The sequence below is a fragment of the Oncorhynchus keta genome, chromosome 15 (assembly GCF_023373465.1).
Source record: "Oncorhynchus keta strain PuntledgeMale-10-30-2019 chromosome 15, Oket_V2, whole genome shotgun sequence".
NCBI classification, from domain to species: Eukaryota; Metazoa; Chordata; class Actinopteri; order Salmoniformes; family Salmonidae; genus Oncorhynchus; species Oncorhynchus keta.
Genome location: NC_068435.1, coordinates 7,749,755 through 8,038,112, shown reverse-complemented (window position 1 = coordinate 8,038,112; position 288,358 = coordinate 7,749,755). Strand labels below are relative to the sequence as shown.

The 288,358-nt window shown below is 42.8% G+C and overlaps 5 protein-coding genes and 3 long non-coding RNA genes across 15 annotated transcripts; 2 read left to right on the top strand and 6 right to left on the bottom strand.

Annotated features, from left to right (window-relative positions):
• Positions 1–45,156: 45,156 nt before the first annotated feature.
• Positions 45,157–55,277, bottom strand: LOC118394366 (uncharacterized). Its single transcript, XM_052464314.1, has 9 exons — positions 55,173–55,277; positions 54,718–54,851; positions 54,510–54,531; positions 53,644–54,295; positions 51,349–51,446; positions 50,832–50,940; positions 49,826–49,934; positions 47,569–47,720; positions 45,157–45,573 (listed from the first exon to the last, which is right to left on the bottom strand). Exons 1-9 carry the CDS (start codon positions 55,233–55,235, stop codon positions 45,443–45,445), a joined length of 1,470 nt encoding a protein of 489 aa, XP_052320274.1. The 5' UTR covers positions 55,236–55,277; the 3' UTR covers positions 45,157–45,442.
• On the bottom strand, positions 53,651–54,292 carry LOC127907551 (uncharacterized). Its single transcript, XR_008064832.1, has 3 exons — positions 54,092–54,292; positions 54,005–54,031; positions 53,651–53,800 (listed from the first exon to the last, which is right to left on the bottom strand). It is a non-coding gene; the product is annotated as an uncharacterized LOC127907551 (long non-coding RNA).
• A 15,350-nt stretch (positions 55,278–70,627) lies between the features above and the next one.
• On the bottom strand, positions 70,628–162,092 carry fbxl7 (F-box and leucine-rich repeat protein 7). Its single transcript, XM_052463148.1, has 4 exons — positions 161,587–162,092; positions 138,370–138,459; positions 74,591–75,226; positions 70,628–71,371 (listed from the first exon to the last, which is right to left on the bottom strand). The coding sequence occupies exons 1-4, from the start codon at positions 161,621–161,623 to the stop codon at positions 70,635–70,637; spliced, it is 1,500 nt and encodes a 499-aa protein (XP_052319108.1). The 5' UTR covers positions 161,624–162,092; the 3' UTR covers positions 70,628–70,634.
• On the bottom strand, positions 71,394–74,583 carry LOC127907549 (uncharacterized). 2 transcript variants are annotated; one of them, XR_008064829.1, is made up of 3 exons: positions 74,193–74,583; positions 73,626–73,852; positions 71,394–73,389 (listed from the first exon to the last, which is right to left on the bottom strand). It is a non-coding gene; the product is annotated as an uncharacterized LOC127907549 (long non-coding RNA). The 2 variants fall into 2 exon arrangements; XR_008064830.1 differs by having other exon boundaries at positions 73,379–73,525.
• LOC127907550 (uncharacterized) lies at positions 124,572–125,148 on the bottom strand. The gene is made up of 3 exons (XR_008064831.1): positions 125,100–125,148; positions 124,883–124,913; positions 124,572–124,851 (listed from the first exon to the last, which is right to left on the bottom strand). It is a non-coding gene; the product is annotated as an uncharacterized LOC127907550 (long non-coding RNA).
• Positions 162,093–168,977: 6,885 nt separating the features above from the next.
• c15h7orf25 (chromosome 15 C7orf25 homolog) lies at positions 168,978–173,726 on the top strand. Of its 2 annotated transcripts, none has more exons than XM_035787525.2 (3): positions 168,978–169,138; positions 171,883–172,120; positions 172,382–173,726. In XM_035787525.2, the coding sequence occupies exons 2-3, from the start codon at positions 171,899–171,901 to the stop codon at positions 173,489–173,491; spliced, it is 1,332 nt and encodes a 443-aa protein (XP_035643418.1). In that variant the 5' UTR covers positions 168,978–169,138; positions 171,883–171,898; the 3' UTR covers positions 173,492–173,726. The 2 variants fall into 2 exon arrangements, with proteins under 2 accessions (XP_035643418.1, XP_035643417.1); XM_035787524.2 differs by having other exon boundaries at positions 169,042–169,184.
• A 3,106-nt stretch (positions 173,727–176,832) lies between these two features.
• LOC118394363 (ras-related protein Ral-A-like) lies at positions 176,833–200,642 on the top strand. 6 transcript variants are annotated; one of them, XM_052463143.1, is made up of 5 exons: positions 176,833–177,013; positions 189,912–190,191; positions 190,650–190,858; positions 194,342–194,516; positions 198,673–200,642. In XM_052463143.1, exons 2-5 carry the CDS (start codon positions 190,078–190,080, stop codon positions 198,793–198,795), a joined length of 621 nt encoding a protein of 206 aa, XP_052319103.1. In that variant the 5' UTR covers positions 176,833–177,013; positions 189,912–190,077; the 3' UTR covers positions 198,796–200,642. The 6 variants fall into 6 exon arrangements, with proteins under 6 accessions (XP_052319103.1, XP_052319105.1, XP_052319101.1 ...); XM_052463145.1 differs by lacking the exon at positions 176,833–177,013 and adding an exon at positions 177,125–177,252; XM_052463141.1 differs by lacking the exon at positions 176,833–177,013 and adding an exon at positions 177,354–177,508.
• A 45-nt stretch (positions 200,643–200,687) lies between these two features.
• Positions 200,688–203,410, bottom strand: mplkip (M-phase specific PLK1 interacting protein). The gene is made up of 2 exons (XM_035787517.2): positions 202,890–203,410; positions 200,688–202,437 (listed from the first exon to the last, which is right to left on the bottom strand). The coding sequence occupies exons 1-2, from the start codon at positions 203,265–203,267 to the stop codon at positions 202,240–202,242; spliced, it is 576 nt and encodes a 191-aa protein (XP_035643410.1). The 5' UTR covers positions 203,268–203,410; the 3' UTR covers positions 200,688–202,239.
• Positions 203,411–288,358: the final 84,948 nt, after the last annotated feature.

The window sequence follows — 288,358 nt, the reverse complement described above, 5'->3', positions numbered from 1 at the left end:
ACGCACCCCTGAGGGGCCCCCAGCATGGCGGATGTGTTGTTACCTACCCTTACCACCCGGGGCGGCCCGCCAGGAAGTCCAGGATCCAGTTGCAGAGGGAAGTGTTTTGTCCCAGGGTCCTTAGCTTATGGATGAGCTTTGAGGGCACTATGGTGTTGAACGCTGAGCTGTAGTCAATAAATAACATTCTCTCATAGGTGTTCCTTTAGTCCAGGTGAGAAAGGGCAGTGTAGAGTGCAATAGAGATTGTATCATCTGTGGATCTGTTAGGGCGGTATGCAAATTGGAGTGGGTCTAGGGTTTCTGGAATAATGGTGTTGATGTAAGCCATGACCAGCCTTTCAGAGCACTTTATGGCTACTGACATGAGTGCTACGGGCCAGTGGTCATTTAGGCAGGTTACCACCATAGTCCCTTGGGCCCAGGACTATGGTGGTCTGCTTGAAACACGTTAGTATTACAGACTCGGACAGGGAGAGGTTAAAAATGTCAGTGAAGACACTTGCCAGTTGGTCAGCGCATGCTCTGAGTACACGTCCTGGTAACTCGCCTGGCCCTGCGGCTTTATGAATGTTGACCTGTCTAAAGGTCTGACTCACATTGGCTATGGAGAGCAGGATCACACAGTCTTCCGGAACAGCTGGTGCTCTCATTCATGTTTCAGAGTTACTTGCCTCGCAGTGAGCATAGAAGTAATTTAGCTCGTCTATTAGGCTCGTGTCACTGGTCAGCTCTCGGCTGTGCTTCCCTTTGTAGTCTGTAATAGTTTGCAAGCCCTGCCACATCCGACGAGCGTCAGAGCCGGTGCAGTACGAATCGATCTTAGTCCTGTATTGACGCTTTGACGGTTTGATGGTTCGTCAGAGGGCATAGCAGGATTTCTTATAAGCTTCCGAGTCCCACTCCTTGAAAGCAGCAGCTCTAGTCTTTAGCTCAGTGCGGATGCTGCCTGTAATCCATGGCTTCTGGTTGGGGTATGTACGTACGGTCACTATCGGGATGACGTCATCGATGTACTTATTGCCAATGACAGATGTGGTGTTCTCCTCAATGCCAATGGAGGAATCCCAGAACATATTCCAGTCTGCGCTAGCAAAACAGTCCTGTAGCTTAGAATCTGCTTCATCTGACCACTTTTTACTGATCTAGGATCTAGTTGTCAGCAGGAATCAGGAGGATGGAATTATGGTCAGATTTGCCAAATGGAGGGTGAGGGAGAGCTGTGTATGTGTCTCTGTGTGTGAAGTATAGGTGGTTCAGAGTGATTTTCCCTCTCGTTGCACATTTAACATACTGATTTAAGTTTCTCTGCGTTAAAGTCTCGGGCTACTAGGAGCATTGCCACTCGTGAGCGTTTTCTTGTTTGCTTATGGCGTTTTAATTTAATGCTATCTTAGTGCCAACCTCTGAGGTGGTATTTAAACAGCTACGAAGAATACAGATGAGAACTCTCTCGGTAGGTAGTGTGGTCTACAGCTTGTATACTCAACAAAGACAAGCTCGAGACTACCTGAGATTTAGTGCACCGGCTTTGACTTTGATTTACAAAAATACATAGTCTGCCGCCACTGTTCTATCCTGCTGGTACATCTGTCCTGCCAGCTGTAAGTTGATATTATCGTCTTTACGCTACGACTCCGTGAAGCATAAGATGTTACAGTTTTTAATGTCCCGTTGGTAGTTTAATCTTCCCTGTAATTTGTCAATTTTATTGTCCAAAGATTGCATGTTTACTAGCAGAATTGAGGGAAGTTCTCAGAAGGCAGCCCGATCTCCGGACTCTCTTTCTCCACCTCCCCTTCACACAGATCACGGGGTCGGGGCCTGTTCCAGAGGGAGCCGTATTTCCTCTGCCTCAGGCTCGTCACAGTCTTGAAAGAAGAAAATAATTATCCTGCTAGTCCGTGGTGAGTAATCGCAGTCCTGAGATTATTTTTGGTCATAAGAAATGGTAGTGGCAACCTTATGTACAAAATGAGTAAAAAAGAAGAAGTTCTAAACAATGCAGATAAAATAACAAAAAAACACAATAGTTTTGGGGGCACGTAAAACGTCTGCCTTCTGCTCTGGCGCCATCTTACTATGGTTGGGTCCCTCCCGGTTCCTTTTAACCATGTCGTCAGCCAGTGGATATTCATCTGTCAATTCCTTCAGCTCAATCAGGACAACCTCTTAACTTCGGATCAAGGTGTGGATCAAATCAAATGTTATTCGTCCCAAGGCTTGCAACACAACGGGTGTAGGCTAACAGTGAAACTTACGGGCCCTTCCCAACAATGCAGAGAGAAAGAAAATAGTTAAACTATAGAAAAGTAAAACACTTCCTTTCGATTAATGTCGTTCATTTCAGTCAGTAATGCCCAACCGGACTCCAACTACCTGCGAATGTTGAACTCGAAAGTCATGTTTCTACAAACCTCTTGTTCACATGTTCACCATAAGGGGCTCATTGGACCTATCATTTGTGACTGAGACTTGTAAATGTATGGGTTTAAAACAAAATTAACATTTGTTGATTGCTCGGCATACACATAAGATAATTTTCTTGAAATTGTTATTATTATTTTTAAATTAGGTATAAGTTGCGGCCGGACCAAATTGTGAACGACTCTTGCCCAGAATGCATTGCTTGACTGCCGTGAGGATGGTAAGTACAATAACATTCCATTCCATTCACGAAAAGAAACTCGACTATGCAAATAATTGGCTGCTTTTAAATGAAAATACTCTGAAGTTTCTAAAACTGCAAAGATATTATCTGTGAGTGCCACAGATCTCATGCTACAGGCGAAACCAAGATGAAACCTCAAACAGGAAATGAGCAGAATTTTTGAGGCTCTGTTTTCCATTGTCTCCTTATATGGCTGTGAATGTGCCATGAACGAGCCTAAGCTCTCTGCCGTTTCTCAAGGTGTCTGCAGCATTGTGAGGTATTTGTAGGCATATCATTGGAAGATTGGCCATAAGAGACTACATTTGCCAGGGGTCCGCCCGGTGTCCTTTGTCAAAATTGGTGAGTAATCTTCAACTGGAGGCATTTTCCATTGAGATTCAGAGGAGAACGCACACTTCCACAAACAATATATCATCGAAGAGATATGTGAAAAACACTTTGAGGGTTGATTCTAAACAACGTTTTCCATGTTTCAGTCGATATTATGGAGTTAATTTGGAAAAAAGTTTGGCGTTTTTATAACTGAATTTTCAGGTTTTTTGGTCGCCAAACGGAGCGATTTCTCCTAAACAAATAATCTTTCAGGAAAAACTGAACATTTACCATCTAACTGAGAGTCTCCTCATTGAAAACATCCGAAGTTCTTCAAAGGTAAATGATTTATTTTAATGTTTTTCTGTTTTTTGTGAAAATGTTGCCTGCTGATGCTAACGCTAAATGCTACGCTAGCTACGCTAGCTATCAATACTGTTACACAAATGCTTGAAAAATATCTGAGATGACAGTGTTGTTAACAAAAATCTAAGCTTGAGAGCTAGCATATTAATTTCATTTCATTTGCGATTTTCATGAATAGTTAACGTTGCATTATGGTAATGAGCTTGAGGCTGTATTCACGATCCCGGATCTGGGATGGCTAGTATCAAGAGGTTTTAAGAACAAATTCTTATTTTCAATGATGGCCAAGGAAAAGTGGATTAACTTCCTTGTTCAGGGGCAGAACAACAGATTTTCACCTTGTCAGCTTGGGGATTCAATCTTGCAACCTTTCGGTTACTAATCCAATACTCTAACAACTAGGCTACCTGCCGCCCCAGTCTCCTCCTTCTCCACTAACCAAAGTTAATTGTATGGATTTATTTTCTATTAATAATGTTAAATTATGTTGAGATATACCAACCTTTTTTAAATGTACTCAGGATGACTGTTATTAGCTTGTTTTATCTACTACTATAAAAATGGTGAACTATCAGATCCTCAACAAGGTCAGATTTCATTATTACTGAAACAGGACCTAAGTTGTAAATATAAAAATCAATTTAAAACATTTTTAGTACCTTTACACTTAAGTGCTGTGATGCAAAAATTATAGCAAAATGCATTGTGATTTTATTCATCCTCTGTTTTTTTGGAATTTGTTTGTAAATGCATGACATTAAAATTTTGGAGAATCTCGCTGTCATTGTAAATTGTAAACTGACTTGCCAAGTTGAAATTAAAGTTTTGCTTTGACCAAAATGGCAAACCTTTTCATCATTAATATGGTCTAGTTTTTACGATGTACGTTGACTTGTGTCATTGCTATTAGCATTTAACTGTTAAAAAAGCTCATCCATTGTTTAAAAATTGGCGTTTTGCCTTTGTGCAGACTGCTATGTCTCATTTTCGATTAAAGTTATGTATAGTAACCCTAGGTGTAAATAGTAAATTATGGATACTTCTCAGTAAAACAAGGTTGTCCACTATCAGCATATATATATTTATTGAGGCCATTGAAATGTTAGTTATTCAAATCAGATCCAATAATTAAAACCTATTCAGTCTGTCTACAAACAGGCTCTCAAAGTGCTTGATAGGAAGCCCAATAGCCATCATCATTGTCACATCCTTAGAAAGCATGAGCTCTTGAGTTGGGAAAATCTTGTGCAATACACTGACGCATGTCTTGTATTCAAGATCCTTAATGGCCTGGCCCCCTTCCACTCAATATTTTTGTTAAACAGAAAACCCAGACATATGGCAGCAGATCCACAAGGTCTGCCATGAGAGGTGACTGTATAGTTCCCTAAGGAAAAGCACCTTTAGTAAATCTGCATTCTCTGTGAGCTTCCCATGTCACACTTTCACAAAATGCTTGAAGACATGGCTAAAGGTCAATCAGATTTGTGAACATGGTCCCTAGCTGTGTGTTGTCGCTTTCCATGTTGTCTGTTGTCTGTAGCTTGTGAGGTGTGGAAACACTTTGTTGCTTTTATGAATTTTGTCTTGCTGCTTTTTGTTCTATGTTGCTCTGTCTGTATGCTACGTCTTGCTTGTCCTATGTTGCTCTGTCTGTATGCTATGTCTTGCTTGTCCTATGTTGCTATGTCTTGCTTGTTCTATGTTGCTATTGTCTATATTGTAATTGTTTTAATAACCTGCCCAGGGACTGCGGTTGAAAATTAGCCGGCTGGCTAAAACCGGCACTTTTACTGAAACGTTGAATACAGGGACAGTTCCCTGTAAAAATAAAAAATAAACTCAAACTCAAACTCAATAATATCAAGGGGCTGGAAATCCAGGGCTTAAAAATAAATGTGTCATTAGATGCTTATGATTCATGTTTTATTTTAAATCCACAATTTGGATTCACAGCCTCATAGAGGATCTACGTACTTGTTCTAACCTTTCTGGATTAAAACCAAATTATGACGAATGTATTATATTACCTATTGGATCACTAAAAAAAAATCCCCTGATAAACTCTAGTCATATCCCAGTTTACCTATTTGCCACCAGAGGTCTCTTCACAGTCCTCAAGTCCAGAGCAGACTATGGGAGGTGCACAGTACTACATAAAGCCATGACCACATGGAACTCTATTCCACATCAGGTAACTGATGCAAGCAGTAAAATTAGATTAAAAAACAGATAAAAATAGACCTTATTTATTAATTTGTAAAGAATTTTAAAGACATTATTCCACTCTGATATTATGGGATATTGTGTGTAGGCCAGTGACAAATCTCAATTTAATCAATTCTAAATTCAGTCTGTAACACAACAAAATGTGGAAAAAGTAAAGGGGAGTGAATACTTTCTGAAGGCACTCTACCTTAAATAATCCCACAGCACCCCACCCCCCTTCAGATCCTTACACCCCCCCCAACCCCAACCCTAACCCTGCCACAATGTATTCACAATGTATTCACCAGGGCCAGCTTTCCCGAAAGTAGGGGATTAAATCTCAGAGATGCGGGAGCATCATTACATCTCAGAGCTGTTTCCCCAAACCATCGCTACTAAAGATGCACTTGAAAACAACCGTTATTTACAGACTGCGTCAGACCACTTGTAAGATCATATAAGTGTGTCGTTTTCTACCTTGCGCTTCACTTTATACACAGATCTAAACTAAACTTAGAATCAAGATGTTTATCTGTCTCTTTGCAACCACCAATATATTCACAACAAAGTTGACTACAAATACAAAGTTGTCAGTCCTTGGAAGTCTTTGGAATTGTTACAAAAAAAAATTGAGGGCAAAAATATGATTCAAATGACAACCGAGATGACTGCATTAAAAGATCAATAGACTTCATGGGCATTGATATATTTCAATCAATATTTCAATGGAAATCAAGTTCATGTTCAATCAGTGATTGTGATTTGGCCAGACTTGGATTGGATCATCTTGTACCCTTAATGTCAATACATTTGTCCCGTGTCTTTTCTGATTCATAATCCCCCCCTAGTCTTCTAGTCCTGGAGGTAGGCAGGTAGGTTTTGATTCTGGCATGGTCGGGTACGCTGCTCTGCCATTGCATTATCAAATCACAGGTTTTGGCACCATATAAAATAACTCCTGGCTTCTGGTTGTGGTACAGTCACTGTGGGGACGACGATCATCGATGCATTTATTGATGAAACCAGTGACTTATGAGGCGTACTTCTCAATGCCAGAACATGATCCAGTCTGTGATAGCAAAACAGTCCTGTACTTTAGCATCTGCTTCATCTGACCACTTTTTTTATAGACCGAGTCACTGGTGCTTCCTGCTTAAATTTTTGTGCTTGTAAGCAGGGATCAGGAGGATAGAATTATGGTCAAATTTGCCAAATGGAGGGCGAGGGAAAGCTATGAACACATCTCTGTGTGTGGAGTAAAGGTGGTCTAGAGGGTTTTTTTTCCCCTTCCGGTTGCACATTTAACATGCTGGTGGAAATTTGGTCAAACGGATTTAAGTTTCCCTGCATTAAAGTTCCCGGACACTAGGAGCGTAGTACTGGGCAACAGCAACTGTCTCACTTCCTTGTAGAAACTCTTTCCTGCGAATTCGACCAATTATCCCAGTGCTAAAAATAGCCTAAAATAAGATGTAATATTTGTATTTATATGCTGCATTTAGAGCTCCTGTTAAGTACAATCTTTCATACAGTCATACAGAACGGGTCTATGGGTTTTCTATCGTCTATTAGAAATTATTTGATTCCATTTGAATGGTGACAGCTGTTGTGATGACCCTAGCTGGCATTCAGTTATAATTGTACCACATGTCAATTATTCAGCATACACAGTTGGGCCTCCTGGACCAAGACTGTGTGTGTGTGTCTGTATGAGTGTGTGTGTGTGTGTGTGTGTGTGTGTGTGTGTGTGTGTGTGTGTGTGTGTGTGTGTGTGTGTGTGTGTGTGTGTGTGTGTGTGTGTGTGTGTGTGTGTGTGTGTGTGTGTGTGTGTGTGTGTGTGTGTGTGTGTGTGTGTGTGTGTGTGTGTGTGTGTTTGTGTGTGTGTGTGTGTGTACGAGTGTGTGTGTGTGGTCTACATGAGTCTGTGTGTGTACACATGCGTCTTTGAATGTAAATGTACATTTGCATGCTCACACACTCAATAAGCTTCCAGTCCCAGCCCTTCATCAGTTCAGCTGGGCTTCCAGTCCACACCCCATTAGCCACAGTCTCTACACCCAGTATCACACTATAATTACCTCACTTTGGGTTGGCCCAGGGAACATCTCCAGTAACATAACAAGCCCCATGCATCTAAGCTCTTAGTCTAATTTAAAAGGACCCCTTGAAGATGTGAGAGTTTTCAGAGCTCTCTCTCTCTCTCTCTCTCTCTCTCTCTCCCTCTCACTGCCCCTCTCTCTCTCTCTCTCTCTCTCTCTCTCTCTCTCTCTCTCTCTCTCTCTCTCTCTCTCCCTCCCCCCCTCCCTCCCCCTCTCAGTCTCAGTCCATTGGGGTGGAGTGCTCTAGCATGGTGAGGTCTCTCTCTCTCTGCCTCTCTCTCTCTCTCTCTCTCTCTCTCTCTGGCTCTCTCTCTCTCTCTCTGCCTCTCTCTCTCCCTCCCTCCCTTCCTCCCCCTCCCCCTCTCAGTCTCAGTCCATTGGGGTGGAGTGCTCTAGCATGGTGAGGTCTCTCATGTGGGGGGAACCAATAAGTGTAACAAAGGGACCTCATCACTTCTGATTTCGGGCTCCGCCGCCGCCACGCTTTTCAAAGGGGACCACAGGCTGTTTAATCCTGCCATTGAGTTGTGGCCCAGTTCGCTGCATGCCGAAACTGAGACCAGTCAATGTGTGTGTGTTTTTTCCGTGTGGTCACATAGAGATGAGTGATTTGTGTGCCTCTATCTCTCTCTCTCTCTCTGTATGCATGTGTGTGTCGCTCCTAAGTGTTTTCAAGTGTGTACTGTATGTGTGTGGGTGAACGAGTGGAGTGCGGCGGATAATGCACAGCTGGGTAAATTTACTCCAGGGAAAATCTGTGTTTTAACGGGGGGAAGGCACTGTGATGGAGGTAGAGGGCACTGTAGTGGAGGGAGAGGGTACTGTAGTGGAGGGAGTGGGCACTGTGGTGGAGGGAGAGGGTACTGTAGTGGAGGGAGTGGGCACTGTGGTGGAGGAGAGGGTACTGTAGTGGAGGGAGAGGGGCACTGTGGTGGAGGGGGAGGGTACTGTAGTGGAGGGAGAGGGTACTGTGGTGGAGGGAGTGGGCACTGTGGTGGAGGGAGAGGGTACTGTAGTGGAGGGAGAGGGCACTGTGGTGGAGGGAGAGGGCACTGTGGTGGAGGGAGAGGGTACTGTGGTGGAGGGGGGGGCACTGTGGTGGAGGGAGAGGGCACTGTGGTGGAGGGAGAGGGCACTGTGGTGGAGGAGGGGTACTGTGGTGGAGGTGGGGGGCACTGTGGTGGAGGGAGAGGGTACTGTGGTGGAGGGAGAGGGCACTGTGGTGGAGGAGAGGGTACTGTGGTGGAGGTGGGGGGCACTGTGGTGGAGGGGGGCACTGTGGTGAAGGGGGGTACTGTGGTGGAGGGGGGGCACTGTGGTGAAGGAGGGGTGTGGTGGAGGTGGGGGCACTGTGGTGGGGGGGGGCACTGTGGTGAAGGGGGTACTGTGGTGGAGGGAGAGGGCACTGTGGTGGAGGAGGGGTACTGTGGTGGAGGTGGGGGGCACTGTGGTGGAGGGGGGGCACTGTGGTGAAGGGGGGTACTGTGGTGGAGGGAGAGGGCACTGTGGTGGAGGAGGGGTACTGTGGTGGAGGGGGGGCACTGTGGTGAAGGGGGCACTGTGGTGAAGGGGGTACTGTAGTGGAGGGAGTGGGCACTGTGGTGGAGGAGGGGTACTGTGGTGGAGGTGGGGGGCACTGTGGTGGAGGGGGCACTGTGGTGAAGGGGGGTACTGTGGTGGAGGGAGAGGGCACTGTGGTGGAGGAGGGGTACTGTGGTGGAGGGAGAGGGCACTGTGGTGAAGGGGGGCACTGTGGTGGAGGGGGGTACTGTAGTGGAGGGAGTGGGCACTGTGGTGGAGGGGGCACTGTGGTGGAGGGGGGGTACTGTGGTGGAGGGAGAGGGCACTGTGGTGGAGGGAGTGGGCACTGTGGTGGAGGGGGGGCACTGTAGTGGAGGGAGTGGGCACTGTGGTGGAGGGGGGCACTGTGGTGGAGGGGGGTACTGTAGTGGAGGGACACTGTGGTGGAGGGAGGGGCACTGTGGTGGAGGGAGAGGGCACTGTGGTGAAGGGGGCACTGTGGTGAAGGGGGCACTGTGGTGAAGGGGGGGACTGTGGTGGAGGGAGAGGGCACTGTGGTGGGGTCCCTGTTTCCCTCTCAGAAGCGTTAGTGTAGAGGAGGGTGTTCTTCATTGTCTGGAACTAGGTCAGTGGTACAATGAGGTATGAGTCCTAAATGTCCTATATACTTTGGATCAAACGTACAGTGCACTGTATAGGGAATAGAGTGTGGACTGGGACCCTGGACCCGGGAGATGGATAGAGTGGAGCCCCGTCATGCTGCTGCCATGTTGTGTTGCTACCATGTTGTTGTCATGTTGTGTTGCTACCATTTTGTTGTCATGTTGTGCTGCCACCATGTTGTTGTCAGGTTGTGTTGCTACCATGTTGGTGTCATGTTGCTACCATGTTGTTGTCATGTTGCGTTGCTACCATGCTGTCGTCATGATGTGATGCTACCACGATGTTGTCATTTTGTGTTGCTACCATGTTGTTGTCATGTTGTGGTGCTACCATGTTGTTGTCATGTTGTGGTGCTACCATGTTGTTGTCATGTTGTGGTGCTACCATGTTGTGTTTTCATGTGTTGTTGCCTTGCTATGTTGTTGTCATGTTGTGTTGCTACCATGTTGTTGTCATGTTGTGGTGCTACCATGCTGTGTTTTCATGTGTTGCTGCCTTGCTATGTTGTTGTCATGTTGTGGTGCTACCATGCTGTGTTTTCATGTGTTGCTGCCTTGCTATGTTGTTGTCATGTTGTGGTGCTACCATGTTGTTGTCATGTTGTGGTGCTACCATGCTGTGTTTTCATGTGTTGCTGCCTTGCTATGTTGTTGTCATGTTGTGTTGCTGCCATGTTGTTGTCATGTTGTGGTGCTACCATGCTGTGTTTTCATGTGTTGCTGCCATGTTGTTGTCATGTTGTGGTGCTACCATGTTGTTGTCATGTTGTGGTGCTACCATGCTGTGTTTTCATGTGTTGCTGCTATGTTGTTGTCATGTTGTGTTGCTACCATGTTGTTGTCATGTTGTGGTGCTACCATGCTGTGTTTTCATGTGTTGCTGCCATGTTGTTGTCATGTTGTGGTGCTACCATGTTGTTGTCATGTTGTGGTGCTACCATGCTGTGTTTTCATGTGTTGCTGCCTTGCTATGTTGTTGTCATGTTGTGGTGCTACCATGCTGTGTTTTCATGTGTTGCTGCCTTGCTATGTTGTTGTCATGTTGTGGTGCTACCATGTTGTTGTCATGTTGTGGTGCTACCATGCTGTGTTTTCATGTGTTGCTGCCTTGCTATGTTGTTGTCATGTTGTTGTCATGTTGTTGTCATGGTGCTACCATGCTGTGTTGTCATGTGTTGCTGCCATGTTGTTGTCATGTTGTGGTGCTACCATGCTGTGTTTTCATGTGTTGCTGCCTTGCTATGTTGTTGTCATGTTGTGGTGCTACCATGCTGTGTTGTCATGTGTTGCTGCCATGTTGTTGTCATGTTGTGGTGCTACCATGCTGTGTTTTCATGTGTTGCTGCCATGTTGTTGTCATGTTGTGGTGCTACCATGCTGTGTTTTCATGTGTTGCTACCATGTTGTTGTCTTTGGTCTCTCTTTATGTAATGTTGTATTTCTTGTTGTGATGTGTGTTTTGTCCTATATTTATTTATTTATTATTTTTAATCCCAGACCCCCGTCCCCGCAGGAGGCCTTTTACCTTTTTGTAGGCCGTCATTGTAAATAAGAATTTCTTCTGACTTGCCTAGTTAAATAAAAGTTCAAATAAATAAATACATTTTAAAAAGTCATGACAGGCTGATGATTCATTTCCAGAAGCAGTGAGGGATACGGAGCTCACTCGGCACGCAGGGAGGTCTGACGAGCGACCATACAACACTACTGGAACCTTTGATGCCAAAGGCCATTTGGGTCGGCTAATTGTGATCCTAATAAACCAAATAAAAAAAGATGTGAATAAGAGGTACAGTACTGTTTACTTACATAAGCCAATACAGTCGTGTTTGGAATTAGTAAGAGGTCAGTGTCTGAGAGAGGTCAATCCCATTACAATTCAGAATTCCTATCCCGAATTCCTATTCGTAAAAATCCTAATTGAAAACCACTGGTAACTTCGAATTTTCGAATTGCGATTTCAATTAATCTCTCGAATTTAATGTATTATAATCTAATTTGATCCTGTCTCCATGCACACTAGTCTGCAGTGCTTCTCAGATGTGAATTCTGCAGCCACCTTTTGGCGTAATGGTTGAGATATCGGACTGACAGTTCGACAGTGAGGTCCTGTCCCAAGGCATTTGCTATGCACATTACAAACCACAGCAAAGTGGGTTAACCCTATTTGTACTAGTTGCTAGTGCACCAAGCGGAGTGTCTACCACATTACCCCCATTTCACTCCAATACACACCAACTGTTCTGTATTGTCTTCAGTACCATTGTGGTAAATAAAGCCTCCATTATAGCAGATCAACACAATATTTGTTGCTTGTGGAAAGTGGTGAATAATTCATCAACTGATGAATAATGAGTGTAATACTGATCCTACGTCTACATCTGAGAGAAGAAAACATTAGGAACACCTTCCTAATATTGAGGTGCAACCCTTTTCCCTCAGAACAGCCTCAATTCGTTGGGGCACAGACTCTACAAAATGTCGAAAGCTTTCCACGGGGATGCTGGCTCACGTTGACTCTAATGCTTCCCATAGTTGTGTCAAGTTGTCCTTCAGGTGCTGGACCATTCTTGATACATACTGGATGGAAACTGTTGAGCTTGAAAACCCCAGCAGCGTTGCAGTTCTTGACACACTCAAACCGGTGCGTCTGGCACCTACTACCATACCCCGTTCCAAAGGCACTTAAATCTTTTGTCTTGCCCATTCACCCTCTGAATGGCACAGATACACAATCCATGTCCCAATTGTCTCAAGGCTTAAAAATCCTTCTCTAAGCTGTCTGCTCCCCTTCATCTACACTGATTGAAGTGGATTTAACAAGAGACATCAATAAGGGATCAAAAGCTTTCACGTGGATTCACCTAGTCGGACTATGTAATGGAAAGAGCAATTGTTCCTAATGTTTGGTACCCTCAGTATATACAGTGGGGAGAACAAGTATTTGATACACTGCTGATTTTGCAGGTTGTCCTACTTACAAAGCATGTAGAGGTCTGTAATTGTTATCATAGGTACACTTCAACTGTGAGAGACGGAATCTAAAACAAAAATCCAGATAATCACATTGTATGATTTTTAAGTAATTAATTTGCATTTTATTGCATGACATAAGTACTTGATCACCTACCAACCAATAAGAATTCTGGCTCTCACAGACCTGTTAGTTTTTCTTTAAGAAGCCTTCCTGTTCTCCACTCATTACCTGTATTAACTGCACCTGTTTGAACTCATTACCTGTATAAAAGAAACCTGTCCACACACTCAATCAAACAGACTCCAACCTCTCCACAATGGCCAAGACCAGAAAGCTGTGTAAGGACATCAGGGATAAAATTGTAGACCTGCACCAGGCTGGGATAGGCTACAGGACAATAGGCAAGCAGCTTGGTGAGAAGGCAACAACCGTTGGAGCAATTATTAGAAAATGGAAGAAGTTCAAGATGACGGTCAATCCCCCTCGGTCTGGGGCTCCATGTAAGATCTCACCTTGTGGGGCATCAATGATCATGAGGAAGGTGAGGGATCAGCCCAGAACTACACGGCAGGACCTGGTCAATGACCTGAAGAGAGCTGGGACCACAGTCTCAAAGAAAACCATTAGTAACACACCATGTCATGGATTAAAATCCTGCAGTGCACGCAAGGTCCCCCTGCTCAAGCCAGCGCATGTCCAGGACCGTCTGAAGTTTGCCAATGACCATCTGGATGATCCAGAGGAGGAATGGGTGAAGGTCATGTGGTCTGATGAGACAAAAATACAGCTTTTTGGTCTAAACTCCACTCGCCGTGTTTGGAGGAAGAAGAAGGAGGAGTACAACCCCAAACACACCATCCCAACCGTGAAGCATGGAGGTGGAAACATCATTCTTTGGGGATGCTTTTCTGCAAAGGGGACAGGACGACTGCACTGTATTGAGGGTAGGATGGATGGGGCCATGTATCGTGAGATCATTACGTGAGATCATTACTTAAAAATCATACAATGTGATTTTCTGGATTTTAAAAAAACTTCAGTCTCTCACAGTTGAAGTGTACCTATGATAAAAATTACAGACCTCTACATGCTTTGTAAGTAGGAAAATCTGCAAAATCGGCAGTGTATCAAATACTTGTTCTCCCCACTGTATGATTAAGGAACAAATAAATTGAAAATCTATGTGACAGGAAAAGATCGCTGGACTTTTTTTCTGTAAGGTTTTCAGAGGATGAATCCAGGTTAAAGGGACACACCCCTCACTGGTCAGAACCGTTCTAAAAAAAATACAATTGTATTAGTTATTTTATTACACCAATTGTCCATGATTTGATCAATAAAATGACTTCTCTCAAAGCTGTGGCTTTACTGGGGATTGCTCGCTGTATCCTCATGTCTGAAATCTCATCCAGAACTCACCCGCTATATCTGGGATGTGTCCCAAATAGCACCATATTCCCTACATAGTGCACTACTTTTGACCAGAGCACTATGGCACCCTATTCCCTACATAGTGCACTACTTTTGACCAGAGTCATACGTGGTTAAGAAGGTGCCATTTGTGACGTAATCCTGGGCTTGGGGAGTCACCTTCACACTAAAAATCCTAATCCCACTCAATTGAGCAGATAGTATCATCAGCAGTAGACACAGGCTTTTCTCGATCCACCAAGGCTGGGCTCTAACAAGTGTGTGAACAATGCATTTGTTTTACTATCGACTCTGTCCCCGTCTCTATATCTCTCTCTTATTCTTCATTCAATCATTCTCCTCATGGTCCGTCTCTATATCTCTCTCTTATTCTTCCAATCATTCTCCTCATGGTCTCATGGTCCGTCTCTATATCTCTCTCTTATTCTTCCAATCATTCTCCTCATGGTCCGTCTCTATATCTCTCTCTTATTCTTCCAATCATTCTCCTCATGGTCCGTCTCTATATCTCTCTCTTATTCTTCCAATCATTCTCCTCATGGTCCGTCTCTATATCTCTCTTTATTCTTCCAATCATTCTCCTCATGGTCCGTCTCTATATCTCTCTCTTATTCTTCCAATCATTCTCCTCATGGTCCGTCTCTATATCTCTCTCTTATTCTTCCAATCATTCTCCTCATGGTCCGTCTCTATATCTCTCTCTTATTCTTCCAATCATTCTCCTCATGGTCCGTCTCTATATCTCTCTCTTATTCTTCCAATCATTCTCCTCATGGTCCGTCTCTATATCTCTCTCTTATTCTTCCAATCATTCTCCTCATGGTCCGTCTCTATATCTCTCTCTTATTCTTCCAATCATTCTCCCGTCATGGTCCGTCTCTTATTCTTCCAATCATTCTCCTCATCCGTCTCTATATCTCTCTTATTCTTCCAATCATTCTCCTCATGGTCCGTCTCTATATCTCTCTCTTATTCTTCCAATCATTCTCCTCATGGTCCGTCTCTATATCTCTCTCTTATTCTTCCAATCATTCTCCTCATGGTCCGTCTCTATATCTCTCTCTTATTCTTCCAATCATTCTCCTCATGGTCCGTCTCTATATCTCTCTCTTATTCTTCCAATCATTCTCCTCATGGTCCGTCTCTATATCTCTCTCTTATTCTTCCAATCATTCTCCTCATGGTCCGTCTCTATATCTCTCTCTTATTCTTCCAATCATTCTCCTCATGGTCCGTCTCTATATCTCTCTCTTATTCTTCCAATCATTCTCCTCATGGTCCGTCTCTATATCTCTCTCTTATTCTTCCAATCATTCTCCTCATGGTCCGTCTCTATATCTCTCTTTATTCTTCCAATCATTCTCCTCATGGTCCGTCTCTATATCTCTCTCTTATTCTTCCAATCATTCTCCTCATGGTCCGTCTCTATATCTCTCTCTTATTCTTCCAATCATTCTCCTCATGGTCCGTCTCTATATCTCTCTCTTATTCTTCCAATCATTCTCCTCATGGTCCGTCTCTATATCTCTCTCTTATTCTTCCAATCATTCTCCTCATGGTCCGTCTCTATATCTCTCTCTTATTCTTCCAATCATTCTCCTCATGGTCCGTCTCTATATCTCTCTCTTATTCTTCCAATCATTCTCCTCATGGTCCGTCTCTATATCTCTCTCTTATTCTTCCAATCATTCTCCTCATGGTCCGTCTCTATATCTCTCTCTTATTCTTCCAATCATTCTCCTCATGGTCCGTCTCTATATCTCTCTCTTATTCTTCCAATCATTCTCCTCATGGTCCGTCTCTATATCTCTCTTTATTCTTCCAATCATTCTCCTCATGGTCCGTCTCTATATCTCTCTCTTATTCTTCCAATCATTCTCCTCATGGTCCGTCTCTATATCTCTCTCTTATTCTTCCAATCATTCTCCTCATGGTCCGTCTCTATATCTCTCTCTTATTCTTCCAATCATTCTCCTCATGGTCCGTCTCTATATCTCTCTCTTATTCTTCCAATCATTCTCCTCATGGTCCGTCTCTATATCTCTCTCTTATTCTTCCAATCATTCTCCTCATGGTCCGTCTCTATATCTCTCTCTTATTCTTCCAATCATTCTCCTCATGGTCCGTCTCTATATCTCTCTCTTATTCTTCCAATCATTCTCCTCATGGTCCGTCTCTATATCTCTCTCTTATTCTTCCAATCATTCTCCTCATGGTCCGTCTCTATATCTCTCTCTTATTCTTCCAATCATTCTCCTCATGGTCCGTCTCTATATCTCTCTCTTATTCTTCCAATCATTCTCCTCATGGTCCGTCTCTCTCTCTCTCTCTCTCTTATTCTTCCAATCATTCTCCTCATGGTCCGTCTCTATATCTCTCTCTTATTCTTCCAATCATTCTCCTCATGGTCCGTCTCTCTATCTCTCTCTTATTCTTCCAATCATTCTCCTCATGGTCCGTCTCTATATCTCTCTCTTATTCTTCCAATCATTCTCCTCATGGTCCGTCTCTATATCTCTCTCTTATTCTTCCAATCATTCTCCTCATGGTCCGTCTCTATATCTCTCTCTTATTCTTCCAATCATTCTCCTCATGGTCCGTCTCTATATCTCTCTCTTATTCTTCCAATCATTCTCCTCATGGTCCGTCTCTCTATCTCTCTCTTATTCTTCCAATCATTCTCCTCATGGTCCGTCTCTATTCTTCTTCAATCATTCTCCTCATGGTCCGTCTCTATATCTCTCTCTTATTCTTCCAATCATTCTCCTCATGGTCCGTCTCTCTATCTCTCTCTTATTCTTCCAATCATTCTCCTCATGGTCCGTCTCTCTCTCTCTCTCTCTCTTATTCTTCCAATCATTCTCCTCATGGTCCGTCTCTCTCTCTCTCTCTCTTATTCTTCCAATCATTCTCCTCATGGTCCGTCTCTCTCTCTCTCTCTTATTCTTCCAATCATTCTCCTCATTGTCCGTCCCTATATCTCTCTCTTATTCTTCCAATCATTCTCCTCATGGTCCGTCTCTATATCTCTCTCTTTCTCTTTCTTTTCTTTCTCGACACTCTCTCTATGGGATATTCCTCGATCAGATGAGATGTGTCATACACTATTTATACAAAAGTATGTGGACACCCCTTCAAATGAGTTGATTTGGATATTTAAGCCACACCCGTTGCTGACAGGTGTATAAAATCGAGCACACAGCCATGCAATCTCCACAGACAAACATTGGCAGTAGAATGGCCTTACTGAAAAGCTCAATGACTTTCAACGTGGCACCTTCATAGGATGCCACCTTTCCAACAATTCAGTTCGTAAAATTTCTGCCCTGCTAGAGCTGCCACAGTCAACTGTACGTGCTGTTATTGTGAAGTGGAAACGTCTAGGAGCGACAATGGCTCAGCTGCAAAGTGGCAGGCCACACAAGCTCAAAGAACGGGACCACCGAGTGATGAAGCTCGGAAAAATTGTCTGTCCTCGGATGCAACACTCAAACTGTTTTTGGAACCAACGTCAGCACAAGAACTGTTCCTTCAGGAGCTTCATGAAATGGGTTTCCATGGCCGAGCAGCTGCACACAAGTCTAATTTCAAATAAAATTCAATAACATTTATTTATATAGCCCTTCGTACATCAGTGGATATCTCAAAGTGCTAAAGTATCAAAAAGGAATTTCGGATTGTTCTTATTTTCCTCAATTAAGTTGGAAAAATAGGATGATCGAGCAGCAATGAGGGCTCTTCGATACTGCACGGTACTGTCTTTCCAAACTCGTCGGAAGACTTCCAGATTGGTGTGGCGCCATTTCCGTTCCAATTTTCTGGAAGCTGGCTTCAGAGCTCGGGTATTTTCTGTAAACCAGTGAGCTAGTTTCTTATGACAAATGTTTTTAGTTTTTAGGGGTGCAACTGGATCTAGGGTATTGCGCAACTGAGTTCCTCAGTTAGGGGGTTAACTGATTTTTGTCCTCTGGCGTCCTTGGGTAGACAGAGGGAGTCTGGAAGGACATCAACGAATCTTTGTGTTGTCTGTGAATTTATAGCATGACTTTTGATGTTCCTTGTTTGGGGTCTGAGCAGATTATTTGTTGCAATTGCAAACGTAATAAAACGGTGGTCCGATAGTCCAGGATTATGAGGAAAAACATTAAGATCCTCAACATTTATTCCATGGGACAAAACTAGGTCCAGAGTATGACTATGACAGTGAGTAGGTCCAGAGACATGTTGGACAAAACCCACTGAGTTGATGATGGCTCCGAAAGCCTTTTGGAGTGGGTCTGTGGACTTTTCCATGTGAATATTAAAGTCACCAAAAATGTGAATATTATCTGCTATGACTACAAGGTCCGATAGGAATTCAGGGAACTCAATGAGGAACGCTGTATATGGCCCAGGAGGCCTGTAAACAGTAGCTATAAAAAGTGATTAAGTAGGCTGCATAGATTTCATGATTAGAAGCTCAAAAGACGAAAATATCTTTCACCATGTGCAATGCCAAGGGTCGACTGGAATGGTGTAAAGCTCGCCAACATTGGACTCTGGAGCAGTGGAAACATGTTCTCTGGAGTGATGAATCACGCTTCACCATCTGGTAGTCCGGTGGATGAATCTGAGCTTGGCAGATGCCAGGAGAACGCTACCTGCCCGAATGCATAGTTAACTGTAAAGTTTGGTGGAGTAGGAATAATTGTCTCGGACTATTTTCATGATTCGGGCTAGGCCCCTTCGTTCCAGACAAGGGAAATCTTAACACTACAGCATACAATTACATTATAGACGATTCTGTGCTTCCAACTTTCCTGTTTCAGCATGACAATGCCCCCATGCATAAAGCGAGGTCCATTCAAAAATTATTTGTTGAGATCGGTGTGGATGAACCTGACTTGCCTGCACAGAGCCCTGACCTCAACCCCATTGAACACCTTTGGGATGAATTGGAACACCGACTGCGAGCCAGGCCTAATCGCCCAACTTCAGTGCCTGACAAATGCTCGTGGCTCAATGGAAGTCCCCGCAGCAATATTCCAATATCTAGTGGAAAGCCTTCCCAGAAGAGTGGAGGCTGTTATAGCAGCATGGGGGGGACCAACTCCATATTAATGCCCATTCATTTTGAATTCCTCACAGTTGCCTCACAGTCAAGATCTTGTAGCAAAGATTGACCTTCTCCATTTGACTGAAAATTGCTGTTTTTGAACAGTTTTTAAATATTACAACACAACTCTTACAAGTATGCTGTCATGTATGCTGTCTATGCCCATCCTCAGGTCTCTACCACACACACACACACACACACACACACACACACACACACACACACACACACACACACACACACACACACACACACACACACACACACTCATTCATGCATTCACATTCATGCATACACACGCTCACCACACTCAATGCTGACACCTCACAGACACTCACACTCACTCATTACCGTGCGCGCTCCACATATGCTGTTGCCATAATTGATTGATTGATTATAGTGATTAACATTCGTTGCTGCTATATTATTAGTGTTTATCCTGCAACCAGACACTTTTACCTCTGTTTATATGTACATTCCTTCCTCAATCACTCCAGTACCCTGCACATTGGAAAAAGGGTTCTGGCACTGCACTGACCTGTATATCAACACTGGGGCCCCACAAGGGTGCATGCTCAGCCCCCTCCTGTACTCCCTGTTCACCCACGACTGCGTGGCCATGCACGCCTCCAACTCAATCATCAAGTTTGCAGATGACACAACATTAGTGGGCTTTATTACCAACAACGACGAGACGGTCTACAGGGAGGAGGTGAGGGCTCTTGGAGTGTGGTGTCAGGAAAATAACCTCTCAATCTAAATCAACAAAGGAGATGATCGTGGACTTCAGGAAACAGCAGAGGGAGCAAACCCCTATCCACATCGAAGGGACAGCTATGGAGAAGGTGGAAAGTTTTAAGGTCCTCGGCGTACATATCACTGACAAACTGAAATGGTCCACCCACACAGACAGTAAGGTGAAAAAGGCGCAACAGCGCCTCTTCAACCTCAGGAGGCTGAAGAAATGTGGCTTGTCACCCAAAACCCTCACTAACATCTACAGATGCACAATTGAGAGGATCCTGTCGGGCTGTATCACCACCTGGTACGGCAACTGTACCACCCACAACCGCAGGGTTCTCCAGAGGGTAGTGCGGTCTGCACAACGCATCACTGGGGACAAACTACCTGCCCTCCAGGACACCTACAGCACCCGTTGTCACAGGAAGGCCATAAAGATCATCAAGGACAACAACCACCCGAGCCACTGCCTGTTCACCCCGCTATCATCCAGAAGGCGAGGTCAGTACAGGTGCATCAAAGCTGGGACCGAGAGACTGAAAAACAGCTTCTATCTCAAGGACTGTTAAATTGCCATCACTAACACAGAGAGGCTGCTGTCTACATACAGACTTGAAATCATTGGCCACTTAAATAAATGGATCACTGGTCACTTTAATAATGTCACTTAAAAAACATTTACGTATCTTGCATTACTCATCTCATATGTAAATACTATATTCTATACTATCTATTGCATCTTAGCCTATGCCACTCTGACATTGCTCATCCATATATTTATATATTCTTATTCCATTCCTTTACTTAGATTTGTGTGTATTAGGTATTTGTTGTGGAATTGTTAGATATTATTTGTTAGATATCGCGGCACTGTCGGGAAACTAGAAGCGCAAGCATTTCGCTACGCAATAACATCTGCTAACCATGTGGCCAATAACATCTGCTAACCATGTGTATGTGGCCAATAACATCTGCTAACGTGTGTACGTGGCCAATAACATCTGCTAACCATGTGTATGTGGCCAATAACATCTGCTAACCGTGTGTACGTGGCCAATAACATCTGCTAACCATGTGTATGTAACCAATAACATATGCTAACCCTGTGTATGTAACCAATAACATCTGCTAACCATGTGTATGTAACCAATAACATCTGCTAACCGTGTGTATGTAACCAATAACATCTGCTAACCATGTGTATGTAACCAATAACATCTGCTAACCGTGTGTACGTGGCCAATAACATCTGCTAACCATGTGTATGTAACCAATAACATATGCTAACCCTGTGTATGTAACCAATAACATCTGCTAACCATGTGTATGTAACCAATAACATCTGCTAACCGTGTGTACATGGCCAATAACATCTGCTAACCATGCGTATGTAACCAATAACATATGCTAACCCTGTGTATGTAACCAATAACATCTGCTAACCATGTGTATGTAACCAATAACATCTGCTAACCATGTGTATGTAACCAATAACATATGCTAACCCTGTGTATGTAACCAATAACATCTGCTAACCATGTGTATGTGACCGATAACATCTGCTAACCATGTGTATGTAACCAATAACATCTGCTAACCATGTGTATGTAACCAATAACATCTGCTAACCATGTGTATGTAACCAATAACATATGCTAACCCTGTGTATGTAACCAATAACATCTGCTAACCATGTGTATGTAACCAATAACATCTGCTAACCATGCGTACGTAACCAATAACATCTGCTAACCATGTGGCCAATAACATCTGCTAACCATGTGTATGTGACCAATAACATCTGCTAACCATGTGGCCAATAACATATGCTAACCCTGTGTATGTAACCAATAACATCTGCTAACCATGTGTATGTAACCAATAACATCTGCTAACCATGTGGCCAATAACATCTGCTAACCATGTGGCCAATAACATCTGTATGTGGCCAATAACATCTGTTAACCATGTGTACGTAACCAATAACATCTGCTAACCATGTGTATGTAACCAATAACATCTGTTAACCATGTGGCCAATAACATCTGCTAACCATGTGACCAATAACATCTGTTAACCATGTGGCCAATAACATCTGCTAACCATGTGTATGTAACCAATAACATCTGCTAACCATGTGGCCAATAACATCTGCTAACCATGTGGATGTAACCAATAACATCTGCTAACCATGTGTCCAATAACATCTGCTAACCATGCGTACGTAACCAATAACATCTGCTAACCATGTGGCCAATAACATCTGCTAACCATGTGTATGTAACCAATAACATCTGCTAACCATGCGTACGTAACCAATAACATCTGCTAACCATGTGGCCAATAACATCTGCTAACCATGTGTATGTAACCAATAACATCTGCTAACCATGTGTATGTAACCAATAACATCTGCTAACCATGTGTACGTGGCCAATAACATTTCGTTTTATTTGTATATCAGACCTCTATATACTGACCTGTATATAACTGCATTCTCGTGTTTCTCTTGCATATAACATTTTTTTCTTCTCTTATCTATACTACCACTTCTATTGTGCATTATTGGAAAAGAGTTGGCAAGTTAAGCATTTCACTGTACTGTTTTACTCCTGATGTAAACAAGTGACAATAAAATATGAAACTATTTTCATACGATCTATGTTGGCCTTCAGAAAATATGTAATGCTTGTGCATTCTGCCGGCTAAATAAACTATTCGGTACAGTGAGTGTAACAGGAAGATAGATTTAAGATTGATAGCCAAAAATGGAGATAGATTTTGAGATGCCATACTGACATCTAGTGTCGAAAAATAAGAATGGGAATGTGTCGGATGAATTATGACGGGACAATGGAGGTTGCAAGGCGTATAGAGGATGATTGGAAATTGTTGGAGACCCCATGACCAACGTTATCTGTTAGATGAGGGAAATGTGGGATGCGTTGGAGGATAAGGTGGCGTCGCTCAGAGTCACAAGAAGAGGTCTTATTCAGATGTTTTTGTGTATCTGTGGAGCAGAAGAATCTTTTGGCCTCAAGAAGATATCAGAGTAGAATTTTTGTGTGTGTGTGTGGATCTTGGAAGCAGAGCACCTATCAAGGGGGTTATCTCTGAGGTAAGCGCCTGAAGTGTGTGCAGATGCGATACCTAAGGAAGTAGGTGGAGTGTTCGGTGCACGTCGACTGACCCGAATGGTGGAAGGAGTGGTCGGTTCACTTCTATTGATCCGTATGGTGGAAGGAGTGGTCGGTTCACTTCTATTGATCCGTATGGTGGAAGGAGTGGTCGGTTCACTTCTATTGATCCGTATGGTGGAAGGAGTGGTCGGTTCACTTCTATTGACCCGTATGGTGGAAGGAGTGGTCGGTTCACTTCTATTGACCCGTATGGTGGAAGGAGTGGTTGGTTCACTTCTATTGACCCGAATGGTGGATGGAGTGGTTGGTTCACTTCTATTGACCCGTATGGTGGATAGAGTGAACATTTTTTATTTTCTTTATCATTTTACAAAGAGTCTCTCACGTATCATGTAAAGTTAAGCTGTTAGGGTGAAGGAGACAGAGGTGGCAATACTGGCCAGCGTGAGGGCTGGCCAGCGTGTCTCCTATCTGGAGGCGGTGAGAAGATTGGAAGGAGTGAGTAGTGTGGAAGATGCAATGGTAGTAGAGCAGTAGAGAGTAGTAGAGTAGTAGAGAGTAGACCAGTGAATATTTTCGCGGCTACCGAGGGAATCCCGATAGCTGATTATAATGCACGTTAAAAAATATGGACTTTATATCGTTTATTGCAAATGTAAATTAACTGCACAGTGCAAACAGAGAAGAAATCTGAGAAAATCGTCATCATTGTGAGTGCGGCTTTTTGGGGGAGGCGAGGCCTTGCAAGGAATCCTGTCAAAGAATGTTCTGCTCTCACAGGCCCCTGAGCCTGTAGGTGATTTGAACTGAACTGAAGGAATTGGATGTTATTTTTTGACATGTTAGTCATTTAGCAGATGCTCTTATCCATAGCGACTTACAGTTAGTGCATTCATTTTAAGATAGCTAAGTGGGACAACCACATATCAAAGGGATATAAAGTCAATTTTTCCTCAGTAGTCAGTAGTCAGAGCAAGAGGGGGGTCGAGGAGAGGAGAGGATAGTTTAACATACTGTTTGTAGAGGTAGGGTTACAGATGTTTTCGGAAGATGTGCAGTGACTCTGCCTTCAGGGGGAAGCTGGTTCCACCATTGGGGTGCCAGGACAGAGAAGAGGTTGAACTGGGCTGAGCGTGTGCGGAGGAGCGGAGTGACATGGGAGAACTTGGGATGGTTGAACACCAGGTGGACTGCAGCGTTCTGAATGAGTTGCAGGGTTTTGATGACGCGGGAGGACCCCGGGCCAACAGCGAGTTACAGTTTAAAAAATATATATATTTTACCTTTATTTAACCAGGCAAGTCAGTTAAGAACATATTCTTATTTTCAATGACGGCCTGGGAACAGTGGGTTAACTGCCTGTTCAGGGGCAGAACGACAGATTTGTACCTTGTCAGCTCGGGGGTTTGAACTTGCAACCTTCCGGTTACTAGTCCAACGCTCTAACCACTAGGCTACGCTGCCGCCCCACTAGGCTACGCTGCCGCCCCAGTAATCCAGACATGAGAGGACAAGTGCCTGGATTAGGACCTGCTCCGCTTCAATGTGTGAGGCAGGGTCGTACTCTACGAATGTTGTAGAGCATGAACCTACAAGAGCGAGTCACTGCTTTGATGTTTAAAGAGAACGTCAGGGTGTTGTCCAGGGTCACACCAAGGTTCTTTGCACTCTGGGAGGGCGACACCGTGGAGTTATCAACCTTGATGGAGATATCTTTGAGCGGGAAGTCCTTCCCAGGGAGGAAGAGCAGCTCTGTATTGTTGAGGTTGAGATAGCTGAGATGTCTGTCAGGCACGCAGAGATGCATGTCGCCACCTGGGTGTCAGAAGGCGGGAAGGAGAAAAGTAGCTGAGTGTCATCCGCATAGCAATGATAGGAGAGACCATGTGAGGATATGACAGAGCCGAGTGGCTTGGTGTATAGAGAGAAGAGGAGAGGGCCTAGAACCGAGCCCTGGGGGACACCAGTAGTGAGAGTACGTGGTGCAGACACAGATCCTCTCCACGTCACCTGGTAGGAGCGGCCTGCCAGGTAGGATGCAATCCAACAGTGTGTAGAGCGTGAGACGCCCAGCCCTGAGAGGGTGAAGAGGAGGATCTGATAGAGCCTGAGACGCCCAGCCCCGAGAGGGTGGAGAGGAGGATCTGATAGAGCCTGAGACGCCCAGCCCTGAGAGGGTGGAGAGGAGGATCTGATAGAGCCTGAGACGCCCAGCCCTGAGAGGGTGGAGAGGAGGATCTGATAGAGCCTGAGACGCCCAGCCCTGAGAGGGTGGAGAGGAGGATCTGATAGAGCCTGAGACGCCCAGCCCTGAGAGGGTGAAGAGGAGGATCTGATGGTTCACGTCGGAAGGCAGTGGATAGATCTATGAGGACGAGAACAGAGGAGAGAGAGTTGTTGAGGATCTTGAATTTAATGGTAGTGGAATTAAGGAAAATTTGACTACTGTCCAAAATAATGGAAAACAGAGGCAAGTAGCGTGCAGTGCTGAGGCCCTTCGTATCATGTAGCGGTACAGTTTGTTGATGATGAGCCACTGATCGGATTACCAACGCTGAAGAATCCATTTGAGATATCCAAACTGGTGGAGAAAGCTGGGTAAAGTTAAGGCTGTGAGAGAGGTTTTCTCTTTCTTCTTTTTTCTAAGGATCAGAAGGAACGTGTTGCTTCCTGTGTGTCTCTTTGGAACAGGGCGTCCCTCAAGGGGGTGATATCTGGCGTCTCATGGGAAGTCGATGTTGCAGAGATGAAAAATATTCCTGGAGTGATTGATGCACGTTGGAAGAATCGTGTGGTGAATGAAGAAAAGAGAAGACTTCAGTTCTTTAGTTTTTTTTTATATGGAGTCTTTCCCTACTCAAGTGCAGTTGAGGTATATAAACTACAGAGACAGAGCATTCCAGCCATGTGTCAAGTGTCTGCAGAAGGGAGAAGCCAAGATGTCCAAGATGTTGAAAGGATCATGTGTTTTAAAAGTGATGAGTCCTGAGCAGGGTATTGGAGTTTTCAAATGACTGAAGGAGTGGGAATTTATATTATTTATTTAATTTTGTTGATTATTTTTGTAGTTTGTGGGGCCTAAGATAATTTTCCCTTCCCCGTAATGGAAATTACTGTTTGTGAGTTTTCCACCCCTGTTCAATTGGTGGCAGCAATACACCTTTTTGAGTGCAGTTCGCCATAAAACCCCACCGAAGAGGAAACTAGCTACTCTTCCTGTCTATTTAAATTGTATTATTATTATTCTAATTACAAATATCGGGCACAAATATTCAAATATTCGTTATAAATGATCATCAATCAACAACTTGCATCACTACATCAAACACGTCTATATCACAAAACAAACATCACCACATCAAGTACGTCTTACCGCAAAACAAACATCACCACTTCAAACACATCTACAGCAAAATAAAACACACAGAGACGTTAAATATGTTTTATTTAACTATGCAAGGCAGTTAATTAAGAACAAATTCTTATTTTCAATGACAGCCTACTTGGGGAACAGTGGGTTATATGCCTTGTCAGCTCAGGGATTTCATCTAGCAACCTTCTGGTTACGGGACCAACGCTTTAACTGTACCAGTATAGCTTCCATCCCTCTCCTCACCCCTACCTGGGCTTGAACCAGGGACCCTCTGCACACATCAACAACAGCCACCTTCGAAGCATCATAAGCCATTGCGCCAGAAAAGCCATGTGAAATGGCAAGCTAGTGAGCGGTGGTGCGCGCTAATAGTGTTTAAATTTGTGACATCACTCGCTCTGAGACCTTGGAGTAGTTGTTCCCCTTGCTCTGCAAGGTCCAAGGGAAACAACTACTTCAAGATCTCAGAGTGAGTGACGTCACCGATTGAAAGACTATTAGCGCGCACCACCGCTAAGTAGCTAGCCATTTCACATCGGTTACATGACCACTAGGCTACCTGCGAACAAATAAAACATAAGAAACATCTCATTATAATTATTATTTTTGTTATGAACTAGGTATAATGTCTTAACAAGATGATTCAATTCGATCAGAAATATTTGTAATTTTGGTTTGTGTATAAAGTATTTTGCAACAAGATTTTTTTTTTTAAATCACAATAAGTTCTATGGTCTTGTCATCATTGCAATAGTAAAATACAATATCCTTAATGTCAAAACATGGGTAGTGTTCCAAAAGATTGTTTTGGAAAAAATCTATCACAGATTTACATTTATAGAACACGTGTTTTTTTTTACAGAAAACATCCCAAAATGTGGACAACATGGAATTACATGGATATACAGTATCTTATGTAGAATCTTAAAGTGCTCTTCCTTAAAATTGTATACAATATTTGTAAGGCATCAACCAAGTTTTTTCCAGACAATAACCAGGTTTCCATCCTACCTGTGTATGAGAGTAAAGTAAGTCGGATAAAACATTTCAAGACAGGCCTGATGGAAACAGCAAATTCGGAGGTGAACTTTGAAAATATCGACAAAACATCCTAGACAAGGTGGGATCTTTTTGTAATAAATTATACGAGAAATCGAGGTGGAAATGCTTTTTTTTGTGCAAAATATTGATATAATAACCATCATATGGAAGAAAACTTGGTGTCACGGTCGTCATAAAGAGGGGACCAAGGCACAGCGTGGTAAGCGGACATAACTCTTCAATAAAAGAGAGAACACTGAACAGAACTAAACTAAATAAAAACTAACCGTGAAGCAATATGACTAGTGTAGAACAGGCAACTAAACATAGTATAACAACCCACAAAATAACCAAAGGAATATGGCTGCCTAAATATGGTCCCCAATCAGAGACCACGATAAACAGCTGCCTCTGATTGGGAACTAATCTAGGCAAACATAGACATATAAACCCCTAGACATACAAAAACCTCTAGATATACAAAAACCCCTAGACAATACAAAAAACCCTTAGACAATACAAAAACTAAACAAACCACCCTCGTCACACCCTGACCTAACCAAAATAATAAAGAAAACAAAGATGACTAAGGTCAGGGCGTGACACTTGGAGTCACACTTTGATATAGTATGATGTATGGTCCTCCCACTACGACTGGGAAAGCATGCAGTTTATTACAATAGTATGCATCTGCAGCCTGCAATTCAGGATGTACAGTCTGCATTTTCCAGCCAAGCTACATGTCCATCACAAATGCACGACAGGAGTCTTCACGAAGCCTGAGGAGGCTGCAAAGCTAAGTGTCAAAATGACCCCCTGAAAGGGTGAAAACACTCGTCACAAATGTTTTGGGATATTGCCTGAGCAAACAGTGGATTTTTACGTTTATTCATAAACGGTAACGTATTCATTTGTTTACCAAAAACCGCGGAGAGGGCTGTTAAGTTTGAATGTTGTTATACCTTGCTAGCTTAGCATTATAGGTCTGTTTAACATTTCATTGTCATTCGTTTGAGATGTTTTATTTGAAATTACCTTGGAAAGTATTCAGACCCTTTGACTTTTTCAACATTTTGTTACGTTACAGAATTATTCTAAAATGGATTAAATTGTTGTTTTTTTTTAAATCCTCATCAATCTACACACAAAACCACGTAATAACATTTAATAACCACATAATAATGTTGTTTAATTATTGAGAACAACAACAACATAAATGCCTTATTTATATAATAATATAATAATTATTTACATAAGTATTCAGACCCTTTGCTATGAGACTCGAAATTCAGCTCAGGTGCATCCTGTTTCCATTGATCATCCTTGAGATGTTTCTACAACTTGATTGGAGTCCACCGGTGGTTAATTCAATTGATTGGACATGATTTGGAAAGGCACACACCTGTCTATATAATGTCCCACAGATGACAGTGCATGTCAGAGCAAAACAAGCCATGAGCTCGAAGGAATTGTACGTAGAGCTTCCGAGACAGGATCTGGAGGAAGGGTACCAAAACATTTTTGCAGCATTAAACACAGTGGTCCCCATCATTCTTAAATGGAAGAAGTTTGGAACCACCAAGATTCTTCCTAGAGTTGGCCGCCAGGCCAAACTGAGCCATTGGGGGAGGAGGGCCTTGGTCAGGGAAGTGATGGTCACTCTGATAGAGTTATAGAGTTCCTTTGTGGAGATGGGAGAACCTTCCAGAAGGACAACCATCTCTGCAGCACTCCACCAATCAGGCCTTTATGGTAGAGTGGCCAGACGGAAGCCACTCTTCAGTCAAAGGCACATGACAGCCCGCTTGGAGTTTGCCAAAAGGCACCTAAAGACTCTCAGACCATGAGAAACAAGATTCTCTGTTCTGATGAAACCAAGATTGAACACTTTGGCCTGAATGTCAAGCGTCACATCTGGAGTCAACCTGGTACCATCCCTACGGTGAAGCATGGTGGTGGCAGCATCATGCTGTTGAGATGTTTTTCAGCGGCAGGGACTGGGAGACTTGTCAGGATCGAGGGAAAGATGAACGGAGAAGAGAAATCCTTGATGAAAACCTGCTCCAGAGCGCTCAGGACCTCAGACTGGGGCGAAGGTTCACCTTCCAACAGGACAACGACCCTAAGCACACAGTCAAGACAATGCAAGTGGGACTTCGGGACGAGTCTCTGAATGTCCTTGAGTGGCCCAGCCAGAGCCCAGACTTGAACCCGATTTAACATCTCTGGAGAGACCTGAAAATAGCTGTGCAGCGACGCTCCCCATCCAACCTGACAGAGCTTGAGAGCATCTGCAGAGAAGAATGGGAGAAACTCCCCAAATACAGGTGTACCAAGCTTGTAGCGTCATACCCAAGAAGACTCGAAGCTTCAATTGCTGCCAAAGGTGCTTCACGAAAGTACTGAGTAAAGGGTCTGAATACTTATGTAAATGTGATATTTACGTTGTGTTTATTTTAATCAAACAACCTGTTTTTGCTTTGTCATTTTGGTGTATTGTGTGTAGATTGATGAGTAAAAAAAAACCCCAGATGTAATACATTTTAGAAATAAGGCTGTAAAATAACATGTCAAAAAAGTCAAGGGTTCTGGATACCTACCGAATGCACTGTAAATGCCAGGAAACTATAATGGAAATCACTCAGATGTTAAAGGTGTCATGGTAGTCTCATGGAATCCCTTGGTGCTGACATCATTTTCCAAACAAGAAACATGCATAAAAGACGCAGAGCAGAGAGGCGTCTGAGATGCAATTGGATTTCTCAAGTTTATCAATTACCCTTTTCTTCCAAAGCTTTTCTCTATCGTAAAAATATCCCTTTTCAACTCTCGTCCATGTCTACAGACCTGCATGGTAGGTATATCGTAGTATCAGTGAATATTATCGCTTTCCCTGTCACAGTATTGAACGTCTATGGCGTTGTTGAACGTCTTTCCCTGTCACCTTATTGAACGTCTATGGCGTTGTTGAACGTCTTTCCCTGTCACCTTATTGAACGTCTATGGCGTTGTTGAACGTCTTTCCCTGTCACCTTATTGAACATCTATGGCGTTGTTGAACGTCTTTCCCTGTCACCTTATTGAACATCTATGGCGTTGTTGAACGTCTTTCCCTGTCACCTTATTGAACGTCTATGGCGTTGTTGAACGTCTTTCCCTGTCACCTTATTGAACGTCTATGGCGTTGTTGAACATCCCTGTCACCTTATTGAACGGGCGTTGTTGAACGTCTTTCCCTGTCACCTTATTGAACATCTATGGCGTTGTTGAACGTCTTTCCCTGTCACCTTATTGAACGTCTATGGCGTTGTTGAACGTCTTTCCCTGTCACCTTATTGAACGTCTATGGCGTTGTTGAACGTCTTTCCCTGTCACCTTATTGAACGTCTATGGCGTTGTTGAACGTCTTTCCCTGTCACCTTATTGAACGTCTATGGCGTTGTTGAACGTCTTTCCCTGTCACCTTATTGAACGTCTATGGCGTTGCTGAACGTCTTTCCCTGTCACCTTATTGAACGTCTATGGCGTTGTTGAACGTCTTTCCCTGTCACCTTATTGAACGTCTATGGCGTTGTTGAACGTCTTTCCCTGTCACCTTATTGAACGTCTATGGCGTTGTTGAACTTCTTTCCCTGTCACCTTATTGAACGTCTATGGCGTTGTTGAACATATTTCTTCCTGTTTTTGAATTGATTTACCAGTAATCTAATAATTGGAGGCGATTTTAATTGATCCGTATCTCGACAGAGTGTCCACACACACTCCACCAGAATATCACGTCTGTCCAGGTTCTGAATAATCCAATCGTATTCAGTAATCTAGCGGACATCTAGAGACTGCAACATCCCACAGACAAAGATTCACTCATTCTACTTTCATGTTCACAAGTCTTATTCTAGAATCGACTACTACTTCCTAATAGATTCCAAACTGATACCCAATGTGATCAATTCGAAATACCATAGCATCTTAATAAGTGATCACAGTCCAATTATATTGTCCCGCAATCTTTCTTTATAAAAAAAATAACAGAATTACTGTTGATGGCAGAGCAAGCATTCGTTGACTGCATGACAGCCAAGTTGAAGGAGTTCCTCGAGACTAATGACACAGGAGTGGTTTCTGATTCTATACTATATGGGAAACTTTTAAAGTGGTTATGAGAGGTCATATTATTTTATATGAGTCTGCCATTAAAAAAAAGGGAATCGCATGTGGCTGGATGAAAAAACAGCTTTTTTAGAAGCATTCAGAACTTCACTCTCTCGGGTCGACTACAACACATTTTTTTTTTTAAGTAAAATATGAATACAACTATTTTCTTGGTTTTCGGGTCAGTAACCTCCTGTTAAAGCTGAGACACAAAAAAAAAACAATTTGAACTAAGGGACAAAACCGGAAAGGTTTGTTGGCTAGACAACTAAAGGGTGCACAAGCTAATAGACCAATCCATAAAATCCGGTCTGGGTTGGACATGTTGCTGACAGATCCTAAAGAGATAAACAACTGCCTCAAAGAGTTTTACTCCGAGCTATACTGTTCCAGATCCAATGCTTCTAGTTCTGATTTATCAGTCTTCTTTTGATTCCATCAGCCGGCCAAAACTTGATGATATAGCGCCAAAAGAAAAAAAGGAATTGGACTCAAATTTCACAACAGAGGGGGGAAAAAATGGAGGCAATAAAAACTCTCCCACCTGGAAAGGCTGCAGGCCTCTAATGGTCCCCCTCTTTACTCAGGAGGATCACTGTCTCAACAGGAAATAACAGCCTTCTGTTTAAAAAGACAGAGAGGGAAAAGATCCTGCAAATTATAGACCAATAGCACTGCTCAATTTCGTTTGAAAAAAAAAGTGAATCACCAAAGTGCTTGCTAACAGGTTGAACAAACATGTAACAGCCATTATTCATCCGGATCAGACAGGGTTTTATCCCAGACAGGTTCTCTTCTAATGTACGCAGGCTGTTTAACAATAACATCCTGTATGCAAAATCATGGTGAAGTCTCCAAGGTTACTATTATGTCGCTAGATGCTCAAAAAAACCTTTGACCGAATAGAAGGGTCATACATGTTCAAAGCCAGGTTTGGATTCAGACGACTCATTTGCAACCTTGGTCAAAATATGCTCTATGCCCAACATCCTCTATTCTGACCGATAGCGACAAATCCAGTCCCATTGAACTACATAGATTTGTCCTGCAGGGTTGCCCACTCAGTCCTGAGTTCTTCACTGTCGCCCTTTGAACCCCAAGAGATAAAAATAAGGTTTATCCTAGCTTCTGTCCGTAGTCTATTACAGCTAATCAATTCATTTGTCAATCTATCTGGCTATAGAATTAAATTGGGGCAAAAGTGATCTCATATGTCTCTCAGGCAATATTACAGCAAGTGAGCTAGAGAGGATACGATTTAAAGTGGTGCATGACCATTTAACTTACCTGGGATACAAAAAAATCATAGAAACAGTGTGCTGGTGCTCATCCTCAAGGTTAACTACAGTGTGCTGGTGCTCATCCTCAAGGTTAACTACAGGGTGCTGGTGCTCATCCTCAAGGTTAACTACAGGGTGCTGGTACTCATCCTCAAGGTTAACTACAGTGTGCTGGTGCTCATCCTCAAGGTTAACTACAGTGTGCTGGTGCTCATCCTCAAGGTTAACTACAGTGTGCTGGTGCTCATCCTCAAGGTTAACTACAGTGTGCTGGTACTCATCCTCAAGGTTAACTACAGTGTGCTGGTACTCATCCTCAAGGTTAACTACAGGGTGCTGGTACTCATCCTCAAGGTTAACTACAGGGTGCTGGTGCTCATCCTCATGGTTAACTACAGGGTGCTGCTCATCCTCAAGGTTAACTACAGGGTGCTGGTACTCATCCTCAAGGTTAACTACAGGGTGCTGGTACTCATCCTCAAGGTTAACTGGCTGGTACTCATCCTCAAGGTTAACTACAGGGTGCTGGTACTCATCCTCGAGGTTAACTACAGTGTGCTGGTGCTCATCCTCAAGGTTAACTACAGGGTGCTGGTGATCATCCTCAAGCTCAACTACAGTGTGCTGGTGCTCATCCTCAAGGTTAACTACAGGGTGCTGGTACTCATCCTCAAGGTTAACTACAGGTGGTACTCATCCTCAAGGTTAACTACAGGGTGCTGGTACTCATCCTCAAACTAGGTTAACTACAGGGTGCTGGTACTCATCCTCAAGGTTAACTACAGTGTGCTGGTACTCATCCTCAAGGTTAACTACAGTGTGCTGGTACTCATCCTCAAGGTTAACTACAGTGTGCTGGTACTCATCCTCAAGGTTAACTACAGGGTGCTGGTACTCATCCTCAAGGTTAACTACAGGGTGCTGGTACTCATCCTCAAGGTTAACTACAGGGTGCTGGTACTCATCCTCAAGGTTAACTACAGTGTGCTGGTGCTCATCCTCAAGGTTAACTACAGGGTGCTGGTGCTCATCCTCAAGGTTAACTACAGGGTGCTGGTACTCATCCTCAAGGTTAACTACAGGATGCTGGTACTCATCCTCAAGGTTAACTACAGTGTGCTGGTGCTCATCCTCAAGGTTAACTACAGGGTGCTGGTGCTCATCCTCAAGGTTAACTACAGGGTGCTGGTACTTATCCTCACGGATAACTACAGGGTGCTGGTGCTCATCCTCAAGGTTAACTACAGGATGCTGGTTGCAAAGCTAAAACAAAACATAGAGAACTGGGGAATATTGCCTCTTTCTATGATGGGGAACATTAATGCCATAAAAATGGTTTCTCTTCCCGGGTTACTCAATCTTTGCCAGAATCTCCCAATTTGTCTTACCTCTTCATTTAAAAAAAAAAACACATTGTACTCGACAATCATTCCATTTGTCTGAGGTTACAAAGCCCATTGTATTTGTGAAGGCCACTTGCAAAATCCCAAGGGAAATGGTGGAGTAGACTTAACCCATCTTTAAACATTATTACTGTGCTGCAAATGCCAGGGCATTAATGAAACAAGCAACTTGGTTTAACAGATAAATTGGACAAGGGCGCCCCCCTGTGGAAACATATGGAAGTCAATACTGGAACACATTGTTCTCCTCCAGCGATGCTTTCCTCTAAAGCAGAGTGTCCAAACAGTCTGACAGGCAACAATATTATAAACCAGACTAAGCATGTTTATAAGGTGCCTGATATCTCTGTATATATATATATATATACCCCGATATGCTTTAATCATTATTTTTTTGTTCCATCTCGGTCTTATACGTTTTTTGTTGAGTGGAGGGAGAAGGGACTGGCCACAATTGAAGATCTCCAATTTAAAGAACACATTTCAAAGGGAAAATTCAAAATGTTGAAATCCTCCCAGTACAACATTCATTTTATGATCTGCTACGGCAGCCGTCCTAACACAAAACACCTAGTCTCACAGTGTTATGATCTGCTACGGCAGCCCTCCTAACTCAAAACACCTAGTCTCACAGTGTTATGATCTGCTACGGCAGCCCTCCTAACTCAAAACACCTAGTCTCACAGTGTTATGATCTGCTACGGCAGCCCTCCTAACTCAAAACACCTAGTCTCACAGTGTTATGATCTGCTACGGCAGCCCTCCTAACTCAAAACACCTAGTCTCACAGTGTTATGATCTGCTACGGCAGCCCTCCTAACTCAAAACACCTAGTCTCACAGTGTTATGATCTGCTACAGCAGCCCTCCTAACTCAAAACACCTAGTCTCACAGTGTTATGATCTGCTACGGCAGCCCTCCTAACTCAAAACACCTAGTCTCACAGTGTTATGATCTGCTACGGCAGCCCTCCTAACTCAAAACGCCTAGCCTCACAGTGTTATGATCTGCCACGGCAGCCCTAGGACCGTGCCCCAGGACTACCTGAAATGAAGGCACCTTGCTGTCCCCAGTCCACCTGACTGTGCTGCTGCTCCAGTTTCAACTGTTCTGCCTTATTATTATTCGACCATGCTGGTCATTTATGAACATTTGAACATCTTGGTCATGTTCTGTTATAATCTCTAACAGCCAGAAGAGGACACCACCCCACATAGCCTTCCTCTCAGTGTTTCCTAGATCTGCCTTTCTAGGGCAGCCCTTTTCCTAACCGTGCAAACACCTGCAGTTTCACAGTGTTTTAGGCTGGGTTTCTGTACAGCACTTTGAGATATCAGCTGATGTACGAAGGGCTCTATAAATAAATTTGATTTGATTTGATTTGATTTGATTTAGTCTCACAGTGTTATGATCTGCTACAGCAGCCCTCCTAACTCAAAACACCTAGTCTCACAGTGTTATGATCTGCTACGGCAGCCCTCCTAACTCAAAACACCTAGTCTCACAGTGTTATGATCTGCTACGGCAGCCCTCCTAACTCAAAACACCTAGTCTCACAGTGTTATGATCTGCTACGGCAGCCCTCCTAACTCAAAACACCTAGTCTCACAGTGTTATGATCTGCTACGGCAGCCCTCCTAACTCAAAACACCTAGTCTCACAGTGTTATGATCTGCTACGGCAGCCCTCCTAACTCAAAACACCTAGTCTCACAGTGTTATGATCTGCTACGGCAGCCCTCCTAACTCAAAACACCTAGTCTCACAGTGTTATGATCTGCTACGGCAGCCCTCCTAACTCAAAACACCTAGTCTCACAGTGTTATGATCTGCTACGGCAGCCCTCCTAACTCAAAACACCTAGTCTCACAGTGTTATGATCTGCTACGGCAGCCCTCCTAACTCAAAACGCCTAGCCTCACAGTGTTATGATCTGCCACGGCAGCCCTAGGACCGTGCCCCAGGACTACCTGACATGAAGGCTCCTTGCTGTCCCCAGTCCACCTGACTGTGCTGCTGCTCCAGTTTCAACTGTTCTGCCTTATTATCACCATGCTGGTCATTTATGAACATTTGAACATCTTGGTCATGTTCTGTTATAATCTCTACCCGGCACAGCCAGAAGAGGACTGGCCACCCCACATAGCCCGGTTCCTCTCTAGGTTTCTTCCTAGGTTTTGGCCTTTCTAGGGAGTTTTTCCTAGCCACCGTGCTTTTACACCTGCATTGTTTGCTGTTTGGGGTTTTAGGCTGGGTTTCTGTACAGCACTTTGAGATATCAGCTGATGTACTATATAAATAAATTTGATTTGATTTGATTTGATTTGATTTAGTCTCACAGTGTTATGATCTGCTACAGCAGCCCTCCTAACTCAAAACACCTAGTCTCACAGTGTTATGATCTGCTACGGCAGCCCTCCTAACTCAAAACACCTAGTCTCACAGTGTTATGATCTGCTACGGCAGCCCTCCTAACACAAAACACCTAGTCTCACAGTGTTATGATCTGCTACGGCAGCCCTCCTAACTCAAAACACCTAGTCTCACAGTGTTATGATCTGCTACGGCAGCCCTCCTAACTCAAAACACCTAGTCTCACAGTGTTATGATCTGCTACGGCAGCCCTCCTAACTCAAAACACCTAGTCTCACAGTGTTATGATCTGCTACGGCAGCCCTCTAACTCAAAACACCTAGTCTCACAGTGTTATGATCTGCTACGGCAGCCCTCCTAACTCAAAACACCTAGTCTCACAGTGTTATGATCTGCTACGGCAGCCCTCCTAACTCAAAACACCTAGTCTCACAGTGTTATGATCTGCTACGGCAGCCCTCCTAACTCAAAACACCTAGTCTCACAGTGTTATGATCTGCTACGGCAGCCCTCCTAACTCAAAACACCTAGTCTCACAGTGTTATGATCTGCTACGGCAGCCCTCCTAACTCAAAACACCTAGTCTCACAGTGTTATGATCTGCTACGGCAGCCCTCCTAACTCAAAACACCTAGTCTCACAGTGTTATGATCTGCTACGGCAGCCCTCCTAACACAAAACACCTAGTCTCACAGTGTTATGATCTGCTACGGCAGCCCTCCTAACTCAAAACACCTAGTCTCACAGTGTTATGATCTGCTACGGCAGCCCTCCTAACTCAAAACACCTAGTCTCACAGTGTTATGATCTGCTACGGCAGCCCTCCTAACTCAAAACACCTAGTCTCACAGTGTTATGATCTGCTACGGCAGCCCTCCTAACTCAAAACACCTAGTCTCACAGTGTTATGATCTGCTACGGCAGCCCTCCTAACTCAAAACACCTAGTCTCACAGTGTTATGATCTGCTACGGCAGCCCTCCTAACTCAAAACACCTAGTCTCACAGTGTTATGATCTGCTACGGCAGCCCTCCTAACTCAAAACGCCTAGCCTCACAGTGTTATGATCTGCTACGGCAGCCCTCCTAACTCAAAACACCTAGTCTCACAGTGTTATGATCTGCTACGGCAGCCCTCCTAACTCAAAACACCTAGTCTCACAGTGTTATGATCTGCTACGGCAGCCCTCCTAACTCAAAACGCCTAGCCTCACAGTGTTATGATCTGCCACGGCAGCCCTCCTAACTCAAAACACCTAGTCTCACAGTGTTATGATCTGCTACGGCAGCCGTCCTAACTCAAAACACCTAGTCTCACAGTGTTATGATCTGCTACGGCAGCCCTCCTAACTCAAAACACCTAGTCTCACAGTGTTATGATCTGCTAAGCCCTCCTAACTCAAAACACCTAGTCTCACAGTGTTATGATCTGCTACGGCAGCCGTCCTAACTCAAAACACCTAGTCTCACAGTGTTATGATCTGCTACGGCAGCCATCCTAACTCAAAACACCTAGTCTCACAGTGTTATGCTACAGCAGCCCTCCTAACTCAAAACACCTAGTCTCACAGTGTTATGATCTGCTACGGCAGCCGTCCTAACTCAAAACACCTAGTCTCACAGTGTTATGATCTGCTACGGCAGCCCTCCTAACTCAAAACACCTAGTCTCACAGTGTTATGATCTGCTACGGCAGCCCTCCTAACTCAAAACACCTAGTCTCACAGTGTTATGATCTGCTACGGCAGCCCTCCTAACTCAAAACGCCTAGCCTCACAGTGTTATGATCTGCTACGGCAGCCCTCCTAACTCAAAACACCTAGTCTCACAGTGTTATGATCTGCTACGGCAGCCCTCCTAACTCAAAACACCTAGTCTCACAGTGTTATGATCTGCTACGGCAGCCCTCCTAACTCAAAACGCCTAGCCTCACAGTGTTATGATCTGCCACGGCAGCCCTCCTAACTCAAAACACCTAGTCTCACAGTGTTATGATCTGCTACGGCAGCCCTCCTAACTCAAAACACCTAGTCTCACAGTGTTATGATCTGCTACGGCAGCCCTCCTAACTCAAAACACCTAGTCTCACAGTGTTATGATCTGCTACGGCAGCCCTCCTAACTCAAAACACCTAGTCTCACAGTGTTATGATCTGCTACGGCAGCCCTCCTAACTCAAAACACCTAGTCTCACAGTGTTATGATCTGCTACGGCAGCCCTCCTAACTCAAAACACCTAGTCTCACAGTGTTATGATCTGCTACGGCAGCCGTCCTAACTCAAAACACCTAGTCTCACAGTGTTATGATCTGCTACGGCAGCCCTCCTAACTCAAAACACCTAGTCTCACAGTGTTATGCTACAGCAGCCCTCCTAACTCAAAACACCTAGTCTCACAGTGTTATGATCTGCTACGGCAGCCATCCTAACTCAAAACACCTAGTCTCACAGTGTTATGCTACAGCAGCCCTCCTAACTCAAAACACCTAGTCTCACAGTGTTATGATCTGCTGCTAACTCAAAACACCTAGTCTCACAGTGTTATGCTACAGCAGCCCTCCTAACTCAAAACACCTAGTCTCACAGTGTTATGATCTGCTACAGCAGCCGTCCTAACTCAAAACACCTAGTCTCACAGTGTTATGATCTGCTACGGCAGCCCTCCTAACTCAAAACACCTAGTCTCACAGTGTTATGATCTGCTACGGCAGCCCTCCTAACTCAAAACACCTAGTCTCACAGTGTTATGATCTGCTACGGCAGCCCTCCAAACGCAAAATTATTTTACCTTTATTTAACGAGGCAAGTCAGTTAAGAACAAATTCTTATTTTCAATGACGGCCTAGGAACAGTGGGTTAACTGCCTGTTCAGGAGATGAACGACAGATTTGTACCTTGTCAGCTCTGGGGTTTGAACTTGCAACATTCCGGTTACTAGTCCAACGCTCTAACCACTAGGCTTCCCTTGCCGCCTCTGCTAAATCAAATCCCTGAGCTGACAAGGTAAAAATCTGTCATTATGCCCCTGAACAAGGCCTGCTCTATGGGGAGAAACCCTGTCTACAATTCACTCCTATTACATCAATGCCAGACATCAATGGATACGATACAAAATCATGCATAGACTTCATTACTCCAAAACCAAATGACATAGAGTTCACCGACCAGGTCTCCACACTGTGTGACACATGTAAAGCCTCGGAGGGTTCATTAACTCATCATTTTTTGGCTCTGCCCCCTACTTCACAATTTTCGGGGTGAACGTCTTTGATTGGTATTCAAAGGTATATGAACCAAGGCCATTGAACCTGACCCAGAACTTTCTCTCTTTGGCTATTCGGACTGTTCTCCTACGAGGAACAACAGACTGATGTTTGGAATAGTGGCTGCACCCCCAAAAAAAAAAAAGTATCCTCACAGAGTGGAAGTCACCCACCCCCTCTGGCTTCCATAGATGGCTTGCAGAAACGATTAACACCATGGATATAAACTGTCAACGGCCTTTATTTTCAGCAAACGTTTTAAGAACAGACATGTGACTAACAGAAATTGAATAATGTGTCCCTGAACGAAGGGGGGAGGTCAAAATCAAAAGTAACAGTCAATATCTGGTGTGGCCACCAGCTGCATTAAGTCCTGCAGTGCATCTCCTCCTCATTGACTGCACCAGATTTGCCAGTTCTTGCTGTGAGATGCTACCCCACTCTTCCACCAAGGCACCTGCAAGTTCCCGGACGTTTCTGGGGGGAATGGCCCTAGCCCTCACCCTCCGATCCAACAGGTCCAAGACATGCTCAATGTGATTGAGATCCGGGATCTTCGCTGGCCATGGCAGAACACTGACATACCTGTCTTGCAGGAAATCATGCACAGAATGAGCAGTATGGCTGGTAGCATTGTCATGCTGGAGGGTCATGTCAGGATGAGCCTGCAGGAAGGGTACCACATGAGGGAGGAGGATGTCTTCCCTGTAATGCACAGTGTTGAGATTGCCTGCAATGACAACAAGCTCAGTCCGATGATGCTGTGACACACCGCCCCAGACAATGACGGATCCTCCACTGCCAAATCGATCCTGCTCCAGAGTACAGGCCTCAGTGTAACGCTCATTCCTTCGACGACAAATGCAAATCCGACCATCACCCCATGTGAGACAAAAACACGACTCGTCAGTGATGAGCACTTTTTGCCTGTCCTGTCTGGTCCAGCGACGGTGGGTTTGTGCCCATAGGCGATGTTGTTGATGGTGATGTCTGGTGAGAACCTGCCTTACAACAAACCTACAAGCCCTCAGTCCAGCCTCTCTCAGCCTATTGTGGACAGTCTGAGCACTGATGGAGGGATTGTGCGTTCCTGGTGTAACTTGGGCAGTTGTTGTTGCCATCCTGTACCTGTCCCACAGGTGTGATGTTCGGATGTACCGATCCTGTGCAGGTGTTGTTACACATGGTCTACCACTGCGAGGACGATCAGCTGTCCACCCTGTCTCCCTGTAGCGCTGTCTTAGGCGTCTCACAGTAAGGACATTGCAATTTAATATCCTGGCCACATCTGCAGTCCTCATGCATCCTTGCAGCATGCCTAAGGCATGTTCACACAGATGAGCAGGGACCCTGGGCATCTTTCTTTTGGTGCTTTTCAGAGTCAGTAGAAAGGCCTCTTTAGTGTCCTAAGTTTTTATAACTGTGACCTTAATTGCGTACCGTCTGTAAACTGTTATTGTCTTAACGACCGTTCCACATGTGCATATTTATTAATTGTTTACGGATCATTGAACAAGCATGGGAAGCAGGGTTTAAACACTTTACAATTAAGGTCTGTGAAGTTTTGGGGATTTTTTCAAATTATCTTTGAAAGACAGGGTCCTGAAAAAGGGACATTTCTTTGGAAAATATTTGTTTTCCCAGGACTAATTCCATGTGTGTTATTTCATAGTTTTGATGTCTTCACTATTATTTTACAATGTGGAAAATAGTAGCAGTTAAAGAAAAACCCTGGAATGAGTACGTGTATCCAAACTTTTGACTGGTGCTGTTTACATAAAACATATGTTTTGTTGTCGTGGCACTACTGTAAGGTCATTATTTTTGTAGTGGTCATAACTCCTACAGTAAGGTCACCAGTAAAGTGGATTAAAATGGTTTGCTGAAAGAGGTTCTCATGCTCAGAAAATACCCGTGGGCAGATTGCTGTTGTACTAGGGTTTGTTTCTGAATCAGATCTTTTTTTTTCACAGCTTGAGTGTCCTGTGTCTGCCTTAGGCATTCAAATGATTCAGAATCTTATATTTCTGTCTCAACCACAGGTTTCCCCAACAAGGAAAATAAGGAGTAGGTTTATTTGGCTGGTACCGTTTCAGTTCCACATGACAGTAACCACCCTGGCATCATAATGGGCTAACTAGTTTGTTTAGTAACTTGCCACTTTGACAACATCTTGATCACTCCCCCTAATTCAGCCCTTTCATTATCCATGAAAATCATGTGTTGTCAAAGTGGGTAACACATACAATATCCCCAGAGCCATGAGGAAGCAAGTTAATACCACCCAAGGTTGTCTAGTGAATACCACCCATGGTTGTCTAGTGAATACCACCCAGGGTTGTTTAGTGAATGCCACCCAGGGTTGCCTAGGGAATACCACCCAGGGTTGTCTAGTGAACACCACCCAGGGTTATCGAGTGAATACCACCCATTGTGGTCTGGTGTCAAGTGAATACCACCCACGGTTGTCTGGTGTCTAGTGAATACCACCCACGGTTGTCTAGTGAATACCACCCAGGGTTATCTAGTGGATACCACCCATTGTGGTCTGGTGTCTAGTGAATACCACCAGGGTTGTCTGTTATCTAGTGAATACCACCCAGGGTTGTATGTTATCTAGTGAATAACACCCAGGGTTGTATGGTGTCCAGTGAATAACACCTAGGGTTGTCTAGTGAATACCACCCAGGGTTGTCTGGTGTCCAGTGAATACCACCAAGGTTGTATGGTGTCTAGTTAATACCACCCAGGGTTGTCTAGTTGTCTAGTGAATACCACCCAGGGTTGTATGGTGCCTAGTGAATACCACCCAAGGTTGTCTAGTGAATACCACACAGGGTTGGCTAGTGAATACCACCTAGGGTTGTCTAGTGAATACCACCCAGGGTTGGCTGGTGTCTAGTGAATACCACCCAGGGTTGTCTAGTGCTTTGTGAATACCACCCAGGGTTGTCTGTTATCTAGTGAATACCACCCAGGGTTGTCTGTTATCTAGTGAATACCACCCAGGGTTGTCTGTTATCTAGTGAATACCACCCAGGGTTGTCTGGTATCTAGTGAATACCACCCAGGGTTGTCTGGTGTCTAGTGAATACCACCCAGGGTTGTCTGGTGTCTAGTGAATACCACCCAGGGTTGTCTGGTGTCTAGTGAATACCACCCAGGGTTGCCTGGTGTCTAGTGACACCACCCAGGGTTGTCTGGAAAATAGTGAATACCACCCAGGGTGGGATTCAGTAGGGAGAAAACGTTTTGAAATTAAGTGAAACTGGGGGCGGGACTACCTGGTCTTGTCCAATGAGAAACACAATTTGTAGTTTTCCAAAAGAACAACTGTATTAATAAAGACATAAGGCCATAAACAGTCTACAGCCGACTGGGACCATAAGAACATGTTGGCCTTTGAGGGGCTGAGTTGCTAGCTGCTGTTCTTTATATATATATATATATATATATATATATATATATATAATGTAACCTTAATTTAACTTGGCAAGTCAGTTAAGAACAAATTATTATTTACAATGACAGTCTACCAGGGAACAGTGGGTTAACTGCCTTGTTCAGGGGGCAGAACAACAGATTTTTACCTTGTCAACTCTGTGATTTGATCCAGCAATCTTTCGGTTACTGGGCCAACGATCTAACCACTAGGCTACTTGACACCCCCAGGTAACTGAGCAAGCTGTTTACACCTGGCGCTAACATGCGTCCTTGTTCCTGAACTTGTCCATATTATGATTGTGCTAACACATGGTATTAAAGCGTGTCTCTCATCCGTCCACTGTGTCTGCAGATTTCCATGGTCCCTCCTTGTATTCAAATTATTTGACAGATATTCCTTCAAAAAATAAATTAAGTTAATTTTATTTTAAGACACATATTAATGTCAATATGTCAATGGTGCCACTTATTATTTAAAAAAAAAAGGTGGGAATTAACGACGATTTAAATGGTTTCTCTGTCCAGATCCGTCTACACTTGTAAGATATCTGGACACAACGCGTGTCCGACCGGAGGATCTGATCACAACCTGTCTTTTAATCATCTACATCCGTCTACATGTGGACACAGTCAGGATGTGGACACAGTCAGGATGTGGGCACAGTCAGGATGTGGACACAGTCAGGATGTGGGCACAGTCAGGATGTGGGCACAGTCAGGATGTGGGCACAGTCAGGATGTGGGCACAGTCAGGATGTGGGCACAGTCAGGATGTGGGCACAGTCAGGATGTGGACACAGTCAGGATGTGGACACAGTCAGGATGTGGACACAGTCAGGATGTGGGCACAGTCAGGATGTGGGCACAGTCAGGATGTGGGCACAGTCAGGATGTGGGCACAGTCAGGATGTGGGCACAGTCAGGATGTGGGCACAGTCAGGATGTGGACACAGTCAGGATGTGGGCACAGTCAGGATGTGGGCACAGTCAGGATGTGGACACAGTCAGGATGTGGACACAGTCAGGATGTGGACACAGTCAGGATGTGGACACAGTCAGGATGTGGACACAGTCAGGATGTGGACACAGTCAGGACACATGTCAGTACCAGGTATAAAACGTGGCTATAAAGGGAGACTTAACAGAAAGACATCATGAAAGCTCGCTCATGATTTTAAAAAGTTTTTTTATTATTTTTTATTATAAAACTGTAGGCTTTAAGTAAGTGCAGAACTAAATTAATATAATTGATATATAATATATATAACTGGATTGCATTTCAAATGATAATGCAACATTAAGTGGACATAGTTCTATCCGGACCTTTCACACTCCTGGACACGCCCCTTTTTCAGCTGCATTAAACCTTGAATTGACTGAGTTTTAACATTTCAGTCATTTAGCAGATGCGCGTATCCAGAGCGACTTACAAGGAAGTAGTGAGTGCAGACATTTTCATACTAATCGAATCCACAGCCCTGGCGTTGTAGGCGCCGTGCTCTACCAACTGAGCAACGTGGGACCATTTCTTTACTCATACGTTCACTATGCTATACTTATGTTGTACACTTCAAAAACCAAGGAAAAATATAAACTCAATCAAATAAAATAAATATATATTTATTTTATTTTTTTACATACATGACTGGTGATACATATACAGTACTGTCTTAAAACATAAATGATCTTCCTGACGTAAAACAATTATAATATTTCAAAATGAACTAATTAAAAACGTATAAAACACAAAATGCTAGGAGAAAAAGTTTGGTTTTAAATGACCAGAATTGTTCAAGAACAGTGATATCTTTTGGAAAAAAAATAAAACAAGCTTACAAAACACTTTTTTTTTTCTAAGAATATGACTTAAAACATAGCAATTTGTCTTGTTCAGTCTTCTGTCTCTGTAGATGCATCATCTCGCAGAGGGGTAAACGCGTCAATCTCTTTGACAATCCTTTCAGCGATGATCTTGTTATTTGCAGCAACAACTCTTCTGGACATGAGGTCCAATGGTCCACCTAGAAAAATGAACGATTCATGTTGTAATATTTTTTTTTTTTTTGAGCTGTAAAGAAACTTAATATCTTATTAACTATTGATAACGAAAGTAAAACTAGTTAAAGTATTCCCTGCAGGAATTGTTAATTAATTAATTTTTAATGAAAATACAACTGCTAAATTACAACAACAACAACTAAAATACTGTCATTTTTACAAACGGATCAAATCTCAGCATCTGGGTAATCGATTGTTGTTGAGGATTAATTGAAGTCTATGCTGATCTGTGATTGGATCTTGAGTGCTATTGTGCATAACAGTACTATATACTGTGATTAGTACCACTTAGCAGACACTTCCATACATAATAGTACTTACTATATACTGTGATTAGTCCCACTTAGCAGACACTTCCATACATAATAGTACTATATACTGTGATTAGTACCACTTAGCAGACACTTCCATACATAATAGTACTATATACTGTGATTAGTACCACTTAGCAGACACTTCCATACATAATAGTACTATATACTGTGACTAGTACCACTTAGCAGACACTTCCATACATAATAGTACTATATACTGTGATTAGTACCACTTAGCAGACACTTCCATACATAATAGTACTATATACAGTGATTAGTCCCACTTAGCAGACACTTCCATACATAATAGTACTATATACTGTGATTAGTACCACTTAGCAGACACTTCCATACATAATAGTACTTACTATATACAGTGATTAGTCCCACTTAGCAGACACTTCCATACATAATAGTACTATATACTGTGATTAGTACCACTTAGCAGACACTTCCATACATAATAGTACTTACTATATACTGTGATTAGTACCACTTAGCAGACACTTCCATACATAATAGTACTATATACTGTGATTAGTACCACTTAGCAGACACTTCCATACATAATAGTACTTACTATATACTGTGATTAGTCCCACTTAGCAGACACTTCCATACATAATAGTACTATATACTGTGATTAGTACCACTTAGCAGACACTTCCATACATAATAGTACTATATACTGTGATTAGTCCCACTTAGCAGACACTTCCATACATAATAGTACTATATACTGTGATTAGTACCACTTAGCAGACACTTCCATACAAAGCGACACACAGTACAGTAAGTGTATACGCGTTTCATCCCTGCAGGAATTGAACCCACAACCTTGGACGTTGTTAGCGCCACACACGGTACCACCCATTTTTTACGAGTGAACGCGCAAACCATTTGGCCGACGCATCAGAACGGGCTGGGAATATGCAGTAGGGAGAGGCGTTTAAACACTGTGAAGAGGACGCTGCCGTGACATCATAATAGAACGTTGTTGCCTGGCAACGTAGATCTGTACAACATAGAAAGTAGCCGTTCGTTCTGATGTCACCACTGCATCTTCCCAAGGTATCAAATCAGAATTGTATTTGCCACAGGCACCTTACAGTGAAATGCTTTACTTACAAAGCCCTTAACCAACAATGTAGTTTTAAGAAAAATTATTGTTAAGTAAAAAATAGAGAAGTAAAAAGAATATATAAAAATATAAAAGTAGCAAATAATGTGTTCATGTTATCTATGTTTAAAATAATGCAACCTTTATTTAATTAGGCAAGTCAGTTAAAAACACATTCTTATTTACAATGGTGGCCACACCGGCCAAACCCTAACCCGGACGATGCTGGGCCAATTGCGCACCGACCTATGGGACTTCCAATCACGGCCGGATGTGATACAGCCTGGAATCGAACCAGGGTCTATAGTGACACCTCTAGCACTGAGATGCAGTGCCCTTAGACCGCTGAACCAGGGTCTGTAGTGACGCCTCTAGCACTGAGATGCAGTGTCTTAGACCGCTGAACCAGCGTCAGTAGTGACACCACTAGCACTGAGATGCAGTGTCTTAGATTGCCTGCGCCACTCAGAAGCCCAACTGTGGGGCGGAGGTCTATGTGCTATCTGGGATATACAGTGACGTACCCTCTACATCCATGAGGACGCCCCCTGCCTCGGTGACTATGATGGCCCCGGCAGCAATGTCCCAGCAGTGAATCCCTATCTCGTAGTAGGCCTCCACGCAGCCCGACGCCACCAGACACATGTTTGTGGCCGCTGTGCCCACACCTCGAATCCTAGGAAGATGGACAGAGAGAGGTTGTGTTCATTACCGTAACAAAATGTTTTACAACAGACAACTAAAACTGGCATTTCTTATTGGACAAGACTATTGCTTGCACAAAGCTTTTCCAGCGTCAGAGTTAGGGTTAGTGTCATCAAGATACCCACACAGATCAGAGTCTCAGAGTCTTATCTGATGGTACCAAGGTTTTCCCGCTAGCAACAGGATACATTCTGGGATACCAAATTAATAGTATGCAGTGTGATCCCAAACTCATGTCTCAGCTAATGTAGTATGCCATCCTAGTCTTTCAAGAAAACATTGAAATACTTGGCCTCCACGCAATGTCTAATAAGTAGCATGGAAGTATGCTATTTGGGAACATGGCCAGGACATTCTTACCCGTGGATGACATTCTAAACGTGGCCAGGGCATTCTTACCCATGGATGACATTCTAAACGTGGCCAGGGCATTCTTACCCATGGATGACATTCTAAACGTGGCCAGGGCATTCTTACCCGTGGATGACATTCTAAACGTGGCCAGGGCATTCTTACCCGTGGATGACATTCTAAACGTGGCCAGGGCATTCTTACCCGTGGATGACATTCTAAACGTGGCCAGGGCATTCTTACCCGTGGATGACATTCTAAACGTGGCCAGGGCATTCTTACCCGTGGATGACATTCTAAACGTGGCCAGGGCATTCTTACCCGTGGATGACATTCTAAACGTGGCCAGGGCATTCTTACCCGTGGATGACATTCTAAACGTGGCCAGGGCATTCTTACCCGTGGATGACATTCTAAACGTGGCCAGGGCATTCTTACCCGTGGATGACATTCTAAACGTGGCCAGGGCATTCTTACCCGTGGATGACATTCTAAACGTGGCCAGGGCATTCTTACCCGTGGATGACATTCTAAACGTGGCCAGGGCATTCTTACCCGTGTTTGTAATTCTAAACGTGGCCAGGGCATTCTTACCCATGGATGACATTCTAAACGTGGCCAGGGCATTCTTACCCGTGGATGACATTCTAAACGTGGCCAGGGCATTCTTACCCGTGGATGACATTCTAAACGTGGCCAGGGCATTCTTACCCGTGGATGACATTCTAAACGTGACCAGGGCATTCTTACCCGTGGATGACATTCTAAACGTGGCCAGGACATTCTTACCCGTGGATGACATTCTAAACGTGGCCAGGGCATTCTTACCCGTGGATGACATTCTAAACGTGGCCAGGGCATTCTTACCCGTGGATGACATTCTAAACGTGACCAGGGCATTCTTACCCGTGGATGACATTCTAAACGTGGCCAGGGCATTCTTACCCGTGGATGACATTCTAAACGTGGCCAGGGCATTCTTAACCGTGGATGACATTCTAAACGTGGCCAGGGCATTCTTACCCGTGGATGACATTCTAAACGTGGCCAGGGCATTCTTACCCGTGGATGACATTCTAAACGTGGCCAGGGAATTCTTACACGTGGATGACATTCTAAACGTGGCCAGGGCATTCTTACCCGTGGATGACATTCTAAACGTGGCCAGGGCATTCTTAACCGTGGATGACATTCTAAACGTGGCCAGGGCATTCTTACCCGTGGATGACATTCTAAACGTGGCCAGGGCATTCTTACCCGTGGATGACATTCTAAACGTGGCCAGGGAATTCTTACACGTGGATGACATTCTAAACGTGGCCAGGGCATTCTTACCCGTGGATGACATTCTAAACGTGGCCAGGGCATTCTTACCCGTGGATGACATTCTAAACGTGGCCAGGGCATTCTTACCCGTGGATGACATTCTAAACGTGGCCAGGGCATTCTTACCCGTGGATGACATTCTAAACGTGGCCAGGGCATTCTTACCAGTGGATGACATTATAAACGTGGCCAGGGCAGTCTTACCCATGGATGACATTCTAAACGTGGCCAGGGCATTCTTACCCGTGGATGACATTCTAAACGTGGCCAGGGCATTCTTACCCGTGGATGACATTCTAAACGTGGCCAGGGCATTCTTACCCGTGGATGTAATTCTAAACGTGGCCAGGGCATTCTTACCCGTGTTTGTAATTCTAAACGTGGCCAGGGCATTCTTACCCGTGGATGGGTAAACACAGGATCTTCCTCATGCTGGAGAAGATTTTGTCAACCACCTCTGTGTCTCTGTTGGAACCAAACTCAGTAGCAATGATAGACTGGCTGATTTCTGTAATGAGAATGTTCAGCACTTCAGTGACATTCCTATTTCAGGTTTATTGGATAGACAGGGTAAGAGAGACAGGGAGGGAAGGTTAGCAGGGGAGTGTAAGGAGGGAAGGTTAGCAGGGGAGTGTGAGGAGGGAAGGTTAGCAGGGGAGTGTGAGGAGGGAAGGTTAGCAGGGGAGTGTGAGGAGGGAAGGTTAGCAGGGGAGTGTGAGGAGGGAAGGTTAGCAGGGGAGTGTAAGGAGGGAAGTAGAGGTCAGAATTGAATGATGATGTGTATAAAGGATTACACATTTGTGTTAAGTACTAAAGATGTTGCAAATGCTCATGAATTGTATTGCTCGTGAATTGTAATGCTCGTGAATTGTAATGCTCGTGAATTGTAATGCTCGTGAATTGTAATGCTCGTGAATTGTAATGCTCGTGAATTGTAATGCTCGTGAATTGTAATACTCGTGAATTGTAATGCTCGTGAATTGTAATGCTCGTGAATTGTAATGCTCGTGAATTGTAATGCTCGTGAATTGTAATGCTCGTGAATTGTAATGCTCGTGAATTGTAATGCTCATGAATTGTAATGCTCATGAATTGTAATACTCGTGAATTGTAATACTCGTGAATTGTAATACTCGTGAATTGTAATACTCATGAATTGTAATACTCATGAATTGTAATACTTATTTTAACAAAAATGAAATACTAGTTTAAATGCAGCGCTACAATGTAAATCTGGACTCAAACGGAGTAGGGAAATGTAAATATGTGGCTTCTCACCTAATAAAAGATTGGGAAACACTGGTCTATAGTAAAGTAAAATATGAATAGTAGTGAATTCAGAGAGACATAGTAATACTAGTATTATACAGCACTATAGATGCACTGGTTGAACTAACTACTGAACCTTTCTGGTCTGACACATTAAGGATCTGTCCATTGCAGAAGGCCCCCTTCCCTTTCCTGGCTGTGTACATCTTGTCTTCTATGCAGCTGTACACCACTCCAAACTCCAGCTGAGGGAAACAAGAATGTCTGTTGCGGTGGCAATCTGAACAGGGAACAGGGATTCACTACCCCCGTATACACCGTGAAAGAGGTTAGGGTACACAATCGACCACAATTAAAAAAAAAAAAAAAGGAGAAATCTAAATTCAATAACATTTTAGACTTTTACAGCCCCTTTAATGACTGGTGATGAATATAGATTATACTGACCATTTAAAAAAAAAATCTAATTTATGAAACACAGAATGCTAGGACAAAAAAAGAAGTTTGGTTTTAAATTACCGTAATTGTTCAAGAGTACTATTGTCAACTGCAACAATTACAGAAAACTTTGCCATTTTAAATGAACAATGAAACGTCTCATGAGTTCTCCAGGCTCAGAAAAAAAACTCTGAATGATTAATAGGAAAACTTGCCTTTCTGTTGACTGCAAAGCCAATAGACACGGCAACAAATGGATATCTGTTGAAAGCCATGGATTTCAGAAAGATGGTGTTAATTAAGATAACCAATGCTACAGAAAGATGGTGTTAATTAAGATAACCAATGCTACAGTAAGATGGTGTTAATTAAGATAACCAATGCTACAGTAAGATGGTGTTAATTAAGATAACCAATGCTACAGTAAGATGGTGTTAATTAAGATAACCAATGCTACAGTAAGATGGTGTTAATTAAGATAACCAATGCTACAGTAAGATGGTGTTAATTAAGATAACCAATGCTACAGTAAGATGGTGTTAATTAAGATAACCAATGCTACAGTAAGATGAGTTAATTAAGATAACCAATGCTACAGTAAGATGGTGTTAAATAAGAAACCAATGTTTGATAAGATGTTTTAAAAGATACAAATGCTACAGAAACATTTTTTTTTTTGAGAAAATAACAATAATTGAATAAATAACCAATGCTACAAAGTTAGATGGTGTTAATTAAGATAACAATGCTACAGGTAAGATGGTTGTCAATTAAGATAACCAATGCTACCGTAAGATGGTGTTAATTAAGATAACTGCAATGCACAGGGAAACATGGTGTTAATTAATAAAGCTGCTTAAGAAAGATGGTGTTACACCAGATGAAAAGATAACCAATGCTCAGACCTCCATTTGTTTCTAATTAAAGCCAATGCTACAGAAAGATGGTGTTTTCAGATAACCAATGCTACAGTGCAAGATCATTTAATTAAGATAACCAATGCTACAGTAAGATGGGACAAGATAAAATGCTCATTTTCATTTTCCATAGCAAAATGTTTTCTTACTGGTGTTAATTAAGATAACCAATGCTCCAGTAAAATGGTGTTAATTAAGATAACCAATGCTAAAGTCCAGATGGTCTTAATTAAGATAACCAAACTACAGTAAGATGGTGTCAATTAAGATAACCAATGTCTACAGTAAGATGGTGTTAATTAAATGTCTGTAATGCTACAGAAAGATGGTGTTAATTAAGATAACTGCAATGCTACAGAAAGATGGTGTTAATTAAGATAACCAATGCTACAGAAAGATGGTTTTAATTAAGATAACCAATGCTACAGTAAGATGTCTGTTAATTAAGATAACAATGCTTTAAGATGGTGTTAATCTAAGATAACAATGCTTTATAATGTCTGCATTAAGATAACAATGCTACAGTAAGATGGTGTTAATTAGAAACAATGCTTTATAATGATGGTGTTCATTAAGATAACCAATGCTACATAAGATGGTGTTAATTAAGATAACCAATGCTACAGTAAGATGGTGTATAAATACCTTTATAAGATGGTGTTCATTAAGAAACCAATGCTTTAGTAAGATGGTGTTAATTAAGAAAACCAATGCTACAGTAAGATGGTTTTAATTAAGATAACCAATGCACCTTAAGATGGTGTTATTAAGATAACCAATGCTATAAGATGTCTTAATTAAGATAACCAATGCTACAGTAAGATGGTGTTAATTAAGATAACAATGCTTTATAAGATGGTGTTAATTAAGATAACCAATGCTACAATGATGGTGTTCATCTAAGAAACACCTTTATAATGTCTGTTAATTAAGATAACCAATGCTACAATAAGATCTGCATAATTAAGAAACAATGCTTTATAAGAAATTAAGTCTGCATCATTATAAACCAATGCTACAATGATCTGCAAATCTAGAAACACATAATACTGTCTGCAAATCATCTATAAACACCTTTTAAAATGTCTGCATCAAAAGAAACACCTTTATTTTTCCTTAGAAACACCAATAATTGATAAATGTCCATCTAGAAACACCTTTATAATGTCTGCATCTAGAAACACCAGGTAATGTCTGTATCATCTAGAACACACCTTTATAATGTCTGCATCATCTAGAAACACCTTTATAAACTGCATCCTCAGGGAGAACACCTTTATACTGTCTGCATCATCTATAAACACCTTTATAATGTCTGCATCATCTAGAAACACCTTTGTTTAATGTCTGCATCCTCTAGAAACACTTTTTTCAGCTCTCTGCATCTCTCTAGAAAGATCATTATAATGGCACTATAAACACCTTTATAATGTCTGCAACTAGAAACAATCTGATAATGCTCTTTTCATCTTAAACACCAATAATGTTTTCATCTAGAAAACCTTTATAATGTCTGCATCCTCTCCGAAACACCTACTATAATGTCTGCATCCTCTAAAACACCTTTATAATGTCTGCATAATTTAGAAACACCAAACACCTTTACAATGTCTGCATCATCTAGAAACACCTTTATAATGTCTGCATCATCTAGAAACACCTTTATAATGTCTGCATCATCTAGAAACACCTTTATAATGTCTGCATCCTCTAGAAACACCTTTATAATGTCTGCATCCTCTAGAAACACCTTTATAATGTCTGCATCATCTAGAAACACCTTTATAATGTCTGCATCATCTAGAAACACCTTTATAATGTCTGCATCTAGAAACACCTTTATAATGTCTGCATCTAGAAACACCTTCATAATGTCTGCATCATCTAGAAACACCTTTATAATGTCTGCATCATCTAGAAACACCTTTATAATGTCTGCATCATCTAGAAACACCTTTATAATGTCTGCATCTAGAAACACCTTTATAATGTCTGCATCATCTAGAAACACCTTTATAATGTCTGCATCATCTAGAAACACCTTTATAATGTCTGCATCTAGAAACACCTTTATAATGTCTGCATCTAGAAACACCTTTATAATGTCTGCATCATCTAGAAACACCTTTATAATGTCTGCATCATCTAGAAACACCTTTATAATGTCTGCATCATCTAGAAACACCTTTATAATGTCTGCATCATCTAGAAACACCTTTATAATGTCTGCATCATCTAGAAACACCTTTATAATGTCGGCATTGTTTTTAAAATGTTATTTACCTTTATTTAACTAGGCAAGTCAGTTAAGAACAAATTATTATTTTCAATGACGGCCTAGGAACAGTGGGTTAAACTGCCTGTTCAGGGGCAGAACGACAGATTTGTACCATGTCAGCTCGGGGAATCGAACTTGCAACCTTTCAGTTACTAGTCCAACGCTCTAACCACTAGGCTACCCTGCCGCCCCATCTGCATCCTCTAGAAACACCATGCATAATAACTCCTTTATAATGTCTAATTGAACACCAACAGATACTGATCGGGAGGTTCTGTAATATACCTGTAAAAATCTTTCTCCTTTTCATGGGCTATAAGAAGTGTGCCAGTGTGTGTGTGTGTCAGGATATGTCTTTATATAAGCAAAGCCACAGTAAGTTATTGTACCTGTGCGTGGGGAATTTCTCCTTCACAGAGTCTATAATGAGTTGCTCCACCTTTTGGTCAGTTTTAGTCACCAGGTCCACAGAAGAACTCTTCAACATAACCTTCATGTCATTCTGTACTGCATCCCTTACAAGCTGCAGCAGATAGATACACGGTTGAATTCTGGAACTGCTGTCTGAAGCCAAAAGGTCAGTGAAGAAAACCACAAGACAAGCAGCACCACCACACACTCTGACAGACACAAAGTAAGTCAGTCAGTCAGTCACAGTAAGACAGACAGTCAGTCAGACAGACAAAGTCAGTCAGTCCGTCAGTCAGACAGACAAATTCAGACACAGAGACAGTCAGACAGAGACAGTCAGACAGAGACAGTCACAGACAGACAAACACAAAAACAGACAGAAAGGAAAGACAGACACAAAAACAGACAAAGACAGACAGACAGAGACACTCACCGAGCCTGCTTTCCTGGCCAGAGCCACAGCATGGTCCATGGCATTCTGCCAGAGGTCAGTCATGATATGGTGCCTTGATGCAAGACCTATGTCCTTAAAAGGATGCTGTGAAACAGACAGTGAAAAGGTTTTACTTAATACATAAAACATTGATAAAGTAACACCTCAAAGTTTATCGATATGGTTATGTTGGAGAAATTTGCACATAAACTAGCTACCCCAATACTGGGTCCAGTATGTGCTTGTAGCAATGGAGCTGAACATGCTGTCAATTCCATCAGAATAAGAGCTTTATGAAACCTGAGGCAAATCCTCCTGTAATTTCCATTTTCCAAGAGCATGACCTTTGTAAAAATAGCAACCCTAGAGGGAAGAACGACTGATTGCTCCTATACCGATGGGAAGAATGTGAAAGTACATTGACAAATTGTGGTATAATCATTTAATTAAAACAAATAGCGATATTCTATAATAAAACGGTTTGCATTGCAAATGTTTTCAGATAAAGTCTTGTTTATCCATTTCAAAAACGATTTACAGCACTGATCCGATATTGGTTTAGCCTAACAGTTCGAGCTATATGCGAGGATTTATAACCATTTCATCTTAAAATGTAACACACAACACGTTATCGAGCTAGTCTGTGCACAGAATGGGAAATAAGAGACTGTAACTAGCATACGAATGATCGAGAAAAAAATTGACTAAAATCTCACCGATAGTAGATCGAGTTGGGAAAAGTCAATAAGCTACCACTTCCGCATAGAACCAATTTTTTTTAAACTTCCGCATAGAATCGTCTTCTTCTTGGCTAGTTTGTCCAACAAGACGAATGACGGGTATGTGCTGCCGCTTACTGGCCAGTGTTGCGCCATTGCACGCCATTGGCAATACTGCACAAAACTATTAAACGCAACATGTAACAATTTCAAAGATTTGACTGAGTTACAGTAGTTCATAAAGGGAAACCAGTCAATTTAAATAAATTCATTAGGACCTAACCTATGGATTTCACATGACTGGGAATGCAGATATGCATCAGTTGGTCACAGATACATTTGGAAAAAAAAGAAAAGAAAATGTAGGTGCGTTGATCAGAAAACCAGTCAGTCAGTATCTGGTGTGACAAACCATTTGCCTTAAGCAGCGCGACACATCTCCTTCGCATAGAGTTGATCAGGCTGTTGATTGTGGCCTGGGGAATGTTGTCCCGCTCCTCTTCATGCCATGCAAAGTTGCTGGATATCGGCCGGAACACGCTGACGTACACATCGACCCAGAGCATCTCAAATATACCGTACTCAAAAGAGTGACATGTCTGGTGAGTATGCAGGTCATGGAAGAACGGGGACATTTTCAGCTTCCAAGAATTGTGTACAGATCCTTGCGACATGGGGCCGTGCATTATGCTGATACATGAGGTTATGGTGGCGGATGAATGGCGCGACAATGGGCCTCAGGATCTCGTCACTGTATTTCTATGCGCTCAAATTGCCATCGTTAAAATACAATTGTATTCATTGTCCGTAGCTTATGCCTGTTTATACCATAACCACACCACCAACATGATGGACTCTGTTCACAACGTTGACATCAACAAACCGCGTGTTCAGTGTATTTTAAAAACGTTTTACAGGCAATCCTCAGTCAGGTTGATATGAACAACCCATTAATACAAACAGTCTCAATTGGAGTCATTTCTAACACTTTACTGAAAAGTAGGAACTGTAGCAGTTATTTGATGCCATAGAAATAGGTACTCTAGATGTATATAACCCCTTGTAGCATGGACATTGCCATTGAGGGCTTCCACCATTTTAATAGTTCAAGGGATAGTTCACCCAAATTGCAAAAGAACCCTGTAAGCATTCTATGTAAGCATTCTATGTAAGCAGTCTCTGTAAGCAGTCTCTGTAAGCAGTCTCTGTAAGCAGTCTCTGTAAGCAGTCTCTGTAAGCATGTCTATGTAAGCAGTCTCTGTAAGCAGTCTCTGTAAGCAGTCTCTGTAAGCAGTCTCTGTAAGCAGTCTCTGTAAGCATTCTATGTAAGCATTCTATGTAAGCATTCTATGTAAGCATTCTATGTAAGCATTCTATGTAAGCATGCTATGTAAGCATTCTATGTAAGCATTTTATGTAAGTTACAAGGTATGACAGCATGCAATGCTTCGGTTTAGTATCCCTAAACGGAGTTCCACAGGTGATCCATTATCCAAAATCCCTCTCCATTATCCATAACCCCCTCCATTACCCATAACTCCCTCCATTATCCATAATCCCCACCTCCATTATCCATAATCCCCCTCCATTACCCATAACCCCCATTATCCAAAATCTACATCCATTATCCATAATCCCCCTCCAATATCCATAACCCCCATACATTATCCACAATCCCCTCCATTATCCATAACCCCTCTCCATTATCCATAATCACCCTACATTATCCATAATCAACCTACTAGCTCTACATCACAAAAGGTTAAGGTATAAAGCAATAGGTCACAGGTTTAGAGGAGGAAACCACAATGCTATTCACAGTTCAGCTGTTTGAACACATTGACACCTATCTCACCATCACAATGGAGAGTAGGAGCGCATTTGAAGCAGTTATATTTTTATCATATCTCTTATTTGGGAAAATAAAATGTTTAGAACAAATTCCCACTAGTTCCCACGATGGCCTATGCCTATGTGATCTTTGTTCCATTGAACATTGCTTTAAAGGCTTTTTTAATGACCAAATAACCCCTTCACCAAATCACATGATCATGAGAAATATTGATCAAGATGTAAAAACATGGCAAAGTCAATATTTCAACATGTGATAACAGGGGACAATGCTTTCTACATTTCAAGATTATTGTCGATCACTGTTTGGTGGGATACAATTCATAGCTTAGTGCTCTGGACAGGTGACAATGAGGCTTTTAAAGGCATTTCACTCGATGCAGTTCCAACTTGCGAAACCGTCCATGCTTTCCAATGCTGGCTGGTCATTGGTTAAAGTAGGATTCTGTTTCAATGTTGTTGTGGCTGCAGTAACTGACCCTATTGGCTCAAATAGAGCATCTCTTATGGCTCATCTCCAGATGAGTCATATCGCTGAGGAAAGGGGTCCTCCTGATTTGAATGTCATGATGGGCTTGCCTGGTATAATACAAAATACTTGTTTTGAAAGATTAGCCAGGCTTGATGGTTGAATGTAGGGAATTGCAACCCGGACTCAGGGGCAGGCGTAATATAGTAAATGTAAATCCGAGGACATTCCAATTAGTGTGATATGTTACAAATTACAATTCGTATGATACTGTACGTTTCAGATTGCACTTGGTGGTTGCTAATTTTAGCTAGGTGGCTAACGCTAATGTTAGATAGGTGGTTAACGCTAATGTTAGCTAGGTGGCTAACGCTAATGTTAGATAGGTGGTTAACATTAGCTAGGCTAGGGGTTGGGGTTAGAGTTTAAGGTTAGGGTTAAGAGTTAGGTTAAAAGGTTAGCATGCTAAGTCATTTTAAAGTAGCAAGTAGTTGCGAATTAGCTCAAATGTTCAAGTTGTCCATGTGGAGATTTGAACAGGCTAAAGGTTACTAGACGTTTGCATTATACGCCTGACCAAGCACCCTACTTACAGTTTTCTTTATGCCTTTATTAACCCTCTGTTTTATGTAATGAGACCAGACTCGACATCCATCTGATATAGGCAGACATCAATGCATTCATTAAATTAAATGGTGGCCTCACCAAAAAGAAAACCAAGATGAGAATTCAATGTGTAGCCTAAACGTTACAACAGTGTGTGTTTATTCTGAAGAAAAAAAAATGTAAATCTACCTGAATATGATAGCAGATTTTTTTACTGTACCCAAAACCATTCTGTGATTTTATTTGACCAATATGGGATTGACATTATATGGTATTACTGTATAAATGTAATGGAGGTTTAACTGAATTGCGCATCAAGTGATGTTATTATAACCATTTCGTTTCACTATGTCAATGGTAAAACACATGTAGGTTGAACACACAAACAGTAGGTGGCAGCATAACCTCAAGGATGAGAATCCACACATTGGGTATATTATTCAATTAAATTGGTCTTTATTTCACGAAGACGTACCTCCCCAAAGCAATGGCGGTTCATTGTTCAAATGGCTAAACAAGGGGAACGCTGTGCCGTGCCTAACGTCCCGTTTTGAACGCTGTGTCCGTTGCTAGGCATCCCACAGGTGCACTTACTTGGCTTTAGGATCCTCGTTGTCATGGGTACAGGGGAAGGCCTGGACCACCTGTGCGTTTTGATTGGCTACGGGCCGAGCTGCTCGCTGCAATAACCTTCCTTGACATCATGTCAAACTCAGTGCCTGATGGTATGAAGAGGGGTAAACACTTCAGTGGATACAACGTGGAGACTTCTGAACATCTTCACAACTGACATTGATGTCCAAAAGATATGGCTCATGAATTGACATTGAAACAGTGTTATATAGCGCTATGAGTTTCTGCACACACCTGAGTTCCTACTACCTTACCTGCATGTTTCATTTAATTTTTTTTCCGTCTGTAATGTATGCTGAGCCCTTTTAAACTCATACCTGTATTATTGGGTTGAAAAATGGCACATTTGGAAACGTATAACTGTCTAAATTACAACGTAGTGTCCGACTTGTTAAATAAAGATAACATAAATAGAGAGGCACACCGTTGAGGAAAGCCCCTTTGCCCTTCTGAGCACAGTAGAGTTTGTCCTCCACACGGCTGTACATGATCCCAAACTCAGTCTAGGGACCAAAGGTGAATGATTACTACAGTGTACTATTATGGTCTTCAGAAGTGGGACCAAGTCATTGTTTTACAAGTCCCAAGTCAAGACAGACAAGTCCGAGTCAAGACCATCTCAAGTATCAAGTCCTAAACTTTGTGTTTCGAGTCCTAAACAAGTCATAATGTGCTCTTCACCAAATGTAATACCATTTCATATTTTTAACAAGAGTAATAGTTAGTATATTACATTTACGCAAATCATGAATGCTTTTAAAAATCTCTATATATTTATTACTTTCCATATACATTTTATATTGCCATGGAAATACATGGGTAGCCATGAGAAAGACACCCCAATAGTGATCGACTATCGAGGATCTATGGGGCGCCATCGGGCGATGTAGGCTTGTACACAATCGCCCAACCTTAACACACACACTCTCACACCCTGGCCATAGAGAGGCTTTTATTCTCTATTTTGGTTAGGCCAGGGTGTGACTAGGGTGGGCATTCTATGTTCATTTTCTATGTTTTGTATTTCTTTGTTGTTTGGCCCGGTGTGGTTCTCAATCAGAGGCAGCTGTCTATCGTTGTCTCTGATTGAGAACAATACTTAGGTAGCTTTTTCCCACTGGGTTTTTGTGGGTAGTTGCTTTCTGTTTTTGTGTCTGCACTAGACAGAACTGTTGTTGTTGTTGTTGTTGTTGTTGTGTTGATCAGTGTTCAGTTCCATTAAAGGATGAACACGTACCACGCTGCACCTTGGTCCTCACCTTCTTCCACCAACAGCCATTACACATACTCTCTCTCTGTGGTTACAGTAGGCTAACGTATGTCAATGGTTTTAGGAACAGCAGTAACATCAGGCAGGATTTAGGCTACATACTGCCTAGTGGGTCCTCACTGCCTAGTGGGTCCTCACTGCCGCTGGTGGGTCCTCACTGCCTAGTGGGTCCTCACTGCCGATGGTGGGTCCTCACTGCCTAGTGGGTCCTCACTGCCTAGTGGGTCCTCACTGCCGCTGGTGGGTCCTCACTGCCTGGTGGGTCCTCACTGCCGATGGTGGGTCCTCACTGCCTAGTGGGTCCTCACTGCCGATGGTGGGTCCTCACTGCCGATGGTGGGTCCTCACTGCCGATGGTGGGTCCTCACTGCCGATGGTGGGTCCTCACTGCCGATGGTGGGTCCTCACTGCCTAGTGGGTCCTCACTGCCGATGGTGGGTCCTCACTGCCGATGGTGGGTCCTCACTGCCTAGTGGGTCCTCACTGCCGATGGTGGGTCCTCACTGCCGATGGTGGGTCCTCACTGCCTAGTGGGTCCTCACTGCCTAGTGGGTCCTCACTGCCTAGTGGGTCCTCACTGCCGCTGGTGGGTCCTCACTGCCGCTGGTGGGTCCTCACTGCCTAGTGGGTCCTCACTGCCTAGTGGGTCCTCACTGCCGATGGTGGGTCCTCACTGCCGATGGTGGGTCCTCACTGCCGAGAACAGCAGTAGAGACACCCTGCCCCCCTATGGCCAGGTCTGGTAATACAGGTATCATTAGTCATTACTAACACCAAATCAGAACAGCAGTAGAGACACCCTGCCCCCCTATGGCCAGGTCTGGTAATACAGGTATCATTAGTCATTACTAACACCAAATCAGAACAGCAGTAGAGACACCCTGCCCCCCTATGGCCAGGTCTGGTAATACAGGTATCATTAGTCATTACTAACACCAAATCAGAACAGCAGTAGAGACACCCTGCCCCCTATGGCCAGGTCTGGTAATACAGGTATCATTAGTCATTACTAACACCAAATCAGAACAGCAGTAGAGACACCCTGCCCCCCTATGGCCAGGTCTGGTAATACAGGTATCATTAGTCATTACTAACACCAAATCAGAACAGCAGTAGAGACACCCTGCCCCCTATGGCCAGGTCTGGTAATACAGGTATCATTAGTCATTACTAACACCAATCAGAACAGCAGTAGAGACACCCTGCCCCCCTATGGCCAGGTCTGGTAATACAGGTATCATTAGTCATTACTAACACCAAATCAGAACAGCAGTAGAGACACCCTGCCCCCCTATGGCCAGGTCTGGTAATACAGGTATCATTAGTCATTACTAACACCAATCAGAACAGCAGTAGAGACACCCTGCCCCCTATGGCCAGGTCTGGTAATACAGGTATCATTAGTCATTACTAACACCAATCAGAACAGCAGTAGACACCCTGCCCCCCTATGGCCAGGTCTGGTAATACAGGTATCATTAGTCATTACTAACACCAATCAGAACAGCAGTAGAGACACCCTGCCCCCTATGGCCAGGTCTGGTAATACAGGTATCATTAGTCATTACTAACACCAAATCAGAACAGCAGTAGAGACACCCTGCCCCCTATGGCCAGGTCTGGTAATACAGGTATCATTAGTCATTACTAACACCAATCAGAACAGCAGCTTCAAATGTCGAACAAAGTTGGAAATTGTTGCGCCTTCCTCTTATTTTCTTCTCTCATGTTTTGCAGGTTGCAATCCATGTTTTGTTGATACAGCGTCGTCTTTATATCCAAAAATATATAAATAAAAACATCATCTTTCCAAGGGCTCCATCTGAACTCACCCGCCGATGTTCCTCTGCACTGACACGCACAACTTTTTCTCAGCTGGCACAATTTGATTGGCTGCTGTCCGATTCAAACTGTAATCCGTTAAATGAAGAAGAAGAAAAAAAGCGCTGCACACTTTCAAGAGCATAATTTTTATATATTTGGGCTTGGGGAGGGTTGGGGGGGGTATCAAGTCAGGTCGAGTCATAAGGCTTAAGTCCAAGTCAAGTCTCAAGTCATCGGTGTTAAAACTTCTTATGGCTGGGGGGCAGTATTGAGTAGCTTGGATGAATAAGGTGCCCAGAGTAAACTGCCTGCTCCTCAGTCCCAGTTGCTAATATATGCATATGATTAGTATATTTGGATAGAAAACGCTGACGTTTCTAAAACTGTTTGAATGATGTCTGTGAGTATAACAGAACTCATATGGCAGGCAAAAACCAACCAGGAAGTGGGAAATCTGAGGTTGGTTGATGTTCAACACAGCTCCTATTGAAGATGCAGTGGGTTATTGGTCATGTTGCACTTCCTAAGGCTTCCACTAGATGTCAACCATCTTTAGAAACTTGTTTGATGCTTCTACTATGAAGGGGGGTTGAATGAAGGGGGAATGAGTCAGAGGTCTGCCAGCACTCACGCGCTGGTCACGCGCATTTCACATGAAAGGTATCTCCCATTATTTTGCTTTTCTGAAGACAAAGGAATTCTCCAGTTGGAATATTATTGAAGATTTGTTAAAAACATCCTAAAGATTGATTCCATACGTCGTTTGACAAGTGTCTACGGACTGTAACAGAACTTTGACATTTCGTCTGCAACTAGTGAACACGCTTCATGAGTTTTGATTTGTTTACCAAACACGCAAGTAGCTTTTTGGACATAAATGATGGAAATTATTGAACAAATCAAACATTTGTGGAACTGGGATTCCTGGGAGTGCATTCTGATGAAGATCAAAGGTAAGTGAATATTTACAGTGTTATTTCTGACTTCTGTTGTCTCCAGCATGGCGGATATATGTATTTGTTCTCTGAGCGCCGTACTCGGATTATTGCATGGTTAGCTTTTTCCATAAAGCTTTTTTGAAATCTGACCCAGCGGTTGCATTAAGGAGAAGTGTATCTAAAGTTCCATGCATAACACTTGCATTTTCATCAACATTTATAATGAGTATTTTTGGGGCGGCAGGGTAGTCTAGTGGTTAGAGCGTTGGACTAGTAACCGGAAGGTTGCAAGTTCAAACCCCTGAGCTGACAAGGTACAAATCTGTCGTTGATGTGGCTCTCTGCAAAATCACCGGATGTTTTTGGAACGACTGAACATAACGCGCCAATGTATACTGAGATTTTTTTTAACATAATCGTTTGTGGTGCTTTCGCTGTAAAGCCTATTCAAAATCGGACACTGTGGTGGGATTAACAACAAGATTAAAATGGTATAAGATACTTGTATGTTTGAGGAATTTTAATTATGAGATTTCTGTTGTTCTGAATTTTGCACCCTGCACTTTCACTGGCTGTTGTCATATCGATCCCGTTAACGGGATTTCAGCCCTAAGAAGTTGTTAAAGTAGGGTGACGAGATGTCCCCGTTCACCGGGGACAGTCCCCGTTTTTGGTGGCCTGTCCCCAGCAATGTCCCCGTTTTTAACTGTGCGTTAAAAACAGACCGCAAAATGAAATATGTTACTTGGCAAGAAAGACCTGGCAGCAGAGCCTACGGGTTGACTTCTCAATCACGTTGCGCTTGTTTCGTCCAGCAGAGGGGGCTGCTCGCTATAGCAGCTTCATTCACTCTTCTTCTTCTACTTGCTCGCGATAGTTTTAGAGAAAACTGCTGTGGAAAACTCCGGCCAGAAGCAAGCGAATCCACAACATTACCATAAATGTATTTTCAAGCCACGTAAGTTACAATCGTTTGAGAAACTAGCTAGTGGTGTTATAATGTCACAATTTATCATATAGATAGATGGATCTGTTCTAGAAGGTTTTAAATAGGCTATGCTAGCTAACGTTAGCTCGCTACTGTTATGGTAGCTAGGTTAAGAAATGTTCACATGTAAACATGCAGTGGACGGGTTATTTTAATTAATTCTGAGAATGTTTTTTTGAACATCAGCAGACGAAAAAGCATAAAGCCTCTCTGATTGGCTGTGTTGGTTTGCCCTCTGTCACCACATTCTTCAAGAAGGTAGAGACTTCCCAAGAAGAATATGGTTTAGCTGTGCAGGAGGGTGTCTTTGCATACCACACTATGTGACACAATCATAGTTACAGATCTATAGACTGACTACACAGCACAACTGACACGGAAGCTTTATATGAGCCAACGTTTACATGTGCAAGGACGAAACGTGGGCAACTTCTTTGGTAACACAGGACCTAGACCAGGTTGAATTTGTGTCCCTGGCCATCGATGTGTCCAATCATGAACATGTAAAGCTGCTGCCAATAGTGGTCAGATATTGTAAGATATATGATGGCAACACATCCGTGGAAACAAAACTGCTTGATTCTGTTGAATTGAATGGAGAAACAGCATACCTGGAAGTAATGCACCAGTCGAGAGAGTATTCTCCCAAACTAATAATATATGGACAGCAGCAAGAAATAGGTTCACTGTTCCTGCCATCAAGTCCATTCTTATTGTGAAGACAAACTTCAACCTCCCCTGCCAGGAGTTCATGGAGAAGCTGGCCAAAGACAGAGCAATCCTGAAGAAAATATATTCTTCTGAGAAATATACAGATTAGGTTGGTATAAGTATATTATGTAGTTACCAATATCATCAGCATCTTATTTCTTTCTATCATCAGCATCTTATTTCTTTATTATGTTAAGTATTTCACATGTACTATTGTCTTTTTTTTTTCAATTTTGCTCATGTTCTCTTCTGTTCTTAGTCTACCCAGACTACCAGGACCACTGAATGGCTGTTCAGATTGGACAGTTCTGTCTTGTCTATAGTGTTTCTGTAGTATAGTTGTTTTCTCTATCACAATGTGCCTGTTAGACGAAACACATGAAACCGGAATTGTCCCTTTAAAAAAAAATAATAATAATCCTAGATAATAACATTGGATATTTTAATTATATATTGCCCGCCGAACTGGAAATGTCCCCGGTTCTCATTCCAGAAATCTGGTCACCTTATGTTAAAGTCGAAGTCGAGTTGCAAGTCATCATATTTGTGACTCATGTCTGACTCAAGTCCAAGTCATGTGACTCGAGTCCACACCTGGTCTGTATATCTCCGGATTTATTTTCAATAATGACACAAATCGCACACGACAAAACACTTGCATAATATGTCCGAGCCTAACCGAACAACAGGCTGAATGTTATCACACTCAATCAGCTGGCAAATTTCACAAACACTTCCAGCTGATTGCGAGGAAATGCTTCGGTCAGCTACCTTCGGTTACATTTCTCTATTTACATATTGCGCATCACCTGCATAGGACAGGAGATTGAAAATACAAGTGACAATTTAGCTAACGAGATTGCAGTACGATAGAAAAGGGGTGTCTCTGAGTATTTTTACATGACACTTCCGGACGGATGCTTGCCTAAACGTCAGACTATCTCCATGTGTACCCCGTGGCTATTCAGTCTGAAATAAGTCGGTCAAAAAAATAAATAAACGACTCGAGGCAGAATGTTGACTAAAATTATATTTGCACTTACTTGACCTGTTGCACATGCTGTTGGTCTATTTGATGGTAGGTTGGAGGAGATTGCGTATCTGCAGGAAAGTGTAGTTTACCCGACTTTATGCTGTAGGTTATGTTAACTTGTTAAACTTACCAGTAATGAAGTGTGCGCTAAATACCCATTTGTATTTTTGCCGCTTGCGTCCAACCACCTCGTTTTACAGCAAGTATCCATGCATCTCGTTGTGCTGATCCTTTGGGAAAATCTATACACTTTTCATTTCTGTCAATCGGGAACACCCCACCAGCGAACATGATTGTCCAAAGCTTTTTACTCTCTACATGGCCCTTAATGTCCTCATATTACTAGCCTAATTCTAGGAGGTAACTAGATACTTTTAGACGTTCTTTAGCTGTTGGTTTACACTCGCACGGGACATTTTCTGGGAACAACGGTTGCGGAACGCGTCCGTACATAGCTCCTTGAAAACGGTTCCCAACTGAGCGATATCATTTGCCGCTATGGCCAAGCTGCAAAGTCAACATTGGCTATATCGTGAAACGTATTGGCTACAATATAAATCAATTAGCCAGAATCAAATATATTTAGAATAGAACTGTATTGTCTCTCAGAATGGTCAATTAGTATCTTTTTTTTGTGCCAACAATAAAACAAGGACAGGATGTTGTACACAAACGCCTTAATCACACCGATAGTATGAATACGCAAAATAGTACGCAGCGTCATTTGGATATGTGTGCAACAAATGTTCAACATTCACCTTCCGCTACCATTTCTGTCAAGCCGTCTAGGCATACATTTTGACGCTTAACTCCGATCAATCCAACGTATACAGAACGCAGTGCAACTGCCTCTCCAACGCAAGGCAAACGCAGTGTTTCATGTCATATCCATCACACCAATGCTGTTGCTAAACGTTTCTTAAACAGAATAAAAATTGGGCGGGAGCTACCTTTATTTGTCCTATAGAAACTCTTGTTTTAGTTGCAAAACGTTTAAACTGTTTTGACTAAATAATTACACCCCTGAAATCTCACTGCCATGCAATATTGGATGTAGTTAGCACATTCACCACTACGTGGTCAGAATTTGACAGGTTTCAGGTAGAACAAAGACGATGGGTTATGTGAAGTTCAGGAATGTGATTGTACTTGTTCATAATGTTGACATTAAACAGGGAAAAATAAATAAAATACAAAAAATATAAAATAAAACACAAAGATTAGATTATTTGTGGGCATGTGGTGGTCGATGTAATGCCGAGAATGGAAGCAGGAGACCATAGTCTTTGATCTGGGTTGTTTGATTCAGTTCAATCTACTAATGTGTTCCAGTCACAGCAATACCGTCTGATGTATGTCACCGTTTAATACAACTACCCACACGATAGTAGTGTTAAATGGTGTGAGAAGGCGACTGAATGTTTAATCTCTTACTGTAACTAATTCCAGCATGCAAAGTGATTTGAATGTTTTCAAAAATATGATCTGTAGATTAGCCAGGGGGAATAATAATAACTATATGATCTGTAGAGCAGCCAGGGGGAATAATAATAACTATATGATCTGTAGATTAGCCAGGGGGAATACTAATAACTATATGATCTGTAGAGCAGCCAGGGGGAATAATAATAACTATATGATCTGTAGAGCAGCCAGGGGGCATAATAACTATATGATCTGTAGATTAGCCAAGGGGGCATAATAATAACTATATGATCTGTAGAGCAGCCAGGGGGAATAATAATAACTATATGATCTGTAGAGCAGCCAGGGGGCATAATAACTATATGATCTGTAGATTAGCCAAGGGGGCATAATAATAACTATATGATCTGTAGAGCAGCCAGGGGGAATAATAATAACTATATGATCTGTAGAGCAGCCAGGGGGAATAATAATAACTATATGATCTGTAGATAAGCCAGGGGGAATAATAATAACTATATGATCTGTAGAGCAGCCAGGGAGAATAATAATAACTATATGATCTGTAGAGCAGCCAGGGGGCATAATAACTATATGATCTGTAGAGCAGCCAGGGGGCATAATAATAACTATATGATCTGTAGAGAAGCCAGTGGGAATAATAATAACTATATGATCTGTAGATTAGCCAGGGGGAATAATAATAACTATATGATCTGTAGAGCAGCCAGGGGGAATAATAATAACTATATGATCTGTAGAGCAGCCAGTGGGAATAATAATAACTATATGATCTGTAGAGAAGCCAGTGGGAATAATAATAACTATATGATCTGTAGAGCAGCCAGTGGGAATAATAATAACTATATGATCTGTAGAGCAGCCAGGGGGAATAATAATAACTATATGATCTGTAGAGCAGCCAGTGGGAATAATAATAACTATATGATCTGTAGATTAGCCAGGGGGAATAATAATAACTATATGATCTGTAGATTAGCCAGGGGGAATAATAATAACTATATAATCTGTAGATAAGCCAGGGGGAATAATAATAACTATATGATCTGTAGATTAGCCAGGGGGAATAATAATAACGATATGATCTGTAGAGCAGCCAGGGGGAATAATAATAACTATATGATCTGTAGAGCAGCCAGGGGGAATAATAATAACTATATGATCTGTAGAGCAGCCAGGGGGAATATTAATAACTCTATGATCTGTAGATTAGCCAGGGGGCATAATAACTATATGATCTGTAGAGCAGCCAGTGGGAATAATAATAACTATATGATCTGTAGAGCAGCCAGGGGGAATATTAATAACTCTATGATCTGTAGATTAGCCAGGGGGCATAATAACTATATGATCTGTAGAGCAGCCAGGGGGAATAATAACTATATGATCTGTAGAGCAGCCAGGGGGAATAATAACTATATGATCTGTAGATTAGCCAGGGGGAATAATAATAACTATATGATCTGTAGAGCAGCCAGGGGGGAATAAACACACCTATGAATGGAAGTCACCGTTCCAGACAGAGTTGCATGGCGAGCTCCTTAGTGTCTCATTAGTTTGTAATCACAAGCAAATGTTTTGCATGGACCATTTCCTGAAATGTTTAAAGAAAAAAAGATATGTTATTTGTGTAAAAACCCAATATGGATGTGATCAGCACAGACAAATCAGGAAATCAATTATTAAGACACATAACAGTAATTCATTCTGCAATGAAAATACAAAATAAAACGTATTATGACAGATTACCAACCTTAACTGAGGTGCAAGTTCGACCCTTGTTTACATAGAAGAAATCTTACTCCTCCATGTCTGAGGGCAGAAAAATCATTAATTCCTGATAATTGCACATATTCATTTTAACATTAAGTAGCGTCTCTGTTTGATTGCGTACTAGTTCTATAATAAGAATTATGAGACATACATGACTCAGAGGCCATCCTCATTTAGGACATTATTTTATTCCACTATTATGTCAATAAAAAATAGAGAAGTGAACATACTTGTTCTGGTGATTGTCTGAGCATAGTTAGTGTACACAATTCTTTAACTAAATGGAACTGGACATTGAATTACAAAAAAAAAAACAACCCACACTTCACTAAAACCACGGACATGATGGTAGGATTGTCTAGCATTTAAAAACTGTAGAGAAGAATGACATGTAAACAATGAATAAGAGCAGATTTCAGGCTCTAGTTGAAAAGCCAACATAAAAATGAAAAACAATCTCAAGGTTTAAAAAGGAAATACAGAACGTTTGCCTCCGGGGGTGCTCTTGAGCCAAATGGGGTCCCCTTAAATGTACAGAAATATTGCTCATCGATCACCTGATTGGACAGGAAAGGTGCACGCCTCTCCACTGCACGGGTAGAAGCATATTGTTAATTGAAACTAAGGGTTTTATGTGGTTTCATGAGTTAAGAAATGGACTAAAGTTCTGTACAGCCTCTTTAAGCAATGAGGAATGACTGGGAGTTACTGGACCCAGCAATGCCAACTGAAAAGGAGACCTCTTCAATGGAATGTCACACGTGAACCTTTGACACAAATAAGATAATCATTACTCATAATTAAATTGCATTCCATTTCAAATTCTTGGCCTGACAAAGATACTGAGAAAGCACTAGAGTTGAGTTTTTCATGCTATTATAGTTGTTCCTTTCAAATGAATATACACTAGTGTTTTATTACATACAGCAGGCATCTGCTTAAAAACAAATCCCTTTTAGAATTAAAATATGTTCTGAAAAACATACATTGTTTTGAAAGTTGAGAAACAGCGTGTAGTGAGGGAATAGGGAGGGGGGAAAAAATAACTTAAAAACAGTCTTATGAGTGCTATAATAACAACTATGATAGATTGTCATGTGCACATTACATTACGTGTAGGTGTGGGATACAGGCTTCAGTTTGTAACCCCCATCTCCTCAGAAAAAGGCCGGGTTTGTAGCCCATTTCCCCCCCCCACCCCTCAGAAAAAGGCTGGGTTTGTGTGCTCGATGACGCAACGCTTGCAGTGGCGCTTCACGAATCGCAGTGCGTCCAGTGGCGCGTCGCAGTCCTGCACGTTGAGCAGCTGCAGGTCGAAGCAGTTGGCCGCCACCACTTGCAGCCCGCGGCCCGTGATGCTCTCGCACGACTTGAGGCTCAGACGCTTCAGATTGAAGCAGTTGAGCGCCAGCAGTTCCAGGCCTGCATCCGACACCAGCGGACACTTTCCGATGTCCAGCGACTTCAGCTTGGGGCAACTCTTGGCCAGGTACTCCAGGCCGTGGTCCGTGAGGCCCTCGCAGCCCCGCGCGTTCAGGTATCGCAGCCGTGAGCAATACTTAGCGACATACCGAACCCCGACGTCAGTGATCTTTCCACAATGCGCCACGCTCAAGTAGCGCAACCGGCCTTCGAGCTTGGCGATCTCGCGCAGGCCGAAGTCGCTGACGTAGCGGCAGTCGCTGACGCTGAGCTCGCGCACGGCGGGGCAGTAGATGACCAGGTAGCGAAGGCCCTCGTCGGTGAGGCGCATGCAGCGCCGCAGGTAGAGGTGGGTAAGCTGGGTGCAGTGGGCGGCGATGGTGTGCAGGCCTTCGTCCTCCAGGGCCAAGCAGTCAGTCATGTCCAGGTAGCGGATGGAGATCTGCTGGCCGTGCATTGGCGAAAGTTTAAGGGACACCTCCCGCGTCAGACTGATGCAGGTCACCTTGGAGCAGCCTTGAGAGACAGAGAGAGAGACAGACACACACAGAGAGAGACAGAGAGAGAGAGAGAGAGAGAGAGAGAGAGAGACAGAGACAGAGAAGTATTTAGGTGTATTCAGGATTTAGAGAGCGTATCAAAACTACCAACAACAAACAAAACAACAGTGAAATACAGTCGACCACAGAACCCTTTTTTTTAAAACAGTCCCAACATTCAGAGCATAGCTACTTTCTTCAGGCCCACTAATTACATTTTATGGAATTCCATGTCCTGACCATTCTACTCCTGTTTGTTTTAATTCCCAGAGCATTGAGATCTGCTACTGATCTACAAATGGAAAGCAGCACGGCGCTCCATCTTAGAGGGGGGGATTAAATGTAAAAACACAACGGATAGTAGGGGACACGTCTGGGTTTTCTGGTTCCACGCTTTTGCATAATTTTTCCACGAAAACATGCCGGATGTTTTTAATTGTGACTGGCCACAGCCTTTCTTCTTTCTCCAGGCCATCCCTTCCTGAAAAACATTATGTTGAGTTGAGCACCTTTATAAGGCTTCTCTTTCCTTCTCCTATAACCTCTCTCCTCTCTGGGGCGGCAGGGTAGCCTAGTGGTTAGAGCGTTGGACTAGTAACCGGAAGGTTGCAAGTTCAAACCCCCAAGCTGACAATGTACAACTCTGTTGTTCTGCACCTGAACAGGCAGTTAACCCACCGTTCCTAGGCCGTCATTGAAAATAAGAATTTGTTCTTAACTGACTTGCCTAGTTAAATAAAGGTAAAAAAAAAAAAATTGTGCAGATGCCCAGTTGAGAGGAAAAGGAAGTGAGGTACGACAGCTCTGAGATAGCAAGAAGAACGATGTTTGAACCTTCGGGAAAGTGCTGAGCTGTCAGATTAGTTGATGTTCTTGCCTTTCGGGGAGTGTATGAAAGCTATGAAGTGGATGGAATGGTTTTGCATCTAGGGGAAACATCTGAGATGTGTTACTCCACTTTGTTTCTGAACATTTTTCTTCTATTTGAGGCCTAATGAACAGAACCCAGATTCCTTCAACAGAGGGAACTCCAGCAGACCTATGACACGCACCGGGACGGCAACAATCTACCCCGGCAGGAAGAAGGGAACAGGAAGTGGGAAATAAAACACCAGGAAAGAGACTGAAGTCGCATTCCATTCAGTATGCAGTGGTTTTGCATCTAGAGAGAGAAATACTGTGGAGAACAACACTGGGTTCTGGACAGCTTGTACCACAGAGAACATAGGACGTTTGTTGGGTTGTCTCAGCAGGTTCAAATACATACTGGTATACATGTAACATTTGTGGTGCACTTATCTTGACATTTGCACTTTTAGGAGTATTCCATTGGTTCGTTCCATTGTGCCAGGAAAAGTAGTGATTGAAAGTATTACATAATGACATTCGACACACAGTACGTATTTTCCCCTAGGTCTGCAAAGCTGGGTTGACTTGGACATGGTGTTAACTCAAAGAGGCCCCTTTTTCACAGTGCTAGTCAAATTAGGGTTGTGTTATAAGCCTACATGCATTTTGACTTATCTTTCATAGATTAGTCATTTGACTCATGTCAGGTTTTCAGCATGGGAAATAATACTATCATCTGAACACATTATTCAAAGAGTAGGTCTTTGAAGAGATGAGAGAAGAACATTCCAGAACATTGTGATCCTGTAAGTCCGACATGTTGTAATGTAAACAGAGATAACGCCGGGGGGGGGTCCTGGGAGTGGGAGGGACAGTCAGAAGTAGTATTCATTACTGCCGGCCCCTGGTTCCTGAAGAACAAGGTCATAGGTCATACTTTAGGAATGTACCACCTTACTTACACAAGGTTGCTCTGGTTTGTCTTCTTTGAAAGAACAACTCACAAGTTGTTTCAATGTATCCCTCCCGTACCTGGGAAATTAGTGCATAGAGGTGGCCTTGCTGTATGGGAGACTACCTCTCCAAGAGGAGAGTTGGCACTTAAGATACATTAGACACCATAATGATTTCTATATGGGAGACTACCTCTCCAAGAGGAGAGTTGGCACTTAAGATACATTAGACACCATACTGATTTCTATATGGGAGACTACCTCTCCAAGAGGAGAGTTGGCACCTTAGATACATTAGACACCATACTGATTTCTATATGGGAGACTACCTCTCCAAGAGGAGAGTTGAGAGACACCATAATGATTTCTGCACTACTTCCAAGAGGAGAGTACATTAGACACCATAATGATTTCTATATGGGAGACTACCTCTCCAAGAGGAGAGTTGGCACCTTAGATACATTAGACACCATAATGATTTCTGTATGGGAGACTACCTCTCCAAGAGGAGAGTTGGCACCTTAGATACATTAGACACCATAATGATTTCTGTATGGGAGACTACCTCTCCAAGAGGAGAGTTGGCACCTTAGATACATTAGACACCATAATGATTTCTGTATGGGAGACTACCTCTCCAAGAGGAGAGTTGGCACCTTAGATACATTAGATACCATAATGATTTCTGTATGGGAGACTACCTCTCCAAGAGGAGAGTTGGCACCTTAGATACATTAGATACCATAATGATTTCTGTATGGGAGACTACCTCTCCAAGAGGAGAGTTGGCACTTAAGATACATTAGACACCATAATGATTTCTATATGGGAGACTACCTCTCCAAGAGGAGAGTTGGCACTTAAGATACATTAGACACCATAATGATTTCTGTATGGGAGACTACTTCTCCAAGAGGAGAGTTGGCACTTAAGATACATTAGACACCATAATGATTTCTGTATGGGAGACTACCTCTCCAAGAGGAGAGTTGGCACCTTAGATACATTAGACACCATAATGATTTCTGTATGGGAGACTACCTCTCCAAGAGGAGAGTTGGCACTTAAGATACATTAGATACCATAATGATTTCTGTATGGGAGACTACCTCTCCAAGAGGAGAGTTGGCACCTTAGATACATTAGTCAGCATAATATCTCTGAGCAGCAGTGTTTTCTATTTTAAATTTAAGGCAGGAGGAGGCTAAGTGTACTTATCTTTCTTTCACACACAGTTTTTTCTTTGTGGCACTGATTCTGCTGACTGCGGTATTGGTCTACTTGTGATAACTTTGATATGTGGTGAGGGTTTTTTCCCTACTGAACCTAGTGAATACACTTGACATTAAGTCTGCTAAATGATTAAAATGTTCAATGTAAAAGTAGATGTTTACCTGAAACGTCTAGATGCTCCAGGTTGGGGCAGCGCGACACCACCTCGAACACGGCGTCATTGGACACGTTATAGCAGCCCGCCACCTCCAGGCGGCGCAGCTCGGGGCAGCACTGGGCCACCGTGAGCAGACCGCGGTCCGTCAACCTCCGGCACCCGCTCGCCACAAGGGTCTCCAGCATCAGGCACACGTTGGGCGTGTCCTGGCAGAGGCGCCGCGTCAGTACCCTCAACGCCCGGTCGACGTGGAGCACGTCCCCCGTCAGCCGGATGCTCCGCCACAGCCGGGGATCCCACGCCAGGTTGTACCAGCGGCGGCAGACGCGGGCGCAACGGCACAGCTGGTTGGTGGGCAGGCGGGCAAAGACGTCCAGGAAGATCTGGTCCGGCAAGAGGTCGATGGGCACCGATGCCCCCTGGTGGTGGTCCCGGGTGGCGCGGCGGCGTGAGTGGGTGGTGGAGAAGAAAGGGGGAGGGGAGGTGGCGTGCACCATGGCAACCGTCTCAGAGGAGGAGGTGGAGGAGGAGCTGTTGAAGGGGGCCGACAGGGGGAGGAGAGGAGAGAGAGGGTGGAAGTGAGGAGGAAGGATGAGAGCAGGGCTGGGGGTGCTCAATGTCCGCATGCTCAGGTCCGAATCTGGGTGGGAGCGAAGGAGAGAAAGAGAGAGAGAGAGAGAGCGAGAGAGTGGGTTAATTGTTGCCTCTGTGTGTGTGAAACAACATACTGTCAGGTGACCAATAGGAATGACTCTCTTTGTTCTCTGTGGCATCAAATTCTTCAGTGCTCACCCTGAGTTGACCTCGACAGCAGGGCTGACTTTAGTAAGAAAAAACACACTGCAACCATCAAATAAACTAAATAATCACCCATAATGCATAATCACTGATTACATCAGGGATGGCTGTTGTATCCATTGTACCCAGATAACCACTGTAGACCATGTGAACCATGAATCAAAATGAATTATATCCTACAAACCATGAATCAAAATGAATTATATCCTACAAACCATGAATCAAAATGAATTATATCCTACAAACCATGAATCAAAATGAATTATATCCTACAAACCATGAATCAAAATGAATTATTTCCTATGAACCATGAATCAAAATGAATTATATCCTACAAACCATGAATCAAAATGAATTATATCCTACAAACCATGAATCAAAATGAATTATATCCTACAAACCATGAATCAAAATGAATTATATCCTACAAACCATGAATCAAAATGAATTATATCCTACAAACCATGAATCAAAATGAATTATATCCTACAAACCATGAATCAAAATGAATTATATCCTACAAACCATGAATCAAAATGAATTATATCCTACAAACCATGAATCAAAATGAATTATATCCTACAAACCATGAATCAAAATGAATTATATCCTACAAACCATGAATCAAAATGAATTATATCCTACAAACCATGAACCAAAATTAATTATTTCCTACAAACCATGAATCAAAATTAATTATTTCCTACAAACCATGAATCAAAATGAATTATTTCCTATGAACCATGAATCAAAATGAATTATTTCCTACAAACCATGAATCAAAATGAATTATATCCTACAAACCATGAATCAAAATGAATTATATCCTACAAACCATGAATCAAAATTAATTATATCCTACAAACCATGAATCAAAATTAATTATTTCCTATGAACCATGAATCAAAATGAATTATATCCTACAAACCATGAATCAAAATTAATTATTTCCTACAAACCATGAATCAAAATTAATTATTTCCTACAAACCATGAATCAAAATGAATTATATCCTACAAACCATGAATCAAAATGAATTATATCCTACAAACCATGAATCAAAATGAATTATATCCTACAAACCATGAATCAAAATGAATTATATCCTACAAACCATGAATCAAAATTAATTATTTCCTACAAACCATGAATCAAAATGAATTATATCCTACAAACCATGAATCAAAATGAATTATATCCTATGAATCAAACCATGAATCAAAATTAATTATATCAAAATTAATTATATCCTACAAACCATGAATCAAAATTAATTATATCCTACAAACCATGAATCAAAATGAATTATATCCTACAAACCATGAACCAAAATTAATTATTTCCTACAAACCATGAATCAAAATGAATTATATCCTACAAACCATGAATCAAAATGAATTATATCCTACAAACCATGAATCAAAATGAATTATATCCTACAAACCATGAATCAAAATGAATTATATCCTACAAACCATGAATCAAAATGAATTATATCCTACAAACCATGAATCAAAATGAATTATATCCTACAAACCATGAATCAAAATGAATTATATCCTACAAACCATGAATCAAAATTAATTATTTCCTACAAACCATGAATCAAAATTAATTATTTCCTACAAACCATGAATCAAAATTAATTATTTCCTATGAACCATGAATCAAAATTAATTATTTCCTACAAACCATGAATCAAAATTTAATTATTTCCTACAAACCATGAATCAAAATTAATTATTTCCTACAAACCATGAATCAAAATTAATTATTTCCTACAAACCATGAATCAAAATGAATTATTTCCTACAAACCATGAATCAAAATGAATTATTTCCTACAAACCATGAATCAAAATGAATTATTTCCTACAAACCATGAATCAAAATGAATTATTTTCTACATTTTTAAAACCATGTTTTATTTCCTACAAACCATGAATAATTTTATTTCCTACAAACAGCAAATTAGGTATGAACCATGAATCAAAATGACTTATAGCTACAAACCAGTAAAATTAATTATTTCCGCACGAATCAAAATGCCTACAAACCATGAAGCACCAAGAATCAAAATAGGTATTTCCACAAAGGCAAAATCCTAAATGAATCAAAATTCTTATTTCCCCATGAAGCCAAATTAAGACTCCATGAACAGCTAATCAAATGGCTACCTACAGACCATTTGCATTAGCCCCAAACCATGAATCAAAATGTCTGATTGAATACTATAATTACTGTCTGTCTGATTGAGGTATATCTATAATTACTGTCTCTCTGTCTGATTATATCCTACAAACCATGAATAAAATAATTATTACAAACCATGAATCTGTATGTCTGTCTGTCTGATTGAGGTACTATGAATTATATCCTAATTACTTAATTATTTCTACAAACCATGAATCAAAATGAATTATTTCCCCATGTCTGTCTGATTGAGGTACTATAATTACAGTCTGTCTGATTGAAATGGCTACCCAGACTATATAGCCCCCCCCGTCTGTCAGTCTGTCTGTCTGTCTGATTGAGGTACTATAATTACAGTCTGTCTGTCTGTTGTCTGTCTGTAATTCTGTCTGTCTGATTGTCTATAATTACTGTCTGTCTGTCTGTACTATAATGTACTGTCTCTCTGTCTGATTGAGGTAATATAATTACTGTCTGTATGTCTGTCTGTCTGATTGAGGTACTATAATTACAGTCTGTCTGATTGAGGTACTATAATTACTGTCTGTCTGTCTGTCTGTCTGTCTGTCTGTCTGTCTGTCTGCCTGAGGTACTATAATTTCTGTCTGTCTGTCTGTCTGTCTGTCTGTCTGTCTGTCTGTCTGTCTGTCTGTCTGTCTGTCTGTCTGTCTGTCTGTCTGTCTGTCTGTCTGTCTGTCTTTCTGTTGAGGTACTACAATTACAGTCTGTCTGTCTGTCTGAATGAGGTACTACAATGTACTGTCTGTCTGTCTGTCTGTCTGTCTGATTGAGGTACTATAATTACTGTCTGTCTGTCTGTCCTGCCTGTCTGCCTGTCTGCCTGTCTGTCTGATTGAGGTACTATAATTTCTGTCTGTCTGTCTGTCTGTCTGTCTGTCTGTCTGTCTGTCTGTTGTCTGTCTGTCTGTCTGATTGAGGTACTATAATTACAGTCCGTCGGTCTGTCTTCTCTATCTGTCAGTCAGTATGTCTTTCTAATACATTAACTCAACCAACTTGTGTTTCGAGGGGTTTAACGAAAGCACAAAGTGTTTTCACTCGCATGGACTTTTTCTACGTGTCAGATGTTTGGTGGATGTTTTTTCTGCAGGTACATGACATTTGACCACTTGCTATTTTTGATATTGGAGTAGGCTATCCTCAAGCCATTCTCAACACACCATGGTGTTCACCAACCATAAACACACCATGGTGTTCACCAACCATAAACACACCATGGTGTTCACCAACCATAAACACACCATGGTGTTCTCCAACCATAAACACACCATAGTGTTCACCAACCATAAACACACCATGGTGTTCTCCAACCATAAACACACCATGGTGTTCACCAACCATAAACACACCATAGTGTTCTCCAACCATAAACACACCATAGTGTTCTCCAACCATAAACACACCATGGTGTTCACCAACCATAAACACACCATGGTGTTCACCAGCCTCAAAACAAGTTCAATGTCCATTTATGTGAATATACTATTATAGCCACAGCAATAAGAACCAAAATCTTCCCTTTTTTTCATTTTGTCATGGAGATTAGTATTCCAGACCCTTCTGAGGTTTATCCCCACACTCTGATGAAGAACACAGGCACAACGTCTGACAAAATGGCCTCGAAATGTCAAGTTCATCCAGACCGAAACTAACAAAATGGCCTCGACATGTTAAGTTCCTCCAGACTGAAACTAACAAAATGGCCTCAGTAGCAACATGTTTTTTTATTTTCTCCAATTAGACCAACAACTATCTTTTTTTGCAATCTTGAATAAAGACTAATTCCACCAAATCCAACACCAGAATCGCTGCATAGATAGAACAAGAATACTCCAATGACCTGGCGTGACCTTCTCCGTGAACCAGGCCAAGCATTCCGCGCCGAACAAGAAGTGCCGTGTAGCGCTGCGATACAGTCTTTTGTGTTAGTTCAGTAAATGACCCGAAACAACAATGTAACCAACAATTGCATTGTTTCAGTCCATTCATTTTGATAATGAATAGAGGACGTAGTAGGGGTGGACTGGACAGGTCATTTAGGTGCAACAGACCAGGAGGAAAGTCTTAATCAAACATTGTGGAGAAAGAAAACAAAACTTGATCAAACACATAAGCTACTGTACATGTTCTACTTTGACAGAAGAAATATTGTGGCGCACGTCTATTGTTTTGGTCCTATTAAGTATTAGTGAGTTTTTATTTGGTCTCATTTGACGCAAGCACAGCTTATAGGGGCAGCTAAAGACAAGAACGGGACTGGACCTTCTCAAACACAGCTTATAGGGGCAGCTAAAGACAAAAACGGGACTGGACCTTCTCAAACCCAGCTTATAGGGGCAGCTAAAGACAAGAACGGGACTGGACCTTCTCAAACCCAGCTTATAGGAGCAGCTAAAGACAAGAACGGGACTGGACCTTCTCAAACACAGCTTATAGGGGCAGCTAAAGACAAGAACGGAACTGGACCTTCTCAAACACAGCTTATAGAACTGACAAGATCTTCTCAAACACAGCTTATAGGGGCAGCTAAAGACAAGAACGGGACTGGACCTTCTCAAACACAGCTTATAGGGGCAGCTAAAGACAAGAACGGGACTGGACCTTCTCAAACACAGCTTATAGGGGCAGCTAAAGACAAGAACGGGACTGGACCTTCTCAAACACAGCTTATAGGAGCAGCTAAAGACAAGAACGGGACTGGACCTTCTCAAACACAGCTTATAGGGGCAGCTAAAGACAAGAACGGGACTGGACCTTCTCAAACACAGCTTATAGGGGCAGCTAAAGACAAGAACGGGATTGGACCTTCTCAAACCCAATTGGTTTGAATACTCCAAAGGTGATTTTGAGAAAAAGGCGTCTCCTTTGAGATATAACCGTATTTAAAAAACAAAAAACAATAATCAGTTTTATTGATCTCAAAAGATGCAAAGAATGTCATTCTCTCAACCAGCACGGAAGGTGTGGGAGTCCTGCAAACACTCAACTTAATCTAAGGCTAGTCGACCATTGTCCCCGTATAGATAGTTTGTAGCAACACTGTGTGATGACTGTGGCCCTTTAGCTACACTGTGTGATGACTGTGGCTCTTTAGCTACACTGTGTGATGACTGTGGCCCTTTAGCTACACTGTGGCCCTTTCACCATTCATCATTATAACCCTCAATAGTCAAGTTCAGGATCTGGTTAGAGGGTAAGGTAGCATATAGCCTAGATCTGTGCTTGTGAAAAACCTTCAACGAGCGTCAGACAAGTTGTTGCTTACAGAGAAAAACATATGACACTTGTCAACAACAAAAAAGGTACTTCTGAGCTCATTAAAAAGTAAGAACGATACATCTGTTGACCAACCGTCTCTTGAAGATTGAGAAATAAAGGACAATATCATGCCTGTCATGTGATATATCTACAATATGGCAATTAGAGCACTCAATGAAAATGGAGCAAAGAAATATGGACTCTTTCATCTCACGAGAGCATTAACAGTAATTACTCCAAAATACGAGAAGCAACTGAGATTGCAAGTTTATCTCACATACTGAACCCATTGTTGAAGTCTGGAAAGAATCTTTCCCTCTCTTTGAAAGTCGAAAATGAGATGTCTTGAGCGCGGGGCCAAAGCTACACAATTATTCGGTGGGCTCCTCGAGTCCTGTCGTGAAGGTGAGTTAAGAAGAGGTCAAGCCTGTTGTTGACTTTCAACAAGTTTCCATGGAGGTGTGTGGTCAGCAGAAGTTATACTCAAAGCATTGGATGGGTGTAAGCATGGGCTATAGAGGGAGTTGTTCCACTCCTTTCTTCCCGACAGCCGTTTCCTTTAAAGGGTTAATCCTGTAATCCACAAAAGGAGATGAAGAAGTGTACATTTAGGGAGAACGGACAGAGAATTGGCACGCGGGACATGTCATTCTTACAGACCTAGGACGTCACACTAACTTTAGACCTACTACAGTGTATATAGGAACTAAAACACAATTTTATTTTTTTTATCTTTATTTTACTATGCAAGTCAGTTAAGAACAAATTCTTATTTTCAATGATGGCCTAGGAACAGTGGGTTAACTGCCTGTTCAGGGGCAGAACGACAGATTTGTACCATGTCAGCTCAGGGATTTGAACTTGCAACCATTTCGGTTACTAGTCCAACGCTCCAACCACTAGGCTACCCTGCCGCCCCATATTGTTCCCTCTGTTTGGTGCTTTATAATGTCCAAAAGGGTAGGCCTATCCATAACGGGATAGTCCTCGTATGTTTGGCGTCTCCCCCGCTCTTGCTCTCTCTCACTCACTCACTTCATCTCTGTTTCTCTCTCTCTCTCTCTCTCTCTCTCTCTCTCTCTCTCTCTCTCTCTCTCTCTCTCTCTCTCTCTCTCTGGTGTCTTTGAACAAAATGCAAAGCTACCCTTCTGACATACCTCCAGCCCTGACAATCATGATCACTTTCCTCGGCAACTCTAAAAAGAAATTCAGAGGCCTAATAGCCTATTGAGTTTCACTAGAAATGCTTCATATGTTTTGCTTAAAGAGAAACAGACAGTGATTTCACAGGTCGTTATTCACACAGGCTTGACCCATTGGTTTCTATGGTAACCTGACTCACCACCACACCCGGGCTAACAGGCTAGTAGGAGACTCACCACAGCACCCTGGCTAACAGGCTAGTAGGAGACTCACCACAGCACCAAGGCTAACAGGCTAGTAGGAAACTCACCACAGCACCAAGGCTAACAGGCTAGTAGGAGACTCACCACAGCACCAAGGCTAACAGGCTAGTAGGAGACTCACCACAGCACCCTGGCTAACAGGCTAGTAGGAGACTCACCACAGCACCCTGGCTAACAGGCTAGTAGGAGACTCACCACAGCACCCTGGCTAACAGGCTAGTAGGAGACTCACCACAGCACCCTGGCTATCAGGCTAGTAGGAGACTCACCACAGCACCAAGGCTAACAGGCTAGTAGGAAACTCACCACAGCACCCTGGCTAACAGGCTAGTAGGAGACTCACCACAGCACCCTGGCTAACAGGCTAGTAGGAGACTCACCACAGCACCCTGGCTAACAGGCTAGTAGGAGACTCACCACAGCACCAAGGCTAACAGGCTAGTAGGAAACTCACCACAGCACCCTGGCTAACAGGCTAGTAGGAGAGACCTGTATCCTAGAAACATACTGTTCTCATAAGAAACAAATTGACTGTTTGGTGGTGTCACAATGGAAAAGCAAGCGCTTGGAGGGAAATTACCCGTCTCAGAAGTGACGTCTGATTTCTTTCATCCTGTTCTCAACATGCAATTGCCCTGCCTTCAGCTTTTCGTCTTTTTTTTTTAAGTACACTAAGCGTTATGTACTTTTATTTTGGTTTTCAGACAGAACAAAACACATCTGTATACAAAGAAAACAAACAACTTAACATTCCTCAGTCATAGACCCACTAGATCAGGGGTGTCCAACTCATTCCGTGGAGGGCCTAGTGTCTGCCGGGTTTTTGGTTTTTCCTTTCAATTAAGACCTAGGCAACCAACTAGCGACCTTAATTAATCAATAACAAAGTTGTGTTTAAACCCGCAGACACTCATCCCTCTGTGGAATAAGTTTGACACTAAACTAAACACGACGTTGGCGGGTACTTAATGCCCAACATTCAACATAAAAAAAGTAAACTGCGCAGAAGCTAGGATGGATATGCATATAATTGGAGGATGTGGATAGAAAACACTCTAAAGTTTCTAAAACTGTTAAAAGTGTGTCTGTGAGTATAACAGAACTGATAATGCAGGCGAAACCCTGAGGACAAACCATCCCTCCCCAAAAACAAATGTTCATCCTACCACTGTTTTCAATGGCTGTCATTTTTATAAGGCAAAATCCTCCCAGATTGCAGTTCCTAGGGCTTCCACTAGATGACAACAGTCTTTAGAAAGAGTTTCATGCTGGTTTTTGGAAAAATGAGCCAGAAATAGTAGTTTTTCTAGGTGGCTCCCATTTTGGCTGTAGTGTTTCCAAGCTTGTGGAAGAGAGCGCGTTCTTTGGTATTTTTCTCCGGTAAAGACAATGACGTTTCTCAGTCTTAAATTTTATAGTTTATTTCCATATTAGGGTACCTAAGGTTTGATTATAAATGTTGTTTGACTTGTTTGGAAAAGTTTATTAGTAACGTTTGGGAATCATTTTGTATGCATGTTGATGCCAGCTAAACAGTGTTTTTACGGATATAAAGAAGGACTTTATCAAACAAAATGACCATTTGTGATGTATTTGGGACCTTTTGGAGTGCCAACAGAAGAAGATCAAAGGCAAGGCATTCATTATATCTCTATTTCTGACTTTCGTGGCACACCTGCCTGGTTGAAATATGTTTTCATACTTTTGTATGCAGGGCGCTGTCCTCAGATAATCGCATGGTGTGCTTTCGCCGTAAAGCCTTTTTGAAATCTGACACGGCGGCTGGATTAACAAGAAGTTAAGCCTTATTTTGATGTATTACACTTGTGATTTCATGAAAGTTAAATATAATTCTGTAGTTCAAATTTCGCACTCTGCAATTTCACAGGATGTCCCACCTGCCCATAAGAAGTTAATGATGGAGGATAATTTGATTTCCAATTAAGTATTTTTTTTTCTTTAATTGATTGATGAGAAAAGTATGGTCCAACCCTTTGGGTATATCACCGTACCCTTGAAATATGCAGATTAAAATTAAACTTACAGTGTAAAACATCTGACAGCCATCTTTCTAACTCTGCCCATAACTGTAGGACTTCATAGCACTCCCAGACGGCATGAATCATTGAGTCATTGTTAGTTTTACACTTAAGACATGACTCTGCCTTTGTGCTGTTGAATTTGTGAATTTTGTATAATACATTCTGTACATTAGTACAGTAGGGGGAGTGAACCAGGGCAGAGTTTGATCCAGTAGGGAGAGTGAACCAGGGCAGAGTTTGATCCAGTAGGGAGAGTGAACCAGGGCAGAGTTTGGTCCATTAGGGGGAGTGAACCAGGGCAGAGTTTGGTCCATTAGGGGGAGTGAACCAGGGCAGAGTTTGATCCAGTAGGGGGAGTGAACCAGGGCAGAGTTTGATCCAGTAGGGGGAGTGAACCAGGGCAGAGTTTGATCCAGTAGGAGGAGTGAACCAGGGCAGAGTTTGATCCAGTAGGGAGGGTGAACCAGGGCAGAGTTTGATCCAGTAGGGGGAGTGAACCAGGGCAGAGTTTGATCCAGTAGGGGGAGTGAACCAGGGCACAGTGAATGCACTCCAGGTAGCAAGTTGATGAACTGGAACTCATGTCGATGTCTACAGTGTTTCCGATCTTACTTGCACACACACAGAGAGAGAGAGAGAGAGAATGAGAGAGAGAGAATTGCAAGAAGAACCCCAAGAGCTCCGGCAGCCGGCGAGGACCGGCCTGCCTCGCATGAGAAGCACAGAAGGCATTTTAATTAGAGCAAGGTGCCCCGCTGGCGGCCACACAGCAAATGGCAGCAGCCCCGGCAGGCTCGCTGAAGAAAGACGAAGGGACTGCCAGCTAGCTGCTAGTTTGTCTGGGAGAGGGGGATGGGAGAAAGGGAAGAGGGAGGGGGATGGATGTATAAGAAGAGGGGATGGATGAATAAGTAAGAGGAAAGGTGTGGATGAATGAAAAGAGGGAGGGAGGATGGATGAATGAATGAATAAGAAGAGGGAAGTGGGGATGGATGAATGAGAAGGGGGAAGTGGGGATGGATGAATGAGAAGGGGGAAGTGGGGATGGATGAATGAGAAGGGGGAAGTGGGGATGGATGAATGAGAAGGGGGAAGTGGGGATGGATGAATGAGAAGAGGGAAGTGGGGATGGATGAATGAGAAGGGGGAAGTGGGGATGGATGAATGAGAAGGGGAAGTGGGGATGGATGAATGAGAAGGGGGAAGTGGGGATGGATGAATGAGAAGGGGGAAGTGGGGATGGATGAATGAGAAGGGGGAAGTGGGGATGGATGAATGAGAAGGGGAAGTGGGGAAGTGGGGATGGATGAATGAGAAGGGGGAAGTGGGGATGGATGAATGAGAAGGGGGAAGTGGGGATGGATGAATGAGAAGGGGGAAGTGGGAATGGATGATGGATGAGAAGGGGAAGTGGGGATGGATGAATGAGAAGGGGGTGGGGAAGTGGGGATGGATGAATGAGAAGGGGGAAGTGGGGATGGATGAATGAGAAGGGGGAAGTGGGGATGGATAAATGAGAAGGGGGAAGTGGGGATGGATGAATGAGAAGGGATGGAGGGGGGGATGAAGTGGGGATGGATAAATGAGAGAGGGGGAAGTGGGGATGGATGAATGAGAAGGGGGAAGTGGGGATGGATAAATGAGAAGGGGGGAAGAGAAGAGGGGGAAGTGGGGATGGATGAATGAGAAGGGGGAAGTGGGGATGGATGAATGAGAAGGGGGAAGTGGGGATGGATGAATGAGAAGGGGGAAGTGGGGATGGATGAATGAGAAGGGGAAGTGGGGATGGATGAATGAGAAGGGGGAAGTGGGGATGGATGAATGAGAAGGGGGAAGTGGGGATGGATGAATGAGAAGGGGGAAGTGGGGATGGATGAATGAGAAGGGGGAAGTGGGGATGGATGAATGAGAAGGGGGAGGTGGGGATGGATGAATGAGAAGAGGGAAGTGGGGATGGATGAATGAGAAGGGGGAAGTGGGGATGGATGAATGAGAAGGGGGAAGTGGGGATGGATGATGAATGAGAAGGGGGAAGTGGGGATGGATGAATGAGAAGGGGGAAGTGGGGATGGATGAATGAGAAGAGGGAAGTGGGGATGGATGAATGAGAAGGGGGAAGTGGGGATGGATGAATGAGAAGAGGGAAGTGGGGATGGATGAATGAGAAGAGGGAAGAGGGATGGATGGATGAATGAATGAGCGCAACAGGACAGAGCGAAAAGCCATCCGAGGAGACTGGGTCTCTGAGTAGCAGGAGGAACTACGTCAGTGCCTATGACACTGCCGCCCCAAAAAAAATACTAAATAGGAGCTAGCAAGATGAGTGCATTTCACAAGTAGCTAGTTTACATAAACTACCTTCACTTTGCAAACACTAGTTTTGAATCCTAACGTTCTGGCATGTCTGCCTCTTGATTTGTTGGGAAGAGACCCCCGGAATATTCATTTTTGTCAATTGATGTTAATTAAAAATGCAATGTTTGAAAGCAAAGGTTTTTATTTTTATTTTTTTGAACTTGCCCTTTTCTGAGTGAGTATGGTGGGCTGGAGCAGCCTACACTTTGGGTGGGTCACGTGGTGAAAGGACTGTTTTTAGCTTTTCACACTGTTTCACACTTTTTAAATTGTTTTCATACCATATTGTTATCTTTCTTTTACATTGTTGCTCCTCTCATAAGCCTTGCAGGTTGGAATGGGCTACTGAATGGGCTACTGAATGGGCTACTGAATGGGCTACTGAATGGGCTACTGAATGGGTTACTGAATGGGCTACTGAATGGGCTACTGAATGGGTTACTGAATGGGCTACTGAATGGGCTACTGAATGGGCTACTGAATGGGCTACTGAATGGGTTACTGAATGGGCTACTGAATGGGCTACTGAATGGGTTACTGAATGGGCTACTGAATGGGTTACTGAATGGGCTACTGAATGGGCTACTGAATGGGCTACTGAATGGGCTACTGAATGGGCTACTGAATGGGCTACTGAATGGGCTACTGAATGGGCTACTGAATGGGCTACTGAATGGGCTACTGAATGGGTTACTGAATGGGCTACTGAATGGGCTACTGAATGAAAACCCATATGAATCTACCTCGATCAACAAGGCAGCTGCTCCCAAAATCCTCTCTCTCTCGCTCTCTCTCCATCTCCTATTTCTTACACTCTCGGGCCCTGTTCAGAGGATACATCCTATTTTCCTGCTGTCCTTGAGGAAAGGGGTCTCTGTGTGCTGACCTGTGTCTGATGGTTCCACCTACAGCTGCAAGATACAGAATACTTCCTTGATTTTTTTAGAAGTCACAGACGGAGGATCCCCAGAATCATAAGGGAATAGATAAGGAGGAAATCCTGTATCCCGGATTTCTGGAAAAACCCAGGAACAACCTACTGCTTTCATCAATCTTACTGGGACGATCTCTTGTGCAAAACTCAGTTGTCTATTGAAAGCAAATGGGTGACTCCCTAAAAAAAGTTTACCTCACGTAGAAAGAAGTAGACAGAGTGAACTCTGCTTGAGATCGACGATTCCGAGTGAAACTGTGCCAAAGGTATCTTTGCTTAGGATTTGTTTCAGTGCAAAGTAGATAGGAGATGGCAGACTGTGGAATAAACCAGTGAGTTAGGCCTACAAAGGTAAACTTCATAAAGCATTATGAGACAGAGAAGAGAGGAAGAGCAAAGGGCCTTTAGACCATGGGGAAAGTGAGAGACTAGGTAGCCACATTATGAGGTACATTTGTATGTGAACTATCCCTTTGAAGGGGTCTGATTTATTTGCGTCTGTCCTTATTGAGTCATCCTGTTCTGGCTACAACGTTCTGGCTATAACCCCTAAGCCTTTCTTCCTATAGAGGCATTGGGGTTCTTTATGAAATCCCAAAAAAACATCATAAAAAATATTTAAACATCTGGTCTGAAAACACTGACTTTGCCACAGCAGAGGGGAAGAGAAACCACTTCAGATGACTTTCTCTTTCCACCCCCCCCTTTGAATGATGGAGCCTTGCTAGTGGTCTGTAAAGCAGAGAGGATCTGGAGAAGTGTTCTGAGACGCTGTGTGTTAGGGGAGATCCTCCACTCCAACACAAACAGACCCAGACACGCTGAACAAAGCTAGACCCACTGGCCTCGACATTAGTGGAACTGAGATGTCTGAAAGAAGAGAAGATACATATGTTTGTTATTTTTCCTCTCCGAAAAAGTGCAGCTCTAATAAACCCCATTTTAATTAACTGGAATGGAAAAATACAGAAGAAATCTTCCAGAACGGTATAAAAATAACTGTAGTCCATTTCAAAATGGTTCCAGGATGAAAAAAAGCATACTGCTGAGTGACTAATGTGTGTCCTCTTTCACAGAAGTATTGCCAGCTGTCTCCTAATTCAAAACAAATATTGGTACTACTCAGCTATGTATAATTGTTTTAAGAAAGTCATACCAAGGAAAACTTTGCTATTTGACTTTGAAGTTTAAGATACCTTCTAATTTGAGGTCTCAGTGCTAGAGGCGTCATTACAGACCCTGGTTCGATTCCAGGCTGTATCATAACCAGCCGTGATTGGGAGCCCCATAGGGCGGTGCACAATTGGCCCAGCATCATCTGGGTTTGGCCGGGGTAGGCCGTCATTGTAAATAAGAACTTGATCTTAACTGGTTAAATAAAATACATTTTTGTCAGTAAACAATCTCCATGTACAGTACCAGTCAAAAGTTTGGACACCTTCCCATTCAAGGTTTTTCTTTATTTTTACTATTTTCTACATTGTAGAATAATAGTGAAGACATCAAAACTATGAAATAACACATATGAACTCATGTAGTAACCAAATGTGTTAAACAAATCAGAATATATTTTATATTTGAGATTCTTCAAAGTAGCCACCCTTTGCTTTGATGAGAGCTTTGCACACTCTTGGCATTCTCTCAACCAGCTGCATGAGGTCATCACCTGGAATGCATTTCAATTAACAGGTGAGCCTTGTTAAAAGTTAATTTATGGAATATCTTTCCTTCTTAATGCGTTTGAGCCAATCATTTGTGTTGTGACAAGGTAGGGGTGGTAAACAGAAGACAGCCCTGTTTGGTAAAAGTACCATATTATGGAAAGAACAGCTCAAATAAGCAAAGAGAAACGACAGTCCATCATTACTTTAAGACATGAAGGTCAGTCCATCATTACTTTAAGACATGAAGGTCAGTCCATCGTTACTTTAAGACATGAAGGTCAGTCCATCATTACTTTAAGACATGAAGGTCAGTCCATCATTACTTTAAGACATGAAGGTCAGTCCATCATTACTTTAAGACATGAAGGTCAGTCCATCATTACTTTAAGACATGAAGGTCAGTCCATCATTACTTTAAGACATGAAGGTCAGTCCATCATTACTTTAAGACATGAAGGTCAGTCCATCATTACTTTAAGACATGAAGGTCAGTCAATCTGGAAAATTTCAAGAACTTCTAAAGTGTCTTCAAGTGCAGTCGCAGAAACCATCAAGATGTGATGAAACTGGCTCTCATGAGGACCTCCACAGAAAAGGAAGACCCAGAGTTACCTCTGCTGCAGACATTCAGAGGTTACGTTCATTAGAGTCACCAGCCTCAGAAATTGCAGCCCAAATAAATGCTTCACAGAGTTCAAGTAACAGACACATCTCAACATCAACTGTTCAGAGGAGACTGTGTGAATCGGGCCTTCATGGTGGAATTGCTGCAAAGAAACCACAACTAAAGGACATCGATAAGAAGAAGACTTGCTTGGGCCAAGAAACACGAGCAATGGACATTAGACCGGTAGAAAGCTGTCCTTTGGTCTGATGCCATGTCTTTGTGAGACGCAGAGTAGATGATCTCCTCATGTATAGTTCCCACCGTGAAACAGCAGCCAACAAGTGTTCAGCATATGTGGGAATTCCCTCAAGACTGCTGGAAAAGCATTCCAGGTGAAGCTGGTTGAGAAAATGCCAAGAGTGTGTACAGCTATAATCAAGGCAATGGGTGGCTACTTTGAAGAATTTGTTGAACACTTTTTTTGGTTACTATGTAACAGTATAATTTTAAACCGTCCCCTCGCCCATACCCGGGCGCGAACCAGGGACCTTCTGCACACATCAACAACAGTCACCCACGAAGCATCGTTACCCATCGCTCCACAAAAGCCGCGGCCCTTGCAGAGCAAGGGGAACTACTACTTCAAGGTCTCAGAGCAAGTGACGTAACCGATTGAAACGCTATTTAGCGCACACCGCTAACTAAGCTAGCCGTTTCACATCCGTTACAACTACATGATTCCATATGTGTTATTTAATAGTTTTGATTTCTTCACTATTATTCTACAATGTAGAAAATAGTACAAATAAAGAAAATCCCTTGAATGAGTAGGTGTGTCCAAACTTTTGACTGGTACTGGGGGACATTCAGACGAGTCTTGTGAGGTCTGTGGTTGTCCTAGAGCAAAACATGTACGTGTTTGTGAGAGTATCACCTTTACACAGAGGGGTCATATTAGTGTGTAGCCCAAATTCTTCGGAATCTACAGACAGAAGTTGGCGGATCGGCTATACCGACTTCAGACGAGTCCCAAGACTCTTGTGGGAGTCGTAGAGCAAAACGGGGAACACCTTGTGTTTGTGAGAGTCTCTTTTTCCAATGAGAAGACCGATTTTCAGGATGGCTCATGATCTGCCAAACACTGCTCGCTCTCTCTCTCTCTCACTCTCGCTCTCGCTCTCGCGCTCGCTCTCTCTCTCTCTCTCTCTCTCTCTCTCTCTCTCTCTCTCTCTCTCTCTCTCTCTCTCTCGCTCTCTCTCGCTCTCTCTCTCTCTCTCTCTCTCTCTCTCTCTCTCTCTCTCTCTCTCTCTCTCTCTCTCTCTCTCTCTCTCTCTCTCTCTCTCTCTCTCTCTCTCTCTCTCTCTCTTTCTCTCTCTCTCTCTGCTGATGCAGAAGTGTTACAGTGGATTGAGACCAATTTAGACTGACAGATTTTTATGGTGATTTTTTTATTGTGTTAAGTAGATTTCTGCGGGAGCGCTGACATCAACCTTAGTGCATTCATCCTAAAAAATGTTACGAACTGTATGCCTCTCTGCTAAATGACTCAAATGTAAAATGTACCACCTGGGCACACCTGTAGATCTGAGAGGAGCAGATATGTGGATAGCCATAAGCTATATGACTAGTATTCCATCTACAGTAGAGGGAACCCCTAACCCTATCAGAGGGAGAGTTGGAGCTACTACCATGTAGAGGGAACCCCTAACCCTATCAGAGGGAGAGTTGGAACTACTACCATGTAGAGGGAACCCCTAACCCTATCAGAGGGAGAGTTGGAGCTACTACCATGTAGAGGGAACCCCTAACCCTATCAGAGGGAGAGTTGGAACTACTACCATGTAGAGGGAACCCCTAACCCTATCAGAGGGAGAGTTGGAGCTACTACCATGTAGAGGGAACCTCTAACCCTATCAGAGGGAGAGTTGGAGCTACTACCATGTAGAGGGAACCCCTAACCCTATCAGAGGGAGAGTTGGAACTACTACCATGTAGAGGGAACCCCTAACCCTATCAGAGGGAGAGTTGGAACTACTACCATGTAGAGGGAACCCCTAACCCTATCAGAGGGAGAGTTGGAACTACTACCATGTAGAGGGAACCCCTAACCCTATCAGAGGGAGAGTTGGATCTACTACCATGTAGAGGGAACCCCTAACCCTATCAGAGGGAGAGTTGGAACTACTACCATGTAGAGGGAACCCCTAACCCTATCAGAGGGAGAGTTGGATCTACTACCATGTAGAGGGAACCCCTAACCCTATCAGAGGGAGAGTTGGAACTACTACCATGTAGAGGGGGAACCCCTAACCCTATCAGAGGGAGAGTTGGAACTACTACCATGTAGAGGGAACCCCTAACCCTATCAGAGGGAGAGTTGGAACTACTACCATGTAGAGGGAACCCCTAACCCTATCAGAGGGAGAGTTGGATCTACTACCATGTAGAGGGAACCCCTAACCCTATCAGAGGGAGAGTTGGAACTACTACCATGTAGAGGGGGAACCCCTAACCCTATCAGAGGGAGAGTTGGAGCTACTACCATGTAGAGGGAACCCCTAACCCTATCAGAGGGAGAGTTGGAGCTACTACCATGTAGAGGAAACCCCTAACCCTATCAGAGGGAGAGTCGGAGCTACTACCATGTAGAGGAAACCCCTAACCCTATCAGAGGGAGAGTTGGAACTACTACCATGTAGAGGGAACCCCTAACCCTATCAGAGGGAGAGTTGGAGCTACTACCATGTAGAGGGAACCCCTAACCCTATCAGAGGGAGAGTTGGAGCTACTACCATGTAGAGGGAACCCCTAACCCTATCAGAGGGGAGTTAGAGCTACTACCATGTAGAGGGGGAACCCCTAACCCTATCAGAGGGAGAGTTGGAGCTACTACCATGTAGAGGGAACCCCTAACCCTATCAGAGGGAGAGTTGGAGCTACTACCATGTAGAGGAAACCCCTAACCCTATCAGAGGGAGAGTCGGAACTACTACCATGTAGAGGGAACCCCTAACCCTACTACCATGTTATTTACACTCTCCGGTCCAGAGATGGAGGGTGGAGTGGATGCTCACTGCGGGTGGCAGAGCAGCTTGGAGCCAAAAGCCTATTATACTACAGCATCAACTTAAAATATACTAATCTCTACAACGGAAGGAAAAGGTCTAATCTGCAGCCCAGTGAACACAACACACATCTCAATGGAAACATGTTTTGCGCCACAGACCAAGGCACCAGCAGTGACTAGGGTCAGTTTTTACACTGTCATAAATCGGAGGATGTAGGAATCCCCTTTCGAGTTGACACTACAGTTTAAAGGCCTCCTTCCCGCAGAGCCACAATAATCCCACGGACCACTGTGACATGGTGTATCTACACCCACAGACCCCCCCCCATGTTTGTGCTTTGCCCTAACAACAACACACACACACACCAAAGAACACCAGCGACCGCCCATGTCTCTCAGCAACTACTGCAGTAGGAATTCTGGCTGAAGACATGCTACTTTAGGCCCCAGCAGTAAACCACTATGGTCACGTGAATTGAAATCATACAGTATTTCTGAAAATACCAGAGTTGCAAATCTTGTCCCAAAAAAAGGGTCCATTTCAACTCTATCCTCTCTCTCTCTCTCACACACACACACACACACACACACACACACACACACACACACACACACACACACACACACTTTAAAAACGGACATCAAACTGATGTAAATGTCCCCTGATATTTTTAGATGTAATTTTAGCACCTAGAAATAGTAGTCATTGATTGGTTGTCTGATACGGGCTTCCTGGTTGTAGAGACAACTGGATTACGTCCTAATAACGCGTTGATGTTGTCCGCTGGCCCCCCCTCACCTTGATGATGATGTTTGATGAAAAATATCTTGGTTCAATGAGGTTTATTAAGAAAAATATCTTGGTTCAATGAGGTTTATTAAGAAAAATATCTTGGTTCAATGAGGTTTATTAATGGACAACTCTTTAGACTAGTGGAAATGGGCCTAGATGGACAACTCTTTAGACTAGTGGAAATGGGCCTATATGGACAACTCTTTAGACTAGTGGAAATGGGCCTAGATGGACAACTCTTTAGACTAGTGGAAATGGGCCTAGATGGACAACTCTTTAGACTAGTGGAAATGGGCCTAGATGGACAACTCTTTAGACTGGTGGAAATGGGCCTAGATGGACAACTCTTTAGACTAGTGGAAATGGGCCTAGATGGACAACTCTTTAAACTAGTGGAAATGGGCCAAGATGGACAACTCTTTAGACTGGTGGAAATGGGCCTAGATGGACAACTCTTTAGACTAGTGGAAATGGGCCTATATGGACAACTCTTTAGACTAGTGGAAATGGGCCTAGATGGACAACTCTTTAGACTAGTGGAAATGGGCCTAGATGGACAACTCTTTAGACTAGTGGAAATGGGCCTATATGGACAACTCTTTAGACTAGTGGAAATGGGCCTAGATGGACAACTCTTTAGACTAGTGGAAATGGGCCTAGATGGACAACTCTTTAGACTAGTGGAAATGGGCCTATATGGACAACTCTTTAGACTAGTGGAAATGGGCCTAGATGGACAACTCTTTAGACTAGTGGAAATGGGCCTAGATGGACAACTCTTTAGACTAGTGGAAATGGGCCTAGATGGACAACTCTTTAGACTGGTGGAAATGGGCCTAGATGGACAACTCTTTAGACTAGTGGAAATGGGCCTAGATGGACAACTCTTTAAACTAGTGGAAATGGGCCAAGATGGACAACTCTTTAGACTAGTGGAAATGGGCCTATATGGACAACTCTTTAGACTAGTGGAAATGGGCCTAGATGGACAACTCTTTAGACTGGTGGAAATGGGCCTAGATGGACAACTCTTTAGACTGGTGGAAATGGGCCTAGATGGACAACTCTTTAGAAAACTCTTTAGAAAAATATCTTGGTTCAATGAGGTTTATTAAGAAAAATATCTTGGTTCAATGAGGTTTATTAAGGAAAATATCTTGGTTCAATGAGGTTTATTAAGGAAAATATCTTGGTTCAATGAGGTTTATTAAGAAAAATATCTTGGTTCAATGAGGTTTATTAAGAAAAATATCTTGGTTCAATGAGGTTTATTAAGGAAAATATCTTGGTTCAATGAGGTTTATTAAGGAAAATATCTAGGTTCAATGAGGTTTATTAAGAAAAATATCTTGGTTCAATGAGGTTTATTAAGAAAAATATCTTGGTTCAATGAGGTTTATTAAGGAAAATATCTTGGTTCAATGAGGTTTATTAAGAAAAATATCTTGGTTCAATGAGGTTTATTAAGAAAAATATCTTGGTTCAATGAGGTTTATTAAGGAAAATATCTTAGTTCAATGAGTTTTATTAATAAAAATATGCTAGTTAAATTATGTTTATTAAGGTAAATATGTTAGTTAAATTATGTTCAATGAGATAAATGTGTTAGTTCAACGTTATGTTGAGGTAGATAAGAGTATACTGTAGGCCTTCCATTCCATGTGCTTAACAGTCTTAGGTACAGTATGTCACACAAAACAACTGTTAAGTCCAAAGTACTATGACGAGAGAGCAATGTACGGCATCAACAACACCTGATAATATTAAGAGTCAGATTTTAATGCCAGCTCCCAATGTACAGTAGCAACAATCCAATAGACGCTGTTAATTTAGTCCTCGTCACCAGGGAAACACATCCTCAGTTTGTTTTACCTCACTTTACTAGTCACCATCTTGCTGATCAACAACACATTGTGCACACAGGAAAGTGCTTTAAAATAATCGTGTATAATTGCAATGAATGCCTGACACTATGGGGTGTGTGCGTGTGTGTGTGTGTGTGTGCGCGCGCGTGCGTGTGCGTGCGTGTGTGTGTGTGTGCGCGTGTGTGTGTGTGTGTGTGTGTGTGTGTGTGTGTGTGTGTGTGTGTGTGTGTGTGTGTGTGTGCGTGTGCGTGCGTGCGTGCGTGTGTGCGTGTGCGTGCGTGCACCGTGTGTGTGTGTGTGTGTGTGTGTGAGAAAGAGAGAGAGAGGATTCATTCCCCACCCCCCCCCAAAAAAAACACTGATAAATACAAAACACAATATTTCCATTCTTAATCTGACATGAAGCATAACTATTACTCCATCAATTATACTTGATAGGTGAAACACTATACAAGACACCATAATGATGTGATTAACAGCACTAGCTGATGCTGTGTACTTCCCCCATCACTGTCACATTATTTGGCAAAATGAGATTAACAGCCCCTCGACTACAGTACAAATCCACAAATCAAGTGTTAAGCTTATCCTAGCTATTGTCTCAGCTAGGCTAAAGATGCTATAGTCACTGATTTAAAAAGAAAAAAGAAAAAAAGTTGTATCTTGTCTTTTCTTACTAGCACTGACTTTGCCTATAACTACTATAATAAGGTAAATGAATACTTGCTACGACTGAGCTGGGTGAAGACAACCACATATCAATCTTAAAATGAATGCAATTACTCAAATCCCCGAGCTGACAAGGTAAAAATCTGTCGTTCTGCCCCTGAACAAGGCAGTTAACCCACTGTTCCTCGGCCGTCATTGTAAATAAGAATGCGTTCTTAACTGACTTGCCTAGTTAAATAAATCAAATACAAAAGATAATTTGCCTTGCTATTCCATGGGCAAAATTATTTTTTCAGTTTCAGGAATGCCGTGTTCATTATTTCCGTATATGAACCCATTTTCTTGAACAACGGGCCTCTTTTCCTCCAGTTAGCCTCACTCCACAACATTGTTGCAACTCAGACTTCAACCCCTGTTCACAGTGCTAAGCCAAGCCAAAGCTGAGTCGTGCTGTGGGCTGCACCGTGCTGTGGGCTGCACCGTGCTGTGGGCTGCACCGTGCTGTGGGCTGCACCCACCACAGTTACTAGAACCGTGCGAGAAAGGACAATAGGGAAAAGACAAGAAACAAACTAGCAGAGTACAGTTCCATAGCGTATAATAGGTACAACACGATGGCCATGAATGTGTTCACGTTAAACCTTTTAATAAGTTTGTTTTTTGTTGCATGATAAACTTGTGAACCGAAGTAAATCTTCTTGGAATGTTTCGTTGGATGAACAACGTGTCTAAGGAGTGGTCCCAATACAAACACATGCATGACATTTCCTCTTCCCGGAATAAAAAAAAAACAAGTTTCCCTTTTTCTGATCAGCAGCCATGTTATGACAGATTTAGGGCATATGAAGTACAGTCACCGTGATAGTCTGTTTACGATGGAAATCACAGTCAGGGCGTGCACAGATCTTTTGTGGGGGGCTCAAACAAACAAACAAACAAACAAACAACCCCCCCCCCCAAAAAAATAAAAAAATAAAATGACATTCCTACAGCTGCGGTCATAGACTTGTTAAGCAATTATTAGGCTACTTTTATTACTTAGGTACATTAAAACAATAAATCTTAATGGCAAATTAAATGATGAAAAAATGTCTAACTAATTTAATATTTAATCTATAATAACTCTACAGTCATGTAGCTCATATCTGTTACATTTATTGCTTTGCTTAATTTAGACTGGTGGAAATGGGCCTATATGGACAACTCTTTAGACTGGTGGAAATGGGCCTAGATGGACAACTCTTTAGACTAGTGGAAATGGGCCTAGATGGACAACTCTTTAGACTAGTGGAAATGGGCCTAGATGGACAACTCTTTAGACTAGTGGAAATGGGCCTAGATGGACAACTCTTTAGACTGGTGGAAATGGGCCTAGATGGACAACTCTTTAGACTGGTGGAAATGGGCCTAGATGGACAACTCTTTAGACTGGTGGAAATGGGCCTAGATGGACAACTCTTTAGACTAGTGGAAATGGGCCTAGATGGACAACTCTTTAGACTAGTGGAAATGGGCCTAGATGGACAACTCTTTAGACTAGTGGAAATGGGCCTAGATGGACAACTCTTTAGACTAGTGGAAATGGGCCTAGATGGACAACTCTTTAGACTAGTGGAAATGGGCCTATATGGACAACTCTTTAGACTAGTGGAAATGGGCCTAGATGGACAACTCTTTAGACTAGTGGAAATGGGCCTAGATGGACAACTCTTTAGACTAGTGGAAATGGGCCTATATGGACAACTCTTTAGACTAGTGGAAATGGGCCTAGATGGACAACTCTTTAGACTAGTGGAAATGGGCCTAGATGGACAACTCTTTAGACTAGTGGAAATGGGCCTAGATGGACAACTCTTTAGACTGGTGGAAATGGGCCTAGATGGACAACTCTTTAGACTAGTGGAAATGGGCCTAGATGGACAACTCTTTAAACTAGTGGAAATGGGCCAAGATGGACAACTCTTTAGACTAGTGGAAATGGGCCTATATGGACAACTCTTTAGACTAGTGGAAATGGGCCTAGATGGACAACTCTTTAGACTGGTGGAAATGGGCCTAGATGGACAACTCTTTAGACTGGTGGAAATGGGCCTAGATGGACAACTCTTTAGACTAGTGGAAATGGGCCTAGATGGACAACTCTTTAGACTAGTGGAAATGGGCCTAGATGGACAACTCTTTAGACTAGTGGAAATGGGCCTATATGGACAACTCTTTAGACTAGTGGAAATGGGCCTAGATGGACAACTCTTTAGACTAGTGGAAATGGGCCTAGATGGACAACTCTTTAGACTAGTGGAAATGGGCCTATATGGACAACTCTTTAGACTAGTGGAAATGGGCCTAGATGGACAACTCTTTAGACTAGTGGAAATGGGCCTAGATGGACAACTCTTTAGACTAGTGGAAATGGGCCTAGATGGACAACTCTTTAGACTGGTGGAAATGGGCCTAGATGGACAACTCTTTAGACTAGTGGAAATGGGCCTAGATGGACAACTCTTTAAACTAGTGGAAATGGGCCTAGATGGACAACTCTTTAGACTAGTGGAAATGGGCCTAGATGGACAACTCTTTAGACTAGTGGAAATGGGCCTAGATGGACAACTCTTTAGACTAGTGGAAATGGGCCTAGATGGACAACTCTTTAGACTAGTGGAAATGGGCCTAGATGGACAACTCTTTAGACTGGTGGAAATGGGCCTAGATGGACAACTCTTTAGACTGGTGGAAATGGGCCTAGATGGACAACTCTTTAGACTAGTGGAAATGGGCCTATATGGACAACTCTTTAGACTAGTGGAAATGGGCCTATATGGACAACTCTTTAGACTAGTGGAAATGGGCCTAGATGGACAACTCTTTAGACTAGTGGAAATGGGCCTAGATGGACAACTCTTTAGACTAGTGGAAATGGGCCTAGATGGACAACTCTTTAGACTGGTGGAAATGGGCCTATATGGACAGCTCTTTAGACTGGTGGAAATGGGCCTAGATGTATAGCGACAAATGTAAATGTTTCTAATAGATAAAACTATAAAAAGTATATGCATGATTATGGTAGCAATTGAAAGAGAACACAAGAGGTTATGGGGAAATTATCAAACCAAAATGCGAGGAGGACAAACAGTTTACCGGACACAAGACTGAATACAAACATTACACTGTTTACTGTTTACTGTTTACTGTGCATTATAAATTGCAATCTGGGTCAGGTGAGAATCATCTGGAAGCATATTATATTGTCAACATGGCTAGCTAAATTATAAAATACTAGATTACAATGTTAGGCTTTCACAAATCACTTCAGGCAAACATACGGTTCATTCAGAAAGTATTCAGAACCCTTAACGTTTTCCACATTTTGTTACAGTCTTGTTCTAAAATGGATTAAATATGATTTTTGTTTCTCTCATCAATCTTCACACAATACCCCATAATGACAAAGCAAAAACATGTTTTTATACATTTCTGGTCTGATGAAACCAAGATTGAACTCTTTGGCCTGACTGCCAAGCTTCAAGTCTGGAGGAAACCTGGAACCATCCCTACTGTGAAGCATGATGGTGGCAGCATCATACTGTGGGGATGTTTTTCAGCGGCAGGGACTTGGAGACTAGTCAGGATCGAGGGACAGATGAACGGAGCAAAGTACAGAGAGATCCTTGATGAAAACCTGCTCCAGAGCGCTCAGGACCTCATACTGGGGCAAAGGTTCACATTCCAACAGGACAACGACAGTAAGCACACAGCCAAGACAATGTAGGATTGGCTTCGGGACAAGTCTCTGAATGTCCTTGAGTGGTCCAGCTAGAACCCGCACTTGAACCCGATCGAACATCTCTGGAGAGACTTGAAAATTGCTGTGCAGTGACGCTCCACATCAAACCTGACAGAGCTTGATTGGATCTGCAGAGAAGAATAGGAGAAACTCCCCTAATACAGGTGTGCCAAGCTTGTCGCTGTAATCGCTGTCAAAGGTGTTTCAACAAAGTTCTGAGTAAAGGGTCTGAATAATTATGTAAATGTAATATTTCAGTTTAAAAAAAAATATATATAAATATGCTAACATTAAAAAAAAATGTTTTTGCTTTGTCATTATGGGGTATTGTGTGTAGATTATTTAATCCATTTTAGAAAAAGGCTGTAACGTAACAAAATGTTGAAAAAGTCAATGGGGTCTGAATACTTTCCAGATTAACTGTATAATGGAGTCATGAATACATTCAAGTGCGTGTTCCACGACAACTTTTCTTCACAATACGACAAACCCAGGACATAACAGCATGTCGTCCTTGTGGATCAAACATAGCGATCATAAAACATGGATACTGTAAATTACATGATGAGTTTTAGGACATGGGAATGTGAAGTGAACATTTGGACTCATGGGTGTGTGTGGTTTTGCTTGTATGACATCAAAGCAGTAATATATTATAATCCTCAATGTCTCATCTTTCGACATCTGGATTTACAGCATCATTTCAGATAACAAATGATGAAAAGTTGCCCAATTAGCAGGAAGGGATGAGGGCAGCTTTACATCGCTGCCGCGGTGCTCAAGCTTAGAACAGCTGTGAACATCACGTCATGCATAGCATACTGTGTAGCCCCCTGTGTTCCATTTTAGGTGCTTATCAATGACCATATCTGCCAAAATTATCGATTACTTTAACGACGACTTGCCGGCAGTGGGTTTCAGAACAAAAACTACACAACATTTATAGAATTTATACTACCAAACAAAAGGGCACTTTGGAGACTAGAAGAGCAAAGGTGCACATGCTCTGCACAGGTAGAGCCCGATCTGTAGAGCGACCCGGTCTGGACATACCGGACTTGAATGTTATTCTTTCTATGTGTTACGTAATGCACCTTGAACCTAGGATCCTATGCCATGCTTCCATCAAAGGATATCGCGCAGCTTGCTTAGCGAGTACTGCTTCCTCCGGATCAGGTTCATAACGAGGATCCAACCCAGGACCGTGTGAAAGCCCTCCTGAAGCTTCTTAACCAGTCCCACCACCGAAAAGCTATTTGGCAGTGCAAGTAGAGATACTTCAGGTTGAGGAGTGAGTTTCACAGATCCCCATCTGCTACACTTCCACCAGTCGCCTGCAATCCAAAGAAGACCGTTGTTGGCCAGCTAAGCTGAAGCCTGTCTTTGTGTCTCAGGTAGGTTGATGTCACTGTCCATGAAGGCTACTTATCTTCGGCAGCAAAACCAAAATGGCCGTCTCTCAATTAACCTTTCTATTGGACCAGGGAAAGGAAACGTGTCTCTCTTCTGTATATGAGAACATAGTGGTAAACAGGGTAGGAATCTAATTCTTAAATTAAAGGGACAGCATTGCTACTGTACTTGTAGAATTGCAGTAATTGCGCTAACACTAGTTAGCATTGCCTTGCAAAATTAGCGCTAACGTCCTTCATATCGCACGCAGAGACATAAAAATGGTATCCAGGAATTCATCTGACTCTGGGTAAGTAGAACAAGCCTTAACCCTTAAATTCCAGAATCTTGTAGTATCCCTTTAAAACATTATGCCCTCTTATCAATTTCTTTGAAAAAAATGTTCCCCAGCTGCTTTGTTTTCAATTAAATCAGGAAAGAGTGAAGGAGGAAGTGTGTATTTACATTATGTGTCACATGTGTCATTATGGTGCACACCTGCCACCAACGTTACGCACACCTGTGCGTCATCAGACTCACCTGGACTCCATCACCTCCCTGATAACCTTCCCTATATATGTCCCTCCCTTTGGTTCCTTCCCTATTTATGTCACTCCCTTTGGTTCCTTCCCTATATATGTCACTTCCTTTGGTTCCTTCCCTATATACAGTGCCTTGCGAAAGTATTCGGCACCCTTGAACTTTGCGACCTTTTGCCACATTTCAGGCTTCAAACATAAAGATATAAAACTGTATTTTTTTGTGAAGAATCAACAACAAGTGGGACACAATGATGAAGTGGAACTACATTTATTGGATATTTCAAACACTTTTAACAAATCAAAAACTGAAAAATTGGGCGTGCAAAATTATTCAGCCCCCTTTGTGAATTGTGAAAAACTGAGATTAAATGTATTTCGCTAAAGTGTATGTAAACTTCTGACTTCAACTGTAAATATATAGATGAGCGATGGCCGAGCGGCATCGGCAAGGTGCAATAGATGGTATAAATACAGTATATACATGTGATATGTGTAATGTAAGATATGTAAACCTTATTAAAGTGGCATTATTTAGGGTAGCATTGTATAAAGTGACAAATGATCCATTTGTTAAAGTGGCCAGTGTTTGGGTCTCATTGTAGGCAGCAGCCTCTCGGAGTTAGCGATAGCTATTTAGCAGTCTGATGGCCTTGAGATAGAAGCTGTTTTTCAGTCTCTCGGTCCTAGCTTTGATGTACCTGTACTAACCTCGCCTTCTGGGTTGTAGCGGTGTGAACGGGCAATGGCTCGGGTGGATGATGTCCTTGATGATCTTTTTGGCCTTCCTGTGACATCGGTGCTGTAGGTGTCATGGAGGGCAGGTAGTTTGCCCCTTGGTAATGCGTTGTGCAGAACGCACTACCCTCTGGAGAGCCTTGGGGTTGAGGGCGGTGCAGTTGCCGTACCAGGCTGTGATACAGCCCGACAAGATGCTGTCGATTGTGCATCTGTAAAAGTTTGTCAGGGTTTTTGGTGACAAGCCAAAAAATGTTCAGCTTGTTGAGGTTGCGCCTTCTTCACCACACTGTCTGTGTGGGTGGACCATTTCAGTTTGTCTGTGATGTGTACGCCGAGGAACTTAAAACTTTCCACCTTCTCCACTGCTGACCTTGGATGTGGATAGGGGGGTGCTCCCTCTGCTGTTTCCTGAAGTCCACGATCATCTCCTTTGTTTTGTTGACGTTGAGTGAGAGGTTGTTTTCCTGACACTGCAATCAGAGTGCTCGGTATGAACCTGATTTATTTTTACCTTTATTTAACTAGTCAGTTAAGAACAAATTCTTATTTTCAATGATGGCCTAGGAACAGTGGGTTAACTGCCTGTTCTGGGGCAGAACGACAGATTTGTACCTTGTCAGCTCAGGGATTTGAACTTGCAACTTTTCAGTTACTAATGTTGTGTCATCTGTAAACCTGATGATTGAGTTGGAGGCGTGTATGGCCAAGCAGTCGTGGGTGAACGGGGAGTACAGTAGGGGTCTGAGCACGCACCCTTGTGGGGCCCCAGTGTTGAGGGTCAGAGAAGTGGAGATGTTTCCTACCTTCACCAACAGGGGACGGCCCGTCAGAAAGTCCAGAACCCAATTGTATGGGGCAGGTTTGAGACCCAGGGCCTCCATCTTGATGATGAGCTTGGAGGGTACTATGGTGTTGAATGCTGAGCTGTAGTCAATGAACAACTTTCTGACATGAGTATTCATCTTGTCCAGATGGGAGAGGGCAGTGGGCAGTGTGATGTCAATTGCTTTGTCTGTGGATCTGTTGGGGCGGTAAGCAAACTGAAGTGGGTCTAGCGTGTCAGGTAAGGTGGAGGTGATGTGATCCTTAACTAGCCTCTCAAAGCACTTCATGACGACAGAAGTGAGTGCTACGGGGCGGTAGTCATTTAGTTCAGTTACCTTTCAATTATCTTTGCCTTCTTGGGTACAGGAAAAATGGTAGCCATCTTGAAGCATGTGGGGACAACAGACTCGGATAGGGAGCGATTGAATATGTCCATAAACACACATGCTCTGAGGACATGGCTATGGATGCCATCTGGGCCAGCAGCCTTGCGAGGGTGAACACGTTTAAATGTTTTACTCACGTCAGCCACGGAGAAGGATAGGGGGGCACAGTCCTTGTTAGCGGGCAAAGAAAGTGTTCTGTTTGTCTGGAAAAGTGATGTCGGTGTCCGTGATGTGGCTGGTTTTCTTTTGTGGTCCGTGATTTCCTGTAGACACTGCCACATACGTTTTGTGTCTGAGCCGTTGAACTGCGACTCCATCTTGTCCCTGTACTGACATTTCGCTTGTTTGACTGCCTTGCGGAGGGAATAACTCCACTGTTTATATTCAGTCATATAGACCAGACCTCTGTTAAAAGTGTTGCATCTCATCCATCCACGGTTTCTGGTTAGGGTTTTAATAGTCACAGTGGGTACAACATCTTCATTACACTTCTTTATAAACGTACTCACTCAGTACAGCGTATAGATGTTCTTCTCTGACTCCAATCAAGTTGTAGAAACATCTCAAGGATGATCAAAGGAATCAGGATGCACCTGAGCTCAATTTCGAGTCTCATTGCAAAAGGTCTGAATACTTAGGTAAATAAGGTATTTCTGTTTTTTTTTTATATATTTGCAAAAAAAATATATAAAAACCTGTTTACACTTTGTCATTATGGAGTATTGTGTGTAGATTGATGAGATGTTTTTATTTATTTAATTAATGTTAGAATAAGGCTGTAACTTGGAGAAAGGAAAGGGGTCTGAATTCTTTCCGAATGCACTGTATCTAGCTCAATACATTTGGTTATCAAAATAACAACTTTGAACGATGTCAAAGTAACCAGTGGAGATGAAACAGTTGTTTATACTTTGGTTAAAAACTAGCTTTCATATTTGTTTATTTAGCTATACAAACAATCAAAACCTGCACACCTCCGAGAACAAGCCACATTGACCAGCTGGCAGTTAATAATGCAAGCTAGCAATCAGAACGATTGGGAACTAACTAACTAACTGACTGACTGACTGACTGACTGACTGACTGACTGACTGACTGACTGACTGACTGACTGACTGACTAACTAACTGACTAACTGACTAACTAACTAACTAACTAACTAACTAACTAACTAACTAACTAACTAACTAACTAACTAACTAACTAACTAACTAACTAACTAACTAACTAACTAACTAACTAACTAACTAACTAACCATGGAACGGCTATGAATTTTAAGCCAGAGCCTTACCCATGCCCACAACGTTCAGGCCTTACCCTTATTAGGCCTGACTGCTTCTTCCAAATTTAAGGCAAACCCCCTTTCTGAAACCAGAAATAACTTCCTCAGTTAGTAAATCAATTAGCTGTTCCTCTCTGTCTGTCACTCGCCCCTTGCGCGCAGCTCACTCTGCATGCGCTCTGCTCATGGTGGCTCTTTGTGTTTGTGAGTATCCATAGCAACAGTTTCACTTGGGCTGCTCTGATCAATGAAGAGACATGAGAGAGCAGTTGGCTACTTTTCGTCACTCTAAACTCCCACAAAACTCAAGGAACATTATTATTTTAGGTGAAATAATCACTCCTGTATTATAATTTGACGAGGTTGAAGCACCTCTGACTCCATGTTATGATATTAGTCAGATATGACTGTACTACAGGAGTAACGGCTGGGACTAGGTCTTCCAGAACACAGGAGGCTGGGACTAGGTCTTCTAGAACACAGGAGTAAGGGCTGGGACTAGGTCTTCCAGAACACAGGAGGCTGGGACTAGGTCTTCTAGAACACAGGAGTAAGGGCTGGGACTAGGTCTTCCAGAACACAGGAGGCTGGGACTAGGTCTTCCAGAACACAGGAGTAAGGGCTGGGACTAGGTCTTCCAGAACACATGAGTAACGGCTGGGACTAGGTCTTCTAGAACACAGGAGTAAGGGATGGGACTAGGTCTTCCAGAACACAGGAGGCTGGGACTAGGTCTTCTAGAACACAGGAGTAACGGCTGGGACTAGGTCTTCCAGAACACAGGAGGCTGGGACTAGGTCTTCCAGAACACAGGAGTAACGGCTGGGACTAGGTCTTCTAGAACACAGGAGTAACGGCTGGGACTAGGTCTTCCAGAACACAGGAGTAAGGGCTGGGACTAGGTCTTCCAGAACACAGGAGTAATGACTGGGACTAGGTCCTCCAGAACACAGGAGTAAGGGCTGGGACTAGGTCTTCTAGAACACAGGAGGCTGGGACTAGGTCCTCCAGAACACAGGAGTAACGGCTGGGACTAGGTCTTCTAGAATACAGGAGGCTGGGACTAGGTCTTCCAGAACACAGGAGTAAGGGCTGGGACTAGGTCTTCTAGAACACAGGAGGCTGGGACTAGGTCCTCCAGAACACAGGAGTAACGGCTGGGACTAGGTCTTTCAGAACACAGGAGGCTGGGACTAGGTCTTCCAGAACACATTAGTAACGGCTGGGACTAGGTCTTCTAGAATACAGGAGGCTGGGACTCGGTCTTCCAGAACACAGGAGGCTGTGATGTGTATCATCTGTCTTGGGGAGAGAAACAAAGGAGGGATATAGCCTAGACTAGTCTGAACATCTCCAGCCAGAGCCAATGAGGTGTTTGATGAAAAGACATGTGACCTAACCTCCATAGAAAACACAGGAAATAAAAAGCAAAGTATCACCGGACGTGCTATTATGACTTGGCAACGGCTCAAGCAGCTGTGGAGGAATTGGACAAATGCTTCTTTTCCATCTTTTTTTACATATGGATTCCAGGTCATAATATGTTCCCTTAGTTGTGTCTTCTTTAACGTTAAACTGCTTACAGTAATGTTAATGTTCTCTAGGACCAAACTGTCAACATTACTTATGAGTGTCACGTTCTGACCTTAGTTCCTTTGTTATGTCTTTTGTTTCAGTATGGTCAGGGCGTGAGTTGGGTGGGTTTGTCTATGTTCCGTTTTCTATGTTGTGTGTTTTAGGTTTGACCTGGTATGGTTCTCAATCAGAGGCAGGCGTCGTTCGTTGTCTCTGATTGAGAATCATACTTAGGTAGCCTTTTCCCACTTGTGTTTTGTGGGTGTTTATTTTCCGTGTCAGTTGATTGTTCCACGCGGAACTGTTTCGGTTTGGTTATTTCACGTGTCCTTTATTGTCTTGTTTCAGTGTTCGATTGTTTTAAAAAGAGCATGAACACGTACCACGCTGCCCATTGGTCCTCCGATCCTTACTACTCCTCCTCGTCAGAGGAAGACAATGAGGTTTCCTGAAAAACCAAGACGGTCTTGTTCCGAATTAACGAGTGAAACTGCCATTTGTGTACTCATTGTATTGCTGTCAATGTGCTTATACACTGAACAAAAATATAAACGCAACATGTAAAGTGTTGGTCCCATGCTTCATAAGATGAAATAAAAGATCCCAGAAATGTTCCATATGCACAAAAAGCGTATTTCTCTCAAATGTTGTACACAAATTGGTTTGTATCCCTGTTAGTGAGCATTTCTCCTCTTCCAAGACAATCCATCCACCTGACAGGTGAGGCATATTAACAAGCTGATTAAACGCCATGATCATCACATAGGTGCACCTTGTGCAGGGGACACTAAATGGCCGCGGTAAAATGTACACGACACAATGCCACAGATTGCAATTGGCATGCTGACTGTTGGAATGCCCACCAGAACTGTTTCCAGAGAATTGCATGTCATGAAACAAAGCTGAAAATGTCAGTTCTTCCATGGCCTGCATACTCACCAGACATGTCACCCATTGAGCATGTTTGGGATGCTCTGGATGGACGTGTACGACAGCGTGTTCCAGTTCCCGCCAATATCCAGCTACTTTGCACAGCTATTGAAGAGGAGCGGGACAACATTCCACACGCCACAAAATCAACAGCCTGATCAACTTTATGTGATGGAGATGTGTCTGGAGATGTGTCGCGCTGCATGAGGCAAATGGTTTGTCACACCAGATACTGGCTTGTTTTCTGATCCAGACCCTTACTTTTTTTAAGGTATCTGTGACCAACAGATGCATATCTGTATTCCCAGTCATGTGCAATCCATAGATTAGGGCCTAATATCTATATTTTGAATTGACTGATTTCCTTATATGAACTGTAACTCAGAAAAATCTTTGAAATTGTTGCATGTTTCGTTAAAAATGTTTGTTCAGTAATGCAAACTGTCATGACCACAAACCATTGTTAAAGTCAGGAAATTGACTTGACAGAATGCTAGCTAACTAGCTCAGTGCATTAGGAAAATATTCCGACCCCTTGACTTTTTCCACATTTTGCTACATCACAGCCTTATTCTAAAATGTTTTTTTGTAAAAAAAAAAATGTGTTTTAAAAATGGAAACACGATGCAGCTGAGCTCAATTTCAAGTCTCATAGCAAAAGGTCTGAATACTTATGTAAATAAGGTATTCATGTTTTTATTTTATTGCAGACATAAACAATTTTTTTCAAGTTTTCGCTTTGTCAATATATGTGTAGATTGATGAGCAAAATGTTTTTTATTTCATCCATTTTAGAATGTAACGTGAAAAACAATGTGTGGAAAGACAAAAGGGTATGTTTGAGCCTTTATAATGTCAGAACATTCAGCAGGACTGTCACCATTTTGTATTAGTGACGGTGGACAAAATCTATACAGTAGAGTATCACCAAATAATTTTTTGCCTATTTTTATATCGAGTCAGGTTATGCTGTACCTGCAAACTTCCTCCCGTTCAATTGCAATCTGTGTTGTTCATCCGTCTCTTCCCCACACAATTTATAATATTGTCACCCATCAGACTATTATCAATGAAATGGTGTATTTATGCATCTATTATATTATATTATATATATATATTATATATATATATATTATATTATATTATATCATCTATTATATGTGTGAAGTTAGTTTTGATATAGTTTAGGTGTAGTTTCCATGGGCTATTATCAGCTGGTAACTGTCGTGAATAAGGGGCAAAGGGGGGAAAAAATGTCCTCCTAAAACTGCTTATAACACTGACTGTCACCATTTTGTATTAGTGACGATGGACAAAATCTATACAGTATAGTATAGTATACCTTATAACACATTCGGTTAGTATAGTATAGTATAGTATACCTTATAACACATTCTGTTCGTGATATTGAAATTCTAAATATGTATTAAATATACTTATTTAGGAAAAGTCAAGGACAGAGTGGATCACGGGTATAAAAAAAAATGGCAGAGATATTAGTTATAAATTCACATGATGTTCAAAAGACGTCCTTTAAAATAAAGAAATATTCACACGTTGAGCTTAAATTTCACATGTGAAACCATGTTTTCACTTCTATTAAAAGAGTTCAAATGTTAAAATGTCACATATGAGAATCGGATATGCAGTTTCACAAAAAACCTCCAAGTGAAAATCTCACTTTCACATGTGAAATTGCAAATTCACGTGAAAATCAACAACAAAAAAATCTGATTTGCAGATTAACATGTAAGAAAACTCCACATGTTAAAATTACATGGAATTGCATTTTTACCTATGGAATTGCCTTTTCACATGTAAAAAACATTCTCATTTGAAAATCACATTTGCTGTTTCATGTGTGAAATTGTAAATGGATGCAAACATTTTTACATTTTTTTTTTGAATGATAAATAAAATACCTCCAATGGCAATTTAATTGTGTTTTGACACATTCATTCCAGCAACAAAGCACCCTTCACCCCATTGATGGTTTTCCTCTGAAGCTAAGCAGGGTCCTAGTCGGTCCCTGGATGTGAGACCAGATGTAGCTGGAAAATAAAAAAATAATATAATAATGTGAAAAATAAACATGTGGAGAAAAATAAAATCACGTTTGAATTTAAAATGTGACACTTCATGAAAACCACGTGTGTGGCTTTGTTTTTGTAAGGGCGTCGTTGGCGGTGCCTGGGTATTACCACGGGTATTGTGGTAACATTGAGGCGTGTGTTTGTTTGGTGAAAATACGAGCACACACTGTAAATCATACACATAGATAGTGAGAAACAGAACGTGCATGTTTTCGTTTTTAGGGTTGGAATTTGCCTTGTTAATGTTTGTGCGCGTGTATGTTTGTGTGGTACGCATTAGTCGTTTGTTTTTCTGCCTTCCAAAAAGGAGGAGACAGACAGACAGACAGACAGACAGACAGACAGACAGACAGACAGACAGACAGACAGACAGACAGACAGACAGACAGACAGACAGGCAGAGGGAGAGACAGACAGACAGGCAGAGGGAGAGACAGACAGACAGGCAGAGGGAGAGACAGATGGACAGAGGGAGAGACAGATGGACAGAGGGAGAGAGAGACAGACGGGCAGAGGAAGAGAGAGACAGACAGATGGACAGAGGGAGAGAGGGAGGCAATGTAAACATATGTTTCCCATGCCAATAAAGCCCCTTAAATTGAATTTGAGAGAGAGAGAACAAGCCAAAGCAATGTCGGTCTGATTTTATCAGATGTAATTATCTAGGTTGGCTTTTCTACCCCGTTGTTATTGGCTAGGTTGGCTTTTCTACCCCGTTGTTATTGGCTAGGTTGGCTTTGCTAATCCGTTGTTATTGGCTAGGTTGGCTATGCTACCCCGTTGTTATTGGCTAGGTTGGCTATGCTACCCCGTTGTTATTGGTTAGGTTGGCTTTGCTAATCCGTTGTTATTGGCTAAATTGGCTATGCTACCCCGTTGTTATTGGCTAGGTTGGCTATGCTAATCCGTTGTTATTGGCTAGGTTGGCTTTGCTAATCCGTTGTTATTGGCTAGGTTGGCTATGCTAATCCGTTGTTATTGGTTAGGTTGGCTTTGCTAATCCGTTGTTATTGGCTAGGTTGGCTATGCTACCCCGTTGTTATTGGCTAGGTTGGCTATTCTACCCCGTTGTTATTGGCTAGGTTGGCTATGCTACCCCGTTGTTATTGGCTAGGTTGGCTATGCTACCCCATTGTTATTGGCTAGGTTGGCTATGCTAATCCGTTGTTATTGGCTAGGTTGGCTTTGCTAATGCGTTGTTATTGGCTAGGTTGGCTATGCTACCCCGTTATAATTGGCTAGGTTGGCTATGCTACCCCGTTGTTATTGGCTAGGTTGGCTTTGCTAATCCGTTGTTATTGGCTAGGTTGGCTTTGCTAATCCGTTGTTATTGGCTAGGTTGGCTTTGCTAATCCGTTGTTATTGGCTAAATTGGCTATGCTACCCCGTTGTTATTGGCTAGGTTGGCTATGCTAATCCGTTGTTATTGGCTAGGTTGGCTTTGCTAATCCGTTGTTATTGGCTAGGTTGGCTATGCTACCCCGTTGTTATTGGCTAGGTTGGCTATGCTACCCCGTTGTTATTGGCACAGGTTGGCTTTGCTAATCTGTTGTTATTGGCTAGGTTGGCTATGCTACCCCGTTGTTATTGGCTAGGTTGGCTATGCTAATCCGTTGTTATTGGCTAGGTTGGCTTTGCTAATCCGTTGTTATTGGCTAGGTTGGCTATGCTACCCCGTTGTTATTGGCTAGGTTGGCTATGCTACCCCGTTGCTGAACGTCATCATTTTTCTCATGCTCTTCACAGCTTTAATGCAGCATATGTTCTCTCCCCTGTAAACCCCTGCTGAAAACAACTAAACACTTCAGCAGTGTTTCCCTGTGAGGCCTATGCCAGGCTATATGACCTGTCCCATCCCATTAGAAAACAATGAGCCTCCCTCTTTTTTAGCTAAACTCAATGAGCTCTTAAAACCATTGTCAAGTGGTTTATAAGGAACTAGCAGATTGTCTTAAAGCGTAAATGGCCTTGGCCTTGTCTGTGTTAAGCCCCTTATACATACAAACTCAGCTTTTACCAGGCCAACTCTAGACCCATTGACACAGGATTTACAGAAAAGCCATTGAAATCAAACAAAGTGTTTTGATCAAGCCAATTTGCCGGTTTCCCCATCAGTGCAGGTTGTTAGTACAGTCGTCCAACATGGAAGAAGTCATATATATTTATTACTCCTGTGTTTATTACTCCTCTCTCTCTCTCTCTCTCTCTCTCTCTCTCTCTCTCTCTCTCTCTCTCTCTCGGTGAGTACTCACCAAGATACATACCGTGAGAGTGAGTACTCACATAGATACATACTATTAGAGTGAGTACTCACCTAGATACATACTGTTAGTGAGTACTCACCTAGATACATACTGTTAGAGTGAGTACTCACCTAGATACATACTGTTAGTAAGTACTCTCCTAGATACATACTGTAAGAGTGAGTACTCACCTAGATACATACTGTTAGAGAGAGTACTCACCTAGATACATACTGTTAGAGAGAGTACTCACCTAGATACATACTGTTAGTGAGTACTCACCTAGATACATACTGTTAGTGAGTACTCACCTAGATATATACTGTTAGAGTAATAACTCACCGAGATACATACTGTTAGAGTAATAACTCACCTAGATACATACTGTAAGAGTGAGTACTCACCTAGATACATACCGCTAGAGTGAGTACTCAACTAGATACATCCTGTTAGAGTGAGTACTCACATAGATACATACTGTTAGAGTGAGTACTCACCTAGATACATACTGTTCGTGAGTACTCACCTAGATACATACTGTTAGAGTGAGTACTCACCTAGATACATACTGTTAGAGTGAGTACTCACCTAGATACATACTGTTAGTGATTACTCACCTAGATACATACTGTTAGAGTGAGTACTCACATAGATACATACTGTTAGAGTGAGTACTCACCTAGATACATACTGTTCATGAGTACTCACCTAGATACATATTGTTAGAGTGAGTACTCACCTAGATACATACTGTTAGTGATTACTCACCTAGATACATACTGTTAGAGTGAGTACTCACCTAGATACATACTGTTAGAGAGAGTAGTCACCTAGATACATACTGTTAGAGAGAGTACTCACCTAGATACATACTTTTAGTGAGTACTCACCTAGATACATACTGTTAGAGTGAGTACTCACCTCGATACATACTGTTAGAGTGAGTACTCACCTAGATACATACTGTTAGTGAGTACTCACCTAGATACATACTGTTAGAGTGAGTACTCACCTAGATACATACTGTTAGAGTGAGTACTCACCTAGATACATACTGTTAGAGTGAGTACTCACATAGATACATACTGTTAGAGTGAGTACTCACCTAGATACATACAGTACACAGGTTTAGCTACTGTATGTTTACAGCGTAGTTGACTCATAATCGGTTGAAACTCACTTCCATGAGCTTATGGACCGTTTATAACGGTTTGGAGTCCACCTTCTGCACCACAATCAATAAGACTGGCCCCACAAGCAGTAAGACTGGCCCCACAAGCAGTAAGACTGGCCCCACAAGCCTTAAGACTGGCACCACAAGCCTTTAGACTGGCCCCACAAGCAGTAAGACTGGCCCCACAAGCCTTAAGACTGGCCCCACAAGCAGTAAGACTGGCCCCACACGCAGTAAGACTGGCCACACAAGCAGTAAGACTGGCCCCACAAGCAGTAAGACTGGCCCCACAAGCCTTAAGACTGGCCCCACAAGCCTTAAGACTGGCCCCACACGCAGTAAGACTGGCCACACAAGCAGTAAGACTGGCCCCACAAGCAGTAAGACTGGCCCCACAAGCCTTAAGACTGGCCCCACAAGCCTTAAGACTGGCCCAAAAAGCAGTAAGACTGGCCCCAGAAGCAGTAAGACTGGCCCCACAAGCCTTAAGACTGGCCCCACAAGCCTTAAGACTGGCCCCACAAGCCTTAAGACTGGCCCCACAAGCAGTAAGACTGGCCCCACAAGCAGTAAGACTGGCCCCACAAGCAGTAAGACTGGCCCCACAAGCCTTAAGACTGGCCCCACAAGCAGTAAGACTGGCCCCACAAGCCTTAAGACTGGCCCCACAAGCAGTAAGACTGGCCCCACAAGCAGTAAGACTGGCCCCACAAGCCGTAAGACTGGCCCCACAAGCCGTAAGACTGGCCCCACAAGCCGTAAGACTGGCCCCACAAGCAGTAAGACTGGCCCCACAAGCCGTAAGACTGGCCCCCCAAGCCTTAAGACTGGCCCCACAAGCCTTAAGACTGGCCCCACAAGCCTTAAGACTGGCCCCACAAGCAGTAAGACTGGCCCCACAAGCCTTAAGACTGGCCCCACAGGCTGTAAGACTGGCCCCACAAGCCGTAAGACTGGCCCCACAAGCCTTAAGACTGGCCCCACAAGCTGTAAGACTGGCCCCACAAGCAGTAAGACTGGCCCCCGAGCCTTAAGTCTGGCCCCACAAGCCTTAAGACTGGCCCCCAAGCAGTAAGACTGGCACCACAAGCAGTAAGACTGGCCCCACAAGCCGTAAGACTGGCCCCGAGCAGTAAGACTGGCCCCCAAGCCGTAAGACTGGCCCCCAAGCAGTAAGACTGGCCCCCAAGCCGTAACACTGGCCCCCAAGCCTTAAGACTGGCCCCACAAGCAGTAAGACTGGCCCCCAAGCCGTAACACTGGCCCCCAAGCCTTAAGACTGGCCCCACAAGCAGTAAGATTGGCCCCCAAGCCGTAAGACTGGCCCCACAAGCAGTAAGACTGGCCCGACAAGCAGTAAGACTGGCCCCACAAGCCGTAAGACTGGCCCAACAAGCCGTAAGACTGGCCCCACAAGCAGTAAGATTGGCCCTACAAGCAATAAGACTGGCCCCACAAGCAGTAAGACTGGCCCCACAAGCAGTAAGATTGGCCCACAAGCCTTAAGACTGGCCCCACAAGCCGTAAGACTGGCCCCACAAGCCTTAAGACTGGCCCCACAAGCAGTAAGACTGGCCCCACAAGCCTTAAGACTGGCCCCACAAGCAGTAAGACTGGCCCCACAAGCCTTAAGACTGGCCCCACAAGCAGTAAGACTGGCCCCACAAGCCGTAAGACTGGCCCCACAAGCCGTAAGACTGGCCCCACAAGCCGTAAGACTGGCCCCACAAGCAGTAAGACTGGCCCCACAAGCAGTAAGACTGGCCCCACAAGCAGTAAGACTGGCCCCCAAGCAGTAAGACTGGCCACACAAGCCTTGAGACTGGCCCCACAGGCTGTAAGACTGGCCCCACAAGCCTTAAGACTGGGCCCACAAGCTGTAAGACTGGCCCCACAAGCAGTAAGACTGGCCCCACAAGCAGTAAGACTGGCCCCCAAGACTTAAGTCTGGCCCCACAAGCCTTAAGATTGGCCCCACAAGCAGTAAGACTGGCCCCACAAGCAGTAAGACTGGCCCCACAAGCAGTAAGACTGGCCCCACAAGCAGTAAGACTGGCCCCACAAGCCGTAAGACTGGCCCCACAAGCCTTAAGACTGGCCCCACAAGCCTTAAGACTGGCCCCGCAAGCAGTAAGACTGGCCCCACAAGCCTTAATACTGGCCCCACAGTCTGTAAGACTGGCCCCACAAGCCGTAAGACTGGCCCCACAAGCCTTAAGACTGGCCCCACAAGCCGTAAGACTGGCCCCACAAGCCGTAAGACTGGCCCCACAAGCCGTAAGACTGGCCCCACAAGCAGTAAGACTGGCCCCACAAGCAGTAAGACTGGCCCCACAAGCCGTAAGACTGGCCCCACAAGCCGTAAGACTGGCCCCACAAGCCGTAAGACTGGCCCCACAAGCAGTAAGACTGATCCCACAAGCAGTAAGACTGGCCCCCAATCCGTAAGACTGGCCCCACAAGCAGTAAGACTGGCCCCACAAGCAGTAAGATTGGCCCCCAAGCCTTAAGACTGGCCCCACAAGCCGTAAGACTGGCCCCACAAGCCGTAAGATTGGCCCCACAAGCAGTAAGATTGGACCCCAAGCCTTAAGACTGGCCCCACAAGCAGTAAGACCCCACAAGCCGTAAGCCCCCAATCCGTAAGACTGGACCCCAAGCCGTAAGACTGGCCCCACAAGCAGTAAGACTGGCCCCACAAGCCTTAAGACTGGCCCCACAAACCTTAAGACTGGCCCCACAAGCAGTAAGACTGGCCCCACAAGCCTTAAGACTGGCCCCACAAGCTGTAAGACTGGCCCCACAAGCAGTAAGACTGGCCCCCGAGCCTTAAGTCTGGCCCCACAAGCCTTGAGACTGGCCCCCAAGCAGTAAGACTGGCCCCACAAGCAGTAAGACTGGCCCTACAAGCCGTAAGACTGGCCCCCAAGCAGTAAGACTGGCCCTACAAGCCGTAAGACTGGCCCCCAAGCCGTAACACTGGCCCCCAAGCCTTAAGACTGGCCCCCAAGCAGTAAGATATGCCCCCAAGCCGTAAGACTGGCCCCACAAGCAGTAAGACTGGCCCCACAAGCAGTAAGACTGGCCCCACAAGCCGTAAGACTGGCCCCACAAGCCGTAAGACTGGCCCCACAAGCCGTAAGACTGGCCCCACAAGCCGCAAGACTGGCCCCACAAGCAGTAAGACTGGCCCCACAAGCAGTAAGATTGGCCCTCAAGCCTTAAGACTGGCCCCACAAGCCGTAAGACTGGCCCTACAAGCAGTAAGATTGGCCCCACAAGCAGTAAGACTGGCCCCACAAGCCGTAAGACTGGCCCCACAAGCCGTAAGATTGGCCCCCAATCCGTAAGACTGGCCCCACAAGCAGTAAGACTGGCCCCACAAGCCGTAAGACTGGCCCCACAAGCCGTAAGACTGGCCCCACAAGCAGTAAGACTGGCCCCACAAGCCGTAAGACTGGCCCCACAAGCAGTAAGACTGGCCCCACAAGCCGTAAAACTGGCCCCACAAGCAGTAAGACTGGCCCCACAAGCAGTAAGATTGGCCCCCAAGCCTTAAGACTGGCCCCACAAGCCGTAAGACTGGCCCCACAAGCCGAAAGACTGGCCCCACAAGCCGTAAGACTGACCCCACAAGCCGTAAGACTGGCCCCACAAGCCGTAAGATTGGCCCCCAAGCCGAAAGAGTGGCCCCGAGCCGTAAGACTGGCCCCACAAGCCGTAAGACCGCTGAACAATTAATCAAAAGGCCACCAGGACTATTTACATTGACGACGCCACCCCCTTTGTTTTCACACTACTGCTACTCGCTGTTTAATATCAATGTATAGTCAGTTTACATATTACCTCAACTAACCTGTGCCCCCGCACATTGACTCGGTACCAGTACCCCCTGTATATAGCCTCCACATTGACTCTGTACCTTAACACCCTCTATATAACCTCCACATTGACTCGGTACCAGTACCCCTGTATATAGCCTCCACATTGACTCTGTACCTTAACACCCTGTATATAGCCTCCACATTGACTCTGTACTGGTACACCCAGTATATAGCCTCCACATTGACTCTATACCTTAATACCCTGTATAGAGCCTCCACATTGACTCTGTACCTTAACACCCTGTATATAGCCTCCACATTGTACCGTAACACCCTGTATATAGCCTACACATTGACTCTATAACTTAATACCCTGTATATAGCCTCCACATTGACTCTGTACTGGTACACCCTGTATATAGCCTCCACATTGACTCTGTACTGGTACACCCTGTATATAGCCTCCACATTGACTCTGTACTGGTACACCCTGTATATAACCTCCAGATTGACTCTGTACTGGTACACCCTGTATATATCCTCCACATTGACTCTGTACTGATACACCCTGTATATAACCTCCACATTGACTCTGTACATGTACCCCTTTATATAACCTCCACATTGACTCTGTACTGGTACACCCTGTATATAACCTCCACATTGACTCTGTACCGGTACACCCTGTATATAGCCTCCACATTGACTCTGTACTGGTACACCCTGTATATAGCCTCCACATTGACTCTGTACTGGTACACCCTGTATATATCCTCCACATTGACTCTGTACTGGTACACCCTGTATATAACCTCCACATTGACTCTGTACTGGTACACCCTGTATATAACCTCCACATTGACTCTGTACTGGTACACCCTGTATATATCCTCCACATTGACTCTGTACTGGTACACCCTGTATATAACCTCCACATTGACTCTGTACTGGTACACCCTGTATGTAGTCTCCACATTGACTCTGTACTGGTACACCCTGTATATAGCCTCCACATTGACTCTGTACTGGTACACCCTGTATATAGCCTCCACATTGACTCTGTACCGTAATACCCTGTATATAACCTCCACATTGACTCTGTACCGTAACACCCTGTATAACCTCCACATTGACTCTGTACCCGTACCCCCTGTATATAGCCTCCACATTGACTCTGTACTGGTACACCCTGTATATAGCCTCCACATTGACTCTGTACTGGTACACCCTGTATATAACCTCCACATTGACTCTGTACTGGTACACCTCGATCCTAACCTCCGATGTCATCTACAAAATGGCTTCCAACCTCTAACCAGCAAACTGGATATAGCCATCCACATTGACACTCTGTACCACCCACCACTGCCTGTATATAGCCTCCACATTGACTCTGTACTGGTACACCCTGTATATAACCTCCACATCTGACTCTGTACCGGTACCCCTGTATATAGCCTCCACATTGACTCTGTACTGGTCATCCTAAATATAACCTCATTTGACTCTGTTCCAGTACTCTGCTGCCTGTGACTATAACCTCCACATTGACTCTGTACCATAACACCCTTCAAACATCCTCCACATTGACTCTGCAGCTGTAACACCCTGTATATAACCTCCACCTTGACTCTTCCCATACTGTTTTTATACCCTGTATTTATTTATTTACCTCCACATTGACTCTGTACCTGTACATGCCCCTGATCATTTATCAGCCTCAAATTGACTCTGTACCGTAACTTTTGCCCTGTATATAACCTCCATTTTTTTCATGTGATTGACTCTGTTTACCCATGTAATACCTGTATATAGCCTCCACTGCTTGACTCTGTACTGGTACACCCTGTTCTATAGCCTCCACATTGACTCTGTACCGTAACACCCTGTATATAGCCTCCACATTGACTCTGTACTGGTACACCCTGTATATAACCTCCACATTGACTCTGTACCGGTACCCCCTGTATATAACCTCCACATTGAATCTGTACCGGTACCCCCTGTATATAGCCTCCACATTGACTCTGTACCGTAACACCCTGTATATAGCCTCCACATTGACTCTGTACCGTAACCCCCTGTATATAACCTCCACATTGACTCTGTACCGTAACACCCTGTATATAGCCTCCACATTGACTCTGTACCGTAATACCCTGTATATATCCTCATTATTTTATTGTGTTACTTTATTATTATTAAAAAAATATCAATGTTTTATTTTAGTTTATTTAGTAAATATTGTCTTAACTCTATTTCTTGAACTGCATTGTTAGTTAAGGGCTTGTAAGTAAGCATTTCAGGGTAAAGTCACTTTTCATTAATAAAAGCATTGCCCCAAACGGCTAACCACTTCCAGCTGTTGATACTCAGTTGTTCACATTTCATAAACCCCCAACCCACAGCATTTCTGAGAATGGTAGAATGGTAGTATGGTAGAATGGTAGTATGGTATTATGGTAGAATGGTAGAATTGTAGTATGGTAGTATGGTAGTATGGTATTATGGTAGTATGGTAGTATGGTAGTATGGTAGAATGGTATTATGGTAGAATGGTAGAATGGTTTATTTTAGTATTTAGTAAATATGGTAGAATGGTATTTCTTAGAATGGTAGTTATGGGCTTGAATGGTAGTATGGTAAAGTCATGGTAGTATGGTAGTATGGCCCCAGAATGGTATTATGGTAGATACTAGTTGTATGGTAGAATGGTAGTATGGTGAGTATGGTACAATGGTATTATGGTAGAATGGTAGTATGGTATTATGGTAGTATGGTAGTATGGTAGTATGGTATTATGGTAGTATGGTATTATGGTAGTATGGTAGTATGGTAGTATGGTAGAATGGTATTATGGTAGAATGGTAGAATGGTAGAATGGTAGTATGGTATTATGGTAGTATGGTAGTATGGTAGAATGGTATTATGGTATTATGGTAGAATGGTAGTATGGTAGTATGGTAGTATGGTATTATGGTAGAATGGTAGTATGGTATTATGGTAGTATGGTAGAATGGTATTATGGTAGTATGGTAGAATGGTAGTATGGTAGTATGGTAGTATGGTAGAATGGTAGAATGGTAGTATGGTAGTATGGTAGTATGGTAGTATGGTAGTATGGTAGTATGGTAGTATGGTAGTATGGTAGTATGGTAGTATGGTAGTATGGTAGTATGGTAGAATGGTAGTATGGTAGTATGGTAGTATGGTAGTATGGTAGAATGGTAGTATGGTAGAATGGTAGTATGGTAGTATGGTATTATGGTAGAATGGTAGTATGGTATTATGGTAGTATGGTAGTATGGTAGTATGGTAGTATGGTAGAATGGTAGAATGGTAGAATGGTAGTATGGTAGTATGGTAGAATGGTAGTATGGTAGTATGGTAGTATGGTATTATGGTATTATGGTAGTATGGTAGAATGGTAGAATGGTAGTATGGTAGTATGGTAGTATGGTAGAATGGTAGTATGGTAGTATGGTATAATGGTAGTATGGTAGTATGGTAGAATGGTAGTATGGTAGTATGGTATTATGGTAGTATGGTAGTATGGTATTATGGTATTATGGTAGTATGGTAGAATGGTAGTATGGTAGTATGGTAGAATGGTAGTATGGTAGTATGGTAGAATGGTAGTATGGTAGAATGGTAGTATGGTAGAATGGTAGTATGGTAGAATGGTAGAATGGTAGTATGGTAGTATGGTATTATGGTAGAATGGTAGTATGGTAGTATGGTAGTATGGTAGAATGGTAGAATGGTAGTATGGTAGTATGGTAGTATGGTAGAATGGTAGTATGGTAGTATGGTAGAATGGTAGTATGGTAGTATGGTAGAATGGTAGTATGGTAGTATGGTAGTATGGTAGTATGGTAGTATGGTAGTATGGTATTATGGTATTATGGTAGAATGGTAGTATGGTAGTATGGTATTATGGTATTATGGTATTATGGTAGTATGGTAGAATGGTAGAATGGTAGAATGGTAGAATGGTAGTATGGTAGAATGGTAGTATGGTAGAATGGTATTATGGTAGTATGGTAGTATGGTAGTATGGTAGTATGGTAGTATGGTATTATGGTAGTATGGTAGTATGGTAGTATGGTATTATGGTAGTATGGTAGTATGGTAGTATGGTAGAATGGTAGTATGGTAGTATGGTAGTATGGTAGAATGGTATTATGGTAGAATGGTAGAATGGTAGTATGGTAGTATGGTATTATGGTAGAATGGTATTATGGTAGAATGGTAGAATGGTAGAATGGTAGAATGGTAGTATGGTAGTATGGTATTATGGTAGAATGGTAGTATGGTAGAATGGTAGAATGGTAGTATGGTAGTATGGTATTATGGTAGAATGGTAGTATGGTAGAATGGTAGAATGGTAGTATGGTATTATGGTAGTATGGTAGTATGGTAGTATGGTAGAATGGTAGTATGGTAGAATGGTAGAATGGTAGTATGGTAGTATGGTATTATGGTAGAATGGTATTATGGTAGAATGGTAGAATGGTAGTATGGTAGTATGGTATTATGGTAGAATGGTAGTATGGTAGTATGGTATTATGGTAGATTGGTATTATGGTAGAATGGTAGAATGGTAGTATGGTATTATGGTAGAATGGTATTATGGTAGAATGGTAGAATGGTAGTATGGTAGTATGGTATTATGGTAGAATGGTAGTATGGTAGTATGGTAGTATGGTAGAATGGTAGTATGGTAGAATGGTAGTATGGTAGTATGGTAGTATGGTAGAATGGTAGTATGGTATTATGGTAGAATGGTAGAATGGTAGTATGGTATTATGGTAGAATGGTATTATGGTAGAATGGTAGAATGGTAGTATGGTAGTATGGTAGAATGGTAGAATGGTAGTATGGTAGTATGGTATTATGGTAGAATGGTATTATGGTAGAATGGTAGAATGGTAGTATGGTAGTATGGTAGTATGGTAGAATGGTAGAATGGTAGTATGGTAGTATGGTAGAATGGTAGTATGGTAGAATGGTAGTATGGTAGTATGGTAGAATGGTAGTATGGTAGAATGGTAGTATGGTAGTATGGTATTATGGTAGAATGGTAGTATGGTAGTATGGTAGTATGGTAGTATGGTAGTATGGTAGTATGGTAGAATGGTAGTATGGTAGAATGGTAGTATGGTAGAATGGTAGTATGGTAGAATGGTAGTATGGTAGTATGGTAGTATGGTAGAATGGTAGTATGGTAGTATGGTAGAATGGTAGAATGGTAGTATGGTAGTATGGTATTATGGTAGTATGGTATTATGGTAGAATGGTAGAATGGTAGTATGGTAGTATGGTAGTATGGTAGTATGGTAGTATGGTAGTATGGTAGAATGGTAGTATGGTAGAATGGTAGTATGGTAGTATGGTAGTATGGTAGAATGGTAGTATGGTATTATGGTATTATGGTAGTATGGTAGAATGGTAGAATGGTAGTATGGTATTATGGTAGAATGGTAGAATGGTAGTATGGTATTATGGTAGAATGGTAGTATGGTAGAATGGTAGAATGGTAGTATGGTAGTATGGTAGTATGGTAGAATGGTAGTATGGTAGTATGGTAGTATGGTAGTATGGTAGAATGGTAGTATGGTAGTATGGTAGTATGGTAGTATGGTATTATGGTAGAATGGTAGTATGGTAGAATGGTAGAATGGTAGTATGGTAGTATGGTAGAATGGTAGTATGGTATTATGGTAGAATGGTAGTATGGTAGTATGGTATTATGGTATTATGGTAGAATGGTAGTATGGTAGTATGGTATTATGGTATTATGGTAGAATGGTAGTATGGTATTATGGTAGTATGGTATTATGGTATTATGGTAGAATGGTAGTATGGTAGTATGGTATTATGGTAGAATGGTAGTATGGTAGTATGGTAGAATGGTAGTATGGTAGTATGGTAGTATGGTAGAATGGTAGTATGGTAGAATGGTAGTATGGTAGTATGGTAGTATGGTAGAATGGTATTATGGTAGAATGGTAGTATGGTAGTATGGTAGAATGGTAGTATGGTAGAATGGTAGTATGGTAGTATGGTAGTATGGTAGTATGGTAGAATGGTAGTATGGTATTATGGTATTATGGTAGTATGGTAGAATGGTAGAATGGTAGTATGGTATTATGGTAGAATGGTAGAATGGTAGTATGGTATTATGGTAGAATGGTAGTATGGTAGAATGGTAGAATGGTAGTATGGTAGTATGGTAGTATGGTAGAATGGTAGTATGGTAGAATGGTAGAATGGTAGTATGGTAGTATGGTAGAATGGTAGTATGGTAGAATGGTAGTATGGTAGTATGGTATTATGGTAGAATGGTAGTATGGTAGAATGGTAGTATGGTAGTATGGTAGTATGGTAGAATGGTAGTATGGTAGTATGGTAGAATGGTAGTATGGTAGTATGGTAGTATGGTATTATGGTAGAATGGTAGTGGTAGTATGGTAGTATGGTATTATGGTAGAATGGTAGTATGGTATTATGGTAGTATGGTATTATGGTAGAATGGTAGAATGGTAGTATGGTATTATGGTAGAATGGTAGTATGGTAGTATGGTAGAATGGTAGTATGGTAGTATGGTAGTATGGTAGTATGGTAGATGGTAGAATGGTAGATGGTAGTATGGTAGTATGGTAGTATGGTATTATGGTAGAATGGTAGTATGGTAGTATGGTAGTATGGTAGAATGGTATTATGGTAGAATGGTAGAATGGTAGTATGGTAGTATGGTATTATGGTAGAATGGTATTATGGTAGAATGGTAGAATGGTAGTATGGTAGTATGGTATTATGGTAGAATGGTAGTATGGTAGAATGGTCAGTCAGGTATTTGGGAGTCCAAGAAGATGAAGGAAGTCAAAGGCAAATTGCCAGAATAGGGAAATTACTCATGATATTTCTTGGGAGAATTTTAACATTTCTACACAAGAAATGGATAGTTATAACACACACAGGGTGGGAGAGTGAAGGGAGGGTGGGAGAGCAAAGGGAGGGAAGAGGGGAGAGAGAGGAGGAAAGGGGAGGGGAGAGGGGAGAGAGAGGAGGGAAGAGGGGAGAGAGGAGGGAAGAGGGGAGAGAGAAGGCAAGGTGGGAGAGAGAAGTCAAGGTGGGAGAGCGAAGGGAGGGTGGGAGAGCGAAGGGAGGGTGGGAGAGAGAAGGCAAGGTGGGAGAGAGAGCACTGGTTGGTGTTCTGCGTGGTACTCCCTGCTAGAATCTGCAGGAGAAATCTGATCTACGTTGGAGGTGGACCAAGTGCATAGCCTGGGCTGGACCCAGCGCATAGCCTGGGTTGGACCCAGCGCATAATCTGGGTTGGACCCAGCGCATAATCTGGGTTGGACCCAGCGCATAGTCGGAGGTGAACCACAGTTCACCGAGAGACACACGCGCCACCATATACGCTACCGCCGCCCACCCATCTCAGAGGAGAATGCAGCCACACAGGCTCCTCCATCTACACCCCAAGGCCTGGCTCAAACTTAAATAAGCAAGGCCTGTAACACACACTGTGTTTCTCAGCACTCGAAGATTCTCTGTGATTTACAGGAAATGCCTGCATTTTAACATTTACATTTTGAGTCATTTAGCAGACACATTTATCCGGAGCGACTTACCGTGCATTCAGCTTAATTAAGATCACTAGGTGGGACAACCACATATCTCTGTCATAGTACATTTTTCCTCAACAAAGCAGCTGTGTTCTTTCGACAAAAAAAAAAAAAAAAAAAAAAACATCAAAATGGTTCACTTTAGTCCATATATCTCTACGGCTATTCACCTGAAGTCCATATATCTCTACGGCTATTCACCTGAAGTCCATATATCTCTATGGTTATTCACCTGAAGTCCATATATCTCTATGGTTATTCACCTGAAGTCCATATATCTCTAAGGTTATTCACCTGAAGTCCATATATCTCTAAGGTTATTCACCTGAAGTCCATATATCTCTATGGTTATTCACCTGAAGTCCATATATCTCTACGGCTATTCACCTGAAGTCCATATATCTCTAAGGTTATTCACCTGAAGTCCATATATCTCTACGGTTATTCACCTGAAGTCCATATATCTCTACGGCTATTCACCTGAAGTCCATATATCTCTATGGTTATTCACCTGAAGTCCATATATCTCTACGGTTATTCACCTGAAGTCCATATATCTCTACGGTTATTCACCTGAAGTCCATATATCTCTACGGCTATTCACCTGAAGTCCATATATCTCTACGGTTATTCACCTGAAGTCCATATATCTCTAAGGTTATTCACCTGAAGTCCATATATCTCTATGGTTATTCACCTGAAGTCCATATATCTCTACGGTTATTCACCTGAAGTCCATATATCTCTAAGGTTATTCACCTGAAGTCCATATATCTCTACGGTTATTCACCTGAAGTCCATATATCTCTACGGCTATTCACCTGATCCATATCTCTACGGTTATTCACCTGAAGTCCATATATCTCTACGGCTATTCACCTGAAGTCCATATATCTCTATGGTTATTCACCTGAAGTCCATATATCTCTACGGTTATTCACCTGAAGTCCAAATATTTCTACGGTTATTCACCTGAAGTCCATATATCTCTAAGGTTATTCACCTGAAGTCCATATATCTCTAAGGTTATTCACCTGAAGTCCATATATCTCTACGGTTATTCACCTGAAGCCCCTGAAGTCCATATCTCTCTACAGTTATTCACCTGAAGCTCCTGAAGTCCATATCTCTCTACAGTTATTCACCTGAAGCTCCTGAAGTTATAACAGAGGAAGAGACTGTATAAATACTAATAAAAACCAACAATGTTTTAAGTAAAAAAAGTAGCAAATCATTAAAGAGCAGCAGTAAAATAACAATAGCGAGGCTATATACAGGGGGTACTGGTACAGAGTCAATGTGGAGGATATATACAGGGGGTACCGGTACAGAGTCAATGTGGAGGCTATATACAGGGGGTACTGGTACAGAGTCAATGTGGAGGATATATACAGGGGGTACCGGTACAGAGTCCATGTGGAGGCTATATACAGGGGGTACTGGTACAGAGTCAATGTGCGGGCACCGGTTAGTCAAGGTAATTGAGGTAGTATGTACATGTAGGTAGAGTTATTAAAGTGAATATGCATAGATAATAACAGGGAGTAGCAGCTGTGTAGAAAGGGGTGGGGCTATGCAAATATAGTTTGGGTAGCCTTTTGATTAGATGTTCAGGAGTCTTATGGCTTGGGGGTAGAAGTTGTTTAGAAGCCTCTTGGACCTAGACTTGGTGCTCTGGTACCGCTTGCCGTGAGGTAGTCTGTGACTATGGTGGCTGGAGTCCTTGACAATTTTTAAGGCCTTCCTCTGACACCGCCTGGTATAGAGGTCCTGGTTGGCAGGAAGCTTGGCCCCGGTGATGTACTGGGCCATTCGCAATACCCTCTGTAGTGCCTTGCGGTCGGAGGCCGAGCAGTTGCCATACCAGGCAGTGATGCAACCCGTCAGGATGCTCTCGATGGTGCAGCTGTAGAACCTTTTGAGGATCTGAGGACCAATGCCAAATCTTTTCAGTCTCCTGCCCTCTTCACGACTATCTAGGTGTGCTTGGACCATGTTAGTTTGCTGGTGATGTGGACACCAAGGAACTTGAAGCTCTCACCCTGCTCCACTACAGCCCCGTAGATGAGATTGGGGGCGTGCTCGGTCCTCCTTTTCCTGTAGTCCACAATCATCTCCTTTGTCTTGATCTCATTGAAATGATGTATTTTGGGGTAAATCTTTTTGTTGATGCTGTTATAATCTTTATCTCATATTTTTTATTTTCTTAGTCCAAAGTGCAAGCGCATAGGAAATCTGTCCCTTGGTGTCTCTCAGTGTTGAGACCGAACTAACACCTGCTCACAATCCTCAAGGCCTATGAACAGAGTTTGCACACAATTGACACGCTTAGTAAACTCTCAGATCCTAAATACTACAATTTGTGGCTGCCATAGTAACTGAACGCTCATCCCCACAAGCCTCAGGAGTTCTGTTGAAAACCATCATATGAATTGTATCCCAAATGGCACCCTACCTATTTCATACCTAGGGAATAGGGTGCCATAGGGCTACGGGCGAAAGTAGTGCACTATATAAAGGGAATAGAGTGCCATAGGGCTCAGGTCAGAAGTAGTGCACTTTGTAGGGAATAGGGTGCCATAGGGCTCAGGTCAGAAGTAGTGCACTTTGTAGGGAATAGAGTGCCATAGGGCTCAGGTCAGAAGTAGTGCACTTTGTAGGAAATAGGGTGTCATTTGGGATACAACCATGACGTGTGAGGTATCAATCAATCAATCAAATGTATTTATAAAGCCCTTCAGCTGATGTCACAAAGGTATGCAGCTATAGCTGTAGAATGTGTTTCTTGGACAGACCATAGACATGAAGCAATGAGTGGGGACATTACAGGTTGAAGGTACTGTTTGTTAACTGTCTTTCCATGTGGCCTGCAGAGGTTGGTTGGTGTTAAATTAGGTTTACGCTTGGCCTTGCGACCTACGAAGTCGCTTTCTAAAGCATTCCTGTGCGATAGTACATTTACATTGTGCGAGCAAATTTAATCTGTACATTTTACGCCTTATAACCATAAATGGAGAAGCTACGCTTCTTTAGGTCCGTTGTTTTTACAAGGGTCATTTTCACACAGATTGAGATAGAGGTTTAGGATTGTAGTAATACCATAGGGTAATTTTCACACAGATTGAGATAGAGATTTAGGATTGTAGTAATACCATAGAGCTTATGTCCTTGTTGCTCTATTTTCCATCCATTTTGTTTACAGTACGACTTATGTTATAAAGCCTTCATAATGCTATCATAATAGTGACTTAAGTGATGTTCTAATCAGTAATGACAACTGACGTCAAGCTTACGGTAACCATCGTTACACACCCAATGACATTGACCATTACCTAGGTATGTTACAGTACAGAACCCTTGACCTTTTCCACATTTTCTTACGTTACAGGGGCAGGGAAGTGACAGGGAGGACAACCATCTCTGCAGCACACCACCAGGCCTTTATGGTAGAGTGGCCAGACGGAAGTGAAAGGCACATGACAGCCAGCTTGGAGTTTGCCAAAAGGCACCAAAAGGACTCTCAGACTATGCGAAAAAAGATTATCTGGTCTGATGAAACCAAGATTGAACTCTTTGCCAAGCTTCAAGTCTGGGCGAAACCTGGCACCATCTTCACTGTGAAGCATGGTGGTGGCAGCATCATGCCGTTGGGATGTTTTTCAGCGGCAGGGACTTGGAGACTAGTCAACGACTCTAAGCACAGTCAAGACAACACAGTAGTGGCTTCGGGACAAGTCTCTGAATGTCCTTGAGTGGCCCAGCCAGAGCCCGGACTTAAACCCGATCAAACTGAAAACTGCATCCCTAACTACAACATTTTCAGAAAAGATAGAACGGCCAAAGGGGGCGATGTTGCAATCTACTGCAGAGATAGCCTGCAGAGTTCTGTCCTACTATCCAGGTCTGTACCCAAACAATTTGAACTTCTACTTTTAAAAATCCACCTCTCTAAAAACAAGTCTCTCACTGTTGTCGCCTGCTATAGACCACCCTCTGCCCCCAGCTGTGCTCTGGACACTATATGTGAAATGATTGCCCCCCATCTATCTTCAGAGCTCATGCTGCTAGGCGACCTAAACTGGAACATGCTTAACAACCCAGCCATCCTACAATCTAAGCTTGATGCCTTCAATCTCACACTAATTATCAATGAACCTACCAGGTACCTCCCCAAAGCCATAAACACGGGCACCCTCATAGATATCATCCTAACCAACTTGCCCTCTAAATACACCTCTGCTGTTTTCAACCAAGATCTTAGCGATCACAGCCTCATTGCCTGCATCCGTAATGGGTCAGAGGTCAAACGACCTCCACTCATCACTGTCAAATGCTCCCTGAAACACTTCAGCGAGCAGGCCTTTCTAATTGGCCTGGCCGGGGTATCCTGGAAGGATATTGACCTCATCCCGTCAGTAGAGGATGCCTGGTTATTTAAAAAAAATGCCTTCTCTGATGGTTCAGTGTGTCAAATCAGAGGGCCTGTTGTCCGGGCCTCTGGCTGTCTCTATGGGGGTGCCTCAGGGTTCAATTCTTGGACCGACTCTCTTCTCTGTATACATCAATGATGTCGCTCTTGCTGCTGGTAAGTCTCTGATCCACCTCTACGTAGACGACACCATTCTGTATACTTCTGGCCCTTCTTTGGACACTGTGTTAACAACCCTCCAGACGAGCTTCAATGCCATACAACTCTCCTTCCGTGGCCTCCAATTGCTATTAAATGCAAGTAAAACTAAATGCATGCTCTTCAACCGATCGCTGCCTGCACCTGCCCGCCCGTCCAACATCACTACTCTGGACGGTTCTGACTTAGAATATGTGGACAACTACAAATACCTAGGTGTCTGGTTAGACTGTAAACTCTCCTTCCAGACTCACATCAAACATCTCCAATCCAAAGTTAAATCTAGAATTGGCTTCCTATTTCGCAACAAAGCATCCTTCACTCATTCTGCCAAACATACCCTTGTAAAACTGACCATCCTACCGATCCTCGACTTCGACGATGTCATTTACAAAATAACCTCCAATACCCTACTCAATAAATTGGATGCAGTCTATCACAGTGCAATCTGTTTTGTCACCAAAGCCCCATATACTACCCACCACTGCAACCTGTAAGCTCTCGTTGGCTGGCCCTCGCTTCATACTCGTCGCCAATCCCACTGGCTCCAGGTCATCTACAAGACCCTGCTAGGTAAAGTCCCCCCTTATCTCAGCTCGCTGGTCACCATAGCAGCACCCACCTGTAGCACGCGCTCCAGCAGGTATATCTCTCTGGTCACCCTCAAAACCAATTCTTCCTTTGGCCGCCTCTCCTTCCAGTTCTCTGCTGCCAATGACTGGAACGAACTACAAAAATCTCTGAAACTGGGAACACTTATCTCCCTCACAAGCTTTAAGCACCAGCTGTCAGAGCAACTCACAGCTGACTGAACCTGTACATAGCCCATCTATAATTTAGCCCAAACAACTACCTCTCCCCCTACTGTATTTATTTATTTTGCTCCTCTGCACCCCATTATTTCCATCTCTACTTTGCACATTCTTCCACTGCAAATCTACCATTCCAGTGTTTTACTTGCTATATTGTATTTACTTTGCCACCATGGCCTTTTTTTGCCTTTACCTCCCTTATCTCACCTCATTTGCTCACATTGTATATAGACTTATTTTTCTAATGTATTATTGACTGTATGTTTGTTTTACTCCATGTTTAACTCTGTGTTGTTGTATGTGTCGAAATGCTTTGCTTTATCTTAGCCAGGTCGCAATTGTAAATGAGAACTTCTTCTCAACTTGCTTACTTGGTTAAATAAAGGTGAAATACATATTTATGTATTTTAATCTCTGGAGAAACCTGACAAAAGCTGTGCAGCGATGCTCCCCATCCAACCAGACAGAGCTTGAGAGGATCTGCAGAGATTAATGGGAGACACTCCCCTAATACAGGTGTGCCAAGCTTGTAGCGTCATACCCAAGAAGACTGGAGGCTGTAATCGCTGTCAAAGGTGATTCAACAAAGTACTGAGTAAAGGGTCTGAATACTTATGTAAATGTAATATTTCTGTTTTTTTTTTGTAGTAAATTTGCTCAAATTTATAAAAACCTGTTTTTGCTATGTCATTATGGGGTACTGTGTATAGATTGATGAGGGGGCAGCCGAGCGGAAATGGAGGAAAACTCGCCTCCCTGCGGACCTGGCATCCTTTCACTCCCTCCTCTCTACATTTTCCTCCTCTGTCTCTGCTGCTAAAGCCACTTTCTACCATTCTAAATTCCAAGCATCTGCCTCTAACCCTAGGAAGCTCTTTGCCACCTTCTCCTCCCTCCTGAATCCTCCCCCCCCCCTCCCTCCTCCCTCTCTGCAGATGACTTCGTCAACCATTTTGAAAAGAAGGTCGATGACATCCGATCCTCGTTTGCTAAGTCAAACGACACCGCTGGTTCTGCTCACACTGCCCTACCCTATGCTCTGACCTCTTTCTCCCCTCTCTCTCCAGATGAAATCTCGCATCTTGTGACGGCCGGCCGCCCAACAACCTGCCCGCTTGACCCTATCCCCTCCTCTCTTCTCCAGACCATTTCCGGAGACCTTCTCCCTTACCTCACCTCGCTCATCAACTCATCCCTGACCGCTGGCTACGTCCCTCCCGTCTTCAAGAGAGCGAGAGTTGCACCCCTTCTGAAAAAACCTACACTCGATCCCTCCGATGTCAACAACTACAGACCAGTATCCCTTCTCTCTTTTCTCTCCAAAACTCTTGAGCGTGCCGTCCTTGGCCAGCTCTACCGCTATCTCTCTCAGAATGACCTTCTTGATCCAAATCAGTCAGGTTTCAAGACTAGTCATTCAACTGAGACTGCTCTTCTCTGTATCACGGAGGCGCTCCGCACTGCTAAAGCTAACTCTCTCTCCTCTGCTCTCATCCTTCTAGACCTATCGGCTGCCTTCGATACTGTGAACCATCAGATCCTCCTCTCCACCCTCTCCGAGTTGGGCATCTCCGGCGCGGCCCACGCTTGGATTGCGTCCTACCTGACAGGTCGCTCCTACCAGGTGGCGTGGCGAGAATCTGTCTCCTCACCACGCGCTCTCACCACTGGTGTCCCCCAGGGCTCTGTTCTAGGCCCTCTCTTATTCTCGCTATACACCAAGTCACTTGGCTCTGTCATAACCTCACATGGTCTCTCCTATCATTGCTATGCAGACGACACACAATTAATCTTCTCCTTTCCCCTTCTGATGACCAGGTGGCGAATCGCATCTCTGCATGTCTGGCAGACATATCAGTGTGGATGACGGATCACCACCTCAAGCTGAACCTCAGCAAGACGGAGCTCCTCTTCCTCCCGGGGAAGGACTGCCCGTTCCATGATCTCGCCATCACGGTTGACAACTCCATTGTGTCCTCCTCCCAGAGCGCTAAGAACCTTGGCGTGATCCTGGACAACACCCTGACGTTCTCAACTAACATCAAGGCGGTGTCCCGTTCCTGTAGGTTCATGCTCTACAACATCCGCAGAGTACGACCCTGCCTCACACAGGAAGCGGCGCAGGTCCTAATCCAGGCACTTGTCATCTCCCGTCTTGATTACTGCAACTCGCTGTTGGCTGGGCTCCTGCCTGTGCCATTAAACCCCTACAACTCATCCAGAACGCCGCAGCCCGTCTGGTGTTCAACCTTCCCAAGTTCTCTCACGTCACCCCGCTCCTCCGCTCTCTCCACTGGCTTCCAGTTGAAGCTCGCATCCGCTACAAGACCATGGTGCTCGCCTACGGAGCTGTGAGGGGAACGGCACCTCAGTACCTCCAGGCTCTGATCAGGCCCTACACCCAAACAAGGGCACTGCGTTCATCCACCTCTGGCCTGCTCGCCTCCCTACCACTGAGGAAGTACAGTTCCCGCTCAGCCCAGTCAAAACTGTTCGCTGCTCTGGCCCCCCAATGGTGGAACAAACTCCCTCACGACGCCAGGACAGCGGAGTCAATCACCACCTTCCGGAGACACCTGAAACCCCACCTCTTCAAGGAATACCTAGGATAGGGTAAGTAAGGGTAAGTAATCCTTCTCACCCCCCCAACAAGATTTAGATGCAAGTGGCTCTTCCACTGGTTGTCATAAGGTGTATGCACCAATTTGTAAGTCGCTCTGGATAAGAGCGTCTGCTAAATGACTTAAATGTAAATGTAAATGTAAGAAAATGTCATCCATTTTAGAATAAGGCTGTAACGTAACAAAATCTGGAGTCTGAATACTTTCCGACTGCACTGTACCTGCAGGTTTTACATTCTACATTTGGCAAATGCATTTTCTGCTATCTGTTGTACGTTGACTGTTCCGCAAAATCAACCACACAGTTCCCCCCAAAACACACAGTTCCCCCAAAAATCACACAGTTCCCCCCACAAAAACATACAGTTCCCCCCCAAAAAACACACAGTTCCCCCCAAAAACACACAGTTCCCCCCAAAAAAAAACGCTGGTAAAAAAACGGTAAAGAAAATATCCCTCACTATTACAGCACAACTGCCAATGAGCCTAGTCCATTGTGTTACGTTACTCCAAATGACCTTAAATGAGCCTAGTCCATTGTGTTACGTTACTCCGAATGACCTTAAATGAGCCTAGTCCATTGTGTCACGTTACTGCTAATGACCTTAAATGAGCCCAGTCCATTTTGTTGCGTTACTCCAAATGGCTTTAAATGCCACGTGGCCAATATTAGCGGAGTTCAAGAGGCACATAAGATATTTGAGGGAAATTGGCTCTATTTCTGACTCCTTCCTATACTGAACAAGTATGTGAGGAATGTGAATGAAATCATAGCAGTGAACTGGAACACAGACTCAAGTGCAGAGAGAAGTTGTGCCCAGTGTACAAATCTGATGTAAGGTCACAATATTTAAACACACATAAAATAAGAAAACTGGACTGACCACTGAGCTGGTCTGGGTGTGAGCATACAGGCATGGTCAAGTTGCGGTCAACCTCTTTTTTTTTGTTTTACTACGACCCATTTCCTGGAACAAGCTACCGGTTGACTGTTCAATACACATGTTCCTCACATCACAATTGTTACGCCATAGAGAGGCTTTTATTCTCTATTTTGGTTTGGCCAGGGTGTGACTAGGGTGGGCATTCTATGTTCATTTTCTATGTTTTGGATTTCTTTGTTTGGCCCGGGTGTGGTTCTCAATCAGAGGCAGCTGTCTATCGTTGTCTCTGATTGAGAACCATACTTAGGCAGCCTTTTTTTCCCCACCTGAGTGTTGGTGGGTAGTTGCTTTCTGTTTTTTTTTTGTGTTTAGCAGCAGACAGAACTGTTTTCGCTTGGTTGTTTTGTCCTGGAAGCAAGTCTCTGGAGCCACTGAGCGGAAGGAGTGTGTATGAGTCCTGCTGTAGGACTCATTGGGCCAGCACTAGCAGGTCAAATCAATGACTAAAATGAATGAGTCACTCAGAAAAAACGAATCATGACTCTCGAGTCAGTAAAAAGAATCGTTCAAAAAGAACGAATCGTTTGCGAACTGCACATCACTAACACACACACACACACACACACACGCACACGCACACGCACACACACACACACACACACACACACACACACACACACACACACACATCCTTTGAGGTTTATCACAAGGGCAACGGTGAAAGGAGAGGCCCCACTAGGAACAATGTTATCTCACCGAGTGCTCTAACCAGGCCACACACTGCCATTTCAAAAGAGCCCATCACAGTTTTTTTCTGGATCAAAACGAGGCGTAGGTGATGGGGCATGGCCAAGGGCACCAATTTTTGTTTGCTGTTTTAAAGCTAATTTCCTGCAATTCTACACATTTCTGCCATGCCTTATGCTATCTGAGTGACTCCAACATGACAAAAATACTCCTAAATGCATAATTTTTGGGAATTTGAGATTCTCCCTGACTGTCCAGCTTTTATTTTGGTGATTGTTAGTTCTCAAATGTGATCTTATTGAAAAATATATATGTCTATTATATTTTCTGCATACTTTAGATCTTGTTTTACACACACACTGCCATTTCAATAGAACTCATCAATGTTCTCTCACAGAGAGCTCTAACCAGGTCACACACATCCATTTCAATAGAGCCCATCAATGTTCTCTCACAGAGAGCTCTAACCAGGTCACACACATCCATTTCAATAGAACTCATCAATGTTCTCTCACAGAGAGCTCTAATCAGGTCACACAGATCCATTTCAATAGAGCCCATCAATGTTCTCTCACAGAGAGCTCTAATCAGGTCACACAGATCCATTTCAATAGAGCCCATCAATGTTCTCTCACAGAGAGCTCTAACCAGGTCACACAATGCCATTTCAATAGAACTCATCGATGTTCTCTCACAGAGAGCTCTAACCAGGTCACACACATCCATTTCAATAGAACTCATCAATGTTCTCTCACAGAGAGCTCTAACCAGGTCACACAATGCCATTTCAATAGAACTCATCGATGTTCTCTCACAGAGAGCTCTAACCAGGTCACACACATCCATTTCAATAGAACTCATCAATGTTCTCTCACAGAGAGCTCTAATCAGGTCACACAGATCCATTTCAATAGAGCCCATCAATGTTCTCTCACAGAGAGCTCTAACCAGGTCACACACATCCATTTCAATAGAGCCCATCAATGTTCTCTCACAGAGAGCTCTAACCAGGTCACACAGATCCATTTCAATAGAGCCCATCAATGTTCTCTCACAGAGAGCTCTAACCAGGTCACACATTGCCTATGTTGCAATTGCTGCCATTCCCCAAATGTTCCATCTTAGCTCGTGGAGATGGATGATAGTTTATCTGCTGATTTACTCCTGGCAGAGCACTATTAGCTACAGCCACTTTAATCTCGTGAAGGAACCAAATCTCGCTAGCCACTCCATTTGATCCTGGGGCGAAAGTGTTCGAATGGAAACTGGTTAGAAAATGTTTTATGACCTCATTTAAGCCAGTTTTTTTTTTTCACGTTGGGAATCCATTCCTGATAGCTACAGTTGTAAGTAGCTTACAAGCCTGCAACAGTCGCCATTTTGTGGCTGAATTGGAGCCACAGGCCAAGACCACAGTCACCACGGGTCAGTGCTGAGGGTGCCTTCTCTAGAATACAGGCCGTTTTGGCCTTACTACACCATTGTTATTTTAGAGAGGAGAGGACAGCCCTCCCTGCTATTATTTTGGCGGCTGGAAGTTCAGTGTGTGTGTGTGTGTGTGTGTGTGTGTGTGTGTGTGTGTGTGTGTGTGTGTGTGTGTGTGTGTGTGTGTGTGTGTGTGTGTGTGTGTGTGTGTGTGTGTGTGTGTGTGTGTGTGTGTGTGTGTGTGTGTGTGTGTGTGTGTGTGTGTGTGAAAGTGTGGGCTGAAGCAGAATAGACAGGCAGACAGGCAGACAGACAGGCAGACAGGCAGACAGGCAGACAGGCAGACGCCTCTTCTAATCTTGGGAAACAGTTCTCATCTCTCCTCCCTTCCACAGACACACGCTGGTACACACACACTCTACACACTCTCTCTCTCTTTCCAAAGCAGCACCACAGAGTTGGAGTCAGTATTCTCCCTCCGCAGGGCCAGACTCTACTGTTAACAACAGAGTTGGAGTCAGTATTCTCCCTCCGCAGGGCCAGACTCTACTGTTAACAACAGAGTTGGAGTCAGTATTCTCCCTCCGCAGGGCCAGACTCTACTATTAACAACAGAGTTGGAGTCAGTATTCTCTCTCCGCAGGGCCAGACTCTACTGTTAACAACAGAGTTGGAGTCAGTATTCTCCCTCCGCAGGGCCAGACTCTACTGTTAACAACAGAGTTGGAGTCAGTATTCTCCCTCCGCAGGGCCAGACTCTACTGTTAACAACAGAGTTGGAGTCAGTATTCTCCCTCCGCAGGGCCAGACTCTACTGTTAACAACAGAGTTGGAGTCAGTATTCTCCCTCCGCAGGGCCAGACTCTACTGTTAACAACAGAGTTGGAGTCAGTATTCTCCCTCCGCAGGGCCAGACTCTACTGTTAACAACAGAGTTGGAGTCAGTATTCTCCCTCCGCAGGGCCAGACTCTACTGTTAACAACAGAGTTGGAGTCAGTATTCTCCCTCCGCAGGGCCAGACTCTACTGTTAACAACAGAGTTGGAGTCAGTATTCTCCCTCCGCAGGGCCAGACTCTACTGTTAACAACAGAGTTGCCAGACTTGGAGTCTCCGCAGGGCCAGAATGTTAACAACAGAGTTGGAGTCAGTATTCTCCCTCCGCAGGGCCAGAATTTACTGTTAACAACAGAGTTGGAGTCAGTATTCTCCCTCCGCAGGGCCAGAATTTACTGTTAACAACAGAGTTGGAGTCAGTATTCTCCCTCCGCAGGGCCAGACTCTACTGTTAACAACAGAGTTGGAGTCAGTATTCTCCCTCCGCAGGGCCAGAATTTACTGTTAACAACAGAGTTGGAGTCAGTATTCTCCCTCCGCAGGGCCAGACTCTACTGTTAACTTGGAGTCAGTATTCTCCCTCCGTTACTGTTAACAACAGAGTTGGAGTCAGTATTCTCCCTCCGCAGGGCCAGACTCTACTGTTAACAACAGAGTTGGAGTCAGTATTCTCCTCCGCAGGGCCAGACTCTACTGTTAACAACAGAGTTGGAGTCAGTATTCTCCCTCCGCAGGGCCAGACTCTACTGTTAACAACAGAGTGTTAAGACACTGTTAACAGAGTTGGAGTCAGTATTCTCCCTCCGCCAGACTCTACTGCCAGAGTTGGAGTCAGTATTCTAGGGCCAGACTCTACTGTTAACAACAGAGTTGGAGTCAGTATTCTCCCTCCGCAGGGCCAGACTCTACTGTTAACAACAGAGTTGGAGTCAGTATTCTCTCTCCGCAGGGCCAGACTCTACTGTTAACAACAGAGTTGGAGTCAGTATTCTCCCTCCGCAGGGCCAGACTCTACTGTTAACAACAGAGTTGGAGTCAGTATTCTCCCTCCGCAGGGCCAGAATTTACTGTTAACAACAGAGTTGGAGTCAGTATTCTCCCTCCGCAGGGCCAGAATTTACTGTTAACAACAGAGTTGGAGTCAGTATTCTCCCTCCGCAGGGCCAGAATTTACTGTTAACAACAGAGTTGGAGTCAGTATTCTCCCTCCGCAGGGCCAGACTCTACTGTTAACAACAGAGTTGGAGTCAGTATTCTCCCTCCGCAGGGCCAGAATTTACTGTTAACAACAGAGTTGGAGTCAGTATTCTCCCTCCGCAGGGCCAGAATTTACTGTTAACAACAGAGTTGGAGTCAGTATTCTCCCTCCGCAGGGCCAGACTCTACTGTTAACAACAGAGTTGGAGTCAGTATTCTCCCTCCGCAGGGCCAGAATTTACTGTTAACAAACCAGAAAAAGAGAACAGCTCACAACAGCAGTGATGGCAGTTTGTTTTCCAACAAAGTATCTCTCTCAAAAAAACAACAGAGTTGGTTTTGTCCTCCGCAAACTGTTAACAAACCAGAAAAAGAGAACAGCTCACAACAGCAGTGATGGCAGTTTGTTTTCCAACAAAGTATCTCTCTCAAAAAAAAACTTGGTTTTGTCCAAAAATAGTCAACAGTGCAGGAAAAAGAGAGGGAGAAAAAAGACAACATGTAAACAGATTTGGCCTAACGAGGTCCAGATGCCCTACCTTCGCTGGTAGCTGCATTCTTGGGAGCTTTGGTTGACGTCTGATCCGTACTTGAACTCAGGTCGGAGGAAATACTGGAGCTGCCTTTACCTAGAGGAACACAGGACCAAATCAGGACGGGACGTATCACCACGAAAAAGACAAACAATCCCACTAAAATCAACAGCGGACGGGAGTACCAAGTAGTCTTTTCAGCAGTTTTAAACCAAAGTCACTAACATCCTATTTGATTCCAGGTTGAACCCTTTCCAGAGGGTTATATCTGGAATCAAAAAGGGCTTTCTACTATGGGAACAGCCTAAGAACCCTTTCCAGAGGGTTATATCTGGAATCAAAAAGGGCTTTCTACTATGGGAACAGCCTAAGAACCCTTTCCAGAGGGTTATATCTGGAATCAAAAAGGGCTTTCTACTATGGGAACAGCCTAAGAACCCTTTCCAGAGGGTTATATCTGGAATCAAAAAGGGCTTTCTACTATGGGAACAGCCTAAGAACCCTTTCCAGAGGGTTATATCTGGAATCAAAAAGGGCTTTCTACTATGGGAACAGCCTAAGAACCCTTTCCAGAGGGTTATATCTGGAATCAAAAAGGGCTTTCTACTATGGGAACAGCCTAAGAACCCTTTCCAGAGGGTTATATCTGGAATCAAAAAGGGCTTTCTACTATGGGAACAGCCTAAGAACCCTTTCCAGAGGGTTATATCTGGAATCAAAAAGGGCGTTCTACTATGGGAACAGCCTAAGAACCCTAACAGTGTAGACTGGACCCAGATCTGTTTTTAGGCAACTGACATATTATTTTGAATACCGTTTAAGTCTCAACGAGTGACACTGGTATGTCAACTTGAAAATAGATGGTTGTACCTTGACATTAACATATTCCAAATCAAGTATAACGGGGCATTCAGTATAACAAGGCACAATGTGTCAAATCATGTGGTATTACTTTAACACCCATACATGAGCATTGTAGTGGACAGTTCAGGTAACATTAAAGAATCAACTCTTTGTTGTTTCCATCTGAGACGACAGGTTGGGATCCACTGCAGGGCTAGTCCCCTTCTGGGCTCTAGTTCAAAGATGACAGGTCATGGGATCCACTGCAGGGCTAGTCCCCTTCTGGGCTCTGGTTCAAAGATGACAGGTTGGTATCTACTGCAGGGCTAGTCCCCCTGTGGGCTCTGGTTCAAAGATGACAGGTCATGGGATCCACTGCAGGGCTAGTCCCCTTGTGGGCTCTAGTTCAAAGATGACAGGTCATGGGATCCACTGCAGGGCTAGTCCCCTTGTGGGCTCTAGTTCAAAGATGACAGGTCATGGGATCCACTGCAGGGTGAGTCCCCTTGTGGGCTCTAGTTCAAAGATGACAGGTCATGGGATCCACTGCAGGGCTAGTCCCCTTGTGGGCTCTAGTTCAAAGATGACAGGTCATGGGATCCACTGCAGGGCGAGTCCCCTTGTGGGCTCTAGTTCAAAGATGACAGGTCATGGGATCCACTGCAGGGTGAGTCCCCTTGTGGGCTCTAGTTCAAAGATGACAGGTCATGGGATCCACAGCAGGGCTAGTCCCCTTGTGGGCTCTAGTTCAAAGATGACAGGTCATGGGATCCACTGCAGGGCGAGTCCCCCTTGTGGGCTCTGGTTCAAAGATGACAGGTCATGGGATCCACTGCAGGGCTAGTCCCCTTGTGGGCTCTAGTTCAAAGATGACAGGTCATGGGATCCACTGCAGGGCTAGTCCCCTTGTGGGCTCTGGTTCAAAGATGACAGGTTGGGATCCACTACAGGGCTAGTCCCCCTGTGGGCTCTGGTTCAAAGATGACAGGTTGGTATCCACTACAGGGCTAGTCCCCCTGTGGGCTCTGGTTCAAAGATGACAGGTTGGTATCCACTACAGGGCTAGTCGCCCTGTGGGCTCTGGTTCAAAGATGACAGGTTGGTATCCACTACAGGGCTAGTCCCCCTGTGGGCTCTGGTTCAAAGCACGGTGCCATTTGAAACACACGACAGGACCTAAGGTCAGTTATGCAGCATGTTTATAATCCCATTCACAACACAAACAAAACAGTCCTCGCTACATTTCACCATAAAAGGTGAGAGTCTTGCACCTCTAACATGATAAAACTATCCATTCCAGTGCCTCTATAATGGCTACAAGGCCTCTTCTACATTACAGTGCCTCTATAATGGCTACAAGGCCTCTTCTACATTACAGTGCTTCTATAATGGCTATAAGGCCCCTTCTACATAACATTGCCTCTATAATGGCTATTAGGCCTCTTTTACATTACATTGCTTCTATAATGGCTATAAGGCCCCTTCTACATTACAGGCTTCTATAATGGCTATAAGGCCCCTGCTTCATATAATGGCTATTAGGCCCTTTCATTTCATTACAGTGCAATTTATAATGGCCCCTTCTACATTACAGTGCTTCTATAATGGCTATAAGTCCCTTCTACATTACATTGCCTCTATAATGGCTATTAGGCCTCTTTACATTACATTACATTGCTTCTATAATGGCTATAAGGCCTCTTCTACATTACATTGCTTCTATAATGGCTATAAGGCCCCTTCTACATTACATTGCTTCCATAATGGCTATAAGGCCCCTTCTACATTACATTGCTTCTATAATGGCTAGAGGCCTCTTCTACATTACATTGCTTCTATAATGGCTATAAGGCCCCTTTCTACATTACAGTGCTTCTATAATGGCTATAGGGCCCCTTCTACATTACAGTGCTTCTATAATGGCTATAAAGCCTCTTCTACATTACATTGCTTCTATAATGGCTATAAGACCTCTTCTACATTACATTGCTTCTATAATGGCTATAAGGCCTCTTCTACATTACATTACAGTGCTTCTATAATGGCTATAAGGCCCCTTCTACATTACATTACATTGCTTCTATAATGGCTATAAGGCCTCTTCTACATTACATTACAGTGCTTTTATAATGGCTATAAGGCCCCTTCTACATTACATTACATTGCCTCTATAATGGCTATAAGGCCCCGTCTACATTACATTACATTGCTTCTATAATGGCTATAAGGCCTCTTCTACATTACATTGCCTCTATAATGGCTATAAGGCCTCTTCTACATTACATTGCCTCTATAATGGCTATAAGGCCACTTCTACATTACATTACATTGCCTCTATAATGGCTATAAGGCCTCTTCTATATTACATTACATTGCTTCTATAATGAATATAACATTACATTGCTTATATAATGGCAATAAGGCCACTTCTACATTACATTGCTTCTATAATGGCTACAAGGCCTCTTCTACATTACATTACTTTGATTCTATAATGGCTATAAGACCTCTTCTACATTACATTACATTGATTCTATAATTGCTATAACATTACATTGCTTCGATAATGGCTATAAGGCCTCTTCTACATTACATTGCTTCTATAATGGCTATACGGCCTCGTCTACATTACATTACATTGCTTATATAATGGCTACAAGGCCTCTTCTACATTACATTGCTTCTATAATGGCTATAAGGCCCCTTCTACATTACATTGCTTCTATAATGGCTATAATGCCTCTTCTACATTACATTGCTTCTATAATGGCTAAGGCCCCTTCTACATTACATTGCTTCTATAATGGCTATAAGGCCTCTTCTACATTACAGTGCTTCTATAATGGCTATAAGGCCCCTTCTACATTACATTGCTTCTATAGTGGCTATAAGGCCCTTCTACATTACATTGCTTCTATAATGGCTACAAGGCCCCTTCTACATTACATTGCTTCCCAAATGGCTATAAGGCCCTTCTACATTACATTGCTTCTATAATGGCTATAATGCCCCTTCTACATTACATTGCCTCTATAATGGCTATAAGGCCCTTCTACATTACATTGCTTCTATAATGGCTATAAGGCCTCTTCTACATTACATTGCGTCTATAATGGCTATAAGGCCCCTTCTACATTACATTGCTTCTATAATGGCTATAAGGCCCTTCTACATTACATTGCTTCTATACTGGCTATAAGGCCCCTTCTACATTACATTGCTTCTATAATGGCTATAAGGCCTGTTCTACATTACATTGATTCTATATTGGCTATAAGGCCTCTTCTACATTACATTACATTGCTTCTATAATGGCTATAAGGCCTCTTCTACATTACATTGCTTCTATAATGGCTACAAGGCCTCTTCTACATTACATTGCTTCTATAATGGCTATAAGGCCTATTCTACATTACATTACAGTGCTTCTATAATGGCTATAAGGCCCCTTCTACATTACATTGCTTCTATAATGGCTATAAGACCTTTTCTACATTACATTACAGTGCTTTTATAATGGCTATAATGCCTCTTCTACATTACACTACAGTGCTTCTATAATGGCTATAAGGCCTCTTCTATATTACACTACAGTGCTTCTATAATGGCTATAAGGCCCCTTCTACATTACATTACATTGCTTCTATAATGGCTAAAGGCCCCTTCTACATTACATTACATTGCTTCTATAATGGCTATAGGCCCCTTCTACATTACATTACATTGCTTCTATAATGGCTACAAGGCCCCTTCTACATTACATTGCTTCTATAATGGCTATAATGCCTCTTCTACATTACATTGCTTCTATAATGGCTAAGGCCTCTTCTACATTACATTGCTTCTATAATGGCTATAAGGCCTCTTCTACATTACAGTGCTTCTATAATGGCTATAAGGCCCCTTCTTCATTACATTGCTTCTATAGTGGCTATAAGGCCCCTTCTACATTACAGTGCTTCTATAATGGCTATAAGGCCCTTCTACATTACAGTGCTTCTATAATGGCTATAATGCCCCTTCTACATGACATTGCTTATATAATGGCTATAAGGCCCCTTCTACATTACAGTGCTTCTATAATGGCTATAAGGCCCCTTCTACATTACAGTGCTTCTATAATGGCTATAAGGCCCCTTCTACATTACAGTGCTTCTATAATGGCTATAAGGCCCCTTCTACATTACAGTGCTTCTATAATGGCTATAAGGCCCTTCTTCATTACATTGCTTATATAATGGCTATAAGGCCCCTTCTACATTACAGTGCTTCTATAATGGCTATAAGGCCCCTTCTTCATTACATTGCTTATATAATGGCTATAGGGCCCCTTCTACATTACAGTGCTTCTATAATGGCTATAAAGCCTCTTCTACATTACATTGCTTCTATAATGGCTATAAGGCCTCTTCTACATTACATTACATTGCCTCTATAATGGCTATAAGGCCTCTTCTACATTACATTACATTGCCTCTATAATGGCTATAAGGCCTCTTCTACATTACATTACAGTGCTTTTATAATGGCTATAAGGCCTCTTCTACATTACATTACATTGCCTCTATAATGGCTATAAGGCCCCGTCTACATTACATTACATTGCCTCTATAATGGCTATAAGGCCTCTTCTACATTACATTGCCTCTATAATGGCTATAAGGCCTCTTCTACATTACATTGCCTCTATAATGGCTATAAGGCCACTTCTACATTACATTACATTGCCTCTATAATGGCTATAAGGCCTCTTCTATATTACATTACATTGCTTCTATAATGAATATAACATTACATTGCTTATATAATGGCAATAAGGCCACTTCTACATTACATTGCTTCTATAATGGCTACAAGGCCTCTTCTACATTACATTACTTTGATTCTATAATGGCTATAAGACCTCTTCTACATTACATTACATTGATTCTATAATTGCTATAACATTACATTGCTTCTATAATGGCTATGAAGCCTCTTCTACATTACATTGCTTCTATAATGGCTATAAGGCCTCGTCTACATTACATTGATTCTATAATTGCTATAACATTACATTGCTTCTATAATGGCTATAAGGACCCTTCTACATTACATTGCTTCTATAATGGCTAAGGCCCCTTCTACATTACATTACATTGCTTCTATAATGGCTACAAGGCCTCTTCTACATTACATTGCTTCTATAATGGCTATAAGGCCCCTTCTACATTACATTGCTTCTATAATGGCTATAATGCCTCTTCTACATTACATTGCTTCTATAATGGCTAAGGCCCCTTCTACATTACATTGCTTCTATAATGGCTATAAGGCCTCTTCTACATTACATTACAGTGCTTTTATAATGGCTATAAGGCCCCTTCTACATTACATTACAGTGCTTCTATAATGGCTATAATGCCTCTTCTACATTACACTACAGTGCTTCTATAATGGCTATAAGGCCTCTTCTATATTACACTACAGTGCTTCTATAATGGCTATAAGGCCCCTTCTACATTACATTACAGTGCTTTTATAATGGCTATAAGGCCCTTTCTACATTACATTACATTGCTTCTATAATGGCTATAAGGCCTCTTCTACATTACATTACAGTGCTTCTATAATGGCTATAAGGCCTCTTCTACATTACATTACAGTGCCTCTATAATGGCTATAAGGCCTCTTCTACATTACATTGCCTCTATAATGGCTATAAGGCCACTTCTACATTACATTACATTGCCTCTATAATGGCTATAAGGCCTCTTCTATATTACATTACATTGCTTCTATAATGAATATAACATTACATTGCTTATATAATGGCAATAAGGCCACTTCTACATTACATTGCTTCTATAATGGCTACAAGGCCTCTTCTACATTACATTACTTTGATTCTATAATGGCTATAAGACCTCTTCTACATTACATTACATTGATTCTATAATTGCTATAACATTACATTGCTTCTATAATGGCTATGAAGCCTCTTCTACATTACATTGCTTCTATAATGGCTATAAGGCCTCGTCTACATTACATTGATTCTATAATTGCTATAACATTACATTGCTTCTATAATGGCTATAAGGACCCTTCTACATTACATTGCTTCTATAATGGCTAAGGCCCCTTCTACATTACATTACATTGCTTCTATAATGGCTACAAGGCCTCTTCTACATTACATTGCTTCTATAATGGCTATAAGGCCCCTTCTACATTACATTGCTTCTATAATGGCTATAATGCCTCTTCTACATTACATTGCTTCTATAATGGCTAAGGCCCCTTCTACATTACATTGCTTCTATAATGGCTATAAGGCCTCTTCTACATTACATTACAGTGCTTTTATAATGGCTATACGGCCCCTTCTACATTACATTACAGTGCTTCTATAATGGCTATAATGCCTCTTCTACATTACACTACAGTGCTTCTATAATGGCTATAAGGCCTCTTCTATATTACACTACAGTGCTTCTATAATGGCTATAAGGCCCCTTCTACATTACATTACATTGCTTCTATAATGGCTAAGGCCCCTTCTACATTACATTACATTGCTTCTATAATGGCTAAGGCCCTTCTACATTACATTACATTGCTTCTATAATGGCTATAAGGCCTCTTCTACATTACATTGCTTCTATAATGGCTATAAGGCCTCGTCTACATTACATTGCTTCTATAATGGCTATAAGGGCTCTTCTACATTACATTGCTTCTATAATGGCTATAAGGCCTCTTCTACATTACAGTGCTTCTATAATGGCTATAAGGCCCCTTCTTCATTACATTGCTTCTATAGTGGCTATAAGGCCCCTTCTACATTACATTACATTGCTTCTATAATGGCTATAAGGCCTCTTCTACATTACATTGGCTCTATAATGGCTATAAGGCCACTTCTACATTACATTACATTGCCTCTATAATGGCTATAAGGCCTCTTCTATATTACATTACATTGCCTCTATAATGGCTATAAGGCCCTTCTACATTACATTGCTTCTATAATGGCTATAAGGCCTCTTCTACATTACATTGCGTCTATAATGGCTATAAGGCCACTTCTACATTACATTGCTTCTATAATGGCTATAAGGCCCCTTCTACATTACATTGCTTCTATAATGGCTATAAGGCCCTTCTACATTACATTGCTTCTATAATGGCTATAAGGCCTGTTCTACATTATATTGATTCTATATTGGCTATAAGGCCTCTTCTACATTACATTACATTGCTTCTATAATGGCTACAAGGCCTCTTCTACATTACATTGCTCCTATAATGGCTACAAGGCCTCTTCTACATTACATTGCTTCTATAATGGCTATAAGGCCTCTTCTACATTACATTACAGTGCTTCTATAATGGCTATAAGGCCCCTTCTAAATTACATTGCTTCTATAATGGCTATAAGACCTCTTCTACATTACATTACAGTGCTTTTATAATGGCTATAAGGCCCCTTCTACATTACATTACAGTGCTTCTATAATGGCTATAATTCCTCTTCTACATTACACTACAGTGCTTCTATAATGGCTATAAGGCCTCTTCTATATTACACTACAGTGCTTCTATAATGGCTATAAGGCCCCTTCTACATTACATTACATTGCTTCTATAATGGCTAAGGCCCCTTCTACATTACATTACATTGCTTCTATAATGGCTAAGGCCCCTTCTACATTACATTACATTGCTTCTATAATGGCTACAAGGCCCCTTCTACATTACATTGCTTCTATAATGGCTATAATGCCTCTTCTACATTACATTGCTTCTATAATGGCTAAGGCCTCTTCTACATTACATTGCTTCTATAATGGCTATAAGGCCTCTTCTACATTACAGTGCTTCTATAATGGCTATAAGGCCCCTTCTTCATTACATTGCTTCTATAGTGGCTATAAGGCCCTTCTACATTACAGTGCTTCTATAATGGCTATAAGGCCCCTTCTACATTACAGTGCTTCTATAATGGCTATAAGGCCCCTTCTACATTACAGTGCTTCTATAATGGCTATAATGCCCCTTCTACATTACATTGCTTCCATAATGGCTATAAGGCCCCTTCTACATTACATTGCTTCCATAATGGCTATAAGGCCCCTTCTACATTACATTGCTTCTATAATGGCTATGAGGCCTCTTCTACATTACATTGCTTCTATAATGGCTATAAGGCCCCTTCTACATTACAGTGCTTCTATAATGGCTATAAGGCCCCTTCTACATTACATTGCTTATATAATGGCTATAGGGCCCCTTCTACATTACAGTGCTTCTATAATGGCTATAAGGCCCCTTCTTCATTACATTGCTTATATAATGGCTATAGGGCCCCTTCTACATTACAGTGCTTCTATAATGGCTATAAAGCCTCTTCTACATTACATTGCTTCTATAATGGCTATAAGACCTCTTCTACATTACATTACAGTGCTTCTATAATGGCTATAAGGCCCTTTCTACATTACATTACATTGCTTCTATAATGGCTATAAGGCCTCTTCTACATTACATTACAGTGCTTCTATAATGGCTATAAGGCCCTTTCTACATTACATTACATTGCCTCTATAATGGCTATAAGGCCTCTTCTACATTACATTACATTGCTTCTATAATGGCTATAAGGCCACTTCTACATTACATTGCCTCTATAATGGCTATAAGGCCACTTCTACATTACATTGCTCTATAATGGCTATAAGTCCACTTCTACATAACATTACATTGCCTCTATAATGGCTATAAGGCCTCTTCTATATTACATTACATTGCTTCTATAATGAATATAACATTACATTGCTTATATAATGGCAATAAGGCCACTTCTACATTACATTGCTTCTATAATGGCTACAAGGCCTCTTCTACATTACATTACTTTGATTCTATAATGGCTATAAGACCTCTTCTACATTACATTACATTGATTCTATAATTGCTATAACATTACATTGCTTCTATAATGGCTATAAGGCCTCTTCTACATTACATTGCTTCTATAATGGCTATAAGGCCTCGTCTACATTACATTGATTCTATAATTGCTATAACATTACATTGCTTCTATAATGGCTATAAGGCCCCTTCTACATTACATTGCTTCTATAATGGCTATAATGCCTCTTCTACATTACATTGCTTCTATAATGGCTATAAGGCCTCTTCTACATTACATTGCTTCTATAATGGCTATAAGGCCCCTTCTACATTACATTGCTTCTATAATGGCTATAAGGCCCCTTCTACATTACATTACATTGCTTCTATAATGGCTATAAGGCCTCTTCTACATTACATTGCTTCTATAATGGCTATAAGGCCCCTTCTACATTACATTGCTTCTATAATGGCTATAAGGCCTCTTCTACATTACATTGCCTCTATAATGGCTATAAGGCCCCTTCTACATTACATTGCTTCTATAATGGCTATAAGGCCTCTTCTACATTACAGTGCTTCTATAATGGCTATAAGGCCCCTTCTACATTACATTGCTTCTATAGTGGCTATAAGGCCCTTCTACATTACATTACATTGCTTCTATAATGGCTACAAGGCCCCTTCTACATTACATTGCTTCTATAATGGCTATAAGGCCCCTTCTACATTACATTGCTTCTATAATGGCTATAATGCCCTTCTACATTGCATTGCTCTATAATGGCTATAAGGCCCCTTCTACATTACATTGCTCCTATAATGGCTATAAGGCCTCTTCTACATTACATTGCGTCTATAATGGCTATAAGGCCACTTCTACATTGCATTGCTTCTATAATGGCTATAAGGCCCCTTCTACATTACATTGCTTCTATAATGGCTATAAGGCCTCTTCTACATTACATTGCTTCTATAATGGCTATAAGGCCTGTTCTACATTACATTGCTTCTATAATGGCGACAAGGCCTCTTCTACATTACATTGCTCCTATAATGGCTACAAGGCCTCTTCTACATTACATTGCTTCTATAATGGCTATAAGGCCTCTACTACATTACATTACAGTGCTTCTATAATGGCTATAAGGCCCCTTCTACATTACATTACATTGCTTCTATAATGGCTATAAGGCCCCTTCTACATTACATTACAGTGCTTCTATAATGGCTATAATTCATCTTCTACATTACACTTACAGTGCTTCTATAATGGCTATAAGGCCTCTTCTACATTACACTACAGTGCTTCTATAATGGCTATAAGGCCCCTTCTACATGACATTACATTGCTTCTATAATGGCTAAGGCCCCTTCTACATTACATTACATTGCTTCTATAATGGCTAAGGCCCCTTCTACATTACATTACATTGCTTCTATAATGGCTATAAGGCCCCTTCTACATTACATTGCTTCTATAATGGCTATAATGCCTCTTCTACATTACATTGCTTCTATAATGGCTAAGGCCTCTTCTACATTACATTGCTTCTATAATGGCTATAAGGCCTCTTCTACATTACAGTGCTTCTATAATGGCTATAAGGCCCTTCTTCATTACATTGCCTCTATAATGGCTATAAGGCCACTTCTACATTACTTTACATTGCCTCTATAATGGCTATAAGGCCTCTTCTATATTACATTACATTGCCTCTATAATGGCTATAAGGCCTCTTCTATATTACATTACATTGCTTATATAATGGCAATAAGGCCACTTCTACATTACATTGCTTCTATAATGGCTACAAGGCCTCTTCTACATTACATTACTTTGATTCTATAATGGCTATAAGACCTCTTCTACATTACATTACATTGATTCTATAATTGCTATAACATTACATTGCTTCTATAATGGCTATAAGGCCTCTTCTACATTACATTCTTCTATAATGGCTATAAGGCCTCGTCTACATTACATTGATTCTATAATTGCTATAACATTACATTGCTTCTATAATGGCTATAAAGCCTCTTCTACATTACATTGCTTCTATAATGGCTATAAGGCCCCTTCTACATTACATTGCTTCTATAATGGCTAAGGCCCTTCTACATTACATTACATTGCTTCTATAATGGCTATAAGGCCCTTCTACATTACATTGCTTCTATAATGGCTATAAGGCCCCTTCTACATTACATTGCTTCTATAATGGCTATAAGGCCCCGTCTACATTACATTGCCTCTATAATGGCTATAAGGCCCCTTCTACATTACATTGCTTCTATAATGGCTATAAGGCCCCTTCTACATTACAGTGCTTCTATAATGGCTATAAGGCCTCTTCTACATTACATTGCCTCTATAATGGCTATAAGGCCCCTTCTACATTACATTGCCTCTATAATGGCTATAAGGCCCCTTCTACATTACATTGCTTCTATAATGGCTATAAGGCCTCTTCTACATTACATTGCCTCTATAATGGCTATAAGGCCACTTCTACATTACATTACATTGCCTCTATAATGGCTATAAGGCCTCTTCTATATTACATTACATTGCTTCTATAATGAATATAACATTACATTGCTTCTATAATGGCTACAAGGCCCCTTCTACATTACATTGCTTCTATAATGGCTATAAGGCCCCTTCTACATTACATTGCTTCTATAATGGCTATAATGCCCCTTCTACATTACATTGCCTCTATAATGGCTATAAGGCCCCGTCTACATTACATTACATTGCTTCTATAATGGCTATAAGGCCCCTTCTACATTACATTGCTTCTATAATGGCTATAAGGCCTCTTCTACATTACATTGCTTCTATAATGGCTACAAGGCCTCTTCTACATTACATTGCTTCTATAATGGCTATACGGCCTCTTCTACATTACATTGCTTCTATAATGGCTACAAGGCCTCTTCTACATTACATTGCTTCTATAATGGCTACAAGGCCTCTTCTACATTACATTGCTTCTATAATGGCTATACGGCCTCTTCTACCTTCAAGGCATATCCACATATGGGAGAAGTCATAGACCGACAGACAGGAGGACATGAGGAAGTGGCCTTTGCACAGAATTACTTCCAGGTGACATTCCTGTCTCCTTCTCTCTCTTTCTCAGTCCATTCTATTTTATCAGAATAGTCCGTAGTGTTTTGATTAATCAGAATAGTCAGTGTGTTTTTGCATTGTGGAGATCAAAAACGTGCTCAGTCTGTCTCAAACTATAAAGAAGTGGCCCACAGACTCTGCACAAATACAACTGAAGTACTAAGATAAGATCTTATATTGTCTCACACAGCGGATAGGTGCAGTGAAATGTGTTGTTTTACAGGTTCAGCCATAGTAGTATGATAGGTGCAGTGAAATGTGTTGTTGTACAGGGTCAGCCATAGTAGTACGATAGGTGTTGTTTTACAGGGTCAGCCATAGTAGTACGATAGGTGCAGTGAAATGTGTTGTTTTACAGGGTCAGCCATAGTAGTACGATAGGTGATCTGGAACCATTTGACCCGGTGTAGATCAGTGATCTGGAACCAGTTGAGCAGGTGTAGATCAGTGATCTGGAACCAGTTGACCCGGTGTAGATCAGTGATCTGGAACCAGTTGAGCCGGTGTAGATCAGTGATCTGGAACCAGTTGAGCCGGTGTAGATCAGTGATCTGGAACCAGTTGAGCCGGTGTAGATCAGTGATCTGGAACCAGTTGAGATCCGGTGTAGATCAGTGATCTGGAACCAGTTGAGCCGGTGTAGATCAGTGATCTGGAACCAGTTGAGCGGTGTAGATCAGTGATCTGGAACCAGTGTAGATCAGTGATCTGGAACCAGTTGACCGGTGTAGATCAGTGATCTGGAACCAGAACCAGATCAGTGATCTGGAACCAGTTGACCCGGTGTAGATCAGTGATCTGGAACCAGTTGACCCGGTGTAGATCAGTGATCTGGAACCAGTTGAGCCGGTGTAGATCAGTGATCTGGAACCAGTTGAGCCGGTGTAGATCAGTGATCTGGAACCAGTTGAGCCGGTGTAGATCAGTGATCTGGAACCAGTTGAGCCGGTGTAGATCAGTGATCTGGAACCAGTTGAGCCGGTGTAGATCAGTGATCTGGAACCAGTTGAGCCGGTGTAGATCAGTGATCTGGAACCAGTTGACCCGGTGTAGATCAGTGATCTGGAACCAGTTGAGCCGGTGTAGATCAGTGATCTGGATGATAAGTTTCAGATCTGACTTGTTATTTCTGTTACCACATCTGCTCCCCCCCATGTTTTTCTACTCCCGGTTTCCCTTCCAGTTTACAGTAATTAGAATGACTTATCTTGCCTCTAAGAAAAGCACATTTGAACTCAAGTAGCTAATTCTATTACCCACATTGGGCCTCATTATCCATGTCTAGTTGAGGTAGAAGGAGTTTTATGTGTAATTCTATGCCCCTTACTACTGATACAAGGTCCAATATTTTCTCATGACCCAAACGGTTAATGTTAAGAAGTTAATCTGATCCTAAATCTGTGGTTATGGGCATCTTATACCTCAAGCTATTGCTCCAGTGGAAATTTGCTGGTGTCATCCAACGTGAGCCAGTTGGGAGGACGACCCAAAGCGTAACCTTATAAGAAGGAGCTGGTTTATTGGTTTGCTTACCGCAGGTTTAAAACTCCAGCCAACAAGTCACTCAGCGGGAGAAGAATGTGGCAGACGCATATTGCATAAAAACTATTTTTTAAATTAGTCACTGCTCTGAGTTTTGCATTTGACAACAAATGAGAAACTAAACACTGAAATGTATCTAATACATATATATATATATATATATATATATATATATCTAACAGTGTTCAATAGTATGTAGTGTGAACAAACTTATCCACAGGGAACACAACCTGAGCCACACACAGGTCGACCAAGATTTAATTCCCAGTTGAGGCACAGTAGCCTATGGTCAGAATCTAGTCTACTGTAAATCCTTATTCTCATCTAATTCACTAACTGATCATGTTAATGTTGAACTCCACAAAGGGGAGAACATATACCAACATAGCATCAAATATACCAGACTCATTACTGCTGTGATCCCGGGTAGTCAACCAGGTCTAAATATTACCGTACCATATAAATAGAATTACAGAATGTTGATTTGAATGGGGATGCATGTTCTAGAAACTCTATTTCTATGGCATTCCCGAATCTATCTACAGTCTTGCGTAAGAGGCTGGTAATAACACTTCCTGTATGAGTGGCATTCTGTACAGGAAGAGGGAATGACAACTTAAGCTGGTGTTTTATCCCACCTCATTACACGGAAAACGACTTTGGTCACCAGCTGTCGATTTTTCTCTTTCACACCTCAATTAATGTTGTCGACAGCCAACGTCTAGTAAAACGGCATGAGGTTTTATAACATGACATTATACTTGTGTTCGTGTGTCAAGCCCTCCTCACTACCCAAAATGACCTTGTGCTTGTGATGCAGCTGTCAAAGCTATTTGTACCAAGAATGTTGTCCTTGTGTTAGGACAAACAAAGGTAGCTGACTTGCTGATCACCCTTATAAAAAAATATATATTGCAGTTTCGCATTCAACTGTAGTATTTTGGAATAACAGAATTATTGTTATTACAGAATAACTGAATTTGCATCTTTATTTCCGTAACGGCAGCATATGTGGGGCGGCAGGGTAGTCTAGTGGTTAGAGTGTAGAGGTGGTAGGTAGCCTAGTGGTTAGAGTGTAGAGGCGGTAGGTAGCCTAGTGGTTATAGTGTAGAGGTGGTAGGTAGCCTAGTGGTTAGAGTGTAGAGGCGGTAGGTAGCCTAGTGGTCAGAGTGTAGAGGCGGTAGGTAGCCTAGTGGTTGGAGCGTTGGACTAGTAACCGAAAGGTTGCAAGTTTGAATCCCCGAGCTGACAAGGTACAAATCTGTCGTTCTGCCCCTGAACAGGCAGTTAACCCACCCCCAAAGCATTGGACTAGTAACCGAAAGGTTGCAAGTTCAAATCCCCGAGCTGACAAGGTACAAATCTGTCGTTCTGCCCCTGAACAGGCAGTTAACCCACTGTTCCTAGGCCGTCATTGAAGATAAGAATTTGTTCTTAACTGACTTGCCTAGTTAAATAAAGGTAAATAAATATAGCATTAAGCACACTTTTCTCATGAGCAGTGTTCAAATACCCATACTAGCATACTGTATGCTACATACTTAAAAAGTATATACTAGTAGTTCATTTTTGTATACTGGTGTCCCCCAGGGCTCTGTTCTAGGCCCTCTCCTATTCTCGCTATACACCAAGTCACTTGGCTCTGTCATAACCTCACATGGTCTCTCCTATCATTGCTATGCAGACGACACACAATTCATCTTCTCCTTTCCCCCTTCTGATGACCAGGTGGCGAATCGCATCTCTGCATGTCTGGCAGACATATCAGTGTGGATGACGGATCACCACCTCAAGCTGAACCTCGGCAAGACGGAGCTGCTCTTCCTCCCGGGGAAGGACTGCCCGTTCCATGATCTCGCCATCACGGTTGACAACTCCATTGTGTCCTCCTCCCAGAGCGCTAAGAACCTTGGCGTGATCCTGGACAACACCCTGTCGTTCTCAACTAACATCAAGGCGGTGGCCCGTTCCTGTAGGTTCATGCTCTACAACATCCGCAGAGTACGACCCTGCCTCACACAGGAAGCGGCGCAGGTCCTAATCCAGGCACTTGTCATCTCCCGTCTGGATTACTGCAACTCGCTGTTGGCTGGGCTCCCTGCCTGTGCCATTAAACCCCTACAACTCATCCAGAACGCCGCAGCCCGTCTGGTGTTCAACCTTCCCAAGTTCTCTCACGTCACCCCGCTCCTCCGCTCTCTCCACTGGCTTCCAGTTGAAGCTCGCATCCGCTACAAGACCATGGTGCTTGCCTACGGAGCTGTGAGGGGAACGGCACCTCAGTACCTCCAGGCTCTGATCAGGCCCTACACCCAAACAAGGGCACTGCGTTCATCCACCTCTGGCCTGCTCGCCTCCCTACCACTGAGGAAGTACAGTTCCCGCTCAGCCCAGTCAAAACTGTTCGCTGCTCTGGCCCCCAATGGTGGAACAAACTCCCTCACGACGCCAGGACAGCGGAGTCAATCACCACCTTCCGGAGACACCTGAAACCCCACCTCTTTAAGGAATACCTAGGATAGGATAAAGTAATCCTTCTCACCCCCCTTAAAAGATTTAGATGCACTATTGTAAAGTGGCTGTTCCACTGGATGTCATAAGGTGAATGCACCAATTTGTAAGTCGCTCTGGATAAGAGCGTCTGCTAAATTACTTAAATGTAAATGTAATGTAAATGTATACTGGAAAAGAACGGTATACCTTCAGTTCAGTTGAGTGTACGAGAGCTTCACCTGTCTACCGGAAGTTGAGGCTGTTGCTATGCAACTTCTTGCTAACTTGTTACTTTATTACATTGCTCAACATTTTTCTTCACATTTCTCATAATTAGTTCAAGCAATGAATTTGAATCCGCTCTCGTCGGATTTCGGCTGCATTTATTCCACCATTTGCTTCAAATCTGAAAATGTTGTGAAGCCACGCCCATTTTCCAAAGAATTGCATTATGGGCCCTAAACCGACGGTAATAGTGTCCACTGCTTGTATACTTCATATTTTCGTAAATGTAATGTGAACTAACTTTTGTACATTGCGCTGGTTCGTACAATTGACCTTATTTTAGCGCCCCAAAAAACATAATACTTCCAGATCAACTGTAACATCAATACCATTGTAAAGCACAATTTCTCCCCTTTACAACAAAAGCATTGACGAGACCTTCATGATGCACGTCTCTGCGTGATTCAAGAAGGCAATGAGCTCCGTCGTGTGGGGAAGTGAAACCTATTGCGTGATAGTGAGAAGAGAGAGATGTCATGTGAGGAAGCTAAACCTATTGCGTGATAGTGAGAAGAGAGAGATGTCGTGTGAGGAAGCTAAACCTATTGCGTGATCGTGAGAAGGAGAGATGTCGTGTGGGTGAATTGGCTTTTTTCACTAGATCTGTCCAACTTATCACCTCTAAAAATGTAAATAACACACTACAAAGGGTTTATATAATGTGTCATTACATACCTATTTGAAGGTTTGTGTTGAATTTGAATCGTGTTTTTAGTGCGGTGCTAAAGTGATCTTAGAAGTAAACAGCAGCTTTGAGAGTCATGAAGATGTGAAGATGCAAAAAATGACTAGGTATGCCCCCCCCTTACCATGTCCCTTTCTTGTTTTTAAACGATGAGAGAAGTGCCTGGTGTAGGGAGACTAAGACAGAATGAGTTGCTTAATGGGTGCTGTATGTTACGACGTGACGCGTCAAGATGTAGCGTACAGCGTCGGGGAGGTCCGTTTTTTAAAATTACTTTTCTCCAATACTACAGAGCCATTACCATGAATAGAAACTTAGTTCACACCCCAGATTCTGATGTCGCTACAGTCCCATTAGATTTCATTGCAGCCTCGTTTGAATGTCGCAGTTGCACAAATTTGTAAGGATTGGGGTTAATCACTGTTAGTATGAAATCGGGGAACTTTTGGCACACTAACTGTTGTCCTTATGACCAATAAGCATACTACATACTCAACTTACATCACATGCAGTTAGTATTGAGTATTCGGACCCAGCTATGGTGTGACGTCAGCGCACAGATGCAGCCTGTGCAAATGAATCCCACTAATTTCAAACAGCTGTCAAAACCAGTCCCCTAAAAGGTATGACAGATGAGGTCATTGAAAGTGTAATTTTTTTTTTCTTGACGATGGCAACAGCGAAGCATATTTCATTTTTTTTTTGCTGTTATTTTCCCTGCATTAAAGTAGAATGAGAAAAGCTTGAAACACTCATTTTGGCTACGAGGGTTAGTTCGCCCCCCCCCCAAAAAAAATTAGGCCTATACGATTTTCCACATTTAACTTGGCTGTTGTCAAACAACAGACCATTTCTCCATATTTGTGCAATTTAGTTACTTACAGCAGCCTCTGGTTAGCATTACTGTATACAGGACCTGAAATAATTGAAGCCAAAAAGACCATATAAAGCAGGAACATGCCCTTAAAGTAGCTCCAAAGTAGTTTGGATTTCGTTGATATCATTAATGATACTTTCCACTGTGTATAACACTTGTCAGCGCTCTGCAAAATCTGTAAAATTTTGTTGCAAGTGAGATACAGTGCATTCGAAAAGTATTCAGACCCCTTCCCTTCTTCCACATTTTGTTAAGTTATAACCTTATTCTAAAATGGATTAAATTATAAAACTACACACAATACCCCTTAATGACAAAGCGAAAACATTGTTTTCTAAAAACCTGATTTTTAAACTGAAATGCCTTATTCAGACCCTTTGTTATAAGACTCTAAATTGAGTTCACGTGCATTCTGTTTCCATTGATCACCCTTGAGATGTATCTACAACTTGATTGTGGTCCACCTGTGGTAAATTTAATTGATAGGACTTGGAAAGGCTCACACCTGTCTAGATTTGACAGTGCATGTCAGAGCAAAAACCAAGCCACGAGATCAAAGGAAATGTCCATAGAACTCAGAGACAGGATTGTGTCAAGGCACAAATCTGGGGAAGGGTACCAAAACATTTCTGCAGCATTGAAGGTCCCAAAGAACATAGTGGCCTCCATCATTCTTAAATGAAATAAGTTTGGAATCACCAAGACTCTTCTTAGAGCTGGCCGTCTGGCCAAACTGAGCAATCGGTGGAGAAGGGCCATGGTCAGGGAGGTGACCAATAACCGATGGTCATATTGACAGAGTTCTTCTGTGGAGATGGGAGAACCTCCCAGAAGGACAAACATCTCTGCAGCACTCTACCAATCAGGTCTTTATGGCAGAGTGGCCAGACCGAAGCTACTCCTCGGTAAAATGCACATAACAGAATCCACTGGGATTCTCTGCCTCTAACCCTATTACAGGGGCTGTCACTGGCTTACTGGTGCTCTTTCATGCCGTCCCTAGGAGGGGTGCGTCACTTGAGTGGGTTGAGTCACTGATGTGATATTCCTGTCTGGGTTTGCGCCCCCCCTTGGGTTGTGCCGTGGCGGAGATCTTTGTGGGCTATACTCGGCCTTGTCTCAGGATGGTATGTTGGTGGTTGAAGATATCCCTCTAGTGGTGTGGAGGCTGTGCTTTGGCAAAGTGGGTGGAGTTATATCCTTCCTGTTTGGCCCTGTCCGGGGGTATCATCGGATGGGGCCACAGTGTCTCCTGACCCCTCCTGTCTCAGCCTCCAGTATTTATGCTGCAGTAGTTTATGTGTCAGGGGGCTAGGGTCAGTTTGTTATATCTGGAGTACTTCTCCTGTCTTATCCAGTGTCCTGTGTGAATTTAAGTATGCTCTCTCTAATTCTCTCTTTTTCTCTCGGAGGACCTGAGCCGTAGGACCATGTCTCAGGACTACCTGACATGATGACTCCTTGCTGTCCCCAGTCCACCTGGCCGTGCTGCTGCTCCTGATTCAACTGTTCTGCCTGTGGCTATGGAATCCTGACCTGTTCACCGGATGTGCTACCTGTCCCAGACCTATTATTTGACCATGCTGACAACCATTGACCAACATCTTGGCCATGTTCTTTTATAATCTCCACCCAGCACAGCCAGAAGAGGACTGGCCACCCCTCATAGCCTGGTTCCTCTCTAGGTTTCTTCCTAGGTTTTGGCCTTTCTAGGGAGTTTTTCCTAGCCAACGTGCTTCAACACCTGTATTGCTTGCTGTTTGGGGTTTTAGGCTGGACTTTGAGATATCAGCTGATATCAGCTGATGTACGAAGGGCTATATAAATACATTTGATTTGAACAGCCCGCTTGGGAAAAAAAGGCACCTAAAGGACTCTCAGACCAAGAAAAACAAGATTCTCTGGTCTGATGAAACTAAGATTGAACTATTTGGCTTGAATGCCAAGCTTCAAGTCTGGAGGAAACCTTGGCACCATCCCTACGGTGAAGCATGGTGGTGGCAGCATCATGCTGTAGGAATATTTTTCAGAGGCAGGGCCTGAGAGACTAGTCAGGATCGAGGGATGGACAAACGGAGCAAAGTTGAGAGATATTTTAATCAAATTTCTTTGGTACTTTTAACCCTTTTTCTCCCCAATATCGTGAAGATATCTCACTTCCTGTTTTGATTTCTCCTCAGGATTTTTCTAATTGGTAGTCACAATCCTGTCCCATTGCTGCAACTCCCGTACGGACTCGGGAGAGGCGAAGGTCGAGAACCGTGCATCCTCCGAAACACGACCCTGCTAGGCCGAACTGCTTCTTGACACACTCCTCTCTTAACCTGGAAGCCGTACAAACGGCAACCGAAGTCAGCTTGCAAGTGCCCGGCCTGCCACAAGGAGTCACTAGATAGAACAAGGACATCCCAGCCGGCCAAACCCTCCCCTAACCTGGACAACGCTGGGCCAATTGTGCGCCGCCTCCTGGGACTCCCGATCACGGCCGGCTGTGACACAGCCTGGGATCGAATCGGGATTATCCCACACAGCAGGAGTGGCTTCGGGACAAGTCTCTGAATGTCCTTGAATGGCCCAGCCAGAGCCCGGACTTGAACACAATCGAACATCTCTGGAAAGACCTGAAAAAAGCTGTGCAGCGATGCTCCCAATTCAACCTGACAGCACTGGAGAGGACCTGCAGAGAAGAATGGGAGAAACTCCCCAAATACAGGTGTGCCAAGCTTGTAGCGTCATACCCAAGAAGACTCGAGACTTGTAATTGCTGCCTAAGATGCTTCAACAAAGTAGTGAGTAAAGGGGCTTAATACTTATGTAAATGTGATATTTCCATTTTTTTTTTAAAATATTTACACATTTGCAAAAATGTCTATAAACCTGTTTTTGCTTTGTCATTATGGGGCATTGTGTGTAGATGTATGGGGGGGGGGGACTATTTAATCAATTTGAGAATAAGACTAACGTTAACAAAATGTGGAAAAAGTCAAGGGGTCTGAATACTTTCCAAATGCATTCTATGGGAAATGTCTAATGCTACATACAGAGTCAAATCACATCAAGAGAAGACCAACAAGAAGATAACATGAAGATAACATGTATATTCTTCATGCTTTCATTTATACAAAGGGTATTTCTGTCTATTCTTTGCTGAACTGTCAAAATATGTCCACCACTAGAACAGGTCAGATCATTTCCACCACTAGAACGGGTCAGATCAATTCCACCACTAGAACAGGTCAGATCATTTCTAGAACGGGTCAGATCATTTCTAGAACGGGTCAGATCATTTCTAGAACGGGTCAGATCATTTCCACCACCAGAACAGGTCAGATCATTTCCACCACTAGAACGGGTCAGATCATTTCCACCACTAGAACAGGTCAGATCATTTCCACCACTAGAACAGGTCAGATCATTTCCACCACAAGAACGGGTCAGATCATTTCCACCACTAGAACAGGTCAGATCATTTCCACCACAAGAACGGGTCAGATCATTTCCACCACCAGAACGGGTCAGATCATTTCCACCACAAGAACAGGTCAGATCATTTCCACCACTAGAACGGGTCAGATCATTTCTAGAACGGGTCAGATCATTTCTAGAACAGGTCAGATCATTTCTAGAACAGGTCAGTTCATTTCCACCACCAGAACAGGTCAGATCATTTCCACCACTAGAACGGGTCAGATCATTTCTAGAACGGGTCAGATCATTTCTAGAACGGGTCAGATCATTTCTAGAACAGGTCAGATCATTTCTAGAACAGGTCAGTTAATTTCCACCACCAGAACAGGTCAGATCATTTCCACCACTAGAACAGGTCAGATCATTTCCACCACTAGAACAGGTCAGATCATTTCCACCACTAGAACAGGTCAGATCATTTCCACCACTAGAACAGGTCAGATCATTTCCACCACCAGAACGGGTCAGATCATTTCTGAGTTCTGGTGAGAACGGTTAATAAGCTTTTCAGGTGCTGCTCTATGGGCTGTGGTGTGATCCGTTTTCTTTAAATCAATCATTCAAACTCTTTAAAATGAATAGAACTTTTAGTCGGTTATACCTGAGATATACCAACGACAAGGCTACCAATGGCCCAATGTAAATCAAATGGCAGGAAGCTTGGCACCGGTGATGTACTGGGCCATACGCACTACCCTCTGTCAGGAATGTAATGTGAATATCCTATGTTGCGTAATAAATCGAATTTAGATAGGCATATAGACAGATAGACAGACAGTTTCAGATCAAATCAGCTTTTTTTTCGGGATACAGTAATATTTCATAGCTATACATAACTGGCGACACTGTATAAAGAACGATCGGGTCAATTGTGTTGCCTGGATGATTATATTAGTGAAACAATGTAGCCTGCAAAATGGTATGACGTTGCCACAAGTATGGCTTCGGAACGTACTGTAAAACTAGTTCCTTTCCTCCAGTTGCACTTACCCTCACTCCCACTTTGTTTCCCATTGTTCGCACCCATCCTGTGTAATGCATTATCTATTCACAGAGCTCGGAGGTATCCATCAAATAAAAAGTATTCCTACAAAAACGTGCGCGTTATATGAGGAGAAATGCGCGTGGATCCTCTTTTTTTTCCCCCAGCGGAAGATAGTCCCCCAAAAAACGTTCTTCTCAAACCATAAATCCAAACATAGTCAGCATGTCATTACAGATATTTTTTTACTGAATACATTTTGATTTTAAACTAAATTCTTACAAGACGTGCAGGTAATAGTGCACGATTCCAACGACTGTTGAAGGCTAAACATGTATTTTATCTCCGAGTGTTACAAATGGAAACTTATTCGCATCCAGTTTTAGTTTGATATAAACAAAACCCGAAACTTGTTGCGTCAAGACGCAATGCCACCACTCCTGCCGAGTATGAAACCGTTACCAAGTAGACATACTTTCGGCGGCCGCGAGAGGCAACGGCGATTTGCTGTAACCCCCCCTTTTCCCCGGAGTGTCAATAGCCTACCATAGGAATGACGAGAGGTAGGCTACAGTTTTAAAGAGACAGTGGACCCAACAAGTAATAACCCATGATTACGTTGATATTATCCAGATACTTAAATAAGATCTTGGAAAATTAACTCAAAGATTGTTATAATATTCATTGGGGATTTTGGCGTAGCTGCAGAGGTGCACCACATGAAGCAACTTGGACAGTTGCTTGCAACAAAGTTTCATTTGGGTTTGCTCCCAATCATTGGTTGTCTCTTTAAAAAAAAAATGCCTGCAACTTGCTTGCAACTCATTACACGTTGTAGCAAAGTGAAGTGCACCCGTGTGTGCATGCGCAGATACTCTGTGTGACATACATGAGAGAAAAGTATGTATGTAACAGATTTTGGGGTATCGTGGGGGTCGGCTCCCCCTGGTGGACAGTTTCTCATCCAGTGTTCCAGACATCCAGGCCAAGGTCCAGTACCAGCAGAGCTGAACCAGTGGTCAAACTGTCTGGGCCAGTGTGAACAACCCGAGGGAGAGAGGCCCTCCACGTGATAGGGAGGGCCAGGTGTGGGACATCAGGAAAAGCCTACATGTGCAGTCAGCTGATGTACTCTTAAATATATATTTTTAATTATATATATAATTTTTTTGAAATATATTTTTATCTATTATTATTATATATATATTTTTTAAAATATTTTAACATTCATTTAACTAGGCAAGTCAGTTAAGAACAAATTCTTATTTACAATTACGGCCTACCCCGGCCAAACCCGGACGATGCTGGGCCAATTGTGATACAGCCTGGAATCGAACAAGGGTGTCTGTAGTGACGCCTCTAGCACTATGATGCAGTGCCTCCGGGAAGTTCTCAGTAAAGCTTGTGCTACCTCCCTTCCTCCACATCGTCCTTATGATTGTGCGATTTTACCTCCTCCTGGGCACCCCACCGCCTCGAGGACAGATTTATTCCCTGTCTGGCCCTGAGACCAAGGCTATGGAGGAGTACATTGATAACTCTCTGGCGGCTGGAAGCAATCGCCCTTAGCCCTCTCCTGCCGGCGCAGGATTTTTCTTTGTGGGAAAGAAGGACAAGACCCTGCGTCCATGTACTGATTACCGGGGTGTCAATGACATCACAGTCAAGAACCTTTCCCCGCTACCACTCCTCTCCTCAGCTTTCAAACCTCTCCAGGGGGCAACCATATTTTCTAAACTGGACCTCCGAAATGCCTACCACTTTGTTCAGAGACGCGAAGGAGACGAGTGGAAGAGTGCTTTCAATACAGCAAGTGGACACTATGAGTGCCTGGTCATGCCGTTTGGACTCACTCACTGTCTACCAAGCTTTGGTTAACGATGTGCTCTGGGACATGTTGTATCGTTTTATTTGTTTGTGTACCTTCTGTTTTTCTCCCATTCTGCCCAGGAACACGTTCTCCATGTGCGACAAGTTCTTCAGGGCCTTCTGGAAAACCAGTTGTTTGTTAAAGCCGGAGAAGTGAGAGTTCCACCGCTCCACAATCACTTTTCTGGGATACGTCATTTCCGAAGGGAATGTTCAGATGGATCTGGAAAAAGTTAGAGCGGCGGTGGATTGGCCCCAACCCACATCCAGGGTGCAGCTACAGCGGTTTCTGGGGGTTTGCTCAGTATTACCGCCGTTTCTTTCGGGGCTACAGCAACCTGGCGACTCCCCTCTCTGCACTCACCTCTCCCAAGGTACCGTTCACTTGGTCCCCAGAAACAAACAAGGCTTTTGTGGATTTGAAGCAATGGTTTACCACTACCCCCATCCTCATCCGTACGGATCTGACCAATCAGTTTGTGGTGGAGGTTGACGCTTCCAGAAGTAGGGGCCGTTCTTTCCCAGTGATCCGTAAAGGAACAAAAGCTTCGTCCCATTGTCTCAACTCGGTGGAGAGGATCTATGGCGTTGGCAACCGGGAACTCCTAGCAGTAAAGGTGGCCCTGGAGGAGTGGAGGCATTGGCTGGAAGGGGTGCAACATCCATTTTTGGAATTTGGAATAACTCCACACAGGCAAGCGCCTTAACTCCAGACAGGCCCGGTGGGCTCTGTGAATCACTAGGTTTAATTTCACCATCTCCTACCACCCAGGGTCCAAAGATGTGAAGCAGGACACCCTTTCCCGCCTGTACAGTTCCGCTCCCACACCCTCGGAATCAGAGACCATTCACCCTGCCTTATATTTGCCGGCTGTCTGGGGTATTGAGGGTCTGGTTCGCAAAGCACAACTTTCCCAGCCAGACCCCGGGGGAGTCCCGTCTTACCGGATGTTTGTTCCCGATTCGGTCCGGTCCCAAGTCCTGGAATGGGCTCACTCCTCCAGGCTTACCTGTCATCCTGGTGTTCGCATTACCTTGGCTTTCCTCCGCCAGCGCTTCTTGTTGCCCACCATGGCTCCTGATGTCTCGGCTTTCGTCGCCACATGCATGGTGCCCAAAGCAAGACTTCACAGCTCAGTCTGGTCTCCTTCAGCCACGTCCTGTTCCTCATCGCCCCTGGTCCCATATTTCCCTGGATTTTGCCACTGGGCTTCCTCCGTCAGATGGCAACACCACCACCCTGACGGTGATTGACAGGTTCTCCAACGCCACTCATTTCATCCCTCTTCCTAAATTACCTTCAGCCAAGGAGACAGCCCAGTTCATGGTGCAGCACGTCTTCCGAATCCATGGACTCCGTTCGACATTGTCCGTCGCTATCGGCGTACCTGGAAGAGAGCCTGGGCAGCTCTTCTCAAGACAACCTCCAGGTGTCGTTGACAAGCAGACCGCCACGGACTCTGGCTCCTCGCTATCGGTTCAGGCAGAGGTCATGGTTGTCCACTCGGGACCTATCCCTCTGAGTAGAATCCCATAAACTTTCCCCCAGTTTCATTGGTCCTCTCCCCATTTCTAGAGTCATTAGTCCCACTGCTGTCAATCTGCTGTTGCCCCGTACTCTCCGTGTTCACCCTACTTTCCATGTGTCCAGGATGAAGCCCTTGTCTCACAGTCCTCTGTCTTCCGTTTCTAGGCCCATCCCTCCCCCCGGGTCATCGATGGCCAGCCGGTGTATACAGTGAGACGCCTCTTGAAGGTTCGACCACAGAGCAGGGGTTTCCAGTACCTGGTTGACTGGGAGGAGTATGGTCTGGAGGAGAGGTGCTAAAGACATCCTGGACCCGGCCCTCATCGACGATTTTCACTGCCGACACCCCGGTCAGCCAGGAAAGCGCCCAGGTAAGACACCAGGCGGTGTCCCTAGAGGGGGGTACTGTCACACCCTGATCTGTTTCACCTGTCCTTGTGATTGTCTCCACCTCCTCCAGGTGTCACTTATGTTCCCCAGTGTATTTATCTCTGTGTTTCATGTCTCTCTGTGCCAGTTCGTCTTGTATGTTTTCAAGCCAACCAGCGTGTTTTTCCCATGCTCCTGTTTTTTAGTATATTTTTCTAGTCCTCCCGGTTTTGACCCATGCCTGTTTTTTCTGGACTCCGTACCCGCCTGCCTGATCCTTCTGCCTGCCCTGACATCGAGCCTGTCTGCCACTCTTTACTTCCTGGACTCAGAATCTGGTTTTGACCTTTTGCCTGTCCACAACCATTCTCTTGCCTACTCCTTTTGGATTATATATAAACTACAAAGACTCTAAACATCTGCCTCCTGTGTCTGCATCTGGTTCTCGCCTTGTGCCCTTATAAAACCTGTGGTTGTCAGAGGTGACATCTGAAGATGCTGTAAACCTGGGGTTGTCAGAGGTGACCTCTGAAGATGGTGTAAGCCTGTGGTTGTCATAGGGGAGCCCCGAAGATGCCGTAAGCCTGTGGTTGTCAGAGAGCTGACCTCTGAAGATGGAAGGTCAGAACCCTCTGAAGAGGAAATGCAGCTCTTGGACACACAGGAAGATGAGGTCTGTCATCTGTGCGGTCATGCTTAGTCCGATTACTTTTTTGTTGTTATTTATTTTAAAAAAAATGTACAATGGCACTGACCGGTATTTCTGACCTAGCAGAGATCTGGACTACGGAGGGAGGAAGATTAGAGGGACGGTTAGATGTTTTGTCTGCCGATGGTAAAAAACACCAAAATGTTACTCGGGGTAGAATGGATACGAATGAAACTCCACCCAAAGAGGGGTCTGATTCAATGGAGTGATGTACCAGGAGACAGCTAATCTAAACACGCGCGCAGATGCATCATTTCCAAGTTCAGATGCAGTCATAGCACCACCACGGCACCACACCATTGTCTGACCTCCAGGTTGACATGGTTCAGAGATTCCCGATTGATTTCCATGCACCAGGCCTGGTCACAACAACAACAAACAACTCTTGATCATCTGGTGCAGAATAGAGTCCTGTACGGGTCAGTTTTTTTGGAGCCTCCCCAGCCACATCAATTCCAAGTCCCACCCGATACCCACATCAGGACAGATTATTTCTCCTCAATCCACCCACGTATAATTGTTTCCCGGAGAGCCAATCCGAGACCCGCCAAATAACATAAATTAATTCAATTGTTTTTAGGACTCCAGAGTACTAGGCTATTAGGCTATTCCCTTTCCCTGCATGAATTAATGCACACCTCTTGCAATGACTATATGCACACACACACACACACACACACACACACACACACACACACACACACACACACACACACACACACACACACACACACACACACACACACACACACACACACACACACACACACACACACACACACACACACACACACACACACACACACACACACACGAACCAGCTCACTTGTTTTTACTCTATGATCTGACTATTAGATTTCTTTTTGAAAATAATATTTAAAAGATGCACTATGCAGAAATTGCTCTGCCATTTCCTGGTTCCTAAAATTATAATAGTTTGGTTAATTTCAGTTTATTTGACAAAACAAGCAAGTACAGTGTAGAGAATCATTATAACATCTAAAACGATGTGAAATATATTTTCCATAACCAATAACATTGCATTTTCAGCTGTTTGAAGCTGGTGTACAAAACCCAAAGTAAAAGATGCAAAAACTCAACTTAAGAACATGGAAGCATAGAAAAATTGCACATACTTGCAAATACACCATAGTGCCCTTTAAGCTCATCACTAAGCTAAGGACCCTGGGACTGGGCACGACAAAATGTGGAATAAGTCAAGGGGTATGAATACTTTCTGAAGGTATTGTACATATTACCTCAAATACCTCGACTAACCCGTACCCCTGCACATTGACTCGGTAACCGGTACCCCTTGTATATAGCCTTGTGGTTGTCATTGTATTACTATTTTTCCTTTAGTTTATAAAGGAAATGTTTCTTACTTATTGTATATTCTGCATTGTTGGTGAAGGGCTCATAAGTAAGCATTTTACAGTAAGGTCTACACTTGTTGTATTCAGCATTTTACAGTAAGGTCTACACTTGTTGTATTCAGCATTTTACAGTAAGGTCTACACCTGTTTTTATTCAGCATTTTACAGTAAGGTCTACACTTGTTGTATTCAGCATTTCACGGTAAGGTCTACACTTGTTGTATTCAGCATTTCACGGTAAGGTCTACTACACCTGTTGTATTCAGCATTTCACGGTAAGGTCTACACTTGTTGTATTCGGCGGCATGTGACAAATACAATTCGATATGATATGAACCACATTAAATAAATAATCTTCAGAAATGACTTTGTCAAAGCAACTGGGGCTTTATAATGATAGTGAAACTGGGAATAATTGGATTAAAATCTTCCTAGAAGTGACAAAGGGTTGACTGTCCCTCCGTTGAGTTTCGGCACTTTAGCAGGTCTTTATTTACAATACAAATGGCCAATTCATTTAATAACAGGCTTTTAAAATTCAATATCGGTTCATCATTTCTACCTAAAATATCAAAGGGATTGCAAGAGGCACTCTCTTTGTGGAATGACCCATTGTAATTGTATTGTAATTGTATTACAGCCTATAAACATTTTCTACAGATCCCTTGGCCAAAATGTGTTTAATTTGTTAGTTATATTCATTTTTTTTTTTAAAATTATGTAATTATTATTTTTGTATGTTTTATTGAGATCTGTCAATGGATCATTGCATACCTCCGCGGCCTACTTTGAGAACCACTGGCTTAGCTCACAGTTTAGCAAACCAAACCAAACCATCAGTCCTAGCTTGCTGTTATGAAAAACTAATTCAAAAATGCCAATCATGTTTTGAAATTTGAGTTTTGCATTCAAAAACAGCTGAGGCATAGAACATGTAAAAAAAATGTACTTCATAGCCATTGAATTATACTGTGCATTATAAATGTAATGTAAACAAATTTGTGCTCAACATTTGAGAAAAAAAATAACTTTTTGTGTGGATACATTTTTTGGGGGGGGGGAATCTTTTATTTCAGCTCATGAAACATGGGAGCAAAACGTTACATGTTGCTATTATATATTTGTTCATAAATGCTTCCAAATTCCAAGCCCCCCAAAAAAAGTGATGTTAGCTGATGAAGATTATGTCATAGTCCTGAGATGTTGTATGTTTTGTTCTAAGTCTGTTTACAGCAGATCTTATTTTCAGCGTTTATCCAAAACCCCTACAAAAACGGAATTCGTTTCTCCATAGGGTTTGTTCAACGGAACCATGGCAGAGTCCGTGCCTACAAAAAGACAACGTTACTATTACTCTCAATTGTGGTCATGGTTAGAAGGGAACCAGTTGTCTGCTGTGTGTTGAATTGTGTAGTTGTGATGTTTTTTTTTTTCTTTCATTTTCAAAGAGAGGCTGAATTTTCGGTGGAAATAGCACATAACATTGATGAAAAGGCGTTCACTTGTGATTTGTAGATTCAAATAAAGTACGCCTATTTTAAATGGTGTGAGAGTAGACCTACTTCAACTCCAAGGTAGATGGCGACAGAGGTATTTTTCCCCCACTGTTTCACTGCATTCTGCTTGATATGAGCAGAGCGCGACCAAAGACCAGACAGCTGAGAGAGGCGGACAAGCACCGTCACCGGGCCCGGGGTACACGTATCAAGGTAGCTGCAACGCAGCATAGTAATTTACCGGCTTTTTTTTTTGACCGTAAGTGTTTTTTAATACTTATGATACATTTTCATACTGTGCGGTGTTTCGTTTTGTTAAAATTAAAACCCAAACGTAATCTCAATTTGACAGTCACACTACAGTCGGTTAGTCTAAAGCAAACTTTAGCTATAGCTAGCTAGGTAGCTAGCTGGTTAATGTTGCTAATGAAAGCATATGTTAGCGACCGACAAACCACTAGTAAACGGGAAAAACGAACGAGATACTAGTTGTTAGCATGTTGTAAGGGCGTTTTTGTTGTTGTTGATTTTCGATAAAAACACATAGCTGACCTGTAATAACGGGCTTCTACTCAACTGATGATAATTTGTTACAAAGTTAGCTGTGTCACAGGCGGTGCATCAGGGAAAACATTCCGTATAGGAACAATGAACTCTGCAAGCAACTGGTGCTCTAGTACTAAAACTACAGTGTTTTTAGAAAGTATTGACACACCTTTTTTTTTTAATACACATTTTTGTTATGTTATAACAGTCTGAATTTGAAAATGTTTTAAATTAATTCATTATTTTTTTGGGGGGTGACTGCCTTCACACATATCTTTATAATGTCAAAGTGGAATTGTTTGTTTTCAACCCCTTTTATTATTGGCAAAAATAAATCTGTTCCAGAATTAAATAAGTGCATAACAAGTCGCATAATAAGTTGCGTGGACTGTGTGCAATAATAGTCTAACATGATTTTTTGAATGACTACCTCCATCTCTGCACCCTACCACATAAAAAATAATTGTAAGGTCCCTCAGTCGAGCAGTGAATTTCATACACCGATTCAACCACAAAGACCATAAAAAGCAGACATTGAATATCCCTTTTGAGCAGTTAATTACACTTTGTAGTGACTGGGTGTATAGATACACAGGCGTCCTTTCTAACTCTGTTGCCGGAGAGGAATGATTTCACCATGAGGCCAATGGCGACTTTAAAACCAGTTCGTTTAAAATTGCTGTGATGGGAGAAAACAGGATGAATCAAGAACATTGTAGTCACTCAACAATGCTAAACTAAATGACAAATATTCCAAAAACATGCATCCTTTTTGCAACGAGGCACTAAAGTAAAACTGCAAAAAATGTGGCAAAGCAATGCACTTTTTGTCCTGAATACAAAGTGTTATGTTTGGGGCAAATACAACAGGTTACAGAGTACCACTCCATATTTTCAAGCATAGTAGTGGCTGCATCATGTTATGGGTATGCTTGTAATCGATAAGGACTGGAGTTTCAGGATTAAAAAATAAACGCAATGGGGCTAGGCACAGGCAAATTCCTAGAGGAAAACCTGGTTCAGTCTGCTTTCCACCAGACACTCTGAGATTAATTCCCCTTTTAGCTGTACAGTAACCTAAAACAAGTTCATATCTACACTGGAGTTGCTTACCAAGAAGACAGGGAAAGTTCCTGAGTGACCCGAGTTATTTTTGACTTAAATATACTTGAAAAAAGTATATGGAAAGACCTGAAAATGGTTGTCTAGCAATGATCAACAATTAATTTGACAACTTGAAAACTTCTGAATGAAAGAAATTATGGGTAAATGTAGCAAAATCCAGGTGTGGAAACCTCAGATTTACCCCAAAAAGACTCACAGCTGTAATCGCTGCCAAAGGTTATTTTCTAAAGTATTGACTGGGGGGTATGAATACTTATGTAAAGGAGATTTGTGTTTCCAACTCAATAGATTTGCAAACATTTCTAAACATGTTTGCACTTTGTGTGTGTGTGTGTGTGACAATATCGATTTAAATCCATTTTGAATCCAGGCACCAGAATGTGGAACAAGTCAAAAGATGTGAATACTTGATTCTACACCTGCATTGTTTGGTTCCTCTCTAGGTTTCTTCCTAGGTTCTGGCCTTTCTAGGGAGTTTTTCCTAACCAACGTGCTTCTACACCTGCATTGCTTGGTTTCTTCCTAGGTTCTGGCCTTTCTAGGGAGTTTTTCCTAGCCAACGTGCTTCTACACCTGCATTGCTTGGTTCCTCTCTAGGTTTCTTCCTAGGTTCTGGCCTTTCTAGAGAGTTTTTCCTAGCCAACGTGCTTCTACACCTGCATTGTTTGGGGTTTTAGGCTGGGTTTCTGTACAGCACTTTGAGATATCAGCTGATGTACGAAGGGCTATATAAATACATTTGATTTGATTCAAATACTTTCTGAAGGCATTTTTATCTAAGACAACTAGCAATCTGCTGCACGCTGTAAATTATTATCTTACAAATAATTATTACAAATAATAATAACAATACAGTTTGGATACTGATGTGTTTACTCGCCCACAACCAGTTGGAATTCCGTCTCTGTTTGACTCGTTTACAATTAAGTTCTGAAAGAGCCACGTGTGACTCTAACACTCACTAGTGTTATTATGTAAATTGACATAGCCCAATATGGAGTTTGTTGATTGATTTTTTTTTGAATGTTCCTTCCCATGCTGAAACAAACGGTATATTCAGAGGCGCTTTGGTTAAATTGAATGTGGAGTAAGGATAGACGTTGTAGTTTGTGTTGATACACAAAAATGATTGTGTCGTTGATCGTATCATGTTTTTGAAATCAAATGGTTGTATTAGTTTTTCACATATACTACATTTACAGATCAATGCAGAGTCAAAGTTATGTTATTGGTGATGTAAGCAACCACCCTAATGTGTGAGTCTATCCTTGGGTCTGTCTCTTCAGGAATAATGCACCAAAGATGGCCGCCACACACTCCATGCTGCAGGAGCGTATCCAGGTGGCCCAAGAGCTGCTCAAGCGCGTGGACCAGCTCTGTGCGAGGCAGGTGCGCGATGTGGAGGGCCGGGCCAAGCTCTGCAGCAAGCTGCGAGCCGAGCTCAAGTTCCTGACCAAGGTGGAGGCGGGCAAGGTGCTCATCAAGGAGTCCCACCTGCAGAGCACCAACCTCACACACCTGAAGGTGGGTCTTGTTTATAATATTGAATGTATTTTCCAATTGAATTATGTTGAAACGGTTCCTATTTTTAGAGTGCCCAATGGACAGTTAGTCTTGCTCTATAGCTGTCCATTGTTGTACCCATCTGACAACGAGGACCATATTGGAAATATGTTGGTTGACTTTTTGGTTTAATCTTCACTGTTTTTTTACTGTCTATTGTTGTATTCACGTTAACTTGTATTTGTTTTTGTAAATCTTTCCAATAAATCTATATGAAAACAGGCCATTGTGGAGTCGGCGGAGTCACTGGAGATGGTGGTGAGCGTGCTGCATGTGTTCGCCTACGAGGACGCTGGCGGCACCAAGCAGACGCTGGTGGTGGATGTGGTGGCCAACGGCGGGCACACCTGGGTCAAGGCTATTGGGCGCAAGGCAGAGGCACTGCACAACATCTGGCAGGGTCGGGGCCAGTATGGTGACAAGAGTGTGGTGGAGCAAGCTGAGGACTTCCTGCAGGCCAGCCGCCAGCAGCCTGTGCAGTACAGCAACCCGCACATTATCTTTGCCTTCTACAATGGCGTCTCCAGCCCAATGGCCGACCGCCTGAGAGAGATTGGCATCTCGGTGCGCGGGGACATTGTGGCTGTAAACTTGGTGATGGCGGAGGAGGAAGGAAGTGAGGAGGAAGAGGGGGAGGGAGCAAACAAGGAGGGTATGGAACACTGCTACGAAGAGGAAGAGCGAGAAGGCAAGGCAGCGGAAGAAGATGAAGACGTTGAAAACTTTGTCGAAGAAGACGACGACGCAGAAGATGTCGAGCACACGCGAGTTGACCGCGACACCATCGTGGCCAGCCTGGCATTCCCCACCGAGGTCAAGGTAGATGTGTGCCGGCGGGCCAACCTGGACATCACTACACTCATCACGTACGTGTCGTCACTGAGCCACGGCCACTGCCGCTTGGCCTTCAAGGAGCAGGTGCTGACTGAGCAGGCAGCCCAGGAGCGTCAGGACAAGGTCCTCCCTCGCCTCCAGGAGTTCATGGCTGGCAAGGAGCTGTACGCGTGCCAGTCGGCCGTAAACGACTTCCGCGTCATCCTGGACACGCTCGGCGGCCCCGGCGAGAAGGCGCGCGCCGATGAGCTGCTGAGGCGGCTACGGGTGGTACCCGACCAGCCGTCGGAGCGCACCCAGCGCCTCACTGCCAGCTCCAAGGTGAACCCCCGCTCGCTCATGATTTTCGGCACGGGCGACACACTACGGGCCGTCACAATGACGGCGAACAGTGGCTTTGTGAGGGCGGCGGCCAATCAGGGCGTGCGGTATAGCGTGTTCATCCACCAACCGCGCGCCTTGACGGAGGGCAAGGAGTGGAGGGCCACGCCCATATGAGAGAGGGAGAACTAACACCCCCACAGCGGCAGGAAGAAGAAGACCGATGATGAGCGAAGGGCTCCGACAGCGAACAGGAAGGAGAAAATTAAGGAAGGAGACCATGTTTGTGGAATGTACCACTGAACAGACATTAATTAAAGGGGTGTGGAATATACCACTGAAGAGTAATTAAATGGGTTGGGTGACTGCCAGAACAGTGAACTCTTCTTTTTCTTTTTTGGGGGGCAGGGAGGGGAGGGAGACAAAATATATATCACAGCTTTTTGCTATGTGTCACTGAAATGTAAAGGCATTGTGCTCAGTTGAAAAACCACTACTGGTTTAGTTTAACACGCAGTCGGTACAGGAGCGTTCTTTTTGCAACAACTGCAGACATTGGTGATAGTTGTTGTGTAGCCTATACTGTATATGCAAAAATAGTTATTGATATGATGAAATATCAGCCTATTGTATTTTAGGGCAATTAAAAAAAAAAAAAAAACAGCTTTGGCCCAATGTGCTGAGGGTGAAGTACATTTTGTTTTCTTGTATTGCAAGTCTGAATTACATGTGAATAAAGCATCTCTAAAAAAAATGTAGACATGCAATTTTATTGAATTAAGCTTTTTCATTAAACATTTTGTGTGTGGTTCTAAACTGCTCCAATGACCATGGCGCTTCATTGTAATCATGTGAGACCAGTGCAGGATTTACAGTACTTTTTAATCCAATGAACCAAAATCAAAAGTCAGTATCTGGTGTATCAACAGTATCTGGCCACCAAATGCATTAAGTACTGCAGTGCATCTCATGGACCGCACCCAATTTGCCAGTTCTTGCTGTGGGATGTTACCCCACTCTTCCACCAAAGCACCTGCAAGTTCCTGGACATTTCTGGGAAGAATGGCCCTCACCCTCCGATCCAACATCCTAGATGTGCTCAATGAGATTGAGATCCGGGCTCTTCTCTGGCCATAGCAGAACACTGCCATTCCTGTCTTGCAGGAAGTCACGTACAGAGCGAGCAGTATGGTTGGTGGCATTGTCATGCTGGAGGGTCATGTCAAGATGAGCCTGCAGGAAGGGTACCACATGAGGGAGGAGGATGTCTTCCCTGTAACACACAGTGTTGAGATTGCCTGCAATGACAACAAGCTCAGTCCGATGATGTGACACCCCAGACCATGACGGACCCTCCACCTCCAAATCAATCCCGCTCCAGAGTACAGGCCTCATTCCTTCGACGACAAACGCAAATCCAACCATCACCCCTGGTGAGAAGCGGTCTGAATACTTTCCGAATGCTCCTCAATCTACTTGCTTTTGAGGAGGAAATGTTTTGTCTTGTATATATTTTGGGGGATATGTTTGGAAAGGGAGCATATTTTTCCCAGGTGGTATCTTTTAGGTTCGTTTGAAATGGTCAAGTGCTAATATTGAAATATTGCCGCTTGTTCAGCTGAGGGGTATACTACAAAACGGGATCATTGAGTTAGCCAGCAAACTTTCCTAAATGGTCTGTAATAACACTTTTGTATTTATTTAGGAAAGATGGCTTGAAATGGGCATGGTCTAATTCACTCAACAACCAAAAACACATCTAAGTTTAGCTTTCTGGTTGTTAATCAAAGTTCGCTGGCTAACTCATAAATCCAGCTTTATACTGTACACATCTGAGATGTAACATGAGGCTAGATCAACTGTCCAATGGGATAAGGCTACGTGTACAGTGTTATGAGTATCTGTGTTACAGGTTATAATTTGTCCGTTTGGAAGGAATAATGCCACATTCAAAACGACTGGGAAAATACGAGGTGTAATCACGACGTCAGTAATCTTCAGGTCGGAAAGTCTGAGCTCTTTCCAGAGGGCCAAGTTGGAACCCCCCCCCACACACACACACTTTGTCATTGTGAAAATGTTGCTTCTCACATGATGATATGGAGGGTCAAGGAAAAAGATGTCATACTCAAGGGTCATACTGTTATCTGTAGCTACGTTAAACTCGTAGAATTACCGTATGACATCATGTTGTTAAGCAAAACATCTGACATCACCACAGTCCTGTGTGGCTCAGTTGGTAGAGCATGGTGCGCTGAATATTAGACTATAAATGTGATTTCTGTGGAATGAAGGAGACCATTTTGCATTTGTTTTTCCCCCTATTTATAGTAGAATTTATTGGATTGACATACAGAATTTAGTTAATTTTTTTTATATAGGGCCGGTTGTACTATTTAATGGTTTTCATATAATGATTTATTTCAGAAATTCTGACATAAAGACGTATATTTAATTCAACTGCTAATAATACTAGGTACAGTTCATATTCACAAATGCAATGGTCTAATTCAAAACCTAACTTTTTTCACTTTATAAATGATTTTAAACATGACACTACTTTAACTAAAATGAAAAACAAAAAGACAATTAAAACTTGTTGTATGATTAATGAATATAATTTGTTTGTTTAGGATTCCTGGCAATGTAAATAGTTTGTATGTATGCTTGTTTGCATATGACTATTCGTCTTTTGTTTGTTGATATTTGTTAATAAAAAAATAAAAAGTAGAGCATGGCGCTAGCAATTGGGTTGTGGGTACGATTCCCACGGATGACCAGTATGACAATGTATGCACTCACTATTGTAAGTTACTCTGGATAAACGCTCGTGCGTCTGCTAAATGACTAACATGTAAATGTTGAAATCATCATTAGTTGTTGGGAGCAATGACGTATATAAACCCTGGCTTGCTGATGCTATGTATTGGCCAATGAGAGGCTTTGAAGCCTCTGGTCGGTGATATTGACACTCCCCAGAAGAAACAGTCTGTCCTCCGTAAAAAATAATGATATTCTACAGATTGAGAGTTTAATAGTCACAGGGTGGCAGGTGTGATTGCAGGGTACAGAGAAAATCTTAGGCTCTGACTTCCATTTTTTAAAAGGCTATATAGGCACTATATACAGTATTTCAAATGTTTAAGGGACAAAATAGCACGTATTGAAGTATTCTTTGTAACAGTCCTTTATAAAATTATATTTTAAGTAAACATTTTTTTTTAGCTCACATATCATTTAAAAATATGCATCGCGTGTCTGTCATATAATAAACGTGGCAAAAATAAAATGTAGACAAATGCATTTATTGCTTCCAAAATAGTATTTAAAGTGGTGGGAGTGCCAAGATGGAGGCACGGTGGCTTCAAAGCATCGTCCCATCAGTCATATAGTGTATATATAAATCATTGGTTGGGAGAGGCAAGAAGCTAGCATTAGTCTATTTTTCCCGGTTGTTTACAACAATATAGCCTATAAAATATTTGTATAAACACTAGCTGCATGCGATGTATACTGGCATCATCATATTTTGTGGAGGAACTTTGATGGTGAATGATTTTAGTGATGTTCGCAAACCATAGCCACACCCCTCGCCTACAGTCATCTATTCCACGAAAAACACCTGTCTGCGTAGGAGCAAAGGATTATTATTGTTATTTATTTTTTAGAAGCAATACCCGAATGATCACAGTCAGTAAGGTGAACGGAGAAACAAAAAAAAGTTATAGGCCTATGTGATTTAGATTTATTGGCATTTTGATTTATTCGACATTTGTGGACAGCTTGAAAAACGCACGCGTTCAGCATCACCGGCGGGGGCGAAATGTCTAAGCAAGCTTGATAAATAATGATGGACTGACTGAGGTTTTTTCTTTCTTTCTTTCTTCCCCCTTTTCTTTTTTTTAATCAAAACTAACTTGGACGAGCCTTGAGAGCCGGTAAACATATATATTTACGTTGCAAACGTAGCATATCTCATAATAGCTACTGATGCGTACAGTGTCGTCGTTTGACCTGATATTTTTTTTTTGCGACCAACTACTATAATCCAGTTAGTTACAGTAGCTAACTAACGTCGGCTCATTTCGGCTAACGTCGGCTAATTTCGGCTAACTTCGGCTAACGTTGTTAGCTAACGTTGTTAGCCGAGCAGCAAGTGAGTTTGTTTACACGGTACACGACACCTTCATTCTGGTAAGCAGGTGCCTCGCTATAACTAACTAGTCAGCTAGCTACATAAAAGCAGTTTGTTTAAAATGTTTATAAATTATGGAAAGCATAACACTCGGTGTATATTACTAGTTAACTGCGGTAATAGCTAGCTAGCTATTCAAATGTAGCCAATGAATGGATGCTTTTATTAGCTGGCGATGTCGTCACCGACAACGGCCTGAACAACTAGACTATGGCTAGCTAGTAACTAGTAAGCAAATGCACTTGTCGATGGCTAATTTTCTAATTTATTTGATGAAATTACGACACGGTGTAACATTGAGGCTTTAGCTTGTTATGGTCAGTAAACAACTTGTAATGTATTGATTTTCTAACCCATATTGTTAAATGCATGCACCAACAAACTGGTTTGACAGGCTTGATTATCGGTTCAGTATTTAAATATTCATCTCCTAGACACGTCCGTCTCTTACACTGGGTAAACATACCAACCACACCCATTCCTATATATGCGCATAAGTTACATGATGCCAACTTGTTTACTAATGGCTGTTGATTTGACACTTGTTGTATGTGAAGCTCAGGACAAAGATGTGCGCTCTTCCTATGATTTAATTGTGGTGGTAAGCGAAATGTCTCGCAAGTGGGGATCGAAGCTACTTGGTTATGTGGAATCAGATTCACCTTTTTTTTTCTCTCTTACCTTTTGTATTCATACCCATTCGACTGAAGATGCAGGTTTATAATGGATAAGGTGTTTGAAACATGACTAGGTGCATGGAAATGAATGACTTCACATTTTGTCGTGAAAATTGTCGTATGCTGCACTACCTGGACTTTTTTATTTGGGAGCACCTGTGCCCCTAGGGAGAGTAACAAATCACCAATGTAATAATTGTTGTAATGATTTCTTCGCTGTCCAGGCAGCCTCTGTAGAATGCAAATATGTGGTAGAACAGAATGAAAGCAAAAAGAGCTTGTTCACGAGATGAGCTTCAAAAGTAGCTAGGATTCATAAAGCCCGAATGTAGACTCAAAATAATGTGTAGACTGCAGGAATCCCAAACAGATAGTATTTGACGAACACAATCATTTCCAACCTTGATTTTATTTTATTTAACCAGGCAATTCAGTTAAGAACAAATTCTTATTTACAATGAATGGCCTACCCCTGCCAAACCCTAACCCAGACAACACTGGGCCAATTATGCGTCACCCTATGGGACTCCCAATCACAGCCGGGACTTCGAACCAGGGACTGTAGTGACGAACCAGGGACTGTAGTGACGCCTCTTGGCACTGAGATACAGTGCCTTAGACCGCTGCACCACTCGGGAACCCATTGGGATACAATCAATTTATGGCTTCCCGAAAAATAATTTAAAGCACGGAAAAACCTATTTTCCGTCCGAGTGTCAGGTAAAAGTAACCCCTATTGAACCCCTATCTTAGTATGTACATTTGTTTTTCATCTCTAAAATTGTGCCAGCATTGAAAGCTTTTTTTTTTAGGAGATACCGGGGACGTGCTTAAGATCATCAATAACTAGAGATGCGACACTGAAAGCAACTCGGTTACACTTAACATTCTACTCTATTATCCTGCATGACGCAGGCCTACGAGCGCTCTCTCAACACTAGACCGGAGGGTATCTTACCTTATTCTAATTCTTTATTCTGTCTCTCACTGAAAAGCCCTCGCATCAAATGCCTTCCAATATGCGGGCAGTTTCCACCAACAGACTCTGGGGACAGAGTGATGAGAGCTGCATTCACGCCTAACGATGCTAATTTATTTATGGGACGCAGAGGAGACCCGTTTATTATGTCCACACAAAAAAAATATATATGTATTTCCAGAATGGCAAGCTTTGGCAAAGTTGCATCCTAATGGTATAGATCGGTACTGACGCTCTTCTCTCAGATTTAATTTCTTATGAACTTATCTGACCCCAATCTCAAATTCACAGCATGTATACATTAGGGGGGATCTTACAATCTACAAAAATAAAGAAAACAGATTGGAGTCTACCATCTTCCCGCAAGCTGCAGAGTAGGAATACACTTTTCCAGTCAGTAACCACCTTAAGCAGAACATACCGGTGGGTCAATTCCTAAGACTTCGAGGTAACTGTAATACAGACGGAGGTTAAGTGTAAAAGGTCATGATTTTGCGCACCAGTTTCCTGCAACCCGATACAGTAAGTGTTATGCCTTGATCACACAGACAGCGTCATTCCGCACCATCATCTGGATATGCAGCTGTGGCCTCCAAGCTTCACAACAACAGTTCAACATTCACCTTCTGCTACCATTTCTGTCAAGCCGACTACACATACAGTCTGATGCGTACGTTAGATACATCCAACGTATGCACCACACAGAACGCACTGCAACTGCCTCTGAAACGCAGCGTTACATTGCAAAATGAATGTATTTCTGGTGTACCAAAATGCACTGCTGCTGTCGGTGTGATCAAACAGGCCCGGGGATAGGCTCTAGCACGGGGAGAGACTGAATGTTAAAAGCCTACTCAATGACACTAATAGAAACCAAGACAAAAACGGCAATGTGCCAGTCGTGACAAATCCATTGTTTTGAAACACTGGAACATCCTCAAGTCATCAAAATGTAATTTTATTCTTTATTTATTTCACCTTTATTTAACAAGGTAGGCAAGTTGAGAACAAGTTCTCATTTACAATTGTCAAATCCATTGTTTTTAAACACTGGAACATCCTCAAGTCATCAAAATTTAATTTTAATTTATTTCACATTTATTTAACAAGCTAGTTGAGAACAAGTTCTCATTTACAATTGCGACCTGGCCAAGATAAAGCAAAGCAGTTCGACACAGAGTTAGACATGGAGTAAACAAACATACAGTCAATAATACCGTAGAAAAACAAGTCTATATATAATGTGAGCAGATGAGGTGAGAGAAGGGAGGTAAAGGCAAAAAAGGCCATAGATGTGGAGTAAATACATTATAGCAGGTAAAATACTGGAATGGTAGATTTGCAGTGGAAGAATGTGCAAAGTAGAGATGGAAATAATGGGGTGCAAAGGAGCAAAATAAATAAATACAGTAGGGGGAGAGGTAGTTGTTTGGGCTGAATTATAGATGGGCTATGTACAGGTGCAGTAATCTGTGAGCTGCTCTGACAGCTGGTGCTTAAAGCTAGTGAGGAAGATAAGTGTTTTCAATTTTCAGAGATTTTTGTAGTTCGTTCCAGTCATTGGCAGCAGAGAACTGGAAGGAGAGGCGGCCAAAGGAAGAATTGGTTTTGGGGGTGACCAGAGAGATATACCTGCTGAAAATCTATGAGAGTTAACAATATTGCCCCCTCGCATTTGTTATCCTAACGCCTCGATCACACGACGTGGCCACTGTGTACAGTGCCTTCGGAAAGTATTCAGACCCCTTGACTTTCCACCCCTTATCAATATACACACAATACCCCATAATGACAAAACAGGTAGACATTTTTGCAAATTTATATAAAAAAAAAACATACCTTGTTTACATAAGTATTCAGACCCTTTGCTACGAGACTTGAAATTGATCTCAGGTGCATCCTGTTTCTATTGATACTCCTTGAGATGTTTCTACAACTTGATTGGAGTCCACCTGTGGTAAATTCAATTGATTGGACATGATTTGGAAAGGCACACACCTGTCTATATAAGGTCCCACAGTTGACAGTTCATTTCAGCAAAAACCAAGCCATGAGCTGTGAGGGGAACGGCACCTCAGTACCTCCAGGCTCTGATCAGGCCCTACACCCAAACAAGGGCACTGCGTTCATCCACCTCTGGCCTGCTCGCCTCCCTACCACTGAGGAAGTACAGTTCCCGCTCAGCCCAGTCAAAACTGTTCGCTGCTCTGGCCCCCCAATGGTGGAACAAACTCCCTCACGACGCCAGGACAGCGGAGTCAATCACCACCTTCCGGAGACATTGAAACCCCACCTCTTTAAGGAATACCTAGGATAGGATAAAGTAATCCTTCTCACCCCCCCTTAAAAGATTTAGATGCACTATTGTAAAGTGGCTGTTCCATTGGATGTCATAAGGTGAATGCACCAATTTGTAAGTCGCTCTGGATAAGAGCGTCTGCTAAATGACTTAAATGAGGTCGATGGAATTGTCCGTAGAGCTCAGAGACAGGATTGTGTCAAGGCACAGATCTGGGAAGGGCACCAAAAAATGTTTGCAACATTGAAGGTCCCCAAGAACACAGTGGCCTCAATCATTCTTACATGGAAGAATTTTGGAACCACCAAGCTGGCCACCTGGCCAAACTGAGCATTTGGGGGAGAAGGGCCTTGGTCAGGGAGGTGGAACAAGAACCTGATGGTCACTGACAAAGCTCCAGAGTTTTTCTGTGGAGATTGGAGAACCTTCCAGAAGGACAACCATCTCTGCAGCATTCCACCAATCAGGCCTTTATAGTAGTGGCCAGACAGAAGCCAATCCTCAGTAAAAAAAAAAGAGAAAGAAAAAGGGTACATGACATCCCACTTGGAGTTTGCCAAAAGGCACCTAAAAGACTCTGACCACGAGGAACAAGATTCTCTGGTCTGATGAAACCAAGATTGAACTCTTTGGCCTGAATGCCAAGCGTCACATCTGGAGGAAACTTGGCACCATCCCTATGGTAAAGCATGGTGGTGGCAGCTGTAGGGATGTTTTTCAGCAGCAGAGACTGGGAGACTTGTCAGGATCGAGGGACAGATGAAAGGAGCAAAGTACAGAGTGATCCTTGATGAAAACCTGCTCCAGAGCAATGCTCTTTGTCATTATGGGGTATTGTGTGGAGATTTGTGGGGGGGGGGGGGTACAATTTTTATACATTTTGGAACAAGGCTGTAACGTAACAAAATCAAGGGGTCTGAATACTTTCCAAATGCGCTATATATTTTGACAACGCAACCAATACTAACTTTTTGTTCTACCACCCGAGAACAGGTAAAGAAAGCCAAAGCTTCATTAATTATAGCACCACAAATGGTGTAAACATGCTCAAATGCATCTGCTGGTCTGCTTATATTTGTCAAACTAAACAAGCATTGAAACTCCGCATCGCAAAACACAAGGCTGATATTAGTAATAAAAACATGGACAATGTTATTGCACCGCCACTGCAAATCACTTTGACCTCATTACCTTGGTGATTTTGAGTCTTGTGTCCAACGAAAATGTTATTTTTGCTCAGAACATTTTGGGGGCGAGCATATAGATTCACCCGAAGGCAAAGTTTGGCCCACATACCACCTATTGAGCAACCCTGCTGTATGTTGATACCATGGATTGTCAGTCCTTGCGTTCCATAGCTCTATATAATATAATAATATATGCCATTTTGCAGACGCTTTTATCCAAAGCGACTTACAGTCATGTGTGCATACATTCTACGTATGGGTGGTCCCGGGAATCGAACCCACTACCCTGGCGTTACAAGCGCCATGCTCTACCAACTGAGCTACAGAAGGACCACTATGAATTTGAGTGGTTACATCTCCCCAGCCCCATCCTTCAATCTTTATTGTGCTTTATTGTGCTTTATTGTTTCAAATGCCGATTGCCGTGTTTTTCATTGTGGTCCGATTCATTATGCATTCCAAAAAAATGATAAAATTTAGTAGCACATGTGCACTTTGTAATTGAAAAAAAAAATGTCACCACAGAGCCCAGAACAGTCCTACGTTGATACTGGGGCTACGAGATGGGGCACAGGTTTTGAGGTGACAGGTTTATTTCGGAGAATGTCTGTCTGTAGAGAAAGATTTAGTTTCAGAATACTTTTACAGAACATTTCATTTGTTGAGTCATAAGGCCTTAGTAGTCTTCAAGGTAGTGTTTCACTTGTCTGTGTGAATTTGAGTTGATCACTGAACTGATTTCCAGCAGCATTACCACCCTGTATCCCACTGCTGGCTGGCCTTTGAAGCTAAGCAGGGCCGGTCCTGGTCAGTCCCTGGATGGGAGACCAGATGCTGCTGGAAGTATCGGAGGGTCAGTAGGAGGCACTCTCTTTCCTCTGGACATTACCTTGTGCTGTCTTTCAAATGGGACATTAAAACAGGTGTCCTGACCCTGATCACTAAGAATCCATGGCCACCTAGTCATCGCCAGCTTCCGATTGGCTCATTTATCTCTCCCCTGTAACTATTCCCCAGGTCATTGCTGTAAATGAGAATGTGTTCTCAGTCAACTAACCTGGTGAAAGGGTAATTAATTAATCATTTGCAAGTTAACATGAAAACAAATCGAGGATTGGCTAACACTTCGAAACTTGTTGGCTGTGTGGCCATTGTTTTGGGTGTTTTGGCCATGTGGGAAACAATTGGCCAGGGAGAGTCCTATTCCCAATATGGAAACTTAAATGGGACCCTATTCCTTATATACTGCAATACTTTTGACCAGAGCCCTATTCCCTACATAGTGCACTAGTTTTGTCCAGAGCCCTATGGCACCCTATTCCCTATATAGTGCACTACTTTAGACCAGAGCCCTATGGGCTATGAGGGCACTGTGTAGGGAATAGGGTGCCATTTGGGATTCGTAGATGGATAGTGTTTCTAACAGGATGTTTAGCCACTACATTATTTTCTAAAAACACAACCGCTAGCTAGCTACTTCCGGCAGTCATTCAAATAACTAAACAGAGGGGCGTCTGGACTTTCCATCACACTATTAAACACACAATGGGAAAAAACATTGTTCGTGTTGGAATAGGTACTAGTACTTGCCTTCTGATTTACATTAAATTCACTATTGTGTACGTGAAAATAAGAACGTTTTATATTATGTGAAATATAAAAATAAATCTAGTAATGCTTCAAATGCCAGAATTTATTTCGGCTTTTCGTCGAGTACGAATTTGCTGCATGCTACTGAGGAAGAGATATTTTCAGACCCACTCGTGTTTGACGAGCTAATAAATCAGATAAGGGGAGGTGCAAAATGAACGAATGAATCAACGCAATTGGATAACACATTTTAGTATACGTGAGCCTAGTATGTTTTATTTATAACTGCATACGTTTACTAAATAGTACGTTCAAAATAGTACGTAGTACGATTAGTACACAATATGTAGTTTTAGTAAGAGGGGGAAGGGAAGACTGAAAAATATATATATTTATTCAACCTTTTATTTAACCAGGCAAGTCGGTTAAGAACAAATTCTGATTTACAATGACGGCCTACCCCGGCCAAACCCTAACGCCACTGGGCCAATTGTGCACCGCCCTATGGGACTCCCAATCACAGCCGGTTGTGATACAGCCTGGAATCGAACCAGGATCTGTAGTGACACCTCTCGCACTGAGATGCAGTGCTTTAGACCTCTGTGCCACTCGGGAGCCTTCGCAAGGGCTGGGGAGTGGAGACACCACCCAATTTACATCACACAAGCGTCATTGGCATATAGGTTACATAGGCAAATGACAGGCTGTCAGTTGGTTGAGCTTGTTTGCCATCTGGGTTTGGCAGTGTTGTTCAGACGGAGATACACTCACTGCCCTCAGGGTAGGGATGGGCGATATGGGCAAAAATCATTTACATTTTATTGTTGGCGGTATGAAGGTATTTTATGTTTCTGAATAATGAACGATTAGTATGACATTTTCTGAGTCATGCATGACTCTTGAATAGCAGAAAATTAATGTATTTTAATTTTAAATGGGCTTACTCCATTTTGATGGGTTTTATACTCAACCAAACTAGGACAAAACTGACAGTGAAGTAGAACATTTTAACATTGAATCAAAACTATCGCTATTGACTATTGTAAAAATCCATACAGGTACACACGATATATCATCCAGCCGACAGAGATCCATGCACTGATCAAAGGAATCCCTATTTCTCACCCCTCCGTTGTGAGGATTCAACTAGGTGCAGATCTATGATCAACTTCCCCAGTAAACCTTTAGTCTTAACCATTAGTGGAGGGGGTGAATGGTAAACTGACCCAGGATCAGTGTGTAGGGACAACGTTAATGGCTGATGTATGAAGCTAATAAAGTGAGCTCTGATTTTCCAGCAGATAGCAAAGACAGAATACTACTTCCTCTTCCTTCTCCTAAACTGATCATTGGGACCTCCTTTTATCATTGTTTTGTAATAATGTTCAGGGTCATTTCATTTAGGCAAAATGTTTTGCAACATGAAATGACGATCCTGTTTCTTATAAGCTGGCATACCGGTGATGCAGCCCAATACTTTAAAAACAGTTTAGAATTCCATCGATGATGTTAATGTTTTGACACCCTAGTTCCACTCGGTCCAGTTCAAGAAATAGGCCTACCTCTCTAGTTTTAAGTTGGTGAATATTTTGTAATAATGTTCTCATTTTTTGGGCAAAATCAGAAAACGATCCGTTTCTTATAATGTCGGGAATGTTTTCAGCCGTTTCGTACCGAACATGAATATGTAACTTTTTGTCCGACTTGTCCATATTCACATAGAAATGTAAGATATAGGTCTGTCACTCATGGAAAGCAGGTCTAAGAAGCGGTAGAACTGATCTATTCACGTTATTTCTATGTTTCCCGATCTTACGTTTTGGTTTTGCGTCTTACATACGGTTTTGTACGCCAACTTCAGAACAGCTGAAAATACAATATTTTTGGTTGTGGAGAAATATATTTCACAGCAGTTTAACTGGTACAATTATTCTCTCTCTATACATGCCTTCGGAAAATATTCAGACCCCTTGACTTTTTCCACATTGTTACGTTACAGGCTTATTCTAAAATGGATTAAATAGTTTTTTTCCCATCATAAATCTACACACCCCATAATGACAAAGCAAAAACAGGTTGTAGAATGTTTGTTTCTACTCAGTACTTTGTTGAAGCACCTTTGGCAGCGATTACAGCTTTGAGTCTTCTTGGGTATGACGTACAGCTATTTTCAGGTCTCTCCAGAGATCGGGTTCAAGTCCGGGCTCTGGCTGGGCCACACAATGACATTTAGAGAATTGTCTTGGCTGTGTGCTTAGGGTCGTTGTTCTGTTGGAAGGTGAACCTTTGCCCCAGTTTGAGGTCCTGAGCTCTCTGAGGCAGGTTTTCATCAAGGATCTCTCTATACTTTGCTCCGTTCAACTTTGCCTCGATCCTGACTAGTCTCCCAGTCCATGCCACTACCATACTTCACCGTAGGGATGGTGCCAGGTTTCCTCTAGACGTGACGCTTGGCATTCAGGCGAAATAGTTCAATCTTGGTTTCATCAGACCAGAGAATCTTGTTTCCCATGGTCTGAGAGTCTTGAGGTGTCTAAACTCCAAGCAGGCTGTCATGTGTCTTTTACTGAAGAGGGGCTTTTGTCTGCCTATTCTACCATAAAGGCCTGATTGGTGTAGTGCTACAGTGATGGTTGTCCTTCTCGAAAGCTCACCCATCTCAACAGAGGAACTCTTGAGCTCTGTCAGAGTGACCATCGAGTTTTTGGTCACCTCCCTGACCAAGGCCCTTCTCCCCCGATTGCTCATTTGGTTCTAAACTTCTACCATTTAAGAATGATGGAGGCCACTGTGTTCTTGGGGACCTTCAAAGCTGCATAAATGTTTTGGTGCCCTTCCCCAGATCGGTGCCTTGACACAATCCTGTCTCGGGGCTCTACGGACAAATCCTTCGACCTCATGGCTTGGTTTTTGCTCTGACATGTGGGACCTTATATAGACAGGTGTGTGTCTTTTCAAATCATGTCCAATCAATTGAATTTACCACAGGTGGACTCCAAGTTGTATAAACATCAAGGATGATCAATGGAAACAGGATGCACCTGAGCTCAATTTTGAGTCTCATAGCAAAGGGTCTGAATACTTATGTAAATAATGTATATTTTTAATACATTAGCAAAAAAAAATCTAAACCTTTGGCTGTAACGTAACAAATGTGGAAAATGTCAAGGGGTCTGAATACTTTCCACTGTACTTGCTTGTTTTGTCACAAACTGAAATCAGGCTAAATATGAAAAATTTTAGCAACCAGGAAATGGCGGAACGATTTCTGTATAGTGCAGCTTAAAAACACAGTTATGGCCTCGGTTGAGGTGACTAAAACCCTTACCCAGGTTAGGAGGGTTTTTGGTCAACCGATATCAGTATGCTTAAGTCTTTACTAGATATTGTATTGACTAGGATTATTAAAGGACTTATGTTGATCAATTGGCCATTGGCCCCACCACCAGAAACACAGCCTAGGGCTAGATAATGTGATGGCTGTCATTTCCACTGCCAGGGTATCAATCAGCCCATTGTCATACTTATCGTGTACTTTAGATTCTAATGTAGGCCTTTTGTCCTAAATGTGAGCCTCCGAACTTGGACCCATCACCCACATGGGTGATGTCATGGCATCTGTTATGCCAGTCCCTAGGCTGGACCACCCTGTCATGGTCTGCTGCCGTCAACAGTGACCTGATACTACAAGCTACTACTATACCATACTACGCTATACTATATTAGCCTAGCCTAAATCGCTTGTACTGTATTGTTAGAAGGTGCCGCTAAACCCTCAAGCTTTAAAACATTCCACAGAGTCTCGTTGCCGATATGTACTTGTCGCAGTTGGGAGGCCGTTTCCTTCTCTTGCCTGAACAAAAGCGGTACCTGCTGCGTGCCCGACCCGGTAGCGATGAATCTACCGTTTTCTACTTGTAGAATCACAATGATCGTCATTGGCCAACCACTTGACTTAGCCAATCGGAGAGCACAAACTCCCCACATGTGGGAGTCAACAGGGGTGACAAGAGACAGAGGGCATTTTCTCCGTACACCCACGGTTAAATGTCATGAGACAGTCACACGTCATAGGCAATATAGGTTATGGGATCATAGCGAGCAACTCACACGACACTAAATATGACGGCCTCTCCACAGATAAGTATTGGGGCTCCCGAGTGGCACAGCGGTCTAAGGCACTGCATCTCAGTGCTAGACAAGTCACTACAGACCCAGGTTCGATTCTAGGCTGTACCACAACCAGCCATGATTGGGAGTACCATAGGGCGGCGCACAATTGGTCCAGCGCCATCCGGGTTAGGGTTTTGGCCGGGGTAGGCAATTATTGTAAATAAGAATTTGTTCTTAACTGACTTGCCTAGTTAAACAAATAAATACTTCCTTCGAGTTTGCTAACCACTGTAGCTAGTTTTGACATTATAAAATAAAACTCCAGTCTGAACCTAAGACTAAAACATGTAGAAATAAAGAACCTATATTTAAAAAATAAAATAAAATGTACCTATTTTTCTACAATCACAATATTTTTAATTAATTATTAGCAGATTAGGTTTATTTTGTGGTCTTAACATTCAAGAATATGTCTCAGTGATGCAGATCTGGCCTATCTAGTGTCTGTCTCGCTCCTGCCTGCCTCTTCATCACTCATCCAGAAACCAAGAACCTCCTGACAAGGTTATTGAGGGGTTCAAAGATTAAGATTGCTCCACAAAATTGAATGAAAAAGGTGGGAACTGTTCCCTTGTCATATAATTGGAACATTTTAATATCAATATATAGAAATACAAATATTTTTCCAAATTGCGACGAGAATATTGGACCGCGACAGACAACCTGGTTCAATTTGAGTCCCGAGGCAAAACCAGTTGAGAATCACTGGCATATGTTTAAAAAAAAAAGGAACAGTAAACACTGACATAGCGAAGGATTTCTTGTTAAACACCCCCCTAAAACTACACTTCTGACTCATGTGAAATTCAATGAGGAATGACCAGCTGCTGAGACAAAAGGGGGTGTTGTTGTGCTCTCTCCCGCCTACTCTCTGGCTTTTAGAAAAGAGTGATTGTGTCCCGATGTAGCACTTAAACAGTGTTTGCTTAAAACAAACCCAACAACTGCATATAAAACAATGCCAACCCTTTAAGCCTATTAATGGCTAGGAGAACTGCTCTGGCCTCAGGGCACATTGACCGGTTTTTGGAGGCAGAGGACCTTGCAGCTGCTTGTTTTGTTGTTGTAAAAAGAGGCTCGTAGTTATTTACAACATCTTTTATGGCAGATCCTCAAATGAAATAGGGCTTATCGTGCCTTTTTAAAAAACATTTTTTGTTACAGGTAGGCCTAGACTTCAAAAGACAATACTTTTCCTACCTTGAACTGAGCAACCATCAACCGTCTGATTTAGAATGCACGTGTGAAAAGGTGTTCAACATGGACTAAATGCTACGTCAATGTTTAGAGTAGCATCTTAAAATGCTAGATGGACATGAATGAAACACTGGGTGAATTAAACTTTTGTTTTCAAAGTCCAGGTAATCTAAATGTATCTATGCCAACATTGGCCTACTGTATGTCTGGGGATTTTTTTTATGTGATGGGAAAGATTTAAAGCTTAAAGATTACTACTATGAACAGTGACATGTATTCATTTCATTTTCTTCTTCACAGGGACTGTTGGATCACCCTTAATGCTGAGACATTACCACCCTCTCCCGATTCCCTGACTTTCAAACCAACCTTTTGCCTCGGTTCCGTCTCCCCTCTCCCCCTCCTCCTCCTCCTCCTCTCCCTCTCTTCTTTCCCTCCCTGTGAGTGAGTCTGTGTGTGAGCGGTCATGACGACCAACAAGCCCAAGGGGCAGAACTCTCTGGCCCTCCACAAGGTGATCATGGTGGGGAGCGGAGGAGTGGGCAAGTCGGCCCTCACCTTACAGTTCATGTATGACGAGGTGAGCCACTGATGTCATCCACGGTCTTCACACACCTGTTACAATAATCATCGTGTTGTTTTCTTCCTTCCTTGAAATAAAATCACTGCTCTGACACGACATCACCAGTGACATCAATGCAGTGGAAAGCTTGCATACACCAAGCCAGTCAGATCAGTGATTACTTCAAGGAAAGAAGAATGCTTTTTAAACATTTTTTTTCGAATATTCAAAACGGGGCCAACATGTCCACGAAAATGGACACTGATATCAGTTGTGGAAACTCCCCACTAAGGCCCCATTGTCCACTCTCAAAAGGACTTTTCTCTCTTCCTCAATTCTGCCCAGTGATGGTCTACTTGGGGCAAAATTACATTGTGGTTTAATCTTCAAAACATTTTGTTATAACGTAAACCTGGACTTCTAAAGAAACTCTTCCTCAATATGCCCCATCTTTTTCTCCTACTTCTCTCCATCAGTTTGTGGAGGACTACGAGCCCACCAAGGCGGACAGCTACAGGAAGAAGGTGGTATTGGACGGAGAGGAGGTGCAGATCGACATCTTGGACACAGCGGGCCAGGAGGACTATGCCGCCATCCGAGACAACTACTTCCGCAGCGGCGAGGGCTTCCTCTGCGTCTTCTCCATCACCGAGGCTGAGTCGTTCGCCGCCACCGTTGACTTCAGGTAATAAGGGTGGGCTTTGAAGTGAAAAGGAGAGACCAGGTTTTGGGGTTCAGGAATTAGTTCCATCCGCTCTCCAGAGATCTATAGAATATGACCCCTCTCCTCTCCAGAGATCTATAGGATGATATGACCCCTCTCCTCTCCAGAGATCTATAGGATGATATGACCCCTCTCCTCTCCAGAGATCTATAGAATGATATGACCCCTCTCCTCTCCAGAGATCTATAGGATGATATGACCCCTCTCCTCTCCAGAGATCTATAGAATGATATGACCCCTCTCCTCTCCAGAGATCTATAGGATGACATGACCCCTCTCCTCTCCAGAGATCTATAGGATGACATGACCCCTCTCCTCTCCAGAGATCTATAGGATGATATGACTCCTCTCCTCTCCAGAGATCTATAGAATATGACCCCTCTCCTCTCCAGAGATCTATAGAATGATATGACCCCTCTCCTCTCCAGAGATCTATAGGATGATATGACTCCTCTCCTCTCCAGAGATCTATAGAATGATATGACCCCTCTCCTCCAGAGATCTATAGGGTGATATGACTCCTCTCCTCCAGAGATCTATAGAATGACATGACCCCTCTCCTCTCCAGAGATCTATAGGATGATATGACCCCTCTCCTCTCCAGAGATCTATAGAATGATATGACCACTCTCCTCTCCAGAGATCTATAGGATGATATGACCACTCTCCTCTCCAGAGATCTATAGGATGATATGACCACTCTCCTCTCCAGAGATCTATAGGATGATATGACCCCTCTCCTCTCCAGAGATCTATAGGATGATATGACCCCTCTCCTCTCCAGAGATCTATAGGATGACATGACCCCTCTCCTCCAGAGATCTATAGGATGATATGACCCCTCTCCTCTCCAGAGATCTATAGGATGACATGACCCCTCTCCTCTCCTGAGATCTATAGGATGACATGACCCCTCTCCTCCAGAGATCTATAGGATGACATGACCCCTCTCCTCTCCAGAGATCTATAGAATGATATGACCCCTCTCCTCTCCAGAGATCTATAGGATGACATGACCCCTCTCCTCTCCAGAGATCTATAGGATGACATGACCCCTCTCCTCTCCTGAGATCTATAGAATGATATGACCCCTCTCCTCTCCAGAGATCTATAGAATGATATGACCTCCCTCTTTCCTCTCCAGAGATCTATAGAATGATATGACCTCCCTCTTTCCTCTCCAGAGATCTATAGGATGACATGACCCCTCTCCTCTCCAGAGATCTACAGGATGACATGACCCCTCTCCTCTCCAGAGATCTATAGGATGACATGACCCCTCTCCTCTCCAGAGATCTATAGGATGACATGACCCCTCTCCTCTCCAGAGATCTATAGGATGACATGACCTCCCTCTTTCCTCTCCAGAGATCTATAGGATGATATGACCCCTCTCCTCTCCAGAGATCTATAGGATGATATGACCCCTCTCCTCTCCAGAGATCTATAGGATGACATGACCCCTCTCCTCTCCAGAGATCTATAGGATGATATGACCTCCCTCTTTCCTCTCCAGAGATCTATAGGATGATATGACCTCCCTCTTTCCTCTCCAGAGATCTATAGGATGACATGACCTCCCTCTTTCCTCTCCAGAGATCTATAGAATGACATGACCCCTCTCCTCTCCAGAGATCTATAGGATGACATGACCCCTCTCCTCTCCAGAGATCTATAGGATGACATGACCCCTCTCCTCTCCAGAGATCTATAGGATGACATGACCCCTCTCCTCCAGAGATCTATAGGATGACATGACCCCTCTCCTCTCCAGAGATCTATAGGATGACATGACCCCTCTCCTCTCCAGAGATCTCTAGGATGACATGACCTCCTCTTTCCTCTCCAGAGATCTATAGGATGACATGACCCCTCTCCTCTCCAGAGATCTATAGGATGATATGACCCCTCTCCTCTCCAGAGATCTATAGGATGACATGACCCCTCTCCTCTCCAGAGATCTATAGGATGACATGACCTCCCTCTTTCCTCTCCAGAGATCTATAGAATGACATGACCCCTCTCCTCTCCAGAGATCTATAGAATGACATGACCTCCCTCTTTCCTCTCCAGAGATCTATAGAATGACATGACCCCTCTCCTCTCCAGAGATCTATAGGATGACATGACCCCTCTCCTCTCCAGAGATCTATAGGATGATATGACCTCCCTCTTTCCTCTCCAGAGATCTATAGGATGATATGACCTCCCTCTTTCCTCTCCAGAGATCTATAGGATGACATGACCCCTCTCCTCTCCAGAGATCTATAGGATGACATGACCTCCCTCTTTCCTCTCCAGAGATCTATAGGATGACATGACCCCTCTCCTCTCCAGAGATCTATAGGATGATATGACCTCCCTCTTTCCTCTCCAGAGATCTATAGAATGACATGACCTCCCTCTTTCCTCTCCAGAGATCTATAGGATGACATGACCCCTCTCCTCTCCAGAGATCTATAGGATGACATGACCCCTCTCCTCTCCAGAGATCTATAGGATGACATGACCCCTCTCCTCTCCAGAGATCTATAGGATGACATGACCCCTCTCCTCTCCAGAGATCTATAGGATGACATGACCCCTCTCCTCTCCAGAGATCTATAGGATGACATGACCCCTCTCCTCTCCAGAGATCTATAGGATGACATGACCCCTCTCCTCTCCAGAGATCTATAGAATGACATGACCCCTCTTTCCTCTCCAGAGATCTATAGGATGACATGACCCCTCTCCTCTCCAGAGATCTATAGGATGACATGACCCCTCTCCTCTCCAGAGATCTATAGGATGACATGACCCCTCTCCTCTCCAGAGATCTATAGGATGACATGACCCCTCTCCTCTCCAGAGATCTATAGGATGACATGACCCCTCTCCTCTCCAGAGATCTATAGGATGACATGACCCCTCTCCTCTCCAGAGATCTATAGGATGACATGACCCCTCTCCTCTCCAGAGATCTATAGAATGACATGACCTCCCTCTTTCCTCTCCAGAGATCTATAGGATGACATGACCCCTCTCCTCTCCAGAGATCTATAGGATGACATGACCCCTCTCCTCTCCAGAGATCTATAGGATGACATGACCCCTCTCCTCTCCAGAGATCTATAGGATGACATGACCCCTCTTTCCTCTCCAGAGATCTATAGGATGATATGACCCCTCTCCTCTCCAGAGATCTATAGGATGACATGACCCCTCTCCTCTCCAGAGATCTATAGGATGACATGACCTCCCTCTTTCCTCTCCAGAGATCTATAGAATGACATGACCCCTCTCCAGAGATCTATAGGATGACATGACCTCCCTCTTTCCTCTCCAGAGATCTATAGGATGACATGACCTACCTCTTTCCTCTCCAGAGATCTATAGGATGATATGACCCCTCTCCTCTCCAGAGATCTATAGGATGACATGACCTCCCTCTTTCCTCTCCAGAGAACAAATCCTGCGAGTGAAGGAGGATGAGAATGTTCCTTTCCTCCTGGTGGGTAATAAGTCAGACCTGGAGGAGCGGAGGCAGGTGAGCGGCGAGGAGGCCAAGGCCCGGGCCGAGCAGTGGGGCGTCAGCTACGTGGAGACCTCCGCCAAGACCCGTGCAAACGTTGACAAGGTGATAGGGCTTTTATTTAATTATTATTATTTTTTACATACAAGGGGGGTTGTGAAATTGTTAGATGACTTGTTAGATATTACTGCACGGTTGGAACTAGAAGCACAAGCATTTCGCTACACTGGCATTAACATTTGCTAACCATGTGTGTATGTGACCAATGAAATTGTATTTTATTTGGTTTCCCAGGCACAAAGCCTATTCCAGGCCAAAAAAGGCCCTTCATTCCAGGCCAAAAAAGCCCCTTCATTCCAGGCCAAAAAAAGCCCCTTCATTCCAGGACTTGGCCTAATGGTTTTTCTATTTAATTGACTGATTGTGCACTCCCAGACCTCTACACATTCATACTGCCTCCACACACACACTGCTGCTACTCTTTATCATATATCATGATGCCTAGTCACCTTACCCTACATATCTACCTCCATCACTCCAGTAACCCTGCACATTGTTAATATGGTACTGGAACTGACCCTGTATATAGTATGGTATTAACTGACCCTGTATATAGTATGGTATTAACTGACCCTGTATATAGTATGGTACTAACTGACCCTGTATATAGTGTGGTATTAACTGACCCTGTATATAGTGTGGTATTAACTGACCCTGTATATAGTATGGTATTAACGGACCCTGTATATAGTATGGTATTAACTGACCCTGTATATAGTGTGGTACTAACTGACCCTGTATATAGTATGGTATTAACTGACGCTGTATATAGTATGGTACTACTGACCCTGTATATAGTATGGTATTAACTGACCCTGTATAGTGTGGTACTGACCCTGTATATAGTGTGATTAACTGACCCTGTATATAGTATGGTATTAACTGACCCTGTATATAGTATGGTATTAACTGACCCTGTATATAGTATGGTATTAACTGACCCTGTATATAGTGTGAAATTGTATTAACTGACCCTGTATATAGTGTGGTATTAACTGACCCTGTATATAGTATGGTATTAACTGACCCTGTATATAGTATGGTATTAACTGACGCTGTATATAGTATGGTATTAACTGACGCTGTATATAGTATGGTACTACTGACCCTGTATATAGTATGGTATTAACTGACCCTGTATATAGTATGGTATTACCTGACCCTGTATATAGTGTGGTATTAACTGACCCTGTATATAGTATGGTATTAACTGACCCTGTATATAGTATGGTACTAACTGACCCTGTATATAGTATGGTATTAACTGACCCTATATATAGTATGGTATTAACCTGACCCTGTATATAGTATGGTACTAACCGACCCTGTATATAGTATGGTATTAACTGACCCTGTATATAGTGTGGTACTAACTGACCCTGTATATAGTGTGGTATTAACTGACCCTGTATATAGTGTGGTATTAACTGACCCTGTATATAGTGTGGTATTAACTGACCCTGTATATAGTGTGGTATTAACTGACCCTGTATATAGTGTGGTATTAACTGACCCTGTATATAGTGTGGTATTAACTGACCCTGTATATAGTGTGGTATTAACTCCCAGACCTGACCCTGTATATAGTATGGTATTAACTGACCCTGTATATAGTATGGTATTAACTGACCCTGTATATAGTATGGTTTATGACCCTGTATATAGTATGATTACCTGACCCTGTATATAGTGTGGTACTAACTGACCCTGTATATAGTGTGGTATTAACTGACCCTGTATATAGTGTGGTATTAACTGACCCTGTATATAGTGTGGTATTAACTGACCCTGTATATAGTGTGGTATTAACTGACCCTGTATATAGTGTGGTATTAACTGACCCTGTATATAGTATGGTATTAACTGACCCTGTATATAGTATGGTATTAACTGACCCTGTATATAGTATGGTATTAACTGACCCTGTATATAGTGTGGTATTAACTGACCCTGTATATAGTGTGGTATTAACTGACCCTGTATATAGTGTGGTATTAACTGACCCTGTATATAGTGTGGTATTAACTGACCCTGTATATAGTGTGGTATTAACTGACCCTGTATATAGTATGGTATTAACTGACCCTGTATATAGTATGGTATTAACTGACCCTGTATATAGTATGGTATTAACTGACCCTGTATATAGTATGGTACTAACTGACCCTGTATATAGTATGGTACTAACTGACCCTGTATATAGTGTGGTATTAACTGACCCTGTATATAGTGTGGTATTAACTGACCCTGTATATAGTATGGTATTAACTGACCCTGTATATAGTATGGTACTAACTGACCCTGTATATAGTATGGTATTAACTGACCCTGTATATAGTGTGGTATTAACTGACCCTGTATATAGTATGGTATTAACTGACCCTGTATATAGTATGGTATTAACTGACCCTGTATATAGTATGGTATTAACTGACCCTGTATATAGTATGGTATTAACTGACCCTGTATATAGTATGGTATTAACTGACCCTGTATATAGTATGGTATTACCTGACCCTGTATATAGTATGGTATTAACTGACCCTGTATATAGTATGGTATTAACTGACCCTGTATATAGTATGGTATTAACTGACCCTGTATATAGTATGGTATTAACTGACCCTGTATATAGTATGGTATTAACTGACCCTATATAGTGTGGTATTAACTGACCCTGTATATAGTATGGTATTAACTGACCCTGTATATAGTTTGGTATTAACTGACCCTGTATATAGTGTGGTACTAACTGACCCTGTATATAGTGTATTAACTGACCCTGTATATAGTATGGTATTAACCTGACCCTGTATATAGTATGGTACTAACCGACCCTGTATATAGTATGGTATTAACTGACCCTGTATATAGTATGGTACTAACTGACCCTGTATATAGTGTGGTATTAACTGACCCTGTATATAGTGTGGTATTAACTGACCCTGTATATAGTGTGGTATTAACTGACCCTGTATATAGTGTGGTATTAACTGACCCTGTATATAGTGTGGTATTAACTGACCCTGTATATAGTGTGGTATTAACTGACCCTGTATATAGTGTGGTATTAACTGACCCTGTATATAGTATGGTATTAACTGACCCTGTATATAGTGTGGTATTAACTGACCCTGTATATAGTGTGGTATTAACTGACCCTGTATATAGTATGGTACTAACTGACCCTGTATATAGTGTGGTATTAACTGACCCTGTATAGTGTGGTATTAACTGTGTATATAGTGTGGTATTAACTGACCCTGTATATAGTATGGTATTAACTGACCCTGTATATAGTATGGTATTAACTGACCCTGTATATAGTATGGTATTAACTGACCCTGTATATAGTATGGTATTACCTTACCCTGTATATAGTATGGTATTAACTGACCCTGTATATAGTATGGTACTAACTGACCCTGTATATAGTATGGTATTAACTGACCCTGTATATAGTGTAATTACTCTAGTGTTCCTGTTTTACTTTAAAGTACTCCTGATATTACTGCATTGTTGGGAAATAGCTCGCAAGAGGCATTTCACTGTACTTGTGCACATGACCAAAAAAAAGAAATAACTTCTATTGAGTTGCAGGCTTACTCACAAATACAAGATCCTCAATAGAACACTTACCTGACCCTCTCCACCTAAATGGCCACGTGGATAGTCAAGTGGCCGTGATCACCTGTATTTGTGGATTCATTGTTGGATCAATCAGCTAATAGTGGGGTGTGGTTTGATTGACTCATGATTGTTCCCAGCAATGTATTTCAAAGGCCGTGAGACAGACCTGTAATAGGTCAATGGTTTAATTGAAGGGATAATGACAGCAATCCATGCTTTGGTTTCAGTTTCGTAACGTTAGCATTTGAAAACAGTGCGGGCGGGCGGGCGGGTATGGATTGCTGTCAAACCTTGTCCTTAGACAGCTTACAGTGTAGGAAACCCTGGTTCATTTGGCCATAACAATTGTTTGTGATATGTGGTGGGTGAGGTCATATAAATGAGTATAGCAGGGAGGCAAACTACCAAAGAAATATTAATGCTGCCTATAAACTTCTGCACAGAAAGGATTTTACAGCATCACAACTAGGCCTGTTTTCTGTATCTGTTCATGAAGCTATGTTTAGTATTTGCCCCCCAGCAGAGAAAAATAAAAAATAATCAGTGACCAAGAAAATTCTCTTCCTTGCAGGTATTTTTTGACCTGATGCGTGAGATCAGAGCCAGAAAAATGGAGGATGGCAAAGAGAAGAACGGAAAGAAGAAGAGGAAGAGCCTGGCCAAGAGAATCAGAGAGCGATGCTGTATTTTATAGTTCATCGGCTTCCTTCCTTCCCGAGCCCTCTCCACCTTGCCCATTCCTCTGGGTCGTGTTCATTTGGTACCAAATGGAACAAAATGGACTGAAACGGGGAGGGACTACCTGGACTTGTCTAATAACAATTGCTCATTTTTAGCTTTCTGTTGCAAGAAGTTAAAATATCTGTTGCGTTCTGTAATGAACATTACCCAGGTTTCCCTCTCAGAAGCCATGGCCAAGGGAGAGAAAATCCTGTCTTTATTTATTATTATTATTTTTAAAGGAGAGTTCACTAAAGGGGAGTTTGTCGTCCAATTATAGTAAACACTAAAATGGTAAGACAACAGAAACCAAAAAAGGAATTTGAGGCCACAAAAGACAAGACTTTATCCCAAGAACAGTGATGACCCCTCTTAATTATCGTTCTGAGAGATAGTCAGTTTAGGAAAACTTCAAAAACGAGGTGGTGGAGGTCTGGTGTCGCAGTCACAAACAAAAAGATGCTATCGGAACGCTCACGCAATTTTTGCAGTGTGATAGTAAAATCACTATAGTCCCTTTTCGTATGGCTCAGTTGGTAGAGCGTGGCGCTCATTACGGCAGTGTAGTGGGTTGGATTGTTTGTTGCGGGGCCACCCGTACGCACGCGCGACCAAGTCACTATGAATAGAAGCGTCTGCTAAAAAAAAAAAAATCTCATGGCTAATTTCAAATGCTGCTACATTCAACGTCACTCCGGGAAACTCCACTTCACACAGAATAGACATGAAACCTAAGGGTGTTTAATTGAATGGGATCCCACAGTCAAACGTAAAAAACTCTTGCACTGGAATGTCTCTCTGCCATCTGGTTAGTCTGCTGTGAAATGTGATACTTTGGATCGTGCTATACAGGCCAATGGTTGAGGAGATTATACTATACAGGCAGTTTGTGCACAACCCCCCCCCGAGTTCTGCGATGACAAAACTGAACGTACTATGCAGACGCCTTAAGGCATTGGGATTTTCTCACAACCGAAAACCTTACCGCTAGACAAATGTCTATCGTGCCATTGAGAGTCAAGGCAAGGCTATACAGACCAATAACCCCGACTGATTGTTCCATGTACTCATTTACAATATATATATATACACACTTAAGTAGTTAACATAGACCCTTTTAATTTCAAAATAGGCTACTTTTGATATTTGAAGACAGTTAACACGGGACAATGCATTTCAGAGCATGATGGCATGAACATCCCTAGTTGAGAATCTTCCACGTTAACTGTGCTGCGGTGTCATATCGATGGTTGTTACTCCAGTCCTTGGATGGAATGTACCAATGAACTTGAGACGCACTGAATGGGAAACTATTGCACCAATGGCCAATTATGCTTAAGGCTCCGTCTTGTTTGAAAATTTGAGAACTGACAACTTTATTAAATATATATTTTTTAAATTAAGTTAGTCACACACCGCAAATAATATCTTACACCATCTCCTCCGATGTAACATAGGCTCTGGTCCAGTACGTTTCTTTCTTTTACCAAGACAATTATTGTAACCTGGGTCTCGTTCATTAGGCACCAAATGGAATGAAACTGGGAAGAACTATGAACTTCTCAAATAAGACCCGTTTCTCGTTGAAAAAAACATTTTTCCACCGTGTGCCCTAATGAACACGCCCCCTGGTATCCCATGCTATTGTTCTGTTTGTATGAGGCTTGATATCCAGGAGCAATGACACTATCATTAAGTCTGTGTCCGCTGCCCTTATGCTGGCCGCTGGTAGCAGAGGTCCTTTCAACTCATAACATGTGGAATAGTGTAAATTGACTGGAAAATTAAGGAAAGGGGAAATTAAATAACTCACAATGTCAATGTTTCGTCTTTTTTCTTGGGACAACCTTACAAGATGAACAGCTATAAAAGTTAAAGCAATCTTTAATAGAAATTTCAAACCAGAGTAAACTACATTTTCACATGTGAGTGTATATACATAGACTAAAGTATGTAGTACTGTTGCATAAGGGACAAGCACCATGTCAATTTGTAAAATCATATATCGAGACTTAAAAGTTGACAGATTATATAAGGAAGCCACTCATGCATTTACATAATCGAGTAGGCCTAAGTCTTTGGCCAATCATAAGAAAGTAATAAATGGATCAGGTTTATCTAACGCTTTACTACCAACCGAGGTACTCAAAGCACTTCACATAGTACGAGGGGGGGGGAAAAAAAACAATCACCTCGCCCACCTGGGTGATGCACAGCCACCAACGCTCACCACCCATCAGGTGAGGAGTGATATGCCAATTAGAAATGAGGGGGGGGTTAGGTTGGAGCTAGGTTGGGAATTTAGCCAGGACACCAGGGTTAACACCTCATGACCAGAGAGTCAGGACAACCATTTAACATCCCATCCAAAAGACTGCACCCTACACAGGGCAAGGGTGATACGCTGCGGGCAATTGTCTTTAAGTCAAACTAATCACAACCGTTTTTTTTTTTTACCATTTTTGAATTTACTACAAACAATTACACCAAACTTCCAAATTATATTTCTCGACAATAAGAAAACACATCCTTTAGAATACATATTTACACATGTAGAAACCTGAGGCAGTGACAAGTCACTGGTTTATATTGCCCATCTTGAAATACCAGTAAAATACATTTCACATGTAACATCATTAGAAATAGGCCTAGAACAAATGGGAGGTTTATACAGTCCATCATAACAGGCTAGACCCGACTAATCAATCAGATCTTCCAACGCAATGCTAACCTGTGGAGATCAGGGTCCGTATCCACAAAAACATCAGAGCAGGAGTGCTGATCTAGGATCTGTCCACGTAATCTGATTCACTATGGTTTGTATTTTATTTTTTTAAAGGCAACACTGATTGTAGAGCAGCATTCCTACTGGCATATGCTTTGTGGATACAGACCTAGACATTCACAGCTGTACTTCTGAGGGGTAAAAGTAAATAAAAAGGTCCCCTTACTAATCAACACTTTATACTGACACAATGTTAAAAACGGGAAACATATGATTAAAAAGGTACACACAGACATACCATGTATGGTATTAAACTAGCCTGCAAAATGGATAAAACAAAAAAATTCACTAAAGAATTTTTCAAATATAATTGATTCCCTGTGTTTGGTTTTTAGTATGCTGCCGTTTGCCCTGAAATTGAGAAAGTCCCACGATCAGGTTTAAAAAGTAAAGGTGTGATCACAAGGTGTGCTGGAAAAGAGCTTCAGATAGTGGACAGTGTGTGTCCGCTAACAATTGCTGGTGAATCCTCTGACATCTTCAAAGACTGCTGTACTATATAGTCTGTGTTATAGGCAACTTTACCACACTTCAATGGTTTTTGGTAATAGTCCGAAACAAAAGAAAAGGACAGGGCAAATATGAAAACGGAAAGGTTTGAGGCCTCATCTGCATGGTTTGAAGGGGAAAGTCCTAGTTGAAATATCTCCCTGGCCTGCCTGTATGTGTGGTTTGCTGTTGGGAGCTGGTTGTGCTCGTGACCGGCACTGGCTGTAGGCTAGCCCATGGGTCCTGCAGCATAGAAGCGTTGTAAAACTTCTCCACACCACCTTGTGCCCCCTGGCCTCTGCCACCACGCGGCCCAAACGGAGTGGAATGCCGAGGGGAACCCTTCAGGGGGAAAGAACCATCACGTTATGAGACATCGAAACTAAACCAATTAGATTAACTAAATAAAATTATGGGTGCGTCGGGAGGTCAATTACAGACACCTGTGAGAAGCGCCGTGGAATCGAAACTAAAAATAAATGAGACAAACGCCAAAACATACTATCTACTCAAATCATACTGATGGTAAAAATGGCGTTTCGTCGTCTTCTACTCACGAATCATTAAGGTTATCGTTGGACAGACAAATATATTTGTTATATCAAATGTGTAACGTTAATTACACAGTGCCTGCGTCAATTCGGAGGCGTCGGAGTGGGAAATAGCAGGTGAAACAAAACCGGATCTACGACTACACAGACCAGAGGCGCTAAAATAAATGACAAATTATAACAAAAAGGGTTACTTAGTCACCAAGTGTAAGCAACAACAACAAAATAACACTCAATAGTTACCTGATAACCCATATGTTGTCCAGGACTTTGTGAATGGTATGGAGAATTTCTGTAAGAAGCGCCACGAGGACTCGGATTCTGTCTACGCGGTGTATACGCTGGAGACGAGCTGTTGTTAAATCTTCCTTTACCCCCACTTCCACTGTGATAACCCCTATTACCGTTACCACTAAAGTCTCTTGGAGGAGTATTTGGAGAAGCACTATCAAACTGGCCAAATCTAGGCGGTCCAAAAGACGGAGGGGGACCACCACGAAATCCCCACGGTGGAGACGGATGCATTCCCACCGCGCTGTTGTCGAATCCTGTCGGGCTTCTGAAACCACCTCGCGATCCCATTCCGCCCGGACCGGGTTGTCTGAAATCCGGTCTCTGCATTTCCAAAAATCTAAACCTAAGATATTTCTAAGAGGGAAAAAAAACAATCTTTGCTCTCTTAGAAGCAAATGCCAAATGTATGTTTTCAAACCTCTGTTTACGCGTTTAGAAAACCGGAACAGGAAATACTATAAACAGGAAGAAGGGAAAACGTATCCTTCTCCGTCGTTGGCGTTTTAAACAATATCAACATTTAGTTGTGTTCTGCCACCTTCAGGTGGAAAGGGATCAACAGCAAGCAACCAAAGCGAGTAAAGGTCATCAAGCTATTATTTCGTTCGTTAAAAACATTGTCAGTCAAACCATGGAGCATTTAGCTATTTGATTTGGAATTTTAGGAGCCCTTTAGGCATATATACATATATATATACAAATTATAATGAAATATTGAATTTGGCCTTTAATACCATATCCCATACAAATGCATGGGAATAACACATATATATAAATGGCAAAAACACATACAAAAAATAAATGATAAGGAATACGTTTTTGAAGTGTCTGTCCTACATCTCGCATATTTATAGATCTTTTTGTACACATATTTAACCCCTTTTTTGAGGTAGGCACAAAACGACCTCCATACTTCCATTCATTTTTTTTAACGAGTCCATAGAGTGGTCATACTAGTTTGTAGGCCAAACCGTTAGGACACTACAGGCGTTTTCATGTGAAAACCGATTTTCGGGAGCTCTCATGATCTGACAGACACCGCTGTAGCTCGGCCACCTTCCACTACAGATGTGGAAGAGCGCCTCAGCCGGATGCGGTGGATTGAGAATCAGCCCATTCAATAAACAGATATCTCTAGTTTAAATTGACGGATTTTGATGGGGATTTTTATTATAATAATTCATTTATAATTATAATTTATTATAATTTATTATAATATCATACAAAGCCTTCAGAAAGTATTCCAACCTCTTGATTTATTCCACATTTGGTTATGTTACAGCCTGAATTCAAAATGGATTAAATATGACAAAAAAGTGAAAACATGTTTTTAGAAATGTTTGCATATTTATAGAAATATGTAATTTACATAAGTATTCACGGCCCTGAGTCAACACTTTAGAATCACCTTTGACAGCAATTACAGCTGTGAATCTTTCTAAGTATCTTAATAGCTTTGCCCACCTGGATTGTACAATATTTGCACATTATTCTTTAAAAAATGATTAAAGCTCTGTCAAGTTGGTTGTTGATCATTGATCATTGCTAGACAACCATTTTCAAGTCCTGCCATAGATGTTCAAGCCGATTTAAGCCGATTTAATTATGAGTGACGAGTGGGTGGTGTTTTTCCAGTGTCCCTACATAATTATGAGTGACGAGTGGGTGGTGTTTTTCCAGTGTCCCTACATAATTATGAGTGACGAGAGGGTGGTGTTTTTCCAGTGTCTCTACATAATTATGAGTGACGAGTGGGTGGTGTTTTTCCAGTGTCCCTACATAATTATGAGTGACGAGAGGGTGGTGTTTTTCCAGTGTCCCTACATAATTATGAGTGACGAGAGGGTGGTGTTTTTCCAGTGTCCCTACATAATTATGAGTGACGAGTCGGTGGTGTTTTTCCAGTGTCCCTACATAATTATGAGTGATGAGAGGGTGGTGTTTTTCCAGTGTCCCTACATAATTATGAGTGACGAGTGGGTGGTGTTTTTATATGTCTCACATCTCCACGGGGTGGTCCTCCACATCTTGAAATCCCTATTGAATTTTGGATGTTGTGGTTTGCTTACAACCAGACAATGTACAGTCGCTGGCCCAATTCCACCACTAAAGAGAGATTCAGAAACACTCGTATTTGCATATAGTGAGGAAATTCTCATGACACATACACTAATACACTATAGACGGTGCATTTGGAAAATATTCAGACCCCCTGACTTTTTCTACATTTTGTGACGTTACAACCTTATCTCTAAAATGGATTCAATTGTTGTTGTTTTTTACTCATCAATCTACACACAATACACCAAAATGACAAAGCAAAAACAGGTGTTTAGGTTTTTTTGTGCAAATTTAGAAAAAAAAAAAAACAGAAATATGACATTTACATAAGTATTGAGACCCTTTACTCAGTACTTCGTGGAAGCACCTTTGGCAGCGATTACAGCCTCAAGTCATCTTGGGTATGACGCTTACAAGCTTGGCACACCTGTAAGCCCTGTATGGTTGGACGAGGAGCATTGCTGCACAGTTATTTTCAGGTCTCTCCAGAGATTTTTAGATCGGGTTAAAGTCCGGGCTCTGGTTGGGCCACTCAAGGACATTTAAAGACTTGTCCCGAAGCCATTCCTGCGTTGTCTTGGCTGTGTGCTTAGGTTCTTTGTCCTTGCTGGAAGGTGAACCTTTGCCCCAGTCTGAGGTCCTGAGCGCTCTGGTGCAGGCTTTCATCAAGGATCTCTCTGTACTTTGCTCTGTTCATCTTTCCCTCAATCCTGACAAGTCTCCCAGTCCCTGCCGCTCACTGCTGCCACCACCATGCTTCACAGTAGGAATGGTGCCAAGTTTCCTCCAGACATGACACTTGGCATTCAGGCCAAAGAGTTCAATCTTGGTTTCATCAGACCAGAGAATCTTGTTTCCCATGGTCTGAGAGTCTTTAGGTGCCTAAACTCCAAGTGGAGTTAGGTGCCTAAATTCCAAGCGGAGTCCTTTAGGTGTCTTTTGGCAAAGTCTAAGCTGACTGTTATGTGCCTTTTACTGAGGAGTGGTTTGTGTCTGGCCACTCTACCACAAAGGCCTGAATGGTGGAGTGCTGCAGAGATGGTTGTCCTTCTGGAAGGTTCTCCCATCTCCACAGAGGAACTCTGGAGCTCTGTCAGGGTGACCATCGGGTACTTGGTCACCTCCCTGCCCAAGGCCCTTCTCCCTTGATGGCTCAGTTCTGCAGGACGGCCAGCTCTAGGAAGAGTCTTAGTAGTTCCAAACGTCTTCCATTTAAGAATGACGGAGGCCATTGTGTTCTTGGGGACCTTCAATGCTGCAGAAATGTTTTGGTACCCTTCTCCAGATCTGTGCCCCCGACACAATCCTGCCTTGGAGTTCTACGGACAATTCCTTCCACCTCATGGCTTGGTTTTTGCTCTGAAATGCACTGTCAACTGTGGGACCTTTATATAGACAAGTGTGTGCCTTTCCAAATCATGTCCAATCATTTCAATTTACCACAGGTAGACTCCAAGTTGTAGAAACAGCTTAAGGATGATCAATGGAAACAGGATGCACTTTTAGCTCAATTTCGAGTCTCATAGCAACAGGTCTGAATAGGTATCTGTTTTTAAAAATTTGTAATACATTTACAAAAATATCTTAAAACCTGCTTCCACTTTGTTATTGTGGGGTATTGTGTGTAGATTGGTGATACATTATTTTATTTTTTAATCAATATTAGAATAACGCTGTAACTTAACAAAATGTGGAAAATGTCCAAGGGATGTACAAAAGTATGTGGATACCCCTTCAAATCAGTGGATTCGGCAGGAACACTAAGCTACAGTAAACCTCTTTAGCTCTGACCTCACATCAGAACACTAAGCTACAGTAAACCTCTTTAGCTCTGACCTCACATCAGAACACTAAGCTACAGTAAACCTCTTTAGCTCTGACCTCACATCAGAACACTAAGCTACAGTAAACCTCTTTAGCTCTGACCTCACATCAGAACACTAAGCTACAGTAAATCTCTTTAACTCTGACCTCACATCAGAACACTAAGCTACAGTAAATCTCTTAACTCTGACCTCACATCAGAACACTAAGCTACAGTAAATCTCTTAACTCTGACCTCACATCAGAACACTAAGCTACAGTAAATCTCTTAACTCTGACCTCACATCAGAACACTAAGCTACAGTAAATCTCTTAACTCTGACCTCACATCAGAACACTAAGCTACAGTAAATCTCTTTAACTCTGACCTCACATCAGAACACTAAGCTACAGTAAATCTCTTAACTCTGACCTCACATCAGAACACTAAGCTACAGTAAATCTCTTAACTCTGACCTCACATCAGAACACTAAGCTACAGTAAATCTCTTAACTCTGACCTCACATCAGAACACTAAGCTACAGTAAATCTCTTAACTCTGACCTCACATCAGAACACTAAGCTACAGTAAATCTCTTAACTCTGACCTCACATCAGAACACTAAGCTACAGTAAATCTCTTAACTCTGACCTCACATCAGAACACTAAGCTACAGTAAATCTCTTAACTCTGACCTCACATCAGAACACTAAGCTACAGTAAATCTATTAACTCTGACCTCACATCAGAACACTAAGCTACAGTAAATCTCTTAACTCTGACCTCACATCAGAACACTAAGCTACAGTAAATCTCTTAACTCTGACCTCTCAGAACACTAAGCTAACTCTGACCTCACATCAGAACACTAAGCTACAGTAAATCTCTTAACTCTGATCTCACATCAGAACACTAAGCTACAGTAAATCTCTTAACTCTGACCTCACATCAGAACACTGAGCTACAGTAAATCTCTTAACTCTGACCTCACATCAGAACACTAAGCTACAGTAAATCTCTTAACTCTGACCTCACATCAGAACACTAAGCTACAGTAAACCTCTTTAACTCTGACCTCACATCAGAACACTGAGCTACAGGAAACCTCTTTAACTCTGACCTCACATCAGAACACTGAGCTACAGTAAACCTCTTTAACTCTGACCTCACATCAGAACACTAAGCTACAGTAAATCTCTTAACTCTGACCTCACATCAGAACACTGAGCTACAGTAAATCTCTTAACTCTGACCTCACATCAGAACACTGAGCTACAGTAAACCTCTTTAACTCTGACCTCACATCAGAACACTGAGCTACAGTAAACCTCTTTAACTCTGACACCCTCTGGTGGATTTTTCTAAACAATTAATATTTTATACTACTCTCATAAAGTACATTTCAGTTTTAAAACGATACAGCCAACAAATACATGCTTAGTAGTGTTACAAAGGTAAGAACTGTGGGATTCTGATAAAGGTGTCAAAACAATGTGAAAGGTGACGTGAAAGGTGACAAAACAATGTCACTACTACAGAGCCAAAAAAACAAACAGAAATGCACCGGGAGTCCCCATGTTGGAGAATAAGAGATTTAAAAGTTAAGATTTTAAATAACATGTCACCATTTACTGTTCCAGAAGTATTTTTAGTAAAAATAAAGAAAAAAACATTTGATCAATATTTTAATGTGCAAATTCCCATAGGAACATAGCATTTTAAAAACGCAGGGCTTGTGTAACATGCTATTTTTCTTCTTACTTTATACATATGAGGAGAAAGGTGAAGTCTCTTATCTATCCATTGATGTAAATATATCTCCTGTCTGATTCCCAGTTTGTCCACTAGATGGCGGTAGGAGATCACATGACGTCTCTTGGCCACTTGAAACCAGTTGCGTCTGGTTTCGATAGTGAGTCAACGTACCAAAATGGCTGAAGGAATTGTCAAGCCTGACGTCTTAAAGTGACCGCAGCAATCAGCGTTTAAGTTATGGAATAAAAAAATATTTAAAAAACAAGACACAGACAGGTTAGGAAACTTCTAACGTCTTTTCCAATTCACTTTTCCTATTGTAAACGATGACCTAGCTAAAACGGCGCATGTGGATGATGCGTACAAGGTAAAATGGATGCAGAAGTAAATGCATTGTTTTACAATGACCATCAGGGTGTCCATGCATACTAAATGTTTGAACTTTTGGTAAATCGAGCATACTCTATGCAAATGAGCATAGTGCATAGATTTATGGCCTTTATGGGGGGCTGGACCCGGTACTGGGTCTGAGTTTCATAGGCTAATACTGGATGCTTCCCAAAATGGCACCCTATCCACTACATAGTGTATTACTTTTTAACCAGGGCTCTAGTCAAGAGTAGTGCACCATTTAAGGAATAGGGTGTTGTTTGGGACACAGACACTAGCTGTGTTGGAATACTCACACTAACTGTAGTAAATACTCATTAAATATGTAGTATACCGTATGTTAGTATGGATATTCCAACACAGTCATTGTCTTCCCTCTCTGTTTAATCTGGTTCATGAATAAATGTGCCTGATGTCATAAAGGAGTTAAACTTTTTAACCATTTCATATTTTCAGAACAACTTGTAACTTTATATAACACTTCCAACGCTGTAATTAGGAAGGAATTAGGAATATTTCCCTATTTAGGTGACCTAGATCTCATCCTTTTGAGGTTCAGCATTACTCACACTGCTTTCGCGACAACAAAGCTGTTCTCATTAGAAAGTACACTGGATTTCCAATCCTGAGGAGAAACCACAAAAACAGCCCATTACTGGGTCAAAGGTTAATAGCAGTCTCATTGTCAGATCTGGGCAAACAACATACACACAACAGACTGGCACATGCAATCTCCCCTTTGTCCTTTGTCTTTCTGTCACAAGACAACCGGAACGGGATGTTTTATAGGGCAAACTCACCCGCCTGATTGGCTAACCAACGAGGGTTGGGTTTCCCAAAGCCTCTGTAGGTCCTGTGTGGCTCCGGTGGTAGAGCATGGCGCTTGCAATGACAGGGTTGTGGTTTAGATTCCCATTTCACCCAGTTCATACTATATGCACGCACCAATAAGTCTAAATGGCTTTGGAACAAAGCATCTGCTAGATGGCATGTATTAGTTACTTTTCTCCACAACCAATGTGGGCAAGCTACGTGGGGTCAATATTTTAGCCTGCTTCGGGCCCATATGGTGCCGATGTGGGCAAGCTACGTGGGGCCAATATTTTAGCCTGCTTCGGGCCTATATGGTGCCGATGTGGGCAAGCTACGTGGGGCCAATATTTTAGCCCGCATTGGGCCCATATGGTGCCGATGTGGGCAAGCTACATGGGGTCAACATTTTAGCCCGCATCGAGCCCATATGGTGCCGATGTGGGCAAGCTACATGGGGTCAACATTTTAGCCCGCATCGAGCCCATATGGTGCCGATGTGGGCAAGCTACATGGGGTCAACATTTTAGCCCGCATCGAGCCCATATGGTGCCGCTGTGGGCAAGCTACGTGGGGCCAATATTTTAGCCCGCATCGGGCCCATATGGTGCCAATGTGGGCATGTTTTTTGGGTATCCTTAAAGAGGTGTATGGATCTGTCAATAGAGGGCCTTTTTTTTCTCCAGCATTGACACACTGTACATATAAAAAGTATAGGCAATGACAGGACAGAAGTAGGGCAGGACAGAGGTAGAGCAGGACAGAGGTAGGGCAGGAATGACAGGACAGAAGTAGGGCAGGACAGAGGTAGAGCAGGACAGAGGTAGGGCAGGACAGAGGTAGGGCAGGACAGAGGTAGGGCAGGACAGAGGTAGGGCAGGACAGAAGTAGGGCAGGACAGAGGTAGGGCAGGACAGAGGTAGGGCAGGACAGAGGTAGGGCAGGACAGAGGTAGGGCAGGACAGAAGTAGGGCAGGACAGAGGTAGGGCAGGACAGAGGTAGGGCAGGACAGAGGTAGGGCAGGACAGAGGTAGGGCAGGACAGAAGTAGGGCAGGACAGAAGTAGGGCAGGACAGAGGTAGGGCAGGACAGAAGTAGGGCAGGACAGAAGTAGGGCAGGACAGAGGTAGGGCAGGACAGAGGTAGGGCAGGACAGAGGTAGGGCAGGACAGAAGTAGGGCAGGACAGAGGTAGGGCAGGACAGAGGTAGGGCAGGACAGAGGTAGGGCAGGACAGAGGTAGGGCAGGACAGAAGTAGGGCAGGACAGAGGTAGGGCAGGACAGAGGTAGGGCAGGACAGAAGTAGGGCAGGACAGAAGTAGGGCAGGACAGAGGTAGGGCAGGACAGAAGTAGGGCAGGACAGAAGTAGGGCAGGACAGAGGTAGGGCAGGACAGAGGTAGGGCAGGACAGAGGTAGGGCAGGACAGAGGTAGGGCAGGACAGAGGTAGGGCAGGACACATGCCATACTAGCTTAACATATCATAAGCCAAAAGGATGTATTACTCTAGTTTGTGATTTTGTTGTTGTAATTTGTGTTTGTAAAGTATACAATATGTAATGTATGCACTGCCCCCCCTTTCGCCCTCACAACAGCCTCAGCTCATCGGGTCTTGGACTCTACAAGGTGTCGAAAGCAGTCCAACGGGATGCTTCCCGCAGTTGTGTCAAGTTGGTTGGATGTCCTTTGGGTGGTGGACCATTCTTGATACACACGGAAAACTGTTTTGGGGGAAAAACCCAGCAGCGTTGCAGTTCTTGACACAAACCAGTGAGCCTGGCACCTACTACCATACCCCGTTCAAAGGCACTTAAATCTTTTGTCTTGCCCCTTCACCCTCTGAATCGCACATATACACAGTCCAGGTTAAATCAATAAGGGATCATATCTTTCACCTGGATTCACCTGGTCAGTCTATGTCATGGAAAGAGCAGGTGTTCTTAATGTTTTGTACACTCACTGTATGTTTACAATGTATAGCTTCAAAATATACTTAGAATTATGTCCATCTCATTGACCGTCAACCTTTGCATCCGTAGCTCTGTCTATTAGTTCATTTTTTGAGAGTGTTTGCCCCATTTCTCAACTTGGCAAACACAGTGTTCAAGGTCAGGCTGTTGAAATTACATATTGGGACTTTAATATTCATTTGTGGTCGTACAAGATGAACTGTGAGGTCACAGGAAACATTTCCATGCTGTCTGTATTGCGTTAGCCTGGTTGTCATGGTAGCCGGGTTTCAACCAGACCAGCGTTCGGTCTGATTTAACCAGGCCACCATTACAGTACCACTGAACTGGAACTGAAAGTGGCTTGGCATAATTGCCTACATAATCGGAATTAGCCATATGAAGTTTACGCCATTTTGGTTTCACCCCTAAGTCAGGAGGTGAGCTGTGCAGCCATCAGCCAAACTCGATCATAACAGAAGGATGGTGCCTTTGTTTCAAAGAGGGAGCAGCAGGGTAGCCTAGTGGTTAGAGCGTTGGACTAGTAATTGGAAGGTTGCAAGTTCAAACCCCTGACCTGACAAGGTACAAATCTGTCATTCTACCCCTGAACAAGACAGTTAACCCACTATTCCTAGGCTGTCATTGAAAATAAGAATGTGTTCTTAACTGACTTGGCTGGTTAAATAAAATAAAAAGAGGGAGTGAGTTGAAGGCATCAGCTTGGCTTCCTGGTGTTTGGTTCTCTGTGTGAGTGTCCTATCACTGTTTTTGTCTTATCACTCGACGGTCCAGATACGATCCAATATGGAGCGAAGGCTCCCCGTCTGGGCCCCCCCAAAGTACATACTGTTTATTTAAAGCGGTGAGTCTCAGCACTAGAGCAGTTACTCTAATGCTCTAATAGTAAAATGGAGTCATCTGGCTTCACATGCTATTGGGACCCAGAACCTTGGACACAATTTAATGAGTCACCGTGAAGGGAAAGGGGGGGATACCTAGTCAGATGTACCACTGAAATGTGTCTTTCACATTTAACCCAACCCCTCTGAATCAGAGAGGGCTGCCTTAATCGACATCCATGTCTTCACAGATGGTTAGCTGCCTTGTTCAGGGGGCAGAACGACAGATGTTTTACCTTGTCAGCTCAGGGATTCGATCCAGCAACATTTCGGTTACTGGGGTATATGAGGAAGGGTCCACTGTTGGCAATGTGCTTCTACATGACATGTTCCACTGTGTTGTTGTACCTCTGGAATAGTACTGTATGTTGGCAGACTCTGAATCCCCTGGTGAAGCTTGTATAACCCAGGATTAAGGTATCCATATTAGGACAGCCTCAAGAAGTGCTCCGGAGACAGAGGCAGTCCTCATATGAACACCGTACAAGATGGATGGCCGTCCAACACCGTCGGTTTGTACAAGGCCTACACGACAGCTGCCACAGCCGTAATTATTTTATTTTATTTTACCAGGCAAGTCAGTTAAGAACAAATTCTTATTTACAATGACGGCCTAGGAACAGTGGGTTAACTGGTCTAGGAACAGTGGGTTAACTGCCTGTTCAAGGGCAGAACAACATATTTGTACCTTGTCAGCTCAGCTTGTACCTTCCGGTTACTAGTCCAACGCTCTAACCACTAGGCTACCCTGCTATTTTACTTTACGGAATGGACGATCCCCGGGTAGCATGGTCTAATTTGTACGCGGATTGAGAAGGGGTAATTGTTGCATTCATTGAAGTAAATTCAGTAAGTGATTTGGATACGTGAAGGTAGTGTTTCTACTGTATAACTCTCACCAGTCCTTCCTTCTTAGATGAGTGGAAGGGGCACGCGAAGGCTGTCTTTCGAAGTCATTCAGAGCTCCAGGTGGTGTTAAACTGGCCCTGGTGTTAAACTGGCCCTGATGTTAAACTGGCCTTGATGTTAAACTGGCCCTGATGTTAAACTGGCCCTGATGTTAAACTGGCCCTGATGTTAAACTGGCCCTGATGTTAAACTGACCCTGATGTTAAACTGGCCCTGATGTTAAACTGGCCTTGATGTTAAACTGGCCCTGATGTTAAACTGGCCCTGATGTTAAACTGGCCCTGATGTTAAACTGGCCTTGATGTTAAACTGGCCCTGATGTTAAACTGGCCCTGATGTTAAACTGGATGTTAAACTGGCCTTGATGTTAAACTGGCCCTGATGTTAAACTGGCCCTGATGTTAAACTGGCCCTGATGTTAAACTGGCCTTGGTGTTAAACTGGCCCTGATGTTAAACTGGCCCTGATGTTAAACTGGCCTGATGTTAAACTGGCCCTGATGTTAAACTGGCCCTGATGTTAAACTGGCCCTGATGTTAAACTGGCCCTGATGTTAAACTGGCCCTGATGTTAAACTGGCCCTGATGTTAAACTGGCCTTGATGTTAAACTGGCCCTGATGTTAAACTGGCCCTGATGTTAAACTGGCCCTGATGTTAAACTGGCCTTGGTGTTAAACTGGCCCTGATGTTAAACTGGCCCTGATGTTAAACTGGCCTGATGTTAAACTGGCCCTGATGTTAAACTGGCCCTGATGTTAAACTGGCCCTGATGTTAAACTGGCCCTGATGTTAAACTGGCCCTGATGTTAAACTGGCCTGATGTTAAACTGGCCCTGATGTTAAACTGGCCCTGATGTTAAACTGGCCCTGATGTTAAACTGGCCTTGGTGTTAAACTGGCCCTGATGTTAAACTGGCCCTGATGTTAAACTGGCCTTGATGTTAAACTGGCCCTGATGTTAAACTGGCCCTGATGTTAAACTGGCCCTGATGTTAAACTGGCCCTGGTGTTAAACTGGCCCTGATGTTAAACTGGCCCTGGTGTTAAACTGGCCCTGATGTTAAACTGGCCTTGATGTTACACTGGCCCTGATGTTAAACTGGCCTTGGTGTTAAACTGGCCCTGATGTTAAACTGGCCTTGATATTAAACTGGCCCTGATGTTAAGCTGGCCCTGATGTTAAACTGGCCTTGATGTTAAACTGGCCCTGATGTTAAACTGGCCTGATGGTAAACTGGCCCTGATGTTAAACTGGCCTTGATATTAAACTGGCCCTGATGTTAAACTGGCCCTGATGTTAAACTGGCCTTGATGTTAAACTGGCCCTGATGTTAAACTGGCCCTGATGTTAAACTGGCTCTGATGTTAAACTGGCCCTGATGTTAAACTGGCCCTGGTGTTAAACTGGCCTTGGTGTTAAACTGGCCCTGATGTTAAACTGGCCTTGATGTTACACTGGCCCTGATGTTAAACTGGCCCTGATGTTAAACCAACATAGATAGAATACACTAAATGGAAAAATCTATATTATTCCCTTAAAAGAAAACTCTACCCCCAACAAAAAAAAACATTGTATTTTGATATTTGTTTCATTAGTCCATTGTTGATATAGTCCCCAAAAATGTTTTGCATGTCAGCAATCAACTTTAAGATAATATAACTTTTTCAGAATAGAGCTCTGGCGTCGGTATGATTCTGCTAGATCGGTCGTTCCCTTAAAACTGGGCGATTATGGTCTTACTTTAGTGTAGTCCAAACATAAGAAACCGGATTGAGCTCTCTCCTGTCAAACATATGGAACGTTTCTAAGACTTACACACGTGCTCTGGTACTTGTGGTGTCAGATCTGACAGGCACACGTGCTCTGGTCCTTGTGGTGTCAGATCTGACAGGCACACGTGCTCTGGTACTTGTGGTGTCAGATCTGACAGGCACACGTGCTCTGGTACTTATGGTGTCAGATCTGACAGGCACACGTGCTCTGGTACTTATGGTGTCAGATCTGACAGGCACACGTGCTCTGGTACTTGTGGTGTCAGATCTGACAGGCACACGTGCTCTGGTACTTTTGGTGTCAGATCTGACACGCACACGTGCTCTGGTACTTGTGGTGTCAGATCTGACACGCACTGTGATGAGGGAATACACCTGAGAAAGGTGTAGAAATGAACCTGCCCATAATTGTTTTTTTAAATCCAGCTCATCCAAATCACATTTAAACTAATAGCCACTCGTTGTGTTCAACTACAGTTGGCTAATGCATTCAGTTTGTTGTTTTCACCTGAGCTTGGTCAATAGTTCACAAGTCCTCCAGTAAAACATGTAATGTACTCTTGAGTTATTTTAATATGAAAGGGGATGACAACGACGTGGTTCAGAGAAGCCCATTGATCAGTGTTGGCTTATTTAGAAACAGATTGGCAAAACCTCCTGAATAGATCGTATTTTATCCCCTCGGGCTTTGTCGTATGGTAATAGCGATGACTGAAAAGATATTCCGGTCTGATGCTTGTCCCATTGTCTCATAGGGGGGCATAAGAAGAGACATTCCTGAAAACAAAAGGATGCTAAATTGGATGCTAGCAAAGAATAGCTCTGTAAACATTACATAATGAGATAGCTTTGGTCTTGACTGACTGCCATCCTGTACTGGCTATGTCTTTATGTAATACCCACGGCTATTCTAACAGTGATGCTCTTCTTCTCTTTGCCTAACTGAAAAACAATGCTTCCTATTAAATAACGTTATCAACTATTAGCAGTAGAAAGCTTGTCGTGGAAGACAATAAACCCCCCAAAGAGTTAACACTTTCTACGAGGTACAAACATAACATGCCTCATAGAGCATTATAACACTTGCTATAAGCCGTCATAACAACTCCTAGGCAGGTATAACGACCATATAATACACAACTGGGATGCATTATATGACCAAAGTGTATGATGCAACATTTTCAGCAAAATAGTATCATTGGCTGTATTCATGTGGCCTTTTTTCTTCCCTTGTTCTATGAAGTGGGGCGGCAGGGTAGCCTAGTGGTTAGAGTGTAGAGGTGGTAGGTAGTCTGGTGGTTAGAGTGTAGAGCTGGTAGGTAGCCTAGTGGTTAGAGTGTAGAGGTGGTAGGTAGCCTAGTGGTTAGAGTGTAGAGGTGGTAGGTAGCCTAGTGGTTAGAGTGTAGAGGAGGCAGGTAGCCTAGTGGTTAGAGTGTAGAGGTGGTAGGTAGCCTAGTGGTTAGAGTGTAGAGGTGGCAGGGTAGCCTAGTGGTTAGAGCATTGGACTAGTAACCGGAATGGTTGCAAGTTCAAACCCCCGAGCAGTCAGTCAAGACCAAAGCTATCTCATTATGTAATGTTTACAGAGGTATTCTTTGCTAGCATCCATCTGTCGTTCTGCCCCTGAACAGGCAGTTAAACCCACTGTTCCTAGGCCGTCAATGAACATAAGAATTTGTTCTTAACTGACTTGCCTAGTTAAATAAAGGTTTTAAAAAAAAATCATTCTATGAAATCATTCTATGAAGTCATTATTGGTAATCACAGAGATGTACACCGGCGTAGCTTCCCCCTGCCACCCGGTGTCAGATAGGGTGTCTCCCCCTGCCACCCGGTGTCAGATAGGGTGTTTCCCCCTGCCACCCGGTGTCAGATAGGGTGTTTCCCCCTGCCACCCGGTGTCAGATAGGGTGTTTCCCCCTGCCACCCGGTGTCAGATAGGGTGTCTCCCCCTGCCACCCGGTGTCAGATAGGGTGTTTCCCCCTGCCACCCGGTGTCAGATAGGGTGTTTCCCCCTGCCACCCGGTGTCAGATAGGGTGTTTCCCCCTGCCACCCGGTGTCAGATAGGGTGTTTCCCCCTGCCACCCGGTGTCAGATAGGGTGTCTCCCCCTGCCACCCGGTGTCAGATAGGGTGTTTCCCCCTGCCACCCGGTGTCAGATAGGGTGTTTCCCCCTGCCACCCGGTGTCAGATAGGGTGTCTCCCCTGCCACCCGGTGTCAGATAGGGTGTTTCCCCTGCCACCCGGTGTCAGATAGGGTGTCTCCCCTGCCACCCGGTGTCAGATAGGGTGTCTCCCCCTGCCACCCGGTGTCAGATAGGGTGTCTCCCCCTGCCACCCGGTGTCAGATAGGGTGTTTCCCCCTGCCACCCGGTGTCAGATAGGGTGTCTCCCCTGCCACCCGGTGTCAGATAGGGTGTTTTACCCCTGCCACTCGGTGTCAGATAGGGTGTCTCCCCTGCCACCCGGTGTCAGATAGGGTGTCTCCCCTGCCACCCGGTGTCAGATAGGGTGTCTCCCCTGCCACTCGGTGTCAGATAGGGTGTTTCCCCCTGCCACCCGGTGTCAGATAGGTGTCTCCCCTGCCACTCGGTGTCAGATAGGGTGTCTCCCCTGCCACTCGGTGTCAGATAGGGTGTTTCCCCCTGCCACCCGGTGTCAGATAGGGTGTCTTCCCCTGCCACCCGGTGTCAGATAGGGTGTCTCCCCTGCCACCCGGTGTCAGATAGGGTGTCTCCCCTGCCACTCGGTGTCAGATAGGGTGTTTCCCCCTGCCACCCGGTGTCAGATAGGGTGTTTCCCCCTGCCACCCGGTGTCAGATAGGGTGTTTCCCCTGCCACCCGGTGTCAGATAGGGTGTTTTACCCCTGCCACCCGGTGTCAGATAGGGTGTTTCCCCCTGCCACCCGGAGTCAGATAGGGTGTTTCCCCTGCCACCCGGTGTCAGATAGGGTGTTTTACCCCTGCCACCCGGTGTCAGATAGGTGTTTCCCCTGCCACTCGGTGTCAGATAGGGTGTTTCCCCCTGCCACTCGGTGTCAGATAGGGTGTCTCCCCCTGCCACCCGGTGTCAGATAGGGTGTTTCCCCCTGCCACCCGGTGTCAGATAGGGTGTTTCCCCCTGCCACTCGGTGTCAGATAGGGTGTTTCCCCCTGCCACCCGGTGTCAGATAGAGTGTCTCCCTCCGGAAGAGAGCGAGGGGAAGTAAAGCAATCCAGACCAACGGTCCTACAGTGAGGAATAACCTTCACACCTCCTTGTGGAAGTTTACATTGACGAAACACCCAATTTACCTTGGACAAGTCTGTCGGTTTTTATCTGAGTCTGTATGAGATGGTCGGGGCAACTCCCCTTTCCTGCCACGGAATGGTCGGGGCAACTCCCCTTTCCTGCCACGGAATGGTCGGGGCAACTCCCCTTTCCTGCCACGGAATGGTCGGGGCAACTCCCCTTTCCTGCCACGGAATGGTCGGGGCAACTCCCCTTTCCTGCCACGGAATGGTCGGGCAACTCCCCTTTCCTGCCACGGAATGGTCGGGCAACTCCCCTTTCCTGCCACGGAATGGTCGGGGCAACTCCCCTTTCCTGCCACGGAATGGTCGGGGCAACTCCCCTTTCCTGCCACGGAATGGTCGGGGCAACTCCCCTTTCCTGCCACAGAATGGTCGGGGCAACTCCCCTTTCCTGCCACGGAATGGTCGGGGCAACTCCCCTTTCCTGCCACGGAATGGTCGGGGACGTGCAGATGGTAGAGTCTAAATCACATCAATTAGGACAAACCTTTACGATTGTGAGCAGAACAGGGAGGAGAGGCACAGAACAGATGACATCAAAGGCTACCAAGAATTAAAGGTCACTAACTAAAGGTCACTAACTAAAGGTCACTAACTAAAGGTCACTAACTAAAGGTCACTAACTAAAGGTCACTAATTAAAGGTCACTTACTAAAGGTCACTAACTAAAGGTCACTAACTAAAGGTCACTAACTAAAGGTCACTAACTAAAGGTCACTAACTAAAGGTCACTAACTAAAGGTCACTAACTAAAGGTCACTAATTAAAGGTCACTAACTAAAGGTCACTAACTAAAGGTCACTAACTAAAGGTCACTAACTAAAGGTCACTAATTAAAGGTCACTAACTAAAGGTCACTAACTAAAGGTCACTAACTAAAGGTCACTAAGTAAAGGTCACTAACTAAAGGTCACTAACTAAAGGTCACTAATTAAAGGTCACTAACTAAAGGTCACTAATTAAAGGTCACTAACTAAAGGTCACTAACTAAAGGTCACTAACGAAAGGTCACTAATTAAAGGTCACTAACTAAAGGTCACTTACTAAAGGTCACTAATTAAAGGTCACTAACTAAAGGTCACTAACTAAAGGTCACTAACTAAAGGTCACTTACTAAAGGTCACTAACTAAAGGTCACTAATTAAAGGTCACTAACTAAAGGTCACTTACTAAAGGTCACTAACTAAAGGTCACTAACTAAAGGTCACTAACTAAAGGTCACTAATTAAAGGTCACTAACTAAAGGTCACTAATTAAAGGTCACTAACTAAAGGTCACTAACTAAAGGTCACTAATTAAAGGTCACTAACTAAAGGTCACTAACTAAAGGTCACTTACTAAAGGTCACTAACTAAAGGTCACTAACTAAAGGTCACTAACTAAAGGTCACTAACTAAAGGTCACTAACTAAAGGTCACTAACTAAAGGTCACTAACTAAAGGTCACTAACTAAAGGTCACTTACTAAAGGTCACTAACTAAAGGTCACTAACTAAAGGTCACTAATTAAAGGTCACTAACTAAAGGTCACTAACTAAAGGTCACTAATTAAAGGTCACTAATTAAAGGTCACTAACTAAAGGTCACTAACTAAAGGTCACTAACTAAAGGTCACTAACTAAAGGTCACTAACTCTAAAATAGACATTTGTCAGATGTTTTGAGAGAAAAATGTAGTCCAATCCGTCCACAATGTTCATAACACTGGACGTACATTCCACGTTTTGCTGTTACAGCCTGAATTCAAAATTGATTCAATTGATATTTTTCTCTCACCCATCTAAACTCATTACCACATAATGACAAAGTGAAAACATGTTTTTAGATATATTTGCAAATCTATTTAATAATGAAATACAGCAATAGCTCATTCACACAAGTATTCACAGCCCTGAGTCAATAGTTGTAAGAATCACCTTGATTCTTGTTTTCTGTTGATGGTTGTTGATCATTGCTAGACAGTCATGTTCAAGTCTTGCCATAGATTTTCAATACAATTTAAGTCAAAACTGTAACCTGGCCACTCAAGAACATCCAATGTTGTCTTGGTAAGCAACTCCAGTGTAGATTTGTCCTTGTGATTTAGTTTATTGTTCTGCTGAAAGGTGAATTTGTCTCCCAGTGTCTGTTGGAAAGCAGACTAAACCAAGTTTTACCTCTATGATTTTGCCAATGATTCACTTCACTCTACTCTGTTTCTTTTTATCATACACTTCCTGGTCCTTAGATGATGACAAGCATACACATAACATGATGCAGCCGCCACCATGCTTGAAAATATGAAGAGTGGTACACTGTGAAGTGTTGTGTTGAATTAGACCCAAATATAACGCTTTATATTCAGGACATAAAGCTCATTTCTTTGCCACATGTTTTGTAGTTTTACTATAGAGCCTTAATGCAATCAGGATGCATGTTTTGTAGTTTTACTATAGAGCCTTAATACAATCAGGATGCATGTTTTGTAGTTTTACTATAGAGCCTTAATGCAATCAGGATGCATGTTTTGTAGTTTTACTATAGTGCCTTAATGCAATCAGGATGCATGTTTTGTAGTTTTACTATAGTGCCTTAATGCAATCAGGATGCATGTTTTGTAGTTTTACTATAGTGCCTTAATGCAATCAGGATGCATGTTTTGTAGTTTTACTATAGTGCCTTAATGCAATCAGGATGCATGTTTTGTAGTTTTACTATAGTGCCTTAATGCAATCAGGATGCATGTTTTGTAGTTTTACTATAGAGCCTTAATGCAATCAGGATGCATGTTTTGTAGTTTTACTATAGTGCCTTAATGCAATCAGGATGCATGTTTTGTAGTTTTACTATAGAGCCTTAATGCAATCAGGATGCATGTTTTGTAGTTTTACTATAGTGCCTTAATGCAATCAGGATGCATGTTTTGTAGTTTTACTATAGTGCCTTAATGCAATCAGGATGCATGTTTTGTAGTTTTACTATAGTGCCTTAATGCAATCAGGATGCATGTTTTGTAGTTTTACTATAGAGCCTTAATGCAATCAGGATGCATGTTTTGTAGTTTTACTATAGTGCCTTAATGCAATCAGGATGCATGTTTTGTAGTTTTACTATAGAGCCTTAATGCAATCAGGATGCATGTTTTGTAGTTTTACTATAGTGCCTTAATGCAATCAGGATGCATGTTTTGTAGTTTTACTATAGTGCCTTAATGCAATCAGGATGCATGTTTTGTAGTTTTACTATAGTGCCTTAATGCAATCAGGATGCATGTTTTGTAGTTTTACTATAGTGCCTTAATGCAATCAGGATGCATGTTTTGTAGTTTTACTATAGTGCCTTAATGCAATCAGGATGCATGTTTTGTAGTTTTACTATAGTGCCTTAATGCAATCAGGATGCATGTTTTGTAGTTTTACTATAGAGCCTTAATGCAATCAGGATGCATGTTTTGTAGTTTTACTATAGAGCCTTAATGCAATCAGGATGCATGTTTTGTAGTTTTACTATAGTGCCTTAATGCAATCAGGATGCATGTTTTGTAGTTTTACTATAGAGCCTTAATGCAATCAGGATGCATGTTTTGTAGTTTTACTATAGTGCCTTAATACAATCAGGATGCATGTTTTGTAGTTTTACTATAGTGCCTTAATGCAATCAGGATGCATGTTTTGTAGTTTTACTATAGAGCCTTAATGCAATCAGGATGCATGTTTTGTAGTTTTACTATAGTGCCTTAATGCAATCAGGATGCATGTTTTGTAGTTTTACTATAGTGCCTTAATGCAATCAGGATGCATGTTTTGTAGTTTTACTATAGTGCCTTAATGCAATCAGGATGCATGTTTTGTAGTTTTACTATAGTGCCTTAATGCAATCAGGATGCATGTTTTGTAGTTTTACTATAGTGCCTTAATGCAATCAGGATGCATGTTTTGTAGTTTTACTATAGTGCCTTAATACAATCAGGATGCATGTTTTGTAGTTTTACTATAGTGCCTTAATACAATCAGGATGCATGTTTTGTAGTTTTACTATAGTGCCTTAATGCAATCAGGATGCATGTTTTGTAGTTTTACTATAGTGCCTTAATGCAATCAGGATGCATGTTTTGTAGTTTTACTATAGTGCCTTAATGCAATCAGGATGCATGTTTTGTAGTTTTACTATAGTGCCTTAATGCAATCAGGATGCATGTTTTGTAGTTTTACTATAGTGCCTTAATGCAATCAGGAGGCATGTTTTGGAATATTTGTATTCTGTACAGACTTCCTTCTTTTCACTCTGTCACTTAGGTTAGTATTGTGGAGTAACTGCAGTGTTGTTGATCCATCCGTTTTCTCCCATCACAGCAACTCTGTAACTGTTTTAACATCACCATTGGCCTCTTGGTGAAATTCCTGAGCAGTTTCTTTCCTCTCCGGCAACTGAGTTAGGAAGGACGCCTGTATCTTTGTAGTGACTGGGTGTATTGATACACCATCCAAAGTGTATTGAATAACTTAACCATGCACAAAGGGATATTCAATGTCTGCTTTTTATTTTTTACCCATCTACTAATAGGTGCCCATCTCTGAGCTATTGGAAAACTTCTCTTTGTGGTTGACTCTGTGTTTGAAATTCACTGCTTGACTGACGGACCTTACAGATAATTTTATGTGTGGTGCACAGAGATGAGGTACTTGTCACGACTTCCGCCGAAGTTGGTCCCTCTCCTTGTTCGGGCGGCGTTCGGCATCACCGGCTTTCTAGTCACCAGCGATCCATGTTTCATTTTCGTTTTGTCTTCATTATACCCACCTGGTTTCCATTCCATAATCAGTGTTCCTTATTTAACCCTCTGGCTTCCCCTGTTGTTTTGCACGTGATTGATTTTGTCAAGTGGTTCCGTGTTCCGTGTCCTGGATTGTTTATGTTTATCCTTGTTGGGTTATTGTTGAATTTGAGTAAATATCGTGGCTTTACTCATACCTGTGTCCTGCGCCTGACTCCGCCTTATTCCATTCACCTAGAAGATTGACAGTAGGCATTCAAAAATCTTGTTAAACACTATTATTGAACACAGAGTGAGTCCATACAATGTTTTATGTGACTTGTTAAGCATAGTTTTACTCCTGAACTTATTTCGTCTTGCCATAACAAAGTGGTTGAATAATTATTGACTCAAGACATTTCAGCTTTTCATTTTTTATTAATTTGTAAAAAAAAATCTCTAAAAACATATTTCCACTTTTTCATTAAGGGGTTTTGTATGTAGGTCTGTGATACAAAATCTAAATTTAATACATTTTAAATTCAGGATGTAACACAACAAAATGTGGAAAAAGTCAAGGCGTGTGAGTACTTTCTGAAGGTGCTGTATCTCATCAAGATCTTCAGTTTCTTGGCAATTTCTCGCATGGAATAGCCTACATTTCTCAGAACAAGAATAGGCTGACGAGTTTCAGAAGAAAGGTCTTTGTTTCTGGCCATTTTGAGCCTGTAATCAAACCCACAAATGCTGATGCTCCAGATACTCAACTAGTCTAAAGAAGGCCAGTTTTATTGCTTCTTTAATCAGGACAACAGTTTGCAGCTGTGCTAACATAATTGCAAAATGGTTTTCTAATGATCAATTTATTGAAAGATGTTCATTATCCCAGGTGTTATAAATACATAATACATGCATTATAATTATGATAATTGTAATATTATATTGTAAATAGAAGTTCAATCTGTACCTCAATGCACATATGGTGTGCATTATAAAACGAGGAAGACAGACGGTGTGGAGAGAGGTGAGAACAGTGGCAGGCAGTATATGATTCATGAATTACAGTGCTACCCTAATATTCTCTCAGTTCATCACAATTGCGGTGTCTCCTAACCAGCCTTGGGCCCCCAGTTGGCCCGAAGGTTATCTTAAGAGCGGGTGAGGTGGCAATGACGGGACTGGCATCCTCTCTCACATCAAAACATACCTGCAGACGAGAGACAGATGGATAGAGAGAGAGAGAGAGAGAGAGAGAGAGAGAGAGAGAGAGAGAGAGAGAGAGCATGATTAAGCCTTGTTTTTTTTTTCATTCTAACACGGTCAATCATCATAATCATCAGGAGGTGAAATGCAAAACTGACCTTGGATCATTAACTCTGGGATTTCTACATCTCTGTCTGCATTTCAATGTAAAGCATCTCTTTAATAATACTTCCTGTTGACCCGACCAAGTGACATCTCACCTATGATCATGCTGTGCCCCCTGTATCAGCCAGTTCAGATGCGGGAGGGGTTCACCAAAACAGGTGATATAACCTAGAGGATTTAGGGAGAAGGATGACCTGGATGAAGTGAAGAAGAGAGACTGTTACTGTGTGTGTGTGGTCTCACCTGGTGTCCACACTAAGTGTCTACAGAATACTTTATGCTGAAAAACAGATGTGGACAAATAATAAAAGATAATATCAATAGAAGATACTGTATGTAATGCAGACACCTGTCGGAGTGTACCTGAAACATTTAAATATAGAGGGCAATGTGTCTTACCACTTGGTTATTGCCAGGCTAACCCCCAAGGGAAATCATGACTTGGCAGAAACAGATAGCAACAGATAGTCCAGTGAAAATGGCTGTGTTTATGTGGTGTAAATCTGAAAATTAGCAGCTGACATCTTAAGGTTTTCTTTAATTAATGCATGTGAGACAGGTTCCATGTACAACAAGACAGGCAGAGATGAAGAACACAGAACAGTTTAATTACCTCTGGTTGTGGACACTTTCGCCAGCAATAAAGCTTCCACGGCCTGTTCCTCAGACAGTGAACATCTGGCAATATCTACATATTCGACCCCTTGATCAGCTCGCTCTCTGACAGTAAAGAACATAGCTTATTTCTTTTGTAGATATGAAAACAATAACTGAGATGTGACCGTTCGATCTACAGCAGCAGATGTTATTATCAGGTTGACGTCAATACAGCACAGAAAGCTGAACACCAGACTGGTATTGTGGTTGTTCATTAGGTGATGGGAAATATGCTGAACACCAGACTGGTATTGTGGTTGTTCATTAGGTGATGGGAAATATGCTTAACACCAGACTGGTATTGTGGTTGTTCATTAGGTGATGGGAAATATGCTTAACACCAGACTGGTATTGTGGTTGTTCATTAGGTGATGGGAAATATGCTGAACACCAGACTGGTATTGTGGTTGTTCATTAGGTGATGGGAAATATGCTTAACACCAGACTGGTATTGTGGTTGTTCATTAGGTGATGGGAATTATGCTTAACACCAGACTGGTATTGTGGTTGTTCATTAGGTGATGGGAAATATGCTTAACACCAGACTGGTATTGTGGTTGTTCATTAGGTGATGGGAAATATGCTTAACACCAGACTGGTATTGTGGTTGTTCATTAGGTGATGGGAATTATGATTCCTGCACCATCTACACGCTGCACAGACTCTCTAACTCTTCGTGACAGACATATTGTGTTCTTTCATCCTTCTGTAAATAAAACCCGAACCGTTACACTGTCATGAAATGAAATATGATTATATATCGACTATGAAACAAATATGACATGGTCTGCTCATGAGTTGCCATGAAAGAATGTTAGATTAATTCAACTGAAAGTGTTGAGAATAGGCATTAGTAGCTAAAAGCTTTTGGTTAGCTTGAGAATAATGATTCATCATTCTACGGTATGTATGTAATATAGTAGAATGTAATGAACTGACACTGAATTGTAGGAGCTAACTACTAGCTATGTAAAAGTTGGACAGAAGAACGCCCAGTGCTGCTTACCTGAGATGCCATCATCACACAGTCCTTCTTCGTAGGTGTCCGCTATGACTTCCTTTGTGTCGGAAAAAAGTTGCTTTCAGAACAATTATTTTTGATTGAAAATAAAAATAAGTTTTGCTCTCGACAGAAAGACACAAATGTACCACCAAGGCATATAACAATTTGCCCGTGAATAACCACACCTTCATACAAACGTGCAGAATTCTTGACGCACAACCAAAGATGCTGCCATATCCTGCCAGCACGCCCACAAGTGAGCCACAGAATGATGACGCATGGAAGAGGGAAAGGAATGAGATGGTAACAACAACAACAATTTGTTGGAAGTTGGGGAGGGGGGCTAATAGCTGAACAATAGACTATCCAACCTTTACTAAAGAATAGTCTAATTGCCAAGCTAGGTGTAAACCGCCCCCCCCTCCCCTCCTATCACAGACCAGATTTGCTTGCTATTCAATGTAATAAAGTAATGACTTTTCAAATAAGTTACCTTACACGTTATGTTGGCTGACAATTTGTTAGCTATGCTGTCCTCACAAACCACATAGCATATCATTACAGCTGCATGTTAGCTAGCTACCAAACTTTAGTAGTTATACATCAAACTTGACAGTATATTAACTATAGGCTATCAAACTACCCAACGGTTATTGACTTGATTATTCCCGTCATTCTTAGCTTAGCTAAATGGTATAGTCATTGTGCGTTCTCAATGGACATTTGGGTGCTTTCGTAAATTCACTCTGGCTATCAACCCCGATTTCAGAGCAATCTCGTCTCGTTGTACAGCGCCATATTTTCTGTTCTATCTAAACGGAAACCCTGAGGGTTTTTCATTTTTTCACACCATATTATTAGTCATTAATTAAGCAAGTACCAGTCAAAAGTTGGGACACACCTACTCATTCCAGGATCACAACTTTGAAATAACACCGGTGTCCCGCAATCTGTAGTACAGACATGGCCTGCTCTCTCTTATGTAAGGAATTAGGCACTTTCCCATGTTTACTACAGTACGTATTGTAGACTGCACAGTTGCCTAATCAACAAATAAACACATTTTGTTAATAAAATAATGATTAAAAAAATATCTTTAAAATTGTAGATGTTGATTTAATGATATATCCATAACGAATTACTGTTTGAATAAATATCACTGATTTACAGAAATATTGGAACAAAGTTGTCTAATAAATGCAAACAATTTAGAATCCTCCAATCCAGTAGGCCTACTCCCTACCATCACGTTGTACAGCGCCATATTTTTTGAGGGTTTCATTTTTCTCTGAATAGAAACACCATAATATTAATCAAATTAATTAAGCCAAATTTCTTAAAATGAATCCCATATTCAATGTTATTACAAAAAAAGGTTTAATTTCTCTGGTTATGCCAATACAAAATACTTTCAAATGCTTCTCAAAGATGCCCTCTGGTGGTCAATAGCAAAAACTTGCAGTAACAGAAAAAATGGCTGAGAATTTAATGACGTGCCACAGAATTCTGCGGCAGCACGCAAGGTGTGCCGCAGTATGCCGCAACATTTAACCTCTAGCGTCGAGCAATCCCGTATCCGGGAGCGTAATCATAGCCTCAAGCTCATTACCATAACGCAACGTTTCCTACTCATGAAAATCGCAAATGAAATGAAATAAATATATTCAAACACAAGCTTAGCCTTTTGTTAAAAACACTGTCAGCTCAGATTTTCAAAATATGCTTTTCAACCAAAGCTACACAAGCATTTGTGTAAGAGTATTGATAGCCTAGCATAGCATTAAGCCTAGCATTCAGCAGGCAACATTTTCACAAAAACAAGAAAAGCATTCAAATGAAATCATTTACCTTTGAAGAACTTCGGATGTTTTCAATGACGAGACTCTTAGTTAGACAGCAAATGTTCATTTTTTCCAAAAATATTATTTGTGTAGACGAAATAGCTCCGTTTTGTTCATCACGTTTGGCTAAGAAAAAGACCGGAAAATGCAGTCACTTACAACGGCAAACTTTTTTCCAAATTAGCTCCATAATATCGACAGAAACATGGCAAACACTGTTTAGAATGAATCCTCAAGGTGTTTTTCACATATCTATTCGATAATCTATCAGTGGTGGCAGTTGGCTTCTCTTCAGAAGCAAACGGAAAAATACTGCAGCTGGAGATTACGCAATAATTGCAACGGAGGACACCAAGCGACCACCTGTTAGATGTAGTCTCTTATGGTCAATCTTCCAATGATATGCCTACAAATACATCACAATGCTGTAGACACCTTGTGGAAAACGTAAGCTGACTCCAAGCTCCTTCACAGATATTGTCTGTGAGTGCCGCAGAACTGATGTTACAGGCGAAATCCAGATAACCCAGGCACTTCCTGATTGCGTGTAGATTACGATTCATGTTTAATGAAAAAACACACGTAAACACGAATCAATACAAAAAACAATAAACATAACGAAAACCGAAACAGCCTAAACTGGTGCAAACTAACAGTAGATAGTTACAAGGACACTAAGGACAATCACCCACAAAACAACCAAAGAATATGGCTGCCTAAATATGGTTCCCAATCAGAGACAACGAGAATCACCTGAATCTGATTGAGAACCGCCTCAGGCAGCCATAGACTACATCGACACCCCACAAAATCCCAAGACAAAAAACACACCACAATAACCCATGTCACACCCTGGCCTGACCAAATATATAAAGAAAACACAAAATATTATGACCAAGGCGTGACAATACAATAGAAACAGAAGTACATAATTGCTGTGGTTTACTATTGTGACGCATAATTCCCATGCTAACTTCGAATGTCCAGTCAATGAGAATTATGGGAAATGTTTTTATTTTACAGTTTCAAAATTGGCCTATAAATGCACACATCATATCCATTGTGACAGCACTGTTACCCATAGCAACCATCGCATTCCAAAAACCGCCCTCAGATATCCTCTAAACACCGGCTATGAGGGCATTATCACTTTTACACAACGGGTTACCAACGCATTCAAATAATGATTGGCATATTTTAATTAAAAACGTGATTTATATGAATGTATTTATAATATTTAATCAGTCACGTCAAACAGTGCAGCCAGGATAACAACAGAAGCTGAATTTGCATTTGTTTTTAAGCTGTTTTCTAGTAACATTTATTTGGAAACATCCATAACAATGAGCTAATGAGGCACGATTTTGCCAGGCATAGAAAATGTGCTGACTCTTCAGGACACTGTTGTTCAGAGGAGCTAGCCAACAACACATCTTGTCACACCCTGATCTGTTTCACCTGTCCTCTTTATTGTCTCAATCCACTCCAGGTGTCGCTTGTTTTCCCCAGTGTATTTATCCCTGTGTTTCCTGTCTCTCTGGGCCAGTGTATTTATCCCTGTGTTTCCTGTCTCTCTGGGCCAATGTATTTATTCCTGTGTTTCCTGTCTCTCTGGGCCAGTGTATTTATCCCTGTGTTTCATGTCTCTCTGGGCCAGTGTATTTATCCCTGTGTTTCCTGTCTCTCTGGGCCAGTGTATTTATTCCTGTGTTTCCTGTCTCTCTGGGCCAGTGTATTTATTCCTGTGTTTCCTGTTTCTCTGGGCCAGTGTATTCATCCCTGTGTTTCCTGTCTCTCTGGGCCAGTGTATTTATTCCTGTGTTTCCTGTCTCTCTGGGCCAGTGTATTTATCCCTGTGTTTCCTGTCTCTCTGGGCCAGTGTATTTATCCCTGTGTTTCCTGTCTCTCTGGGCCAATGTATTTATTCCTGTGTTTCCTGTCTTTCTGGGCCAGTGTATTTATCCCTGTGTTTCCTGTCTCTCTGGGCCAGTGTATTTATCCCTGTGTTTCCTGTCTCTCTGGGCCAGTGTATTTATCCCTGTGTTTCCTGTCTCTCTGGGCCAGTGTATTTATCCCTGTGTTTCCTGTCTCTCTGGGCCAGTGTATTTATCCCTGTGTTTCCTGTCTCTCTGGGCCAGTGTATTTATCCCTGTGTTTCCTGTCTCTCTGGGCCAGTGTATTTATCCCTGTGTTTCCTGTCTCTCTGGGCCAGTGTATTTATCCCTGTGTTTCCTGTCTCTCTGGGCCAGTGTATTTATTCCTGTGTTTCCTGTCTCTCTGGGCCAGTGTATTTATCCCTGTGTTTCCTGTCTCTCTGGGCCAGTGTATTTATCCCTGTGTTTCCTGTCTCTCTGGGCCAGTGTATTTATCCCTGTGTTTCCTGTCTCTCTGGGCCAGTGTATTTATTCCTGTGTTTCCTGTCTCTCTGGGCCAGTGTATTTAACCCTGTGTTTCCTGTCTCTCTGGGCCAGTGTATTTATCCCTGTGTTTCCTGTCTCTCTGGGCCAGTGTATTTATTCCTGTGTTTCCTGTCTCTCTGGGCCAGTGTATTTATCCCTGTGTTTCCTGTCTCTCTGGGCCAGTGTATTTATTCCTGTGTTTCCTGTCTCTCTGGGCCAGTGTATTTATCCCTGTGTTTCCTGTCTCTCTGGGCCAGTGTATTTATCCCTGTGTTTCCTGTCTCTCTGGGCCAGTGTATTTATCCCTGTGTTTCCTGTCTCTCTGGGCCAGTGTATTTATCCCTGTGTTTCCTGTCTCTCTGGGCCAGTGTATTTATCCCTGTGTTTCCTGTCTCTCTGGGCCAGTGTATTTATCCCTGTGTTTCCTGTCTCTCTGGGCCAGTGTATTTATCCCTGTGTTTCCTGTCTCTCTGGGCCAGTGTATTTATTCCTGTGTTTCCTGTCTCTCTGGGCCAGTGTATTTATCCCTGTGTTTCCTGTCTCTCTGGGCCAGTGTATTTATCCCTGTGTTTCCTGTCTCTCTGGGCCAGTGTATTTATCCCTGTGTTTCCTGTCTCTCTGGGCCAGTGTATTTATTCCTGTGTTTCCTGTCTCTCTGGGCCAGTGTATTTATCCCTGTGTTTCCTGTCTCTCTGGGCCAGTGTATTTATCCCTGTGTTTCCTGTCTCTCTGGGCCAGTGTATTTATTCCTGTGTTTCCTGTCTCTCTGGGCCAGTGTATTTATCCCTGTGTTTCCTGTCTCTCTGGGCCAGTGTATTTATTCCTGTGTTTCCTGTCTCTCTGGGCCAGTGTATTTATCCCTGTGTTTCCTGTCTCTCTGGGCCAGTGTATTTATCCCTGTGTTTCCTGTCTCTCTGGGCCAGTGTATTTATCCCTGTGTTTCCTGTCTCTCTGGGCCAGTGTATTTATCCCTGTGTTTCCTGTCTCTCTGGGCCAGTGTATTTATCCCTGTGTTTCCTGTCTCTCTGGGCCAGTGTATTTATCCCTGTGTTTCCTGTCTCTCTGGGCCAGTGTATTTATCCCTGTGTTTCCTGTCTTTCTGTGCCAGTTCGTCTTGTATGTTCCAAGTCAACCAGCGTTTTTTCCCGTTCTCCCGCCTTTGCTATTCTCCTTTTTCTAGTCCTCCCGGTTTTGACCCATGCCTGTTTTTTCTGGACTCCGTACCCGCCTGCCTGATCCTTCTGCCTGCCCTGACATCGAGCCTGTCTGCCACTCTGTACCTCTTGGACTCAGAATCTGGTTTTGACCTTTTGCCTGTCCACGACCATTCTCTTGCCTACTCCTTTTTGGATGATTTTAAACTCCAATCTGTACTCCTGTGTCTGCATCTGGGTCTCGCCTTGTGTCATGATAACATCTAACAATCGCTTCAAACTGAAGCTGGAAAGATTGAAAACTAGGTGCACTTCGTTTCATTTAACTTTTTTTCAATTGACATTTCTTTGTATATATACATCAAAATGATACCAGCTGATTCATGATTTCGACTGGCTGAGAAACGCTGCCTGACTGTCTGTCTCGTCCCGACTCCCAACACGTTCATTACTATGGGACAGCTGGAGATTGAATTTGAAAATTTAAACAATGTTGCAGATGATGGAGAGACAGACAGCAAGGTTTATACAAAGCTACACTGTTGAAAACTAAATGTTAGTCTAAAAGAAATGTGAGAAAATATCTAGATGCTTTTTATAGTAGAGATCAAGTTGATAACTTGCCTGGCTGGGCTGATGAGACAGTGGATTGGGCTGATGAGACAGTGGATTGGGCTGATGAGACAGTGGATTGGGCTGATGAGACAGTGGATTGGGCTGATGAGACAGTGGATTGGGCTGATGAGACAGTGGATTGGGCTGATAAGACAGTGTGTTGGGCTGATTAGACAGTGTGTTGGGCTGATGAGACAGTGTGTTGGGCTGATGAGACAGTGTGTTGGGCTGATGAGACAGTGGATTGGGCTGATGAGACAGTGGATTGGGCTGATAAGACAGTGTGTTGGGCTGATGAGACAGTGTGTTGGGCTGATGAGACAGTGGATTGTGCTGATGAGACAGTGGATTGGGCTGATGAGACAGTGGATTGGGCTGATGAGACAGTAGATTGTGCTGATGAGACAGTGGATTGCGCTGATGAGACAGTGGATTGGGCTGATGAGACAGTGAATTGGGCTGATGAGACAGTGGATTGTGCTGATGAGACAGTGGATTGGGCTGATGAGACAGTAGATTGGGCTGATGAGACAGTGGATTGGGTTGATGAGACAGTGGATTGGGCTGATGAGACAGTGGATTGGGCTGATGAGACAGTGGATTGGGCTGATGAGACAGTAGATTGGGCTGATGAGACAGTGGATTGGGCTGATGAGACAGTGGATTGGGTTGATGAGACAGTGGATTGGGCTGATGAGACAGTGGATTGGGCTGATGAGACAGTGGATTGTGCTGATGAGACAGTGGATTGCGCAGTCAGACGGAACCGAGTAAATAGGCATTTTAACGTCATAGTCGGTGGTAACAAGTGAAATAGACACCGGCTGGAATGAGGCTTTAACCAATCAGCATTCAGGATTAGAATCACCCGTTGTATAAAACAGGATAAAGAGCTCCTTTTGAGCAGAAAAATGAAGGAAACTGGGACAAATTGTTGGAGGAGATTCACCCGCTGGTAAGTGTCTTACGGTATTATAATATAGATACTGTATCTGTCGACTGCTAGCGCTAACCAGTCTAGGTATATACCCACTTCCAGCTGTTTGAGAGATTTCCTAAAACCCATATGGTTCATTTTAATATCACTGTACAATTTTGGGATTTCATCCATGACCAATAGTGCTCTTGCTTCCTATCTATTAATAGATGTAGCTACTTTGAAAGGAAATGTAATAGCCAGACCCAAAATCCTCGAGGTTATACTATATATTGAGGGCAGTAGGAGAACACTTCATGAACAACATCACAGAATCGGAAGGCTTGACCTTTGGTAAACCTCCAGATTTGGTGTTTCTAGTTTCTGTCCAGAGAACTTACTTAGGTTATATTTCCGAGAATTAAAGGCATAACTAACTGATTATATTTTTTTGCAGCATTATCATCATAGCTTTGTTCAATGTTGAGATTGAGATAAATGTACTCTAATTCAGAGGTCAGCGTTTCAGAGTTTAATAATTTTTTTATTCTGAACTTTTATTTATTCAGGGAAACCCAATTGAGACCAGTGCCTACAATGGTGCCCTGAGGACAAAAATAAACCCATCAACACAACAACAACAACAACAACCAAAATGATAAACGCTACAAGGCAGCTATGAATGCATAACATCCATTTTTTTTTTACAGTTTAAGTTCTAATAATTGACTGAAACAATTGCAAGCTTCAGTGAACTCATTTAACAACAGAGTTATATATATATATATATATATTATGAACTGCCCTATCGGCAGCAGGGAATCCAGGTGGAATTTGTTTTGTAATGTATTCCATTACTGTGGTGCATTAAAACCAATGGGTGGATTTACCAAACTATGTGGAGACAAACGGGACCTCAAGAGTTAACTAACCCTGCAAACGGGTTTGGTCTCTCATATAAATGGGGTATGTTGGAAGCTTGTGCAGCAGAGCTTTGTGAACAAGACGGGAGTAATGAGGTATAGCCTACCTTCTGATACAGTATTCAGTGATGAGTATTAAAACTGTCACCTCTAAAGTGGAGGCCGCTATGGTAGACGGCATCCAAAGGTTTAAGAGTAATGCTGAGTAGTGTGGTGGATGGCACTAACTGGTTTGTTGAGAGTAGTACTGAGTAGTACTGCGTAGTATTGTGGATGGCACTAACTGGTTTGTTGAGAGTAGTACTGAGTAGTACTGTGGATGGCACTAACTGGTTTGTTGAGAGTAGTACTGAGTAGTACTGCGTAGTATTGTGGATGGCACTAACTGGTTTGTTCAAAGTAGTACTGAGTAGTACTGCGTAGTATTGTGGATGGCACTAACTGGTTTGTTCAAAGTAGTACTGAGTAGTACTGCGTAGTATTGTGGATGGCACTAACTGGTTTGTTGAGAGTAGTACTGAGTAGTACTGCGTAGTATTGTGGATGGCACTAACTGGTTTGTTCAAAGTAGTACTGAGTAGTACTGCGTAGTATTGTGGATGGCACTAACTGGTTTGTTGAGAGTAGTACTGAGTAGTACTGTGGATGGCACTAACTGGTTTGTTGAGAGTAGTACTGAGTAGTACTGCGTAGTATTGTGGATGGCACTAACTGGTTTGTTGAGAGTAGTACTGAGTAGTACTGTGGATGGCACTAACTGGTTTGTTGAGAATAATACTGAGTAGTACTGAGTAGTATTATGGATGGCTCTAACTGGTTTGTTGAGAATAATACTGAGTAGTACTGAATAGTATTTTGGATGGCACTAACTGGTTTGTTGAGAGTAATATTGAGTAGTACTGAGTAATATTGTGGATGGCTCTAACTCTACGCAGACGACACCATTCTGTATACTTCTGGCCCTTCTTTGGACACTGTGTTAACAACCCTCCAGTCAAGCTTCAATGCCATACAACTCTCCTTCCGTGGCCTCCATTTGCTCTTAAATACAAGTACAACTAAATGCATGCTCTTCAACCGATCGCTGCCTGCACCTGCCTGCCTGTCCAACATCACTACTCTGGACGGCTCTGACTTAGAATACGTGGACAACTACAAATACCTAGGTGTCTGGTTAGACTGTAAACTCTCCTTCCAGACCCTCATCAAACATCTCCAATCCAAAGTTAAATCTAGAATTGGCTTCCTATTTCGCAACAAAGCATCCTTAACTCATGCTGCCAAACATACCCTTGTAAAACTGACCATCCTACCAATCCTCGACTTTGGCGATGTCATTTACAAAATAGCCTCCAATACCCTACTCAACAAATTGGATGCAGTCTATCACAGTGCCATCCGTTTTGTCACCAAAGCCCCATATACTACCCACCATTGTGACCTGTACGGCCTCGTTGGCTGGCCATCGCTTCATACTCGTCGCCAAACCCACTGGCTCCATGTCATCTACAAGACCCTGCTAGGTAAAGTCCCCCCTTATCTCAGCTCGCTGGTCACCACTCACCTGTAGCACGCGCTCCAGCAGGTATATCTCTCTGGTCACCCCCAAAACCAATTCTTTCTTTGGCCGCCTCTCCTTCCAGTTCTCTGCTGCCAATGACTGGAACGTACTACAAAAATCTCTGAAACTGGAAACACTTATCTCCCTCACTAGCTTTAAGCACCAACTGTCAGAGCAGATCACAGATTACTGCACCTGTACATAGCCCACCTGTAATTTAGCCCAAACAACTACCTCTTTCCCAACTGTATTTAATAAATTAATTTATTTTTCTCCTTTGCACCCCATTATTTTTATTTCTACTTTGCACATTCTTCCATTGCAAAACTACCATTCCAGTGTTTTACTTGCTATATTGTATTTACTTTGCCACCTTGACAAGGTACGTTCTGTCGTTCTGCCCCTGAACAGGCAGTTAACCCACTGTTCCCAGGCCGTCATTGAAAATAAGAATGTGTTCTTAACTGACTTGCCTGGTTAAATAAAGGTAAAAAAAAAAAAAAATGTTTTGCCTTTACCTCCCTTCTCACCTCATTTGCTCACATTGTATATAGACTTGTTTCTACTGTATTATTGACTGTATGTTTGTTTTACTCCATGTGTAACTAACTCTGTGTCGTTGTATCTGTCGAACTGCTTTGCTTTATCTTGGCCAGGTCGCAATTGTAAATGAGAACTTGTTCTCAACTTGCCTACCTGGTTAAATAAAGGTGAAATATTGTTTTTTTTAAAAGTACATTTATACACAGATATGTTTTTAGTGTCCTTAGTTGACTCTAAAATGTTGTATTCTAATACCCATTAGAAGATAAACAAGTTATTAACGTGTTTGATAATATGACAGATTTTCTCAAGGGACCCTATTTCTAATTTATGGGACCCCACATGGGGTCCTGACCCCAAGTTTGGGAACCACTGAGTTACTGTCTGGTTAAAAACTCCATGAGCACTCAATCAATGTTAAAAATTAAGGACTTCACAGAGTGTCTTGTTTGTGACCACAACTATGGCACGCCAAGCAATGTGCATAAACTGCAACAACTTTTGCCCAATCCTAATTCTAAACCGAACCCCAGACCCTACCCCCTATTCACAATTGGGATCTGTGATAGGGGATAGGTAGGTACCGATTGTCACAAGTGCATAGGTTCCATTGGCCTATTTGGGGGGAATTAACATGTAGAATTTTAAATATATGACGTTTTAACAAAGAGGACTAGCTTTAGAGTTACCCACTTTATAGAACATGACTCGCGAAGACTGAACCCATGTCATAATAGAGGTGTATTGCAGATACACCTGTTATTTTATTCACCAACCATTGTGTACACCAATAAACAAGGTTATGGAAGCAATTCACTGTTAGTCTGCGCCTGTTGTTTACCAAGCATGTTGCCAAATAAAATTAGGTTTGGATTTTTACGTCAGGTAAATGGGAAATATTGAAACCAGACCACTCGTTTTTTCCGTAGTGGGTCAAAACGTCAAAAATGTTTTACTTTTTTGATGCACTGTCCAGGGATGCGGAATACATTTAGCTGACATTTCAAAGACGGGAAACTAAAAATCTCAATACTCTTTAGCCTCTGCCTTTAGCCTCTGCCTTTAGCCTCTGCCTTTAGCCTCTGGCTTTAGCCTCTGGCTTTAGCATCTGCCTTTAGCCTCTGGCTTTAGCATCTGGCTTTAGCCTCTGCCTTTAGCCTCTGCCTTTAGCCTCTGGCTTTAGCATCTGCCTTTAGCCTCTGCATTTAGCATCTGCCTTTAGCCTCTGCCTTTATCATCTGCCTTTAGCATCTGCCTTTAGCATCTGCCTTTAGCCTCTGCCTTTAGCATCTGCCTTTAGCCTCTGCCTTTAGCCTCTGCCTTTAGCCTCTGGCTTTAGCATCTGGCTTTAGCCTCTGCCTTTAGCCTCTGCCTTTAGCCTCTGCCTTTATCATCTGCCTTTAGCATCTGCCTTTAGCATCTGCCTTTAGCCTCTGCCTTTAGCCTCTGGCTTTAGCCTCTGCATTTAGCATCTTCCTTTAGCCTCTGCCTTTAGCCTCTGCCTTTAGCCTCTGCCTTTAGCATCTGCCTTTAGCCTCTGCATTTAGCATCTGCCTTTAGCCTCTGGCTTTAGCATCTGCCTTTAGCCTCTGGCTTTAGCCTCTGCCTTTAGCATCTGGCTTTAGCCTCTGGCTTTAGCATCTGGCTTTAGCCTTTAGCATCTGGCTTTAGCCTTTAGCCTCTGCCTTCAGCCTCTGGCTTTAGCCTCTGCATTTAGCATCTGCCTTTAGCCTCTGCCTTTAGCCTCTGCCTTTAGCCTCAGCCTTTATCATCTGCCTTTAGCATCTGCCTTTAGCCTCTGCATTTAGCATCTGCCTTTAGCCTCTGCCTTTAGCCTCTGCCTTTAGCCTCTGGCTTTAGCATCTGCCTTTAGCCTCTGCCTTTAGCCTCTGGCTTTAGCATCTGCCTTTAGCCTCTGGCTTTAGCCTCTGCTTTTAGCCTCTGGCTTTAGCATCTGCCTTTAGCATCTGCCTTTAGCCTCTGCCTTTAGCATCTGCCTTTAGCCTCTGCCTTTAGCCTCTGCCTTTAGCATCTGCCTTTAGCATCTGCCTTTAGCCTCTGCCTTTAGCCTCTGCCTTTAGCCTCTGCCTTTAGCCTCTGCCTTTAGCCTCTGCCTTTAGCATCTGCCTTTAGCATCTGCCTTTAGCCTCTGCATTTAGCATCTGCCTTTAGCCTCTGGCTTTAGCATCTGCCTTTAGCCTCTGCCTTTAGCCTCTGCCTTTAGCCTCTGCCTTTAGCATCTGGCTTTAGCCTCTGCATTTAGCATCTGCCTTTAGCCTCTGCCTTTAGCCTCTGCCTTTAGCATCTGCCTTTAGCATCTGCCTTTAGCCTCTGCATTTAGCATCTGCCTTTAGCCTCTGGCTTTAGCATCTGCCTTTAGCCTCTGCCTTTAGCCTCTGCCTTTAGCCTCTGCCTTTAGCATCTGCCTTTAGCATCTGCCTTTAGCATCTGCCTTTAGCCTCTGCCTTTAGCCTCTGCCTTTAGCCTCTGGCTTTAGCCTCTGCATTTAGCATCTGCCTTTAGCATCTGCCTTTAGCCTCTGCCTTTAGCCTCTGCCTTTAGCATCTGCCTTTAGCATCTGCATTTAGCATCTGCCTTTAGCATCTGCCTTTAGCCTCTGCCTTTATCATCTGCCTTTAGCATCTGCCTTTAGCCTCTGCCTTTAGCCTCTGCCTTTAGCCTCTGCCTTTAGCCTCTGCCTTTAGCATCTGCCTTTAGCCTCTGCCTTTAGCATCTGCCTTTAGCCTCTGGCTTTAGCCTCTGCCTTTAGCCTCTGGCTTTAGCATCTGCCTTTAGCATCTGCCTTTAGCATCTGCCTTTAGCCTCTGCCTTTAGCCTCTGGCTTTAGCCTCTGCATTTAGCATCTTCCTTTAGCCTCTGCCTTTAGCCTCTGCCTTTAGCCTCTGCCTTTAGCATCTGCCTTTAGCATCTGCCTTTAGCCTCTGCATTTAGCATCTGCCTTTAGCCTCTGGCTTTAGCATCTGCCTTTAGCCTCTGCCTTTAGCCTCTGCCTTTAGCCTCTGGCTTTAGCCTCTGCATTTAGCATCTGCCTTTAGCATCTGCCTTTAGCCTCTGCCTTTAGCCTCTGCCTTTAGCCTCTGGCTTTAGCCTCTGCATTTAGCATCTGCCTTTAGCCTCTGCCTTTAGCCTCTGCCTTTAGCCTCTGCCTTTAGCATCTGCCTTTAGCCTCTGCCTTTAGCCTCTGCCTTTAACCTCTGCCTTTAGCATCTGCCTTTAGCCTCTGCATTTAGCATCTGCCTTTAGCCTCTGCCTTTAGCCTCTGCCTTTAGCCTCTGCCTTTAGCCTCTGCCTTTAGCCTCTGCCTTTATCATCTGCCTTTAGCATCTGCCTTTAGCCTCTGCATTTAGCATCTGCCTTTAGCCTCTGCCTTTAGCCTCTGCCTTTAGCCTCTGGCTTTAGCATCTGCCTTTAGCATCTGCCTTTAGCCTCTGGCATTAGCCTCTGGATTTAGCCTCTGCCTTTAGCCTCTGGCTTTAGCATCTGGCTTTAGCCTCTGCCTTTAGCCTCTGCCTTTAGCCTCTGGCTTTAGCATCTGCCTTTAGCCTCTGCATTTAGCATCTGCCTTTAGCCTCTGCCTTTAGCCTCTGGCTTTAGCATCTGCCTTTAGCCTCTGGCTTTAGCCTCTGCCTTTAGCCTCTGGCTTTAGCATCTGCCTTTAGCATCTGCCTTTAGCCTCTGGCTTTAGCCTCTGGCTTTAGCCTCTGGCTTTAGCCTCTGCCTTTAGCCTCTGGCTTTAGCCTCTGGCTTTAGCCTCTGCCTTTAGCCTCTGGCTTTAACCTCTGCATTTAGCATCTGCCTTTAGCCTCTGCCTTTAGCCTCTGCCTTTATCATCTACCTTTAGCATCTGCCTTTAGCATCTGCCTTTAGCCTCTGCCTTTAGCATCTGCCTTTAGCCTCTGGCTTTAGCCTCTGCCTTTAGCCTCTGCCTTTAGCCTCTGGCTTTAGCATCTGGCTTTAGCCTCTGCCTTTAGCCTCTGGCTTTAGCCTCTGCCTTTAGCCTCTGCCTTTAGCCTCTGGCTTTAGCCTCTGCATTTAGCATCTGCCTTTAGCATCTGCATTTAGCATCTGCCTTCAGCCTCTGCCTTTAGCCTCTGCCTTTAGCCTCTGGCTTTAGCATCTGGCTTTAGCATCTGCCTTTAGCCTCTGCCTTTAGCATCTGCCTTTAGCCTCTGCATTTAGCATCTTCATTTAGCCTCTGCCTTTAGCCTCTGCCTTTAGCCTCTGCCTTTAGCATCTGCCTTTAGCATCTGCCTTTAGCCTCTGCATTTAGCATCTGCCTTTAGCCTCTGCCTTTAGCATCTGCCTTTAGCCTCTGCCTTTAGCCTCTGCCTTTAGCATCTGGCTTTAGCCTCTGGCTTTAGCCTCTGCCTTTAGCCTCTGCCTTTAGCATCTGGCTTTAGCCTCTGCCTTTAGCCTCTGCCTTTAGCCTCTGGCTTTAGCCTCTGCATTTAGCATCTGCCTTTAGCCTCTGCCTTTAGCCTCTGCCTTTATCCTCTGCCTTTAGCATCTGCCTTTAGCCTCTGCCTTTAGCCTCTGCATTTAGCATCTGCCTTTAGCCTCTGCCTTTAGCCTCTGCCTTTAGCCTCTGCCTTTAGCATCTGCCTTTAGCCTCTGCCTTTAGCCTCTGCCTTTAACCTCTGCCTTTAGCATCTGCCTTTAGCCTCTGCATTTAGCATCTGCCTTTAGCCTCTGCCTTTAGCCTCTGCCTTTAGCCTCTGCCTTTAGCCTCTGCCTTTATCATCTGCCTTTAGCATCTGCCTTTAGCCTCTGCATTTAGCATCTGCCTTTAGCCTCTGCCTTTAGCCTCTGCCTTTAGCCTCTGCCTTTAGCCTCTGGCTTTAGCATCTGCCTTTAGCATCTGCCTTTAGCCTCTGGCATTAGCCTCTGGATTTAACCTCTGCCTTTAGCCTCTGGCTTTAGCATCTGGCTTTAGCCTCTGCCTTTAGCCTCTGCCTTTAGCCTCTGGCTTTAGCATCTGCCTTTAGCCTCTGCATTTAGCATCTGCCTTTAGCCTCTGCCTTTAGCCTCTGCCTTTAGCATCTGCCTTTAGCCTCTGGCTTTAGCCTCTGCCTTTAGCCTCTGGCTTTAGCATCTGCCTTTAGCATCTGCCTTTAGCCTCTGGCTTTAGCCTCTGGCTTTAGCCTCTGCCTTTAGCCTCTGCCTTTAGCCTCTGGCTTTAGCCTCTGGCTTTAGCCTCTGCCTTTAGCCTCTGGCTTTAACCTCTGCATTTAGCATCTGCCTTTAGCCTCTGCCTTTAGCCTCTGCCTTTATCATCTACCTTTAGCATCTGCCTTTAGCATCTGCCTTTAGCCTCTGCCTTTAGCATCTGCCTTTAGCCTCTGGCTTTAGCCTCTGCCTTTAGCCTCTGCCTTTAGCCTCTGGCTTTAGCATCTGGCTTTAGCCTCTGCCTTTAGCATCTGGCTTTAGCCTCTGCCTTTAGCCTCTGCCTTTAGCCTCTGGCTTTAGCCTCTGCCTTTAGCATCTGCCTTTAGCATCTGCATTTAGCATCTGCCTTCAGCCTCTGCCTTTAGCCTCTGCCTTTAGCCTCTGGCTTTAGCATCTGGCTTTAGCATCTGCCTTTAGCCTCTGCCTTTAGCATCTGCCTTTAGCCTCTGCATTTAGCATCTGCCTTTAGCCTCTGCCTTTAGCCTCTGCCTTTAGCCTCTGCCTTTAGCATCTGCCTTTAGCATCTGCCTTTAGCCTCTGGCTTTAGCCTCTGCTTTTAGCCTCTGGCTTTAGCATCTGCCTTTAGCCTCTGGCTTTAGCCTCTGCATTTAGCATCTGCCTTTAGCCTCTGCCTTTAGCATATGCCTTTAGCCTCTGCCTTTAGCATCTGGCTTTAGCATCTGCCTTTAGCCTCTGCCTTTAGCCTCTGGCTTTAGCCTCTGCATTTAGCATCTGCCTTTAGCATCTGCCTTTAGCCTCTGCCTTTATCCTCTGCCTTTATCATCTGCCTTTAGCATCTGCCTTTAGCCTCTGCATTTAGCCTCTGCCTTTAGCCTCTGCCTTTAGCCTCTGGCTTTAGCATCTGCCTTTAGCCTCTGGCTTTAGCCTCTGCTTTTAGCCTCTGGCTTTAGCATCTGCCTTTAGCATCTGGCTTTAGCCTCTGCCTTTAGCCTCTGGCTTTAGCCTCTGCCTTTAGCCTCTGCCTTTAGCCTCTGGCTTTAGCCTCTGCATTTAGCATCTGCCTTTAGCATCTGCATTTAGCATCTGCCTTCAGCCTCTGCCTTTAGCCTCTGCCTTTAGCCTCTGGCTTTAGCATCTGGCTTTAGCATCTGCCTTTAGCCTCTGCCTTTAGCATCTGCCTTTAGCCTCTGCATTTAGCATCTTCATTTAGCCTCTGCCTTTAGCCTCTGCCTTTAGCCTCTGCCTTTAGCATCTGCCTTTAGCATCTGCCTTTAGCCTCTGCATTTAGCATCTGCCTTTAGCCTCTGGCTTTAGCATCTGGCTTTAGCCTCTGGCTTTAGCATCTGCCTTTAGCCTCTGGCTTTAGCCTCTGGCTTTAGCATCTGCCTTTAGCCTCTGCCTTTAGCCTCTGGCTTTAGCCTCTGCCTTTAGCCTCTGCCTTTAGCCTCTGGCTTTAGCCTCTGCATTTAGCATCTGCCTTTAGCCTCTGCCTTTAGCCTCTGCCTTTATCCTCTGCCTTTATCATCTGCCTTCAGCATCTGCCTTTAGCCTCTGCATTTGGCATCTGCCTTTAGCCTCTGCCTTTAGCCTCTGCCTTTAGCCTCTGGCTTTAGCATCTGCCTTTAGCCTCTGGCTTTAGCATCTGCCTTTAGCCTCTGGCTTTAGCCTCTGCCTTTAGCCTCTGGCTTTAGCATCTGGCTTTAGCCTCTGCCTTTAGCCTCTGCCTTTAGCCTCTGGCTTTAACCTCTGCATTTAGCATCTGCCTTTAGCCTCTGCATTTAGCCTCTGCCTTTAGCCTCTGCCTTTAGCCTCTGCCTTTAGCATCTGCCTTTAGCATCTGCCTTTAGCCTCTGCATTTAGCATCTGCCTTTAGCCTCTGCCTTTAGCCTCTGCCTTTAGCCTCTGGCTTTAGCATCTGCCTTTAGCATCTGCCTTTAGCCTCTGGCATTAGCCTCTGGATTTAGCCTCTGCCTTTAGCCTCTGGCTTTAGCATCTGGCTTTAGCCTCTGCCTTTAGCCTCTGCCTTTAGCCTCTGGCTTTAGCATCTGCCTTTAGCCTCTGCATTTAGCATCTGCCTTTAGCCTCTGCCTTTAGCCTCTGCCTTTAGCCTCTGGCTTTAGCATCTGCCTTTAGCCTCTGGCTTTAGCCTCTGCCTTTAGCCTCTGGCTTTAGCCTCTGGCTTTAGCATCTGGCTTTAACCTCTGGCTTTAGCCTCTGCCTTTAGCCTCTGGCTTTAGCATCTGGCTTTAGCATCTGGCTTTAGCCTCTGCCTTTAGCCTCTGGCTTTAACCTCTGCATTTAGCATCTGCCTTTAGCCTCTGCCTTTAGCCTCTGCCTTTATCATCTGCCTTTAGCATCTGCCTTTAGCCTCTGCCTTTAGCCTCTGGCTTTAGCCTCTGCATTTAGCATCTGCCTTTAGCCTCTGCCTTTAGCCTCTGCCTTTAACCTCTGCCTTTAGCATCTGCCTTTAGCCTCTGCCTTTAGCCTCTGCCTTTAGCCTCTGCCTTTAGCCTCTGCCTTTAGCCTCTGCCTTTAGCATCTGCCTTTAGCCTCTGCATTTAGCATCTGCCTTTAATCCTCTGCCTTTAGCCTCTGCCTTTAGCCTCTGGCTTTAGCATCTGCCTTTAGCATCTGCCTTTAGCCTCTGGCATTAGCCTCTGGATTTAGCCTCTGCCTTTAGCCTCTGGCTTTAGCATCTGGCTTTAGCCTCTGCCTTTAGCCTCTGCCTTTAGCCTCTGGCTTTAGCATCTGCCTTTAGCCTCTGCATTTAGCATCTGCCTTTAGCCTCTGCCTTTAGCCTCTGCCTTTAGCCTCTGGCTTTAGCATCTGCCTTTAGCCTCTGGCTTTAGCCTCTGCCTTTAGCCTCTGGCTTTAGCATCTGCCTTTAGCATCTGCCTTTAGCCTCTGGCTTTAGCCTCTGGCTTTAGCCTCTGGCTTTAGCCTCTGGCTTTAGCCTCTGCCTTTAGCCTCTGGCTTTAACCTCTGCATTTAGCATCTGCCTTTAGCCTCTGCCTTTAGCCTCTGCCTTTATCATCTGCCTTTAGCATCTGCCTTTAGCATCTGCCTTTAGCCTCTGCCTTTAGCATCTGCCTTTAGCCTCTGGCTTTAGCCTCTGCCTTTAGCCTCTGCCTTTAGCCTCTGGCTTTAGCCTCTGCCTTTAGCCTCTGCCTTTAGCATCTGGCTTTAGCCTCTGCCTTTAGCCTCTGCCTTTAGCCTCTGCCTTTAGCCTCTGCCTTTATCATCTGCCTTTAGCCTCTGCCTTTAGCCCCTGCCTTTAGCCTCTGGCTTTAGCATCTGGCTTTAGCCTCTGCCTTTAGCATCTGGCTTTAGCCTCTGCCTTTAGCCTCTGCCTTTAGCCTCTGGCTTTAGCCTCTGTATTTAGCATCTGCCTTTAGCCTCTGCCTTTAGCCTCTGCCTTTAGCCTCTGCCTTTATCATCTGCCTTTAGCATCTGCCTTTAGCCTCTGCATTTAGCATCTGCCTTTAGCCTCTGCCTTTAACCTCTGCCTTTAGCCTCTGGCTTTAGCATCTGCCTTTAGCCTCTGCCTTTAGCCTCTGGCTTTAGCATCTGCCTTTAGCCTCTGGCTTTAGCCTCTGCTTTTAGCCTCTGGCTTTAGCATCTGCCTTTAGCATCTGCCTTTAGCCTCTGGCTTTAGCCTCTGCATTTAGCATCTGCCTTGAGCCTCTGCCTTTAGCATATGCCTTTAGCATCTGCCTTTAGCCTCTGCCTTTAGCATCTGGCTTTAGCCTTTAGCCTCTGCCTTTAGCCTCTGGCTTTAGCCTCTGCATTTAGCATCTGCCTTTAGCCTCTGCCTTTAGCCTCTGCCTTTATCATCTGCCTTTAGCATCTGCCATTAGCCTTTAGCCTCTGGCTTTAGCCTCTGCATTTAGCATCTGCCTTTAGCCTCTGCCTTTAGCCTCTGCCTTTAGCATCTGCCTTTAGCCTCTGCATTTAGCCTCTGCCTTTAGCCTCTGCATTTAGCCTCTGCCTTTAGCCTCTGCCTTTAGCCTCTGCCTTTATCATCTGCCTTTAGCCTCTGCATTTAGCATCTGCCTTTAATCCTCTGCCTTTAGCCTCTGCCTTTAGCCTCTGGCTTTAGCATCTGCCTTTAGCATCTGCCTTTAGCCTCTGGCATTAGCCTCTGGATTTAGCCTCTGCCTTTAGCCTCTGGCTTTAGCATCTGGCTTTAGTCTCTGCCTTTAGCCTCTGCCTTTAGCCTCTGGCTTTAGCATCTGCCTTTTAGCCTCTGCATTTAGCATCTGCCTTTAGCCTCTGCCTTTAGCCTCTGCCTTTAGCAGCCTCTGGCTTTAGCATCTGCCTTTAGCCTTTAGCCTCTGGCTTTAGCCTCTGCCTTTAGCCTCTGGCTTTAGCATCTGCCTTTAGCATCTGCCTTTAGCCTCTGGCTTTAGCCTCTGCCTTTATCATCCTTTAGCCTCTGGCTTTAGCATCTGGCTTTAGCCTCTGCCTTTAGCCTCTGCCTTTAGCCTCTGGCTTTAACCTCTGCAGCCTCTGGCTTAGCATCTGCCTTTTTAGCATCTCTGCCTTTAGCCTCTGCCTTTAGCCTCTGCCTTTAGCCTCTGCCTTTATCATCTGCCTTTAGCATCTGCCTTTAGCCTCTGCATTTAGCATCTGCCTTTAGCCTCTGCCTTTAGCCCCTGCCTTTAGCCTCTGGCTTTAGCATCTGGCTTTAGCCTCTGCCTTTAGCATCTGGCTTTAGCCTCTGCCTTTAGCCTCTGCCTTTAGCCTCTGGCCTTTAGCCTCTGTATTTAGCATCTGCCTTTAGCCTCTGCCTTTAGCCTCTGCCTTTAGCCTCTGCCTTTATCATCTGCCTTTAGCATCTGCCTTTAGCCTCTGCATTTAGCATCTGCCTTTAGCCTCTGCCTTTAACCTCTGCCTTTAGCCTCTGGCTTTAGCATCTGCGTTTAGCATCTGCCTTTAGCCTCTGGCTTTAGCATCTGCCTTTAGCCTCTGGCTTTAGCCTCTGCTTTTAGCCTCTGGCTTTAGCATCTGCCTTTTTAGCATCTGCCTTTTAGCCTCTGGCTTTAGCCTCTGCATTTAGCATCTGCCTTGAGCCTCTTGAGCTGCCTTTAGCATATGCCTTTAGCATCTGCCTTTAGCCTCTGCCTTTAGCATCTGGCTTTAGCCTTTAGCCTCTGCCTTTAGCCTCTGGCTTTAGCCTCTGCATTTAGCATCTGCCTTTAGCCTCTGCATTTAGCATCTGCCTTTAGCATCTGCCTTTAGCATCTGCCTTTAGGCTCTGGCTTTAGCATCTGCCTTTAGCCTCTGGCTTTAGCATCTGCCTTTAGCCTCTGCCTTTAGCCTCTGGCTTTAGCCTCTGCATTTAGCATCTGCCTTTAGCATCTGCCTTTAGCCTCTGCCTTTAGGCTCTGCCTTTAGCCTCTGCATTTAGCATCTGCATTTAGCATCTGCCTTTAGCATCTGCCTTTAGCCTCTGCCTTTAGCCTCTGCCTTTAGCCTCTGGCTTTAGCCTCTGCATTTAGCATCTGCCTTTAGCATCTGCCTTTAGCATCTGCCTTTAGCCTCTGCATTTAGCATCTGCCTTTAGCCTCTGGCTTTAGCATCTGCCTTTAGCCTCTGCCTTTAGCCTCTGCCTTTAGCCTCTGGCTTTAGCCTCTGCATTTAGCATCTGCCTTTAGCATCTGCCTTTAGCCTCTGCCTTTAGCCTCTGCCTTTAGCCTCTGGCTTTAGCCTCTGCATTTAGCATCTGCCTTTAGCCTCTGCCTTTAGCCTCTGCCTTTAGCCTCTGCCTTTAGCATCTGCCTTTAGCCTCTGCATTTAGCATCTGCCTTTAGCCTCTGCCTTTAGCCTCTGCCTTTAGCCTCGGGCTTTAGCATCTGGCTTTAACCTCTGGCTTTAGCCTCTGCCTTTAGCCTCTGGCTTTAGCATCTGGCTTTAGCATCTGGCTTTAGCATCTGCCTTTAGCCTCTGCATTTAGCATCTGCCTTTAGCCTCTGCCTTTAGCCTCTGCCTTTAGCCTCTGGCTTTAGCATCTGCCTTTAGCATCTGCCTTTAGCCTCTGGCATTAGCCTCTGGATTTAGCCTCTGCCTTTAGCCTCTGGCTTTAGCATCTGGCTTTAGCCTCTGCCTTTAGCCTCTGCCTTTAGCCTCTGGCTTTAGCATCTGCCTTTAGCCTCTGCATTTAGCATCTGCCTTTAGCCTCTGCCTTTAGCCTCTGCCTTTAGCCTCTGCCTTTAGCCTCTGCCTTTAGCCTCTGGCTTTAGCATCTGCCTTTAGCCTCTGGCTTTAGCCTCTGCCTTTAGCCTCTGGCTTTAGCATCTGCCTTTAGCATCTGCCTTTTAGCATCTGCCTTTAGCCTCTGCATTTAGCCTCTGGCTTTAGCATCTGCCTTTAGCCTCTGCCTTTAGCCTCTGCCTTTAGCCTCTGGCTTTAGCCTCTGCATCTAGCATCTGCCTTTAGCCTCTGCTTTTAGCCTCTGCCTTTAGCCTCTGCCTTTATCATCTGCCTTTAGCATCTGCCTTTAGCCTCTGCATTTAGCATCTGCCTTTAGCCTCTGTCTTTAGCCTCTGGCTTTAGCCTCTGCCTTTAGCCTCTGGCTTTAGCATCTGCCTTTAGCCTCTCTGCCTTTAGCATCTGCCTTTAGCATCTGCCTTTAGCCTCTGCCTTTAGCCTCTGGCTTTAGCCTCTGCATTTAGCATCTGCCTTTAGCCTCTGCATTTAGCATCTGCCTTTAGCCTCTGCCTTTAGCATCTGCGTTTAGCCTCTGCCTTTAGCCTCTGGCTTTAGCCTCTGCATTTAGCATCTGCCTTTAGCCTCTGCATTTAGCCTCTGCCTTTAGCCTCTGCCTTTAGCATCTGCGTTTAGCCTCTGCCTTTAGCCTATGGCTTTAGCATCTGCCTTTAGCCGCTGCCTTTAGCCTCTGGCTTTAGCATCTGCCTTTAGCCTCTGCCTTTAGCATCTGCCTTTAGCCTCTGACTTTAACCTCTGCCTTTAGCCTCTGGCTTTAGCATCTGGCTTTAGCCTCTGCCTTTAGCCTCTGCCTTTAGCATCTCCCTTTAGCCTCTGCATTTATCATCTGGCTTTAGCATCTGCCTTTAGCCTCTGCCTTTAGCCTCTGCCTTTAGCATCTGGCTTTAGCATCTGCCTTTAGCCTCTGCCTTTAGCATCTGCCTTTAGCCTCTGACTTTAACCTCTGCCTTTAGCCTCTGGCTTTAGCATCTGGCTTTAGCCTCTGCCTTTAGCCTCTGCCTTTAGCATCTCCCTTTAGCCTCTGCATTTATCATCTGGCTTTAGCATCTGCCTTTAGCCTCTGCCTTTAGCCTCTGCCTTTAGCATCTGGCTTTAGCATCTGCCTTTAGCCTCTGCCTTTAGCATCTGCCTTTAGCCTCTGACTTTAGCCTCTGCATTTAGCATCTGCCTTTAGCATCTGCCTTTAGCATCTGCCTTTAGCCTCTGGCTTTAGCCTCTGCATTTAGCCTCTGCCTTTAGCCTCTGCATTTAGCATCTGCCTTTAGCCTCTGCCTTTAGCCTCTGCCTTTAGCCTCTGCCTTTAGCATCTGCCTTTAGCATCTGCCTTTAGCATCTGCCTTTAGCATCTGCGTTTAGCCTCTGCCTTTAGCCTCTGCCTTTAGCCTCTGGCTTTAGCCTCTGCATTTAGCATCTGCCTTTAGCATCTGCCTTTAGCCTCTGCCTTTAGCCTCTGGATTTAGCCTCTGCATTTAGCATCTGCCTTTAGCCTCTGCATTTAGCATCTGCCTTTAGCCTCTGCCTTTAGCCTCTGCCTTTAGCATCTGCCTTTAGCATCTGCGTTTAGCCTCTGCCTTTAGCCTCTGGCTTTAGCCTCTGCATTTAGCATCTGCCTTTAGCCTCTGGCTTTAGCATCTGCCTTTAGCATCTTCCTTTAGCCTCTGCCTTTAGCCTCTGCCTTTAGCCTCTGCCTTTAACATCTGCCTCTAGCATCTGCCTTTAGCATCTGCCTTTAGCCTCTGCCTTTAGCCTCTGCCTTTAGCCTCTGGCTTTAGCCTCTGCATTTAGCATCTGCCTTTACCCTCTCCATTTAGCCTCTGGCTTTAGCCTCTGCATTTAGCATCTGCCTTTAGCCTCTGCATTTAGCATCTGCCTTTAGCCTCTGGCTTTAGCATCTGCCTTTAGCCTCTGCCTTTAGCCTCTGCCTTTAGCCTCTGCCTTTAGCATCTGGCTTTAGCATCTGCCTTTAGCATCTGCCTTTAGCCTCTGCCTTTAGCCTCTGCCTTTAGCCTCTGGCTTTAGCCTCTGCATTTAGCATCTGCCTTTAGCATCTGCCTTTAGCCTCTGCGTTTAGCATCTGCCTTTAGCCTCTGGCTTTAGCCTCTGCATTTAGCATCTGCCTTTAGCATCTACCTTTAGCCTCTGCCTTTAGCCTCTGGCTTTAGCCTCTGCATTTAGCATCTGCCTTTAGTATCTGCCTTTAGCCTCTGCCTTTAGCCTCTGCCTTTAGCCTCTGGCTTTAGCCTCTGCATTTAGCCTCTGCCTTTAATCTCTGGCTTTAGCATCTGCCTTTAGCCTCTGGCTTTAGCCTCTGCATTTAGCATCTGCCTTTAGCATCTGCCTTTAGCCTCTGCATTTAGCATCTGCCTTTAGCCTCTGGCTTTAGCATCTGCCTTTAGCCTCTGCCTTTAGCCTCTGCCTTTAGCCTCTGGCTTTAGCCTCTGCATTTAGCCTCTGCCTTTAGTCTCTGGCTTTAGCATCTGCCTTTAGCCTCTGCATTTAGCATCTGCCTTTAGCCTCTGCATTTAGCCTCTGGCTTTAGCCTCTGCTTTTAGCCTCTGGCTTTAGCATCTGCCTTTAGCCTCTGGCTTTAGCCTCTGCATTTAGCATCTGCCTTTAGCCTCTGCCTTTAGCCTCTGCCTTTAGCCTCTGCCTTTAGCATCTGCCTTTAGCCTCTGCCTTTAGCCTCTGCCTTTAGCCTCTGGCTTTAGCCTCTGCCTTTAGCCTCTGGCTTTAGCATCTGCCTTTAGCCTCTGCCTTTAGCCTCTGGCTTTAGCATCTGCCTTTAGCCTCTGGCTTTAGCATCTGCCTTTAGCCTCTGGCTTTAGCCTCTGCATTTAGCATCTGCCTTTAGCCTCTGCATTTAGCATCTGCCTTTAGCCTCTGCATTTAGCATCTGCCTTTAGCCTCTGCATTTAGCATCTGCCTTTTATTTTTTATTTTATTATTTTTTTTATTTCACCTTTTATTTAACCAGGTAGGCTAGTTGAGAACAAGTTCTCATTTGCAACTGCGACCTGGCCAAGATAAAGCATAGCAGTGTGAACGGACAACAGAGTTACACATGGAGTAAACAATTAGCAAGTCAATAACACAGTAGAAAAAAATGGGCAATCTATATACAATGTGTGCAAAAGGCATGAGGAGGTAGGCGAATAATACAATTTTGCAGATTAACACTGGAGTGATAAATGATCAGATGGGCATGTACAGGTAGAGATATTGGTGATATTGGTGTGCAAAAGAGCAGAAAAGTAAATAAATAAAAACAGTATAAAAACAGTATGGGAATGAGGCAGGTGAAAAAGGGTGAGCTATTTACCTATAGACTATGTACAGCTGCAGCGATCGGTTAGCTGCTCGGATAGCTGATGTTTGAAGTTGGTGAGGGAGATAAAAGTCTCCAACTTCAGCGATTTTTGCAATTCGTTCCAGTCACAGGCAGCAGAGTACTGGAACGAAAGGCGGCCAAATGAGGTGTTGGCTTTAGGGATGATCAGTGAGATACACCTGCTGGAGCGCGTGCTACGGATGGGTGTTGCCATCGTGACCAGTGAACTGAGATAAGGCGGAGCTTTACCTAGCATGGACTTGTAAATGACCTGGAGCCAGTGGGTCTGGCGACGAATATGTAGTGAGGGCCAGCCGACTAGAGCATACAAGTCGCAGTGGTGGGTGGTATAAGGTGCTTTAGTGACAAAACGGATGGCACTGTGATAGACTGCATCCAGTTTGCTGAGTAGAGTGTTGGAAGCCATTTTGTAGATGACATCGCCGAAGTCGAGGATCGGTAGGATAGTCAGTTTTACTAGGGTAAGCTTGGCAGCGTGAGTGAAGGAGGCTTTGTTGCGGAATAGAAAGCCGACTCTGGATTTGATTTTTGATTGGAGATGTTTGATGTGAGTCTGGAAGGAGAGTTTGCAGTCTAGCCAGACACCTAGGTACTTATAGATGTCCACATATTCAAGGTTGGAACCATCCAGGGTGGTGATGCTAGTCGGGCATGCGGGTGCAGGCAGCGATCGGTTGAAAAGCATGCATTTGGTTTTACTCGTTTAAGAGCAGTTGGAGGCCACGGAAGGAGTGCTGTATGGCATTGAAGCTCGTTTGAGGTTTGATAGCACAGTGTCCAATGACGGGCCGAAAGTATATAGAATGGTGTCGTCTGCGTAGAGGTGGATCAGGGAATCGCCCGCAGCAAGAGCAACATCATTGATATATACAGAGAAAAGAGTCGGCCCGAGAATTGAACCCTGTGGCACCCCCACAGAGACTGCCAGAGGACCGGACAGCATGCCCTCTGATTTGACACACTGAACTCTGTCTGCAAAGTAATTGGTGAACCAGGCAAGGCAGTCATCCGAAAAACCGAGGCTGTTGAGTCTGCCGATAAGAATTTGGTGATTGACAGAGTCGAAAGCCTTGGCGAGGTCGATGAAGACGGCTGCACAGTACTGTCTTTTATCGATGGCGGTTATGATATCATTTAGTACCTTGAGTGTGGCTGAGGTGCACCCGTGACCGGCTCGAAACCAGATTGCACAGCGGAGAAGGTACGGTGGGATTCGAGATGGTCAGTGACCTGTTTGTTGACTTGGCTTTCGAAGACCTTAGATAGGCAGGGCAGGATGGATATAGGTCTATAGCAGTTTGGGTCCAGGGTGTCTCCTCCTTTGAAGAGGGGGATGACTGCGGCAGCTTTCCAATCCTTGGGGATCTCAGACGATATGAAAGAGAGGTTGAACAGGCTGGTGATAGGGGTTGCGACAATGGCGGCAGATAGTTTCAGAAATAGCGGGTCCAGATTGTCAAGCCCAGCTGATTTGTACGGGTCCAGGTTTTGCAGCTCTTTCAGAACATCTGCTATCTGGATTTGGGTAAAGGAGAACCTGGAGAGGCTTGGGTGAGGAACTACGGGGGGGCGGAGCTGTTGGCCGAGGTTGGAGTAGCCAGGCGGAAGGCATGGCCAGCCGTTGAGAAGTGCTTATTGAAGTTTTCGATAATCATGGATTTATCGGTGGAGACCGTGTTTCCTAGCCTCAGTGCAGTGGGCAGCTGGGAGGAGGTGCTCTTGTTCTCCATGGACTTCACAGTGTCCCAGAACTTTTGGAGTTGGAGCTACAGGATGCAAACTTTTGCCTGAAGAAGCTGGCCTTAGCTTTCCTGACTGACTGCGTGTATTGGTTCCTGACTTCCTGAACAGTTGCATATCACGGGGCTATTCGATGCTATTGCAGTCCGCCACAGGATGTTTTTGTGCTGGTCGAGGGCAGTCAGGTCTGGGGTGAACCAAGGGCTGTATCTGTTCTTGGTTCTGCATTTTTTGAACGGAGCATGCTTATCCAAAATGGTGAGGAAGTTACTTTTAAAGAATGACCAGGCATCCTCAACTGACGGGATGAGGTCAATGTCCTTCCAGGATACACGGGCCAGGTCGATTAGAAAGGCCTGCTCACAGAAGTGTTTTAGGGAGCGTTTGACAGTGATGAGGGGTGGTCGTTTGACTGCGGCTCCGTGGCGGATACAGGCGATGAGGCAGTGATCGCTGAGATCCTGGTTGAAGACAGCGGAGGTATATTTGGAGGGCCAGTTGGTCAGGATGACGTCTATGAGGGTGCCCTTGTTTACAGAGTTAGGGTTGTACCTGGTGGGTTCCTTGATGATTTGCGTGAGATTGAGGGCATCTAGCTTAGATTGTAGGACTGCCGGGGTGTTAAGCATATCCCAGTTTAGGTCACCTAACAGGACAAACTCTGAAGCTAGATGGGGGCGATCAATTCACAAATGGTGTCCAGGGCACAGCTGGGAGCTGACGGGGTCGGTAGCAGGCGGCAACAGTGAGAGACTTGTTTCTGGAGAGAGTAATTTTCAAAATTAGTAGTTCAAACTGTTTGGGTATGGACCTGGAAAGTATGACATTACTTTGCAGGCTATCTCTGCAGTAGACTGCGACTCCGCCCCCTTTGGCAGTTCTATCTTGACGGAAGATGTTATAGTTGGGTATGGAAATCTCTGAATTTTTGGTGGCCTTCCTGAGCCAGGATTCAGACACGGCAAGGACATCAGGGTTAGCAGAGTGTGCTAAAGCAGTGAGTAAAACAAACTTAGGGAGGAGGCTTCTGATGTTGACATGCATAAAACCAAGACTTTTTCGATCACAGAAGTCAACAAATGAGGGTACCTGGGGACATGCAGGGCCTGGGTTTACCTCCACATCACCCGCGGAACAGAGAAGGAGTAGTATGAGGGTGCGGCTAAAGGCTATCAAAACTGGTCGCCTAGAGCGTTGGGGGCAGAGGATAAGAGGAGCAGGTTTCTGGGCATGGTAGAATATATTCAGGGCATAATGCGCAGACAGGGGTATGGTGGGGTGCGGGTACAGCGGAGGTAAGCCCAGGCACTGGGTGATGATGAGAGAGGTTGTATCTCTGGACATGCTGGTTGTAATGGGTGAGGTCACCGCATGTGTGGGGGTGGGACAAAGGAGGTAACAGGGGTATGCAGAGTGGATCTAGGGGCTCCATTGTGAACTAAAACAATGATAACTAACCTGAACAACAGTATACAAGGCATATTGACATTTGGGAGAGACATACAGCGAGGCATACAGTAATCACAGGTGTTGAATTGGGAAAGCTAGCTAAAAACAGTAGGCGAGGCTAATCAGCTAGCACAACAAACAGCAGGTAAAATGGCGTTGACTAGGCAACTGGGTCGACAGATAAAACAAACAAGCAGAATGGAGTACCGTGATTAATGGACAGTCCAGCGTGCGTCAGCTATGTAGCCAAGAGATCAGTGTCCAGGGGGCAGCGGTGGATGGGCAGGGAAGCTGGGCTGGCGAGTGTTATCCAGGTTTAAAAAAAACTAACAATGACTAAATAGCTTGTAGCTAGTTAGCTGGTTAGCGTCTGGAGGTTCTTGAGTGTGTCATAAAAATAAAATAAAAATTAAAGGTGATAGCGATTCCGTATCACAGTGGGTGAGGCAGGTTTCCGGAAGGTATAAACAAAATAAAAATCAAAGAGAGATAGAAAGTAAATGGGTTCAGAGTGTTTAGAACGCAGTGAGCCAGATGGTTAGCAGGCCTGTGCTAACAAGCTAACAGTTCGTAGGCCCGGGCTAGACAAGCTAACCGTTAGCAGGCCGAATTAGCAAGCAGGGAGATAGCGAGGGCTAGAGAGCTAACCTTTGGGGGACGTCGCGATGGGGTGAGTCTGTTTATTCCTCTTCTTGCGGTGACATCGACAGACCGGTCGTGGGCCCGGGTAATTGTAGCCCAGGATTATGCTACAGGAGCTCTAATGCGCTGGGTGAGCTGGAGACACAGCGTTTCAGAAAGCTCGCGGGCCTTGGCCAGCAGATGGATCTTTGGCGATGTCGCAACGAAAAGCCTGTTGAAACCACCTCGGACGATTATGTCGGCGGACCAGTCGTGATGGATCGGGCGGGGCTCCGTGTCGGCAGTAAAGGGTCCAGGCCAATTGGCAAAAGAGGTATTGTTGGGCCTCTTCGGCTAGTCGGGAGATGGGCTTAGCTCAAGGCTAACTGTAGCTTGTTTTGGGACAGAGGCCTCTTTAGCCTCTGGCTTTAGCATCTGCCTTTAGCCTCTGCCTTTAGCCTCTGCCTTTAGCCTCTGGCTTTAGCATCTGGCTTTAGCATCTGCCTTTAGCATCTGCCTTTAGCCTCTGCCTTTAGCCTCTGCCTTTAGCCTCTGCCTTTAGCCTCTGCATTTAGCATCTGGCTTTAGCCTCTGCATTTAGCATCTGCCTTTAGCCTCTGCCTTTAGCCTCTGGCTTTAGCATCTGGCTTTAGCCTCTGCCTTTAGCCTCTGCCTTTAGCCTCTGGCTTTAGCCTCTGCCTTTAGCATCTGCCTTTAGCCTCTGCCTTTAGCCTCTGCCTTTAGCCTCTGGCTTTAGCCTCTGCATTTAGCATCTGCCTTTAGCCTCTGCCTTTAGCATCTGCCTTTAGCCTCTGGCTTTAGCCTCTGCCTTTAGCCTCTGCCTTTAGCCTCTGCATTTAGCATCTGCCTTTAGCCTCTGCCTTTAGCCTCTGCCTTTAGCCTCTGCCTTTAGCATCTGCCTTTAGCATCTGCCTTTAGCATCTGCCTTTAGCATCTGCGTTTAGCCTCTGCCTTTAGCCTCTGCCTTTAGCCTCTGGCTTTAGCCTCTGCATTTAGCATCTGCCTTTAGCATCTGCCTTTAGCCTCTGCCTTTAGCCTCTGCCTTTAGCCTCTGGATTTAGCCTCTGCATTTAGCATCTGCCTTTAGCCTCTGCATTTAGCATCTGCCTTTAGCCTCTGCCTTTAGCCTCTCTGCCTTTAGCATCTGCCTTTAGCATCTGCGTTTAGCCTCTGCCTTTAGCCTCTGGCTTTAGCCTCTGCATTTAGCATCTGCCTTTAGCCTCTGGCTTTAGCATCTGCCTTTAGCATCTTCCTTTAGCCTCTGCCTTTAGCCTCTGCCTTTAGCCTCTGGCATTTAGCCTCTGCATTTAGCATCTGCCTTTAGCCTTTAGCTCCATTTAGCCTCTGGCTTTAGCCTCTGCATTTAGCATCTGCCTTTAGCATCTCTGCATTGCCTTTAGCATCTGCCTTTAGCCTCTGGCATCTTTTAGCATCTGCCTTTAGCCTCTGCCTTTAGCATCTGCCTTTAGCATCTGCCTGGCTTTAGCATCTGGCTTTAGCATCTGCCTTTAGCATCTGCCTTTAGCCTCTGCCTTTAGCCTCTGCCTGCCTTAGCCTCTGCCTTTAGCATCTGCCTTTAGCATCTGCCTTTAGCCTCTGCGTTTAGCATCTGCCTTTAGCCTCTGGCTTTAGCCTCTGCATTTAGCATCTGCCTTTAGCATCTACCTTTAGCCTCTGCCTTTAGCCTCTGCCTTTAGCCTCTGGCTCTGCCTTTTTAGCATCTGCCTTTAGCATCTGCCTTTAGCCTCTGCCCTCTGGCTTTAGCATCTGCCTTTAGCATCTGCCTTTAGCCTCTGCATTTAGCATCTGCCTTTAGCCTCTGGCTTTAGCATCTGCCTTTAGCCTCTGCCTTTAGCCTCTGCCTTTAGCATCTGCCTTTAGCATCTGCCTTTAGCATCTGCTGCATTTAGCCTCTGCATTTAGCATCTGCCTTTAGTATCTGCCTTTAGCCTCTGCCTTTAGCCTCTGCCTTTAGCCTCTGGCTTTAGCCTCTGCATTTAGCCTCTGCCTTTAACCTCTGGCTTTAGCATCTGCCTTTAGCCTCTGGCTTTAGCCTCTGCATTTAGCATCTGCCTTTAGCATCTGCCTTTAGCCTCTGCCTTTAGCCTCTGCCTTTAGCCTCTGCCTTTAGCCTCTGGCTTTAGCCTCTGCATTTAGCATCTGCCTTTAGCCTCTGCATTTAGCCTCTGGCTTTAGCCTCTGCTTTTAGCCTCTGGCTTTAGCATCTGCCTTTAGCATCTGCCTTTAGCCTCTGGCTTTAGCCTCTGCATTTAGCATCTGCCTTTAGCCTCTGGCTTTAGCATCTGCCTTTAGCATCTGCCTTTAGCCTCTGCCTTTAGCATCTGCCTTTAGCCTCTGCCTTTAGCCTCTGGCTTTAGCCTCTGCCTTTAGCATCTGCCTTTAGCATCTGCCTTTAGCATCTGCCTTTAGCCTCTGCCTTTAGCCTCTGGCTTTAGCCTCTGCATTTAGCATCTGCCTTTAGCCTCTGCATTTAGCCTCTGGCTTTAGCTGCTCTGCTTTTTAGCCTCTGGCATTTAGCCTCTGCCTTTAGCCTCTGCCTTTATCCTCTGGCTTTAGCCTCTGCATTTAGCATTTAGCTCTGGCTTTAGCTTTAGCATCTGCCTTTAGCATCTGCCTTTAGCATCTTTTAGCCTTTAGCCTCTGCCTTTAGCCTCTGGCCTCTTTTAGCCTCTGCCTTTAGCATCTGCCTTTGCCTTTGCATTTAGCCTCTGCCTTTAGCCCTCTGCCTTTAGCCTCTGGCTTTAGCCTCTGCCTTTAGCCTCTGGCTTTAGCATCTGCCTTTAGCATCTGCCTTTAGCATCTGCCTTTAGCCTCTGCCTTTAGCCTCTGCCTTTAGCCTCTGCCTTTAGCATCTGCCTTTAGCCTCTGCCTTTAGCCTCTGCCTTTAGCCTCTGCCTTTAGCATCTGCCTTTAGCCTCTGGCTTTAGCCTCTGCATTTAGCATCTGCCTTTAGCCTCTGGCTTTAGCCTCTGCATTTAGCATCTGCCTTTAGCATCTGCCTTTAGCCTCTGCCTTTAGCCTCTGCCTTTAGCCTCTGCCTTTAGCCTCTGGCTTTAGCCTCTGCCTTTAGCCTCTGGCTTTAGCATCTGCCTTTAGCCTCTGCCTTTAGCATCTGCCTTTAGCATCTGCCTTTAGCCTCTGCCTTTAGCCTCTGCCTTTAGCCTCTGGCTTTAGCCTCTGCATTTAGCATCTGCCTTTAGCCTCTGCATTTAGCATCTGCCTTTAGCCTCTGCCTTTAGCCTCTGCCTTTAGCATCTGCCTTTAGCATCTGCGTTTAGCCTCTGCCTTTAGCCTCTGGCTTTAGCCTCTGCATTTAGCATCTGCCTTTAGCCTCTGGCTTTAGCATCTGCCTTTAGCATCTTCCTTTAGCCTCTGCCTTTAGCCTCTGCCTTTAGCCTCTGCCTTTTAACATCTGCCTCTAGCATCTGCCTTTAGCATCTGCCTTTAGCCTCTGCCTTTAGCCTCTGCCTTTAGCCTCTGCCTTTAGCCTCTGCATTTAGCATCTGCCTTTAGCCTCTCCATTTAGCCTCTGGCTTTAGCCTCTGCATTTAGCATCTGCCTTTAGCCTCTGCATTTAGCATCTGCCTTTAGCCTCTGGCTTTAGCATCTGCCTTTAGCCTCTGCCTTTAGCCTCTGCCTTAGCCTCTGGCTTTAGCATCTGCCTTTAGCATCTGCCTTTAGCCTCTGCCTTTAGCCTCTGCCTTTAGCATCTGCCTTTAGCCTCTGCCTTTAGCATCTGCCTTTAGCATCTTCCTTTAGCCTCTGCCTTTAGCCTCTGCCTTTAGCCTCTGCCTTTAGCATCTGCCTTTAGCATCTGCCTTTAGCATCTGCCTTTAGCCTCTGCCTTTAGCCTCTGCCTTTAGCATCTGCCTTTAGCATCTGCCTTTAGCCTCTGCATTTAGCATCTGCCTTTAGCCTCTGGCTTTAGCATCTGCCTTTAGCCTCTGCCTTTAGCCTCTGCCTTTAGCATCTGCCTTTAGCATCTGCCTTTAGCCTCTGCATTTAGCATCTGCCTTTAGCCTCTGGCTTTAGCATCTGCCTTTAGCCTCTGCCTTTAGCCTCTGCCTTTAGCCTCTGGCTTTAGCCTCTGCATTTAGCCTCTGCCTTTAGTCTCTGGCTTTAGCATCTGCCTTTAGCCTCTGGCTTTAGCCTCTGCCTTTAGCCTCTGCCTTTAGCCTCTGCCTTTAGCCTCTGCCTTTAGCCTCTGGCTTTAGCCTCTGCATTTAGCATCTGCCTTTAGCCTCTGCATTTAGCCTCTGGCTTTAGCCTCTGCTTTTAGCCTCTGGCTTTAGCATCTGCCTTTAGCATCTGCCTTTAGCCTCTGGCTTTAGCCTCTGCATTTAGCATCTGCCTTTAGCCTCTGGCTTTAGCATCTGCCTTTAGCATCTGCCTTTAGCCTCTGCCTTTAGCCTCTGCCTTTAGCCTCTGCCTTTAGCCTCTGCCTTTAGCCTCTGCCTTTAGCCTCTGCCTTTAGCATCTGCCTTTAGCATCTGCCTTTAGCCTCTGCCTTTAGCCTCTGGCTTTAGCCTCTGCATTTAGCATCTGCCTTTAGCCTCTGCATTTAGCCTCTGGCTTTAGCCTCTGCTTTTAGCCTCTGGCTTTAGCATCTGCCTTTAGCATCTGCCTTTAGCCTCTGGCTTTAGCCTCTGCCTTTAGCCTCTGCCTTTAGCCTCTGGCTTTAGCATCTGCCTTTAGCATCTGCCTTTAGCATCTGCCTTTAGCATCTGCCTTTAGCCTCTGCCTTTAGCCTCTGGCTTTAGCCTCTGCATTTAGCATCTGCCTTTAGCCTCTGCATTTAGCCTCTGGCTTTAGCCTCTGCTTTTAGCCTCTGGCTTTAGCATCTGCCTTTAGCCTCTGGCTTTAGCCTCTGCATTTAGCATCTGCCTTTAGCCTCTGGCTTTAGCCTCTGCCTTTAGCATCTGCCTTTAGCATCTGCCTTTAGCCTCTGCCTTTAGCCTCTGCCTTTAGCCTCTGCCTTTAGCCTCTGGCTTTAGCCTCTGCCTTTAGCCTCTGGCTTTAGCATCTGCCTTTAGCATCTGCCTTTAGCCTCTGCCTTTAGCCTCTGCCTTTAGCCTCTGGCTTTAGCCTCTGCCTTTAGCCTCTGCCTTTAGCCTCTGGCTTTAGCCTCTGCCTTTAGCCTCTGCCTTTAGCATCTGCCTTTAGCATCTGCCTTTAGCCTCTGCCTTTAGCCTCTGCCTTTAGCCTCTGGCTTTAGCCTCTGCATTTAGCATCTGCCTTTAGCCTCTGCATTTAGTATCTGCCTTTAGCCTCTGCCTTTAGCCTCTGCCTTTAGCCTCTGCCTTTAGCATCTGCGTTTAGCCTCTGCCTTTAGCCTCTGGCTTTACCCTGGTCTACCATCTACTGTCAATATATTACCCTGGTCTACCATCTACTGTCAATATATTACCCTGGTCTACTTTCTACTGTCATTATATTACCCTAGTCTACTTTCTACTGTCATTAAATTACCCTGGTCTACCATCTACTGTCATTATATTACCCTGGTCTACCATCTACTGTCATTATATTACCCTGGTCTACCATCTACTGTCAATCTACCATCTACTGTCATTATATTACCCTGGTCTACCATCTACTGTCAATATATTACCCTGGTCTACCATCTACTGTCATTATATTACCCTGGTCTACCATCTACTGTCAATGTATTACCCTGGTCTACTTTCTACTGTCATTATATTACCCTAGTCTACTTTCTACTGTCATTAAATTACCCTGGTCTACCCTCTACTGTCATTATATTATCCTGGTCTACCCTCTACTGTCATTATATTACCCTGGTCTACCCTCTACTGTCATTATATTACCCTGGTCTAACATCTACTGTCATTATATTACCCTGGTCTACCCTCTACTGCCATTATATTACCCTGGTCTACCATCTACTATCATTATATTACCCTGGTCTACCATCTACTGTCAATATATTACCCTGGTCTACTTTCTACTGTCATTATATTACCCTAGTCTACTTTCTACTGTCATTAAATTACCCTGGTCTACCATCTACTGTCATTATATTACCCTGGTCTACCCTCTACTGTCATTATATTACCCTGGTCTACCATCTACTGTCATTATATTACCCTGGTCTACCATCTACTGTCAATCTATTAACCTGGTCTACCCTCTACTGTCATTATATTACCCTGGTCTACCATCTACTGTCAATGTATTGCCCTGGTCTACTTTCTACTGTCATTATATTACCCTCGTCTACTTTCTACTGTCATTAAATTACCCTGGTCTACCCTCTACTGTCATTATATTACCCTGGTCTACCCTCTACTGTCATTATATTACCCTGATCTACCATCTACTGTCAATATATTACCCTGGTCTACTTTCTACTGTCATTATATTACCCTAGTCTACTTTCTCCTGCCATTAAATTACCCTGGTCTACCATCTACTGTCATTATATTACCCTGGTCTACCATCTACTGTCAATCAATAAACCTGGTCTACCATCTACTGTCAATCTATTAACCTGGTCTACCCTCTACTGTCATTATATTACCCTGGTCTACCATCTACTGTCATTATATTACCCTGGTCTACCCTCTACTGTCATTATATTACCCTGGTCTACCATCTACTATCATTATATTACCCTGGTCTACCATCTACTGTCAATATATTACCCTGGTCTACCATCTACTGTCAATATATTACCCTAGTCTACTTTCTACTGTCATTATATTACCCTGATCTACCATCTACTGTCATTATATTTCCCTGGTCTACCATCTACTGTCATTATATTACTCTGGTCTACCATCCACTGTCAATATATTACCCTGGTCTACTTTCTACTGTCATTATATTACCCTAGTCTACTTTCTCCTGCCATTAAATGACCCTGGTCTACCATCTACTGTCATTATATTACCCTGGTCTACCATCTACTGTCAATCTATTAACCTGGTCCACCATCTACTGTCATTATATTACCCTGGTCTACCATCTACTGTCATTATATTACCCTGGTCTACTTTCTACTGTCATTATATTACCCTAGTCTACTTTCTACTGTCATTAAATTACCCTGGTCTACCCTCTACTGTCATTATATTACCCTGGTCTAACATCTACTGTCATTATATTACCCTGGTCTACCCTCTACTGTCATTATATTACCCTGGTCTACCATCTACTATCATTATATTACCCTGGTCTACCATCTACTGTCAATATATTACCCTCGTCTACTTTTTACTGTCATTATATTACCCTAGTCTACTTTCTACTGTCATTAAATTACCCTGGTCTACCATCTACTGTCATTATATTACCCTGGTCTACCATCTACTGTCAATCAATAAACCTGGTCTACCATCTACTGTCAATCTATTAACCTGGTCTACCCTCTACTGTCATTATATTACCCTGGTCTACCATCTACTGTCATTATATTACCCTGGTCTACCCTCTACTGTCATTATATTACCCTGGTCTACCATCTACTATCATTATATTACCCTGGTCTACCATCTACTGTCAATATATTACCCTGGTCTACCATCTACTGTCAATATATTACCCTAGTCTACTTTCTACTGTCATTATATTACCCTGATCTACCATCTACTGTCATTATATTTCCCTGGTCTACCATCTACTGTCATTATATTACCCTGGTCTACCATCTACTGTCAATCTATTAACCTTGTCCACCATCTACTGTCATTATATTACCCTGGTCTACCATCTACTGTCATTAAATTACCCTGGTCTACCATCTACTGTCATTATATTACCCTGGTCTACCATCTACTGTCAATCAATAAACCTGGTCTACCATCTACTGTCAATCTATTAACCTGGTCTACCCTCTACTGTCATTATATTACCCTGGTCTACCATCTACTGTCATTATATTACCCTGGTCTACCCTCTACTGTCATTATATTACCCTGGTCTACCATCTACTATCATTATATTACCCTGGTCTACCATCTACTGTCAATATATTACCCTGGTCTACCATCTACTGTCAATATATTACCCTAGTCTACTTTCTACTGTCATTATATTACCCTGATCTACCATCTACTGTCATTATATTTCCCTGGTCTACCATCTACTGTCATTATATTACCCTGGTCTACCATCTACTGTCAATCTATTAACCTGGTCCACCATCTACTGTCATTATATTACCCTGGTCTACCATCTACTGTCATTATATTACCCTGGTCTACTTTCTACTGTCATTATATTACCCTAGTCTACTTTCTACTGTCATTAAATTACCCTGGTCTACCCTCTACTGTCATTATATTACCCTGGTCTAACATCTACTGTCATTATATTACCCTGGTCTACCCTCTACTGTCATTATATTACCCTGGTCTACCCTCTACTGTCATTATATTACCCTGGTCTACCATCTACTGTCATTATATTACCCTGGTCTACCATCTACTGTCAATATATTACCCTGGTCTACCATCTACTGTCAATATATTACCCTAGTCTACTTTCTACTGTCATTATATTACCCTGATCTACCATCTACTGTCATTATATTTCCCTGGTCTACCATCTACTGTCATTATATTACCCTGGTCTACCATCTACTGTCAATCTATTAACCTGGTCCACCATCTACTGTCATTATATTACCCTGGTCTACCATCTACTGTCATTATATTACCCTGGTCTACTTTCTACTGTCATTATATTACCCTAGTCTACTTTCTACTGTCATTAAATTACCCTGGTCTACCCTCTACTGTCATTATATTACCCTGGTCTAACATCTACTGTCATTATATTACCCTGGTCTACCCTCTACTGTCATTATATTACCCTGGTCTACCCTCTACTGTCATTATATTACCCTGATCTACCATCTACTGTCAATATATTACCCTGGTCTACTTTCTACTGTCATTATATTACCCTAGTCTACTTTCTCCTGCCATTAAATTACCCTGGTCTACCATCTACTGTCATTATATTACCCTGGTCTACCATCTACTGTCAATCAATAAACCTGGTCTACCATCTACTGTCAATCTATTAACCTGGTCTACCCTCTACTGTCATTATATTACCCTGGTCTACCATCTACTGTCATTATATTACCCTGGTCTACCCTCTACTGTCATTATATTACCCTGGTCTACCATCTACTGTCAATATATTACCCTGGTCTACCATCTACTGTCAATATATTACCCTGGTCTACCATCTACTGTCAATATATTACCCTGGTCTACTTTCTACTGTCATTATATTACCCTGATCTACCATCTACTGTCATTATATTTCCCTGGTCTACCATCTACTGTCATTATATTACCCTGGTCTACCATCTACTGTCAATATATTACCCTGGTCTACCATCTACTGTCATTATATTACCCTGGTCTACCATCTACTGTCATTATATTACCCTGGTCTACCATCTACTGTCATTATATTACCCTGGTCTACCATCTACTGTCATTATATTACCCTGGTCTACCATCTACTGTCAATCTACCATCTACTGTCATTATATTACCCTGGTCTACCATCTACTGTCAATATATTACCCTGGTCTACCATCTACTGTCATTATATTACCCTGGTCTACCATCTACTGTCAATGTATTACCCTGGTCTACTTTCTACTGTCATTATATTACCCTAGTCTACTTTCTACTGTCATTAAATTACCCTGGTCTACCCTCTACTGTCATTATATTATCCTGGTCTACCCTCTACTGTCATTATATTACCCTGGTCTACCCTCTACTGTCATTATATTACCCTGGTCTAACATCTACTGTCATTATATTACCCTGGTCTACCCTCTACTGCTATTATATTACCCTGGTCTACCATCTACTATCATTATATTACCCTGGTCTACCATCTACTGTCAATATATTACCCTGGTCTACTTTCTACTGTCATTATATTACCCTAGTCTACTTTCTACTGTCATTAAATTACCCTGGTCTACCATCTACTGTCATTATATTACCCTGGTCTACCCTCTACTGTCATTATATTACCCTGGTCTACCATCTACTGTCATTATATTACCCTGGTCTACCATCTACTGTCAATCTATTAACCTGGTCTACCCTCTACTGTCATTATATTACCCTGGTCTACCATCTACTGTCAATGTATTACCCTGGTCTACTTTCTACTGTCATTATATTACCCTAGTCTACTTTCTACTGTCATTAAATTACCCTGGTCTACCCTCTACTGTCATTATATTACCCTGGTCTACCCTCTACTGTCATTATATTACCCTGATCTACCATCTACTGTCAATATATTACCCTGGTCTACTTTCTACTGTCATTATATTACCCTAGTCTACTTTCTCCTGCCATTAAATTACCCTGGTCTACCATCTACTGTCATTATATTACCCTGGTCTACCATCTACTGTCAATCAATAAACCTGGTCTACCATCTACTGTCAATCTATTAACCTGGTCTACCCTCTACTGTCATTATATTACCCTGGTCTACCATCTACTGTCATTATATTACCCTGGTCTACCCTCTACTGTCATTATATTACCCTGGTCTACCATCTACTATCATTATATTACCCTGGTCTACCATCTACTGTCAATATATTACCCTGGTCTACCATCTACTGTCAATATATTACCCTAGTCTACTTTCTACTGTCATTATATTACCCTGATCTACCATCTACTGTCATTATATTACCCTGGTCTACCCTCTACTGTCATTATATTACCCTGGTCTACCATCTACTGTCATTATATTACCCCGGTCTACCATCTACTGTCATTATATTACCCTGGTCTACTTTTTACTGTCATTATATTACCCTAGTCTACTTTCTACTGTCATTAAATTACCCTGGTCTACCATCTACTGTCATTATATTACCCTGGTCTACCATCTACTGTCAATCAATAAACCTGGTCTACCATCTACTGTCAATCTATTAACCTGGTCTACCCTCTACTGTCATTATATTACCCTGGTCTACCATCTACTGTCATTATATTACCCTGGTCTACCATCTACTGTCATTATATTACCCTGGTCTACCATCTACTATCATTATATTACCCTGGTCTACCATCTACTGTCAATATATTACCCTGGTCTACCATCTACTGTCAATATATTACCCTAGTCTACTTTCTACTGTCATTATATTACCCTGATCTACCATCTACTGTCATTATATTTCCCTGGTCTACCATCTACTGTCATTATATTACCCTGGTCTACCATCTACTGTCATTATATTACCCTGGTCTACCATCTACTGTCATTATATTACCCTGGTCTACTTACTACTGTCATTAAATTACCCTGGTCTACCCTCTACTGTCATTATATTACCCTGGTCTAACATCTACTGTCATTATATTACCCTGGTCTACCCTCTACTGTCATTATATTACCCTGGTCTACCATCTACTGTCATGATATTACCCTGGTCTACTTTCTACTGTCATTATATTACCCTAGTCTACTTTTTACTGTCATTAAATTGCCCTGGTCTACCCTCTACTGTCATTATATTACCCTAGTCTAACATCTACTGTCATTATATTACCCTGGTCTACCCTCTACTGTCATTATATTACCCTGGTCAACCATCTACTGTCATTATATTACCCTGGTCTCTACTGTCATTATATTACCCTGGTCTACCATCTACTGTCATTATATTTCCTGGTCTACCATCTACTGTCATTATATTACCCTGGTCTACCATCTACTGTCAATATATTAACCTGGTCCACCATCTACTGTCATTATATTACCCTGGTCTACCATCTACTGTCATTATATTACCCTGGTCTACGTTCTACTGTCATTATATTACCCTAGTCTACTTTCTACTGTCATTAAATTACCCTGGTCTACCCTCTACTGTCATTATATTACCCTGGTCTACCATCTACTGTCAATATATTACCCTGGTCTACTTTCTACTGTCATTATATTACCCTAGTCTACTTTCTACTGTCATTAAATTACCCTGGTCTACCATCTACTGTCATTATATTACCCTGGTCTACTTTCTACTGTCAATATATTAACCTGGTCTACCATCTACTGTCATTATATTACCCTGGTCTACCATCTACTGTCATTATATTACCCTGGTCTACTTTCTACTGTCATTATATTACCCTAGTCTACTTTCTACTGTCATTATATTACCCTAGTCTACTTTCTACTGTCATTAAATTACCCTGGTCTACCATCTACTGTCATTATATTACCCTGGTCTACCATCTACTGTCATTATATTACCCTGGTCTACCTTCTACTGTCATTATATTACCCTGGTCTACTTTCTACTGTCATTATATTACCCTGGTCTACTTTCTACTGTCAATCTATTAACCTGGTCTACCATCTACTGTCATTATATTACCCTGGTCTACCATCTACTGTCATTATATTACCCTGGTCTACTTTCTACTGTCATTATATTACCCTGGTCTACCATCTACTGTCATTATATTACCCTGGTCTACCATCTACTGTCATTATATTACCCTGGTCTACCATCTACTGTCATTATATTACCCTGGTCTACCCTCTACTGTCATTATATTACCCTGGTCTACCATCTACTGTCATTATATTACCCTGGTCTACCATCTACTGTCATTATATTACCCTGGTCTACCATCTACTGTCATTATATTACCCTGGTCTACCATCTACTGTCATTATATTACCCTGGTCTACCCTCTACTGTCATTATATTACCCTGGTCTACCCTCTACTGTCATTATATTACCCTGGTCTACCCTCTACTGTCATTATATTACCCTGGTCTACTTTCTACTGTCATTATATTACCCTAGTCTACTTTCTACTGTCATTAAATTACCCTGGTCTACCATCTACTGTCATTATATTACCCTGGTCTACCATCTACTGTCAATCAATAAACCTGGTCTACCATCTACTGTCAATCTATTAACCTGGTCTACCCTCTACTGTCATTATATTACCCTGGTCTACCATCTACTGTCATTATATTACCCTGGTCTACCCTCTACTGTCATTATATTACCCTGGTCTACCATCTACTATCATTATATTACCCTGGTCTACCATCTACTGTCAATATATTACCCTGGTCTACCATCTACTGTCAATATATTACCCTGGTCTACTTTCTACTGTCATTATATTACCCTGATCTACCATCTACTGTCATTATATTTCCCTGGTCTACCTTCTACTGTCATTATATTACCCTGGTCTACCATCTACTGTCATTATATTACCCTGGTCTACTTTCTACTGTCATTATATTACCCTAGTCTACTTTCTACTGTCATTAAATTACCCTGGTCTACCCTCTACTGTCATTATATTACCCTGGTCTAACATCTACTGTCATTATATTACCCTGGTCTACCCTCTACTGTCATTATATTACCCTGGTCTACCCTCTACTGTCATTATATTACCCTAGTCTACTTTCTACTGTCATTATATTACCCTGGTCTACCATCTACTGTCATTATATTACCCTGGTCTACCATCTACTGTCAATCAATAAACCTGGTCTACCATCTACTGTCAATCTATTAACCTGGTCTACCCTCTACTGTCATTATATTACCCTGGTCTACCATCTACTGTCATTATATTACCCTGGTCTACCCTCTACTGTCATTATATTACCCTGGTCTACCATCTACTATCATTATATTACCTGGTCTACCATCTACTGTCAATATATTACCCTGGTCTACCATCTACTGTCAATATATTACCCGAGTCTACTTTCTACTGTCATTATATTACCCTGGTCTACCATCTACTGTCATTATATTACCCTGGTCTACCATCTACTGTCATTATATTACCCTGGTCTACCATCTACTGTCATTATATTACCCTGGTCTACTTTCTACTGTCATTATATTACCCTAGTCTACTTTCTACTGTCATTAAATTACCCTGGTCTACCCTCTACTGTCATTATATTACCCTGGTCTAACATCTACTGTCATTATATTACCCTGGTCTACCCTCTACTGTCATTATATTACCCTGGTCTACCATCTACTGTCATTATATTACCCTGGTCTACTTTCTACTGTCATTATATTACCCTAGTCTACTTTCTACTGTCATTAAATTACCCTGGTCTACCCTCTACTGTCATTATATTACCCTGGTCTAACATCTACTGTCATTATATTACCCTGGTCTACCCTCTACTGTCATTATATTACCCTGGTCTACCATCTACTGTCATTATATTACCCTGGTCTCTACTGTCATTATATTACCCTGGTCTACCATCTACTGTCATTATATTTCCCTGGTCTACCATCTACTGTCATTATATTACCCTGGTCTACCATCTACTGTCAATCTATTAACCTGGTCCACCATCTACTGTCATTATATTACCCTGGTCTACCATCTACTGTCATTATATTACCCTGGTCTACGTTCTACTGTCATTATATTACCCTAGTCTACTTTCTACTGTCATTAAATTACCTGGTCTACCCTCTACTGTCATTATATTACCCTGGTCTAACATCTACTGTCATTATATTACCCTGGTCTACCCTCTACTGTCATTATATTACCCTGGTCTACCCTCTACTGTCATTATATTATCCTGATCTACCATCTACTGTCAATATATTACCCTGGTCTACTTTCTACTGTCATTATATTACCCTAGTCTACTTTCTCCTGCCATTAAATTACCCTGGTCTACCATCTACTGTCATTATATTACCCTGGTCTACCATCTACTGTCAATCAATAAACCTGGTCTACCATCTACTGTCAATATATTAACCTGGTCTACCATCTACTGTCATTATATTACCCTGGTCTACCATCTACTGTCATTATATTACCCTGGTCTACCCTCTACTGTCATTATATTACCCTGGTCTACCATCTACTATCATTATATTACCCTGGTCTACCATCTACTGTCATTATATTTCCCTGGTCTACCATCTACTGTCATTATATTACCCTAGTCTACTTTCTACTGTCATTATATTACCCTGATCTACCATCTACTGTCATTATATTACCCTGGTCTACCCTCTACTGTCATTAAATTACCCTGGTCTAACATCTACTGTCATTATATTACCCTGGTCTACCCTCTACTGTCATTATATTACCCTGGTCTACCATCTACTATCATTATATTACCCTGGTCTACCATCTACTGTCAATATATTACCCTGGTCTACCATCTACTGTCAATATATTACCCTAGTCTACTTTCTACTGTCATTATATTACCCTGATCTACCATCTACTGTCATTATATTTCCCTGGTCTACCATCTACTGTCATTATATTACCCTGGTCTACCATCTACTGTCAATCTATTAACCTGGTCCACCATCTACTGTCATTATATTACCCTGGTCTACCATCTACTGTCATTATATTACCCTGGTCTACGTTCTACTGTCATTATATTACCCTAGTCTACTTTCTACTGTCATTAAATTACCCTGGTCTACCCTCTACTGTCATTATATTACCCTGGTCTACCCTCTACTGTCATTATATTATCCTGATCTACCATCTACTGTCATTATATTATCCTGATCTACCATCTACTGTCAATATATTACCCTGGTCTACTTTCTACTGTCATTATATTACCCTAGTCTACTTTCTCCTGCCATTAAATTACCCTCTGGTCTACCATCTACTGTCATTATATTACCCTGGTCTACCATCTACTGTCAATCAATAAACCTGGTCTACCATCTACTGTCAATCTATTAACCTGGTCTACCCTCTACTGTCATTATATTACCCTGGTCTACCATCTACTGTCATTATATTACCCTGGTCTACCCTCTACTGTCATTATATTACCCTGGTCTACCATCTACTATCATTATATTACCCTGGTCTACCATCTACTGTCAATATATTACCCTGGTCTACCATCTACTGTCAATATATTACCCTAGTCTACTTTCTACTGTCATTATATTACCCTGGTCTACCATCTACTGTCATTATATTACCCTGGTCTACCCTCTACTGTCATTATATTACCCTGGTCTACCATCTACTGTCATTATATTACCCTGGTCTACCCTCTACTGTCATTATATTACCCTGGTCTACCATCTACTATCATTATATTACCCTGGTCTACCATCTACTGTCAATATATTACCCTGGTCTACCATCTACTGTCATTATATTACCCTGGTCTACCATCTACTGTCAATCTACCATCTACTGTCATTATATTACCCTGGTCTACCATCTACTGTCAATATATTACCCTGGTCTACCATCTACTGTCATTATATTACCCTGGTCTACCATCTACTGTCAATGTATTACCCTGGTCTACTTTCTACTGTCATTATATTACCCTAGTCTACTTTCTACTGTCATTAAATTACCCTGGTCTACCCTCTACTGTCATTATATTATCCTGGTCTACCCTCTACTGTCATTATATTACCCTGGTCTACCCTCTACTGTCATTATATTACCCTGGTTTCTACTGTCATTAAATTACCTGGTCTACCATCTACTGTCATTATATTACCCTGGTCTACCATCTACTGTCATTATATTACCCTGGTCTACCATCTACTGTCAATATATTACCCTGGTCTACTTTCTACTGTCATTATATTACCCTAGTCTACTTTCTACTGTCATTAAATTACCCTGGTCTACCCTCTACTGTCATTATATTACCCTGGTCTACAATCTACTGTCATTATATTACCCTGATCTACCATCTACTGTCATTATATTTCCCTGGTCTACCATCTACTGTCAATCTATTAACCTGGTCTACCATCTACTGTCATTATATTACCCTGGTCTACCCTCTACTGTCATTATATTACCCTGGTCTACCATCTACTATCATTATATTACCCTGGTCTACCATCTACTGTCATTAAATTACCCTGGTCTACCATCTACTGTCATTATATTACCCTGGTCTACCATCTACTGTCATTATATTACCCTGGTCTACCATCTACTGTCAATCTATTGACCTGGTCTACCCTCTACTGTCATTATATTACCCTGGTCTACCATCTACTGTCATTATATTACCCTGGTCTACCATCTACTGTCATTATATTACCCCGGTCTACCATCTACTGTCATTATATTACCCTGGTCTACCATCTACTGTCAATATATTACCCTGGTCTACTTTCTACTGTCATTATATTACCCTAGTCTACTTTCTACTGTCATTAAATTACCCTGGTCTACCATCTACTGTTATTATATTACCCTGGTCTACTTTCTACTGTCAATCTATTAACCTGGTCTACCATCTACTGTCATTATATTACCCTGGTCTACCATCTACTGTCATTATATTACCCTGGTCTACTTTCTACTGTCATTATATTACCCTAGTCTACTTTCTACTGTCATTATATTACCCTAGTCTACTTTCTACTGTCATTAAATTACCCTGGTCTACCATCTACTGTCATTATATTACCCTGGTCTACCATCTACTGTCATTATATTACCCTGGTCTACCCTCTACTGTCATTATATTACCCTAGTCTACTTTCTCCTGCCATTAAATTACCCTGGTCTACCATCTACTGTCAATCTATTAACCTGGTCTACCATCTACTGTCATTATATTACCCTGGTCTACCATCTACTGTCATTATATTACCCTGGTCTACTTTCTATTGTCATTATATTACCCTGGTCTACCATCTACTGTCATTATATTACCCTGGTCTACCATCTACTGTCATTATATTACCCTGGTCTACCATCTACTGTCATTATATTACCCTGGTCTACCCTCTACTGTCATTATATTACCCTGGTCTACCATCTACTATCATTATATTACCCTGGTCTACCATCTACTGTCATTATATTACCCTGGTCTACCATCTACTGTCATTATATTACCCTGGTCTACCATCTACTGTCAATCTATTAACCTGGTCTACCCTCTACTGTCATTATATTACCCTGGTCTACCATCTACTGTCATTATATTACCCCGGTCTACCATCTACTGTCATTATATTACCCTGGTCTACCATCTACTGTCAATATATTACCCTGGTCTACTTTCTACTGTCATTATATTACCCTAGTCTACTTTCTACTGTCATTAAATTACCCTGGTCTACCATCTACTGTTATTATATTACCCTGGTCTACTTTCTACTGTCAATCTATTAACCTGGTCTACCATCTACTGTCATTATATTACCCTGGTCTACCATCTACTGTCATTATATTACCCTGGTCTACTTTCTACTGTCATTATATTACCCTAGTCTACTTTCTACTGTCATTATATTACCCTAGTCTACTTTCTACTGTCATTAAATTACCCTGGTCTACCATCTACTGTCATTATATTACCCTGGTCTACCATCTACTGTCATTATATTACCCTGGTCTACCCTCTACTGTCATTATATTACCCTAGTCTACTTTCTACTGTCATTATGTTACCCTAGTCTACTTTCTACTGTCATTAAATTACCCTGGTCTACCATCTACTGTCATTATATTACCCTGGTCTACTTTCTACTGTCAATCTATTAACCTGGTCTACCATCTACTGTCATTATATTACCCTGGTCTACCATCTACTGTCATTATATTACCCTGGTCTACTTTCTACTGTCATTATATTACCCTAGTCTACTTTCTACTGTCATTAAATTACCCTGGTCTACCATCTACTGTCATTATATTACCCTGGTCTACCATCTACTGTCATTATATTACCCTGGTCTACCATCTACTGTCAATATATTACCCTGGTCTACTTTCTACTGTCATTATATTACCCTAGTCTACTTTCTACTGTCATTAAATTACCCTGGTCTACCATCTACTGCCATTATATTACCCTGGTCTACCCTCTACTGTCATTATATTACCCTGATCTGCCATCTACTGTCATTATATTTCCCTGGTCTACCATCTACTGTCAATCTATTAACCTGGTCTACCATCTACTGTCATTATATTACCCTGGTCTACCCTCTACTGTCATTATATTACCCTGGTCTACCATCTACTATCATTATATTACCCTGGTCTACCATCTACTGTCATTAAATTACCTGGTCTACCATCTACTGTCATTATATTACCCTGGTCTACCATCTACTGTCATTATATTACCCTGGTCTACCATCTACTGTCAATCTATTGACCTGGTCTACCCTCTACTGTCATTATATTACCCTGGTCTACCATCTACTGTCATTATATTACCCTGGTCTACCATCTACTGTCATTATATTACCCTGGTCTACCATCTACTGACATTATATTACCCTGGTCTACCCTCTACTGTCATTATATTACCCTAGTCTACTTTCTACTGTCATTATGTTACCCTGGTCTACTTTCTACTGTCAATCTATTAACCTGGTCTACCATCTACTGTCATTATATTACCCTGGTCTACCATCTACTGTCATTATATTACCCTGGTCTACTTTCTATTGTCATTATATTACCCTGGTCTACCATCTACTGTCATTATATTACCCTGGTCTACCATCTACTGTCATTATATTACCCTGGTCTACCATCTACTGTCATTATATTACCCTGGTCTACCCTCTACTGTCATTATATTACCCTGGTCTACCATCTACTATCATTATATTACCCTGGTCTACCATCTACTGTCATTATATTACCCTGGTCTACCATCTACTGTCATTATATTACCCTGGTCTACCATCTACTGTCATTATATTACCCTGGTCTACCCTCTACTGTCATTATATTACCCTGGTCTACCATCTACTGTCATTATATTACCCCGGTCTACCATCTACTGTCATTATATTACCCTGGTCTACCATCTACTGTCAATATATTACCCTGGTCTACTTTCTACTGTCATTATATTACCCTAGTCTACTTTCTACTGTCATTAAATTACCCTGGTCTACCATCTACTGTCATTATATTACCCTGGTCTACTTTCTACTGTCAATCTATTAACCTGGTCTACCCTCTACTGTCATTATATTACCCTGGTCTACCATCTACTGTCATTATATTACCCTGGTCTACTTTCTACTGTCATTATATTACCCTAGTCTACTTTCTACTGTCATTATATTACCCTAGTCTACTTTCTACTGTCATTAAATTACCCTGGTCTACCATCTACTGTCATTATATTACCCTGGTCTACCCTCTACTGTCATTATATTACCCTGGTCTACCATCTACTATCATTATATTACCCTGGTCTACCATCTACTGTCAATATATTACCCTGGTCTACTTTCTACTGTCATTATATTACCCTAGTCTACTTTCTACTGTCATTAAATTACCCTGGTCTACCCTCTACTGTCATTATATTACCCTGGTCTACCCTCTACTGTCATTATATTACCCTGATCTAAATCAAATCAAATCAAATTTATTTATATAGCCCTTCGTACATCAGCTGATATCTCAAAGTGCTGTACAGAAACCCAGCCTAAAACCCCAAACAGCAAACAATGCAGGTGTAAAAGCACCATCTACTGTCATTATATTTCCTGGTCTACCATCTACTGTCAATCTATTAACCTGGTTTACCATCTACTGTCATTATATTACCCTGGTCTACCCTCTACTGTCATTATATTACCCTGGTCTACCATCTACTGTCAATCTATTGACCTGGTCTACCCTCTACTGTCATTATATTACCCTGGTCTACCATCTACTGTCATTATATTACCCTGGTCTACCATCTACTGTCATTATATTACCCTGGTCTACCATCTACTGACATTATATTACCCTGGTCTACCCTCTACTGTCATTATATTACCCTAGTCTACTTTCTACTGTCATTATGTTACCCTGGTCTACTTTCTACTGTCAATCTATTAACCTGGTCTACCATCTACTGTCATTATATTACCCTGGTCTACCATCTACTGTCATTATATTACCCTGGTCTACTTTCTATTGTCATTATATTACCCTGGTCTACCATCTACTGTCATTATATTACCCTGGTCTACCATCTACTGTCATTATATTACCCTGGTCTACCATCTACTGTCATTATATTACCCTGGTCTACCCTCTACTGTCATTATATTACCCTGGTCTACCATCTACTATCATTATATTACCCTGGTCTACCATCTACTGTCATTAAATTACCTGGTCTACCATCTACTGTCATTATATTACCCTGGTCTACCATCTACTGTCATTATATTACCCTGGTCTACCCTCTACTGTCATTATATTACCCTGGTCTACCATCTACTGTCATTATATTACCCCGGTCTACCATCTACTGTCATTATATTACCCTGGTCTACCATCTACTGTCAATATATTACCCTGGTCTACTTTCTACTGTCATTATATTACCTAGTCTACTTTCTACTGTCATTAAATTACCCTGGTCTACCATCTACTGTTATTATATTACCCTGGTCTACTTTCTACTGTCAATCTATTAACCTGGTCTACCATCTACTGTCATTATATTACCCTGGTCTACCATCTACTGTCATTATATTACCCTGGTCTACTTTCTACTGTCATTATATTACCCTAGTCTACTTTCTACTGTCATTATATTACCCTAGTCTACTTTCTACTGTCATTAAATTACCCTGGTCTACCATCTACTGTCATTATATTACCCTGGTCTACCATCTACTGTCATTATATTACCCTGGTCTACCCTCTACTGTCATTATATTACCCTAGTCTACTTTCTACTGTCATTATGTTACCCTAGTCTACTTTCTACTGTCATTAAATTACCCTTGTCTACCATCTACTGTCATTATATTACCCTGGTCTACTTTCTACTGTCAATCTATTAACCTGGTCTACCATCTACTGTCATTATATTACCCTGGTCTACCATCTACTGTCATTATATTACCCTGGTCTACTTTCTACTGTCATTATATTACCCTAGTCTACTTTCTACTGTCATTAAATTACCCTGGTCTACCATCTACTGTCATTATATTACCCTGGTCTACCATCTACTGTCATTATATTACCCTGGTCTACCATCTACTGTCAATATATTACCCTGGTCTACTTTCTACTGTCATTATATTACCCTAGTCTACTTTCTACTGTCATTAAATTACCCTGGTCTACCCTCTACTGTCATTATATTACCCTGGTCTACCCTCTACTGTCATTATATTACCCTGATCTGCCATCTACTGTCATTATATTTCCCTGGTCTACCATCTACTGTCAATCTATTAACCTGGTCTACCAACTACTGTCATTATATTACCCTGGTCTACCCTCTACTGTCATTATATTACCCTGGTCTACCATCTACTATCATTATATTACCCTGGTCTACCATCTACTGTCATTAAATTACCCTGGTCTACCATCTACTGTCATTATATTACCCTGGTCTACCATCTACTGTCATTATATTACCCTGGTCTACCATCTACTGTCAATCTATTGACCTGGTCTACCCTCTACTGTCATTATATTACCCTGGTCTACCATCTACTGTCATTATATTACCCTGGTCTACCATCTACTGTCAATATATTACCCTGGTCTACTTTCTACTGTCATTATATTACCCTAGTCTACTTTCTACTGTCATTAAATTACCCTGGTCTACCCTCTACTGTCATTATATTACCCTGGTCTACCCTCTACTGTCATTATATTACCCTGATCTACCATCTACTGTCATTATATTTCCCTGGTCTACCATCTACTGTCAATCTATTAACCTGGTCTACCATCTACTGTCATTATATTACCCTGGTCTACCCTCTACTGTCATTATATTACCCTGGTCTACCATCTACTATCATTATATTACCCTGGTCTACCCTCTACTGTCATTATATTACCCTGGTCTACCATCTACTGTCATTATATTACCCTAGTCTACTTTCTACTGTCATTAAATTACCCTTGTCTACCATCTACTATCATTATATTACCCTGGTCTACCATCTACTGTCAATGTATTACCCTGGTCTACTTTTTACTGTCATTATATTACCCTGGTCTACCATCTACTGTCATTATATTACCCTGGTCTACCATCTACTGTCATTATATTACCCTGGTCTACCCTCTACTGTCATTATATTACCCTGGTCTACCATCTACTGTCATTATATTACCCTAGTCTACCATCTACTGTCATTATATTACCCTGGTCTACCATCTACTGTCAATATATTACCCTGGTCTACTTTCTACTGTCATTATATTACCCTAGTCTACTTTCTACTGTCATTAAATTACCCTGGTCTACCCTCTACTGTCATTATATTACCCTGGTCTACCCTCTACTGTCATTATATTACCCTGATCTACCATCTACTGTCATTATATTTCCCTGGTCTACCATCTACTGTCAATCTATTAACCTGGTCTACCATCTACTGTCATTATATTACCCTGGTCTACCCTCTACTGTCATTATATTACCCTGGTCTACCATCTACTATCATTATATTACCCTGGTCTACCATCTACTGTCAATATATTACCCTGGTCTACCTTCTACTGTCATTATATTACCCTGGTCTACCCTCTACTATCATTATATTACCCTGGTCTACCATCTACTGTCATTATATTACCCTGGTCTACTTTCTACTGTCATTATATTACCCTGATCTACCATCTACTGTCATTATATTACCCTGGTCTACCCTCTACTGTCATTATATTTCCCTGGTCTACCATCTACTGTCAATCTATTGACCTGGTCTACCCTCTACTGTCATTATATTACCCTGGTCTACCATCTACTGTCATTATATTACCCTGGTCTACCATCTACTGTCATTATATTACCCTGGTCTACCATCTACTGACATTATATTACCCTGGTCTACCCTCTACTGTCATTATATTACCCTAGTCTACTTTCTACTGTCATTATGTTACCCTGGTCTACTTTCTACTGTCAATCTATTAACCTGGTCTACCATCTACTGTCATTATATTACCCTGGTCTACCATCTACTGTCAATGTATTACCCTGGTCTACTTTCTACTGTCATTATATTACCCTGGTCTACCCTCTACTGTCATTATATTACCCTGGTCTAACATCTACTGTCATTATATTACCCTGGTCTACCCTCTACTGTCATTATATTACCCTGGGCTACCATCTACTATCATTATATTACCCTGGTCTAACATCTACTGTCATTAAATTACCCTGGTCTACCCTCTACTGTCATTATATTACCCTGGTCTACCATCTACTGTCATTATATTACCCTGGTCTACCCTCTACTGTCATTATATTACCCTGGTCTACCATCTACTGTCATTATATTACCCTGGTCTACCATCTACTGTCATTATATTACCCTGGTCTACCATCTACTGTCAATATATTACCCTGGTCTACTTTCTACTGTCATTAAATTACCCTGGTCTACCATCTACTGTCATTATATTACCCTGGTCTACTTTCTACTGTCAATCTATTAACCTGGTCTACCATCTACTGTCATTATATTACCCTGGTCTACCATCTACTGTCATTATATTACCCTGGTCTACTTTCTACTGTCATTATATTACCCTAGTCTACTTTCTACTGTCATTATATTACCCTAGTCTACTTTCTACTGTCATTAAATTACCCTGGTCTACCATCTACTGTCATTATATTACCCTGGTCTACCATCTACTGTCATTATATTACCCTGGTCTACCCTCTACTGTCATTATATTACCCTAGTCTACTTTCTACTGTCATTATGTTACCCTAGTCTACTTTCTACTGTCATTAAATTACCCTGGTCTACCATCTACTGTCATTATATTACCCTGGTCTACTTTCTACTGTCAATCTATTAACCTGGTCTACCATCTACTGTCATTATATTACCCTGGTCTACCATCTACTGTCATTATATTACCCTGGTCTACTTTCTACTGTCATTATATTACCCTAGTCTACTTTCTACTGTCATTAAATTACCCTGGTCTACCATCTACTGTCATTATATTACCCTGGTCTACCATCTACTGTCATTATATTACCCTGGTCTACCATCTACTGTCAATATATTACCCTGGTCTACTTTCTACTGTCATTAAATTACCCTGGTCTACCCTCTACTGTCATTATATTACCCTGGTCTACCCTCTACTGTCATTATATTACCCTGATCTGCCATCTACTGTCATTATATTTCCCTGGTCTACCATCTACTGTCAATCTATTAACCTGGTCTACCATCTACTGTCATTATATTACCCTGGTCTACCCTCTACTGTCATTATATTACCCTGGTCTACCATCTACTATCATTATATTACCCTGGTCTACCATCTACTGTCATTAAATTACCCTGGTCTACCATCTACTGTCATTATATTACCCTGGTCTACCATCTACTGTCATTATATTACCCTGGTCTACCATCTACTGTCAATCTATTGACCTGGTCTACCCTCTACTGTCATTATATTACCCTGGTCTACCATCTACTGTCATTATATTACCCTGGTCTACCATCTACTGTCAATATATTACCCTGGTCTACTTTCTACTGTCATTATATTACCCTAGTCTACTTTCTACTGTCATTAAATTACCCTGGTCTACCCTCTACTGTCATTATATTACCCTGGTCTACCCTCTACTGTCATTATATTACCCTGATCTACCATCTACTGTCATTATATTTCCCTGGTCTACCATCTACTGTCAATCTATTAACCTGGTTTACCATCTACTGTCATTATATTACCCTGGTCTACCCTCTACTGTCATTATATTACCCTGGTCTACCATCTACTATCATTATATTACTCTGGTCTACCATCTACTGTCAATATATTACCCTGGTCTACCCTCTACTGTCATTATATTACCCTGGTCTACCATCTACTATCATTATATTACCCTGGTCTACCATCTACTGTCAATATATTACCCTGGTCTACTTTCTACTGTCATTATATTACCCTGATCTACCATCTACTGTCATTATATTACCCTGGTCTACCCTCTACTGTCATTATATTTCCCTGGTCTACCATCTACTGTCAATCTATTAACCTGGTTTACCATCTACTGTCATTATATTACCCTGGTCTACCCTCTACTGTCATTATATTACCCTGGTCTACCATCTACTGTCATTATATTACCCTGGTCTACCATCTACTGTCAATATATTACCCTGGTCTACTTTCTACTGTCATTATATTACCCTGATCTACCATCTACTGTCATTATATTACCCTGGTCTACCCTCTACTGTCATTATATTACCCTGATCTACCATCTACTGTCATTATATTTCCCTGGTCTACCATCTACTGTCATTATATTACCCTGGTCTACTTTCTACTGTCATTAAATTACCCTGGTCTACCATCTACTGTCATTATATTACCCTGGTCTACTTTCTACTGTCAATCTATTAACCTGGTCTACCATCTACTGTCATTATATTACCCTGGTCTACCATCTACTGTCATTATATTACCCTGGTCTACTTTCTACTGTCATTATATTACCCTAGTCTACTTTCTACTGTCATTAAATTACCCTGGTCTACCATCTACTGTCATTATATTACCCTGGTCTACCATCTACTGTCATTATATTACCCTGGTCTACCATCTACTGTCAATATATTACCCTGGTCTACTTTCTACTGTCATTATATTACCCTAGTCTACTTTCTACTGTCATTATGTTACCCTAGTCTACTTTCTACTGTCATTAAATTACCCTGGTCTACCATCTACTGTCATTATATTACCCTGGTCTACTTTCTACTGTCAATCTATTAACCTGGTCTACCATCTACTGTCATTATATTACCCTGGTCTACCATCTACTGTCATTATATTACCCTGGTCTACTTTCTACTGTCATTATATTACCCTAGTCTACTTTCTACTGTCATTAAATTACCCTGGTCTACCATCTACTGTCATTATATTACCCTGGTCTACCATCTACTGTCATTATATTACCCTGGTCTACCATCTACTGTCAATATATTACCCTGGTCTACTTTCTACTGTCATTATATTACCCTAGTCTACTTTCTACTGTCATTAAATTACCCTGGTCTACCCTCTACTGTCATTATATTACCCTGGTCTACCCTCTACTGTCATTATATTACCCTGATCTGCCATCTACTGTCATTATATTTCCCTGGTCTACCATCTACTATCATTATATTACCCTGGTCTACCATCTACTGTCAATATATTACCCTGGTCTACTTTCTACTGTCATTATATTACCCTAGTCTACTTTCTACTGTCATTAAATTACCCTGGTCTACCCTCTAATGTCATTATATTACCCTGGTCTACCCTCTACTGTCATTATATTACCCTGGTCTACCCTCTACTGTCATTATATTACCCTGGTCTACCATCTACTGTCATTATATTACCCTGGTCTACCCTCTACTGTCATTATATTACCCTGGTCTACCATCTACTGTCATTATATTACCCTGGTCTACCATCTACTGTCAATATATTACCCTGGTCTACTTTCTACTGTCATTATATTACCCTAGTCTACTTTCTACTGTCATTATGTTACCCTAGTCTACTTTCTACTGTCATTAAATTACCCTGGTCTACCATCTACTGTCATTATATTACCCTGGTCTACTTTCTACTGTCAATCTATTAACCTGGTCTACCATCTACTGTCATTATATTACCCTGGTCTACCATCTACTGTCATTATATTACCCTGGTCTACTTTCTACTGTCATTATATTACCCTAGTCTACTTTCTACTGTCATTAAATTACCCTGGTCTACCATCTACTGTCATTATATTACCCTGGTCTACCATCTACTGTCATTATATTACCCTGGTCTACCATCTACTGTCAATATATTACCCTGGTCTACTTTCTACTGTCATTATATTACCCTAGTCTACTTTCTACTGTCATTAAATTACCCTGGTCTACCCTCTACTGTCATTATATTACCCTGGTCTACCCTCTACTGTCATTATATTACCCTGATCTGCCATCTACTGTCATTATATTTCCCTGGTCTACCATCTACTGTCAATCTATTAACCTGGTCTACCATCTACTGTCATTATATTACCCTGGTCTACCCTCTACTGTCATTATATTACCCTGGTCTACCATCTACTATCATTATATTACCCTGGTCTACCCTCTACTGTCATTATATTACCCTGATCTACCATCTACTGTCATTATATTTCCCTGGTCTACCATCTACTGTCAATCTATTAACCTGGTCTACCATCTACTGTCATTATATTACCCTGGTCTACCATCTACTGTCATTATATTACCCTGGTCTACTTTCTACTGTCATTATATTACCCTAGTCTACTTTCTACTGTCATTAAATTACCCTGGTCTACCATCTACTGTCATTATATTACCCTGGTCTACCATCTACTGTCATTATATTACCCTGGTCTACCATCTACTGTCAATATATTACCCTGGTCTACTTTCTACTGTCATTATATTACCCTAGTCTACTTTCTACTGTCATTAAATTACCCTGGTCTACCCTCTACTGTCATTATATTACCCTGGTCTACCCTCTACTGTCATTATATTACCCTGATCTGCCATCTACTGTCATTATATTTCCCTGGTCTACCATCTACTGTCAATCTATTAACCTGGTCTACCATCTACTGTCATTATATTACCCTGGTCTACCCTCTACTGTCATTATATTACCCTGGTCTACCATCTACTATCATTATATTACCCTGGTCTACCATCTACTGTCATTAAATTACCCTGGTCTACCATCTACTGTCATTATATTACCCTGGTCTACCATCTACTGTCATTATATTACCCTGGTCTACCATCTACTGTCAATCTATTGACCTGGTCTACCCTCTACTGTCATTATATTACCCTGGTCTACCATCTACTGTCATTATATTACCCTGGTCTACCATCTACTGTCATTATATTACCCCGGTCTACCATCTACTGTCATTATATTACCCTGGTCTACCATCTACTGTCAATATATTACCCTGGTCTACTTTCTACTGTCATTATATTACCCTAGTCTACTTTCTACTGTCATTAAATTACCCTGGTCTACCATCTACTGTTATTATATTACCCTGGTCTACTTTCTACTGTCAATCTATTAACCTGGTCTACCATCTACTGTCATTATATTACCCTGGTCTACCATCTACTGTCATTATATTACCCTGGTCTACTTTCTACTGTCATTATATTACCCTAGTCTACTTTCTACTGTCATTATATTACCCTAGTCTACTTTCTACTGTCATTAAATTACCTGGTCTACCATCTACTGTCATTATATTACCCTGGTCTACCATCTACTGTCATTATATTACCCTGGTCTACCCTCTACTGTCATTATATTACCCTAGTCTACTTTCTACTGTCATTATGTTACCCTGGTCTACTTTCTACTGTCAATCTATTAACCTGGTCTACCATCTACTGTCATTATATTACCCTGGTCTACCATCTACTGTCATTATATTACCCTGGTCTACTTTCTACTGTCATTATATTACCCTAGTCTACTTTCTACTGTCATTATATTACCCTGGTCTACCATCTACTGTCATTATATTACCCTGGTCTACCATCTACTGTCATTATATTACCCTGGTCTACCATCTACTGTCAATATATTACCCTGGTCTACTTTCTACTGTCATTATATTACCCTAGTCTACTTTCTACTGTCATTAAATTACCCTGGTCTACCCTCTACTGTCATTATATTACCCTGGTCTACCCTCTACTGTCATTATATTACCCTGATCTGCCATCTACTGTCATTATATTTCCCTGGTCTACCATCTACTATCATTATATTACCCTGGTCTACCATCTACTGTCAATATATTACCCTGGTCTACTTTCTACTGTCATTATATTACCCTAGTCTACTTTCTACTGTCATTAAATTACCCTGGTCTACCCTCTAATGTCATTATATTACCCTGGTCTACCCTCTACTGTCATTATATTACCCTGATCTACCATCTACTGTCATTATATTTCCCTGGTCTACCATCTACTGTCAATCTATTAACCTGGTCTACCATCTACTGTCATTATATTACCCTGGTCTACCATCTACTGTCATTATATTACCCTGGTCTACCATCTACTGTCATTATATTACCCTGGTCTACCATCTACTGTCATTATATTACCCTGGTCTACCATCTACTGTCATTATATTACCCTGATCTACCATCTACTGTCATTATATTTCCCTGGTCTACCATCTACTGTCATTATATTACCCTGGTCTACTTTCTACTGTCATTAAATTACCCTGGTCTACCATCTACTGTCATTATATTACCCTGGTCTACTTTCTACTGTCAATCTATTAACCTGGTCTACCATCTACTGTCATTATATTACCCTGGTCTACCATCTACTGTCATTATATTACCCTGGTCTACTTTCTACTGTCATTATATTACCCTAGTCTACTTTCTACTGTCATTAAATTACCCTGGTCTACCATCTACTGTCATTATATTACCCTGGTCTACCATCTACTGTCATTATATTACCCTGGTCTACTTTCTACTGTCATTATATTACCCTAGTCTACTTTCTACTGTCATTATATTACCCTAGTCTACTTTCTACTGTCATTAAATTACCCTGGTCTACCATCTACTGTCATTATATTACCCTGGTCTACCATCTACTGTCATTATATTACCCTGGTCTACCATCTACTGTCAATATATTACCCTGGTCTACTTTCTACTGTCATTAAATTACCCTGGTCTACCATCTACTGTCATTATATTACCCTGGTCTACTTTCTACTGTCAATTATATTAACCTGGTATACCATCTACTGTCATTATATTACCCTGGTCTACCATCTACTGTCATTATATTACCCTGGTCTACTTTCTACTGTCATTATATTACCCTAGTCTACTTTCTACTGTCATTAAATTACCCTGGTCTACCATCTACTGTCATTATATTACCCTGGTCTACCATCTACTGTCATTATATTACCCTGGTCTACTTTCTACTGTCATTATATTACCCTAGTCTACTTTCTACTGTCATTATGTTACCCTAGTCTACTTTCTACTGTCATTAAATTACCCTGGTCTACCATCTACTGTCATTATATTACCCTGGTCTACTTTCTACTGTCAATCTATTAACCTGGTCTACCATCTACTGTCATTATATTACCCTGGTCTACCTTCTACTGTCATTAAATTACCCTGGTCTACCATCTACTGTCATTATATTACCCTGGTCTACTTTCTACTGTCATTAAATTACCCTGGTCTACTTTCTACTGTCATTAAATTACCCTGGTCTACCATCTACTGTCATTATATTACCCTGGTCTACCCTCTACTGTCATTATATTACCCTGGTCTACCATCTACTGTCAATATATTACCCTGGTCTACTTTCTACTGTCATTAAATTACCCTGGTCTACCATCTACTGTCATTATATTTCCCTGGTCCACCATCTACTGTCAATCTAATAACCTGGTCTACCATCTACTGTCAATCTATTAACCTGGTCTACCATCTACTGTCATTATATTACCCTGGTCTACTTTCTACTGTCATTAAATTACCCTGGTCTACTTTCTACTGTCATTAAATTACCCTGGTCTACCATCTACTGTCATTATATTACCCTGGTCTACCATCTACTGTCATTATATTACCCTGGTCTACTTTCTACTGTCATTATATTACCCTAGTCTACTTTCTACTGTCATTATGTTACCCTAGTCTACTTTCTACTGTCATTAAATTACCCTGGTCTACCATCTACTGTCATTATATTACCCTGGTCTACTTTCTACTGTCAATCTATTAACCTGGTCTACCATCTACTGTCATTATATTACCCTGGTCTACCATCTACTGTCATTATATTACCCTGGTCTACTTTCTACTGTCATTATATTACCCCAGTCTACTTTCTACTGTCATTAAATTACCCTGGTCTACCATCTACTGTCATTATATTACCCTGGTCTACCATCTACTGTCATTATATTACCCTGGTCTACCATCTACTGTCAATATATTACCCTGGTCTACTTTCTACTGTCATTATATTACCCTAGTCTACTTTCTACTGTCATTAAATTACCCTGGTCTACCCTCTACTGTCATTATATTACCCTGGTCTACCCTCTACTGTCATTATATTACCCTGATCTGCCATCTACTGTCATTATATTTCCCTGGTCTACCATCTACTGTCAATCTATTAACCTGGTCTACCATCTACTGTCATTATATTACCCTGGTCTACCCTCTACTGTCATTATATTACCCTGGTCTACCATCTACTATCATTATATTACCCTGGTCTACCATCTACTGTCATTAAATTACCCTGGTCTACCATCTACTGTCATTATATTACCCTGGTCTACCATCTACTGTCATTATATTACCCTGGTCTACCATCTACTGTCAATCTATTGACCTGGTCTACCCTCTACTGTCATTATATTACCCTGGTCTACCATCTACTGTCATTATATTACCCTGGTCTACCATCTACTGTCATTAAATTACCCTGGTCTACCCTCTACTGTCATTATATTACCCTGGTCTACCCTCTACTGTCATTATATTACCCTGATCTACCATCTACTGTCATTATATTTCCCTGGTCTACCATCTACTGTCAATCTATTAACCTGGTCTACCATCTACTGTCATTATATTACCCTGGTCTACCCTCTACTGTCATTATATTACCCTGGTCTACCATCTACTGTCAATATATTACCCTGGTCTACTTTCTACTGTCATTATATTACCCTAGTCTACTTTCTACTGTCATTATGTTACCCTAGTCTACTTTCTACTGTCATTAAATTACCCTGGTCTACCATCTACTGTCATTATATTACCCTGGTCTACTTTCTACTGTCAATCTATTAACCTGGTCTACCATCTACTGTCATTATATTACCCTGGTCTAACATCTACTGTCATTATATTACCCTGGTCTACTTTCTACTGTCATTATATTACCCCAGTCTACTTTCTACTGTCATTAAATTACCCTGGTCTACCATCTACTGTCATTATATTACCCTGGTCTACCATCTACTGTCATTATATTACCCTGGTCTACCATCTACTGTCAATATATTACCCTGGTCTACTTTCTACTGTCATTATATTACCCTAGTCTACTTTCTACTGTCATTAAATTACCCTGGTCTACCCTCTACTGTCATTATATTACCCATTATATTACTGATCTGCCATCTACTGTCATTATATTACCCTGATCTACCATCTACTGTCATTATATTAACCTGGTCTACCATCTACTGTCATTATATTACCCTGGTCTACCATCTACTGTCATTATATTACCCTGGTCTACCATCTACTGTCATTATATTGGTCTACCATCTAC

Coding starts and splice junctions, on each gene's coding strand:
- mplkip (XM_035787517.2), bottom strand. CDS start 203,267: ATGCAGAGACCGGATTTCAGACAACCCGGTCCGGGCGGAATGGGATCG. Junction 202,438..202,889: donor GACAACATATGGGTTATCAG/GTAACTATTGAG, acceptor TTCCCCCTGAAG/GGTTCCCCTCGGCATTCCAC.
- LOC118394363 (XM_052463143.1), top strand. CDS start 190,078: ATGACGACCAACAAGCCCAAGGGGCAGAACTCTCTGGCCCTCCACAAG. Junction 190,859..194,341: donor GCCGCCACCGTTGACTTCAG/GTAATAAGGGTG, acceptor TTTCCTCTCCAG/AGAACAAATCCTGCGAGTGA. Junction 194,517..198,672: donor CCCGTGCAAACGTTGACAAG/GTGATAGGGCTT, acceptor TCTTCCTTGCAG/GTATTTTTTGACCTGATGCG.
- fbxl7 (XM_052463148.1), bottom strand. CDS start 161,623: ATGGGTGCGAACAATGGGAAACAAAGTGGGAGTGAGG. Junction 138,460..161,586: donor GAAACAAAGTGGGAGTGAGG/GTAAGTGCAACT, acceptor GTGTTCCTCTAG/GTAAAGGCAGCTCCAGTATT. Junction 71,372..74,590: donor GGAGCATCTAGACGTTTCAG/GTAAACATCTAC, acceptor CTGTCTCTCAAG/GCTGCTCCAAGGTGACCTGC.
- LOC118394366 (XM_052464314.1), bottom strand. CDS start 55,235: ATGACTGACCTCTGGCAGAATGCCATGGACCATGCTGTGGCTCTGGCC. Junction 51,447..53,643: donor AGACATTGTAAAGGTGTTTG/GTGTTTCTAAAT, acceptor ATCTTTCTGTAG/CATTGGTTATCTTAATTAAC. Junction 45,574..47,568: donor CGTCCTCATGGATGTAGAGG/GTACGTCACTGT, acceptor TCATTTTTCTAG/GTGGACCATTGGACCTCATG.
- c15h7orf25 (XM_035787525.2), top strand. CDS start 171,899: ATGGCCGCCACACACTCCATGCTGCAGGAGCGTATCCAGGTGGCCCAA. Junction 172,121..172,381: donor CCAACCTCACACACCTGAAG/GTGGGTCTTGTT, acceptor ATATGAAAACAG/GCCATTGTGGAGTCGGCGGA.